This window comes from Pleurodeles waltl, chromosome 3_1, assembly GCF_031143425.1.
Source record: "Pleurodeles waltl isolate 20211129_DDA chromosome 3_1, aPleWal1.hap1.20221129, whole genome shotgun sequence".
NCBI classification, from domain to species: Eukaryota; Metazoa; Chordata; class Amphibia; order Caudata; family Salamandridae; genus Pleurodeles; species Pleurodeles waltl.
In genome coordinates, this window is record NC_090440.1 from 626,906,071 (window position 1) to 627,194,428 (window position 288,358).

General features: G+C 43.5%; 1 protein-coding gene across 1 annotated transcript; it reads right to left on the reverse strand.

Moving 5' to 3' along the window:
- Nucleotides 1-1,272: 1,272 nt before the first annotated feature.
- On the reverse strand, nt 1,273-118,871 carry LOC138283522 (mucin-6). Its single transcript, XM_069221462.1, has 39 exons — nt 118,733-118,871; nt 113,833-114,073; nt 112,494-112,617; nt 111,918-112,005; nt 109,466-109,575; nt 108,801-109,008; nt 106,522-106,650; nt 105,479-105,599; nt 101,921-102,059; nt 100,486-100,590; nt 99,883-99,973; nt 99,564-99,701; nt 97,321-97,494; nt 96,275-96,369; nt 93,819-93,948; nt 91,222-91,471; nt 87,076-87,128; nt 85,162-85,268; nt 83,503-83,654; nt 82,122-82,263; nt 79,691-79,801; nt 78,916-79,101; nt 77,170-77,409; nt 75,176-75,332; nt 65,290-65,436; nt 60,741-60,803; nt 47,322-49,240; nt 46,554-47,285; nt 45,983-46,514; nt 40,614-40,640; nt 31,594-33,352; nt 29,215-31,455; nt 28,957-29,112; nt 26,974-28,818; nt 24,914-26,910; nt 19,589-19,615; nt 5,247-5,288; nt 3,233-3,335; nt 1,273-1,450 (listed from the first exon to the last, which is right to left on the reverse strand). Exons 1-39 carry the CDS (start codon nt 118,869-118,871, stop codon nt 1,273-1,275), a joined length of 15,198 nt encoding a protein of 5,065 aa, XP_069077563.1.
- Nucleotides 118,872-288,358: the final 169,487 nt, after the last annotated feature.

Genomic DNA, 288,358 nt, shown 5'->3' on the forward strand with positions numbered 1-288,358 from the left:
CAGTCTCTCTCTAGAGGCAAGCAAGACACATGGCAGCCTTGTACATAAATGAAGCAAGGAGGCCTGTGATGGTGTATGATTTTCCATGCCTGGATGCTGGAATCATGACTTTCAAGTGTAGACTTTAACCAACAGCACAGCTATTGAATGCTGTGAGGTGGGAGTGCTGCAGTTGGCCTAGTGTCCCTAGGTGCAGCTCTGTGAACGCAGGAAAGGCAAGTGTGACTTGGGGTATTGAACAGACATGATTGTTTTAGCTGATAGAATGGCTGTGTCGCCTTTGCTGATTCGTGCTTTGTTAGTAAATGCTAGAGAACCTCGCTCGTGAGTGATGCTAAATTTCTTGAATCAAGATACCAACCACCTAAGTTGTGTTATGTTGTTGGCATTTGACCAGCACCATGACCTGACCGTTGGCCACATGACTGAAAAATTAAACAGGAGTGTGAGGTGCACAGAGATCCACTCTGACAAGGTCTGCTTTTGTCGAGCACTAATAATGCAAAAAGGATAAACGCCTAAATTACAGGTTAGGGGACTCATGCTGGGGTCTGGATTTACCATGATCTAGGACCAAGAAAAGCCTTGGGTGGTAAAGGGTGGAGCTGCAGGACGAAGATTCTGATAAAAGCCACGGAGTGGCTTGTCTCACCTTGGCCTCAATGAGAGTGTATGTGAGTTCACCCATGAGCATGAACGCTACTCATTGATGCATTCAGGGGATGCCTCTGTCCTCCTGGTGATACCTCTAGTTCACTGGTTATGAGATTCGAACTTCAGCAGGTCACATCATTAGGCCATCCATGGCTGCAACTTATTTAATATGGGGTCTTTTGTTGGATGCCTTCCTAACCCAATATGCTTTCGTTCCCATGCGGTAGAGGTGTGGAGCATTGACCTTAATGGGGCTTCACACAGAGTCTCTGGAAGGTGACAGTCAGAGGTTTGTGCACAGCAAATCTTGTGCAAAAAAGGTCTTTATTCACCTTGGACATGATTTCACATCTATTCAGCTGGCCCTGACAAGAGGGGGGAATGGTGATGGCCATGACCTCTTGTTCTGCACGAGTAGTGTCCTGTATTTTTTCAGTATGAATTGTTTGATATCTTTCAACACGTGACAGAAAACACACTTTATTTTCATTGTCCCTTACACAAATGCATGCAGTCTAGCTTGTATTAACAAGTTCTCTCGAAATCAAGTTCATTAGGCAAAAGCATATTTCCCATTGTGAGAATCCCTCATTTTGAAAGCCAGCAGAGGTGGTCGGTCTAGGAGTGAGCACAAAATGTGTAGTTGCAGATGCATTGGGTGAAGATCTTGATAGTCACTATCACCACTTTCTTCGTATCTGGGCATGCCAGCTGTACCGGCTTCTCTTCGATTTTGTCGATGACTGGCATGCAGCAGCCACAACTTCCCTTGATAACAGAAAAGGGGTCGTCGAACCTTTCAAAAACAGACAAATATGCATTGTTAGGCAAAACAACTAGCGTGGAACAGTCAAGAAGAGAGAGTGTGAAGTGTATAACTGTAGACTTTGATTCATAGTGGAAGTTGCCGGATATATGCCCAAGCCCTGCCTTTCTCTCTTCCAGCACCATGCTAGATGTAAACACCAAGACCTACAGAGCCATATTGAGGCGTTTTGGTTGATATGCGCAATGCATATTTGTGGGACTTTCAGTAATTCCTCCTTCCTTTCGGATCCTTCAACACGCTTCTCTTTGCATGGAAATGAAGGTAGATACACAATAGAATTGCGGATCTTTAGGGATGGCTGCTCAGCTAGTGAGGGCAAGGAGTCCTTGTGCTGATGTTTGTGCTGCAAGCTGGACAAGCCACAGCCAGCTGAGTTGCAGGAGTGGGCTATCAAAAGCTGCAAATAGTGTTTTGTATTTTGTTAGTTCTGTTGTGTGCGATATTTTCGTACTGGTGGATAAGAGGCATGTGGTGTCCGATGTCGTATTTGGTGTGTGTGTGTGAGTTCAGAGGTTGTTCACACTAGTAAATGTTTGTGTATGAGGTTATCGTGCATGTGGGCTGCCGGTCTTTGACTCTGTCACTAGGGGCAAGGCATCCTGGTGCGGTTGTTTGTGTGTCTTTACTGTGCAAAGGGAGGTGGGAAGCATAAGCATGTGAGGTAAATGCTGTGCATGTACTTCATTATTATTTATTTATAAAACGGCACACACCTCTTAAAAAACAATGCCATTCAGTTAGCAGGTGGCCTCAACCTCATTTGTTGTCCGCCACGCCAACGCGTTTACCTTTTCGTACAATAAATACCTGTTGAATCCTAACTCATGTAGGACTCTTCCTCTTTTATCACGTCACTGACGACGAAGAGCAGCTGGTGTGGCAGAAGGTGGCGAGTGGTAACTTTTGTCACACCAGAACAAAGTCGGAGGAGATTTGGGGGAGTCTACTGGTGGCAGGTGAATGGCAGGTGAATGGCATGGTGCATGGGACTGAGCTCATGTGGTGATACACTAGGCAGGTGCCTGGTGCAGTTTGGGAGTAGATGGACAGTGGCCAGGCTCCAGGTTGTGGACTCTGCCTGGGAGAGAGCTCCGGGCCACCAAACAACAGTTGCATTTTGTGTTGGCTATGGCCAGCTTACATCACTCCATTCCAGCATTCCATATCAAGGGAAGACATAGATTTATATAGATATTTCTTCATAGGGTGAGGCTGCAGTTCCCAATAAATTAGTGGGTATGGACAAGTAAAACAGACAGGAGGGGGGAATAAATCTGGGGAGATGCTATTAGAAAGTAGAGGCTACATGCTTCTTCATGCAGACATGAAATGCCAGTATAAAAAGGGCAGTGCAATCTTCTCGTTTTAAGATCGTATCTCGGGGGAGTATGTAAAGAGGTCCTACAGTGACTGAGCTAGAGGCAACTGCTCTTACAAGTCATGTAGTAATGGGTGGAAGAATCCACACTGTCTCCCAGACAATAATTTGTGGTTCATGGAGCAAAAGCCACAACAGTGACTTTTTTTTAAAACAAATTCCAAGCGTTCCACAGAGATGCAGTGCAGGGTCGACTCAAGTGGTAAATGTAGCTTGGAGAAGTTCTATAAGATCTGTTATTAGTCTATAAGATGTGTAATTAACAAAAGTGGAAAGGTGACTGGATCCCTCTCTGAACGGGCGGCTACTTTCCTCAGCACATAGTTCCCTTTCCCAACCTTTCTTCCATGTCCCAAAGTTGAGATTCTTACCATGCCTTAGAGCTGCACACTCCCTCGCAGGTCGTCAGGGTAACGTTTAGAGAGCATCCGTCTTTGGCCACAGTCTTCTCACAATGATGCACTGCACAGGGTTCTAATAAACGTAAAAATAAAATAAGGATGTCACAGGTACTTTAGCCGAAGAATGTTCTGATGTTCTACTAGGATTGCTTTCACGCACATTACCCACCTTGCCTCTAAGATCACTCTCGCAAGTCTTGAACTTCGTCATTGGTCACTAGTGGTCACTCAACACTGTTCTCGGCACTCCATTTCAGAGTGCTGATGCTCAGTCATATTCTAACAGACTCCTTTTTGCAAGCATTTCCCAAAGCTCTGACCTGGATCCCCTAAACTTCTTACTTTATACCAAGTCCCTGCACCACCTTACACCATTTTTTAAAATGTGGTATTCCATAAGCTGAAGACAAATATATTTTCCTTTTCATTTCCTTCACTCATTCCTCTCTCATGTATCTGACTAACTGCTGTTGGACACTGTGTTGCCCAGTGGATAGTCATGCCTAACATCCAAATAGAGATCTTCTCTTTTAAATCATTTAATACTGAGTCTCTTTCTCTGTCTTTGCCTTCTTCCCTCTTAGCTCAAAATCTTGGAGCGTTGTTTAGTTCTAACTCGCCTCTAGAATTCAGGGTCTGGAACATTGCGACTTGCGGACCCTGTCACAGCGTTGGCACAAGCTTTAAGAGCATGACACTAAGCACCCCACCATTGCTGCTCTCCAAAGTTGCATCACAGCTGTAAAGTTCTTGTTTTCGGTAATGGGATCTTTTTAATGCCACAGGATAAATGTCAGAGGTGGGGTGCGAATTCTGTATTTTGTTCTAGAGGCAGTCAGTACCATGGCATGCTTTCTTTCCTAGGTACATTTTTCACTAGAAACCCCCAAATTCAGTATGGCCAGCAAGTGTTGTGGAGCAGCACTTTCAGGAGGGCCACCTATCCCAAGGTTCTTTCTTTGTAACAATATAGTTGTGCAGTATCCCTTTAACTGGCTTTCCTATGGTTGAGTCGCGCATACGATTTCTAAACCAGCACCCCTGTCGTGAGTGTTCTAGTGGGGGCACACTAGCCCAGTGGTCGGTATCTCCAGCAGCCTGTGGCCGCATGTAGATTGGATTTCAAGGAAGCCACGATTGACGCTGATAGTGGGACAGCGAAAAAGACATAAAGCTGGAGACCTCCAGATCATCTGGTGCCTCTGAAAGGTGTACTGATGCAGCCTCGGCAATGCTGGCAATTCCCAATAACAACCTGTCCAGAAATCTCACAGTTTCACAAGCAGCCTGCTAGCCCGTTTTTAAAGTCAGGAGAACGTCCTAATATATCTTTAGAGTGACATTCGGTCACTGCAGACTACCTCACCTGCCCACCTGTAACCCCCATGAACACAGAGCTAGTGACCCATGAATTCCAGAGGACACACATATTCCACACTCATGCAAGCTTTAAATGTATAGACGACCACTTCACAGTCTACCCTCGATATTGACATTTTTTTTTGCCCAGGTCACAATCCTTACTTTAAACACACAGAGAACAAACATGACTAATAATCAGGGGCGTGGCTTGGTCAGTATGATGGGGGGGGGGGGCAGGCATCAGATTTCCCAACAATCGCGCTGGCACATCTTGTTAAAACAAATTATATGAGAAGCAGCACATGAGTGGGGCTCGAGAGGCAGTGGAAAGAAAGAGGAGTGCGGATTGTTAGGGGTACTTAAAAGTAACATTGGTCAAACTATTCAACTTCTTAAGGCGTTCAAAAGAAAGACGCTAATGTGTGTCTGTTTTTGTCCGTGTGTGCATGTACAAATTCAGGTTGAAATTCAACAGGCATCTCACCAAACCCGACTAAAACACTTGTACACAACTATTTAATTTAGAACACATTCTGGAGGGGGTGTAACACCCCACCACCCCCTCCTCTCTCCCCCCACGAAATACGCCCCTGCTATTAATGGAGAAAAGCACATGACTCACCTATAGGCGGCGTGGATTGCGTGTAATCGGAAAGATCTTTGTCTGAAAAAGAGGAGTGAATGGGAGAAACTTGAGTATCAACAGATAATGAAAGGTCACAAAGCCAGAAAGCAGCTGTCACTCTCCTCATTTTATCTTCTCACTGCTTCATCATTCTTTCTTATACTCCTAGTTCTTTCGAATGAGAAACTCTTTGCTCTGACAATGTTGCAACTATGGATGCCCACGATATGGACGCTTGCAACATTCTTAATGTTCACTAAGTATTTGCATGTAAAACAGCTCTGATGGCTGATGTGTGAACAGAAGCATCTGGAAATCCGATATACCCTTCATCAGCCAAAGCCGGGATTTGGACATGCCTCCTACGTGTGCCATCGAAAAGGGAAGGCAGCCCACCAGCTGTCTAGACCCCTTGGGACATTCCACAAGCCGCTGTGCTTAATCTGTAGATAAAAACCTGCAGGTGACCAAAGTTCTCATCTGAAACACGCGGCTGCTGCAATTAAAAGTGCAAACTCAGAATACTGAGGCAGAGGAATCCTAAAGCCATTTCGGGCCTCTTTAACCCATTTACAGTCACTCCCTGCCCCTTCAGCGCACTCTTGCAGCTTTCTCCCTTTGTGACGCTTTTTCATTTTTCTCTTCCTCCTTCTTTCCCATGAGTGTCTTTTGCTCGCAGTAAATGCTTGAGACAGAAAAATAAGAGCCGGTGCCCCGCACGGAAACAACAAGCACAAATCAAGCACTGACAAGCCCACTGATCGTTGTTGTATACTTGTGCCATGGACCTTGCCAGACTTTGTAGCACCTTTGTGTAATATTTGTCATAAGTAGTTCCTAAAAACGAGCCCACTTGTAAGGGCCGAAGCCAAGCCAGCCTGTCCTCAGAATGTTCCCGGTCATGTAGGTGTGTGTGTGACAAACGCTGTTAATGCGAAGAGAGCTCTAGGGAATCCTATTTTTTATTTTTCAGACTCACTATGTTTTTGAAATATCTACATCGCGGATATTTTTTCACACATTTTTGCAGTTTAGGTTAAAATCGTGTACATTTGTATTCACCAAGCTTGTTTATTCAGGTGGGAGGCCATTTTAGGCCTCCCTGTGATTTAAATATGTTGATCGCTTCTTGTTTAGGGCTGGTTAAAAACTAGCAAAGGCAAAAGGGAAGTGATCTTTCAGAACAGGAAACTTAAGTCGAAGTACTGCGTACTATGCAGCTTTATGAGCCTTCAGCACTTGTAGGTGTAAAAGGAAACACAGAGAGTAACCAAACACGCTCCCCCACTTCTGGTAGGTAGAGTGCTGATGGGAGAAGAAGGGGAGGCCTATTTAGCACCACCTTCTTAGAGGTCACATTTTAAAGAGACCTCCTAATAAATTAATAAGTAGTGGGTATCTTTTTAGTGCTCAATCCAAGCTGCTTTAATGTCCAGGCCTAGTCTGTCCATTGAAGATTACTGCTGAGGTATGTCTGTTCGGTTTCCAACGCCGGACTGGTCTTTTATTCCACCAGGCATTTCCTTGGTGGGCCAGAGCCCCTGAAGACCGGTTTGAAAAGCCCAGGGCGGCTCTTGGTGCCTCTGTCACTTTCCCCGTATCCCTGAGGTTAATCGGAGCATCACCTGACGCGTCAAGAGATAAACGAAGTGATGGGATAGGTAGAGAGAAAGCGATGACAGAGAGAGAACCGAAGGAGAGAGAAAAACATGGATGGATGGGCAGAGAGAGATTGTGCAAGAAGCTGAAGGCTGGTTTGAGCATTTTTTGCCGGGTCTACTTTTGGTTCCCCACTCCAGCCCTGTTGCTTTCCCTGCAGTATAGTATGATCAAGACATCCTGTGCGAAGATGGCTGAATGCCTGCCCACTCTTCCAACTATGCTCGTTAATTGTGGTGGGGTGGCTGGGCGTCCTGTCTGATAAAAGGTGGGCCCTAATAGTGAAGAAAAAAAGTTTGCCCTAGAGGTCATGGTGCTTCGATTGCCCGCCACTACTCGATACATTGCTTCTACACTATACCCATGCCCACCCTTTGAAAAACTGAATCACTTGAAGGGTGTGGCTTCGGGCAAACAAGGAAGATGGAGATTTATTTGCCTACCTTTTTGTCCACTTTCTACTGCCGAGTTTTATTTGGCTAACAGCTTTTAAACAATCAACAGTAATGATATTCCATGATGCTTGTTTGGAAGGGAAGCACACCAGTCCTGCTTTAGAAAAGGTTCGACTCAAGGTGTACAAATGTACTCTTTTAGTGATATTTTTACACAGCGTCCCAAAGTCCCACTTTATTTTTTATTTTAATAACCTGGGTCAGAAGATCTGAAAGAAAGATGGATATGATGAAAGAGAAGGAAAGAAACAGGCAGAAAGGAGGAAGGAAGGATAGAAGTATGGAAAGAAATAAGAATGAAAGAAGGATGACAAGGAAAATGAAGGAAAGTAGACATAAAAGAAAAAAGGAAGGCGAAACAAAAGAGGGAAAGTGGGAATATAGAATGGAAGAAAACATAAAAGAGAATAGAAATATGTAAATGAAAGAGACAAGGGAGGAGCTTGGGAAGGAAGCTGTGAAGGTAGGAAGGATGACGGAAGAAAAGATGAAGAGAAAGAAGAGAAGAATTAAAAGGAAAGAGTAAGAAAAGAAAGAAGGAGGGGAGAAGGGGCAAAGGAAGGACAATTCCTAAGAAGAAAGAAACCAAGAATTACGGGGAAATGGGCTTGTAATGCAAGATGATAAAGGAAAGTAAACGAAAAAAACCATAAAGTAGCTGTAAACAAAAGACGGATAGAAAGGCGAATGGAAAGAAGGAAAAGAAAAAATGGAAAGAAGGACAGATGGCATAAAAGTGGAAAGGAAACAATGAAAGGAAGAATAATATGAAGTGGGAAAGAAAGAAGCAAGGAAGGAACGAAGAATAAAAGAAAAGACAGAAAGAGGGAGGGACTAAATAACAGGGGGAACAATTGTCACCGGCCTTCACAGAGTGGGTTAGGATCCCTTATTTTGCTCGCTCACTCCGTGCCAGATGGTTCAAAGAGCGGTGACAGGGGAGTTACTTTATTTTTCTGGCTACTCCCTTGTCTCCCAGAGTACGGATGCTGGATGGATCATTATCTCTGTTGATTGGAAATACCCGTTCACTAAGAGTTTGACATAAATGGGAATGGGGAATGGGGAATAACCGGGGTTTCTTATTTAGCGCGTCTGAGATCTAGTTATTACTCATTCGAGCTTGGAATTTTACTTGGCGATTTGGGCTGCTCGAGATGCGACGCTCGATGTTAAAAATCAGATCTGTTGTGCAATTTTAATGTGTGGATTAATTGTGCAGTAAAACCATGCCACATATACTAGAGGTTATCAAATATGTTCTAGAAATGCTTCCCTGAAGCTCTGGCTGCTCCAGCTGTGCCAATAGGCCGAATTCCTCACCCGCGCCCCCACATCCCTCAAGACCAGCCCACGATTAAAAAAAGGCACCTCTCTGGGTACACTCATTCAGCCACGGTGTGAAAGAAGCAGAAGCCAAACTGGAGATCAGTTATTTTACCTGTGATCGTCTTTGGAGTGGTTAAGGTTTCTGTTTATAAAGAAAAAATAAAACTGTAGATTAACAGGGTCCATTCGACCAACTGCACCAATTCATAATCCTCTGAATTACCCACAACGCACATACAAATTATTCTGCTTTCTCAAATGCAAGTACATCAACATCAGACGTTCTAAGCCATTTTAACACATTCACCATAATTGGTAGCGTAGAGTTCAAGACTGGCAGGGTTTCCAGTGGTACCTCTGTTGTGATAGCATCAGGTGTTGTGCTGCGGGCCGGCTCTGTCAGCACTGGGTTTTGCCATGATACTGGCGATGTAATTTGTAACATTGGATGTCTTCAAACCTCCAGTGATGGAAGTGGTTATGCATTTCTAGGTTGCCTGTGTTGGCATTGCGTGTACTGTTCCGAATTGGTCTTTTGGGCTGTGGGATTACTACACAGGACAAACAGTGATGGATAAATATCTAGGATAATCATTTGATACGTATTCCAGTGTTTCTAGTACTAAACGTTTAGTTGCTTATCGCTAAACATCACTTTTCACGGCTGGTAAACCAATCTAATTATCCTGGCACCGAAATAGAGTGAGTGTATTAAACTCTTTATTCGACGTAGTACAGATAGCTCCACTCCTAAAAGTAATTTTTGATCAAGAGAAGGAACCAAAACGTACAAAGGGATGCTCCTGTTCCCGTTCATTTATCCATATTCTGTTCCCTACCCTTTGTGACTCACAGCGATCCCTGCAAAATTCTGGAGTCAAACCAATGCAGAGAATTTATCTCAACAACCTAATCCATCCACACTTTGCATACTTCCCTAGCTAAAAAGGGGCAAAAAACTCTAGTGAGAATGCCTGGAAATAAATGTTGACAAACAGAGAAAAGGAACTTTTGACCCTCGAGTCATTCTCGAGGGTAAACATGCACTGGCAAAGCCAATAGCTCTCGCCTATGCAACAGCTATTGGCTTTGTCAACGTTTTTTAGCCATATTGTACAGTAGCATGGCTGAAAGTAAAGGAAAAAAAAAGTGCTGTGACTTGGTCAGCGCTAGCCACGTCATATTGCTTTGTTTTGTTACTTTCAGCCGCACTGCTGTACAACAAGCACTCTTATGGAGCGCTGCAACTTAAAAAAACCTGTTGAAATACTCTGAAAAGTAGGATTTTTAAAAGGGATGAAATTGACGCTTTTATGTCTCAAAAAAGAACACAAGTGCACAGCTACAGCAGAGGGCCCAGCAACCGACAAACTGGCATTTTCTTAGTACATCAGTAAAAAGGGCAAATATAACCCAGGTGCACAATCGCACTGACTGTATTGTGCGCCCTGCTGAATGAGCGCCTTGCGGGGCCCACATGGGCTGGCTTGGACTATTCCAAAACGATGTAAAATATGTACCAGGAGACTGCAAAACATTGCTTATAAGATCAAAATGAATTGATCGGAAAACGTAAGCAAGGTATAAGTGTAGCTGTATTTTCACTGCAATGTGTGTTTACTGGTAATATGGGTCCATCCATTATAGCCATTACCTTACGCTGCCTATAAGTTACAAAATGCACTCCATTGCTAAGACTGTGGAGGCGAGGTGGTGCTAATAGGTCGATTAAGGTTAGAGTCAACTGCAACACACTTTTTGTTTAATTTAAACAAGCAATCTTGAGAAACGAGGACCAAAAATAAAAGACAGACAGATTGAAAGAGCGATGACTTTTTATCAAGAGTGAATTAAAAATCTGTGTATTTTTTTTAACGTTCCGGGTCACAATGAAAAATCGACTACCATTACTGTGGGGGTTGCTCAAATTGCAAGTTTAAATAATTAGCAAAATGACTAATAATGCATCAAGACTGTGTTTGAGATATCATTTTGAGCTGCGAGCGTGCAAAGCGCTCTGTCCCTGGTGTAATCTCTGAGGGCTTTTATCCACGCCCATGTCACGCCCATCAGTTTGGTTGGTTTGTGGGCTTGCTTTTAAAATTCGCTTGATTTAATTAGTGAAAGGAATGCATACGTCATGCCTTTTCCGGTGTTTAGCCCGCCTCGAGAGCACAGGCCAACTACTGAAAACATACGAGGCTCCATGTTTTCGGTATGGTTTCTGGACTAATTTTTCTCTTTATTTCATAGGCAGCACGATCTCGCTGGGCAGTAGTCGAGCACTTTATATGACATCAACCCTGTTACATGGATATTTGCACTCTTGCCGTTTACATGGATAACTGCACATTTGCTGATATGTTTCATTGCGAGCAAACTTCTGTTTCCTTTTGTATGTCTGCTTTGTGCTCATGGCGGCCATCGGCTCAATTATGTGAAACTGTTTTACTTTTCATTTTCAGTTTATATGGCAAGAAAAGTCCGGTTAGGAGTTTACAATGCTAATAGCTTTAACTCGAGTAAACATGAGACCCATTGCATTGCAAATGCTTGTTATTTTTTGTGGTGAGCACAAATGCAAGTTTGATTTGGCCACAGTTTCTTGCTCAAATATATCAAACGTTACTAAAAATGCAGAGTCATGTGTTTCTGTGTGGCCCTGGGCAAAGTTTGGCTGGACATTTGCCAGTTGCTTATTAGTGTATTTGGTTGTTAATCTGGTACTGAGGTGAAGTCTTTGCCCAGATACTGTAAAACCATTGAGGATGACTGGCTTCTGGAGCAACCACAAATGGCCAAAAGCGAACACCAGAAAGGCATACTGCAAAGGGAAAGTGAGCACCAGAAAGACAAAATGTCAATTATCCTGTGGTTCTGAAATCATTGCATGATATGGAACGTAAGGAGCAAAAAACAAAATAATCAACAGAGAGCTCTGGTCAGCCTTCCAATTGAGCTCGTAGGTACCATTATGCACCATAAATACATATAAATACATATAACAGTAGCTGGTTCCACTAAACAACAGCTATGTTTCATGTAACTGCTCATCTTACATTTTGCCCAAGGAAAAGGGGTGTGAGAGGGAGCAGAGTGTCTGGTTAAATACATGTTTTTCTGGTCAAGAGAAATAAGGAGACACAGACCATAAGATGGTGATGCAGTTAGAGTGGTTGTGTGATGATGCAACATATGGGGAATGGACCATGGAGCTGGTAAAAGAGGATGGACTGCTGAATGTAGAAGCAAAGAAAGCTTTTGTGAGGAGCGGGAGAGCTTTCTGACTCTCCTGTCAGGGAGCACTGCTCCTGTCCTGTGGGTGGTACTGCTTGGAAGAGATCAGAAAATGGAGGCACACCAAAGGGCTGGTCAGACCTGCTCCCACATCAAAACTCAGATTTAGAGCCTGGGACAAGAACACTCGGGCAAAACAACGGGTGGGAAAAAGCAATGAGAAAAAGAGAACAAGAAATGAGGATGAGTGTATGAGGGAGAACAAACAGACATGAGGGCGGGTAAAGAGGTGGAATGGGGGCAGGTGAAGGTAAGATTACACAGGGTCGTGGGTGACGGGAGAGAAGTAACAACTGGGAGAGGGGGTTAGGAGGGAAAATAAGCAACAAAAACGGGGATTTGGGAGTGGCTGAAAACACAAGCACTTGTGTGGAGTGCCACAAACAAAGAAAAAAAAGTAGCTCCAAGATCAGGAGTAGTGGAAGTACTTAGCCTGTGCTCCAGGGAAAGAGAGACAATATTACGCATGCATGCTGTGTCAAATAGAAGAGAAGTAAATAGGACCCGCACTGAAGCTCATCAATGGCAAGCCTATGGGTGGGCTGTAGCCCACTAACTGTAAACAACATGTCTTGAAGAGACAGCGTGTGCACTGTCTATGCGAGTCCTGAGAGTAGGGGTAGGCTGAACTCAGGGAGTTTTTCCCTGTGGAATTCCACAGAGTTACAGAAAAACTCAGTGAGATTCTATAGAATTTTGCAAAGAAAGTATGCAGCTTGTGCTGCTTGCACTGCTATTTAGCGCCGACAGTATGAGCAGCACTGAAAAAAAATGTGAACATAACCATGTGTTGTACAGGAGCGCTTGGCCAATTGAGTTGATTTGCTGTTGCTTGAGTAGAAAATCTACTCGAGCTGCAGCAAATCTACTCAAACGTCAGCCCTCTGACCCCAACTGCTCACTAATGACAGCAGCCGCCCGTCTTAGAAAGTCATGCTAGCCAAATCTCACTCGCATATTCTGGAGCCTGGCGAGAGAAAAATTCCGCCATGTGGTGATTGGCGGAATTTGGCCAGAATTCCATGTTAAAGAGTAACGTGGAGAGGCCAAAATTGAAATATTTTGCCCCACCCTATTAAAAAGAGAAAAAAATGCTAAACTTAGCTATTCCAGAGATCTCTGCTTTAAACATATACATTGCTAAAAACACTCTACCTCAATCAGTTTTTATTTGTGCAATATTTCAGATTTCGGTACCAAAAAATCAGTGCAATCCCAACCACTATAGTTGTAAAGGAAAAATATTTTTTTCTACATAACGTAGATCTCTTAATAAATGGCTTGCATTGAAATAAATTAATCTCTGTACTGCAAATTTCATTTGGCAGCTAGTGCATAGTCCTTTGACAATGACCCCATAAAAAAGAAATTGTTAAAAAGATTCTGCCTACTCCTCTTACATATAGGGCTTCATTGATGGTTTGGTGGGGCATCTGCCTGCCATAACATAACCGCTGGTCCTCCATGCCATTTGCAAATGGTATAACCAGTGATCGTGCAGCAGTGAGACGTCCGCAGCTCTCCCTACACAGAAACATTTGTGGCATCCTGTCTGCCATAGGGCCTCTCCTTTTAGTGCAGCTGCAGGTTCACAATATTTAGGGCGGTTTCTCCCACTGCAGTTTTTTCCTGCCCAGGTCCTTGTGGACCTGACAGAGAAAAAACCTAAAATAGATTTTCCTACCCTGTTGACAAAAGCACTTTCATCTGTTGTAGGAGCAGTGAGAAGAGGCAGGGCCTGCATGCATCTTTGGGGTGTACTTACAAGTCCTGAAATGACTGCTGTAGTTCTGAAAATTATCAGTGCATCCCCAGGTTTAGGAAGCCTTTTCTATTTGCTAAAGAATGGCCCATTCGCCACTATCAATATAATTACTATACACTAACAAATCAGAATTTTTGGACAGATATATAAAATTCACAAAACCCAGAAACCCTGAAACAAAATCATTTGCAAACTTCTACAGCCCAGGAAACATTAGAGTATTAACTCCTCAGGCTTAAAAAGGACCTTAAAATACATTATAATGGTTACATTCAATGTATATCAACTGGCTGTCCATTGCATGAGGTGGGGTGATACACAATATTGGCTGGTGAGGACTGGAGGCCCTGTTGTGATATTATGCTGTATTAGCTGTAGTGGTCTATGAGAAGCTCTGCTCTCTCCAATCCAAACCAGGTGAGTCTAAAACACAGGTAGTGGTTAATGGAGGAGTCAGGCCATTTGCGTTTGCCACCGAGCGTCTGTGGTTTTCATATTCAGTCGCCCTTGTCTTCTCTTCTTGTTGTTGCGTCCAGCTAGTAGAAATATACACCACAAGAGTGCTTTTCTGACTAGAATTTGTTTCAGATTTTTCTAAGCGCAGGTGGTCCAGTATATGGTGGAAACTATTTTGAACAAAAGACTATTGATCTGCAGAGAGGTTTTGGGTTGACTGCATTTTTTTGCACATCAGACCTGGATGTTGGTCATAAGCTGTGCCTAAGTTTAATCAGTCCCAATTTTTTGAAGGCATGTAACTTTTCTAGGGATTTGTCTGTGCCTTTTCACTTGACTGAGGTATAACTTTTTGGCAAAGCATCAACACTCTGAGGATGGTCTTATGTATGCATGTCACTATAAACCGAAATGTCGGTGTCTATTCCACTTCACCTTGGACATTCTGAAATGCCAAACAAAGACCTGACACTAAACCATTTTAATCAGAACCTCACGTATATGTTTCAAAGAGTTCTATTTTGTGGTTCTGGGCATATGTGCATGAATGATTTTGTGTATCCTTTATGTTTTGCTTTCCCTTTTTTAAGTACTGAAAAAACGTAATAATTATTTTTTCAATTCTTTCATAAGAGACTGCGTGTGTTTTTTATCATCTCAATGCTTATGTGCATTTGATGTGTTTCTTGTAATATGGTTCAGACATGTTATGATGTTCTGTACACCTCCCCTTTGAACTCTCTATTCTTTGAATGATTTGTTGAATGTTTATATTTAAATGATTCCCCCAGGAGCACTTGTGTATTAGTTAATATTTACTCACTCTCGTGATGAACTATTGGGTTGCCCTATTGTGGTATGACAAAGCACAGAAGTTGTACCCCACACATCATCTACTGATGTCTCTGTAATACCAATTTATGAGAGACAACTTTGCAAATCTGTACATTTGCCTGGTACTACAGCATGTTTTATTCTGTTGAAAGCATTGGTGAAGGATGTGGCACACGTAAGGTGGAGAGGACAAAAAGATAAATACATTAAAAGAAAGATAACTCTGTGCCGTCTACAGATAATCATGAGAGTTACTGTTCCAAGGGTGAGAGCTTTGGAGAACATGCTGCCATTCAAATGTTTCTAAAACATAAGCTATTTTGATTCTTTCTGGAATGTTTTCAGGTATAGCCTGCCATTCCAGGGGTCTCTGTAAGGTTAGATGTCTTGTCCAAATTCTTATTTATTGAACCTAGAGGATTATCCATAGGTTTGTGTTCAAGTATCTCAGGATGTGCATCAATAAGCATTGCTTTGCCAAGTTGAAAATAAGTTCTGGGCCTGAGGACCTGGCATTTTAAAGTAGAACGACCAGGGGTTTGAGCTGGATCCTGCCGTCCATAAGGAGGCCATGTAGGGGCGTGAGAGACAATTTGATGTAATCCTTTAGTCTATGGTTTAGTTTTAGTCTGACCACCTTACCCTGTATTAAGCTAAAATGCCCCACTATGGTAGCTTGATGTACAAAGATTTGCTGTAGTGAAGCCTAAAGACAATTATTTATTGGGTTAGCGAGGCCCCATTGTGGGTAGAAAAGGCAGGATGATGTTTCCTGCTTTAACATGACAGCTGCAAGGTTTCATGACCTCTGGTGTGAGAAAACAGGGCTGATTGCAGAGGCCCCCTAACATTTTGCTCCGATTTTTCACTTTCTGCTGGTGTTTCCCTGACCCTGATGGTGCCCTGGGTACTGCTAATCAGTCCCAGGGCCTGTGCTCTGTATAAAATAAGTATGCAAATTAGGCTAATTATAATTGGCTATGTCCTCCTACCTATAAGTCCCTAGTGTATGGGAGGGCACGTAGGTTTAGGGACCCCCATGACCCTGGACTGCTGAGGTGTCCAGGGTCATTTTAAAGGCAGGCCTGCCTTGCCAGCTGCTTTTAAATTAAAGTTAAATGCAAATTCGACTTTGGAATTAAAGGTACTTCCAAAGTCTTCAAATTACATTATTTTTACATATAAGTCACCCCTAAGGTGTGCCCTATGTGCCCCTAGGGTTGGGTGCCATGTAACTATAAACAGGGACCTTATAAAAAAAGTTTTATAAGCCCTGGTGAAGTAAAATAGCCAAATTCATTTTTCCCTCACTGTTGTGAATGGCCTCCATAGGCTAAAACGGGGAGACTTTATTTTAATTAACAAAGTCCCTTTAAGTGTCAGTTACCTCATTTGGTATCAAATTCATTGTTATAATAAATCCCACAACTTACAATTGTTGGATTTAATGTAACTAGTTCAGGTAAAGAGTTTTAAACTCTACACAAATAGTTTCCAACTTCAGCTCTGTAGTGCCTTTCCTTGATGAGGTGTGACATGGCCTGGGCTAAACACAAAGGATGTGCCTTGGGGAGGAGAAAGGGGGGAGGGCTGCCAAACTGGTCTTCAAAGGCAGAGAAGGACATTTGGAGCAACCCAGCACCTCCCTCACATCCTGCAACCGCAGACAATTAGGTGCCCTCTTGATTAAATTAGGAGAGGGCAGGAGAGGAGTGTGTTTAAGATTTTTAGCCACACCAGTGGGTGGCTCAGCCAGATGTAACCTCCAAAAAACAGTTTCAGCCATGATGAATTTTTGAAGAATGTTGCTCCCTGGGATTGATTTTTGCCACACTTCCCAGGAAGCCATCACAGAGGGAAGGACCCTGCATCTGATTGGAGGACCAGGACCCCCCTGTTTTTCACCCAGGAGCAAGGATAAATATGGCAGAGCTGCACCCACAACTCAGATCCCTACCAGATTCCTACAAGGAAGAACATCATAAGAAGAAGGACTGCCCTGCTGGATGCCTGACCTGCATCTGGACACTGCACTCTGAAGGACTGCACCAGCTGTGCACACTTGGGATTCACCACTTAAAGGACTTTACCTGTCTTCTACTGCCTCAGGAAGGGACTGTTTGGCCATCTGAAGATTCAGAACAGGTGCATTCTGGGAATTGTAGTCCCAACTCCCAAGGAGCAACTCAGAGCTTCTGGAACCTTGGATCAAGTTGTGGACACGTCAAGGACCCCAAAAGGCCCTTTAGAAGAATATCCAGGAGTTTGGAGATGTTTGGAGCAACTCCAGAAGTTGAAGAGGTGCATTGTGGGAGGTGTAGTCCCAGACCCCACGAGGCAAACCAGAGCCTCTGAACCCTTGGCTGATGCCGTAGACCACTTTCCTGAATCAAGAAACACTTCTGAAAGTAAGTGGGTGGCCTGAACTCTGGACTTTGTCCCTTTCCAGTGTGACCTTTTTTAACCCTTTGAGCACTAGTTGCTTCTATGCGCTAGAAAACATTAATTCTTTAAAAAGTTCATATCTCCGGTTCCCCTTATTCGATTTCAATCATTTTGTTGTCATTTTAAAGATGAAAACACAATCTATGTTTATAAATTGGTGTTGGATTTTTATTGTGTTTTGTGTTTTACTTATTTACTGTTTTGTGATTTTTAAATGCTTTACACACTTGTCTCCTTAGTTAAGCCTTGTCGCTCGTTGCCAAGCTACCAAGGATTGAGCTGGGTTTAATTTATTGAGACCTAAGTGGATGTTAGTGGCCTATTGCTAAGTGTAGGTACTTACTTGCCTTTACCAATAATCCACTTTTCAACATCCGGTATTTGGAAATTTAAGAACAGTTTGTGTTTGAAGTGAATACCAGCTTATGAAAGAGAATGAATTAGACTAGTATATGTTTATAGGGGTTTCATTGGATCCTGTGACTAAGATTTCAGTTTTCACCAAGGTCAGACAATCATTTATGCATCCTTGGATATCCTTCAGTCAATGATAGGCCAATCTTTGGATCCTCTCACACTGCAGTGGTCATCCACGTCCTTCAATATACAAAGGTGAATTGACTGTAAAGCTCTTTTAGAAGAAAACGTGTTAATGTGTTTATTGATGCCTAAATCCTTCTCTGTCAGCTCTAGGTGAGTATCAAGGGAATTCTAAAGGAGTTAAAACCTTATATGCTAGGGTTTTGTCCTGTAAATTCAAAATATTGAACTAGTCTACTCACAGGAGTCTGAGAGATCTCTTCAGAAGAAATTAAGTCACCCCCCATTGTCACGTAAGAGGTTTCGGTCATTTAGGTAGCTATGTAAAGCAGAAAAATTTGAAGTTCCCATCGATTATAACCAAAAGCCCATATCGAGCGTTCAGTGAAGATGGGATAAATGCCTTTGGTCTAAGGCCTTCGACCCATCTACCTGCTTTGTTCCACCATAAAATGTAAAATATCATCTGAAGGAAACAATGAAGTCAACAATCTATAATAGCGATCTGACGTTCTGTGCCATAACATCACAACTAGAAACCGTATGCCACATGATAAAAGTCCACAGGCATGTTTAAAAGATCTGAAATCAAAAGGGCCCCTCTGTGAACAATGGACAGGGATGGAGCAGTTTTACAAAGAGATTTGAAATAGGAAATATGCTTATTTTAATATGTATAAAATTAGCTTTTTGAAACAGAGTTAGCAATCAATAACAACCCTCAGATGTTTCACCTGAATGATTAGAGTTGCACTTCCTCCCAGCAGGGCCCGCTGGGGAAAGTGAAGATACTTCATGGGGAGGAGTGCGCCCTATCACTGACCAGGTGCTTTCAAACTGTTTGTTATCTAACTACACTGAATCTTCATTGCCAAAGCCAGAACTAGTTATGTAGCAGCTAGGTGGATTCGGAAAGATGTTACCATCACAGAATGATGATGACACTGTTCCTTCTCCATCTTTTAGATAATCCCTTCATGTTGTGGCAAAGATAATTGAAGTGCCAGGCAATATAGTTTGCTCCAGGCGATTGTCCATGGAAGTTGTTTATGATCCCAGTAAAGGTGACAGAGTTTGCTGAGGATGACAGAACTGAAATGGCGCGCAGTGATAAACAACAGACGGTGATCTGTGAATCCAGTTTCTAGATGCTACACCAGTTACCAAAGGGGTATCAGAGACCTGCCTCCTGGAGCCTGGACTTGTATTGTGAATAAGATAGTTTTTGTTATGAAACACTGGGAAGCTGTCCACCTGAACATAAGGAAGTCTACGATCTTGCCACATTTTTCTTGCAGGCTCTGGAACCCTAAACTGTGCGGTCACTTTTGCAAAGGCATTTTAGAATGTCAGGAAAAGTAAAACTCGCTACAAGATTGAGAAACACTGACTATATTTCAGAAAAGAGCCAGTCCCGATGTATAAAACGGAGTCAAACGAGACCCTGAGCCACCCCAGCGTCTCTTCGTTTCACCTCTGCCCTGCTCGCTACCGTTGTCAACATTACTTGAAATTCAAAGGCATAGTTCAGAGAAAAAGGCTTAAATTCCTCTTTTTACCTGGTTTTGTTGGTGTGGCAGGTGTACCTGAAAAATAAGCAGAAAAAGATAGACTTGGTTATGCAAAACGTAACGGAACTAAAGATTACATCATCTGAACATATAATAGTTGCAATGGACCTTACAATAAATGCCAAAATGTATCATTCACAACAATGACTTGGAGATTAGAAAGTCAAATTGGTTCAAACACGAGTCTTAAGGTTTACAAAATGTGTGCTGAAGCACCAAAAGAGCACATTAATCTTACAGACTGCCAAAAATTAAAATGGAATATTCAATGATCCTTCACAAAAAATCTACTGAATGGACAGTCCGCAAATAAGATACGCTTTGATGCTCGTCACGAAATGCACTTGGGCTTTTATAATATAATTTGGTCTTTTTCAGGTGAAACCTTACATTGGCAAGTCATGGTGCTCAAGATGTATCTAAAGAGTAAGGCAGCCCACCACTTTTATCGCCCCCTCCCGAATACTGCTGCCAGCAGAAACTCAACGTCTACAATGAAAGCTAAGAAAGGCAGCCGGCCAATAATGAATGGCCAGATGGGCTTCAAAGTTTCCTTTGCATTTGGAGAGTGGACGCCTGTTGGCCAGCAACACTACAGACAAGCTGACAAGGATTGGCTGTACCGCCAGGGAATAGAAACGTGCCATGTTTTGGACTGACTATAGAAATGATGCAGTGAACTCAGAAAATATCTCCCTGTACAAGTGATAAAGTTGGAAGAACGATATCATTTCAGGAGTTATACGACTTATGACAGGTCTTGCATAGAATACGTTTCATAATATATATGATTATGAATTCTGTGTAATATTTATCTAACAAGATTAAGGATATTTATTTGTTGTGCCGTTTGATGTTTTACTTAGCTACATACAATAGATGCATACATACAATTTGAAAGATCATTCTATGTTCAAGGAAATTGAACAAACAACGTTCCACTGTTTTGCAGAGAGGGTATTGAGACATTTGCGTGTCCTGGAGTATCACACTACGATTGTTAGGGTATGTCAGGTTCATAACATCTCATTACAATGATTCTAGAGCGGCATGTTTGTAGTGGACTCTGTTTGCGGGAATGGCATACGATGCAATTTAATACACTGATAGTTGTGCCTTGAGGCTTCTATAAGGTTTGATCGAGGGCTGGCTTTAGCGCAGTGCGACTGGCACGCTCGCAAGTGGGTGCTAACCTGAAGGGGGTGGTGGGCACTAACTTAGAGGGTGGGGGTAGGGGATTATGTGTTTAGCATAATTTACGATTTAGAAGAACCTGCTGAAGAGATTCTTTTGCATCCAGCTTTAGGCAGCAATAAAAATGCCAAGATACCTTGTGTGATTAATGTTCCTCTTGCTAGAGAGAGAGATGCAGTTTTGTCTAGTGGCAGTTTTGACTTGTTGTAAAGTAGCACAGAGAGTTAATATGCCTGCTGGAAAGAACAGATCGGTATTTTATGTGAATAGCTGAGTGGATTAGTTACACCAACCTTTACCAGTGCTTTAAATCAAATGAAATGTATGTGGGAGAAAGGCTGTGGAGAAATGAGTAGCACTTTTGCGGGTGATAGTGAGTTTAGTGAGGAAATCTAAGGAGGAGGTCATGGGGGTGGGGTGTCAAAAAACATTGTTGCACTGGGCTCCACCAGTGCTAAAACAAGCCCAGGTTTGATCCATTATGACAATGTGGTTGGGACATATTGTATCCAATATATGAAAAGACAGTTGCAGCAGATCCCTGTGAGCACATTAAATGAGAGACTATTCAGGTAACACTCGATGCCAAAAGTTGAAATACTTCAACAAAAAGCGTTTTCAAGTTTCACAAAGTAATCCTCAACAATGGGTTAGTAAGCTGATGCATTGCTGAGGGCGATGGTGATGCTTCCATGACCATGTGCCAGGGAGGAAGAATAGTTTCCATACTTTATGGATAGGAAGAGACAGTGCTTCCTGATATATATTAGCTCAATCTACTTTATACTGGCTAACCCTCTGGACAGCTGTATGTCAGAATGTCGAGGTCATACAATCTATCTACAAGAATAATGACTAATCTTACATATGTAATAAAGTGTAGCTTTGCTTTTTTAACTCTACATCTACGTACCTTGATAATATATATAATCAAGGTAAGTAGATTTGGGATACATTTATACATATGTGTGTATATATTTGAGTGTGTGTCTATAGAGAGAGGATATTTAAAGGGTAACTGTAATATGGTCCTATGTTGCCATTCAGGGGTTCTTGTGATAGCATAAACCATGAGGCCAAAGGCCAGGTGGTTTATTATGTCACCCGAACCCCAAGATGGCATTGTAGGACCATATTACACCTTATTTGGTATGCATTTTTAAATAGCATCATTAACTGATTCATTTTAATACTCTTTAGAAAGATTTGGAACATTTGAGTGTCATTCTCATTTTCATTTTCAGTAGTCATTGTTTGCCTGGGTCTGCAAGTATGTCTCTCAATGTTCTGAGAAAGAGTGATTTTTGTTGGGGGCATAGATAATATGCTACTATTTAAAATGTGTTTCATGCAACAATATCTATGGTATCAGTGTAATTTTGTTTTTTATATTTTAGCACATTGACACTATCGAGTAGGTTTATCACAACTGAAAATGGGAAAGTAAAGTGCTATTTGGCATAGTGTTTTTACTTTTTGCTAAGAGGGTTCTGTATTTACAGTGCTTATTTTCACACATTGGGGAGGATTTATTGGCAAACACTTGCATGGCAGATCTGCCTGTAAGTGTGAGTTTGTCATATTATTACAGCCACATTAGTTATATATATATATATATATTTTTTTTTTTTCTTCTTTTTTTTCTTTTTTTCCCCTCTTTTTTTTCTTCAGACATGAGAGGCACTTGGGATCGATTATGGCTTTCTGTTATTTATTTGCCACCAACTTTAAAGCCAGTGTGACACATTTCAACTACAACTCTTGATCACATAAACTTGCCACAAGCTTTGATTTGCTGCCACTTCCCCCCTTTCACCTGCCCTCCATGATCTGTTGCACTGCCACTGCCCCTCCAGCCTGCCTAGAGTGGTCAACGTGTTGCCTCTGTACCCTCTCCCCTGCCCTCAGTTATCTGAGTCCGTGCCCCTGGCCTCTGTCTCCCCTTTAGTATTCTAATGAACAAGTTGATTGCTAGCATTCTATATTTAGTACAAAAGTGTGGTACGCCTGACATCATCTTGATCTAATCAAAACTGTAAAGCATTTCCTTTAGAAATTATAAAAATTAGAGGGTCTTATTCCCATAAGAATTATGGTTATTACTCTAAAAAACTAACATGAGGACATATTTTCTGAGTTCTCAATCAGCAACAAAGCACTTTTAAAATATTTGCTATCTTTATGTACCAAAATGAATGTGTCCTTGTGTAATGTAACTGATGCTCGTGCAAAGCACTCCATTACCTTCGGGACAGTTCTGTGCTATATAAAAGTGCAAAAAAAAAGAATTAAGTGTTTTGAACACTTCTGTTATTGGGCCATACCTGGGCTACATTTGGGTGATATGTGTGTGCTACATTTGGGCTCTTTTTTCTCTGGTGTCTATCTTGGGAGACTTATTTGTTATGTAGCTCCCTAATGTCCTTATTTACTGCAGTATTCTCAATTGAAAATGCTTTCAGTTTTCCACTTTGATTCCATCGAGATGGCGGTCATATGTGCCACATTTTTGGCATAAATTCAGATTGTTAGTTGCTCATCAGAACACTGTAAGCTGCTGATCACCAAGGGGTTAACAGGCAGTCCGCTGCTGGTGTTGAAAGTACATGTTTCAGTCCTCATATCAGAATGTTTTAATTCAATAGAAGAGAAAGATATTTGAGACATCACTTAAAGCATGTCCTAGTTTTTCTTTCTACAGCACCAAGCATAATGTCTTTGACAAAATGAACCCCTCATTTTGTTCCTATCTAAATTCAATGGTTTAGGCTTTACCAGTTTGATTTAATCAAGACGGCTCAGGTGTGCCATACTTTTGTCATAAGTAAGCTCTAGTTGTTCTTAAGAATACTCTGGGAGCCTGCAGTAGAACACAAGGGAATCAACTGAGAGGCTGAACATGGTGAAGTTGCATGTTTTGCTGAGAATGTCAGACTTCATCCTCATATGGTTGAGAAAGATAGGGTGAATTTACAGAAAACATTGCTCTCATTTTATCATCTGGAGCACCTTCCATCATCTCTATGAGAAAATCTTGAGAAAACATGATTGATGAAATCCCAGCAGAAAGCTTTTTCACAGGGTAAAATCACCTTAGAACACACAATTCCTAAAATTATTATGGTACCATCAACAAATGATTTATATGGTAAGTAAAATATGTTATCACCCTTTATATGTTCTCCTTTTTGTGACTCTCAAAACCTGCCATTCACTACAATGCGTTTCAATGGGATGCTCCCAAATATTGGTCCCACAATGGCTGCCGGCACTTCCTGGTTGAAGTGCTGGCAGACAATCAGATCTCACCAAGAGATCTGTGCTTAGGCTCTGCCTTGATATACAAATTTTGTTTTATTAAAATTTCTAAAAAGCTACTGATTTACAGCAAATAACAAAAAGCGTGCTTTCTGCCAAATTTGGTGTAATTCCGTCCAGCAGTTCAGTCTTTAGTCCTGTTCAAAGTCCCTATGGGAATTAAAATGGGAACCACACTTATTTGATGCCGCTTTTTTTCTTGGCCCCCTCTTGACAGATAACCATGAAACCTTCCATGTACAACAAGACCTTTGGGGGCACATTTTTTTTGGAAAATTTCATAAAGATTCATCAAACGGTGCCAAAGATATAGCAAAGAAACTAGGTCCTAACTACAACTACCTAACGGCGACTGCCATTAGGTTATATATATATATATATATATATATATATAGGTAAATATTGAAAAATCAGTATTATTAAAATGCATTTTCTGGACTTAGCACAGTCTCAAATTCTGAAAATTCTTGACATATGATAGCACTAAGCATTAAGTGTGGCTGTCAAACTATATTAATCATGTTATTTTGCTCCATGGATTTTGAGATAATTTGCACATTTTTTCACATTTAAACTTTGTTGTGCATTCATTGCTCAAAAGTAAAAAAAATAAATCAGTAAAAATCATGACATGCGCTTAAAAAAGGGGAGACTCTTGGTCAAAATTCTTAAAGGAATTACTAATTGCGATCCACATCTACGTGTTTAAATAAGAACAGGTCATTTTTCAAGCTCAAACAATAACTGAGGGATACAAAATGTGCATTTGGTACAGTGACATCTGCAAATTATCATACTTACTTGACAATCTCGATGATGTTTCTGTTGCTGGAGGCGAAGTTCCAACTTCAACAGGGGCAGTTTGTATTGTTGTCTTCACTGGGGTAACTCTTGAAGGTTCAGGGAAGGATGATGTGGGCAAAGGCTGTGTTGTTGATGTCTTAATTGTGACTGATGTAGTTGGTGTTTGAGTAATGGTAGATATAGCCACTGTGTGTGTAGTGGTTGGAGTGGACAATGTACTTAAGGTGGATGTTGCCCTTGTGATAGATGTTGTACTTGTGGTAGATGTTGAGGTGGTGCTTGGGGTAGATGTAGTTGGTGTGGATGTTTTTGTTGGTGTTGTGCTTGGAGAGGATGTGGTAGTTGGTGTAGTTGATGTTGTGGTTGGGGTGGATGTTATACTCTCAGTGGTAGGGAACACAGTTACAGTAGGTGTTGATTCTGAAGAAGTGAACTCTGTTTCAGTTGGAGTGATCTCAGCTGTGGAAGGGGAGGATGGTGTTGATGTGGTGGTGGATGTGGTGCTTGAGATAGTTGTTTTTGTAGTTACTGTAGGTGATGTAGTTAAGGTGGAAGTTGTGGTGTGGGAAGATGTTGGGGTGGATGTCGTCATTGGAATGGAAGTTGAGGTTGGTATAGATACTGTGGTTGATGTGTATGTTGTGGTTGGGGTGGTTATTGTGGTTACAGTAGTTGACACTGTGGTTGGTGTAGATGTTTTAGTTGAAGAGGAAGTTGTGGACTGGGTGGATGTTGTAGGCAGGCTAGATGTTGTGGGAGGGGTGGCTGTTGTAATCTTGGTGGATGCTGTGGTTAATGTGGATGTCATGGTAGTTGACCTAGTTGTGGTAGGTGATGTGGATGAGGTGGAAGGGGTTACAGTACTTGACATTGTGGTTGGGTAATATGTGGTTGAGGTGGATGTTTTTGTTGGAGAGGATGTTGTTGATGGGGTGGATGTTGTAGGCAGGCTAGATGTTGTGGGCGGGGTGGATGTTGTGGTTGGTGTTGATGTTGTGGTTAATGTGGATGTTATGGTAGTTGACGTGGTAGATGTGGTAGGTGATGTGGTTGGTGTAGATGTTGAGGTTGGGGTTGATGATGTTGGGGTCGATGTTGGGGTTGATGTTGTGGTTGGTGTAGTTGATGTGGTTGAGGTGGATGGTATTACAGTAGCTGAGGTGGTAGTTGGGGTAGATGTGGTTGGTGTAGGTGTTTTTGTTGAAGAGGATGTTGAGGAAGGAGTGGATGTTGTAGACATGCTAGATGTTGTGGGCAGGGTGGAAGTTGTGATCTTGGTAGATGTAGTTAATGTGGATGTTGTAGATGTGGTAGGAGATGTTGTGGTTGGTTTTGGGGTCGATGTTGTTGGGGTTGATGTGGTTCGCGTAGTTGATGTGGTTGCGGTGGATGTTGTGGTTGGCAGTGTTGATGTAGTGGTTGGGGAAGATGCTGTAGTTTCTGTGGTGGGGGGGACAGATTTGGTAGGTATTGATTTTGAAGAGGTGACCTCTGTTTTAGTTGATGTGGAAGATGTGGATGGGGGTACAGTAGTTGATGCTGCGGTTGGGGTAGATGTGGTTGGGGTAGATGTTTTTGTTGAAGAGGATGGTGTGGATCGGGTGGATCGGGTGGATGTTGTAGGCAGGCTAGATGTTGTGGGGAGGGTGGATGTTGTGGTCAATTTGGATGTCATGGTAGTTGATGTTCTAGTTGTGGTAGGTGGTGTTGATGTTGTGGTAGATGGTGTGGATGTTGTGGTACGTGGTGTGGATGTTATGGTTGGGGTTGTTGATGTTGGAGTTGATGTTGGGGTTGATGTTGTGGTTGGTGTAGTTGATGTGGTAGTGGTGGATGTTGTGGTTGGGGTTGATGTTGTTGGGGTTGATGGTGTGGTTGGCCTAGTTGATGTGGTTGAGGTGGATGGGATTGCAGTGGTTGAGGTTGTGGTTGGGGTAGATGTGGTTGGTGTAGATGTTTTTGTTGAAGAGGATGTTGAGGAAGGGGTGGATGTTGTAGGCAGGCTAGATGTTGTGGGCAGGGTGGATGTTGTGACCTTGGTGGAAGTTGTAGTTAATGTGGCTGTTGTGGTAGTTAATGGTGTAGATGTGGTAGGTGATGTGGTTGTTGTGGTTGGTGTAGATGTGGTTGAGGTTGATGATGTTGGGGTCGATGTTGTTGTTGGGGTTGATGTGGTTGGCGTAGTTGATGTAGTGGTTGGGGTTGTTGATGTTGTGGGTGATGTTGGGGTTGAAGTTGTGGTTGGTGTAGTTGATGTGGTAGAGGTGGATGTTGTGGTTTGTGTGGATGTTGTGGTTGGGGTTGATGTTGTTGGGGTTGAGGTTGATGTTGTGGTTGGCCTAGTTGATGTGGTTGAGGTGGATGGGATTACAGTAGTTGAGGTTGTGGTTGGGGTAGATGCGGTTGGTGTAGATGTTTTTGTTGAAGAGGATGTTGAGGAAGGGGTGGATTTTGTAGGCTGGCTAGATGTTGTGGGCCTGGGGGATGTTGTGACCTTGGTGGATGTTGTAATTAATGTGGCTGTTGTGGTAGTTGACCTTGTAGATGTGGTAGATGATGTGGTTGTTGTGGTTGGTGCGGATGTTGTGGTTGGGGTTGATGTTTTTGGGGTTGATGTTGTGGTTGGCCTAGTTGATGTGGTTGATGTGGATGGGATTGCAGTGGTTGAAGTTGTGGCTGGGGTAGATGTGGTTGGTGTAGATGTTTTTGTTGAAGAGGATGTTGAGGAAGGGGTGGATGTTGTAGGCAGGCTAGATGTTGTGGGCAGGGTGGATGTTGTGACCTTGGCGGAAGTTGTAGTTAATGTGGCTGTTGTGGTAGTTAATGGTGTAGATGTGGTAGGTGATGTGGTTGTTGTGGTTGGTGTAGATGTGGTTGAGGTTGATGATGTTGGGGTCGATGTTGTTGTTGGGGTTGATGTGGTTGGCGTAGTTGATGTAGTGGTTGGGGTTGTTGATGTTGTGGGTGATGTTGGGGTTGAAGTTGTGGTTGGTGTAGTTGATGTGGTAGAGGTGGATGTTGTGGTTTGTGTGGATGTTGTGGTTGGGGTTGATGTTGTTGGGGTTGAGGTTGATGTTGTGGTTGGCCTAGTTGATGTGGTTGAGATGGATGGGATTACAGTAGTTGAGGTTGTGGTTGGGGTAGATGTGGTTGGTGTAGATGTTTTTGTTGAAGAGGATGTTGAGGAAGGGGTGGATTTTGTAGGCTGGCTAGATGTTGTGGGCCTGGGGGATGTTGTGACCTTGGTGGATGTTGTAATCAATGTGGCTGTTGTGGTAGTTGACCTTGTAGATGTGGTAGATGATGTGGTTGTTGTGGTTGGTGTGGATGTTGTGGTTGGGGTTGATGTTTTTGGGGTTGATGTTGTGGTTGGCCTAGTTGATGTGGTTGATGTGGATGGGATTGCAGTGGTTGAAGTTGTGGCTGGGGTAGATGTGGTTGGTGTAGATGTTTTTGTTGAAGAGGATGTTGAGGAAGGGGTGGATGTTGTAGGCAGGCTAGATGTTGTGGGCAGGGTGGATGGTGTGACCTTGGTGGAAGTTGTAGTTAATGTGGCTGTTGTGGTAGTTAATGGTGTAGATGTGGTAGGTGATGTGGTTGTTGTGGTTGGTGTAGATGTGGTTGAGGTTGATGATGTTGGGGTCGATGTTGTTGTTGGGGTTGATGTGGTTGGCGTAGTTGATGTAGTGGTTGGGGTTGTTGATGTTGTGGGTGATGTTGGGGTTGAAGTTGTGGTTGGTGTAGTTGATGTGGTAGAGGTGGATGTTGTGGTTTGTGTGGATGTTGTGGTTGGGGTTGATGTTGTTGGGGTTGAGGTTGATGTTGTGGTTGGCCTAGTTGATGTGATTGAGGTGGATGGGATTACAGTAGTTGAGGTTGTGGTTGGGGTAGATGTGGTTGGTGTAGATGTTTTTGTTGAAGAGGATGTTGAGGAAGGGGTGGATTTTGTAGGCTGGCTAGATGTTGTGGGCCTGGGGGATGTTGTGACCTTGGTGGATGTTGTAATTGATGTGGCTGTTGTGGTAGTTGACCTTGTAGATGTGGTAGATGATGTGGTTGTTGTGGTTGGTGTGGATGTTGTGGTTGGGGTTGATGTTGTTGGGGTTGAAGTTGTGGTTGGCCTAGTTGATGTGGTTGATGTGGATGGGATTGCAGTGGTTGAAGTTGTGGCTGGGGTAGATGTGGTTGGTGTAGATGTTTTTGTTGAAGAGGATGTTGAGGAAGGGGTGGATGTTGTAGGCAGGCTAGATGTTGTGGGCAGGGTGGATGTTGTGGCCTTGGTGGAAGTTGTAGTTAATGTGGCTGTTGTGGTAGTTAATGTTGTAGATGTGGGAGGTGATGTGGTTGTTGTGGTTGGTGTAGATGTGGTTGAGGTTGATGATGTTGGGGTCGATGTTGTTGTTGGGGTTGATGTGGTTGGCGTAGTTGATGTAGTGGTTGGGGTTGTTGATGTTGTGGGTGATGTTGGGGTTGAAGTTGTGGTTGGTGTAGTTGATGTGGTAGAGGTGGATGTTGTGGTTTGTGTGGATGTTGTGGTTGGGGTTGATGTTGTTGGGGTTGAGGTTGATGTTGTGGTTGGCCTAGTTGATGTGGTTGAGGTGGATGGGATTACAGTAGTTGAGGTTGTGGTTGGGGTAGATGTGGTTGGTGTAGATGTTTTTGTTGAAGAGGATGTTGAGGAAGGGGTGGATTTTGTAGGCTGGCTAGATGTTGTGGGCCTGGGGGATGTTGTGACCTTGGTGGATGTTGTAATTAATGTGGCTGTTGTGGTAGTTGACCTTGTAGATGTGGTAGATGATGTGGTTGTTGTGGTTGGTGTTGATGTTGTGGTTGGGGTTGATGTTGTTGGGGTTGATGTTGTGGTTGGCCTAGTTGATGTGGTTGATGTGGATGGGATTGCAGTGGTTGAAGTTGTGGCTGGGGTAGATGTGGTTGGTGTAGATGTTTTTGTTGAAGAGGATGTTGAGGAAGGGGTGGATGTTGTAGGCAGGCTAGATGTTGTGGGCAGGGTGGATGTTGTGACCTTGGTGGAAGTTGTAGTTAATGTGGCTGTTGTGGTAGTTAATGTTGTAGATGTGGGAGATGATGTGGTTGTTGTGGTTGGTGTGGATGTTGTGGTTGGGGTTGATGTTGTTGGGGTTGATGTTGTGGTTGGCCTAGTTGATGTGGTTGATGTGGATGGGATTGCAGTGGTTGAAGTTGTGGTTGGTGTAGATGTGGTTGAGGTTGATGATGTTGGGGTCGATGTTGTTGTTGGGGTTGATGTGGTTGGCGTAGTTGATGTAGTGGTTGGGGTTGTTGATGTTGTTGGTGATGTTGGGGTTGAAGTTCTGGTTGGTGTAGTTGATGTGGTAGAGGTGGATGTTGTGGTTTGTGTGGATGTTGTGGTTGGGGTTGATGTTGTTGGGGTTGAGGTTGATGTTGTGGCTGGCCTAGTTGATGTGGTTGAGGTGGATGGGATTACAGTAGTTGAGGTTGTGGTTGGGGTAGATGTGGTTGGTGTAGATGTTTTTGTTGAAGAGGATGTTGAGGAAGGGGTGGATTTTGTAGGCTGGCTAGATGTTGTGGGCCTGGGGGATGTTGTGACCTTGGTGGATGTTGTAATTAATGTGGCTGTTGTGGTAGTTGACCTTGTAGATGTGGTAGGTGATGTGGTTGTTGTGGTTGGTGTGGATGTTGTGGTTGGGGTTGATGTTGTTGGGGTTGATGTTGTGGTTGGCCTAGTTGATGTGGTTGATGTGGATGGGATTGCAGTGGTTGAAGTTGTGGCTGGGGTAGATGTGGTTGGTGTAGATGTTTTTGTTGAAGAGGATGTTGAGGAAGGGGTGGATGTTGTAGGCAGGCTAGATGTTGTGGGCAGGGTGGATGTTGTGACCTTGGTGGAAGTTGTAGTTAATGTGGCTGTTGTGGTAGTTAATGTTGTAGATGTGGGAGATGATGTGGTTGTTGTGGTTGGTGTGGATGTTGTGGTTGGGGTTGATGTTGTTGGGGTTGATGTTGTGGTTGGCCTAGTTGATGTGGTTGATGTGGACGGGATTGCAGTGGTTGAAGTTGTGGCTGGGGTAGATGTGGTTGGTGTACTTGTTGTTGTTGAAGAGGATGTTGAGGAAGGGGTGGATGTTGTAGGCAGGCTAGATGTTGTGGGCAGGGTGGATGTTGTGACCTTGGTGGAAGTTGTAGTTAATGTGGCTGTTGTGGTAGTTAATGGTGTAGATGTGGTAGGTGATGTGGTTGTTGTGGTTGGTGTAGATGTGGTTGAGGTTGATGATGTTGGGGTCGATGTTGTTGTTGGGGTTGATGTGGTTGGCGTAGTTGATGTAGTGGTTGGAGTTGTTGATGTTGTGGGTGATGTTGGGGTTGAAGTTGTGGTTGGTGTAGTTGATGTAGTGGTTGGGGTGGATGTTGTGGTTTGTGTGGATGTTGTGGTTGGGGTTGATGTTGTTGGGGTTGAGGTTGATGTTGTGGTTGGCCTAGTTGATGTGGTTGAGGTGGATGGGATTACAGTAGTTGAGGTTGTGGTTGGGGTAGATGTGGTTGGTGTAGATGTTTTTGTTGAAGAGGATGTTGAGGAAGGGGTGGATTTTGTAGGCTGGCTAGATGTTGTGGGCCTGGGGGATGTTGTGACCTTGGTGGATGTTGTAATTAATGTGGCTGTTGTGGTAGTTGACCTTGTAGATGTGGTAGGTGATGTGGTTGTTGTGGTTGGTGTAGATGTTGTGGTTGATGATGTTGGGATTGATGTTGTGGTTGGCGTAGTGGATGTGGATGTAGTGGTTGGCAGAGTTGATGTAGTGGTTGGGGAAGATGCTGTAGTTTCTGTGGTGGGGGGAACAGTTTTGGTAGGTATTGATTCTGAAGAGGTGATCTCTGTTTCAGTTGGAGTGATCTCAGTTGATGTGGATGGGATTACAGTAGTTGACGTTGTGGTAGAAGTTTTTGTTGGAGAGGATGGTGTGGACAGGGTGGATGTTGTAGGCAGGCTAGATGTTGTGGGCAGGGTGGATGTTGTGGTCAATGTGGATGTCATGGTAGTGGATGTTGTAGTTGTGGTAGGTGGTGTCGATGTTGTGGTAGAAGGCGTGGATGTTATGGTTGGGGTTGATGTTGGGGTTGATGTTGTGGTTGGCGTAGTTGATGTGGCTGAGGTGGATGTTGTGGTTGGTGTCGATGTTGAGGTTGATGTAGTGGATGTGGGTGAGGTGGATGAGATTATAGTAGTCGAGGTTGTGATTGGGGTAGATGTGGTTGGTGTAGATGTTTTTGTTGAAGAGAATGATGAAGAAAGGGTGGATGTTGTAGGCAGGGTAGATGTTGTAATCTTGGTGGATGTTGTAGTCAATGTGGATTTCATGGTAGTTGATGTTGTAGATGTGGTAGGTGATGCTGTTATTGTGGTTGGTGTAGATGTTGTGGTTGAGGTTGATGTTGGAGTCGATGTTGGGGTTGATGTTGTGGTTGGTGTAGTTGATGTGGTTGAGGTGGATGTTGTGGTTGGCAGAGTTGATGTAGTGGTTGGGGAAGATGCTGTAGTTTCTGTGGTGGGGGGCAAAGTTTTGGTAGGTATTGATTCTGAAGAGGTGAATTCTGTTTCAGTTGGTGTGATCTCAGTTGATGTGGAAAATGTTATGGATGGGGTTACAGTAGTTGATGTTGTGGTTGGGGTAGATGTGGTTGGGGTAGATGTTTTTGTTGAAGAGGATCTTGTTGATAGGGTGGATGTTGTAGGCACGCTAGATGTGGACGTTGTGGTTAATGTAGATGATGTTGTAGTTGTGGTAGGTGATGTGGATGTTGTGGTTGGTGTGGATTTTGTGGTTGGGGGTGATGATGTTGAAGTCGATGTTGTTGGGGTTGAGGTTGTGGTTGGTGTAGTTGATGTGGTTGAGGTGGATGTTGTGGTTGGCAGAGTTGATGTAGTGGTTGTGGAAGATGCTGTAGTTTTTGTGGTGGGGGGCACAGTTTTGGTAGGTATTGATTCTGAAGAGGTGAATTCTGTTTCAGTTGGTGTGATCTCAGTTGATGTGGAAGATGTTGTGGATGAGGTGGATGGGGTTACAGTAGTTGATGTAGTGGTTGGGGAAGGTGCTGTAGTTTCTGTGGTGGGGGGCACAGTTTCAGTAGGTGTTGATTCTGATGAAGTGAACTCTGTTTCAGTTGATGTAAAGGATGCTGTGGAAGAGGTGGATGAGGTTAATTTGGTGGTTGTGGAGGATGTTGTGCTGGGGGTAGTTATAGTTATTGTAGGTGATGTAGTTAAGGTAGAAGTTGTGGTTTGGGTGGACGTAGGGGTGGATGATGTAGTTGGGATAGATGTTGAGGTTGGTGTAGAAACTGTGGTTGAAGTGGATGTTGGGATGGATGTTATGGTTGACGTAGATGATGTTGTCGTTGGTGTAGTTGAGGTCACAGATGATGTTTTTGCAGTAGATTGTGTAACTGTGAAGGAAAATAATCAGCATGAATGAGCATCACATTGCCAGAGGTATTAAAGACAAGTAAGCTTGGAAATATTGATTTTTTTCTAGTTGTGCTTTATTTTTCTTTTGTGACCTGTTTCTCTTCAAGATCTTTCCTGCGTGCTAGGCCTTCAACTGAATATAACTATGCTGTTGAACCCTGCGATAAGTGACTACTACCATGGCAAATGGGCTTATGTTAGTCTGAGACACCCATTTGTGCAGTTAGAGCTTTTGAATGTCCCTCTTGCAGCTATTTTCTCATTTTGGAAGGGGTATCTATGCCTATCTGGTCTCTCAATGGTCATCAATGATCCTGAAAAGGCAGACATATAACGGAAGTATTCCCATTCCTCACCATTGCCACGAAAATCAACTTACTTTTTAAAGATAGAAATTGTAGATAACCAAGAAAAGAAAACCTAGCTAGCGTAAAGCCTGACATAGGAGAAGAAGGAGGGAAATATAATGTATGTTTTTAAATATATCAAGGTTGTGTAAGATCTAGGAAGTGGGTATGTTATCATAGAGGCATGGCTTGAGGACTAGGTATTGGGAACTATCACTTGATGTGCAAGGAGAACATTAGGACACTTAGTGTTGTAATAGGCAGACAAGTAGAAAGGCTAGGCAGCGCTGGCAGGCCTCCTGTGCTACCAATATTGATGTTTATGTTGAAAAGTAACCCAGTTTAGCAGCAACAATGGCCTCGGCACTGCTGTCTATATACTTCCCTGCCTTTTTCTGCCCAGTAAAATGATTAGCCCCAGTTCCAGTTCATTTATGTAGTAACACCATTCCCCTCTCTCACGAATCTAAGCATGCCCTTTGGTTTCAACATGGTGTTGACATCCTCAAGTTCACCTCTATTCTAAGGCTAGTAAATCCCTCAACATTTCCCTGCTATTGAGTTAACGCAACTCCTGCTAATACTTTCTCCTCGCCTTCTACTATACTTCTACACATTTGATTGGGTACTTAAATTCACCACAAAAAAACATCTTCAGACATGTTGCCACCTAGTCCAATAGGCTCCAAGCTGATTAAAAACACAAGGATCTTAGAAAATTCCTAGCTCTGGTCACCATGTACTCATCACCATAATTAATTGTGCATAATAAAAGTATCTAGTGCAAACAGCAAGGTAGCAGTCATAAAGCATTAAAATACAGTCATAATTTAAACAAATAAAATCCTGGTAGAAGAGAAAGCAATGAAAATAGTCATCAGTACAACACAACATGAATGAATATAAAAATCAAAATAAAAGATTTAGGCTAACACTATCAAGCCCTTCTTCAGGCATCACTCATGTGGTTGCCATGCTCTGGAAAGAAATTGAGAAACTCCAAAGGCCACTATAGGATTGAGTATGGAGTAAACGTACTGCATAGCATCCCTGGCAGACCAATTACATATAGTCAGAAATGGGGGATGAAGCATGCTTTCCTGAGGCAGCCAACCAGCGAAAAAGAAAAGAACAAAATGCATAACAGTCTTGACACTGCTGGTGGAGCACATACATGTACACTCATGGAGTGGCTTCCCCTCTCACAAGCTGACCCTGTTAGACCTAGAGAGCTGGTCCATTCGAAAGCATTATTGAGAGCTCTTGGGCCTTGGTCTTGGAAATTACAGAGAGTTAGCTCTTGCAGTCATGTCATGGCTTCTGTTCTGGAAAAAGCTAGACCTTGAACATTGCCTGTGCTTCTCCTCCCTCAAGACCAGGCCCGTAATAGGGTTTTTTTTATTCTCTGACAATACCCTAAGCACAAGAACTAAGGAGAGTCCTGAAAGAATTACAGCCTAAGGCTCCACTAAAAATCTTTAGCACAGATAAATTAAGAAGTCTGGTCACCTGGGCTAGCAGGAGAACTTCTCACATAGCAGATCTAAGGAAGTGACTAAATTTGTTGCATCAAAACTTAAGCCATAATACCAATGGGTCTTGCCACTAGTTGCTTGGAGAGTCTATATAAGCCATAACAAGCTGATGAATGGTTCCCCCGCCCCTATAATTATTTTGCCCGAGGCATGTTCTCGCTGTTAAAACTCTGTACCAAAGCACTTAAGCCTGTGGAAATGAGGCACCACAGCCTGTGTAGTCCTCTATTCTAACGTTTCTTAAACTGTGGGTCGCAACCCGATTTTTGGTGGGTCATGAAAGTCAAAGCAATAAATAAAGATGCCTTTAAATTTTATATTTATGTTGTCACATTTTCAGCGCTCCAAAGACAGTGGTCAAATGCTCATGCTTTGTGCTCTGAGGTGGACCTATGTTTACAAACTCGTCTCACTTTGCAGTCACAGAAAGAAAAGTAAAGTGAATTATGTGACAGGCTTGCTGGGGTGTAGGGAATGTGAAAGGAAAGGGAGTGGGAGGCATTTTTAGAATAAACAACAAAATGTAAATACCTGTAAATGAACTGTACCCACTCAGCAGTTAAGAAAGCAAAAATGAAGCACATTTTTTGTAATTCTAAAGTGTGATGGAATCAAATATTTTAATAGGGTCAAAAGCAATCAAGATACTTTACTTTGTGATGCACAAATGGTACATATTCACTGAAACCCGAGACATGATTTGTGTACTGTATAGTTTTATCAGAAAAACTGTATGTCTGTGCAGATTTACTGGCCATTTCAAAGGAAAATTTACAATGGCTGACTTGACTCACTAAATGTTTTTTCAGAAACAGTTGTTCATGCTACTTCCAAAAGATGAGGGGTTGTGTGAGTTGTCACAAAGTTTTACGCTACCTTGTCTCTTGTTTGGCTGTTTCTGTTTCTTTGCAGGATTTGCGAAGAAGACCCGGGTTCCCAAACGATACGGTGGCCCGCCCACCACCGCTGGTGGAGGACCCCTGCCGTTCGGAGGTGGTTCTGCGGGTTCGACCGGGGGCGTGGATTAGCAGAAGCTCTACTCTGCCCCTGGGTTGCATTGGCCTAATTATTCATTTTTTAAATATATAGCGCTGACATAATTCCAGCGCTTCTGGGACGTTTTACAACGAGCTCAGAATAGATACATTAGTTCATTGTAAAAAGAGTAGGAATGGACAGAATTAAAACTATGAGATTACAGTAGTGGTTGTAGTTGCGCACTGGTAGCCATGTTTACAGTTGTACACACGGCTTCAGTGTGAACGTTACAGTCTAGTCTTTGAAGGACTCGCTGGATATTATTTTCTAATTGCACGTGGATTAATGAACGTGGCTGGAACAATAAGTTTTCTGTCTCCGACGGCGGGACCTTCCGAAGCTTGGATGTGTGAGGCACACACCCTAACAACCGGCTTTAGGCGGTGTAAGGGTTCCATGAGTACATCAAACCATGCCACTTGGGCGAATCATGGTCAGAGACTGCAAGCTGCGATTATAGACTGTACTTACGACCAAGACCCAACATTAAGTTGAAGGGAAGAAAAATATTACATCTCGCAATCGCCGGTTGTGGACTAGGCATGGCTAGGTGCTGTAAAGAATTTGCAATTATCTTTCAATTACAAGAAAAAGCCGAACGATCCCCGTTGGAAAACACGCCAGTGAAAAGTAACGAATTAAATGAATAGAAAATATATTTCTAAGAGCTTGTGTTTGTGTCGAGCGTTTCAAGAATGGCAACAATAAAGAGCACTTGTGCGTCTTTGAAAAAAAAAAACGAATAATGCGAAGTGGCACGGACACAGTGTCATGGACACGTTCCTAATTCGTAACAATATTCCCATGTGTTAATGTAAAATACTTGTTTTGTTAACTTTTACGGAGATCCTGGGGATGAGGAAGGAATGTAATGCCGCGGAGGTCATTTGGACTGCCGGTTCAGGGGGTCGGATTTCACATTCTAGTGAATCCCTTTGCGCTGTGTCCGAAGCGCTATCCTATGTAGCTCTGCTTCTTAAGTTAGGCAGTACATTTTTTGAACATTTCATGAACGCGCTGCTGCTCAGGGTAACACCGTGCGTGCGTGGAGTGTCCGTTGTATGATGAGCCTTGGGGTGTTGGTCACGGTGGGCACACTAAAGCATTAGGGGCCAGATGTAGGAAAGGATTTGCAACTCGCAAACGGCAAAAACTGCCGTTTGCGAGTTGCAAATCGCATTTTCCTATGCAGAAATGCATTCTGCGAGTCGGACCGACTCGCAAAATGCATTTCAGAATCGCAAATAGGAAGGGGTGTTCCCTTCCTATTTGCGATTCCTAGTGGTATGCAATACCATTTGCGACCGCATATGCGGTCGCAAATGGTGTTGCAGTTACCATCCACTTCAAGTGGATGGTAACCCACTCGCAAATTGGAAGGGGTCCCCATGGGACCCCTTCCACTTTGTGACTGGACCCAAAAACATTTTTTCATGGCAGGGAGTGGTCCAAGGGACCACTCCCTGCCCTGAAAAAATACCGAAACTAAAGGTTTCGTTTTTTTTTTTAAGTGCAGCTCGTTTTCCTTTAAGGAAAACGGGCTACACTTAAAAAAAAAAACTGCTTTATTTAAAGCAGTCACGAACACGGAGGTCTGCTGACTACAGCAGGCCTCCATGTTTGCGAGTGCCCATAGTCGGTATGGGGCCGCAATTTGCGACCCACCTCATTAATACTAATGAGGTGGGTCATTGCGACCCCATACCGACTCGGAGACGGTGTCTGAGACACCGTTCTGCATGACATTTTGCGAGTTGCAAATAGCGAGTCGCTAAGACTCGCTATTTGCAACTCGCAAAATGCTTCTTTACTACACCTGGCCCTAGGTGAGGTCGATATATTCTGAGGCCATTGGGGCCACACAATGTCTGCCCGTGGTGCTGTTTATTCTGACAGGGTAACTTATACACACTGCACGGACGGCACAGCACACGTCACCCCCTGCATGCACGTGCGCTATTTAAAGTGAGCCAGGTTCCTTCTGGTATCAGGCCCGGAGATAATTTAAACCGGACACTGAAAAGGATGCCTCTTGGGCCCTGTATTCATGTCCTTAGCTTTTCATGCAAAAACACTGCTCGGTTTATGAAAAAAAGTGTGTAAAAATCATGAAAGTAACCCATGTCATTCCTGCTTATATTTCACATGCTTTACTGAACGCTGCATTCCCTATGAGTGTTTGTTTTTTCCAGGACGTTATTTTTTTCAGGTAGCATATTACTCTTGTCTAGTGCATAACTTGAATTGAGTCACATCCAAGTGTTTATAACTGAGCAACCAAGTTGTGGCTTAAGGCAGAGGGAGTTTCTCTCAGTTCCTGTCAGGGGAACAAAGGTTTTCGGAATATGATGTCATCCAATCCTTGGTGTCTCTGAAACCCGCTCAAAGCAATGGTCATGTATGCCAGTTGCAGTTGTAATTCTTTGCCAATGTGTGGGCGTTCTACGCAAATTGTAGTGCATATGTTTAAGCCACACCCTTACTTAAATATGCCCGCCCCTTTCAGGGATCCCCTACTTTATTCGACCGATTTAAGGCCCTGGCTGTGGGCTCAAGGGGAGAGGAAGGCATAGAGGCAGGTGGGCTGGGAGAGCACCAGCAGCATTGAGGGCAGTACAGGATATGGTGATGCCTGCTTGTGTTTGCTTGTCTGCTCAAACTTTTAATCTTGGTGGCAATTCCAGTTGACCAGTTGCAGATATTTTCTACAGAATGATACTCCTTCAGAATAATATTGAAACACACACCACACAAAAAAGCAAGCCTACAATGTGGTGCCTTCTGAAATGCCTGTAACAAATGGAAGCACATGCAGGTATGCCGGCACACGCTGACCAATGAGAAGCAAGGAGATGAGAGTGACAATGAAGCCAACCAGTGGAAAGCAAAATATCGTGCATGCAACAGATTAAGCAGAGACATGAAAAGGAGTGGCCCAACACACAGCCTTGAAAACCATCTTGTTGACTAGGAAAAGAACTAATCAGCAACCCTTCCCCTCCTTTAGTGGACATTTGCTGGCTTGTTTTCATAGAGGTCTGCAAGGGTCCCAAAAACAACTTTCCAGACCTAGCTCCTGCTGCGTCGCTCCCATTTGGTGCGATATATGGAGCCACAGGTAACGCAAGTTACAGGATGTGAGGTAAACAGAGTCTTGCCTAGTTTGATACAGTGAAGTGCAGTTCTGGAGTGGTCTCATTCAAGACTGCGTTGACAGCCCATGTTCCAACTGGTGGACCAACACAGCTGATGTTACACAACATTGAGTCAGTCTCATCACCATCCCTTCGGTTGCCTGATGGCCACCTTATCCCACTACTCCCATGTGGGTACGGATCATAAGCATATACTTTTATATTGTAAAGTCTGGGTCTGTCACACTCACTTTCACCCTACTTCTCATAATGACTTCTAGGTATACCATCCAATCTGTAATTCTGTTTAATATATTGACATGGAGGGTTCTGGTAACCCTAAACCCACATCCCTGAAGGTTGCCCCAAGAAGCATGAGGGCATTTTCCAACCAGAGTTGAAGGCAGTTGCAAAGTAATGTGTTTCTGTTAAGAATTTTGACAAATAAATACATATATCCACAACAGTAGACATCTTACTCTGCACTGACAATCATAATATAGTCACATTGTTGTATTTGATAAGTAAAACATTATTTTATCCAGGGGTAACAAAAATACTCTTCACTGTTCCCTCGCAAGAGAAAATACTTTTCTGAAAATACAGTAAATGATTTGATGGCATAAGCAAACATTAAGGATTCACTGAAGTATTGGTTAAAAATTTTAAACTCAACAAAACCAAACATTAGGCCAGTTTCTAGTAGATATTCTACCTCCAAGCACATTTAACTTAATCTATTTACCGTCTGTGCTCCATGGACACTGCAATCCCAGTTTTCCAAATGGGAACTTGCGACAATTCCTGTTCTAGTCTGAAGAGTTGGTGACACTATCATCAGAGAAGTGTTTAAGATATTGTTTTTTCTTACTTGCTTATTCTGGACTCTTGGCCAGAAGGACCACAATGTCCAACAGGGCAACTGCTTTGAGGATGGCCATTTTAGAACATCTGCAAAAGGTGGTGTTGCACAGACGTGGGGTCCACACAACTTACTACAGAATAAAGTCAACCACACAATTTCAAATGGTCTTAGAAAATTGACTTGTGTGAGGCTGGTCCAGCTTCCCCACCACAACAGCTCTTCAAATTGTTCACCCCTCCTTTCCAATATACCACTGCAAAAATTACCTGAAATTACAAGACATTAGTCAGAAACAAGGGTACTGACATGTCACCCCTCACCTGGTTTTGTCGACGTAGGTGGCGTACCTGAAATACAACCAGAAAAAAGCTTAATTACTTAAAACTCGTTTTGGCAGGAAAGAGTGAGTGAGCTGAAGACCAATCAGATCGAACAGTAGGTGTCAATATCTACGATTGAAATTGCTGAATACAACACCATTTTGCTACAGTGACACTAGATTTTTGCCCAGTTCTTGCCATCTATAAAATTTGAAAAAGTTGCATTAAATTTACCATACTTTTGCTGAGGAGGAAAATAATATTGAACCTTTCACAATCCTATTACATATGCAGTCGAACTTTGAACATACGGCATGTTTTTTTTTTTTTTTTTTTACCTCTAGAGGGGCAGGCAATTGAGAATGTTATTAGAGAAGGGATGGCATTGCAGAATATTCAGAAAAGAGGAACGTCCCAGAAGGGGCAGGCGTTTGGAGTGTCTCCATAGTACAAAAAACGCAACCGTGAGTCATTCAACAGAATGGCAAAATCTCAGATATGGCACAGACAGGATGTCAAACACAAAATACACCTTTGCGTTCCTTATTTTAGTGACTTGTCATTTCAAGTATACAGTTCGGGATGTTGGTTGTTAATCACAGCTGAGTAAGAAATCTACAACCCCCTTCCATGAAAGATTCGTAGGTTTGACACATGGCTTCATGTTAGCTGGCATGGAAGCACTTTTTATTCCTAATCTTTCTTTTGACAAACCACTGGATTCTGGCAGCTGTAATAATGGGTCGCGTTAGTTCACACAGCTTGGGAACACACACACATCTTACGTTCTGTTGTGCTTTTTAAAATCCAAGCCCAGGGTTGCACGAGTGGAATCCTGCTGACATGGAGGGTTCTGGTAACCCTAAACCCACATCGCTGAAGGTTGCCCCAATAAACATGAGCCACTCTCCACCCAGAGTTCCTCCGAGGGCAATTGCCAAAGAGGTATGTTTAAACCCCTCATTGATCTAGATGAAGTCCCGCAATATACTTCACGTCCACACTCTGAAGTAACAGCAAAGATAACGTGTTTAACAAATAATAATACTAATATAGATAATTATTACAAATATGATAATAACAATGATAATAATACCAACAACAATACTACTAACTATAATAATAATAAAAACATGCTGGTGAATGTTTATCACCAAATAAGTACAGAAAAGGCCTTGGTATCAAGATCGAGGTTCAGCACTTCCCATGATTTATTTGTGCAAAATATATGGTGCTAATTGTGTGGTAACAGTAATTACAAGTATTGCACTAGAAAGTGCATCCCCTAGTACATTTCAGCAGCTCAAAACTGATGGTATTCATTAGGGGAATAATGCCTGGTTACTATTGGGGCCTGAACATTTTGGAGCTGCAAGCATCAAAATTCTCATGTAAATCCCCATTTTTAGGGGAAAAACTTGCAGTTGGGTGGTATTTATCGCACCGGATACATTTTGGCGCAATCCGATTTTATGGAGTGTGATAAGCATTGCACCAATCGCCTTATCACCTCTGGTGAGAGCCATAGGCCCATATTTATACTTTTTTAGCGCCGCGTTTGCGCCGTTTTTTGACGCAAAAACGTCGCAAACCTACAAAATACAATTGGCCCATATTTATACTTTTTTTGCGCCGCATTTGCGTCGTTTTTTGACGCAAAAACGTCGCAAACTTGCAAAATGCCATTGTATTTTGTAGGTTTGCGCCGTTTTGCGTTAAAAAGTGGCGCAAATGCGGCGCTAAAAAAAGTATAAATATGGGCCAATTGTATTTTGCAAGTTTGCGCCGCTTTTGCGTCAAAAAACGACGCAAATGCGGCGCTAAAAAAAGTATAAACATGGGCCATAGGCCCATATTTATACTTTTTGACGCTAAACTGCGCTAACGCAGTTTAGCGTCAAAAAGTTTTGCGCCGGCTAACGCCATTCTGAAGCGCCATGCGGGCGCCGTATTTATGGAATGGCGTTAGCCGGCGCAAGCAGACCGGCGCTGCCTGGTGTGCGCGAGAAAAACCACGTACACCAGGCAGCGCCGGCGTAGGGGGAAAATGGCGCATGGGCGTCTTAAAATGGGGCAAGTCAGGTTACGTCGAAAAAATCATCGTAACCCGACTTGCGCCATTTATTTTCGACGCCCATCCCCCATCAACATGACTCCTATCATTGTAAAGATAGGAGTCATGCCCCCTTGCCCAATGGCCATGCCCAGGGGACTTCTGTCCCCTGGGCATGGTCATTGGGCATAGTGGCATGTAGGGGGGCACAAATCAGGCCCCCCTATGCCACAAAAAATTATTTAAAAAAAATAAAAAAATACTTACCTGAACTTACCTGAATGTCCCTGGGGTGGGTCCCTCCAGCCTTGGGTGTCCTCCTGGGGTGGGCAAGGGTGGCAGGGGGGGTCCCTGGGGGCAGGGGAGGGCACTCTGGGCTCATTTTGAGCCCACTTGTCCCTTAACGCCATGCCTGACCCAGGCGTTAAAAAGCGGCGCAAATGCGCCGTTTTTAGCCACGCCCACTCCCGGGCGTCTCTTTTGCCCGGGAGTATAAATACCACGTAAAGGCCTGGGAGTCATTTTTTAGACGGGAACGCCTCCCTTGCATATCATTAACGCAAGGAAGGGGTTCACGCTAAAAAATGACGCACATTCCGGGAACTTTGGCGCTATACGCCTCTAACGCCATAGTATAAATATGGCGTTAGTTGGCGTTAGTTTAGCGTCGAATTTGCGTCGAAAAAAACGACGCAAATTCGGCGCAAACGGAGTATAAATACGGCCCATAGTGTCTGCACATCTAAGATCTTCCTCAATCAGTTTTCTAACTTGCACTGCTTTACACAATGCTCATACGGCTATTATTTTTCTAGTAAGAGGAATGGAGCCCGTTTGCACTATTGCCATGTATTGATTTTCTGGTACTTTAGAAGACATAGATGTATTGACCATGGGTGGTGGGTCCCCTGGCGAGGGGCTTGTGGCTCAACTGACATGTTCGACAGTGAGATTGAGGTGAACAGTACACTAAAGCTGATGCAGTTAAAACGGCTTTGGGTAATGAGTTATGAGGAAGAACTAAGGTATGGAAGGAAACAGGGGCAGCCAATAATAATGCGATGACTGTGATCATAGGAAGAGAATTGAACAGCTAGTTGGTAGAAAGAAACTGAAAAGTCCATCCTTGATACAGGGGATGAAAGTAAATCACTGCCGGTCTTAAAGGTGTTAATTGATATATAAAATGACTGCATCTGAGATCATAGGACAGACATACGCACAGACACGCAAGAGAGAATACAGTAAGGTCAAGATAGAAGAGGGAGGAAGCCTGGGTCTGGCCGGAAAAGAAATGAGGTGAAAGCTAAAATATGATATAAGACCAAGAGATGACCTGTAGAAAGCGATAAAAAGGGACCAACACTGAAGTCTGTGTAACACTAAGCAAGGGTAGGGTAAACAAAATATTACATCTAAAAAGACAAAAATTGCATTTAGAAAGATACGAGTAACCCTGGTAACATACACACCCCGAGAGGCTAAGTGTGTTTCAAAAAGAGGAGTGATCTACCGTGAAGGAACTCGACAGCAGCAGAACGATCACGGAGAATGCATAAAGAACCACATTAGTTGTAATCTGGCTGGGAAATAGAACTGTGCACAGGAAACACGTTTGGTAGAGGTTGCAGGAAAACACGTAATAATAAAGAGAGCAAGTGGTCGAGAAAGAAGTAAAATAGGAAGGAACGAACATTCTCAAAAATAGATCAAGAAAAGTCATATAAAGATACAGGGTTTTAAGATTAGCTTTTTTTAAGTAAGTTTTAGTAAGAGAAAGGAAGTGTGTTCTGTTTTGGCAAATACATTCAACAATTAAGAGTAGTTAAGGAGAAACACAAAGAAAGTGAGGAATAAAAGAAGAGAGGCGTGGACATGAGGGAAATAAGTGGGGCCAACAGGAAAATAGAAATGAAATTTCATACCAAGAACTTGTATGAAGAAATGGGGGTACAACTGAAGACGTAGGGGAGGAAATGAAGGAAAACAAAAATAGCAGTGATAGCCAACACAGAATTTCATGAACGAGAAATGAGATTCAACTATAAAAAGGGTGAAGGATGAAGATGGTGGAAAGGAAGAGTAATGACAAGTTATTGTAAAGAAAGGTAGATGAGGATGGGATGATGACACGATGAGCGAAGAGAAAATATATGTGATTACACAGAGAGAACACAAATGAGCATCTAAATGTGAAATGTAATAGAGCAGTGGTTCCCAACCTGTGGGCCGGGGACCCCTGGGGGTCCGCGAAGCCTCCTCAGGGGGTCCGCGACTGCTTAGAAAATTTTATATTATTAGGTTCCAACTATCAGTAATGACTCAGTGAGGGTCCCCGGATTCCAATAGTGATTCGGTGGGGGTCCCCGGGCTCCAGTATTGATAAAATGGGGGTCCACAGAAGTCAAAAGGTTGGGAACCACTGTAATAGAGGGTTCAGTTAGTAGGCTGGACAGACGTCTAAGCTTGCTCTGCCTTCTGAAAATGGAAAGGTCGACAAGTACAGACGCACATTGGAGGTATAATAGAAGGATAAAATAGCGAAACAGCACAGAGAATAAACAGAAGTTCGGGGTAAGACTGTGACCAGGACAGATATGTCTACCACCAGAAAGGGAAAAAGAGGAAGGAGAATGATGATAATCAAGCTGTCAAGAGAGAGGGGAGATTAGGAGACCGTGATTTATGCTGGGAAAAGATAGAACTGGCTGGAGAAAATTGAGAAGGGGGGAGAGCAAAGGGGGACTAAAGAAGAAACTTCAATGATTAAAGTGGGGAAAAGGGGAAGGGAGGGTGTAACATAGCCTAGAATATTAAAATCCTCAGATGCTTTTATCAAATGGCATACCAACTACAAATTAGAAGAAGGGCTAGGGTATGGTGAAGGTTTTGTTGTGTCATTGCCTTCTATTTTTTTAGTATTTTTTTGAATCAAGAAAATCAGTTGTGAACCTGAAATCCATAGGTATGTTATTTACATACAAATCTAACAGTTTACTATATTGGTGTCCGCATTGTAGGGCAATATTGATAGTAACATACCATTCAATTGACCATATTCGTCAACTCAGAACAAGTACAAAACTTGCATGTTGGTATATAACTAAATTAACACATTGATAAATATGTAGCTCCATGAATGCAAAGTCTCTGATTTCAAATTGTGAAAATAAAGAATGAATACACCTGAAGAAATTATACTTATTGTGCACATATAAGCTAATTAGATAACAACATTTCCATACTTTAAGTCCCAGGTATAGTTGAATGGAAGAAGATGCCTCTTAACATAACACCTACAAACAGTCAAACTTACGTGAAGATGTTGGTGATGTCCTGGCAGATACTGCAGTTGTTGGACTTGTTGTGGTTGAGGTTTCAGTAGTGCTTAAGGTATGGGTTGTTTGTGAAAAAGTCTTTGGGGATAGTGTAGTTGACGTAGCAGTTGAAGTATGGATTGATGATGTAGTGGTTGGGCTTTCAGTTGTTATTGTTGTGGTTGGAGTGTGAGTAGAGGATGCTGTATGAGTTGTTGGTGCTGAAGTAGTGCTTAGTGTCTGTTTAGTTGTTGATGTAGTTCTAATCAGAGTTGATGCAGTGGTTGGTGTCTCAGTAGTGACTGCTGTAGTTGGGATCTCTTTAGTGGTTACAGTAGGAGTTGTTTGTGTGGTAGTTGGTGACAAAATGGTTGTGGATGTTGTTTTTGTTGGTGGGCGAGTTGATGAAGTAGTGGTTGGGGTTTCACTTGTGATGGTTGTGGTTGGTGTGTGGGTAGTGGGTGATGTATGAGATGTTGGAATTGGGGTTGTGGATGGTGTTTGGCTAGTTGCTGATGTAATAGTTGTAGTCTGAGTTGAAGTAGTGGTTGGTGTCGGAGTGGTGACTACTCCATTTGGAGTCTCTGTAGTGGTTACGGTATGAGTTGTTTGTGTTGTAGTTGGTGTAGAAGTGGTTGAGGATGTTGTTTTTGTTGATGTCTGTGTTGATGACGTAGTGGTTGGGGTTTCAGTTGTGATGGTTGTGGTTGCTGTGTGAGTAGTGGGAGATGTATGAGATGTTGGAATTGGGGTTGAGGTTGGTGTTTGGATAGTTGATGTAGTAGTTGTAGTCAGGGTTGATGTAGTAGTTGGTGTCTCAGTGGTGACTGTTGTAGTTGGAGTCTCAGTGGTGGTTACAGTGTGAGTTGTTTGTGTGGTAGTGGGCATAGAAGTGGTTGTGAATGTTGTTTTTTTTGTTTGTGTATGGGTTGATGAAGTAGTGGTTGGGGTTTCAGTTGTGATGGTTGTGGTTGGTGTGTGAGTAGTAGGTGATGTATGAGTTGTTGGAATTGGTGTTTGGCTAGTTGTTGATGTTGTAGTCTGAGTTGACGTAGTGGTTGGTGTCTCAGTGGTGACTGTTGTTGTTGGAGACTTAGGAGTGGTTACAGTATGAGTTGTTTGTGTGGTACTTGGTGTAGTAGTGGTTGTGGATGGTGTTTTTGTTGGGGTATGAGTTGATGAGGTAGTGGTTGGTGTTTCAGTTGTGATGGTTGTGGTTGGTGTGTGAGTAGTGAGTGATGTATGAGTTGTTGGAATTGGGGTTGTGGTTGGTGTTTGGCTAGTTGTTGTAGTAGTTGTAGTCTGAGTTGAAGTTGTGGTTGGTGTCTCAGTGGTGACTGTTGTAGCTGGAGTCTCTGTAGTGGTTATGGTATGAGGTGTTTGTGTCGTAGTTGGTGTAGAAGTGGTTGTGGATGTTGTTTGAGTTGGGGTATGAGTTGATGTAGTGGTTGGGGTTTCAGTTGTGATGGTTGTGGTTGATGTGTGAGTAGTGGGTGATGTATGAGATGTTGGAATTGGGGTTGTGGTTGGTGTTTGGCTAGTTGATGTAGTAGTTGTAGTCTGAGTTGAAGTAGTGCTTTGTGTTTCAGGGGTGACTGTTGTAGTTGGAGTCTCCGTAGTAGTTATGGTATGAGTTGTTTGTGTGGTAGTTTGTCTAGATGTGGTTGAGGGTGTTGTTTTTGTTGATGTCTGTGTTGCTGCCGTAGTGGTTGGGGTTTCAGTTGTAATGGTTGTGGTTGGTGTTTGGCTAGTTGTTGATGTGGTAGTTGTAGTCTGAGTTGAAGTTGTGGTTGGTGTCTCAGTGGTGACTGTTGTAGCTGGAGTCTCTGTAGTGGTTACGGTATGAGTTGTTTGTGTCGTAGTTGGTGTAGAAGTGGTTGTGGATGTTGTTTTTGTTGGTGTATGAGTTGATGATGTAGTGGTTGGGGTTTCAGTTGTGATGGTTGTGGTTGCTGTGTGAGTAGTGGGAGATGTATGAGATGTTGGAATTGGGGTTGAGGTTGGTGTTTGGATAGTTGATGTAGTAGTTGTAGTCAGGGTTGATGTAGTAGTTGGTGTCTCAGTGGTGACTGTTGTAGTTGGAGTCTCAGTGGTGGTTACAGTGTGAGTTGTTTGTGTGGTAGTGGGCATAGAAGTGGTTGTGAATGTTGTTTTTTTTGTTGGTGTATGGGTTGATGAAGTAGTGGTTGGGGTTTCAGTTGTGATGGTTGTGGTTGGTGTGTGAGTAGTAGGTGATGTATGAGTTGTTGGAATTGGGGTTGTGGTTGGTGTTTGGCTAGTTGTTGTAGTAGTTGTAGTCTGAGTTGAAGTTGTGGTTGGTGTCTCAGTGGTGACTGTTGTAGCTGGAGTCTCTGTAGTGGTTATGGTATGAGGTGTTTGTGTCGTAGTTGGTGTAGAAGTGGTTGCGGATGTTGTTTGTGTTGGAGTATGAGTTGATGTAGTGGTTGGGGTTTCAGTTGTGACGGTTGTGGTTGGTGTTTGGCTAGTTGTTGACGTGGTAGTTGTAGTCTGAGTTGAAGTTGTGGTTGGTGTCTCAGTGGTGACTGTTGTAGCTGGAGTCTCTGTAGTGGTTACGGTATGAGTTGTTTGTGTCGTAGTTGGTGTAGAAGTGGTTGTGGATGTTGTTTTTGTTGGTGTATGAGTTGATGATGTAGTGGTTGGGGTTTCAGTTGTGATGGTTGTGGTTGCTGTGTGAGTAGTGGGAGATGTATGAGATGTTGGAATTGGGGTTGAGGTTGGTGTTTGGATAGTTGATGTAGTAGTTGTAGTCAGGGTTGATGTAGTAGTTGGTGTCTCAGTGGTGACTGTTGTAGTTGGAGTCTCAGTGGTGGTTACAGTGTGAGTTGTTTGTGTGGTAGTGGGCATAGAAGTGGTTGTGAATGTTGTTTTTTTTGTTGGTGTATGGGTTGATGAAGTAGTGGTTGGGGTTTCAGTTGTGATGGTTGTGGTTTGTGTGTGAGTAGTAGGTGATGTATGAGTTGTTGGAATTGGGGTTGTGGTTGGTGTTTGGCTAGTTGTTGATGGTGGTCGTTTGGTGGTAGGAGGGGTCTCAGTCGTCATGACCACAGTTGGTGTCTCTTTTATGGTTGTGGGTGCCATTGTTGATGATTGTGATGGTGAAAGAGGAATGCTAGGTGTTTCTGATGTTGTTTTCTCCACTGTTGTTGCTGTTGACACTGTTGGAGTTGTGTGTTTAACAGTATGCGTCTCTGTCATCGTAGTCGGTATTTTGGTTGTGCTGGAAGGCATATTTGTTGCTATAAGAAAAAATATATAAATCATAGACATTTTGATTCTCAAAGCTCAGAATATATATATAAGTTTGTTAATGTACACTAGCTATGCACTGTTTGAGAGATCAACGTGTGACTTCCAACCATGAAGGCAATGTCATCGTTCGGAATTTTTGAGAATCAGAGCCTTTAACCTTGCCCACTTTTAAATGCAATTCTTCATTTAGGTATTGCATATTTAGATATATGTGTTCTAAGCCCACTACCATTTAAAATACAAAATGCTGCAATGAAAGAAGCAGTAGCTAGTGTTCGACCTACACAACATAAGTCACTTGCGAGAAAAACTCGTAATCAGTTAACTTAAAAGTACTGCTATCTGACTTTGCTCACTTTCTTTGTATACAAAGTATTTAGTTAGACTTTCTTACCCCTTCAAGATGAGATTTTCAAAAAGGCTGTAGGCAGTGGCTAACAGTGTGGCGTATGTAGGAATTATCTCGTCCAAAAGCCTTAGTATTTTCTTGGATGGCAGCGTATATTGTAGTACCGTTGCACCACTGTTCTTGCACGTCAAATGTAAGGGCCACGTTTTGCCTTAATCTGTTACCTGTGCGTGAATCTGTCCGTGTCGTTTACTTGCATGTTTCAGTGCCGGTCACATATGTTAAATTCAAGGGCTCTTAATGCGTTCAAGGTTTGAGGTTGTTTGCATTCCCTGATGGTCAAGATCATCGGTGGCTGGAGCTTGTGATATTTTGTAAATTACATCGATCTCTTCAAATCAGGTGTATAGGCCGCTGAGAAGTGCAAGAAGATCTTTGTCCAGGTGTGATTGGTACTTAAATCCTCTGAATATCCTTTCTGAGTTTTTGAGTGTTGTAATATGAAGCACAACTCGGCATGAAATAGTTTCGAAGAATAACGCATTTTACCCTCGAAGCCCAGCGACGATCATCCATTTTAGTTCTGCATCACAGCTAACAAACGTTGCTGTCCACCATTTGTTTGAACTAGTGACCAGTGGCAAAGTTGTCCCAGAGGGTTACAGTGAATTAAAGAGGGTAGTGAGTAGCCCTGGGAGAATCAAATGTTTTGTCTGGGAACACCCACCCCCTAAACTCCCCTAAGTCAAAACGTTTCAATCTTCACCCATTGCAGCAGGGGACGCTGGGTAGCTTCTCCACTTGGAAACATTCAAAATCTTGCAGTGACGTTTGAGCGGGTCACTCAAACAAAGCCCACAAGATTTTGAGCGAGCGTCAATGGGACGAGCTTGAACTTGACTTCGGTCACTGTTGCTGTGATGCAGAATAGAAGAAGTGTGATCGCCAAACACAGGACAGAGAAAAGGAGGTAAGACATAGTGAGTTATTTCCATAGATCACTGCATGGCATAACCAGTGCATGATGGCTCCTCAAAGCACTTTTTTTAAACTAACATTTAGTTTGAAATTGAGGCTGTACAGGGTGTAAATCAGCATTCTTTACCTATGTCAAATGGGATTATAGTAAGGCCTCGCGTGCCTAGGCGCATCATAAGGCAAGGTTATTAGTTTCCATGTTAGTGGGGTCCCTTTTGTATGACTCGACAGCTAAATAAGAATACATCGATTTTCGTTTTGTTTAGTTCTCTGTGATTATAATTATTGTTTGTCGTTATCGGTGTATTGGGCGGAATGCACGTGGGGACTACACTGCCTCTGTTTAGCAGCACAACGCCCAGGGTGTAGCACATCTCTCAGCCCTTTTGTAGGTCTGGTTTAACAGCACATCTGTCTGCCAGACAGATTGTTACACAAACTTTAACATATCCATAGAGTGGGTGTTGGCTGCTCCTCTGAGGAGTGTTGCCCTTTCATCACATGACATTGGCTGTTTTTGTATCATTTCACCCCCTAGGAAATCATTGCTTTGCAATGCATAGGGGGCTATTTTACTTTTAATATCCCTTTCTGCAGTCCTTCCTCCAGTTCGAAACCAGAAAGCCATTTAACACCAGAGCGTATATAGAGGGGCTGCTCTGAGAGCGAAATACAATTAGGCCACCCCTGAATCCCACCCACCACAAATCAGAAAACTATTTGCGCAGTATTCTGCCAGTCACCTTTGGGTCAATACAGAAAGTTTGCAAGTATTGTATGTATATTTTGTCTGATGTGGATCTTTAGAACATTCTTCCAAAATCCTATTAAGGTACCCAGTAACTTTTTAAACTATATATCATAGCAACATCTTCTTGTATTTTTATTCAGACCTTCATTCCTACAATTCTTTTTGCAAGCAATGCTAGAATAACATGAGGTCGACTAGACTTGGGCATGTGACGTTTTTGATACCGTAACAATCCTTAAATAACGGTGGGAAAGCCATTAGGTCTGACGTTAATTTGCTAATACATGCAATTCGTGCATGTGTTAGAAAATACAAATGTGTGGCTGCTTAACTTTGCAAATGCTAGCCCATTATAGCCAGAACTATTGACTTCGCCAAGGGTTGTTGGATTAGTTCGCTAATAGCGTTGCCGGAAGCTTTCTTCTCACCGTTTTAAAGGCTTTCATATTGTCCGTCTTTTTATTTTACTTGAATGTGACCTTTAGAGCTAGTGGTAACTTGGCCACTGACAAATGTCTCTAAAACGTTTTCTGTAGGCAAACAATTGTCTGCTGCTCCGACTGTCAATAAAGAAGACAAACATTGGCAATGCCAATAAGACTGGCTTTAAAGGAATGCTGTATGGTAACCCAAAGCATTACTACTAGGTAGTATGGGAATAGATTGTATCTGTGTGGGAGCAAAGAACTGTAGAATAATATTGGTGTAGTTAAATGGTCAGATAGTTGCACTGTCAAGACAGACCTAAAAGTCCATGTAGGTTATTGACTGGCCTCCTCTTATTTCTGCTGCAGTTTGACTGGCCTCCTCTTATCTCTGCTGCAGCCAGAGCAAAACACCATAAATTATCTAGATATCTAAGGCACTTTTATAGCTTTTTAATATCTTGTGTGTGCCCCTGAAAGCTGCTTGGAGGGCAAGCACTTTTTTGAGGTAACACACAACTTCTGCCCAGTCAAAACATGTACTCCTGGCTCCCTACATATGGGGAGAGCCAAAACTCCTCTCTAGTGATGATCACATAATTGTCTGTGACAGCTGCACTGTCAAGCCAGACCATAAAAACGAACAAGAGGACTTTAAATTAGTGGGCAGATGAACACGTGCACGGCACCCTGTTTCTGTTAAGCCTAGGTTCAATTTCAAGATATTTAATAAGGTTTCAAAAGATACAAAAAACCCAAACAGCTTATATATTGCTTTTTGGACCTACATCTGAGCTGAAATAAACATATGGCCACAGGTCTTGATGATGATGTAACACTCCAAACTACACCTTAATTCCTAGTGATCTCAATAAATGTCAAGCAAGGTCCTGCGTGCTACTCTTTATTTAGGGAACCTCAGCACTTACTAGCAAAGTGTTAGTTATTTGTTTCCTTCACTGCACTGTGGGTAGAGGATGGCTCGTAACAGCCAGGACTGTTGACTTTGGAATTGGGGAAGCAGGAATGAGTCTTGATTTTGACATCCTGTGATTCTTGACAAATGAGTTACTCTCTCCCTGCCTAAAAAATGAGTGTGTAATGTAATGGGTACTAATGTAAAGCACTCCAGTAGCTTTGGGTCGAGTGAGCGCTATATAAAACTTGAAAAAAAACTGTTTATCCTCAAAAGTAGTAACAAGTTGTACTTTCTTCGCACTACTTTTGGCCTCAATAACCTAACTCACATACAAACAAGCAGTGACAATGCCAATCGATCTCACTTGGCTATAAAGTAATGCCTTGAGAATATAATAGAGGTTTATTTTCAGGGTATTTTTAGTGATTGATAGGTGCACAGATCTGTGAGTGCCCACAGGCCTCACAATAGTTAAAAAAATAATAATCCAGTGGAACTGGAAAAACAATAAAATGTTCAAGATCTAAAGCTGGCACAAAGACATGTTAGACTCAGGTTTCCTTTGAAAAAATGACTTCCAGACTTCAGGGAGTGGATGACAACTTTCCAAAATGATATGGCAACTACCTCAAGCTATATGGATACATATTTTGCTCCTTCATAAGTGGTATTGGTACTGCTCTTTTCCTGTCGCCTCACCCTATGCACCCCATTAATTGCTAAAGTTTAGTAATTAGACTTTATTCTTGCTTGTCCTGGTTATAAAACCATATTATAAATCACACCATCAACAGAATTATATTAAACAAAAATAAACAAGGGTTAGTCCAGGGGCAGCCTTCTTCTAACACTGCCAATGATGTTTCCCTAAATGAGCTTGCAACTATTACAAGCACTCTGCTTCCCACGGTTTTCCTCTAGGCCAAGAGTCCCTCCAGTTTGTTCATTGTTGAATATGAATCTTGACGTGGGATAGCAGTTTTGTGGCGTGACCAACATTACGCAGAGCCGGACAAATTATTTCAGCTGTCCATTGTATATAAGTGGCAACCCTTGGAAATGACACTCTTTAAAGATTGCTCTGGGAAGTGATGCATTCCTAATGTGGGTCCTGCTGTTGCTGGAGGATAACATTTGCTGACCTTCTGATCGGGGCAAAATAGGATGCTCCATCAGACTAGAGGTAGAGGTATTGGCTGTAACCGAACCAGTAAACGTTATTTCCCAGGGATACACGAATTTGTCTTTTGGATTCACAGTTTTTTTATTTTTTCATTTCAACAGACCAAAACACCATAGCCTTTATCGGTCCAGTCCGGAAATCAAGGACTGCAGCTGATGCCATGGACATTTGTGGTCAGCTTCGCAGGAGGTGTTGTCAGCCTGTGTAAACCTAGCTTCACCTATGCACTGCTCCCTTATTCCGTTCCTCAAATTGGCTCTCCAACTTAAATGCAAGGAACCTTATGATGTTTTTCAGCAGGCAAACATTTTTGAGGAACAAAATTGTTGCTTAGTAACATCTTCTTTTCTGATATTATCATATCTGTAGATTCGTATGTTTCTGGGGGAATTAACAAGCCCTATCTGTTGATATAAATGGTGGTGGGCCATAGTAGAAAACAGGAACCCAGCATCTGTAAGAATCTGTAAAACAGTGTGGCCAAATTTATCCTCAACTCAATACCAATTAGAAAAGCTTAGCAAATATTTGAAATTGTGATCAGTGAGTAATCATGATACCTCATTGAGGAACCATTTTGTGGAATTACAGTAGCTCATCTGACTCCATTCAAAGAAGTCATTAATAGTAGCACTCAGGTATATAAACGTATGCTGCACCATGAACCAGACACGATTGAGCAGCATAGTCCACTGTACAGTGATGTCTAGGTTTTTTTCAACATAGACAATATTTCATTCTTTTTAAAGCCTAAATGATTGTGTGATCATTTGTACAGCTGATCATGTGTACAACAGTATTTTGACAACTGAAGATTGCAGCAGTGATGTAATACTCTGAGGTAGAATCTTGCTTTTAAATTTTTTACTCAGCTGCATCTAGTGCAAGAAGTGTTCTGACGAGTGGTTGGACCTTGGCTGATGTTTCACTGGGAGAATCCTCACTGCATTGTAGCAATGATCACAATCTCATTCATTTGTTTGGTTAAGTGGCATGTGATGTCAAACTATGGGTATAATGCAGGAGCACTTTGTGGATATTTATACGAATTTCATACAGATGTGCTGAAAAATGTATCTTATGGTCTGAGTGGGTAATACCTATGTCTTAATTGCAGTGGCCCACTAACTTGAATGGCAAAGAATGGTTAAATCTACGTTTTCTCTTCAAATAAATATTGTTTTTACATTTTAAATAACTTAAATAGACAGGGTGTTCGAGTAGTGCCATTGTGTAACCGATGGGTGTATTTAATTGAGGCTAGTGTACAATAGATGCTATGTAACTTCCGTAAACAGACCCTACAATCATTTTACTCTATATTGTAAAACTCTTTGCTGTTAGTTGGTAAGAGACCTGGTATTAGGAATCTATTTAGTTCCAGAGCTTTACATACTGTGAAGGAATCACCAGAATGCAATCCCTAGGATCTACTCCAGTCACGAAAAGCTAAAGCTCCCACACTATATGATCAAATCAGGTAGTTCCATTGACACAGTGACGTTAATGATACCAGAGTTGAAATATTGAAATAAGAAGGGAAACTGTGGTGAACCCCACTACGTATTTAACATTGCGTTGCCTGCATTTATTAAGGTTTAGTTTTGATGAACCTCACTAACCTATTTAACATTGCATATAACGTCTCATTTAAGAAACTGAAAATGTGCCCTTAAACCAGGAAAGGAGTATTTGTAGCATGCTTTTTATTTTAGGAAAATGATATGTAGTAGTAATTCAACACAAAGCCTGTACATTTGAGGAAGCTAAAGAAACGAGCCTCAAGTGCTTAAATCTAACAAAGAAATGAAAAAAGGCAGATTCACTGAATGTGCCACAATATCTCACACACAGTAAAAGCAAGAGCAATCAGAGAACATACCATGGATTATTGCCACCATTTTGACTGTTGTCTTGTAGTTGCATGGATACAGTGATAATTGCCTCAGCTTCAGAAGGTCCACAAGCCAGGTGGGACTCCATCAGTTTGCAGACCTTTGGTTTTTCCAACAAGACTTCTATCCCTTCTAAGGCAAAAGGCTGATTTCATTGTATCAGTAACTTGCTCAACTGGTTTACACAACATGAATCAGAATGAGATGTAATGTCCTTAGCAGATCAAATAAATTTGTTTCAGGAATCACAAAGTTGACTTTTTTTCACTCACAATTATGAAATGGTAATTTACTTACACATGCAAAGATAACCTTTGGTCATTCACTGCACTAGAACTCACTCACCCAGAGTGATGCACTGTATAAAATGAGATACTTTTGTCCCAAAAAATAGGTTGTGAAATGTTGAAAGGAGCTCAAGGAAGTGAATCTTTGGAAACATTGTGTGTGACTCCACACTCAATTCCCCCGTGAGGTCATTGGTTCCACTGTATTGAAACATGATGGTTTAATTGTAAGTGTCTGTGTACGCACCCTACTGATATAAAAAATATGTAGTAATAGATAGTGTACAGACTGGAACATCGCTAGTCTGTATTGTGATCAGTTTAATTAAGCTGTGTAGAGGTCAGATGGAGCTGGCATAGGAAAGGAGAGCCGGTTTCAGTAGGTAAAGAGCCTCGGAGAAGACAATCATACCATCAGATTACTATGAAAGGAAAGTATATTACTACGAAGTGGCTATTGGAAAAAGTTTTGTAAAATGGAGAAAGGAAGGTTGACCTTCATAGAAAATCTGATATGTCAGCACCAAACCGCAGTATGTCACCACTTCCTTTGCCGGCTGAACTTTGCAGAAATGCTATTGTCTTAGTACTATGTTTTATAGGAGAAAAATAATTCAAACTCGATTGCAATTTTGGTGTCTGTGGTGCAATGATTTTCTCCAAAGAAACAAATGGACTGGCTTGATTGTGTAGCGATAGGGGAAAGTGACCCACATAAGTGCAATTTCTAAATTTCACTGGAGGTATTAGGAAGACCTGCTCCATACACTGTAGATAATTTTGAAATAACAAAATTGGCTACATTCAATTAGGTGGTTTGAAGATGCATGTGTAAGGATTGTCTGCTACCAACCAATCATTGGATGGAGCAGCACAATCTCTATGTACCACAGACTCTTCCATTGTATCTCAATCACGTTACAAGAGATGAACCTCTTGTACAAATATTCATATTATGTAAGATTGTAAGCCGATCTGAGTAAATGCCTGGCATTTTTAGTGTGCCTCGTAACCCTCATTTACTAGCCAATGGCAAGAAACCCTTGTGACCTTTGCTTTCTCTCTAATTCCTGTAGCTTCAGGTAACAACAACTGTTTGAATTCAATTTAGAAGGATTAAGCTGTCATATGAATGTCTAGATTAATTTCTTATGAATTTCTAGATCACTTGATGATCTTGATAATATCTAACTGTTGCAGAATTGTTCATCTTGTTGCTGGGACTGTACAGAGAATAGAACAATTCAGATTAACAGATTTCAAATAATTAGCTGCTGAATGTGAAATCTAAATTACTTCCTTCCTTTCCAAACATCTCAATGCAATTCAGGGTTTGTGCTCTCACATTGCGAAGACACCAGAAGACAGGTAAGTCCCATTAAACAATGAGAGGGGGAAATGAAAACTGACGTTGGCATGGCAACTCCAGTCTCACACTTGGCAGTGGACCTAAAACTTGAACTTAAGATGTGGTTATTGACTTGCCAAACATCATGACAAAACCAGATTGCATTGTGTTCTCCACCTTGTATTAAACAACTAAATTACTTTAGTGTTTAATTTTAGAAACCAGACCAGCTTTTCCTTGCTCAAATTTGAATCCAAACAAAATGGTGGCAGGTTAATACAACTTAATTACTTGTAAGGGAATTTTCACCATGAATCTGAGATTTCCAATCTGTAAGAGCATACATTCTTTGCATAAGTTCTTACCTTTAAAAGGCTGCTTATGATTCCGTCGACGATTCCCAGCTCCATCAATAAACTTCAGAGCTGGACATGTGTGGTTGCCGAGTCCTATTGATGCACAGTCTTCGTCGACAGGTGAGGCTAATGTGTAGTTCAGCATGGCCAGGGATTTAGCACAGGCGGGGAAGCAAAGGAAGCCCTTGGCCATTTTGCCAGGCCTAACGTTACTAGATGTCTTCTTTCCGCCAAGAGCCATGAGAGCAAGGGGCACTTGGTTTATTTACAGGAAGCATTGGCTTAAAGAAAGCCAAACCGATCGAATGCTTCCATACCACAGATGCAAGAGACAAAAAGTCACTTAGGGCAGTCAAAGCATTATCATCAAATTGTATGTCATAATTAAGAAAAAAACACGGCTAAGGGGTTCAATTACTGATAGAATTGTACCCCTAAAAGTGAGCAATGTACCCCTTCTCTGAACATCCAAACTAAGAATAATTTGAAACAAAAATCAGTGAGGCTGGCTCTGTTAACTGCAAATTACATAAATTAGCTTGCTTACTTGTTACAGGAGTTGTCATTGGAGTTGCAGTTGATGTGCTCGGTGATACTGAAATAAAAACATTTATAGAGTGTAAGAGTCCAGGTGGCATTCAGAATACATTAGGAGAACATACTTGGGCTTACATAAAGTGTGGCAGACCGACCAAAGTAGTGGCTGTGCAGTGGCGTAAATTCTAACCAAGCTGCAGCTGGCGAATCAAATTTAAAGGTGTCAGAAGATCTGTCGATCTTTTTCCTTCCGAGGTAGCTCTTGCATCAATTGCCGGAGCATGTTACAGTAAGAAAAAACACTTTTGAAAAGATCCGCTATTAATTTACAGCTTTGTGGGCCTCCTAGCACTTATTTTATGCTTAAAAACAGATCCCAAAAGGGGGTGCCTTTCTTTGGTCATAAGAGCACAAGGGCCAGACGTAGTCACATTGGGCACTGCAATTTCCAAATCACGATATTTCCCAAATCGCGATTTGAAAATCAAGGTTTCTAATGTATGAAAGTTTGAAATGTGAAATAATGATACCTAGTGGGTTGCAAATCCACCTACCTCATGATTATTATTGAGGCATGTCTCCATTAGGAACGATAGCCATCACAGGGATGGTTGCCTGCTGAGCTCAGCAGACTGCCATGTCTGTGATTGCTTTTAATTAAAGTATTGTTTTTTTTAAAATGCAACTCCTTTTCCGTAAAGGAAAATGAGATGCGTTTAAAAAAACACGAAAAATAAAAAGCTTAACTTTCATTTTTTAGGAGTAAAGTAGTCAGTCGACTGTGTCACCACTGCTTACTTATAATTTTTTTTTTTAACACTGATCAAGGGAAAGGTGACCCCTTCCCATTTGTGAACGGGTTACCACCTCCTTGGAGGTGTTGGTTAAATATTAATGTCTTGCGCCCTAATTTCAGTGGCAAAATATTAATATATACCACTACAAATTGGTATTTGGGAGGAGCCCCCTAAACATGTCCTTCCAAATCCTGAATTGCAAACCTACACTGCGATACTGTGGAATTGCAGTTTTGTGTTTCTACGTGTAAAAAAAAAAAAAAAAATAGAGGTCCAAGCGCCCCGATTCTGTGAATCGTGCCACTTGCGATCTCAAAAACGCTTTGTATATCTGCCCGAATGTCCCCTATGTGCTGCAAGTTTTATTTTTACTAGTGTGAGGGGAATATTTCTGGCATTGCTTTGTCAGAATGATTTCCCTCACAACTGTTAAAAAACAGGCAGGGGACCGGAAGGATTGCACACAGGACAGCTCCTGACTGCCTCATTACAGCCCTTTTCTAAACGAGGCTTTATGTGTAAAAAAATTAAACAATTCAATTCATGGGAACTAGTGGGTGAATGTTACATGGCATCTTTGCATTTAAAGGGCTGAGAGGCTACATTCGATGACTGTGCCTGTATTATGTCCAGTGCCAGAGCTTAGCCTTACTTATTGTAGTCTTCTACTTATTTACCATTTGTGGACTCGAGTTCAACTAAGCAAAATTCATGAGCTGCTTTCATCCAGTTTTCTGGAAACTATCAATCCATTCCTGTGGGTGGTTCTTGGACAGTGGGCTAGTAATGAACAATCCATGTAAAACTTTCATCCCTGTGAAGTTAGCACTGCCTCATATCTGCTAATACGTTCAAAATAGCCCCAGTCTGAGCTAGGTGTGCAGATTAATGAAAGTATAGGTTACCTCTTCTGACTGGCAGATATTCTACCTAGCGTGGAAGCCCAGAAGGTGTAAGCCTTGTATCAACCTCATGTCACACTTCCTTCACTTCCTGTGGCAATGCACTGAGTACATATGATTTGTATAAGCAATAAAAAAAAAAGGAATAATTTAGATTTCTCGCCTAAAAATTAGCAACAAAGTAGAATCATTGAAGTCTGAGGCGATTTCACCTTCTACAGTGCTGTGCTGTGTAGGTCCAGGAGATGATAGCATTATCATTGTTGAGCACTAGGGTGCCAAAGAGCAGGCAAAGGAATGGGGTATCCCTACCTGCAGGGACTGTGCAAGGATTACTGGTGCCCTTTCTGGGCACTGCCTCCCATTTCCTTGGCAGGGCCACAGTTGAGGTTTCTAATGACAATCTGATTTCCCTTCTCCAAAGGGCTGCCTTGCATTGCCCTACTGTAGCACTGGTCCTTCCTGTCTGGTTAGGCCATCTTTTGTCTTGCCCTGCAGTTGACTGTTGGTGCCAAGATTGGGAAATGGGGCTGGCAACACGAACGATTCGAGAAAGAGGAGGGGGGTGGGAGTTGAATAGAGCAAAAAGAAGAATAAGTTCATGGTGTTGGACTCTGACCACAGCATAAGTAAGCTACAGGCAGCACCCCACACTTACTAACTTTTTACCCACTTGGAGGATCAGGCTGCCTGATCTTGTTGGGAAGATGCTGTGTGGCCTACATCGTATCAGAGGAAGGATAATTTCATCTTCACTCACCACAGGGCATACATTTGCCTTCAACTGGATCGTAGTACTGCTCAGGCGTACACTTGTAACATCCTGTTTGGGAGAAAAAGGATGTGTAAGTCATAGCGAGAAGGCAGAAGTTAAAAAATATGAGGGAGTAAACAGCGGTCAAAAGAAGTGAGCATCAACTACCTTCCTCATAACTTCTTTCCTGCAATCTTGGCAGACATGTTCCCTTGATTATTGTGCTAATGTCGTGTATATGCAGTCAGACGAATAGACCTGACAACTTAAAAAAATCACCATGGGCCATATGTACCAAAGCATTTTCCCATTGACACAGAATGGGTAAAACCCTTTGATACATCTGGCCCAATGTGAGGAGCGAGGGGGTGGGGCTTCATGTCGAGAAGAGCCACCTCTGTCCCCTACCCCACCAACCTCCTCCCTATCTGAAAAAGATAAAAGCTTACCAAAGCTGCTGCTGTATGGGCTGCTTAGAGCCTTCCAAAGCGAACTGGGAACCCACTCAGGGCATGCGGTTTCAGCTCCCCCTTCCCTGTACCATATGCTATTATGTTTCCACTAGGTGAACATGTGGAGACAACCAATAGTGTATTTACACAAACTAGGGCAGGTCTCATGTAATACATCACTTTATATAAGGGACGTGGGGCAGAGGCGTTGATAATAGCCATTGGAGGGTTTTAGTAGAATAACTTAGCAACGGGGACTATGCAGTACAAGGAACAGCTAGTGGCTTCTTCTTGATGTATGTTGCACACATATCATCATTTCACATTTGCAAGAGAGAGAGATGCTGCTCACGGGTCAACACTGTATATGGTAGCCATTCGATAAATATGCACATGGTATATTTCCTATGCCCCTCTACCTTCAAGAGATACAAAGAGAATACATTTATTTTAAGCACAGTCTCCTGATTGAAACCCGTCTATTTTTAAAGAAAATTATTATTATGTTTTTAGTCCGTTGCTTTCAAAATAATTTTTGCAAAAAGGGCCAAAATGATGCAAGTTCAACACCATCTGGGCCCCAATTCATTGAGCAACGGAGATATGATTTTCACACTCAAAATAATGGGGATTTTTCAGCTTGCAATCATTATTAGTGAAGACTTGGAATATACATATTTGTTTATAGGACACTAATTTATAGCACTCCTTGATCTTGATCAGAATATTCAAAACAAATTATATTCTGGAAACCTGTCCTGTTCGTGCACGTTCTTCAAATAACATTTGCAAGAATAGGCCATGCTTCGCATTTTAAAACATATTTATCCATTTGAATAGCAATCGGACCATTTTTGAGAAGTACTTAAAATTGACAAGAAATGCCCCATGACATTGTGGCACAATCACCATGGACTGGTAGAGTCAAAGAATGTTTCCTATTAATGACACAAAAACCTGACCATGAGTGACACACATACTGTTGCTCCCAAGGGGATGTGTAGGCTTGACAGTCATAGCCAAATGTTCTCCATTCGTGGAACTGAATAGAACCCAATTGTGCAACATCATGTTGTTCATGAATGTTTCATGACCTTACTGTGCTCAGCCCTCGATATGGAGGACAACCTGCTGCTGATGGGCCTCATTGCGGCCAGATTCCTGAAAGTATTCTGGAGTCTGAGGAATAACCAGACTTACTAACCTCTCTCAACCCAAATGTTAAAGTGAAGCCTGCGAGGGGAAAGGCCCCAGTTGATGCTCCTTTCATATTTGATCCTCAGCTTCTGGGGCAGTATATGGGTGACAGACAATATCAGGTGGCGGTGCCACAGGAATTGCCCCGTAGTAGCAACAGTGGGTCATCGGAATTTAAGCCAAGAATGCCACCTCTGTTGGCAGAATGGATTCAATTGCTGCATCTCTCATTTGACTAATCATTTATGGTATGCTTCTGGTACCCAAACCTCAACATATCTCAGAGCTACTTGTAAGAAAGGGGCAATGTTGGGGTAGTAATAGCCAAAATATACAAAGTACACTGTTCCAAAAATTATGTATCATCCTAGGGGACGACTGGTCTCAGGAGCAAGAGCCCTCAAGCATCACAATGGATGAGTAGTATCATCATCGGGAAATGCTCCACACCAAGCTGGCGCTGCAATGCCTGGTGGGCACCCCAAGCGGGGGCTCTAGACCATATTCATATAATCAAGATTAATTAAAATCTGTTATATAGTCAAAAAGGTGCTTTGTTCAAGCAACAGTGCAACAAAAGAGGTCGGAAAAAATTAATTAAAATTGGTTATACATCTCCCAAATAACATCATAACTTTTAATCAGTGTAGTGAAGATGAAGACCAAGGTTAAAAACAAAAATTGAAAGTCATATATCGAGTGTAATGCTCGTGGTACTTTCACATAATACTAAGGGCTCCAAATGTTTTTTGACCATATTACTATATTCAGTGTCTATCTGAGTCCTAGGAACGCGCTTCCCAGGGGGCCCTTTCTCAAATTTGGGGATGGTAAGCCCATTTACACATATTCAGTTTGGACCCATCACTTGTTTTATATAGATGTTCATTTGTTTGAGCACCACTAACCACTTCCTGGGTTCTTTTGGTGTACTGTTTATTTATATGTTTATGTTCTAGGGTGACCTGATGTAACCAAGTGTACTTAAATGTAAGTTACTGGTTTTTCTACCTTATTAGAGGTGGCTTTTCTTTTATACTATGTTAAGAGGTTATTTTTGGTCCTGATGAAGCGTCAATGGATCCGGATGGACTGACAGACGCGAAACATGTTGACCTGTTCCTAAAGGCCCTTAAAAACATTTGGAGCCCTTAGTATTATGTGAAAGTACCACGAGCATTACACTCGATATATGACTTTCAATTTTTGTTTTTAACCTTGGTCTTCATCTTCACTACACTGATTAAAAGGTATGATGTTGTTTGGGAGATGTATAACCAATTTTAATTAATTTTTTCCGACCTCTTTTGTTGCACTGTTGGTTGAACAAAGCACCTTTTTGACTATATAACAGATTTTAATTAATCTTGATTATATGAATATGGTCTAGAGCCCCCGCTTGGGGTGCCCACCAGGCATTGCAGCGCCAGCTTGGTGTGGAGCATTTCCTGATGATGATACTACTCATCCATTGTGATGCTTGAGGGCTCTTGCTCCTGAGACCAGTGGTCCCCTAGGATGATACATAATTTTTGGAACAGTGTACTTTGTATATTTTGACTATAGTTTGGGAGATTGTACACTGGACCACTTAACCTCCCGGTCCCTCCTTCAATTTGTTTTACGAGAGGGGTAGTAATAGCACCATAGCTTAGGTCTTTTCTTATCACTTCAGAAAGGGATCTAAAGTCTACTATCACCAAGAATCTAATGAATTATAAATTGCATTAAATGCTTAGGTCCATCACCACCATGCTTGCTAGCAAGGGTGACCTGATGGCCAAGAAGTGGACACCATCTTGGAGAACACACAAGACAAAGTGTGCACAAGATAGTTCACTTCATGTCGCTGATGGAGCAACAATATAAATTATAATACATTCCGGATTATGTATGGATTGAAGGTTTTAGTTTCTGGCATGCACAATACATTGTGGTTCATTATAACTCTGTTAATGTTGCTTATCTATGTTTAGCACTTCACAAGTGACAACAGTACAGCATTCCCTGGCTATAAGCACAATTACTCTGCTAACATGAAATAGGAAGCTTCAGTATTCCTTCTTCTGTCTCCAAACTTGCATCTGCCTGGTTGCTTGGTTTGTTCTTATTCTTATTGTTCTTCCATGCCCTCTCTCCCAATTTACTTTCTTCTGGCCTTTGTCTATCTATCAGCATGTGCCTCTCTTTTATCTATTGCCTCTCACATTCTTTATTTCACTCCCATCTCTTTCTCATGGTTTTAGCTTGGCTCTCCTAGACATTGTGGGGGTTATTACAACTTTGGAGGAGGTGTTAATCCGTCCCAAAAGTGACAGTAAAGTGACGGATATACCACCAGCCGTATTACGAATCCATTATATCCTATGGAACTCATAATACGGCTGGTGGTATATCCGTCACTTTACCGTCACTTTTGGGACGGATTAACACCTCCTCCAAAGTTGTAATAACCCCCTGTGTCTCTTAACTATTCAGACTCACCTTACCCCTTTCCTTCTCCAAAATGTCTGTAACTCTTGATTTTCTTCAGTTCCTGACCGTCTTCAGTCCCTCTTGTCTCTACCATACTACGTCCTCTTTGGAACCCCAGTTCCTCTTCTAACTCTTGCATCTCCCCAGGCGCCACACTCTTCTAATTTTCAGCCCTGTCCCATTCAAGACTCTCGGAAGTAATTTTCCTCTCCCAAATTATATCTGGCCCTCGACCTTTGTCCTGGTCCGAAATGTAGTCATCTTTCCTTTCTGTAGTTTGGCCTTTATGTGCCGGCACCAACCCTCTCTCCCACAGTAAAAGAAAGAGTTTGCTGTCATTCAGAAATTAACAGATATAAGGTGCACCTAAGAAAACACACCTTCTCAGTCTCTGTGGCACGTACACATGCAGCTGTGGATAACACACTCACCTTCCGAGTTGGAATTTGGGTAGCTGTGTGGAGAAAAGGGGCACTGGCAAGGCTGGTAATGCCACGTACAGTTCACATTCCCCGAGTATACGTAGCTGCTGCTGGTGCCAACCTTCTTGTGGGTGTTTTCATAGTCACAGTACACAGCTGAAAGTAAAGTAAGGAAATAATGTAAGCTAGTGCCTATCTTGACCTCACCTTTCCACAATACACAAAGGAGTAACTGCAAAGTTTTTCCAACACGTTTGACCTAACAAATGTTGGAAAAACCTGCAGGTGTGTTCGAGGTCCTTGATGCAGCCACAACCTTTCAAGTGGCTAATGTGGATTAAATCTTAGTATGATTGAATTTAATTAGTAGTATATTTTCTCTCTAGTGAATGTGCGGAAGAAAGATATTGCATTTTTGCCTATACGCAGATTGCATCAGGTACATTTGCACATGTCCAAAATTAGCCTCAGTTACAAAAATGCAAAAGCTGTGCAAAATGTGATATTCTAACTATGTTTGTGTTACAAGAAATTAAGCTACAGAATGAATTGTGTCATTTTTGCAGACGCACTAGGTACATAATTGCAGGACAAAATTTAAAAAAGAATATCTATCTATCTATCTATCTATCTATCTATCTATCTATCTATCTATCTATCTATCTATCTTAGGACACACATTTGCAGATGTGCAGAGTGTAATATACAATTTCTTTACTATTGTTTTTGAGTGTGGGGACTGGCCAATACTCACAAGAGATGAAGCCTGAGTTATTATTGCCCCCCACCCTCAACACAGTAGATATGAATAGCACATTATACTCTGAGCATCTGCATATATGATTTAAGCCATTGCATTTGTTCACACGTATTTGATTTAACAAAATATGTTTAGCCAAAACAAGGATGAAAGGGTTTTAATGTGTGCAGCAATATACAATCAAACTGAAGAGAGGTTCTAATTATAAAACGTTGTTTCCCTCTATAAAGTAATTGTTACATGAGCTCTGTGAGGCAATAAACTGTTTATATGTCACTTTTACTGTAATAATAAACCTGAATTTGACCTTTGCACTGTCGTAATAAAGGTATGAATGTGCTTTAATTCCTACGGTTGCTCTAAATAATGTGTTATTGGGCCACATTTTCATTGCCGTTTTATAAATATATGCAGATGTACACTGTGTAATATGTTCTTTATTACTGTTTTTCTGTGTGGGTGGTCCATGACTCGTGAGTGGCGAAGACTAGGGTAGTTGATGTCCCTACAGCGAGAGCGGTAATAAATAGGATTACACTCTGCATAGATGCATATATAGTTTATGCCATGGCGTATTTGATATGCATGTGTTTAAAAAAAGATATTTAAACAAAACCTTGAAGCAATTTCTTAAATTTGTGCACTGAGGTAAGTGACATCGAAGAGCAGGGTTATTTCCCCATGCAAAATCATTGTAGCATGTAATTTGTGAGGCAGTAAACAGTGTTTTCTTATGTTAGTCCTGCTGTGTTGTACAATAAAATAATCTGAATTTTGCACTGTAGTTGTGGGCGTTTGACTAAGGGGAAGGAGAAGCGTGTGACTGAAAAAGAATGACCAATGGTTCTGGATTAAGTTGAAAAGTTGAGGTTTTTGGACCAAGTCCAAAGATAGAAACATCCGATCTAAGTACAGAAATATAAGCTTCAAACGTCTATTGTCTTGACAAAGTCAAGGAATCAGAGTGTTGGAGTAGGGAAGTAATATGGCTCTGATTGCTAGAGCATCAACTGGTGCATTTTTACTTAAATGAAAGAAATGAACGGACCTATAATAACTAAGAAGGCAGGTGCAGGGAGGACAGAACACTTTTGACAAATTTGAAGGATAAACGCTCAGCAGAAAATGAAATATATATATATATTTCCGTTAAGAGTCAGAGAATATGAATTTTATACCAAGGGCCTCATAAAGACTGTCGTGGTTTTAAAATGGGCCTTTACAGGGAGCTACCAGCCCCACTGGAATGACACATTGTGGTGCATCAAGCAGTCAAAATCTACAGATGAAACACGGGGAAAAACTTGCAGGAATCGTCATGGAAACACCAGTTTTTACATGATGTTCTGTACATTTTCAGAACATAGGGAATTTCCACCCCCGGAGTTACTGATTTAGCATTAAATGTGGGTGGAAATTCGGATCGATTCCGCCCCACTCAGAATCCAATTATAAGTGGAAGAATACATGGGTGGTAACAAAGTGGATGATTTATGCATTAGGGATAACTGGAAAGATAGGTGTGTTTGTATTTAAATGATTGATGTACGTGTACAATGAAGGAACCTGGATCCATCAATTCTAAGAGAAAAAATAAACATATGTGCACTAAGACATATGTATCAGAACCAACTGCAAAGGTAAATATTTTTGAACTAAGAAACGAGAAGGACATCTCTGTAATTAAAGGTCCGAGGCATTCTTACTCATAGATATGAATGATGTGCCTGTATTAAGATTAAGGATCGATGTGCCCGCAGTTTTGAGGAAGAATAAAAATGTTTCTGGTGAATGAAAGTCTGTATTCTACTAAAAGAAAGTATGTCTGGATTACCAATAAGCAATGCATCATGACTAAAAGGAAGGATGAATTTGTCTGGCCTAACAACAAGAACTAATGTATCTGTCTTAGTGGTTGTTTGATGGATGCATCTTCTCTATCTGTGGACCACCAGTTGTACCTTGACTAAGGATGGGTGTGTGTGCCTGTCCTAATTTTGATGGTGTGGATACGAAGAACAATGAATACACCTTTGCTTAGAACAAGAGTAGGCGTGTCAGCCTAGAGTAAAGACAGAAATGTAAATGTATCCCTGCTAAACTGATGGATGACTTAAGAGGAAGTATAAATACCCCTTCACTAGCAGGAGGTAGTAAGACATCTACATTGTAAGGATGGATATAAAAGTTTGTAGTAAAAGTAAATATATCTGTTTCTGCATTAGGAGGATGGATGCAGTCATCTGTGCCAAGTAGAAGATTAGAGGCATATGTGCTAAAGATTGCTACTGGGGCTGTGTGAGGTTTTTATTATCCAGGAATACTGTAGTCTTGTGGCGTTACTGGTATCTGTATCTTGCCGCTTCCTCCTTTTCATATGGCAATCAACAAATTTATGTTAGAATGTAGAGGAACAAATTTTGCCGTACAACAGTTTGCATGTAGGACATTGACTACATTCTGTCCTTGAGGTAAGTACACATATGTAGACGTAGTCTTAGTATCCTTAACTCCACACTGACTGCCCTTGAAGGTACATGTCATCAAAGTACATAGATGCAGAGTTAAGAATAGTAAATCTACTTTTATGCACACTTACCTTTACAATATAGCGAGAGTTGATATTCTGCTCTCCATATTGTTGTAGGATTATATATATCTTTTTTAAAAATATTTTTATTGATTTTCAATGTTAATCAGTTCTCATAATTGCACTTACATTGATAGATTATAATTGTACTGTTATAAAACATACATTCAAAACTAACAATAAAAACTTAACTTAGGTCTAGATGTGATATTCAAAATGTGTTTGACCACAGCGCCTGGGCGATGGGTTGGGTGTGGCCTTTCCTGCTAGAGTACATTTTATTATGGTGGTGGTGAAGGGGGGAATCCGGGCCGGCGTACAATTCTGGCTCGTGACGCAGTGGCGCTTGCTGGCCCTATTCTAATTATATTGTCAATCCTCGTTAGTAGCTATATGTTGTGGCGAGTTGGGGGGGATGTGGGATTGGAGACACTTCCAGACTTTCTTGTGTAGTTGCTTTTCTTGTTTGATTGTAATGGAGGTCGTCGGGTAAGTGGTCGTTTTATCTCGCGGGTGGTACTCGGTCGAGCTCATGGCGGCCTATCGTCGTTTTTGGCCTCTAGTCTGCTTACTATTGTGTCCCAGGCTTCGCAACCTGTGTGTTGTTGGCCCTCCCTTGCTAGTTTACGTAGTACTAGAGATTCTGTGCAGGACCATCGCAATGTCATGTCATGCCAGGTTTTCATATCTGGAGCTGTGGGCACTTTCCAGTTCATAGCTATCAGTCTTTTATACATCACGTATGCTAGATCTATGAATTTGTGTAAATGCCTATGTTTCTTTTCTCTCGATCTCAGAGCCAGCAGACAAGATTTGGGATCAACTGTGAGCGCTAGGCCAGTCAGCTCTGATACCTCTTCTACTACTCCACTCCATTTCCTATTCACTTCGGGGCAGTCCCAGACCATGTGATAAAAATTTGCCATTGGCGCGTTGCATCTAGGGCAGGTTGGGTCCGAGCTGGGGAACATGCGTTTAATCCTGGCTGGTGAAAGGTAAGTTTGGTGTGTATAATTAAATTGTGTATAGCGAAATCTGGGGTTTCTGTTGTAGGATTATATTAAGTACTCAGGCCCATATTTATACTTTTTGACGCAAAACTGCGCTAACGCAGTTTTGCGTCAAAAAAATTAGCGCTGGCTAACGCCATTCTGAAGCACCATGCGGGCGCCGTATTTATTGAATGACGTTAGCCGGCGTTAGCCGCCGGCGCCGTCTGGTGTGCGTTAAAAAAAACGACGTACACCAGGCAGCGCCGGCGTAGGGGGATATGGGGCTTGGGCGTCAAGAAATGGGGCAAGTCAGGTTGAAGCAATTTTTTCGCCTCAACCCGATTTGCGCCATTTTTTTTCACTCCCAACCCCCATAGAAATGACTCCTGTCTTAGCAAAGACAGGAGTCATGCCCCCTTGCCCAATGGCCATGCCCAGGGGACGTCTGTCCCCTGGGCATGGTCATTGGGCATAGTTGTATGTAGGGGGGCACAAATCAGGCCCCCCTATGCCACAAAAAAAAAAAAAAAAAAAAACACTTACCTGAACTTACCTTAATGTCCCTGGGATGGGTCCCTCCAGCCTTGGGTGTCCTCCTGGGGTGGGCAAGGGTGACAGGGGGGGGTCCCTGGGGGCATGGGAGGGCACCTCTGGGCTCCTTCAGAGCCCACAGGTCCCTTAACGCCTGCCTTTTGCAGGTGCTAAAAAACGGCACAAAAGCGGCCGTACGTCATTTTTTTTGACCCGCCCACTCCCGGGCGTGAATTTTACCCGGGAGTATAAATCCGACGCACATGCCTCGGAGTCGTTTTTGACGTGAACGCCTACCTTGCATCTCATTAACGCAAAGTAGGTGTCCACGCTAAAAAATGACGCAAACTCCATGGACTTTGGCGCTAGACGCGTCTAACGCCAAAGTACATATATTCATCCTCCTTAAGCAATCTTTGATCAAGACAAAGTTTCAAGAATTTATTAATTTTATTTTTATTTTTATTTTTATTTTATTGAGAGAGCAGGTATAGGGTTAGTCTCAATCTGCTCATAGCATTCAGAATCACTAAGCTGTCTAATGATTTCCGATTCATAATCTGCAATATTCATGACCACAATATTGCCGCCCTTATCGCCCTTAATAAAATTAATAAATTCTTGAAACTTTGTCTTGATCAAAGATTGCTTAAGGAGGATGAATATATGTACTTACGGGTTTTCAGACCCAGATATCCTTGTCTTTACACGTTGCCTAAAATTCACAAAGACTCTCGCTCGCCTCCTGGCAGACCCATTGTATCTGGAATGGGTGGCCCGACTGAAAAATTATCAGAGTATGTAGATATTTTTCTACAGCCTTTTGTCACCAATCTTCCTTCCTATATAAAGGATACCAAACACATCTTAGGTATACTTGGTGATATTGCTTGGGAACAGGGTATGAAGTTAGTAACTTTGGATGTGACTTCACTGTATACTAGTATTGAGCACGATTTAGGCATGATAGCGTTACGTTATTTTTTACATAACCAATCAGCTAGCCTATACGAACACACTACGATGATCTTAGATATGATTAGGTTAATTCTGGATAACAATTTTTTTCTCTTTAAGAGTGAATGGTTTCGACAAAAAAGGGGTGTTGCAATGGGATCCCGCTTCTCACCAGCTTATGCGAATCTTTTTATGGGTTACCTCGAACATAAATGGATATGGGGGCCTGATGCAAAGACCTGGAACTCTAGTATACTTTTTTGGGGTCGATATATCGATGACTGTCTCATGATATGGACAGGGGACCTCATCCAATTGAATGAGTTTGTGAATTTTCTAAACTCGAACCATTTTAATATAAGGTTCACATGGGATTATAGTGAAACTTGTATATCCTTTTTGGATGTTGAACTTTTCATCTGCAACAAGAAGATCGAAAGTCGTTTGTTTAGAAAGAGTACAGCCTGCAATTCCATTCTGCATGCCAGCAGTGCCCATCCGAAACACCAAATTCATTCCATTCCCTATGGTGAAATGGTACGTGCCAGAAGGAATTGCAGCATTGATATCGACTTTATCAATACCATTCAAGATATGTCTTCTAGATTTGAGCTTCGGGGTTACCCTACAGATACTGTGACCAAAGCACGCAATAGAGTCGGTCGTTTATCCCGGACTGACACTTTGAGAAACAGGGATAAAGTATCTGATAACAAAATAAGATGTATAGTTGATTACACTCCGGCTTCATCAGCCCTGCGTAACAGTATGAAGAAATATTGGCATATATTACGGGCTGATATAACTCTGAAGGGTTTACTATCTGAATCACCAATGTTCACTTACCGTAGGGGTAGAACCCTTAAAAATATTTTGTGTCCGAGCTATCCTACAAAATTGCAACAGGAGAATTGGCTCTCAATCCACAGCAAGGGTTTCTTTAAGTGTGGTCGATGTGGAATGTGCAGGTTGAGTAGATCGGGGATCTCATCTTTTGAGAGTATGACGGGTGAGAAATTTCATATCAACACCCACATAACATGTGATAGTTGTTTCGTGATTTACATGATTATTTGCAAATGTGGTCTATACTATATTGGTAGTACAATTAGACCCCTGAAAGTGAGAATCAGTGAGCATTATAGGGCTTTGAAATATCTTGATGAACGCTATCCCATTGTTACACACATGAGTCAGTGTTCTAGACAGACTAATGTACAGAACTTTGAATTCTTTGGTTTTGATTTGGTATATGCAAACTCTCGTGGTGGAAATAGAGAGTTACAACTAAGAAAGAGGGAATGCCTATGGATTCTTAAACTTAGAGCTGTGGAAACAGGACTTAATTCGAACTACGAAATGGAGTATTTCTTGGATTAGGCACCTAATGAAAAATAAAAATTGTTGTGTTGTATTATTAATTATTGAACTGTGGAATATGAATAATACTTTCAAATATTTGCAGTATACAATAATACATCTTTATGACATCTAGTACTTTATTTATATTTGTATAAGATGCTATTCCCAACATGTCTTTGTTTTAAACTTTATGATTTTCTTTATTATGTAGTCAATTAGATTGTAATACCTCACATCCTGAACTGTGAGGTGGGCACTATGGCGCGGACGTGCGTTTGACTACAAAAGGATGGCTACAGCCTTTTTGATTAGCTACTTTCTGTTATTATAAAATTACGTATTCAATTATTGTTACTGCTTTTTCTAAATTTCAGGGTTAATTGTTGTTCGTTCATAGTACCTTACACTAATAAGAGCTTTGTTTTGTTATACAGGGACAATATGTTGTCTAATGTTAGTGTGGTGAACGCATTATAACATTAGTTAACATACAGGCGTCTTACTCTAAGATGGTGCCCGTGCACCGCCGGAGGTCAGCGGTAGTGCTGTTTGATCTGCGGTCGCGCTGTGATTGACACGCGCGTACCGGCATGCTCTAATAGCGTTTACTAATGGCGGCAGTGGTAAACGCTTATCGGGTAAACGTGGAACCGAATATTCGGACTCCTGGTCTTTGAGAAATTCATTTGGGTGAGTTTGAGAGGGGCATTATTATTGTAATTAAACCCTTTTTGTCTGAAGTGGCGGTGGTTTTAGTGCTATATTTGATTATTTCAGGCTTTGAATATATTCGTGGGCTATATGCTTTGATTACAGTAGATTGCGACGTACGGGTAGGTGATTCGAGTGTATTGCACTTTGGGTTTTGGTGGTGTACATATAATTCTATTTTGTTTTTGATTAACTTCTTACATTGTAATTTTGGCACTAATTACATTTTTTCTGCACAACAGTGTTTTTCTAAACGCTTAGTGGTTGGTGTATTTGAATCATTTTTTAGAGTGTCAGCGAGGTATGTTTTCTTGGATTTGGATAATTTTAAGTGATGATATGGGGACAAACACACTGTTTTGGTTGGTGGTTATAGCCACTTGTTAACACTGATAATTACTCATGGATATTCACCATTTTGTAGTCATTCGCACTTTTGTGTTGTGGTTGATCACTTTCACTTTTCGGATGTGATGGTTTAATTATCAATTTGTACATATATGAAACATATAATTATAAAGTGGTCTATACATAACTGTTATTGATACAAACTTTTGGTTAATATTGAGATTTGGGAGATACCTATTTTCAGTTGTCTTTACAATATACATGGATGTTCTCTCTTGTAATTATTTTGTTTCCAATGTGTAAATGTCGCTTTTTGTTATGTTTTATAGCCTTGAAAAAGTCAAAGGGAGTATACTCCCCACGACGAAACACGTGTTGGCTGTTCTTCGTGGCTGTAGCTCTTTTCCCTTTATTTTGAATGATGGATTCCTTATGCTGCCTTTCGCCATATTAAAGACGGACTGACTGTGTTTACTGGATCATTGTGTTTTTTTATCTATATTGTTTTTTATCTATTATGTATTGTTGGATTGTGTATTTCCAAAAATGTAATGGCTAGTTTATTGCTATAGAGTGCCTAGGTCCTTTTACTTATACTTTGAAACTGTGTTGTGCTGGTAAGCTGTGAGCAGGGCAGGCTTTAGCGCTGGTGGTGTCCAATCAGACAATCATTTTTGGCACCCTCACCATGACCTCCTCCTCTTCGGATTATCTCACTACCACTTGGCAAAAGTTCCTCTCATTTCTCCATAGCCCCTCTCTCCCATACATTTAGGCCCGTATTTATACTTTTTTTGCGCCGCATTTGCGTCGTTTTTTGACGCAAAAATGGCGCAAACTTGCAAAATACCATTGTATTTTGTAGGTTTGCGCCGTTTTGCGTCAAAAAGCGGCGCAAATGCGGCGCAAAAAAAGTATAAATACGGGCCCTAATTTGTTCTAAAGCACTGGTAAAGTCTGACTTTACTAATAAGAATGTCCCACCCCTCCAGGTCATCGCCCAGTGCAGCCGCACCAGTCGCAATGCTCTAAAGCCAGCCCTGATTGTGAGCATTTTGTATGCAAGAATGTCCCTTTCTTAGCTTTACCTTGCAAACAAATCAACACAAACACTTGAGAAAAAGCACTTGTGAAATTCCTGATTTTGAAGCGCAAACACCCCTCTCACCAACATATGTGTACTTTTTGTGGGTATCATAGTTTTTCATGAATTATGTGTAAACTAGGCAACTTCAGACGATCAAAATGATGCAATTGTTTGCACTAAAAAGAAGGATAAATAAAAAAAAATATGGTAATAGGAATAATAAATACATCTGCCCTAAGACAATGGTGAGAATTGGCTCTAAATAAAAGAAAGGATGCATATTTCTGCACTAAAAATATGGATGGGTGTATCTGTACAAAACACAGACAAAAAAAAATGATACACCTGCAGTGAGAGGGTACGTGGGTGTTTAGGTAAAAAAACATTTGTAAGAAGAACAAATCTCTACAACAAGGATGGAAGGTATGCTTATACTCATTTGGTAGGTGCAGAGATATATACAAGGCACATATGCCGACATAGTGACCTGTGGACTAAGTGAAAGGATATCTGCAAATTGGAGGTGACGTCAGTTTCATCCCAATATTGATACTTACGACAGAAATCAGGTCTTCTCCAGTCAATGCAGACCCCTTTGTCCAAGCACTTCTTAGCGTAGGCAGCAATCGCATCACACAAGCACTCGCAGTCACCACCAGAGTCACAGCCACAGGCATCATGCAGGCAGGCCTCATAATATGGTCCTTGGTATTCCTGCGAGAACATAATGCAAGCTTCATTACAGACACAGATTCGGAAAGGGAGAAAAGAATAGCATTCTGTTGATAGGATTGTAGTGGGTAAGAATCAATAAGGAGGCCGCAATTGCAATGCACATTGTCAGTGTACTCACATCTACTCGTGGATCAATGTCCCTTATAAAGCGAAGAACAGCCATCTTTGTAGTGCACACTGTGTCACTGAACTAACATCTACCCTTAGATCACTGTGCCTCATACTGCGAGGCAGGGTCACCTTCGCAGTGCACACTGGGTCACTAAAATTGCACTGCACAATTTAGATCATCATGCTTCTTGATTTTCCACACTGAATCACCTTGACATAGGCCAATAAACTCCTTAAATTGATAGTGGGTCACTTGGTCCTGCGTGTATGCTCACTGTGGTTTAAGGGTCCAGTGGTAGAAGTGGGTGGGATCTTAAGGGCATGTCACACCCATACTCTTTTAATTTAGGAAAAACAATTCCCCCACTTTTTATGAAAAGGCAACCCTCCCAGGAAGTTTAATGCCCAGAGCTGAAATGCTTCAACTGAAGCGTAAGGCAGGGATTCTTCTGTGCCATGAAACCAAGGGAGGGGTAGACTGCTAAAGAAGCTTTCTTGCCAGGGTGCCTGCTTCACTTAAAGAAATGTAAATGTGTGCCACTGGTCAATCTGCAAATGTAAAGGGTGCTTGGCTTTATTCACTCGAAGCTCCCTGTTGAAACAGATCTATTCTTTTTAAGTGGCATTGCAAGGGAATTTCCAACTGAGCTGTGACTTATGTGCTTTTAAAGAACAGGTCTACACATAATTGCACTAGGTAAAGCTTGGGTATTACTAAAATCTATATTTCGGAAGTCCTTTTTATCTTAAGCCTTTTTATTCATTTTATAGCAGCCTTTTTCTTACTGTTTGTAATGCAAGTTTAAAATAATGACAAATATTCACTGTAGTATGCGTCACAGACTTGGAACTCGTGGCACTAAACATGCACAGGTCAGTACTCTCCACTTCACCAACCAGGGTTCAATTTGGTGGCTTTCTAGTTACATACACAATCCCATGCAGTGCACTAACTATTAGAGGTTTCATAATGTATGATAGTTCATTTCCCACTGATTAACTTAACTTGCAATTATTTTTCATTTAAGTTGTGAGTTATGTCATATGTAATTAAGGGAAGCTGATAGACCGAAAAAAGTTACAGAATACTTTCTTTAGCCATGCCTTTGTCACTGCCCCCACGTTAACTCACCCCGCCCCCATGTGCTTGCAGCATCACAGTTCCTATACCTGTTTTTCATGCACTTCCACCACTGGTCCCAAAGCGCGATTGTACACTTTCCAATGAGATGTGAGGCTTCATTTAATGACTGCAGTTTGGGTACTGCCCCCACTCAAAGTGTACTAATACTAGCTACAAAGTTGTTCTGTTGAGCAAATTAGGCATTAAACGTAACCATCAGAGACTTGTACTGAAGTAAATCGGTAGATGGCTGGCCACAAATTTGATTTCCACGTATGCAAATGGAATTCACAAAGATTTGTTCAAGTGTTTTTCGATGATGTTCCAGCAATCTCCACAGGTTCTTCAGTGCGAGTCTGTGAATTATTAATAACATCCCTAGTTTAAATTTGAAAATCAACAGCATCGATTCTATTTAATTTGCTTATGGTAAAATCTTTCTAAGTCAGGGGCGCTCTCTGAGTATTTTCTCTGCCCTGTTGCTGTAAGCACACTTTGTATCTGGAGGTGTAGCAACGACTAACCAAGGAACCACACATTTTTGTCTTGAAGCTAACCATGCTGTGGTAGTACAATCCTCACCAAGCTATGACAGGGTGCGAAGATGTTGCTGTTGATTACAGCACAGTTCTTTTGTGCCCAGGCACTGCGATATGGGTTTTTGCTGCATGGGTCCACAATAAAGTTCACATCGCCACACAATGGGTTCTCCTTCCAGCTGTTGACAAAAGCCAGCATGTTGGGGGCCACGTACTTGCTGCGGGTCTCATAGTCGTCCTTTTGGTTCCCATTGTAGTTACCGCAAAGTCCACAAACGTTGGCCTAATGGAAAAGCAACATTGGATCAGAAGATTAGGGAGACTCAAGTTGGATCTGGATTGGTGTGCTAAAGCTTGGTCCAATAACAGACAGAGGTTTGCCATCTTTTGGTCTTCCAGGCTAACCCGGACCACCATCTGCTGTCTATGTAATAAGCTACAGTTTATGGTGGGAGTCTCACTGCCACTTTTAGCCTGCTGTCCAGGTATCCTCGTCACTGCTTATGATTGTTTTTTAACTATCTGTGTATTTTTTAATTACCCGTGCTAACAAAACTATGGGCCTCATTTCGAGTTTAGCGGATGGGAAAGCCCATCTGTCAAACTCCCGACAGGGTGGCTGACACCTACGCGTTGACCTCCCTGCATGAGTCATTATGAGTTTCCCGCTAGGTTGAAGAGTGGAAACCTGAGTTTCCACCCGCCAGCCTAGCGGGCAACAGGCTACAGCATTGTCTCCGGCTCCTAATCGAGCCGGCGGCAATGCTGTAGCTAGCAGGGTGCTGGGCAGGGGACACCTGCACCTGTTCTCCACGAGCCTTATCATGGTGGTGTCACCACCATGAAAAGGCAGGTGGAGAACAAGGTTGTAATCTTCAGGGCTTTGCTGCTTGCAGCGCTGTCCTGGTGGATTACAATCTCTACCACTGCAAGGCCACCGGGATCCATGATCCTGGTGGAGCTGGCAGTTACCTGGCAGTCTGACCGCCGGGGTTGTAATGTGGTGGTTGGACCACCACCGCGAGTGTGGTGGTCTTAAGACCGCCACACTCGTAATGACCCCCTATGTATCCAACTGTTAGGGCCACAGTAGGAAACAACAGTGTTCCAAGACTCTCCTCAGGCCCTTGTGCCTAAATCATGCAGTCGAGAAGAAGAAATATGGTGAGCAAGATGCTGGTACTATTCTTTGACACCCACAGACCAACAAGCTTACCAAGTAGTAGCATCTGTGATGACAGAGATAATGAGCCCGCCAGTTAATGATAAGCCCACAGACTGGTTGAACCAGAAGACACTTGCTTACAATACTAGCCAAGTGGAAGGCTTTTCACCAAGGGCTGAAGCAATTCACCAGATTCCATTGATATCCATGTGCTGACAATGTCTGATGCTTTACTCAGGTTGTCAGCTGACTCGAGTGTAGACATTTTGGCAAATTTCACTCTGCACAACTACCACATACATACATAAATGCATACAAACATACTCACATACATACATGCCAGCTAGCTTGGATTTCCAGGTGATTATCTTCTGGGGAACCTCAAGCGGTTCATCATTGGGCTATCCACTATGATTGAACTGCTCACTTAAGTTCAGGGCATATGAGTGGAGTGAAGAAAGGTGGGATTTCCCTAAAATATTTTCTTGGAAGGCCTTATCTTCTGTTTATGGTTACGTATTCTGATTTGACACCTGGGGGCTAGACCTACTTAGCTAAACTTCACATTTATTTCCTAGGAGATCTTTGAGAAGTACCCCCACGTCCCACATCAATCATATTTACCGTGCCAAGTTTGAAGAGCTTGATGAACAAATTCATGTTCTTGTTCCACAGAAGAGAGATGATGAACTTGTTCGGGATAAAGATGTCAAAGGTCATGAACAGATTGTTTTTTTCCACTCGGATATTTGGGTCATGGACATTTGGGATGATCGTGTACTGCTCATCTGAAAGCTGAATAACCGTGGCCTATAAAGGGAGTAAGCATCAAGTAAGATTCCTCAAGGAAAATAAAAAAACATTTTTTCAAAGAAAGCAATTGGAGTATTGGTCCTATAGCGCGTAAGGAAGAGGAATGGAAATCAAGTGTAAACCATTTGGAGGGGAGTTAATGAAGATAATCTATTACAGTATACAAAGGGATGATGTTTGCATGCATGATCATTGCGCTCTAAGATCAGTTTGTAGAGTGTCACCAGGCACAACTGGTTTCGCTCTAGTGCCTAAATCAGGTACCTGTTCTGCTGTACTTCCAGAGTGTTGGAACTGTCTCCTTCTAATGTTAGAGAGATGGGTGCACTAAGCCAAATTTCTGAGTGTAAATCTTGCACTGTACTAAGTTCACCACTAGGAACTTGTATGCTGTTGTGTCAATGGAGGACTCTTGCTGCACTAGTATCATCGTGCATAACTGGCGATGTTTTGGCCAGCAGTTACCGGTGAACCATTGGACTGCACAGGGCATCGTACCATAGAATATATCACTCTTATATATCTGAATGTGAGTGGGAATGTGGCAGGGAAGAATAAGCTTACTGACAGCAGTGACGTTACTTACCCCGATGGAAATCCGGATGGCCCTGGAGCAGGTGACGCCCAACCTTCCACAAATGACATTTTCTGTCACAATTTTAAAGGAGGAGAGAGAGTTGTTCACACCACAGCTGTCCTAGAAGATCAAAGACATGCATATGTCATTAGAGGTCAGAGTGATGTGTGCATGTATGCATGTATGTGTGTATTTATTGCTGTATGTGGCATTTGCATACTGCCAGTGCTTAATTTGTGAATAAAAATGTGCTGGTGCTCAAATCCCTCCTCTTAAACATGCGGCTGCTGCATTTAAATGTGCCAACACTGAACACCGAGGCAGCGTAATTCTGAAGCCATCTCGGGAATCTTCAATCCATTTAAAGCCACTCCTTGCCCCTGAGCTCACTCTGGCACCTTTCTGCTTTTTACCTTTGTGACGCCTTTTCGTTTTTCTCTTCCTCTGTCTTTCCCATATGTGTCTTTTGCTGGTAGCAAATGTTTGAGGCAGAAGAGTAAGCGCCATCCCTCAAAAATAAGTGCCGGTGCTCAGCACCGGAAACAATAAGCACAAATTAAGCACTGCATACTGCAAACCTAGCCGAAAGGCAGCTGAGTGCTGCACAGGGATAAAGGCAAAGATACAGTCAAGAAGTGATTGCGGTTAGCTGGATTCTGAAAAGGGAGGAGGACTGTCACTGTGTTGTGACGTGGTGTTCTTTAATGAGGTGTGTCTTCAACTCTTTCCTAAAATAGAGCACAGCATGAAAGAAAATTCATAGAGTAAAACAGAACAGAAGTCTGTCGTATTTTAAGGGTGAATGTACGAGGTAAGCTATACCATCAAAATGATATCTTGTTAACCACACATATACTTGTAAATATACATAAATTTTGAATAAATGTGCAGTCCAACAGTGTGATTCAATTCCCTTTTCCATTTTTGTTGATGAGAGCCAGAAAGGATTTCATAATTGATCAAAGAGGCAATTCATTCTGCGGTGTTCACCAAATAACTAATATGTTTATATGTAGGGATACCTCAGCTGAGTGTTTTTTTTTTATAAAAACACACTGAACTGACCCATAACTAGGATTTCCAAGGTACAGGGAGGCAAGAAATTTTCCAGCATCACAGAACTTGGTCAAATGACTTGGAGAGCGAGGATATGAGCCTTGTTTCCATGTCTCACAGTCTGCACTTCTAATAGACTATGCCCCCTCTCTAGTTTTACGAAAACAGAGTAATTAGATACTTTAAATATATTTAATAGTATAGGGTTAGTTGAAGTTAATTATTAAGAGTTCATAAAAGAATAATTACCCGCAAAATAATTAGTTCAGCTAAACAATAGGGTCTTCTGGCTCAAAAAATCTCCCTGTAGGCATTTAAATACCTGCACCTTGGATGCTTGGCTCAACTCAGGTTTCACTGAATCAGCCCATCTGACGAAGAAGAAAGCTGAAGCCAGAGTGATGATTTGAGCCAAGCTCTAGTTTTCTTTGGCTTACCTACTTCAACAAATTATGAAATGTTATGGAGCATCTCAGAAATGCTGCTAGAGCTGGAGGGGACTCAGTCACATTCCAGTCTGTGATACTCTATACACCAGAGGACCAAGCCCCGAAATGATGATTTTATTGAGGCACAGAATGACAACGTTCAGTGTCACAACTGGTGCCTCTGAGAATGGAATGACTTACCCTAACAGCGTCTCATTCACCTGCATGGCACTATAAGTAGAAAAACACTGAAACACCTCTGGAACCCACCCACCTTTCAGCCTTATCATCTTTCCAGCACTGCCTCTCTAGTTTTTAGACAGACATTAGATCCATAACATCCGTCCATCTTGGACATCCTCACCTATTTCAAATTCAACTGAATACGATTTTTGTTGTCGTCAGTTCTCTTCACCCACCTAAAACCTAACCTGTAGAAGAGTATTGCATGTCCCCTCAAGGTAGAAGGAGCTCGGATAAGGCATGCAACAGTTTTCTGTGACCCAATATGAGTATCGATAATGAAGTGACAATTAATGTACAGTCCGGTGATGGTGTTGCCAATCCATATGTTACCTGGGCCCAGTGAATGGCTCTCCACCTATCCTCTTCTTCCACAGTTCTTCCAGAACTCAAAACCACCCTTTGGCTGAAACCGTCTAGCTCCTGGTGATTTCCCAAAGTCATAAATACTGCACTATATCAGATTTTCCAAAATCTCAGCAAAATCATGAAAAGGCTCTAAATCTAGTATTAATTTCATCATAGGTTTGGTTAGAGATGGTTGTGGAATGCACACTACATTCATCCCAGCCCAGCATGAACTCGGTGTCCTCCTTTATTTGCACTTTTATTTCAAAGAAAACTGTTTTGAGGTCTGTCCTGTCAGAGGGTTGTGCCCTGCTCTCCAATTCACCCAAGAAAGCGGTAACTTGGAACTGGAATGCTCTACTTACCGTCACAAGGGAGTACTCGCAGTTGCCATCAAACACATATTGATGCCCATCAAAGGTGTTGATATGGCCTTCACCGTAGAGGACACAGGTGGACGCACATTTGACATTTTCTGTACACTGCCAATGCCCCCCCATACACCAACTGTTGTGGGAGAGAAAGAGCAGATGTTTGTCAGTTGACTAAGCATTTACAAGGCTAACTTGCAAGAAAGTAAAGAATGAGATTTCCACATGACTCAAAGACGCCCTAACATTAGAGAAAAATGGAGTCCTGCAACAACAGTCCTGTATTGTGAATATTGGTCCTTCCAACATGTGGCCCTTAATTACAGCTCCTTTCTCTTGCCCTCAGTATGACCACTGCCAAAGTCCTCTATTTGTACCAGCTTCAGGTTATCAATCAAAAAATGTATTGAGGCCTTGGTCTTAGCTGTACCTCAGAGTGTGCACAAATTAGGTGGTGTGACCACACCCTGTAGGTTTTTTGTATTAGCTCTCTATAGGGAGTTCACACATTAGTTTATGTGCTGGCACCTTGTAGGTTTTTTGTCTCAGGTCTACCTTATGGAGTACACGCATTAGTTGATGTCCTGGCACACTGTAGGACATATCTCATTCAAAACTGAATATAAAAGCACAATCGTATTGAGAGAAATATTGTGGTGATACCTAGACAGTTTAGCAAATGATATTGTGCTAGAATTGTGTAAAAAAAGGTATTGAATCTTTGCGTTCTCAGATTAGCTATTATCCCATATAACCAAACGTTCCCGCTTCCCTTGTTTCACTATATTGTCTTTCTCATCTGCTCCAATCTCTGTGCCTACTCTCGTGCTCGTAAAACTTGGGTAAATTAAATCGTTGTCAGACTTACTGTCGATCCATCAGCAGTTCATGTGGCCCAGGGATGAAAATAGCTGACAAATTGGAGTAAAGTGAATAAACTGAGTAAAAGGCACAAACAGTTAAAGATAATATGCATGGATTGTAAAGGACAGTTTGGACCACCAATTTAATCCACCTATCCCTTTCCTCTAGTATGTGCTCTACTGGGCTGAAACAAGGAATTCCTGAATTCTGGTGCTGATCTTGGCACAGTAACCCTACTGCATAGTTTGTATGGGCTCATCTTTCCTAGGCTGAAGTAAGGGCACTTGTGACTCTTTTCATTGTAATGTGCCTGTAATTTAAAGCTATGTATGACTGTAATATGAAATGAAGTTATAAAACTATAACACTTGGTCTCCGTGCATTATTGTGAATGATCACCTTTAGCACAGGAAATATTAATAGGATGGATGTAGAGATAGCGAGCTCGCTTCAGTCCGTTGTAATGGGCAAAGTTACCGGCAATAGCTGTGATGATTAGATGGGGGCTTACCAGCTCTGACAGTCCTTCTGCATCGCCTGCCCTGTCTTGTAAATGTGGCCACCATACTCGCAGGAGCAGCTGTCTGCTTCCACGCAGTCACCATCGAGGTCCTCGAATAGTCCACTAGGGCAAACACAGCCAGGTTCGCATCGAGTGGGAATCTGTGAAGGAAAGGATCAGACCAACAGATGAACACCATGTCAAGTAGATCTACTCAATTTTTCCTTCATTCGTAGCACGATTGATTATAGATTTTATAACACATTGAATTGCCTAGCTGCCTGTCCTGGCACTCAGAAACCCCCAAAACACATCAGTAGGGGTGAGTTACACACTGACTCAACTAGTTACAGGATGGCAGATGGACTCCCATGGAGGATCAGACGGCCCTCGGTGGTGGGTTTTACTTGAGCTCACAGCTCAGTCTTCCATTTCATAATGTTCTCAATTACTAAATGTCTGCTTATGGTGGCGACACACTGTGCTACTGCTAACAAATAGATGTGTTTGGTGACAACCAAGTATAATTTCTGTGGCAGAAAGAGTTCCATTCAGGGCTGTGGGCTCTTGGGTATGGGTGAATATGGAGGTTATTAGAATTACCTCTGTCTGGGGGCTAAGAAGCCCCACAGTCAAAAATGTGTATGTTCTTCAAGGGTGGGGTGATGACTTGAAAGACAGTATACTTTGCTTCAAACTGCTGGAAAGAACCTCATAGTGTGTTCATATCCAGTGCTGCCTCGTTTATACACTTGGCCAGTATTGTTACACAAGATTAAGTAGTACAATTCCCGTGCATTTAAGACCTGGATTTTCTCGCATTCTGCAAACCAGTATCAGTTTAAATTCTTGAAAAAACACCATACAGTTTGAACACGACTCCCATTAAGCAATAGTTTTACCAGTATCTTTCAAAGTACCTTATTCCATTCCTAACAGTGTCTGTGAGATTCTGAGATGGGAAGCTGTCAGTGAAGGAGATGCTCTGGACTTGAATGCGACTTGTCTAAATGGATAGCTCATGGGTTTTTGGCACACATATAGATTCTGATTAGGAACCTTGATTACAATATTACAAGCCCTATAGCAGCTTTGGGAAGCCATTATTATGCTTCCATTTCTCCAAAATCTAGACCTCACCATCACTTGGAAGTCCTTCTAGGCATCCTTAATTTGTCTCTGTATATGGAGAAAGTGACCAGAGACAGGAGCGGTGGCCAATCAAAACAGAGAGAAATGTAGAGGCCAAGAGACAAGCAGCAGGGGCCAGAGACCCAGCCTTAACTTGGTACCTGAATTCAGACTTAAGAACCAGGCAGTATAATCAGCCAAAAATCATCAGATGAAATTAGGCCTAAAGAAAAGCCAGATGAGTCAGCCTTGTCAGACAAGAAATCATCAGGCTTGAAAATCAGAGAAGCGGTACAGAAAAATGATCAAATACCATTTACAATTAAGGCCTAAGAAATGGGGAGGGAATTAAGAAAAAGGTCCAATCCATGTTTGTAGTTATAGTCAAACGTCTGCTGTCACTACTTTTCATCAAACATTCCACACCACAAACAAGCAAAGACTGTAACATTCCACATCACATGCTATACAAGCATTCTAAGAGGAGGCTTGTAACATACAGCCTTCCCAGCAGTTCACTGCGAATTAGGTACTCACACAGCGGATTCCGGTGGCTTTCATCTGGCAGGTGGGTGCACAGGCAGCTCCCCATTTCTTAGTGCCAGTACCGCAGGCCTTGTACTCCATAGGGGCGGTGCAGACAGCTAGGAAGATTTAAATCCTTAATATTATGTTGTGTTTGCTGCTTATACAGTGCATAAAGCAGCCATGAAAACACCTCAAAGCGCGGGGAGGGGAGAATAAAGGAACAGCTAGAGAAGAGGGAACGAGGAAGGCAACTTGTGAATAGAATGAGATTGCACAAAACACTCATATCACACTTGCTGGCAGAGTGGGGGTGCAGAAAGGGGATCCAACTTTGGAGGGTTAATGAGGGGTACTGGCTCTCTTTTTAGATGCTATGCAGTTAAGAGGCGACTGAGGAGAGCTACTGAGAGGATGTGGCTGATGTGCAAACAAGCATTGGTAAATACATTAGGTTTCCCTAATGTGATTAATATTTTGTTTTTCTGTTAGTTGGAGTTTGGTGAAGAGTTGTGCAATATTATTTAGGAAGGCCTGGTAAGTTCTCTCAAGCTTGGGGGAGACACTAACGTGGCTCTGAGCGCTGTCTGGTAAGTTCTCTCAAGCTTAGGGGAAACACCAACGCAACTCTGAGCGATGTCTTACTAACTCACTCCTTGGTGGTATTTTTATCAATCAATATCTGTTATTTGTTGCTTCATGTGCAATAGTGTTTTAGAACTGGCCACTGTGATCAGCTGCAGAACACCCTTGACGATGTTTCCAGAGCACAAGGAAGAGAGACCAAGCCCCTTTCCCCACTGTTTATACTTTGCTGCCCTCAATGTCTAATAGCGCCAGACAGGAAGCGATGCGAGACGTCATTCGCTGAAAGGAAATGGAAGTAGAAAATGGAAAGTAAAAGTCAGATCTGCTCAGTTCAGCAAGGAGCACAAAGCAGTCATATTGGAATGTGTTTTGCTGCGGGTTGAAAAAGAAAAATGATATTGCCATCTCACTTTGCTAATAATTGTTAGTAGTTTCAATGACACATGTTTCATGCCAAAACGTTACCATAGTTTCCATGTGATGTAAAAAGGCTGAAAAAGGCAGTGGTGTGAAAGTAACCATGAAGCGGGGAAAGGCACACAGTGAATGTAGATCTTGCAGAAGGTATAAGACTCAGTGTGCCGCGCAGACCCTGTCAGGGCAAATAACCTACTTGCAGCACCCCACTTGAGAATTTGTGGCCCTATGCCTGCAGTACTTCAAAGGGCCAGAGGAGCAGATTTAATGTGATGTAGAAGATCACGAGTAACGTGTGGTGGACAATATGACTATGGAGTGTCTGTTGGTGCGGGGAGGAGTTTTAGGAAATGAAAAAGTCCTGGATTTTGACAATTTTAGGTGGTGCAGCTAGAGGAGGGGAACTCTGGAGTGTCACAGTTGTGCTTTGAAATGAAACACAGCAATCGGGCTATTAAAAAAAAGAAAGGGTAAACAGACCCAGTCCTGCTCTTCACGTGACCCTGCATCAGGGAGCTCTTATGACAAAGAAGTTCAACAACAGCGGCTGTGCTGGCCTCGGAACAAAAGGGAGCACTAGAGTGGGTGCCTGCTTTGGCCTCAGGGGGACTGGTGAGTGCGTGTTGCCCTAGGGGAACTAGTGAGTACCAAAACCAAAGCGAATGCACACAGTACTTGGGCCTCGGGATGCAGATTACAGCAAACACACGAGCACAGAAGGAAAAAAAAAAGCATTGGTAAATGGAAGAAAATAGCGTGACAGCCCAAAAAAATGGAGGAAAAGCAAGTGATCGGCACAGGAACCAATGAAAGCAAGGGGGCGGGATCTAAGCTCCTTTTCAGATTTACATTAAATACACTGGATTTCACAAGCACAGCACAAGCGCTGTGCAGGCAAAACATAAAAACACCTTGTGTTACCTGTATCAATGGCAGGCTTGCCAAAGCAGTTCAGCTTCCCATTCATGCAGTAACTGGAAAACAGAAAACACTTTTACTACTGACTTTGCACATTTAATAAGTACGATGTTAAACTTCCCAACCAGTCTGTTAACTGTAGTGGGCAGAAGGCTGGTATCATCAGCCCTTTCAACTGCACAAAATCCACTTATGTGACTCGAGGCTGTAGTTCAGCATCCTTAGCTATGTAGGATAACTTCAGTGGTTCAGCGCACGGACCGACCGATTGAAGGGCAGTGCATCTGGGAGACCTCTGTGGCTCATGGATCGGTGTGTGCCTGGAAGCTTTTACCCCTTACCCCCACCCGCTCTAATTATATGATTTGATCCCCCAGCACAATGCTCCGCCCATATTGAGGAGTTGCTGAAACGAGCTGTCCCAGCTTTATTAAAATCTCTGTCTCCTGAAAGCAAGCAGCATTCTCTCTCCATCTGGGTCAAGCTCCTTCCCTGACAGATACTCTGGTGCATTAACAGCGAGGTCAAGGACTCTGCACTGATGCAGGTTAGGATGACTGATGGGCCAGCACTCCATGCTCCTCGCCGAGATGCGGCATGGAAGTGAGCTGCAGCACTGCACTCTAGGGCAGCAACAGGAGCCAGACCAAAGGTACTTTTCGCCTTTGGACATGAAGGGGCATATTTATACTCCGTTTGCGCCGGAATTGCGTCATTTTTTTTGACGCAATTCCGATGCAAAACTAACTCCATATTTATACTTTGGCGTTAGACGCGTCTAGCGCCAAAGTCCATGGAGTTTGCGTCATTTTTTAGCGTGGACACCTACTTTGCTTTATTAAAATCTCTGTCTCCTGAGAAGCAAGCAGCATTCTCTCTCCATCTGGGTCAAGCTCCTTCCCTGACAGATACTCTGGTGCATTAACAGCGAGGTCAAGGACTCTGCACTGATGCAGGTTAGGATGACTGATGGGCCTGCACTCCATGCTCCTCGCCGAGATGCGGCATGGAAGTGAGCTGCAGCACTGCACTCTAGGGCAGCAACAGGAGCCAGACCAAAGGTACTTTTCGCCTTTGGACATGAAGGGGCATATTTATACTCCGTTTGCGCCGGAATTGCATCATTTTTTTTGACGCAATTCCGATGCAAAACTAACTCCATATTTATACTTTGGCGTTAGACGCGTCTAGCGCCAAAGTCCATGGAGTTTGCGTCATTTTTTAGCGTGGACACCTACTTTGCGTTAATGATATGCAAGGTAGGCGTTCACGTCTAAAAAATCGACTCCGAGGCATGTGCGTCGTATTTATACTCCCGGGCAAAATTCACGCCCGGGAGTGGGCGGGTCAAAAAAAATGACGTACGGCCGCTTTTGCGCCGTTTTTTAGCGCCTGCAAAAGGCAGGCATTAAGGGACCTGTGGGCTCTGAAGGAGCCCAGAGGTGCCCTCCCATGCCCCCAGGGACACCCCCTGTCACCCTTGCCCACCCCAGGAGGACACCCAAGGCTGGAGGGACCCATCCCAGGGACATTAAGGTAAGTTCAGGTAAGTGTTTTTTTTTTTTTTTTTTTTTTTTGTGGCATAGGGGTGCCTGATTTGTGCCCCCCTACATGCCACTATGCCCAATGACCATGCCCAGGGACATAAGTCCCCTGAGCATGGCCATTGGGCAAGGGGGCATGACTCCTGTCTTTGCTAAGACAGGAGTCATTTCTATGGGGGTTGGGAGTCGAAAAAAATGGCGCAAATCGGGTTGAGGCGAAAAATTTGCCTCAACCTGACTTGCACCATTTCTTGACGCCCAAGCCCCATATCCCCCTACGCCGGCGCTGCCTGGTGTACGTCGTTTTTTGCCACGCACACCAGGCAGCGCCGGCGGCTAACGCCGGCTAACGTCATTGAATAAATACGGCACCCACATGGCGCTTCAGAATGGCGTTAGCCGGCGCTAATTTTTTGATGCAAAACTGCATTAGCGCAGTTTTGCGTCAAAAAGTATAAATATGGCCCGAAATCTTGCAGGTGCCGCGCCGAGTCCGCTCTGGCCACTGGAGCCCTCCCTACATCTTTGGGACACGTCAATGAGGAGAATGAAGTGAAAGGTGAGGAGAGAGAACTTTTAAAGCAAGCATTGGGCCTGGTTTACACAAGTGTGGTAACCTTTAACACTTTGAAAAAGTAGTGATAACACAATGTCCTCCATATGTATAAGTTGCACTGGAGAATTCTCTGCCAGAGAAAATGCTGTTGCTAAGCTACAGCATAGCAGAAGCTCTCCACCAACAGAAAACCCTTGGGTGAAGATAACACGTATGGAAGAAACTGTACCACCACGCTTCTCAGCAGCCTTTCAGGCTATTTTGGTCTACCGAGGCTGCTTCTAGGTGCCTGACACCAGACCAGCTGCAAACAGGGAGATCTGTTTCAATGCACTGCTGTTTATTTGTTATTTATTTCTAGGATGCTTAGAATGCAGACATGGTCAGCAATAATTAACAGGTTTTGATATCTTGTGAGGGGAAACTATGGAAGCTAGGTCTTGATAAGGTGGGTGTTGATATTTTTACAGTAGATAAGGAGGTTAGGTTTTGTTCTCATGCGTTCAGAATTTTGCTTACAAAGTTTGGGTGCTACGGATGAGGCCTGTTGAAAGGTTTTGATCTACTTTGCCTTTGGGATCTCCAGAGTTGGTCTGTGTCGCCCTCTTTGACTCACCTAGGTGTGTTTTTACTTGCACGTATATGTGGATAGCAATTGCTGCTCATTTTAAGTTCAGTTGTTGTTGTACAGTTGTTGGACTTTTCAGCCGGTGATGTGGTAGACAAAATGCCTCCGCTGCCCTACGGGCAGAGGAAGGTGGTGGTTGTTTACCCTCTGAGTTTGGGTCCGCAGGCACAGAGCTAGTCACCTTCTGATGAAATACTGTAAGGTACCAATCTGAGCATGCATGAGTGACATGATGGAAATTATGTTATAAAAAGTGGGAACAGAAAATATACCCCAATTTGTGGATACATGTCCAGTTCTATATTACAAGTGTCCTGTAGGATATGGGAAGTTTTTCTCAAAATATCAGGAACGCGTAGAAGGCTTTCTGAGTAAGACTCTCATGGTTTGCATGCCAATCTGGCAGGGAAAAAGTACTGCCTAAAAATAAGGATGAACTGGCCATTGGCAGCTCTGCACTGTTGACGGCCACCGTTTCTGGTCTTTGCAGGATAGGCTGGCAGAACACAAGGAAGTAGGGGAATTCTGTAATATTTTTGACAGATGTCAAGTTACTGCTACCTTCTACCCATAAATCTAAACATAATTCTGTAGTTTCCATTTGCTCATTCACTCCCAACATTACAGGGCTAATGCAGAGTGTCAATAAGCCGTTTAATCCAAAATCCGTTTCCCCTCAACACGGGCACTGAAATGTGGCTGAAATTAAACTCTGGTGGCATGAAAATGGTTGGGGGCTTCGTTATAAGTGGTCCGTAATTACGCACCGACTGGAACAGAATCTCCATGTTCCAAACTGTCCCATTTCAATGTAGGCCCTGATTGTCTACTAAGGAGTGGGAAAGAAGTGGGAAATCAGAGCAAACCCTGGTTAGTCCTTATTCATACTTGCATTTGTTTTAATATTTAATCCTTCCACTTTCAGCAGCCAGAGGCCCCGGAGACACTGAACGAGCCCATGCCGTTGCCGCATTAATCACCGATTAGCCCACTATGTCCTGTTACCGGGCTATTCGAGGGTGCGAGTTACTGATAACGAGTCCGTGTGAGTGTGTGTGTGTGTGGCTTCCAGCAGCTCACTATAATCGAAGACAGTTTAAAAACGTTTCGAGCTGTTGCGTGTGCGCGCGAGTTCAATGAGACGTTTGCTTTGAGGTCATTTGATACGTAATCAACCAATCAGAATGTTTTACACAATCAATTTAAAGCAATATTTTCCAAACTTTAAGGGAACGGATAAGAGACACAGCCTCGGCAATGGAGAAAAAACACAGTGTCTCACTTCTACATCAGGAAGTCCCTGCATCATTCTTTATAATTTCGCATCTTTTTAATGATGGACTAAGTTCAATAGCCTTTCACGTTGGGCAAACATTTTAAAATATCTCTACAAATCTGTCATGTTGAGGAGTCAAACTCACCAGGTGAGGCCGTCGACAGTGGACTTATGGTTTGGCAGTAGTATGACGTTGTCGGGCAGGTAGCAGGGGCAGAGGGAGGGCTTCACACACTTGTTCAGGTGATCCAGGTAGTAGCCGTCAGGGCAGTTACACCCATCGAGGGGAACATCGGGGGTGTAACATTCATACTGCCTGTTGCTCAGAGACTGGCAGGTCCGGTCGCAGGCCTCTGTGTTGTAGCTGAAAGTTTGGTTACCGGTGCAGGGTATCGCTGAAAAGAAAATGGCATCCAAACGTCAGGGAGGAAATGGATCCAACTGACCATACGGATGAAGGAGCCAGCACAGGGCAGCTCAGTCCCCTCAAGCTGGATGGATTTGAAAGTTTGCATACGGGCTTCTAAACACCAAAATGAAAAGTTATCAAAAAAACGTGGCGAGGAAGTTCGGCTCTTTTTCTGTTCACTGCTCAACAGACACTTATTTATCATAGAGGGGCAGAACAGCTGTAAATAGTGCAGGGGTCTCCAACCTTTTCTGGAATAAAAGCTACTTATGTTTAATTAAATTCATCCTGAGCCTCCAGTATCACTAGTGTTGTAATTGTGACCATTTCAGACACAATTACATTAGTGGCCACCATATGCACAATTCCCAGCAGTGCTCACCTCATTGCATTAGCTGGGGCTACCGGCAGTGATGTAAAATAGTAATTGCCAACGTGGAATGCTTTTACCTGGGTGATACATAACAGCGGTTACTGCAATGCCCCTGGCACCGAGGTACAATATTGCAATGGATCCGAAATTGACACGATTTACCACTCAAATAACAGTCTGAAATGTATTTTCGCAATACAACCATTTTTCTCCAACCACAAGCTTGTTAAACCTGAAAATACATACACTTTTTAATACATATTAATTCAGCCAAACAAAAGCTCCACATTTTGGACTGCACTCTGGAAAGCTACTTACAGGTAGCTGGAGAACTAATAGCTCACAAGCTACTCGTTGGAGATGCCTGATCTAGTGCCTCTGGATGGCTGGTCTGGCTAAGCAAGAGTGAACCTCACATTGCTGACCCTGCCTCAGTCCTGCAGGCCTTTGCGAAAGTATCTAGATTTCATGATAGGCCATTCTGCCATTGAATGACAGACGCTCTTAGTGAATCACAGGACTGTTGAAATAAGCCACTACGGCACAGTCATGAGATCATTATTGCTTTTGACCTAAACTGGCTTTGATACAACAAGCAGCACACTTTGCCCCCAGGTGATATTGATAAAAGCTCTGTCAGCTGGAATCCTGGCTTGAGATCTGGTAGAAGAGCTACATTGTTCTGTGGAAAGAGTAACAAGTGAGAATTGTACGAGCACTGACACTCGAACGGAGGGGCTTCTCTAGCTTTTTCTGTCAAGAATGCTGGCATGCTTCGGGAATCCCTAAAGTGATTGAAATGTTTATTAGGTTTACAGCCTGTATACCATAGCTTTTTTGATGTGCCACAAAAATGACTGTATCTGGAGATGTGACACATGAAGGGATGCTTTGCGGAGGGGTGGGGCAGTTAGGCATACTCATTCCTCGAAGTGAAGTCTATAGAGTTAGGGGCTCTTCATGCAACTGTAATTTTTGATAAGCAACTTGCCCCCCTCACCTATTCCACTGTGTGGGCTACATTTGAAGATTGTTTCCAAAGAAAAGAATTAAGGGCCTCATTACGAGAGTTTGTGGTGATGGTCGGACCGCTGCAACTTTGGCAGTCCGACTGCCACATTACAACCCTGGTGGGCGGACCCGCCAAGAGACCGCCATCTCCACCGGGAACATGGTTCCTGATGGGGTGACAGCAATCTGAGTTGTACTCGGCCAGGGCAGTTCTAAACTCAGCGCCACCTGGCTGATTACAACTCACCTTACCGCCAGCCCTTCCATGGCGGTCACTGCCATGGAAAGGCTGGCAGTAAGGGTGTGCTTGGGGCCACAGGAGGGCCTCTGCACTGCCCATGGCATAGCTAGGGCAGCGGCTCCCCTGCCCAGCACCACTGGAATGCTCACTGTCTGCTTTGCAGACAATGCGCATTCCAAGGGTGCTGGCCAGCCCCCGCTGTGCTAAGGTATAGGACTCGGCTCCTTATATCGTAGCACTGTTCCCTCCGGACTGACCAGCGGGAATGCTCTATTGCAAATGTTCCACCGGTCAGCCCAACAGGAACATTCCAATAGGGTGGGTGGGGGGGAATACCACCGGTATGACAGTGGCCTCCTTCCCACGGAATCGGCGGTTGGGTGGTCTGACAGCCAATGTCCTAATGAGGCTCTAAGTTCAATGTCCAGCTCCTACTGTTGAAAAGCACCACGTGACCTCAAGTCTCTTGGGAATGGATTAGGAGTGCCAAGTGCCCCATATGACTATGATTTCCTTCCCCATCAAGAGGGCTTACATTTGCTATATAGTCAACCATTACTGTGGCAGTTCTGTACCATCGTAAACACATCAACATGAGGAAAGGAGAGTGGATGATGTACATATTGGGCGTGAAGGAACAGCTCCTAAACTGTTCAATAGTGATGCCAGCTTGTCAGTCTGGCCCCGGGCCCGGGCAGAGTCACTTACTGCAATTGGCAATGGCCCTCCAATTGATGAGGATGATTCCCCTGGAAGCACACATCCGTGCATAGGAACCCAATGATTCACAGATGAAGGCAAAAGTTTCCTGGTAATTGCAACCAGCGTAGACACACCTCTGCAACAACAAAATGCCAGAACAGCTGAGTTAGAGATGAGGAGGCACCAATTAATACTTCGTAGTGGTGACCACATGAATTGTCTTGAAATCGTCCCTAAAGCTCTCTACACACCCCTATAGTCACCAAGTACCGACACAGGAGATGTCAGATCCTGTTCTTAGGACAGCACCCTTTGGGCACCGAGTTAAGGCTGCAAACAACACCTGCTACCTAATGGTGCCTGAGCTCCAAACAATACTTTCTTACAGTCTTGAACCCAGGGAAGATAATTACCATATTTATATAGAATTGCCATTATGATCTCTACTGTGGTGTAGGGTCATCATGCTGTGATCCATCTAAGGCATTTTTTGGCTAACTAACCAAAACACTAACGAGTCAGCTCTAAGTCCCTAATAAGTCTCTACTCAGTAGAAAATGCGTTATCACTTGTCACTGAACGGGAAACATTGCTTGCAACGATGCATTTACTACGAAATGCATTTACAGCAATGCCATTACCACAAATAAACCTTTACCAAGCATGTCTTTACCACGCATGCCTTTACAACAAATTTTGTTCTAAAGGCATGAATGGTAAAGGTGTGTGCATGGTAAAGGTTTTGTAGGTAAGTATTAGGTGTTTTAAGTGTTTTATATATATACGGTTTTTAGGTTTGAGGGTGGGCAATGGTTATTGGGTGGTAATGGCATTTATAAATTCTAGGGTGTGTATGGATTTTGGGGTGATAAGGGCATTTTTTGTTTTTAGTGTGGATATGGGTTTTGGGGTGGTAAGGGCATTTTCAGGTTTTAGGGTGGGTTATGGGTTTTGGGGTGGTAAAGGTATTTTTAGGTTTTGGGGTGGGGTTTGGGGTGGTAAGGGCATTTTTAGGTTTTAGGGTGGGTTTTGGGGTGGTAAGGACATTTTAAGGTAGTAGGATGGGTATGGATTTGGGGTGGTAAGGGTGTTTTTCGGTATTAGGGTGGGTATTGGTTTTGGGTGGTAAGGGTATTTTTAGGTTTTAAGGTGGGTATGGGTTTTGGTTTGGTAAGGGCATTTTTAGGTTTTAGGGTGGGTATGGGCTTTGGTGTGGCAAGGGCCTTTTTAAGGTTTTAGGGTGGATTATGGGTTTTGGGGTGGTAAGGGTTGTTCAGGGTGGGTATGAGTTTTAAGGTGGTAAGGGCATTTGTTGGTTTTGGATGGGTATGGGTTTTGGGGTGGTAAGGGCATTTTTAGGTTTTAGGGTGGGTATAGATTTTGGGGTGGTAAGGGCATTTTTAGGTTTTAGGGTGGGCATGGGCTTTTGGGTGGTAAGGGCATTTTTTAGGTTTTATGGTGAGTATGGATTATGGGGTGGTAAGGGGTGTTTAGGGTGGGTAAGGGTTTTAGTGTGATAAGGGCATCTTTAGGTTTTAGAGTGGGTATGGGATTTAGGATGGTATGGGAATTTTTAGGGTTTAGTGTGGGTAGGGTTTGTGAAAAGATGACAAGGTGTTTGTGCGTGTGTAGATATATATATAACTATATATATATATATATATATATATATATATATATATATATATATAAATAACTATGATATATATATTTAAACATATACACAAATATATCTATATATAATATATATTTAAACATATACACAAATATATATTATATATATATATTTATATATACATGCCTAAATATGAACACAAACACACACATATATATATATATATATATATATATATATATATATATATATATATGTAAGGTTATACTTACCACTTTAATTTTTACCACGCATATGTCTTTACCAACCACGCCTTTACAACAAAATGTTCATGCTAAATGCATGCGTGGTAAATGCATTTGCCTGATAAGAAACACTTGTTGTAAGTGCATTCCTTGTAATGAAGTATGTGTTGTAATTACCAAGTTGTAAAGGCAATTGTGGTAATTGCATTCATGGTTCCATCATACAACCGTCACTGAACAGCTCAGACCGCGTGGCATATAATGTAACGTGATGCACATAACAATCAGACACCAGCCATAATGATGACGAACTCTCCATTGGAAAATGCAGCAGTATCAGGGAGAATTGTAACACAGCTCGTGATGGATAATTTTTTGGGTCTATGTTCCTTGTGGGAGCTTCACTGTTGAGTCATCCTTTCTATTGTTTTCTATAGGCACGGTTAGAGCATGGCTGCCTCTTCAAGGAAAGGTGGGAAGAACACCTTCGTGTTAGCTACTTAAAATCCTAACTAGGCCTCACTTTACTTTTGTCATTCTTCCTTGCCTCGCAGCTATTCAGCAGAGTCATCTGGGAAGGACTTGGTGCTACCCCTTTGTACCTTGTAATATGGTTCTGGATCCACCATCTTGTGGCACTGTGCGAAGACACCATCTGTCTTGAGCAGCAAGGAGCAGTGATCTTCTGCACAAAGCTCTGTAGAAGCAAACCAGGATAGAATCAATGAGCCATACTCACAGTGTTTGTGTGCGTTTGAGTTGTTCCATCAATCGTGATGGCAATTTTGATCATTAATTGATGAAAACTTATGGTTTTAGATGCTGAGTGTCGTAGTAATTGTTTTGTGGTACAAAGTCACATAGAACACCTTTTTCTATCAATTATTAGATGACTGCTTCAAACACCATGACGTTTTTATGTCACTCCATTAAACTATCCCATCGCCTTAAACTTGCAGATTGGTTATCATTGATAACAACTTCTTCTTCAAAATTAGTCAGTGATGGTTTTCTTTGCCACCAAACTGAGAAGGCATTCGATGTGAGACCATCCAACTTCTCACAATCGTCATGCTTACTTCCTGCCATCAGGTATCTATTTGCCCACCCATACAGTTTACTGTTAGACCTTCGAATTGCTGAAATGAAAAGTGCTATATTACTCACAATTTGTCCTGATGCTTTTAATCAGACTGCTACATTTCTCACATTAAATCACCTTACTAATGACCATTTCCCAAAATAATGTGTATAATTAATCTACCAGTTTGCTTACCATAAGACATTGTTCATCACCAGTACAATTCCCATTTGTCACCCACGCACGGCTATTCATCACCAATAAACTGCCCCATGCCAATAAAGTAAACTGTCTCAAATTCCACCAGTCGACCTCCCGTTGACCATAATTATAATACTATGTAGCTTACTTTTAGACTGTCTCATTTTTTATCGTCTACGACCTCGGGGCTCAAAAGTAGGCTATCCCATAGAACATAGCTACACTGATCCTTCGTCCAGCAATAGACTGCCCTGGTTCTAACCAACTGGCTTTCGCGCTGCAAACCAACACGGCCGCATAGCTCATCCTTGGACTATACTATTCCTCAGCATTAGACATTACATTTCCACCCGTAACGCTGCTTACCGTTTGACACACTCATGGAGCAGGGGTTGATGTCCTTATTCTTGGCAGCAGTGCACACATGTGGGTTGGGACTGCATTTCCATGAATCCACAAAAAGCGTGACTGATCCTTCGGAAATTCCAGAACTCGACAGGAAGTCGTCATTTGTGTCCTGGTTGAAGTTTCCACACAGTCCTATGCATGCAATGAACACATTTAAAGAAGGGAATGGACTGCGTTGTCTCCTACATAAATCAGCTGTGCTGTATCATGAAAACATGCTGAGGATGCCTTTGGGCTGTATTTAATACCTTTCCTAACACATTCTATTGCTTACTGTCTTCAAGATCACTTTACCTTTTTGAAAGAATGAGAGAGTAAGGCAACTTATTAAGGATTTGAACTTGTAATCAACCCCAGAGATGCTGCCATCACCGGACTTGAACAGCACTGGCAAAGCCAATAGGTCTGTGCAGTACATATAAAGTCACAGACATAGATTACCCTTGTTGATCTGTAGCTACAAAAGTCATCATATTTATAAAACTGTTACCTCACTTGAGTAGAAATTTGTATTTCTATATTAATAAACGTTTTTATACGAAGTATATAGTAACAAACATCAGAGAGCCAGACTCCAAGATTGCCCCATTTGAGTGAGGCTTCTTGGATTGGGCATAATATTTGACGCCATCCTGATGGTGCAAGCACCAATGCTGCTGCAAGCAAGTATCAATAGACAGCTGAATCTAAAAGAAACAAACCAAGTCCAAGATACATTGAATCTGACAGCATGTGGTTCAATGAGGCCCGTGAGTGTGGGAGAAGGGTGCTTGGTATGCTCTAAGTACAGAGACACCCCGCCGGCAGCAGTGACATACCAAAGGAATGCTACTCTGTTGGACCTTAAGACAAGCATCGCAACCAAGCAATTGTCACCGCATGTGTATCGACCTGAAAAGTGCAGCCCAACAGGTACTTTGGGTGGTGACAATTACCTGCTCGCAATGGGATGATTAAAAACCCCAGTGTGTCAAAATTCCTCTCACTGCCACTTAGGTAGAAAGTGTCTTGCCAGGGCAATGCCCTTTCCAATAGTTTCTTGCCTTTACACATTTCCCCAAATAGTACTCTTCCCAACCCACAATAAAAAAAAACGTAAACTTCGCACTTGTATAGCACACTACTCACCCGTTAGAGTCTAAAGGCGCTGTACGCATACCGCTGTGGAACCTCTCCTGGCTTTTCCCTGTGAGGCACCCACTCCTGGACAGCCCCAGGGTGAAGCCAGGCATCCAAGCACTGTTGTGGAGATTAAGCAAGCTATTGCTCAGAGTTACAGAGTGGGATACATTAATTAGATTAGGCACTGAGGCAAGAATTATCTGGTCCAAGGGAATTGAGCCCAAGACCTACAGAGGTGGGAATTGAACCCTGGTCCCGGGCCAGATCTGTGCATCAGGGTCTGCTGCTGTAACCATTGTGCCACACTTCTCCACAAGCCATCTTTGTTAATCATTTTCAAGTTCCTCTTCAATTGCTTTTAATATTTTCTTCTTACCAGTATAGCGGACATCCCACTGCTACATTGACCATTATAGTTTTAGATTCAATTCAGATAGGCTGACTGGCTCCTTCCCCTCCTATCACCCCCACTACCCTGCTGTAGCATTTCTCCATGCTCGTGGCCTGGGTTGGGAGTTAGAATCAGCTCCGTGAATGCTCTTTAACATGAGTCTGAGTGAGCAAACATAATCAATTCCACTGTTGTTTAGGCAAGTGGGGGTTCTACCCCAAGGAACTTTCATAATATTATCAAATATCCTTCTAGCTTTGTTGATTAAAAAGTCATAGATTTTTCAAACTGTCCAGAAGAGAGATTCTTGAGATATTCCAATATTTTATGGTCTTACACAGTGCAGAAGAACATTATTTCCCTGCATCCACCAATCATGTGCCTTTAAGAAAATATCATGTTGCTACCTTAGAGCTGCTTCGTGTATGGACGCACTGTGGATTCTTCAACCCACCCAGCGGTGAAAAGCAGCCCACAGTGCTCTAGTCAATTAGGGGATTTCCCTGTGTCTCATTTGGTAGTGCATCACTATCCTGTTGAGAGAAGTGTTGTGTAATACCTTCTGAATACCTTCTGAATTAGCAGAGACTACTTCAACTCCAGATCTTTTTGCCAGTCATTGGATGAGTCTTAAAACAGCACAGGCACAGATCCATACCAATTCAATTTGTGCCCATCACTTTCTTACCTTTGGTGGAACCGGCAAAGCTATTATGCACTGAAACATAGACGCTGAACACAGGCAACCTCTGGATCACCACCTCCAGCCCAAAATCACTGTAGAGCACCGTGTGCGTAGAAGATGCTCGGAACACAATCAGGCCATCTGTAAGGCAAGAGATGAGCGGATGTGATCCATCACGTTCGGCATGACTCTCCTCATAAAGGGTACTGTTTCATGACCCATGTAGAACACAGCAGTCTGTCCCTGCAATCTTGCCCAAGCATTGACAGAAATCTATACACCCAGAGTGGAAAGGGTCCAGGGACCTTAGACTAATAATTACCTGTAACGTGCGGCAGTGGTCTAATTTCTGTGTTGACAATGAGATGGTCTTGGTTGCTAATTACAATTGTTTCCAGAGGCTCCAATGTGTCCTGGGACATTAAATAAATCTCGATTACAGATTTAATATTCCATAGAGAATAGAGAACATTTATGCATCAGAGTGAATATGGCATGATAGAAAATTATAATACATTGTCTACCAAGCAAATAGTTCATATCCAAAATGCCTCGTAAAAGTAAGCAGTATCGTTTTATATGCCATGAAATACAAAAAACATCATATATTGTTGGGTTTTCAACATTTGCGAAACGTACATAACTATGTGTTGCTTTTTTTTAGATGTGGAGCTGAGTAGGAAGCAAGCTCCTTTGACGCCCTTTTCACCATTGAATGCTAAGAGTGCTCTGGTGGTAGGGCAGACAATTTGACTACTGACTATTGATACCACAATTTGTATTGTGACATTGTTTTGCCTAGTGCAGTTGGCGTTGTCATTTACTGTGCAAAAACGCTAAATTGTTCTTAAGGTAGGAAATGAGGACCTCATACATTGTTTACATGTATTCTTTCCACAGCAAGTCCTGCACCCAGTGCTCTTACCCCAAACGTCGCATAGGTGAGGCTGCTCAAACAGGTTTCAGATGAGGAGATGCCACAACTTTCAAATTTGGCAATGAGGGTTCCATTGTGTGGCAAATTGGAGCTCTGTTCCATGAAAGAAAAGGAAAAAAGGTGCATCATTCCTTTTATGGAAAAATAGAAGAGCCAATATTCTAACAAATTCAATTTGAAATTCCTCCACACACTATAAATTGGGTAAGCTAGTTGGTGCTAATAATTGGAGTATCTGTTGTCAACAAGAGATAAGTCTTTCATTAATTAAAGGCCTTCCTCCAGTGGGCTCCTTATTGTGAACACTAACAAGCCAAGCCAAGTAATGGCTTCCATGCTGTTTTGCCACCCACCAGCTGCGTAATGGTCCAGAATGTAAATACTCTCTAGACTGCCCCCATATGTACCTTCATGGCTGGCTTTGTGGTACCTCGAAGAGAAACCCATGATATACCCTTCCATCAACAAGAAACCTTCTCCGCATCACCTAACACTAAACAGTATCCTTTCAAGGCCTGGGCAATCTTTCTGTCACTCTTGCCTCACATGATTTAGGGCCACAATACGAGGCAGGCGGTCTTAAGACTGCCAGTCCCATGGTGGCAGTCAGGACCGCTGCTGCTGAGGCAGTCTGACCGCCACATTAGGACCCTGGCAGTCAGACCGTCAGGGTCTCAGAGTCTTGGCCGTGATCGATGTTCCTGATGGACTGACGGTGGCAGAGATCGTAATCCGTCAGGGCAGCGCAGAATGCAGCACTGCCCTGCGGATTACGATCTCATTCTCCTCCAGCCTTCCCATGGCAGTATTACCACCATGAAAAGGCTGGCGTAGAACAGGTGATGGGGGGGGGGAAGAGCCTGCACTGCCCATGCACTTTGCATGAGCCATGCAGAGGTCCCCCTGCCCAGCACTGTTGCAATGTTCACTGTCTGAACATTGCCAGGGTGCTTGTGTGCCATGCAGTCTACAGCACTGCCGCTGGCTAAATTACGAGCCGGAGACAATGCTGTAGCCTGTTTCCCATTAGACCAGCGGAAACCGAGGTTTCCCCCCACCAAAACTCCTAATAGGTCAGGCACAGTGGTCGCCATGAAGGTGCCGGCCACCCTGTCGTGAGTTTGACAGACGGGCTTTCCCATCCGTCAAACTGATAATCAGGCCATTAGAGAACAAATGTGTTCTGTTACAACAAAAGAAGGACCGAAACCTTTCCCCATATTCTAAAATTCTCTGCAAATATAACGTGCATGAAATGTGGTTAAAATGCTACCAACGGCTCTTGCCCCACACGTCATAGCAGTTGCTACAACTAGACAGTTCAGGACGTTATGAGTGTCTGGCATGAACGTCTCACCCTTTGTTCACGGATTGAACACGTCGATCTTAGCATATAGAAAAAAATGATTCTGTTCAGTCTTACCGAGAGAAGAACATATTCACAAATTCCGTGGAACTGGAACATTTTGGTATCGAAACTGGAGATTTGTGATCCTCCCTCGATGGAGCACCTCCCTGGACAATTTTCATCAGAGCACACCCACTGCCCCATGAGGCATTGGCTGGAACGGAAGAGAAACAAACAAGCTTGGTCAGACTCAGCATGCAGTGCGAGGGTGTGCTTCGTTTGGAATCTCGTGACCCCTGAGCAAAGTTTACACTGAAAATATGGCACAAACTGGATAGACCCTGACCTTGGTGGTCTTCATCTAACAGGTATAGTATATCATTAATCATATTCACCACTGACGGACTCTTTTCTTTCAGTGCAGGCTCGAAAGAAAGAACTGAAAGGTTCCAGAATCCAAAACACCAGAAGGCATGCCAAATATTTCAAATTTCGTATTCATTTACATTTCAAGTTACCAGGAATTGTAGACATCTACATAAGCATCCCTCATCACAAAACATGTATTCTTACAGTAAACAGAATTTGAGGAAGGTAATCCATGCGCAGAGGAAGCAGTTGGGAAATGAGCCTCAAAGTAAGTTAGAAGGTGTTTAGACCAAATATTGATTTTGAAATATTGGGAAGCAGTAATAGTAGAAAATAAGTATTGTGATATACAAATACTGTGATGCACAAATACTGTTTGTCAAGAATATGGTTTTTTGAGGTAAGTGATATCATTTTGAATATTTAAGTTGTTAGTATTGTTTTCAATAATATAGTGGTTAAAATATTTTGTTAATTATTTGAATTTGTTTCAGTTAATACATTAATTTTATTTGTAAAATAAATACTTTTATTACGTATGTTACACCATATGTGTGTTAAGTGTATATATGTGCAAAACCACTTCCAACGCAGCAATGTTTGGAAAGCACACACTCCCGTGTGATGAAAACTCTGACACACTCTTGATCATTTTCAATTTAATCTGGTGCCGACATGCAAAGAAGCCACACCTTGGCCCCCATGACAAGTGCACACTTTCCAAACATTACTGCTTTGGAAGTGATTTTGTATTTTGGGCTCCTCACCCTACGCGCATCTATGTCGCTAGGGTCTCAGCTGTGAGAACTGAGGGAACCGTAAATATACACATATTCATTTATAAATACATGTATATGTGTTTGTATATTTATATAAATGTATTTATTTATATATATAGTATTAAATATAAGTGGAATATATTTAATTCACATAGCATTAAAAATGTATATGAAAATATTTAACATTTACAACTTTAAACTCTATTTATTTAAAAAAATCCATATTTTTGTCTATATGTGGATATTAGTGCCAACAATATTTTTGTACAATATTTTTGTACTTACCATTATAAATATAGCATCAAAATATTGTGGTAAAAAAAATTCTGACACAATATTTTTGTCAACGATTTTGTTTACCAGGTTATTGTGTAAGTGAGCCGAAAAAGAACAAGTAGAAGCTGTTGAAGATGTGCATTCATATCCAGACAGAGAGGGCCTGATTAAAAGTCTGACGGTCTCAAGGCCGCCAGACTCGTGGTGGCGGTTGGACCGCAGCAGCTGTGGAGGTTGGACCTCCACATTACGACCCTGGCGGTCCCACCAGGAGACCGCCTTCTCCGCCAGGATCTCTGATTGGATAAGGGAGGTCTTGGGTGTGCTGATTACAACCTTGTTCTCCGTCAGCCTTTTCCTGACGATCTGACTGCCATGAAAAGGCTGGCGGAGAACAAGTACAGGGGCCACAGGGGGCCCCTGCAATGCACATGGTATGGGCAGTGCAGCGGTCCCCCTGCCCAGCACCTTTGAAATGTACACTGCTGCTGTGAAGACAGTGCGCAATTCAAGGGTGCTGGTGCACCCTGCGTGCTGCAGCATTGCAGCTGGTTCAGTTATGAGCCAGGAACAATGCTGCTGCACCTTTCCCACTGGGCTGACGGGTGGTAACCTTGGTTCCCCCCCATCAGCCCAATGTGAAAGTTGTAATGGGACCGGTGGGAGACAGGATCACCAGCACAGCAGCGGTCCCCTCGTCAGGAGTTTGGCTGTTGGATGTTTCTGACTGCCAAACTCGTAATGACCCCCGAGTTTTAAAAAATCGCCCAGATACCTCCAAATTCCTCTTTTTTTCTCTAAGGAAGTTGAAACCATTCGTCTTGCAAGAATGGAGCTTAAGTAGTCCATGCATCCCTTCTTAATTTCGATTTGCTCAATATTATTATTCCATGTGGCAAAATAATCTTAGATGTGACATTTCTGTGCTATTGCAGGTGTTGGGCAGGAAGCCATATTAATAGGGATATATCGGGGCTGTATTACTGATGTATGTAAGACAATGGCAATCTCTCAGCCTTCGAAGTGTGGACGCGGCCACGTCTCTTCATCATAAATATTCGTCTTAGTTTACCCATTTATATGACCTTATGATATGTCTGTTTCTTTAACAGCTAAAGCGATTTAGGCATAGAAGAGAAACTCCTAGATATTCTTTCCAAGTTTCTGACTACTTCTACAGAAGGAGGGACAAGTGAGTGTATTTTCAGAACTTTCTTTTTCAAAGCAAATTTGTACGTTTGGCAGCACGTCAAGAAGGGGCAGAAATCTGGAGCCTCGCAGAACCGAATGCAGTCTGATGTGCCCAGTGTTTTCTTTGTGGGCAGAGATTGCCAATATATGAAGGACCTTGCCTCAGGTTCTTAGACACGTGTTGCTGACTGAAGCCCGCGGGTATGCTTGAGAGATGTACATTGGTTTGTAAGTTGTAGCGACATAAAGAGTTATAACAATTACTAGTTCTTATAAAGTTTATATAGTTAGTTGCATGAAGAATGCCATGTTAACTGCCACTTTTGAAGCTGAGATTTATGCACATGAAGTGGAGGAGATAAGTACTTTGAGGCTCATGAAGTGACCAGTGAATATTAATGACTGTGTTAGAAGTCAAGTTGCAAAGCATAGACCTACAGCAATGCCATGTGAAGGATATAGACAACCACTATATGAGGAAGGTAAGTATATATAGACAAATGCTGATTTACTATTCTTATCTCCACAAATACACACCTTGAAAAAAATATATATGTATTTACATAGATGTGTGTGTATATATATATATACACACACACACACACACACATATATGTATATATATCCATATACACAAATATATATATATATATATATATATATATATAAAATCAAGGTACATAGATGTGGAGTTAGGAATAGTAAATCTACACTAGCCTATATATATATATATATATATATATATATATATATATATATATATATATATATATACACACTATGCTTAGCTTGATAATATAGTGGTAATTGATGTCATGTAGTCAGTATTGTTGCAGTTTAATTCCACACTAGCTATTGTAGTAGCATCCGGGCCAAGAAAGGGCCTTTTGTGCCGATCAACACCTGAGCATAAAACTGCCAGAATAGCCAGGTAATGCCTGGGGCTCCACAATGGATTTTGATGTCAGTCATATATCACAATCCCATCCCTTCTTCATTGAGTGGGTCTGGTACTCACCAGGTTTGGCAAGAAGACGTTTCTGTCTCATTCTGGGAGTAGATTTGCTCATTGATTTTACATGGACATTCATTTACCGGGACACATTCACCAGTGCCAGTGATGTCATTCAGAACAGTACCTGCATTACAAAGTACAAAGGTTAAGCAGATTCCTCCTTCTGCAAACCACAGTCAGTTCCACCGTATTTGTCTTGTGATCCTCTTGCAGAACCTCTCTTTATGCAGATATATTATTCATATACCGCTAAGGCTCTTGACCCTATTTCTTTTCACTCTGTCTCTCACACATTTATCTCATTTCCTCACCCCACCCTTCCATATATGATTTTATTTTTCATCTCCCTTTCACTGAAGTCCCATTTTACGTTTCCTCTCTCCCACTCTGTTCCTTTCCATGTTTCTCTCCTCTTTTTCTTACTTCTCTCCTCACCTCCGATTCTCCCAATTTGCTTTTTATTTACCCTTTACTTACATGTTTCTGTCTCCCTCGGTCTTTCAGAATTTCCTTTCATTGTGTTCGTTTATGCCTTCCTACCTTCTCAATATCGCTGTCACTCTGTCTCCATCTCCGTAACCCTATAGCTTGCTCTTGGTGATCCCCCGCCCCTTCTTTCTAACCAGCTCTCATTTATGTAATGTTTTTGAGAAATTACCTCGGCCTCATTATACATTGTTCCCAGGAGACTATCCAGCGCTCGCTACTACTTCCCTTCCCCTTTCTCACTGTCTTCCACACCTCTCATCATGTTGGCATGTTTCTTCTTCTCCGCTCCTGTGGTTCTCTCCCTCTTCCCTACTTTCACCCTCATCGTCTTCCCTCGCACCACCAACTCTTCCCCCATCATAACTTCTCACTTTACATTCCACAATAATACTTTTTGGGGTGAGACACAATTTTGCCACGAAGCACATATAGCCTTCTGGATGCCATCTGGGTATTTGCACATTATCCCTGGTATCTTTATTTTGCATTATTCATGTAAGTATGGGTGAGTTAACAGATGTACGGAAATTATTGGGTTGAAGTGAAATGAAGAATACCTTTTGGGCAGAAGCAGCCGTACACTCCAGGGTGATTGGATGGACACGTGTACTGGGGGTTGGTACATGTGGCGATACAGGGCATTCCGCTCTCGTTGTACACCTGATTAGCTGGGCAGGCAGTGATAGCTGTAATAGAGAAGAGCAATATGCATATCATGTTCCATAAGGTTCTTTTTCAGGAACAAATAGGACTGAGAGCCCAGGCATCCCGAATTTGCTAGGACAATCCCAGTTTTACTCATTTGTCACATGAAATTTCAGTAAAATGAACACATGACTCAGTTTCCAAAAAGTGTCAGCTGAACACAGAGAAGGACATGTTTTAAGTGTTCTAGTATAGAACAACCCCAAGCAGAATGCAACTTAATTAAAAAAGATGAAAAGTGCAGTTAATTCCCCTTAATGGCTCATTGCCTAGGTGCTGAATGTTATGGCATTCTCTTTCCCTCAGTTGATTCAAAATTGTTAGCCTATGACTTTGTAGAATGTCCACGTTTCTGATTTTCAGGATCTGGACACCCTATGGTGGGTCAGTAGCGATGTCATTCAAGGATAAAGTGACATTTTTAATACACAAAAGAATGTTTTTGTGGTTGTGAAACAAAAAAGCACAAATTTACCTGCAGACAAATACAATATTTAGAATAACCGAAGTGTGATATATTAATTGGAATGTGTATTTTTTCGTTTCTATTGCTCCAAGGCCCAGATGCACAAAACCATGTTTGTGTTCATAACCCTGCGATTCTCAAAATCACATGGTTTGTGATCAGAAAATGTTGTTTACAATGTATTAAACACATTTTGAAAGTTTGAAATTGATTTCCGGCATGCAAAATGGGTTTTTCACCCATTCCGTACCGTAATTAAGAAGAGGCATACATGGGAAGTTCCATCCTCATTTTCTTTTCGAATAGATGTTTTATTGGTTTCAGACCATTGCCTGGCCAATGACAACTCAAAGGAGGTGGTACCTAATTCTTAAAGGGGAAGAGATTCCATTTCAGAATGGTGTCGGACAAACTCAGTGGGTGCAGGGAGTGGTCCAGTGAGCCTCCCCCAAATGTCTTCCTAAACGAGAATGTTTTATTTTTTTAAAACACCTTAAGAAACAAGGGCTGCTTTGAAAAAAAAAATCGTTTTCTATTTGGAAATCCACACAAAGGAATGGCGGTGTGATGTTCTTTGCAGGCCACCATCCATGTGTTAGTAGCTAATAGCAGGGAGTCACAAATAGTGAACAGCCTATTTAATATCCACTTGGCAGGTTATTATGCCACACCTGGCGACTGGAGATTATGTGACTAATGATACATAAGTTCCATCATAAAATCATAGAAAAGTCACAGAAAGTTGGTACACAATTTGCGACCACTTTTTGCAACTCTTCACTTCATGCATCTGAGTGACACCGTAAAGTTGCATAGAGCATAATTCAAAGTCTAGTGTTAGAGCTAATCTAAACAGAGAAGGCCTGGGCTGGGAGAGGGGGTGATGATGAATGTGAAGAAGAAGGCAGAAAAAAGCAGAGCACCTGAACATGTGGTGTGGAGGTGCTCAGCAACCCCAGACTCACTGTACATTTAAGCTGTGAAAATGGCTAGAACACCCATTCAAACAATTGGTTCTTCACCAATGGAAAGAGGATAAGAATACACCAATTTCAAGGTATGAATATGCATAGGCTCTTCAGGGTATAGTAGAAAACTAGGTGGAGGGAGGTCGAGGACATGCAAGTTTGGTCCGTATCGTCACAATGACCACATCCTGTGGTCAACCAAATTTGTCTAAGGCTGAGGCATATTGTCACTTTCTGTTGACTCTGGCTATCTGCTCTGTATTAGTTGTGAAGTTGCTTCACCACAGTGTCCCTACATTTATTCATTTAGCTTTTATATCCAAAAGACTCAAAATATGCGAGGTAAACATCACGGCCACACACACGTAGAATGACTGAGTGGTCTTGTCTTCTCATTTGTTTCCCCACATAGAAAAGTTTTTAAATAGATCCATAAGAGACAGGACCCCTATTTTTCCCACTTGTAAAACAAAACTTTGCATATGATTACATATTATTCTTTGAACATTCCTGGAGGCCTGACACTTATTTACAACGAGGGTCATGCAGCTAGTAACTAATTGTATTGCATTGTAGTTTGTTGTTTTGAGGCAACAGAATCTGAAACAATGAGTTAAAATGAGTTACACACTGGGGGTGTGGAGACCCAATGTCCTACTTTAGAAACTACCACTGGTCACCCACAATGACCACTTACGGCAGAAAGTTTGGCTCCTCCAGTTGTTGACTGGCTGCATGCTGTTGGCACATTGACTGGAGTATTGTGACAGCGTAGAGCAGACACAATTAGGCATGCCTGGTGTGCTACAGTAGTACAAGTCTCTTTGGCATGGGCCAATGAAGTTGGCTTTCGGCACTGTGCAGGATAATGACACATGGTCGAGCAGTTCCATGCAGTCGGTGACCTGGAAGAGAAAGGTTGAGTCGTAGATTAAATCAGGACTGTTGGCTTGTATAATGAGAACACAAGCTCTGCCCTCTTCAGGTGGCCAGCAACCATGCATGGATTTGTAGCACCCCTCGGCAACCATGTAAGGATTTGTAGCATCCCTATAACCGAGAACCAGATGCAAAGCCAAGTATACAGGAACCCTAGGCCATGAATTGGATGACCCAGATAATGTTTCCATTATTGTAGGGGCATTGCACGTTTATGCATCCCTTGATTAATCCATAAAAATAAATGTGTGGGCCTCAATTCAGTCAGAAATAATGGTTTGGTGACTTCTTTGTTGCTGCAAATATTTGTGGGAGATTAACTGTAAACGGTTCCTGTTAGGATTTAGGCTACGATTCCGAATTTGAAATATTTGGTTGTGATCAGTACACGTTATTACAGGGAATGAGCAGGATGATACTTACATAAGTGTCATTTGGCAGCATCGCGCTTGCACCAGTCTGAAATGGGCAGGTCACCCCTGGGTCATCTATCTGCTGAATCATGGCATACTGGTATGGAAATACAAGATTCCCTCCTGCCGAAGAAATGTGACAGTGAGCTAGAGAATCCATGCTACTTTCCAGACTGCACCAGATGTTGTGAAATGCCTATGGCCATAGAGAAAATACTTCCATATTACAGCCTGGGATACAACCTGTCTTCCTATTAGGATACCAAGGACAACCTTTACAATAGTGCTGCGTTCTACCAGTAAAGGACAAAAGTAGTTCTCCCCTAGTGACCAGCGACTCATAACTAGGGGCCAAGAAGAATCTCAGTAATGATAGTTAACTGTGATTATTGATCTGCGGCTCACATATAGAATTGTGGGATCAACCAAGCTCTCCTGGTGCACTGCTTGTACTTAGTGACCAGCTGCCGGCCCGTTTTCCTGAACTTTGCCACAAGTGACATAAAGATAACCCCATTTCAGCACAAGCACCAAACTCATCACACAAGACCCACCTTCACTACAAGAATCCCCACAATGTTTTGCCAGAGTATCTAATAAATAGCTTAGAGTTTCTCTCCTTCCTGGTCTACTGGGACCTCAGACAGGTACTGTGTTGCATTGTGGTACCTAACAATTGCCTTTGTAGAAGGTGTGGAAAAGATTTCCTATGAATCTTTGTCAATGCCATTCACTGTGGCCTTCAGCATTGATTGCTTTTCCTATGGGAAATGGCCCTTTCAACCCGGCAGAGCCATGCGTGCTGTTACTACGCAAGTGGAACCCTGCTTGTCTGAACCACGCATGTGCCTTAACCAGGCACATGCGTGGTTAAGGCACCATTAATATGCATGGTTAAGGCAGACAGTGGTCTGAAGAACAGCGGGGAGAGGACAGGAAGGAGGCTCCCAACACGGCCAGGTAAGTGGAGCTGGGGCAAGGCTGGTGGCGGTTGGGGTTGTTTTAAGGGCAGGGTGGGGTTGGAGGGCTCAGGGCGGGGGAAGGACCAGTTTTGAGGGATTATTTTAGGGCTCAGGGCGGGGGGATTTGGGTTATTTTTTTGGGAAGAGGGTCTGTTTTAGGGCTCAGGAGGGAATATGGGGTAGTTTTCAGTGCATGGTGGGGTCAAAGTGCTCAGGGCGGGGGAAGAGGCAGTTTACAGGGCAGTTGTAGGACTCAGGGTGAGGGGGTTCACGTTTGTTGTGGCAGGGGGTCAGTTTTAGGGCTCAGGGTGGGGAAAGGGCACAGTAGTTTTCAGGACAGGGTGCGGACCGAGGGCTCAGGGCAGGGGGAAAGGGGCAGTTTTCAGGGGTGGTTTTAGGGTTGGGGGGGGGCCAGGGCTGTTTTTTGGCAGGTGGTCGGTTTTAGGACTCAGGTTGGGTGTGTCGTTTTCAGGGAAGGGTGGGGTCGGGGACTCAGGGTGGGGGAAGGGGCAGTTTTCAGGGTAGGTGTCAGTTTTAGAGCTACAGGTGGGGGAGCTGGTGTTGGGGTACTTATTGGAAGGGGGCAGGGTTATAGGCCTCAGAGTGGGGTTAGAGGAAGGGGTAGTTTTAAGGGCTTGGGCAGGGTGGCTTGCAGTGCTGGGAAGGTGGGATGTTAAGGCATATGATGGAGTGCTGGGGTGTCTAATTTACCACACATATTCCTTTAGCAAACATGCTTTTACAATGAAATTTGTTGTTAAAGTATGTGCAGTAAAGACATGCGTGGGAAAGATGGGGTTGTGGTTCAGTCAGTGTTGTTGAGGCATGTGTAGTTTAGGCATCTGTTGTTGTAGCATACAGCCTTTTCCCATAACAATGTCTCCTCTGTCACCTCCATATCCCGTGGTGGTGCCAACAGACCCAGGCCTTTTTGTGGGCTTTCTATGTGATTTATGGGATTGAATGCTTACACAAAGTGGGCATTCACTTAAAGTACAGGGCCCCCCACATTGAATCAACGTACAACGTAGCCTGCTATTGTGGTCTAAGGAGCTTCTACTGCATTTCTATGGTAGTCTAGTCGAGACAAGCAGGATGCCTTGCGAAGATACTAGTGATATGTATGTGCTACAACTCACCCTGATACTCTGTACCTGCAACAGCTACAGCACTGTGAATGCATCAGTTTTTTAAATTGCAACTTTTCAAGAATATTTTTAAGCAGTACAATGTCAATAGCCATTCCGCTCCTTCCCTTCTGTATTCCTGTCCTTCTAGGGCTGGATAGAAATCTCAGTGGATGGTACCTGCTCCAATCCCAGTAACTGAATAGGTCTACTGTGATCGGAAACCAGTCCAAATCCAGACCAAATAGACCACTTGATCACTGCAGATAAACCAGCATGGACCAACAGGAAATCAGTCTCACCACTTCAGAGAAGGGCTTAACATAAAACATAAAACATTATTTAAACTCTTGAGTCTCTCACATGAGCTTACCTTCTTCTTTAAACTCATCCAGGTGTTCGCCGTTAAAGTTTCCACACATCCCACAGGTTTGGTTGGCATATTTGCTGTCAACATCAACCTGTGGGTTTTCAAATGACTGTTAAGGCTCAAGAAAATAAGATGTTTCATTCCTCTGTAAGCTCAACATATGCCCTGTACCTCCTGATATCATTAACTGATACTGCTTTTATTTTTTTGCCCCAAGCAAAACAAATTTAGGAGGATCTATCGATTCTCAGAGCTATAGTTTCTACCGACATTGAAGGAGACATATGGAGGCTCTTCACAGGGCCACATGATGCCCCTTCTCCCTTTCCCCCACAAGGATCACTACTTCTATCCCGCTGCTGATGGAATAATCCATAGATGTCTCTCTTCTGAAACAGAGGGTAACACTCTCCAGGAGTATGGCCAACTGGTGTGCTTACTGCTGGACACCTACTTGTCCCAGCTTTGTGAAAAAGCTTCTGTTCCCCATTTTTTGCACTGTCCAAACGAATGTATTATCATTGCCTTTCTAGATTACTCATTAGGAAAGCACGCCACCTGCGCCCTCGTGGTACTCACAGAGAGGCTGAATTTATCCCAGAAGACAGACAATTCCAGGTCTTGCTGCTTGGCTATAAGAGTGGTTTGACTTCCATATTTCATGATCTGGATCCCGTTGTTGCTGTAAGGGATCTTTACTCTCCTGGCAAACAAAACAAAAAAGGGTTAGTAGCTGCAGGAGTATTTGATATTTTCCGAATTTCACCTGTGCATAAAATAGACATAAGGCTATGCACGTTGAACAGCTTCAAAGACTAATGGCTATGGTGTGATATTAAAGAGAAACAGGCTTTCAAAGGGAATATTGTTGTCAGACTATCATGTGATAAAGTATTATTAGCTTGATATTGTCTAAATAAATATATCGTCATTGTAGGTAATAATAGAAAGTATACAACCCATGGGATAACATTTAGTAAACGACAGTTAGGACATGATATTTATGTCTAATGTCTACAGCAGACCAGAAAATGAGGAAATCGTCAGGGTCACAAACATATCAGTTCCTACGAAATTATCGATTGAAATAGAACTGCATGGCTTAGGAATGCTGCTATGTGAGAGGCTGTCACAGGCCTGTCTTCGAGAGAGACAGGCCTGGGGAAATATCCCTATTCACCTTTAAAACATACCACTAGATCCATTCTACACTGAGGCCCTCATTAAGAGTTTGGTGGGCGGAAAAGGCCACCTGCCAAACTCCGGCAGGACAGGAGAACGCCAATGCGTCTCCTTCCCGCTGGCCCTAATATGAGTTTCCCACTGGGCCAGCGGTCAGAAACACAGTTTCCACCCGCTGGTCCAGCAGGAAAAGCACAACAACATTGATGCCGGCTCGTAATGCAGCCGGCGGCGATGCTGTTGTGCGTCACGTAAATAACTGTCTGCAAAGCAGACATCTGCAAAGCAAACAGTGATTTGCGCAACAGGGCTGGCCTGGGGGACCCCCGCACTACCCATGCCAAGTGCACGAGCAGTGCAAGGCCCCCTATCACCTAGTCTCCGCCAGCATTTACTTAGCGGTGAAATCACCATGTAAACGTCCGCGGAGAGAGGGGTTGTAACCCCCAGTGCAGCGCTGCTTGCAGAGCTTCCCTGGTGGATTGGGACCGCTGGCACCGCCACGCTGTCTGGCGGCAGAAAAGTAGCAATGCCAGCGGTCCGACCATGGCGCGTTTGTCACGGTCATTATTTAGTGGTCAGACTGCAGCTCCGGCGGCAGTCCGACCGCGACCATGACCCTGGCGGTCTGGTGACGCCAGGGTCATAATGAGGCCCGACTCTTTGCTTCTTTCACTCATTAAACCCTACAAAGAAAAAGCATCCTGTTGCTTAATGTCCAAGCATGAGCACTCACTTGTTGTTAATAGTGATTGTCTGCCCTTGAACAACGATGTTGATTGGTCCAATCAGGATGGTGATGACCTTCATGGTTCCACTCTCCCCCTGTTGATACTGTACATTGAAGACTTCCGGCGGTGTGTTCTGGCAGACTCTCACAAAGATGTAGTTGCAGGCCCCACTGAAAAAATAGATGTCCCTGTCCAGTGTGAGAATATTCCCACTGCCCCAGGTTGAACAGCGAGCCCTGCCCAAACCTACAAAGATAACAAAACAAAATATGGGTAATTTTCTACCAGTAAAAAAAACAATACTTCTATATGAAACAGCTTTTTTGATGGTTTATTTTAGCTCATCACTGCTCTCAAATAATCAATCTATTGGTTTCATGATGCAAAAACCAGAAACTATCACACCGAGGCCCATATTTATACTTTTTTTTGCACCACGTTTGCGTCATTTTTTGATGCAAAAGCGGCGCAAACATACAAAACTATAGGAACAGATTAATGGAAAGTGTCGCTGCACCGAGTGCAGCGCCACTTTCGCTGCACCCCTTACAACTCCCCTACCTCCACCATGTGTGTGCCGTGTTTAAAATATGATGCACCATGGCGCAGGGTAGGGGGCAATAGTGTCATTTTTTAGGACGCTATTCATGTAGTCTGCAGGAGTAGCGCCAAAATATTGGCGCTACTCCTGCAGAGTACATAGGGGCCCATTCTAAAGAATGGAAGCCCCCTTTTACCACCTGCTCTTGCGTTAAAAGTGCCATAATAAATGGCGCAAGGAAATCTCAGAAATTTCCTTGTGCCATTTTTCCAGCTCCCCTAACGGGGGAACGCCCCCTTTGCATACATTATGTCTGGTGCAGGCATTATGCAGCGCAAAGGGTTACAGAATGGCGCAATGCATGCATTGCACCACTCTGTAAATACAGCGCAGCGATTTTGGCCTCGTTGGGCCACATTAACGTCAAAATAAATATGCCCCATAATTGTATTTTGTAAGTTTGCTCTGTTTTTGCGTCAAAAAATGACACAAATGCAGCGCAAAAAAGTATAAATATGGGCCCAAGTTTCTACGTGTTTAGCAAATACTCTAAAATGTCACTCTTGACCATTACAAAAGACTTTACAGGATTGTCAGACCATTGGGTGTATCCCTTGATACACATATCGATTGTATTCTTCTGATTGGTCAGGAATCTTCAGAGCTTTAACAACGGAGCAAAGACTGCCACCCAAGGAGAGAGGAGTATGATATGATAATCGTATTAACGTAGAATACACAATTTCAATTGTTGAGGGCAGGGTCTGTAAAACTCAATGACGATATAGTTTTCTATTAATTGTTATTAAAATGATTATGTGACAGACTTCGAAAGGTCTCCCCTTGATATAGGTCTCTAGTGGCTATAGACCTGCTAAGTTGACACCAATACTCCGTGACATTTTATTTTCCCGTGCTTAGTGTGACTTCTTTTTATTTTGGATGTAGGGCTTTGAGTCACTTAGATTTTTGGACTGTGTTTTCTATTTTTTCAATTAACCCGGGCTCAAAGCCACTGAGTTCTCCAGCGTTGCACCCAGGGCCACAGAAACTCGGCCAGACGTATCATAACCAGCTAGTAACAGCAAGGTTACATGTCTGGGAGAACTGGTACATTGAACAGCTGTAGTAAACATCGACTGTAGTAAACCTGGATGTTCACGAAAACTGTCTAGGACATCTCAACGTTTCCCCTTAGGAAAACTTTGTCGGTAGGGGTCCGTGTCGTTTGTTATACAGTGCCTTACCACATAAGAACTATAACTGTTTGACGTCATATTACTATTCAAAAGCTTCTTGGATCTTTTGTATTTTGTTTTGGTCATATTTTTAACGATTCCACATTCCTACATTTCAATAGCAGATATACTCTATATAAAAGCTATTTTTTTCTACTTAACTTCCATTAAAAAGGCATGCAAATTGCAATATTGCTCAATGCCAGGCGAACGCTTTTGCATCCCTTAGTAATCTAGACCATAGTTCCCACAGCACGTAATTAATATGATCTGAGCTTGAGTTCCAACATCATACAGCCCCGACTGCTCATCCTTGCTGTTAATCGATAAACAAGCGTTCAAAGGGGGTAACTTTTCTTTAGCCAATTGGAGGGTTACAGTACCCTGAGGCCCTTGGGCAGCTGTGGTAAATGTCCTTACCCACATGGAAACCACTCAGTACCCACCAATTACTTTAGGATCCACAGAAAATGCCACACAACTATTCACTTAAAAACTGAAATTGCTGTGAATAAATTAATTCTTTAATGTTATACATTATCAAGGATTGTTAAAAAGAAGCACGTTGTAAGTATATGTAGAGGGTTGGATTAAAGATTCAAGTAGTTAAGGAAAATCTGAGCCTCTACTCTGCACACTTTTGTGTACTATAATTGTGGACAAATTTCCCACAGTATGGGTGTGCTACGTAGGTGTGTCCTCCAACCAAAACATTTTAAAGAATCATTTTAAAGAATCATGTGTACAGTCCCCAGCAGCACTGCCAATGCATCTGAGGACTGTATTCATGGGAGTAAAGAGAGTGTATCTGAAAACCCTAATGTAAGGCATACCCCACTGTGTATATGTCTCATCCCTGTGTTAACCTACTATTATAAAATGTGTGGAACCCTATGAAGAAAAAAGATTCATGAAGATTGCAGGAATGAATTAAAGAAATTATTGCTTATTTCCGAGTAATGTCAAATTATTGTGCAGGAAGGCTCGTTGCAAGCATCCGCTGCCAGTGCACCTGGGGACTGTACTCATAAGAATAGAGCGGGTAAAAGATTGAGCATCTACGTCTCCTAAAATACTTTGAATCATATTGTGAGTGATGCAAGTGTACCAGTTGGGCAAAGTCCCATACGTAACAAAGCACCATGAGATTATTGTAGCATTTCTTGTTGAATTAGAAGTAAAATCTCTGCTGGGAGCCAAAAGAGCATTCCAGAGCGCATGAATGAGTTTAATGTGATTAATCAATTAAATAAATAGAGCAGTTTGAGCATCCCAGTGGACTTTTCAGTTTTCACTTTTATCTTCTTTTTCACATTACTGGGCAGCCTTGAGTTGTCACAATAATTTATCATTAAGACAACAATGGCCAAGAATTTCTTTTGCATTTACTCGTAGCCTCTGATTGTGGTTAACATCTTGACTGCCTTTTGAAGGACACTACAATCATCTCTAAACAACAACACAAACACCTACTGTGAGAGCGACGTTAACCACCAGAAGAAGGCAGATCCCAAAATCACCATCAGCCTCAGCCTGCAGGATACTGAAATCCCTGTCTGCAGGACATACCAACAACAAAATACAGGGGGGCACCACAGTGACCACCTTCAAGAACACCACCAACTTGAAAATCCTCCTACTACCTCGAGATTACACCTTGTATGATATCAGGCAGTTTGCGGATCTCTTGCGTGCAGCTGACCTGCTTAGTTGTATGAGAACTGTCATGGGGGATTATGAACTGTCTTTCAACTTTATTGTCTTTTCTTACATATTTTACAGCAGGTTGTTGTTGGAAAATGGCCCTCTCTGGAGGGTCACCACAAATGTTTTGCCTTCCTCCTCCTCCTCTTTTTATGACCTTATTTTTGTTGGCTCTAGGACTTAGGGCCCTTTACCACTGCTAACCAGTGCTAAAGTGCATGTGCTCTCTCTCCCCTAAACATGGTAACGTTGGCCCATACTAAATTGGCATATTTAATTTACCTATAAGTCCCTAGTAAAGTGCACTTGATGTGCCCAGGGCCTGTAAATTAAATGCTACTAGTGGGCCTGCAGCACTTTTTGTGTCGCTCATATGAGTAGGCCCATAACATTGTCTCAGGTCTGCATTGCAAGGACTGTGTGTGCAATTTCACTGCCACTTCAACTAGGCATTTAAAACTACTTGCCAAGCCTTAGATTCCCCTTTTCTTATATATAAGTCAACCCTAAGGTAGCCCCCCCTAGATATCCCATAGAGCAGGGTGCTATGTAAGTAAAAGGCAGGACATGTACTTATATGTTTTACATGTCCTGGTAGTGAAACCCCCCACTGTGAAGCACGTTCCTCTCATAGACCAGCATTAGAAATTCTCTTATATGCTTTTAAATGGTAATTTCTGATCCGAGAGGAATAGACATGTCATATTTGGTATGGTTTGAATGGTAGTGACAAATCCTACTTACTGGTGAAGTTGGATTCTACATTACTATTTCAGAAATTCCCCTTCAAGAATGTAGGCATTTCTCTGCAATTACTGCCACCTGTGCATTACAGCCTGTCTCCAATACAAGTCTGGTCTGTGCTGGATGACAGCTTCCCTTGTGCATTCTACTAAGACAGCCATTAACACAGGACACTCATCTGCATTCATCTGCATACAGATGGGTTTCCCTGGGGAGGAAGGGTGGAGGGGCTATCTCTCAAACTTCAAAGGCCAATGGCCTGCCGTCACACAAAGGACTGATAAGACCCCACATGCTCTTGGCAGACAGAGCTGGGTTTAAAGTGAAACGTGTGCACTTCAAACCACTCTTGAAGGTTCCTCCACTTCAAAGGCACTTTTGGGTATGTATACTGGGTCTGTGGCGCCACCAAATGAGACACTTCTGGACCTACAAATGGACTCTGTTAGAGGGACTGCCTGGCTTCCCAATGGACTCACCTGGACTGCTTTGCTGGGAGGACTGCTGGCCTGCTTGTTGGCCTGCTGATCCCTGACTCTGCTGGAAGGACTCTGCCTTCTTTCACAAGCACTCTCCAAGGGCTTGGATTGAGCTTGCCTCCCGTTCTGAGGTTTCAAGGCTAGCAAAGACTTCACCAAAGAAAAGAAAATCCAGCGCATCGGAAAAAAAACGCAATACCTGCAAAATCCAATGTAATGCCTGCCTGATCAGTGCAGCTCATGCCTTGTGGCTGAGAAATCACCACATCACCTGCCGGATCGATCCAGTGCCTGTTGCCTCTTCTCAACGCATTCTGAATTTTCCACACCTCACACATTGGTGTCAAAATATCCCCGCATTGCAGTGAGGAACCAAGGCTGCACTCCTGGAAATCAATGCATCACCTTGCCGCATGGAAATAATCTATGTATCACCTCTGCCGTGTCAGAAAAGTTGACCCATTGCTTTATTTTCCGACACATTTCCTCCTCTGCTCCACCTCTGCTTTGCTATTTTCGACACATCCCAGGTACTGTGTATTAAAAGGATATAACGATTGATTATTGTGGCTTAAGACTCATTTAAACCTTTAAAAAGTGATATCTTGACTTGTGCATATTGGATTCTTGTCATGTTGGTCTTGTTTTATTCAGATAATTATTATCTATTTTCCTAAAGTGGTGTAGAGTACTTTTTTTGGTATTTTTCATTGTGTTACTGTATGAGTTATTGCGCAAATACTTTACACATTGCTTTCTAAGTTAAGCCTGCCTACTCTGTGCCAAGCTACTGGAGGGTGAGCACAGGATAAATTAGGTTGTGTTGTTACCCTGACTAGGACTGTGGTCCCTACTTGGACAGGGTGCATACCTCTGTCAACTAGAAACTCAGTTTCTAACAGTTGTGAATGAAGATATTGCTCCTATTAATGTTTATTAAAGAGCTGCAATGTTTTAATGTATTTGTTTTGAATGGGTTTTAACCAACATAATCTATTTTTGACTGACTGAGTTTTGTCTATAAGCTTTGCTTGCTCTTTAAAGTGTGACATTCCCTGTGTGACTTCAAATATAGGTTGGTAAGGTTCTGCTGGATGCTCCTGCAACTTTTTAAAAATTTCATCTATGATAGAACATCGGCAGATTGGCCATTGGCTATTTTTCAGTTCCAGGGCTTGGAATTTCATATACATTTAATTGGTGAATGCACACTGTGTACTGCTAATAATTGGCAGTTTTAATGATCATAATTTTAGTTCATTTTCAAAATAGCAGAAAGCCACCAAGCACAACATGGCTCACAGAGTGTGTGCCTCAAACTGCATGCATATTTGCATCATAATTCCTTGTCAATAGGAGTTTGCAGATTTTTCTAATTCCTTGGTTTACGTTTTGCAGAGTGTACAATACATCGGGCCAGAAAAGACCCTGACGGGGGAACACTTAGATGTTGGGATACATGGGACAATCACGGTGAACCACTTGGTTGGTTGGCCAACTTAACAGTTATATGTCCACCAACCAAACATTAAATCAGGTCCTAACTGTTTTCACCAAGATCATCTTCCGTGGAAGTTGCTTTTGACTTGCATACAGATGTCTGCAAAGTTGCAAGGATTTTCATGGCTCTTTTCGAATGTCAATTATTGCAACATTGCACACTCCAAACAAAGATCATAGTAATTCCTAAAAATCTTGTTTCACTGAGCTTTCCTAAGTTTTAACCTTGAGATCTGCATTGCCTCCTCAGCCCATTTTTCTTGCACCACTACTCACTATATGAGGTATGTAAGCTCTATCCAGGCACCATGTGACATAGCTGGGCCAATGAAATGTAAAGCAAAAGCACACCGTCCGTGCCTTTCATATCCCCCCTACCATCAAGGCAATAAAAGAGAGCCAGACCCATGACAATCCCTATTTCATTTGTCTGCTCTACGAACATCATAGATATATGGAGCCTGTCCAAACTTCTTTATAATAAGCTCTGGGGGATTAGGGGGCTGGGGCTCTTGAAGTTGGAAAGTTTCAGGCATACTCTTAATACTGTCGGTAAGTGGGATATAGTGTATCAAGAGTTAATTAGACTTGATTTCCTTGTTTATATACTTGGTATATAACATTTTCTTCTTGGTTTTTACATAGGGGCTGAACTTCCACAAAACTAATCATATCATTATTGTTAGAAATGGGGTCTTTGGTTGACAGTCAGGTTACCCCTTGTTCAAGCAAAGACCCTCACTCTAGTCAGGGTAAAAGAGAATCACCCTCAGCTAACCCCTGCTCACCCCCTTGGTAACTTGGCAGAGCAGTAGGCTTAACTTCAGAGTCATAGGTATAAAGTATTTGTACCAACACACACAGTAACTTAATGAAAACATTACAGAATTACACAACACAGGTTTAGAGAAATAGGAAATATTTATCTAAACAAAACAAGACCCAAACAACAAAAATCCACAATACACCAGTCAAGTTATCAATTAAAAAGCAAAAAGAGGCTTCATGTAGTTTAAAACACACACTAACACTGTTAGCGTGAAAATGTACCTTGGGTGCGTAAAAAATAACCTGCACGGGCGAGTGTGCGTCAAAAATGGGGTTGCGATGTGTCGATTTCACTCACGAGCAATACCTTGCGTCATTTCTCCTTTTGTCGGGTCGGGCGCGTCGTTTCTTCTCTCCACAGGAGAGCGATGCGTCGATCAGGTCAGCACTCTCAGGCCCGGGCAGGCCTTGCATTGTTTTTACAAGCCCAGCGGTACTTGCGTCGGAAATCAATGGGTTGCGAACTCCCAGCCTCCGTCTGCGGTGCTGTGCGGTGTTTCTCCTGCTCTGTGCGTCGATTCTTCGGTTGCGTTGCAGGCAAGCTTCGATTTTCAGCCACGAAGCCGGCGGTGCCTCGATTTTTCAGCCGCAGCTCGGAGTCGCGTTGATCTTTTCCCTGCATGGCATTCTGTGCGTAGATTTCTTCCTCTTAGGCTGACAACTTCTCCTTTCAGGGTCCCAGGAACTGGATGGGCACCACTTGGCAGAGTAGAAATCTCTCCAGAGACTCCAGGTGCTGGCAGAGAGAAGTCTTTGCTGTCCCTGAGACTTCATACAACAGGAGGCAAGCTCTAATTTAAGCCCTTGGAGATCTTCACAAGATGCAAGACACACAAAGTCCAGACTTTGCCCTCTTACTCTGGCAGAAGCAGCAACTGCAGGATAGCTCCACAAAGCACAGGCAGGGCAGCTCTTCAGCTCTTCTCCAGGCAGAGGTTCCTCTTGGTTCCAGAAGTGTTCTAAAGTCTGTGGTTTTGGGTGCTCTTCTTATATCCAATTTCTTCTTTGAAGTAGGACTACTTCAAAGGAAAGTCTCTTTTGAATGTGAAATCCTGCCTTGCCCAGACCAGGCCCCAGACACTCACCAGGGGGTTGGCGAGTTCATTGTTTGAGGGCAGGCACAGCCCTTTCAGGTGTGAGTGACCACTCCTCCCCTCCCTCCTAGCACAGATGACTCATCAGGAAATGCAGACTACACTCCAGCTCCCTTTGTGTCACTGTCTAGTGAGAGGTGCAACCAGCCCAACTGTCAAACTGACCCAGACAGGGAATCCACAAACAGGCGGAGCCACAGAAACGGTATGAGCAAGAAAATGTTCACTTTCTAAAAGTGGCATTTTTCAAACCCACAATCTTAAAATCATCTTTACTAAAAGATGTATTTTTAAATTGTGAGCTCAGAGACCCCAAACTCCACATGTCCATCCGCTCCCAAAGGGAATCTACACTTTAATCAGATTTAAAGGTAGCCCCCATGTTAGCCTATGAGAGGGACAGGCCTTGCAACAGTGAAAAACGAATTTAGCAATATTTCGCTGTCAGGACATATAAAACACATTACAATATGGCCCACCTTAACCATACACTGCACCCTGCCCTGGGGGCTACCTTGGGCCTACCTTATGGGTGTCTGACATGTAAGAAAGGGGACAATTTAGGCCTGGCTAGTGGGTACACTTGCCAAGTCGAGTTTACAGTTAAAACTGCACACATACACACTGCAGTGGCAGGTCTGAGACATGATTACAAAGCTACTTATGTGGGTGGCACAACCAGTGCTGCAGGCCCACTAGTAGCATTTGATTTACAGGCCCTGGCACCTCTAGTGCACTTTAATAGGGACTTACTGGTAAATCAAATATGCCAATCATGGATAAACCAATTACATACAATTTACACAGAGAGCATGTGCACTTTAGCACTAGTTAGCAGTTCAAAAGCCAACAGCAACAGGTCAGAAAAAATAGGAGGCAGGAGGCAAAAAGATTGGGGATGACCCTGCATAAGCAAAAAAGTCCAACAATTTCCTATTACTAAGCCTATGTCCTGTCTGAGTTTTCAAAGCAGCACCCTCTCCTTCAGGTAGTGAGAATAAGCTGCATTCAGCAAGGTGGCCTCTACTTTGCTACTCCTTTGTTGGATGCCGTGTGAATGGAGAGAGAACTAATTGCATCGTACACCTTATTAAACTCTCCTGTGTTGTGCCTGTTTTAGCATGTCTCCCTTGGGAAAAGAGACGCGTGTTACTTGTATTGAAAGTTGTATTCATGACCTCTAGATGTTATAGTTAGGCCTACATTTTACCCACACAAATCCATTGAAATTCAGCAGTTATACTTATGTTAAGAAACTATAACTCGTGGCTTATAACTATATATAACTATATAACTATAACTGCTTAATTTCCATGGTTTTGTGTGGGTAAAACATTAACCTAACTATAACATCCATGTAACCTTTGCTTTTTTCAGTGAATTTCTATGTTTTCGTTGACATAAAGGAATATATAATTATTGTATGTTAGTACAACCACCACCTCACCTGGCCCTCAGTCATCGCAGCGGTATTGGCAGAAGGGCCTGGCCTGTGGCCAAGCCCTGTTGAAAACTGCCCTGCATGCACCCCCCACTGCACATGACCTTAGGCCATACACGGTGGGGGTATGGTGTGTGTGTTTTTTTTCCATTAGGTTTTGGATCCATTGCGAAGTTACACTGGGGGTCTCACTGTGTGCCATGATGGATCCGCGGATCAGCCAATTATTTTTAAAATGTGGGCAATTTTTGTCCCATGAGGGATCCCTCAGAGACCCCTCCATGTGTCCTACGGGGTCAGAAAACCTCTAGTCCTGACTCCTAATGTCTGATTATATTTATGTTGTCTTCCTGCGGGCACAGCCAAGAAACAAATTGGTGGCCGCTACTTTCCTTTCAGACTGTGGCCAGCCAATCAGGTCCTTGCTTTTCATTCGGATCCATGGGCGCCTATGGGTACCCACAGATCCGCAAAGGATCCGCCTCCCTTGATTTCTATATTTTTATTTCTTTATTAACACCAAAACTACTGAACAGATTTATACCAGATAACAAAAAGAGATCTTTCTGGACCAAGATCTAGCTTAGTACCACATTTGGTGTAAATCCATTCAGCGGTTCGGGCTGCAGTTGTGTTAAAAAAATTAGAAATCCCCATAGACATTGCATGGGGGAAAAAGCATTTAGGGACCCCCTTTTTGTTTGGCCCCTGGATGACAAATCACCCTGAAACTACCCATGCATCAGTTGAACTAACTAGCATACATGTTTTGAAATTGTCACCAATATTCATCAAACGGTGCTAATGGTATTAGCAAAACAAAAAATGCTTTATCTATGGGAAGATTTGGTCCTATCTATCTATATATATATAAATATATATAGATATATATACATATCTATATATATATATCTATATATATATATATATATATATATATATAAACACACACACACACACTCACGGATAAGAAAATATTTTAAATATTTGTTGTGCAAGGTATTTCAGGGTGGACTGGGACCTTACTTTTTCTCTATTTAAGTCAATCAGTCTACTAATCAAGTGTTCTGCAGTAATGGAGCACAGAATGCACTTCTCCAAGCAACACCATTGTACCAGAGAAGATGAACTGATGGAAAGAGAAAAGAAAAGGACAATCCTCTCTAGTCTCTTCTTCTGCACGTTCTCAGCTCTCTGAAAAACTGATGTTGTATTTAATTTCCTCTTTGTCTGATGCTATTGCTAATGCTATAGATCCCAGTGATCGCTATTCACCATACCCTTCCACCTCCTCACTTTCTTCATATTGATGTTTTTTCTCCTACATCTGTGTTTTCATGGCTGTGTCCTGCCTATGAAGAAGAGGAAGTTCTGGTCCCTGAGACAACTCATAAAAGCAAAGTTATAGAAAAAATCAGAACTTTCCTCTTTGTTTAGGTATTGGGGAGATAATTTAATAATTCTTATGGAGGACATGCCAAGCACTAGTACTGGGTTGTTTAAACAATTTCAGTTCCATTCTCCAACTTGTTTAGCTATAAATAAGGAGGTGATAGATTCACTTCTTTGAGAATGGTAGAACCTGGAGAAGGCAGTACTTCCTAAGTTCTTAACACGTTTGTATCCCGTGGCTAAGGGTGATATGGATACTCTTGCTTCCATTAAGATTGATCGGATGTTAGCTAATATTGCTGGACATTCCACTGTTATTCCTGAGCGGGTTTCAGTTGCAGACTTTGTGGACCAGAAGGTGGAACATTTCTTGAAGAAGACTTTTTCAGGGTTAAATCTTGCTTTGAGAGCAGCAGTTTGTGGGGTTTATGCCTCCCAATCTTTAGTAAAATATTTTCAGGCTCTAAGTTCAGCAATGTAGAATGGTTCTGAGTGTTCTGAATTGTTTTCCAATATGGAAACTGAGGACAATTTTTTGTAAGATGTGTCTTGTGATATTTTGTAGGCATCTGCCTCATCTATGGCTTCTAATATAGCAGCTAGATGTCAATTTTATTTGAGGGATTTGAAAACTGAAGTGGCACAGAATGCAGGACTGCTACATATGCCCTTTTATGGGAGTAATTTATTTGGTGATCACTTAGTGGGCTTGCATTTAAGAGTTTCTAAGAATCAGAAATATGCACCATTGTTCAGGACTCAGGTTAAACCAGAACCCCGTCGAGGAGCTGCAAGAACACAGACGAGTTTTTGTTTGAATTTTTAGGCATTGAAAAAAGAAGTCACACCAACATTATTAGGGCAGGAATCTGTGTTCAAAGCCTCCATCTCCTCCCCAAGGCCCAGGAAACATTCCTGACTATTCTGAGCCCCTGTTCGGAGGGAGACTTACCTTTATTTGTTCAGAAATGGAAAGAAAATGTTTTGGATGTCTGGGTTCTCCAAATAATAGAACGATGCTATGCTTTGGAGTTTGAGAATGTCCCTCCAAACTCAGAAGCAATTCAGATGTCATACTCAAAAGATCCAATCAAGGCTCAAGCTTATCTGAACATTTATTAAAGAGTGCAATTTGTCAGATTCCAGAAGATCAGAGAGGAAAAGATTTTCTCTCTACTGTCTTCCTGGTCTAAAAACCTGGGAATTACAGATTGATCATCAATTTTAAGAAACAGAGAGCGTGTTTCTCAGGAAGATCCAGTTAAAGATGAAAACGCTTCAGAGAATAACCTCCCTGGTAACACCAAGGTAATGGATGATGGCTCTTGACCTAAAAGATCCCTACTTGCACATTCCAATTTTTCCTCCTCATAAGAAGTTTCTCATATTCTGTGTGAAAGGTCAGCATTGGCAGTTTTAGGTTCTTCCATTTGGTCTGACATCATCTCCAAGAATGTTTACGAAAGTTCTAGCACCAATAGTGGCCAATTTGCACATAAGGGGATTCTCATCCACTGACTTACTTATCCTTTCTCCATCAGAGACAGTCCTACTTAGTCATACCAATGAGATGTGTCCTATTCGTCAGAAATTCTGCTTGCTAATAAACTGGAGGAAATCTCCTCTTCTACCCACTCAGGACTTTGAATTTATTGGTGCACGATTTCAGACGCATCTGAGGATGGTAAGCTTTCTAGATACAACAACTCAGGCTATCAGGAGCCTTTTTTTGTAACTGAGCCAGCAGTCTGAGGTCCCTTCCAGTGATTTGCTGCATGGACACGTGGTAAGCCAATTTCTAATAGGAAGAGTGTTTGCTCAGTAATAGTTTGTGATAGATATTTTTCATAAGTCTTTGTTTCTTTTTCTATTTCTATTGGCATCATGTGTGTTTGTGGTGCCGAGGGTGCATTTTCACTTGGGTCCTCTGGTTCATCATCTTTTGAATTAGTGGAATACAGCAATGAACAAACTGGAACGTATGGTGAGTGTAATAGAGGACATTTGGGGAAAAATGCAGGCATAGCTAAAACCCATACAATTAGTGATGGGGGGCCCCCTATCTTTGCACCCTCCTTACATTTTATCTACTTAATTATTTATACCTACTTCCCTTCCTGGGTGTAAGCCATGAATCAGGACTCTCTAGGCATCTCTGTCCTGTGCTTGCTTTCAACCTAATTCCAGGTATAACCCATTTTCTTGGAGTCAGCCTCGAGGCCTCAGTGCTGGGTGTTTCTTAGCCTTCCTGTTTTCATTTTCCCTTGAGGGTTCTAGGCCAGGGCTTGCTGATGGTGTTTGATGTAGGCTTGCGGAGGGTCTGACCATTCTAGTGCCAGCATTTTTCATTATTTCTTCACAAACAGGAAATTGCAACATCTGCTGCCTTGGGTCATTGTAGCTGATGGTGCTTGGCCAGTGGATTTGGAGAATGTTCCTCAGAGAGGTGTTGATGAAGGTCTGGACTTTGTTAGTGGTGGTCACTGTGGTTCTCCAAGTTTCTGCTCCATACAGAAGGATCTATTCTACTTTAGTGATAAAAAGCCTGATCTTGGGTTGCAGTGTTAGGTCCTTGGAGCTCCATATCTTCTTTAGCTGAATGAAGGCAGCTCTTGCTTTGCAATTTCTTGCCCTGATGTCAGCGTCTCTGCATTCCTGCTTGTCTATGACACTGTTGAGGTAGATCAAGGCCTCAAACTCTTCCACTGCGTCGCCTTCAAGAGTGATTGCAGTTGTGCTGCACGCATTAGCCTTCAGGATCTTGATTTTTCCTCTGTGGATGTTGAAGCCAAGTTTGCTGACGTGGCTGCCAAATTGTTGATCTTCTTTTGCATCTACTGATGGGTATGGGAGAGTAGGGTAATGCCATCTGCAAAGTCCAGGTCATTGAGCTGCATCCAAGGTGTCCACTGGATTCTGTTTCTTCTCCTTGATGTGGATGTCTTCATGATCCAGTCTGTGGCCAGCAGGAAGAGAAAAGGTGAGACCCTGGTGGACGCTGATACTCCCTTGGTAGGCTTCCATAAGTTGTCCTCCATGGACTGACTGGCAGGTCATTCCCTTGAAAGAGTTTCTGATGATTCTTACAAGTTTATCAGGCACACAGTAGCGTAGGAGTTTCCAAAGGGTCTCTCTGTTCATGCTGTTGAATACCTTCTCATAGTCGTCGAAGTTGACAATGAGGGGGCTTTCCATTCCATCGACTGCTCAATGATGATGCACAGATGCACAGTTACAGCCTGTTCATCATGTTCTTCTATATTTTTCCAACATTCCACTGAATCAGGTTGTCATAGTAAGAATGCACTCTTACTTGAACAGACAATCGGGCAAAGGATCCAGGTTCCTGACAGATTTTGCTTTACAAATACTCAGTTGGGCAGAGACTCTTCTTTTGTCAGCAACTCCTATTCGAAGGAGGGACAATATTCGGCAGACACGTTAAGCAGGAGTTCCCTTCTTCCCATGCCTCTGTCTAGCTCCTTCTATTTTCCACCATAGGTTTGGTACTCCTCAGCTAGATCAATTTGCCAGTGCAGAGAATACTCTACCAACTGTCCTGTCAATATTTCAAGAGCAAAGTTGTTGGGGAGTGGATGCTCTGATTTGTCCATGGCCTCCTGTTCTATTGTTTGCCTTCCCTTTCTTTCATCTAGTACCCAAACATTTAGCCAGATTGAGGAAGGAGAGTGTAGACCATGTCTAGGTTCTTGCCTTTTGGCTGCGTGGTTTCCTTTATGGAGGAGGATGGCAAAGAGATTTATCCAGTACATCGATGTTCCCTTTGGTCCCCTTTGCTTTCTCTGGCTCGATGTAGAAAGATGTGACTGTCTGCATTGTTGTTCAGAGGAGGAGTTTGAAGAACTTAGGACTTTCCACTCCTGTAGCCCATTCTATCGAGCAGTCAAGAAGATTTTCTACTAGGAAATCCTATGATCATCATGGATCATGTTTTTCTAGATGTTGTATGGAGAAATCCTTAAGTCCTAGTGATTGGGAATCTAGATGGATTCTTCAATTTTTTCAGAAAGGCTTCGACAAGGATTTAGCATGTGCTACTTTGAAAGTTCAGTGGGCTGCAATAGGGCAGTTATGGCACCTTTGGGTTTCCTAAATGCTTTAAATGCAAGATTACTGATAGGTTTCTCTTTGTTGAGGGGATATTTTAGATCAAGCTCTCATTCCTGGCATGGGATCTTTCTCTGGTTCTTTAGGCATCACAATTTCATCCCTTTGAGCCATGGAAGAGATTGATTTGAAACATCTTTATTTGAAATTTGGTTTTTGGGTGACCATAAAATTAGCCTTGAGAGTAGGAGAGCTGAGTTCTTGGGGCCAGTATTTTGCAGTAAGGTATGATCTTTATTTCAAGGGGAGCAAGAAATATTTTTGCCTTCTTTTTTCAGAACCTACTACTCCTGAAGGAGAAGTTCTTCACACTTTGGATGTTTTAAGGCCTATGAAGATTTGTTTGTCCAGATCACACAATTAAAGACTGTGAAAATGTGTTTGTCAATTTTGGTGTGTTTTATCATGAACAAAATAAGTCTTTTCAAAGGTTGAGCAGATCAATTAAGTCACTTAGAACTAATGTTTTTGATTTACAGGGTACTGTTTAACAAGGTACGATCTACCCAGAGAATAGCTGTCTCTTAGGCAGAGTCTTGTGGTACTTCTATATTGGACAGCTGTAAAGCTTTTACTTGGGCTGCACCGTGTACCTTTGTTTCTCACTATCGACTGGATATTACAAATGTTGAATCCATGAACTTTGGTTCCAGAGTGTTAGCAGTCGTTATACCCTGAATGTTTGTATTGCCTACATTTTTGAATTAAAAGTTGTTATTTGCATCATTTGGGTGTAATATCATCCTAATTCATGGAATCATGTTGTGCTTTATAGCTCTGGTATTTCCTCATATACTAAATAGTGGTAAGAAAAGAATGGATTTTGGAGGTAACGATTCAATCACTTACTGGTAATCTTCATTACTTTGAATATCCTTTTTCTCATACCAGTACATATGGCCCCCCTGATCCCCTTTCCACAATCTGTATTCCCTTACACAGCTTGGGGATATATAGGAAGTACCGCAAGTCTGACCCTCTTTTATTGCCACGATAGTAGGAGGGGTCTATAAGAAGGACGGAGAGTGTGTTTTTGCTTTACATTTGATTGGTCCAGCTAGGGGCAGAGATCAGAGAACTCATATATTAAGTATTGATAGGGGAAAAGGCATATTCAGAGTAATGAAGATTACTGGTAAGTAATTGAATCATTAGTGAGGTTCCTCTGTCTTTCCCTGTCAAACTTGGTAGTAGAGCCACTGAAAGAAACTACCTTGTGGGAAGCAAGTCACATTCACCCTAATCTTATCTTTTTGCTGTATTGGTTGTCTGCTTACCGCTGCTGCTGTTAGTTAGGCCATTGAACATGTTGACACCATCTGTACATAGAGAGATGAGAAAGAGAGAGAGTCAAAATGCAACCAGGGCACAAATATTGTACATGCATATGCCACTTAAATACTAAAAGACATTTCTAATTTTTACACAATTTTATAAGCAAGCTTTTAGGACGTTTATATTACATTCCAGAAATGTAAATAGCAGATAACCACAACAACTAGTTTATTTTGATATTGAATATTTTTGTATCTTGAAGCGGCTGTGGTATTTAAAAAGTATAGTTATTTGTATTTCCTTGACTATGATCAGTGCTTTCAATCCCCTATGTAACTTCACCAAATCTTTACAATGTAACTTTAGAGAAATAATGTCACAGGTCGAATCAACAGGAAACTGGCTGAGAACAATTTAAGGTAGAAATATATAAAACTATACACTTTGTTAAATACCAAAATTGCAAGATTTGATTGTTATTATATTTCCTAGTAAGCTGTTTTGCTGTCCGTCATCTACTTTTTCTAAGTAGCCGTGTTGTGGGTAAAACTCAATTAGTTATTATCCCAGTAATCAAGAACACATTATATTGTTAGTGGGTCAGTAATAAAGAACCCATTACAAAGCTATTTTTTCAGTAATCCAGAACCTGTTATATAATTATCATGCCAATTAATAAGAACCCATCAAACAGCATTTATGACAGTTATAAATCACTAGCCTCAATAGTATGGAAACAGCTGACCACGGGTCTGTGTTTTCTCCTTTAAAAACACAGGCAATAAAAAGCACTGTTTTTGTCATTGTTTATGTGTAGACGCTCATTTAAATGTAAATGTAAATGTATGGGGCACAATTATGATACATTACAAAATAATTTCAACTGGAAAACATATGAAGCCTTTATTTGATAAACCCCATTCTTGGATCATACAGTGAAGTCTTCTTTTCTAAGAATAATGTTTCTAGAAATATACAGGAATATAGGAAAAATGATATCTAGAATTTGTATCCCCTAAACATAAGTCTGACACTCACCATCCCATGTTTTGTAGTGGCTTGCAGGGTCTCCAATGTCATTTAAGCCACCTGGAAGAGAAATAAACATGCTATTAAATGCTATTTATGTGCTTGGTGGTCACCATGCCCCACTCCCCAAGAAATACTGGGAATACTTATACAGCTCAATTAAGCATTTCCGAACAGAGTTTATCAGTGGCAATTCATGAATTGTACATTCTTGCACCAATCTTGATAGAATAGATGAAGCGCGATATGTTCAATGGCGGAGGTTTGCAAACAATGTCAACATAATTACATCACTGAGTGTGTTCTCCTTTTGTATGTAGTTGTATATTCTCTGTCTATGTTACTAAACATGGGCTGAATCACATGTGAAGTTGCACGTGCAGACCAAAGTATGCAATATCTGAGAAAAAGAATTGACTCCCAGATACTGGCTCCTCTATATTTGCTAGCCTGTGGATCTGTGTGTAATCTGACACTCTGCTGACTCTTGGACACTGGCTCCTCTACCTGGGCTAGATGGTGGCATCGAAGGAGGAACAATTTAGGCAATGGGCCACGGTGATCTTTTGATGACTGTATGCTTACAGATGCCTGCCTCCTTCTGCGATATATAGGCATAAGAGCTCACTATACCAAATACCTATACAGGAATGACCAGGTATGGGTGTTTATGCATGAATGGATGCATAGGATAAACATATTAAGGAAAATCTCTGATACTGAGAACCTTCAATTTTGAGGTTACTCTCTGGGTAGCTGAACTGTATAGGTCCTGAGGAAAGTTGGGCACAATATGCCCTTAACTGAAACATGTCAATCATATGACACTAAAGTCAGAATTGCGCTGCGCCCAACTGCTTTACAATGTCACCAGCCACCCCTGTGCAGAGACAGGAAGTGCCCAAGGGGGAAACCTGCAGCACTGTGTAGGAAGAAGTCTTTAAAGCAGGTGCCCAAGGGAGAACACTGCAGCACTGCATGCAGCAGGAGAGATCTTTAAAGCAGGTGCTCAAGGGAGAACCCTGCAGCACTGTATGCAGGAGAGGGCCTAACAGCATGTTGTCCAAGAGTGAACCCTGCAGCACTATCAGGAGAGGTTCATACAGCAAGGTGCCCAGGACAGAGCCCTATCACATTGTGCCCAGAAGAAGAGCACTTATGACTGTGCCTAGAAGAAGAACCCCTAACACTGTGCCCAGGAGGGGACCCTGCAGCACTGCACCCAGAAGACAGTCCTCTTCACCGCTGAAGAACAGTCCATGCTACACTGTTTTCATACATAAGGCCTCCAGAATATGGACCAGGAGAGAGGTCCAAAGCATGGTGCTCAGGAAAAGGACACATCATCACAGGTTACTGAACAGGTTCTAACAGATCTGTGCTTGGGAAATCCCAATGTTCCATGCATCCCAGATGAGGTCCCTTCAACACTGTTCTAAGGACAGGATCCTGTTGCAAACGTGACCCAGAGAGGACCCTCTAGGACTGTCCCCAAGAATGAAACCTTCAGCACTGTTGCCGGGAGAGGACCCTGTTGCACTGTTCCAAGGAGATTACACTGTAGTAAGATGGCAGTGTGCATAGGAGCAGAACCTTCAGCAGTATGCACAACTGAAGACTCTTCAGCAGTGTTCATTGAAGAGGAGCCTTCAGCAATGTGCATAGAAGAGGAACCTTCAGCAGTGTGCATAGAAGAAGAACCTTCAGCAGGGTGCGTAGAAGAGAAAGCATCAGCAGTGTGCATAGAAGAGGAACCTCATTAGTGTGCATAGAAGAACCTTCAGCAGTGTGTGTAGGAGAAGAACCTTCAGCAGTGCGCATAGAAGAGGGAACTTCAACAGCGAGCATAGAAGAGGAACCTTCAGCATTGTGCATAGAATAAGAACCTTCAGCAGTATGTTTAGGAGAAGAAACGCCAGCAGTGTGCATAGGAGCAGAACCTTCAGCAGTGTGCGTAGCAGAAGAACCTTCAGAGGTGTGCATATAAGGGGAACCTTCAGCAATATTAATGGATGCAGAACCTTCAGCATTGTGCAAAGAAGAGGCTTCAGCAGTGTGCATAGAAGAAGAACCTTCAGCACTTTGCCCAGGAGAAGAACCTTCAGCATTGTGTATAGGAACAGAACATTCAACAGTGTCATAGGAGAAGGACCTTCAGCAGTGTACATAGAAGAGGAAATTTCAGCAGTGTGTATAGAAGAGGAACCATCAGCAGTGTGTATTGAAGAGGAACCTCATTAGTGTGCATAGAAGAACCTTCAGCAATGTGCATAGGAGCAGAACCTTCAGCAGTGTGTGCGTAGGAGAAGAACCTTCAGCAGCGTGCACAGAAGAGGGACCTTAAACAGTGTGCATAATAGAGGAACCTTTAGCATTGTACATAGAATAAGAACCTTCAGCAGTGTGCTTAGGAAAAGAAACGTCAGCAGTGTGCATAGGAGCAGAACCTTTAGCAGTGTGCATAGGAGAACCTTCAGAAGTGTGCATAGAAGGGGAACCTTTAACAGTGTGCATAGATGCGGAACCTTCACCACTGTGCATAGAAGAACCTTCAGCAGTGTGCATAGAAGAAAAACCTTCAGCAATATGCCTAGGAGAAGAACCTTCAGCAGTGTGCATAGGAGCAGAACATTCAGCAGTGTCATAGGAGCAGGACCTTCAGCAGTGTGCATAGAAGTGGAAATTTCAGCAGTGTGCATAGGAGAAGAACCTTCAGCAGTGTGCATAGAAGAATAACTTTCAGCAGTGTGCATAGGAGAGGAATGTTCAGCAGTATGCATAGAAGAAGAGAAGCCTTCAGCTATAAGGCATCTGCTGCACTGTGCCAGTCTACCAAAGGGTCCTGAAAAACGTGGCTTGGGACGGACGCTGCAGCGCCTTGCCCAGGGGGTACAGGGAGTTAGTGCTAAGAGCCTTTCTTGACACTGCGCTAGCGAGCATTTCTCGCCTTCTCTGGTGAGGTGTGGCATTAGAGACAAAGGTAACACTTACCTTCGGCGGGAATAATCTTGAAGTCTGCCCCACCTAAAGAAAACATAAGAAAGAGTACAATGTAAACTTGGAAGTGGATAAATTCACGCCTTTTCCTGTCTGCTTTTGAAGTTTCCACGGGCCAGATGTATCAAGAATCCATTTTGCGATTCTCAAATAGCGATTTTTAAGAAATCGCTATTTCAGAGTCGCAAAATGGTATGTATTATATTTGTGATTCGGTAATAGCGATTTCTGAAAAATCGCAAATGCTATTACCGAATCGCAAATAGCGATTTTGACCCCATTCGCACCTATGGTCCTGTAGGCCCATATTTGTGAATGTTTTGCATTTCCCAAATTGTGAAAGTTTTGGAAATGCAAACCCCAGGGTGCTGGGGGCCTAAGGCCCCCTCTGCTGCACCCTCAAAAATTATTTTAGGACATGTAAGGCGTACACATGCCAAAGGGGCATGTGTGCGTTACATGTCAATTTAAAAAATGCATTTTGAATGCATTTTTAAAATTTGCATATAGTTACCACCAAATTGTATTTGGTGGTAATTGTGATTCCTTAATGCCCAATTCCCATTAAGGAAAAGCTTGATACATGTGCTTAAAAAATCGCAAATAAGGATTCCTTATTTGCGATTTCTTATTTAGAGAATCGCAATTTGGGATTCTCTAAATGGGGTTGCAATTTTAAGGAATCGTATACTGAAAGGCATTTTTGCATTCTCAAACAGCCGTTCGCACTGTTTGCGAGTGCAAAAAGCTTTGATACATCTGGCCCCACATCTGTTGACTCACACCTTTCTTCCACGCAAAAGAATGAGGACGGGCTCCAGGAGTGGAGTAAGTCAGTGTTGTCAATGTCTGGCAGTGGCAGCAAACGATGAGGTCTGGCTAGGCCATGCTCTGTCTTTTTACAGTGGGGAACAATTGAAAACCTTATTGCTTGAATGTCTGCATCCCACAACATAGCAGCTTGACTGTCCAACCGCATCCCCCATGTCTGCTTTTCTTCTGCTGTAAAGTGACGTTCTGAGTGATGACTCTTTGCCAAGGCCATATCCTAATTGACCAGCAGATGTCACTGCTGCACTTCTGTATTCTCGAAAATTCAAAAACTGTGTCATTGGTGATGCTGGTGCAGTATCTAGTGCTCCAGAAATATGATAGGCAGGGCCGTCTTTTGAGCGGTGCGACCGCACCGGGCGCTGACCTCAGGTGGGCTCTGTATTTGGCAATAACTTCCTACACTTGCGATTTAAAAGCAACTGCTGAAAAGTTCCTTGAGCATTTAGCCTTCAAGAAACAATTAAAATGTCAAGATATCTCTTGTGATTAATGTTCCTGCTAGAGAGAGAGATGGGAGTTTTGCCCAGTGGCAGCTTTGCTTCACCATAAAGTAGCTTAGAGGGTTAATATCCCTGCTGCAAAAAACAGAACTGTACGGCTTATTTAAGAAAAGTGGTGCTGCACACAGTGCAGTGCCACTTTTCTTGCACCCCTTAGCGCCCCTCTAACGCCACCATGTGTGCATCCTATTTCAAATATGGCCCACTGTGGCGGTAGTTAGGGGACTAGTGTCAGACTTTTTTATGGTAGTCTGGGGCTTTGCAGGATTAGCGTAATAAATGTTGCCGCTAATCTTGCAGAGTACCCAGAGGCCCATTGTAACTAATAGAAGCCTTCTTTTAATGCCTGCTCTGTGCAGGCATAACATAGTGCAAAGGGTTTACAAAGTGGCGCACTGCTTGCATTGCGCCTCTTTGTAAATATGGCACAGCGTTTTTGGCCTTCTAATGCCACATTAGTGTACAAAAATGACACTAATGTGGCGTTAGAATGGCACTAGGGGCTCTTAAATATGCCCCTATGGCAGTACTTAATTTGTGCTTGTTGTTTCCGGTGCGGAGCACCAGCACTTATTTTTGAGGGCCGGTGCTTATTTTTCTACCTCAAGCATTTACTGCAAGAAAAAGACACCTATGGGAAAGACGGAAGAAGAGAAAAACGAAAAAGCCTCACAATGGGAAAAAGCAGAAATCCTCTGTATTCGGCGTTCACACATTTAATTGCAGCAGCCACATGTTTAAGAGGAGGGCTTTGGGCACCAGCACCTTTTTATTTACAAATTAAGCACTGCCCTATTGGGCATATTTGAAAAAAGTGGCACTGCACACAGTGCTGCGCCACTTTTCTTGCACCCGCTAGCACCCCCCTAACGCCACCATGTGTGCGTCATATTTAAAATCCGGCGCACCATGGCGGTAGTTAGGGGACTAGTGTCAGAAATGTTTATGTTAGTGCGTTGCTTTGCAGGATTAGCGTCAAAAATGTTGCTGCTAATCTTGCAAAGAACCCAGAGGCCCATTGTAACCAATGGAAGCCCCCTTTTAATACCTGCTCTGAGCAGGCGTTAAAAGTGTCGGGAAAAAATGACACAAAGAAATCTGACAGATTTCTTTGTGACATTTTTTTGGCCCCCTAAAGGGGGATGCCCCCTTTGCATACATCATGCCTGGTGCAGGCATAATACAGTGCAAAGTGTTTACAAAGTGGTACTAGGTACTCTTAAGCATGCCCCCATATTTTATGTGGCTAGCCGAGGGAGCGATAGAGAGATGAGGGGCACATTTGCCGGGTGGTAGTGAGTGAAACCGAGGAGGATGACATGGGGTTGGGGGCGCCACAATAAACTGTTGCACAGGGCGCCACCAGTCCTAAAGCCGGCCCTGATGATAGGGACAGATTTATTAATGGTATGCGCCGGTGCAAGGTCACAAAAGCAGCGCAAAGAGTTGATACAGTATATACTTTCCAGAGCAAAGCTTTTGCACTGGAATGTAGCCTTACAGGTAACAAAACCGTGCTTTGCGCTGCTTTGTGTTACGTTGTGTCAAGGGGCATCCCCAGGGTGGTACATAGGTGTTATCATACTGCTCGTGGTTGTGTGATCTAAAGCTCTATCTACTAACAAAGGTAGGCAGGATTTTGCATCAAAAATATTATCACAGGGTTTTGCATCAAAAATAATGTCTCCCCAACACAAACAGTAAGAAGTAGAAATGTTTTTTAGCTGTCCTAACATTTCCCACATCACCTGTGTGCTGCAGCGTACAGCACACACACAACATGAGGAGTTTTTCAAAGCATGCTTAAACATAGTACTTTGCACTGGAAAGGTACCTTCAAAGCCAGTGCTAGACATCCCCCATACAACTTTGCATTATGGTGTATGTGGAGCTCAGCAATCTTTTTCTACTCCCGCGCGGGGGAAAGGAGCAGCAGTGCAATATACTAGCATGGCAACACACTGTATTGCCCTTTTTTTTCTTTTTAATAATTGTGTCCCAAAGAGTATACAGGACTTGGCTCATGCGAGAGACTCGAGGGTGCTAAGAAGGAGCCTTCTCTCTCTAAATCCAGGACTCCCAGAACTCTGCCATTTTGTTTAGAACACGCATGATGTTGAATCCATACACAAAATGACCATGATTTTAACCATTAAGTAAAATCCATGCTAATCATCATCTCACATGCAAACCTGCCAAGTCTCACGGTGCTACTGTGTGCCGCTCCTGTCACATGGTCATTGGGTGAAGAGTCAATATTACACAGCGGAAGAGAAGACAAGATGGAAACCCCTGCACCGAGTGACGTCTCCGCTCCTCTTTGGAGGCCATGGACAGCTGATTTCCATTATGGGTTTTTAAAACACTCAAAGCCATCCGTGGCAGCCTAAACAAGCGTGCTGTTTTTTTTTTAGTTGAGGGAGCAATTGGTAGTTATTATCAGGAAGACACACCCCTCCAAAGCCCACCCCTCCTCTCACAGCAAAATCGTTTTTGAAGTAGACCCCACCCCTCCTCTCACAGTAAAAACTGTTTTTGAAGTTGGCAGGTCTGCGCATTGTATGTCTGGAAAAAGTATTTTAAAAAACTATCCTGTTGGTTTTGTAGGCCCTGACATTCACCCTGTTGGTTTTGTAGGCCCTGATATTCACCCTTCTCACCCAAACACTAAAAAAATGCCCAGTAATTACACTTTTGGAGCAAATTCTACCGAGTGAAGAGCACCATGAACGGCCTACAGAATAATTACTGATTTCACTGTGAAGCCTAAAATGCATAGCAGCATCTACACACAGCCTCCCCTCATCCTTGTGATTTCTTAGCGGTGCCTGGAAGCATACTTACTGATCTCATGTAGAAAATCTAGAAGAAAAAATGTGGAGAGAGAAAGAGACACGGGCAATTAGACTTTTAGATCTGGTATGGTACATTTTATTTGTTAAGCAAATTCACGGGTTAGCTTCATGGCACTGAAGAGCAGCCACCAATGTTAAACTAAAAGGGGCAGAGGTACAATTACAAATAATTACAAAATAAATGCCACGTTTTGAGAAGTTTATTTAATTTCAATAGTGAGGGTTCTGTACAAAGACTAACGTCCTCATCATAAGTGGCCAATTATAATCCCTGGAATTCCACAAAACCCCCTCAGAATTACTGTTATTGTCAGGCCCAGTAATTTTGAAGATGGGGGTAATGGAGTTGACACATTTCCAGGAGATAACATGCGAAAATAAGACTTACCATGCTAATTCATAAATGTTTTTCTCGATATTCGCCAGGAGACTTTTTCTGCTTGCAGTAGGTGAAATCTCCGATTGGTGTAACTCTCACAAGATGGGTACAGGCTAAACTTCTAATTTCGCTGGGCCTGATAGCTCCTGTTACCCATCACATAGGTTAAATGGCAATTTGTAATGCGGGTCTAAGAGGCAGAACATGCTAGAGTCTAGCAGCAGCCCAAAAACGATTATTCATCTACGTGAACCATATGGGCGAGGGGAACAACAAGAAGGGCCAAATTGGCAGACAATTTAATTCCAGCTGAACTTAAACACCGTAAATCAGGAATTTGTTTATTAACTACTCTATAAATTCTAATAAATGCCTTGAATTGTACCCTTTTCTAGAGTGGCAAAGCGAAGAAACATATGGTGGGAAAGATGTGGCCCCACTTCTTTGGACCTGTGAGTAGTCTTATAGCTGCATTTCTTAGTAACTGGAGGTATTCTGGAATACCTCCAGATTGTTCTGAATTAACGCTGTTTCCCTAGTCAACCCATGACCGTATCAAGGCATTGACCATGGTCACATGCAGGCTAGGAGTCACAAAATACAGAATGCGGTGAAAAACCCTTAAGAGGTTCAAAGCGGGAGCTTGCCACGGACACCACCTTTGAGCAAGGGAGAGGTGAGAGTGAAGGTGCGTTCCCAAATGTATCACAGTGTTTGCAACAGTGGACCGGATACCCATGGAGGATGAAGGTGGAGTCGGTCACTTAAAGATCAATCTTTGAGGGAGTGGGCTTTAGGAAATGGGTCATCATCTCCATCTCACCAGCCTCAGGAAGGTCATGGTGTGTGGGCGGACTGGTTCTTGGATAAACATCGTCTGAGTATTGTCTGCTTAGGTGTAAAAATATAGGGCCAGATGTCTCATGGAGGCCTTTTGAGATTCGGAAATAGCGATTTTTAAGAAATCGCTATTTCCGACTTGCAAAATGCCATGTATCACATTTGCGAATCGGTAATAGCGATTTCTTAAAAATCGCAAATGCTATTACCGAATCGCAAATTGCGATACCGGCCCCATTCGCACCTATGGGCCTGTTGGCCCATATCTGAAATATTTTTCCCTTTCCAAAATTGCGATTTCTTAACCAGAAATCGCAATTTTGGAAATGCAAAACCCCAGGGTGCTGGGGGCCTAAGGCCCCCCTCTGCTGCACCCCAAAATTATTTTTGGGGACATGTAAGGTGCACACATGCCAAAAGGGCATGTGTGCTTTACATGTACATTTTAAAAATACATTTAAAATACATTTTTAAATTTTGCACATGGTTACCACCAGGTTCGACCTGGTGGTAAATAGCGATTCCTAAATGCCCAAATCGCATGTAGGAATAGCTTCATACATGTGCTAAGAAATCGCTAATAAGGAATCCTTATTTGCGATTTCTTATTTAGAGAGAATTTGCGACTCTCTAAACAGGGTCGCAATTTTAAGGAATCGTTATTTTAGCGATTCCTTAAAATTGCGTTCAGAATGTCTTTCATACATTTTTAACTGGCTTTTTGTATTCGCAAACGGGCATTCGCACCGTTTGCGAATGCAAAAAACCTTGATACATCTGGCCCATAGTCTCAAGGAATTCTTGAAGACACGCTATAGAATAGGGGGAGCAATTCACCTCCTAAGCAACACCCCACCTCAGCGTTCAAGGAGAAAGGCGACAGGAGCATCTTTTTGGGTTCAGTCAGAAGGAAAGTGACTAGTGTCACTCCTGGGCACTAAACAAGCCCCTGACCAGTGAAGGCCTACACTCGACTGATACATCAGGATCTTCCAGGTATTAATTACAAGGCACTACTGTTAGAATTTGAAGACAACCTACGTGATATTTTACTGCGAGGCTTGCATGGTTTGACCTCCACCCGGCTAGGGAACGGCTATTATTGTTTCATACAGACACGAGGTCAGAGCGTCCCTTCCATGACATCTGAAACGCACATTCCAAGTGGGACACTGTACCTGCTGGGACTCTTTCTAGCTGCGCTTTGCATTATATTTTTCTTTCCTAAGGAGAGAACACTGGGTTATTACCAGCCTGTACCAATGCGATGAAAATTCTCGTTATAACTGGGCTTCTTAATGCAAACTCATTGCTGCTCTTATAATCAACTAGCTAGGGCTGTCCTGTGTACTGGTCCCGGCATGTGCCCGTTTTCTGGACTCAGGCTGTGTTAATGCAAGAGGGTGCTCATGGAGGTATGCAGAACAGGGGATTTGTACCCAGAACCCATCACCAACTCACCTACTGAGCGTGGTGGCCTAGTTCACCCACCTGTCCCTTGGGGGCTACTTCTTGGACTTATCCCCGTCTCGTGCCACTCTCAGGCTCAACAAGCCTCTTCTGATGCCATCCCTGAACCCTCTGCTAGAGCACAGGCCAACGGCCACACTTTCGAGGTTCAGAGGCTAGTTACTGTCTGGCCCTGGGCCTAATCTTAGCATTACAGTCTTTGACTGTGCCCGCCCTGCACAAGACTTTAACAGACCTATAATCTGCCCAAGAACACTGTTGTGCTCCACTCTGGACATACCCGTCTTACCTGCGCCACTTAGTTTCAGTAGCGGACCAGCTGTGCCCTGGGTGCGCCACCACCTGCCTAAGGGGCTTAGGGCCGGGGCCGTTGCTTTCAGTAACGAATACCCAGTGTCACACCTGTAAATGGCAGAGGCTACAGCATCCTCACTATTTACCCCGTGTGAGCCAGGGCCAGCAATGTGCTGTTACACCTGCCTGCCCACCTTCCGGTTTGTGACCGACTCCTTCGTTGTGTTCCCACTCACCTGATCCTGCCGCACCAATAGAATCAACTTCCTCCTTATCATTCCAATTCTCCATCCCCACAGCCGCCCAATTCCATTCTAGGATCACTTTCCCCACCTGGTATCTATAGCTTTACGCGCCTGGTCACCTATCTCTTAACTGCTGCCCATGAAGTCCAAGACTTGTAGCCTTCTCTTGCCTGTGTCAGTTACTATAACATATCAGGACTTGTGCATCCTGTTCTGCCCGTTGCACTTCCAGGGTCCGGGAGCAATTGCTCACTCCTCGTCCCGCGAAAGCGTCACATGACTCTGAAGCTATTCAACAAAGAGCTCATGTCCTTGTGCTAAAGGATAGCAAGAAGGGAAACATATTAACGGTTCTCATGGCCAGTAGGGTCCCAATGAGGCATGCATTCTCTCTGATCAGAACAGTTCAGTCTAGGGTGCCCCATCGGCTCTGGACTTTTTTTTTGTCATGATCTAGTGCATTCTGGGTGGTGTAGTCCTGTTTTGTTATTGTTGCATTAGTAAGACCAACACCCCTGAAATCGGTGACTTTTAGGTGAAAAATTCAGGACTAGAAACAGTGCCCGTAATGACCTGGAGTGAGAAGGTCGCACAAGTTAAGCCAAAACACGAACTGTATGATGGAGTCGAGACAGAAGGTTTTCAGAGAAAGTGTGGAGCAAAATACCAGGCTGTACAAAACGGGCCTTTTCTGAAACTACTGGAAATTATCTCATCAGTTTGACTTCTTATCTACAAAGGGGACAGTCTTCTTACCAAAATGAAGGGTTGTGTCTCATTTATTTATGTTCAAATAAAATGACCATTAGGCAAAAGAAGAAGACGCTTTATCTGTTGCTATTTGGCCATCAGATTCATAGACTATCTGGAATGTACTTTCATTGCATGTCTAACTACAACCCCTCTTGCCTCAGCGTACTGCTTGTAGCACAAGGGGTCCAGTACTCACCTTCTTGAAAATGGGTGTCCCCAGGCATTGAATTGTGCTCAGCGACTAGAAGAGAAAGACATAGCTTCGCATTAGTGGCTTTCAATCCGTTTCCGGCGACATCAGACAACTTTTTTGCCAATTAGCTAATCGCTTATGCATTAGGTACTTTATAACGAAAACCTGGACCTCCTTCCCTTTAAAAAGTGACAGGGTGGATTATGCTGATTGCTACAGAAACACCAAATAACGTCCTACAACATCAATTTACTATTTGCTCTTTCCGAATCAAAGAGTTTTGCTTTATAAAAAGATTGGTAAGGGGGAAGTCACAAAAGCATTTTGAAGTACATAAGGTAATGCTCGTGTGGTACTCTTTTACATTTGTAGTTATTTTACTTGCTCTTATAGGTTTTTGTTAGTCACCCTGAAACGTCTAAGTCCCTATCAGTAAAGTGAAAAGTGGGCACAGTCATTTCTATGTGTACTGAAAGCACATGGATATTCCTTGAATCCCTACTCTGGTGATGAACATCCCACCCATTCATAGCACAACTCTGGCAGGGTGCCATGTGCTCAACCAGCTGGAAAGGAAGCGTTGCTAGGAATCAGGCCATCCCTATTTGGTTTTTAGAGATATCTTGAAGAGGAGGTTCAAGGAAACTACATTTACTAATGGCTTATTCACAATAGAAACACCACAGCTTCGTTATGCATGCTTGCTGTATGGTTACTGCCAGTGGTATTTAATAAATGCAATAGTAGATGAGAATTTAATTTGTGCTGTTCCAATTTGGGATGCTTGTCAGTGGGGAATTCATCCAAACATGGAAGGCCAATAATCCGAGCACTAGATGCCATTTTTACCATTACGTGAAAGAGTCAATCACCTATGTACTGTGTTGCTGCCAGGTAGTAGCAAGACACTAGCTACTTGGCTCCATCAATTACAAGACTGGCACTCAGGGCATGTCAGAGTACCACCCAAGCTCTGTTTAGAGGAGAAGATATCTTGTTAACTGCTAATTTGATGAAATATGTGAGAACTCTACCAGATCTTTATTTTAACTTACGGCTGTACAGTGAATCTTTAGAGAAATATATGTGACATGTTCGTTTGGAATGTATGAAGGAACAACGCATGCGGGAACCACGCATGCCTTAACAACGGGGTCGGAACAACGACCACGTTGTTTCCAAGCATGCCTTTACCACGCATGCCTTTACAATTATTTTTCGTTGCAAAAGCATGCCTAGTGAAGGAATGTGTGGGAACAGCATGCGTGGTTCTATCATGCCACCCCTCCACCCTAAGGCCCAAAAGTACCCTACCCCTAATAATTAAACTACCCTACCCGACCCTAAAAACAAAACTACCCCGACCCCCCCACCTGCCACTAGAAACAAAAGTACCCTGACCCCACCACCCACCCTAAGGCCCAAAAGTACCCAACTGCTAATACTTAAACCACCCTGACCCCCCACCTGCCCTAAAAACAAAACTACCCCAAACCCCCACCCCCAAAAACAAAACTACCCGACCCCGCCACCTGCCCTAAAAAGGAAACTACCCCGACCCCCACCTGCCCTTAAAACAAAACTACCCTGATCTCTCCCACTCGCCCCTAAAAACAGAGCAACCCCGACCCCCCACCCCTGCTTTTTAAAAACTGAACTACCCCGACACCACCCACCCACCCTGAGCCCTAAAACCTTCCTGATCCCCCACCCGCCCTATAAACAACTGACCCTCACACGCCCTAAAAACAAAACTACTCCAACCCACCACCCTGCCCCTAAAAACAAAACTACTCCCTAAAAACAAAACTACCCGACCCCTCCACTCCAGCCCCTAAAAACAAAACTACCCCTCTACTCTCCACGATCCCTAAAATCTTCCCCAACCTCCCACTCGCACTAAAAACAACGACCCCCCACCAGCCCTAAAAACAAAACTACCCCTCCCCCCTCACCCCTAAAAACAAAACTACCCGAACCCCCACCACTGCCCCTAAAAACAAAACTACCCGACCCCCCCACCTGCCCTAAAAAAAAAATTACCCTGATCCCCCACCCCTAAAAAAAATAGCCCAACCCCCCACCCCAAGCCCTCAATTCACCCCCACCCCTAAAAACTACCCCCAACCCTGCCCCAGCCCCACTTATTTGACCGCACCCGCTCATCCCCCACAGCTGGCCCTAAAAAAAGAAAACAGGCCAATCCCCCACCCCAAGCCCTTTATCCACCCCATCCCTAAAATCTACCCCCAACCCTCCGCGACCCCCTACCCTAAGCCCTACCCTTAAAAAAAATCCCAAACACCCCCCACCACCGCCCCTAAAAAAATAGCCCAACACCCCCCACCCCAAGCCCTTTATCTACCCTCTACCCCTAAAAACTACACACCAACACTGCCCCAACCCCACTTACCTGACCACGTCCTCCCCCGATACACTCTGCCTTATTCTCTGCCTTAACCACGCATATGCGTAGTTCAGCACGTGTGGTTAAGGCAGAGAAAAAGCCACGCGTTGTTCCAGCAAGTGTGGTTACGCTTTTCCTAAAGCATTGTTACGCTGTTCCCAAAGCATTGCTAAGGACGTTTCCCGATTTATTTGTACTTTCTGGATTGAGGACAGGGCTAGCAGTCCCAAACAGTAGTTTGCTAATTCGTTTGCTTGTTTTTTAGCTTAATTGTTGGCTATTTGCAATATTTATTTGTATTGTTACATATTTAAAAGCTTCAATAAATTCAGTATCCATTTTCATTCCCTTTTTATATATTTTAGGACGAATTCAGGAAGGCTTTTAAGAGTACTACCGAAGTATTATTCTACATACTCCAAAACGCTTTGGTGAATGGACTCCACATACGTTTCTGTAAACATATGCCATATTTTACACATTATAAGCACTGTTTCCTGAATCGGGCTTGACTCGATAGTTTACAGAGGGTGTCCTTTATCCAAAGTTTGAGTTTAACTCTGCATTTCCAGATGTAAGCACAGCTTCCATGAACTCCCATCTGCCTTCATAGCTGTCTAAAATAATAACTTTTGCGCAGTTTAAGAGTCAACCGAATAGCATCAAGCCACCTTCAGAGCAATGATGTTTCACATTTCATTATTTTTTTCTCATAGTAGAATTTTGGGCTATTTTCTTTGTTTAAATATGTTTTTGCTTAGGGCTTTGTGGGCACCTCATACACATTCAAACTGTGCAACACACACAAGCAGTCACTGGCTTCTTCATCAGGCAGACTTCCTCTTCGATCGGATCTTATATTTCCACATACACACTGCACACACTGAGCAAGAGTTATTATCAAACAGGCGGAGTAGCTCTCACCCATTCTCCAGCAAGCAGAAGGGGGGCAATTATCACTGCCCGACAATCCAGGTCAGCCTGTCCACCTTTAGAGAGGCGAGAAAGCTGTTAAACCCACGAGGACACAATGTAGACCTGTCCGCTTGTACAACATTTCACTCAAGCATCATAGTTAACACTTTTTGTGTGAGGACGAAGGTAACATTGGGGGGATGGGGCTATAGTAAGGGACTTGGGAAAGGAAATCCTTTCTTCGTTATTAAGAGTCACAGGTGTGGGACAAACAGGGGCCCTGCAAAACTTTGATGCAGTGAGCCCGCCTCCCCCCCAAACAACATTAAAAGGGGACCTTAACTCAGCTCTGTAGATACATGCAGAGACCTAGGTGTGAGGCCAGCCTGCAAGATCTGGGGACCATCTCTGAAGAACATTTGAGTTCCATGGACCAGAGTGAGTAGCATTTTTTGAAGAACGCGTTTGGAAACATAGCTGAGGGAACCATAGAAACATGGTCTGTTCACGCTGCTCAGGGTCTCTAGCCTGTCCGGTCAGGGGATTAATCTCCTTAGTCTTGACACTAGTCGGTCTTCGTGGTCCCAAGCTTTACCTTTTCTTTCGATTCTTACCAATATTACATTTACTATCTCAATTTTGGCTGCATCCCTCTTGCGTTTTTTGTTTCTAGCACCTATACTGGCCTACTGCTGCATAAATTCTGTACACTCGTAAGCCTCCTCCCTCCAACCACACATGGGGCTCTAGGGACAGAGTGCCCTACCAATGTAAAACGATGCACTGTTACTTCTCTGCCCCTGCTGCACATGGAGTTCCTAGTGCCAGGAGTACACTCGGTGCAGCCCCGTAGACTACTGTTAATCCTGATCATCCTCCCTCAATGAAAAATGGTGCAGAGTCTTATACTAGTGTTACTCCTGAGTCTCCTCCCTCCATGGGAGACACGTATTAAAAGGGTGGCACAAGCAGAGCTGCAGGCCCACTAGTAGCATTTAGTTCAGAGGCCCTGGGCACATGTAGTGCACTTAACTAGGGACTTATAAGTAAATTAAATATCACAATGAGGTATATACCATTCAAACTATGTTTTAGGGAGAGAGCACATGCACTTTAGCACTGGTCAGCAGTGGTAAAGTGCCCAGAGCCCTAGGGCCAACAAAAAGAAATCAGCTCAAGTGTGAAGCAAGCAGGCAAATAAACTGGGGGAAGAACACCCTAAGGCTGTCAGGTATAATGGAAATGAAAAGTGGTGCAGCTTCTTTTTCTACTGTTACTCATGAGCCTCCTCCCTCTGGTTACACACAGAGATCTAGTGCCAAAGTACCCTTAGAAGGAAAAACGGTTGTTAGACGTGTCAGCCTTAGGGTGGCCTTCCCCGAAACTTTCTGCCTACTTGCTTCACGTATTTGCTGAACCGTTTTGTTGGCCATAGGACTCTGAGCATTTTAGCACTGCTGACCAGTGCTAAAGTGCAATTTATTCTCCCCTAAACATGGTAATATTAGTATTTACAAAATTGGCATATTTACTTTACTTGTAAATCCTCCTTACAGTGGTATACCCTATACACAGGGCATGTAAATCAAATGCTACTAGTGGGCCTGCAGCCTGCTTGTGCCACCCACAGAAGTAGCTCTTTAAACATGCCTCACACCTGCCACTACAGAGCTTGTCTGGGCAGTTTTCATGCCACTTCAATTGGCATTAAAAACCCTTTGTCAAGCATTACACCCCCATTTTATTGTACATACACTATCTTTAAGGTAGGCCCCAAGTAGCCCATAGGGCAGGGTGCTGTGTAAGCACAAAGTAGGGCATGTACTTTTAGCTTCTGCATGTCTTAGAAGTGAAAAACACCTAAATGTGTTTTTCAATACTGTGAGGTCTAATCGTATCATAGGCTAACATTGGGAGTTTCTTACTACACTTTTAAGCTGCAGTTCCTGATTGAGAATGAGTAGCTAAGCCATGTTTCATATCATTGGAATGGTAATGATAAATCCCCTTTACTGGTAAAGTTGGATTTAACATTACTATTTTAAAAATGCCACTTTTAAAAAGTGGACACTCCTCTGCTCTTACAGCTCTGTGTGCCTGTAGCCTGACTCCAATACATATCGGGGGTGGGCGACAGCTACATTTTGTTCATTCCCTCTAGACATCCACAAACACAGGAAGACTAGGTGTGTCTGAGCACTCATCTGCATTCTGATGGCTCTTTCTGGGCAGTAAGAGAGGGTGGAGCAGACAATTACACCTGAATAGGTGTGCCTGTCTCCACACAAAGGGCAGATTACCCCCCACTGATAGTCTGGAGCCAGGGCTGGGAAGAAAGGGCATCTGTGCACTTCAAAGACCCTTCTTTGAAGTCACCCCACTTGAAAAGCACAAAAGGGTATACGTACTGGGTCTCTGACTCCAACAAATCAGACACTTGTGGACCTAAAACTGGACTCTGTCAGAAGAACTGCTGTGCTGCATCATGGACTGTTACTCTGCTGGACTGCTGACCTGGAAGGACTGCTTCTCTGCTGTGCTGCCCTGCAGCACTCTGATCCTGCTGAAGGAGAGCTGCACTCTGCCTTGCACTCCAAATGATCTACACAGGCTTGCTGGCTGGCTTCCTGTTGCTTGAGACTAAGGGATGTCAAACGTATCTACCGCTGCTCCTGTGCCTGGTTCATTGGAAGTGGACCCAGATATTTGTACAAGAGAAATCTATGAATCTCCTGTCTGCTTGGAGCAGAACCAGCCCATCGACCCTGTTGCAGGAGCAGAACCGCTGCATCGCTCTCTGAACCATTGTATCACCTTGAGAGCCTGACACTCAGAACCACGCATCGCAGCAGCTTGGAGAGATCAACGCATCCCCTCAATTGCGAAGAGAAACCCAGCGCATAGTACTGCAGAACCAATGGATGGCGGCTTGGCACCTGATCTTCGGAACCGACACATTGCCACCACTGCATGAAGAAAATCAACACATCACCTCAACTGCAGGTCTGGCATTGACGCATCGCTCATCTGCACCCTGAATCTCACTGTTGCAACCAGGTTCAAGGTACTCTGTTCACTGGTCTTGCGTGGCTCCTGTTCCTGGCCTGCGCTCCATTGTGGTCAGCCTGAACTATTGACTATGCTTGAATTAAGCGCGGCCAGATAACCCCTATTGATGCTTATTGCTTCTAACCACTAGAACTCTTTTTCGTCTTTAAAAAATCATAACTCAACTTCTACTTGTTGTTTTTTTTATTTTGGTCTTGATTTATTTATAAAATGATTGTCTACTTTTTTAACCTGGTGTCGAGTAGCTTTGTTTTGTTTTCATTGTGTTACTGTGTATTGTGTTGCTCAAATACTTTAAACATTGCCTCTTTAGATAAGCATGACTGGTCTGTGACAAGCTACCAGAAGGTGGGCACAGGTTATCTTTTAGTGTGTATGTGACTTAACCAGACTAGGATTGTGGTTCCTGCTTGACAACCAGAAACTCAGTTTCTAACAATGGCGCAGCCTCATATACTATTTTTACTTCTGGGCCTCCCTTCTATAGCCACACAGAGAGACCTAGTGCCAGAGTACCCTACCAATGGAAGCAGAAAACATCTGTTGTCAATAAAAACCCATTTCAATGGAGAAAAGGGCTTTTTTGAAAAGTGTGAGGCATAGTAAAACAAAGCTACAAATGGCAAGCGGTAGAAAAACAACATTAAGGAAGAAGAAAACATAAAAGTAGTACCTCAATCACAGCACAATCAGTGGAAGGAGAGCAACCAAGCTGAAGCAATCTGTACTTCGTCCATGCTTCAACCAAAATAAGAGGAAGTGAAGCCAGTAGGCGGTGGACAATTATAAGGTAGCAAATAGGAATGACATTAAAGGGAACAAATGTTAAGTAATGGGTGCACTGCAAGCTACTTGTATACAATATCTCTCCAGAGCAAAAGTGCAGGCAAGTACTAAAAATGATGCACCCTTTCATAATATTGTTACTACCTAGCTTCCCATCACACATGGAGAGCAAGTGCCAGAAGTACTCTTCCAATGAAATCAATGTAATATTATGACGTCTGGACCGCATCCTTCCAGTCACACAAGGAGATCTAATTATAGGAGGACACTTGCAATGAAAACAATGCACTATTGTTACTTTTGAGCCCCTGCATTCTAGTCATACACACAGATTTCATCCTAGAAGTACTTTTCCAAAGAAACAAAGAAAACTCATGGATTAGTATGTTGAGCTTAGCGATTTGGGTATCTCTTTCACCTGCTCCTTTACCTCCTCTTCTTCCTTTCTTCCAGTGTAGACCTGCTTCTTGAATATGTCCTCACCGGACTTAAGGTTTAAACTGTGTATCATTTCAGTTGTTCATCTCTGGATTTCACCAGCTTACTTGAATTATTGTGGAGACATATGGGGCCAGATGTAGCAAAGGTTTTTACCCATTCTGTGTCTATGGGAAAAAGTGTTCGTACATATGGCCCATGGGCTCCAGAACTGGATACAATTTTTCCAATAATATTTAGATGCATTAATACATCAGTGCTTTTCACATAAAAATAAGCGTACCCACACATTTGTAAAAAAATTGAAAAAAGAAAAAGAACTGTTAGAAATGGGGTCTTTGGTTGGCAGTCAGGTTACTCCCTGCACAAGCAAGGACCCTCACTCTAGTCAGGGTAAAAGAGAATCACCGTCAGATAACCTCCCCTCACCCCCTTGGTAGCTTGGCATGAGAAGGCAGGCTTAACTTCAGAGTGCTAGGTGTAAAGTATTTGTACCAACACACACAGTAACTTAATGAAAACACTACAAAATGACACTACACAGGTTTAGAAAAATCTAAAATATTTATCTAAACAGAAGACCAAAACGACAAAAATCCAACATACACAAGTCCAGTTATCAATTCAAAAGGAAAAAGAGTCTTAAATCCTTGAGAAAACAATGCTAACACTGTTAGCGTTGAAAAGTACCTTGGTAGCGTCACAATAACACGCACGGGCGAGTGTGGATCTAAAAAGATTAGAGGTGCGTCGATTTCTCACCCGCAAGCGAGGTCGTGCATCAGTATTTTTTCTCTGGTCTGATCGGCGTGTGTTGTTTCTTTCCTCGCAGGAGACAGATGAGTTGATCCGGACAAAACACCTCAGGTCTGGGCAGGCTTGCGTTGTCTTTCCTCGCCCAGCGATGTTGCGTTGTTGCAGCCTCCATCAGCGATGCTGCACATTGTTTCTCCAGCCGCAAGCATCGATTTCCCAGCCACACTGCAGGCGGAGTGTCAATTTCAGCTGCGGGGCCGGCGGTGCGTCGTTTTTCAGCCATACTCAGGAGGTTGGGTCAGAAAATGCCCCACACGGGGGTCTGTGCATGGATTTCCAACCTTGGTCTGCCAGCTTCTCATGTCAAGGCCCCAGGAACTGGAAAGGGCACCACTTGGCAGGGCAGGGGTCTCAGCAGAGTCCTGGTGCTGGCAGGGGAAGTCTTTGATGGCCTTGAGACTTCAACAACAGGAGGCAAGCTCAGTTTCATGCCCTTGGAGAGTTCTTCACAAGCAGGAATGCACAACAAAGTCCACTCTTTGTCCCCTTACACAGGCAGAAGTAGCAACTGCAGGATAGCTCCACAAAGCACAGTCACAGGCAGGGCAGCTCTTCTTCCTCAGCTCTTCAGCTCGTCTCCAGGCAGAGGTTCATCTTGATTTCCAGGAGTGATATAAAGTCTGTGGTTTTGGGTGCCCTTCTTATACCTATTTTGTCCTTTGAAGTAGGCTTACTTCAAAGAAAAGTCTCTCTTGTTTGTGAAATCCTGCCTTGCCTAGGGCCAGACCCCAGACACACACCAAGGGGTTGGAGACTGCATGTGTGAGGGCAGGCACAGCCCTTTCAGGTGTAAGTGACCACTCCTTCCCCTCCCTCCTAGCACAGATGGCTCATCAGGATATGAAGACTACACCCCAGCTCCCTTAGTGTCATTGTCTAGAGAGAGGTGCAAACAGCCCCAGACAGGGAATCCACAAACAGGCTGAGTCACAGAATGGTTTAAACAAGACAATGCTCACTTCCCAAAAGTGGCAATTTCAAGCACACAATCTTAAAATCTACTTTACTAAAGGATATATTTTTAAATTGTAAGCTCAGAGACCCCAACCTCCACATGTCTATCCGCTCCCAACAGGAATCTACGCTTTAATCATATTTAAAGGCAGCCCCTATGTTAACCTATGAGGGGGATAGGCCTTGCAACAGTGATAACCAAATTTGGCAGTATTTCACTGTTAGGACATATAAAACACATCAGTATATGTCCTACCTTAAACATACAGTGCACCAAGCCCACGGGGCTACATAGGGCCTACCTTAGGGGTGTCTTACATGTAAGAAAGGGAAGGTTTAGGCCTGGCAAGTGGGTACACTTGCCAAATCAAATTGGCAGTTTAAAATTGCACACACAGGCACTGCAGTGGCAGGTCCGAGCCATGTGTACAGAGCTACTAATGTGGGTGGCACAACCAGTGCTGCAGGCCCACTAGTAGAATTTGATTTACAGGCCCGAGCACCTCTAGTGCACGATACTAGGGACTTACCAGTAACTCATATATGCCAGTCATAGATAAACCAATCAACATAAAATTTACAAGAGGGAGCATATGCACTTTTGCACTGGATAGCAGTGGTAAAGTGCTCAGAGTTCAAAAGCCAACAACAACAGGTCAGAAAAAATTGGAGGCAGAAGGCAAAAAGATTGGGGATGACCCTGCATAAGGGAAAAATCTAATAAGAACAATTTAGCATTAAAACACATAATGAGCAGCTCAGTGCATAGTGGAGTGAGCTGAGGTGAGATGTGGTTAACTATTTGAACTGTATGGAAGAGCCTGTAATATAATGTTTAGTGGTATGTGGGTCATTTTTGTGTCATGTCCGTTTGCCAAATTATCCATTGCTCCTTATTTCATGGCATCCACAGTTCTCCACATAGGTCTGAACAGAGCTGTGTCCTTCGGTTACTATGCTGCCATTGCAAGATTAGAATTAATCAAATTTGTCATGTGTTATGAAAGAAAGCTTTCACTCTATTGTCCACATTAAAGGCCATACAGTACCTTATATAACAGAACAAAGCATAATATATTCAAAATGTAAAGTGTTCTCTTGTTTCAGACACATCCAACACACTGTAAGGTGCAACCTGTACAATCACTTAGGAAGGATTTAATCTAATTGATACCCTCATTGACAAAGCTCTGGAATTTGATTGGCACAATAGTGGTCTGTTGGCCAACCTGCCATAAACATTATAGTGGCCCTGCATCAAAATACCTTTCCTACTGTCCAGTGCAATTGCTTTTCCATCACACATATATGAGGATTCCCTCCACCTACACACATTTCCAGTCATTAGAGCTGTCTCTCTCTCCACCATTGTCACTTGTTCTTTTACCGTCACTCTGTCTTTCTTAATCTCACTGTAGTGACTTCTCCATCAATTTACATCCTTCTTTCTTTTTCCCCTCTCTCACCCTCTTTACCAAACATACATAAACTATTTCCCTGCATCTGCTCTCTCTAGATCTTTTACTGTCTTTCTCTATTTCACACTAAATTTTTATTTTTCTCACTCCTTACTCTTATCTTTTTCCCTCCATCATACATCCCCATTTAAGGTGACTACCTCTCACCAGATCATAGAGGATATTGGGCCAGATGTATCAAACATTTTTGTGATCGCAAATGGCCCAATGGGCCGTTTGCGATTGCATAAATGCATTTTGGTATGTAACAAGTCCAATTTGCGATTCGGTAACTTGTTACCGAATCGCAAATTGGATTTACTACTACATATGGATTCGGTATTAGGAAGGGACGTGTCAAGGGTGTCTCTTCCTAATACCGAATCGCAGAGGTATGTATGATTGTCTTGTGACCATGAATGAGGTCGCAAAACAATCGCAGTTACCACCTACTTCAAGTAGGTGGTAACTCATTCGCAAAGGGGAAGGGGTCCCAAAGGGACCCCTTCCCCTTTGTGAATGCATGTGAAAACGTTTTTTAAGAGCAGGTAGTGGTCCCACGGGCCACTGCCTACTCTTAAAAAATGAAAAGAAAACTTTACATTTTTCATTTTTAAACGTATCCCGTTTTCCTTTAAGGAAAACGGGCTGCATTTAAAAAAACGATTGCTTTATTGAAAAGCAATTACAGACATGGTGGTCTGCTGAGCCCAGCAGGCCACCATCCCTGTGATTGTAGCCATTCGCAATGGCTCGCATATTGCAACCTACCTCTTGAATATTGATGAGGTAGGTCCATTTGCGAGCCCTTGCGAATGGCAGTAAGAAGCTCCTGGAGTTTCATACATTCCAATAGCGATTACTTAATTGCGATTCGCTAAAAATCACTATTAGGTAATCGCTATTGTGGATAATGATACATCTGGCCCATTGTCTCCAGCCCTGAAATGTTCACCTGCAAATCGCTGTTTTAGATAAATAGTCTAATTAGTTTAATGAAAGAGAAACAATACCACACCCTCGGAGTGCAGTAGGCTATAGCAAAAAGCTCCAGAACAAGAGACAGAGGACCTGATTTAGATCTTGGCAGATGAGTTACTCTGTCACCAACGTGAGGGTTATTCCATTCGCTGTATGACAATTTCCATAGCACATAATGGAATGGTAATACAGCGGATGGGATATCCATCATGTTTGTGAAAGAGTAACCCAATCCGCCAAGATCTAAATCAGGCCCAGTGTCCGCAATGATCGAGAAGTGGGCAGTCATCCTATCCCCATTACAGGGGCATCAGATCCAAGCTTCTCTCTTTCCAGCTTCTTTCAGTTTCCCATAAGTAAAACAAAAACATTTTCTTTCACTTCTCCACCTTCTGACACATTTCGCGTTCTTCATGAAACAACTGTCTCCTCTCTCCTTCCGCTATTCATGTGTACCAGCTTTCTCTCTCTCTCAATTCTCTTTCTACCACAATCTTACTTTCACGCCTCTCCATTTTTCCTCCGATACATTTATCCTTCCATATTTCTCTGCTCCAGGGTGGACTGACCAACAGCATTTATATCAAGTGGGAATTTGGATTGTTCAGTCACATTAAGCATACTTATAATTTCATTTAATATATTTACAATATTTTAAGCACAGCAATATTAAGTAATTTGTCAATCACATACATTTCAGTCAAGGATTGGAGGCAGGACCCCATCCCGGTTCCCCAGTTTTCAAAAATGTCAGCATAGCAGCTAGACAAGATTTCCACCCATAAAGCAGAAAAAAGAGGAGACGGGTGGACTAGGAAGCCACTATCATCAAGGCAATGTGACGGTGCAGCCCATTTTCTAGACTCTTACCATCTTCCCCTCCACACACTTCACTGTATATGCCACTGTGCCCAGTTGGCTTGCCACAGAAAAATAAGTCTCAAACTTCCACTGCATAGGTAGGTTACTGAGGGACTGCCTCTCATAACACCGGTTTACCAATGTGTTTGTCATAAGTGAAACTATTAATGCATTTGTGTGTTATATATTGCCTCACTTTAGTGAGCCCTAGGACTTGCAAAGGCTAAGGAGGTGGTGAGTTTATTATGCAGTGATCTACTCTGCCCAGTTTCCTCCATGCATCGTGGACACGGTTTCCTTTTGTTGTCATATGTTAGTAATAAAGCAAAGAAGGTATCGAATTGTAGCGCTGCATTTGCATGACTAGTTAAATGGGCACAAACTAGGACTACACTAACCACAATGCATTGGTTGTCACAGTTAAACTCAGGACTGAAAACACTATCTATGATGGGATGAAGTTAGCTGACCACCATAGCCGTAGTCCTCAAATCAGGGAGCAGCCTGCAGCCTCTAAAGTAGCTAGTCAAACATAATTTGTCCAAAGTGGATAATAATCATCTCCTTATATCCCTCTCTCAATAATGTACAGTGCCACATTGCTCCTTTGCTGGGGCCATGCTACCCAAATACCATTACATTGGCCGCCGTTTTCTCATTTTCAGTGCAATTTAAGGATTTTGGGAGCCCAGGAAAAGACATAATTTGGGGTCCCCTGCTCAGAAAAACTTACTTAAAACGTATTACCCATTTGGAGTTAATTAAACCCTTTGTGATGCCAAACAATATTAACGTATATGTTAAATGTTCAGAAACAAGGGCGGACAAAACAGACCACAGCTTAAGAGGCCAAACATCCGCTTTCTAAACACTACAAAGAAAGTTTGGACAAGCATGGATGAAGCCATTTTTTGCGCCCGGATCTAGATTGTTTTTGTCTTGCAGCAACGACGAAATTCAACAGTTGGCCAGCCTATTCCTTTAATTCTTAGAAATAAAAGTTGAGGGTGACTTGACAAACGTTTAGTAGACTTCTGCAAAATATTAAATTAAGACATATGCACACTGTGCTTGAAAATGATTTCAGATATTTGTAATGACAAAAATATCCGTCTTAACAAAGGCACCCTTGCTGTAACAAATAAAATTTAAGCCCTGCTCTGAAGATTTTCGTTGGGTGAAATTTGATTATTTTCTCTTTAATTTTCCCTCATAACTTTCTATGTGTACATTTCTCAGGTAAGCCACTGTTCTCTGGTTTGGCTGGACAACAGACTTTAGCTGGGGCAGCAGACAGGAGAGAGACAAAGAGGCAAAACAGCAGTAGAGGCAGAAGGAGAATCAAGTTAGAGATAGAGTTGAGGTTGAGAGTTTGGGAGAGATGTAAGATAAAGAGAGAAAAGCGAGGCACCCCCAAAAAACGTCAGAGTAGAGAAAGAGGAGGACATTTCTAGAGCAACAGAGGATGACAGGCAAAGTTTTACAGAAAGTTAGAGGAGAATATGGAGCTTGAGATAGAGAAAAGGAGATTAGAGGGAGGGTCAGGGTACACTGCAGAGTGAGGCAGAGAAAACTGTTAGGTAAGGCGACGTTAGAGAGATGTTGATGAACAAAAAGGCAGAAGTAGACAGCGAGATGAGGTTCTGAAAGAAGTATAGAAACATGCAAGTTGAAGAGAGTGGTGAGGTCAAAGGGCTACATGGGAAGAGTTATATGAAGGCAGTTCATGTAAACAGAATAATGAGGCAGAGATAAAGGTTGATAAAGAGGAGGGCACAGTAAAAAGAAAGATGAGGTGTGATGACGCAGAAATGAAGGTTTTACATTTATTAGCGCATAAACGTAGTGCCGCAATAATCAAGTGTGACTTTAACCGAACTAATAAAGATTGTACGGGGACAAATGTGCCCTCAGAGTAGTTCGCCAACATTTATAAGCGTGCTTTATATAACGTGATGTATTGCCCTAGACATTCTTTTAGCAAAGGATGGCGGCGTTTGCAAAATGCTTGGTGCGCGTCACTGTTGCACGTATATACCAGACAACAGTGTGAAGATTAAAACAATGCTTGCAAATCAGAGTGCAGACTTGAAGGAATTGAAAGAACCAGGAGTTTGGGAGAAGGTTGGAAAGGGAGTTGCTTCAGTGGGAAATTGGCTTGGTGGCATTTGGAATGGAATATTACTAAAAATAATACAGGGAATACTAATAGTACTAATTTGCATCTTTGGGATTTGGGGAATAAAGAGGGGAATACTAATGATCATGGCAAGAATTAAGAGAAGGAAGGAAGAGAAAATGATGAAAAGAATGGCAGAAGAATACAAGGCAAGAACAAGGGGAACTAAAAGGCAAAGAGAACTGACAGAATTTTAATGGAATAAAATTTGTGGGAATAGTTTTGTGTGATGACAAATAGTCATCAGAGGAGGGATTGATGACGCAGAAATGAAGGTTTTACATTTATTAGCGCATAAACGTAGTGCCGCAATAATCAAGTGTGACTTTAACCGAACTAATAAAGATTGTACGGGGACAAATGTGCCCTCAGAGTAGTTCGCCAACATTTATAAGCGTGCTTTATATAACGTGATGTATTAGAATTGTACTAATCTGACATAACCGTAAACGTGTGCCATGATTTGCTTGTTTGAAATGTTTTAACTTAGCATAACTTTAGTGGAGGCTTCGGCCTAGTTGCCTTGTCTCACGGTTTAGATGCTCGTGTTTTTCTAATGTGCTAATAAAACGTGTATTCTTGCTTGAAGCTGTACTTTTCCAGTGAGATCGGTTCACATGCTTATCTTTAAGGTTTCGTGCCAGCCTGGCATCTTCTTCTTTGCTCCAAGGTCAATCTGCAGGTGCAGACAATGGAAGCTCTGAAAGTGAGTTAATTGGTCAAATATGTTGCAACTTACGTTCCCGACTCCAAGGATAATGTATGCCTAGGTAGAAGCTTGTGAATTGTTGTTTTTGATTGGACAATTTGAAGCCAACCTATGAACCCTCCAATGGAAGACCCTACTGGATTTGAACTGTTGATTATAAAAACCTGGTGCACAAGAAGAAAGCAGCCATTGGCCATTACCCATTGCACCCATTGAGGACATTATTGCCCATTGCAGCCATTATGGCCCATCTTGCCGACCTCGTCATTTTGCCATCTTCTACGATGCCAATTGATGTTCGACGCCATTTTGAATGAGACTTTGATGCTTTCTCTAATCGAGAGAAAGAGACTTTAAGTAATTCTCGCCCTAGAGACTTTAACTTTGATTTGCCCCTTTGCATAAAGTAGTAGTTTTGTCCTTTTATCTTGCCGCTGTGAGGCAATTGCCCCGTCCACCCTGCCCCTTTGCCCCGTCCCATGCTGATCAAAACCGGTACCTGTGAGACGAAGACTTCCTTGAATGCTGATTGAATTTGGTAAATATGAAAGGAAAATGTACAATTGCATTGTGTTTCTTTTTAGGTAACCAACTGCTGATTTTTGATAAGAGCCCTAGTTAGGAGTTTTCCAAATCAATGTTGCTAAATTGTTTTTTTGCATGAAGTCCCACATGCAGATGCTAATTTGAGGTTAGATGAGGATTCATTTATTGCACGATGCAATTTGAGACCTTGTTATGCTGACTAATGTATGCAATTAGCCCATTACAGATTATAGTTTTAGTGGTTTGCGTTGCTATTATCGAATGCATTGTTATTCAAATGCTGCATAGATTGCATCTTTTTCGCCGTTATGGACAGCTATTAATGTTCATTTACATATATCATTTGGTGTTGAGACACATTTATATCGTGCTAGCTTTGTTAATAGAGGGAAATAAATTCATTAACTTTGAATGAACTGGTGTGGTTATTCATGGCCGAAAGGTCATGGTTCGCCGAAATGTTTTCTGGATTAATTGTGAAGTGTTATGTTGATCAGGGCATTGCTTATGTTCGTTATTGATTATTGATTTGATTAAATTGACTAATCTCGGGTGAAGAGAGCCCCACTTGGTCAAAAGATTCATCGACCCAAGAGCGTCCAAATACAGGTAATTTATTAGGACGGAACGCTCTATCAGTAGATGGTAGCAGAGGACGGTTTCGCCCTTTGGGACCCCACTCGAGAGGTAACGGTTTCGCCCTTTGGGACCCCACTCGAGAGGTAACGGTTTCGCCCTTTGAGACCCCACTCGAGAAGTATATGGTGTTGAATTAGATTTTTCTTGGGTAAAACAGATTGAGAGAATGATGATGCCCTAAGTCCCCCGCGACTTTCCCGGGATCTCGGAGCTTGCGAATGGAAAGAATGGAGGTGTGAAATCGGCGTTGGCGGTACTAGTGACGGTATGAGTGAAGTCAGGATTTTGCGCTTGCACAGCTTATTGCCGCAGATTGTTTGAAAAGGTTGCGAGGATTTTAGAGAATAGCGGAGGTGCGACTCCGAGTGTGAGAGTAGGGAAGTCGTCGAACTTCATGTGCATGTGGCGATTTGTGCAGAAAAAGGTCCACGTGATTGTTGTTGTTGAGAATGGGCCTTGCGAGGTCAAGAGACTCCGGAGTATGTTGAAAAGTGTATGAGACACTTGTTTTATGTTGTGGTCTGGTCGGTTTAATAGATTGACCGGGCGTGGTCAACGAGTCGGTACGTGTGTTAAGGGAGTGGAAGAAAACTTCGACTTCGGGCTTTGACAAATTCTAAGTGCACTAGAATAGATCACTGACAAGTTGAGAGCAGAGTCTGCGGGTCAGAATTTGCTTGCGAAAGTGGGGACCGAGAAAGATGGAATAACTGCCGAGGCTAGTGAAAAATCCCTAAGGTCCTGAAGCGATTGTGTTACCCTTCCTGTAGTAAACCGACAGATCTGTTTTATTATTATTTGGTTGCTCGCGATACATGCCACAAGTTGTTACGAGAGGAGCTGAGTGAAGGAGGACAAGCCGCGAGGCTTTGTCAGCCGCAGTGTGTGTGAGTGTGACGTCACTAGGAGCCGCGCTGGGATAGGTTGGTTGTAGAGAAGGGTCGCGCACGGATTGGACGCAGTCCGTGGGGCTCGATTGGAAGGGGAAAGGCAAGCGAAGAGTATTCCGGGAATTAAAGTCACTTATTGATTACAAACTTTGTGAAATAAAAGATGAGAAAATGAAATTTTTTAAAGCATTAAAGAGTGCGATGAAGGGGGAGTCTTACATTAAAGCTAGCGTAGGAGAGGAGACGCCACCCGAAGGTACACCAGCTTACATTGTAATGGAGGAAAGGGGGGTAGCTCCGTGCCTTTGGCTAAAGCAATGGCACAAGCTGACAGAGAGACATGGGAGCGTAGCGTTCCCGATCCATGGGACATTCAATATAAGGATCCTAGAGAATTTGAGATTTGCGATGTACGACATGAAGGTACCTCCAAGGCCACCACAGTTTGAGGCTCTAGCGATTTGGGAACTAATGGCTAGACAGCAACAGCAAAAGAAGTTCGAGACCAGGATAAGAAAGGTAGAAAAGACACTAGCGGACGCTAGGTGGGATAATGCACAGAAGGTGTGGAGGTCAGATATATTGCAGGGGATAAAATTGTTTCCCGCAATTGCTAAGGAAGAAGAGGCGACAGGCAAGAAAGCTACCTGTAAGACAAACAGGAGGTGTTCCAAAGATAGAGAGGACGAGGAAAAGTTAAGGAGAGAAGATGAGTCAGAGGATGAGGAGTTCATCATGCAATTGCTGAACGACCGTCCACCACCTTATGTAGAGAGTGAACAAGGTCCAAGTACCAGTTCTGCCCCTCCGGCACCGGTACAGAATAATGAAACTCCGAGTTCAGAAACGCCATCGGGATCTAAGGACCCGAGTTTACTGTTCACCCCGCAGATACCGCAGGTTAGGAGAATATATCCAGATGTGCCTATATTGAAAACAGCAGAAAATTATCAGCCGCAGGTCCCAAGGTACTACAGCAGTGACAACAGTACGGGAATGATTCTAGATCCAACCGTAATGGGAGTACAGAATGGTCGCAACCCAACATTGGCACAAGCTGAATCAACCCAGTTTTTGATGCCTCAAAAGCAGATGCAGGGGGGAACCGCACATGCTCAGATGACGGGGAGTCAGACGGGCATGCCGGCAATGATGACCCATAGTGTGGGAATGAACATGCCTCAGAACCTGGGGAATAGACAGAACCCAGATGCGATATCCCTACCCATTACTGTAGGTCCACCGGCACCTTTGTACATTCAGCCTAACTCAGGTATGAGCGGTCAAGGATCAATGGTGCAGAGTGGGACGGAAAGGAGGTGCATAGAAAACACTCCAGAGACAACTCCGATAGCGGCTCTGCCAACTGGATCTGGGTCCTTGATGGAGTTTAGTCCCATATGTGCTCAGTCAACAGTGGTGAGGTCGAGTCCCCCACTGATGATACCGCTATCATCGAACACTGAAAAGTTGCCGCAACCATCAATGGCAGTCGATGTGAATGCTACACTGATGGGGTTGAATGCGCAACAGCTGACACAGTGGTTCAACAGTCTGAATTACACACAAAGCTCAGCCAGTGGGAAGGGAGAAGACTATCTGAATAAGGTCAGGTTGAACATGGAAGCAGAAGAATTGGTGGAAGGGACTATGGGTTTGAATAGGTTAGAGTCCTACTCGGAAGAAGAGCTGAGGTATCTATGTCCTAGGATTACGAGAGAAGTGAACAAGGTACATAGAAGGTTGCAAGAAATAGCTGACAAAAACGGGGTTGAGATAGACAAGACAAAACACTTGAGCAGGAGCTATAGATTGGATTTCGGGACCACAGACTTTGAACACATGAGGTCAGCAGGCATGAAAACGCACCTTAGAGAATTGCTGCAGAGTGCACAAGTGTGGAGGTGCTTAGACAAATGGGAAAGCAGATGGGCAAAGAAAAAGGAAAAGAAGAAAGATAGTGTCCCAGAGCACAAGGAGAAAAGATCACAGAGTAGTGATGCAATAACCATGTTACCAATGAGGGAGACAGCAGGGGGAAAATTAATACATGTACCGTGGCACAGAAGCGACATTCAGTCTTTTACGGATGATTTTCCCAAACTGAGAGAGAAACCGATTGAATGGTATCAACAGACTGATAGGTTTGTGAAGCTTGCAAAATGTCTTTGGGAAGACCTGAACACCCTCTTTGAGATTGTGGTTCCGGCAGATTTGTGGGAAGACTGCAAAAGGGCTGTAGGTTGGCCGACAAGTGAACCAGAGAGAGACAGGGATACGGGTGCACCATCACCTATGGAAATGAGCTTGTACTATAAGGTGATTGAGCATTTGAAGACGAAGGTTGCCGCGAAAAATGTGGATTGGCAGAAGATTGATCGAACTGCCCAAGAGGCTAAAGAGTCGATTCATGGTTACTATGAGAGGTTGTTGAAGGCGTTCAAGAACTACAGTGGCACGGAAACAATAGAGGCGAAGGACATGCTTCATTTTGTGTTTAGATTTGTGGAAGGGCTGAGACCAGAGATAAGTCAGATGATAAAGACGCATTTGATTTGTTGGCAGTCGAAACCGATTGATGAGGTGTTGAATTATGCGAAATACTGTAGCGACGAAATTGAAGTGAAACAGAAAAGGTTGAAAGAGAAAGTGATGGTGATGCAACTTAAAGCAGCTCAGACAGGTTTGCAAGGGTTGCAAGGGTTCCAACAGCAGATACCGCAGCCGCAGCCGCAGGGAAACATGGTGTTTCAGCCACAGGCGAGAGGCAGAGGCAGAGGAGGCTTTGGGAGTAATGGTCCGGATTTGAACACTGTTGCAATTCCGAATGGTGTGCAGGCAATGAAAAGGGTGATGCCGTGTCACGTGTGCGGAATCGTCGGGCATTGGAAACGCGAGTGCCCGATGGTGGTGCAGGAAGGTGCAGGTGTTGGTCAGCAAAACAATGATGTCAATGCATTCCAGACAATGAGGGGACCGAAAATGAGAGGTCCAAACCCAAATTTTCAGACCATAAATCAGCTGCAGGGATTACAGCCCATGCAGCCGCAGCAGATGCAGATGCCCCGTATGCAGATGACGCAAATGCAGCCAATGCAACAGCAGTTTCCCATGGTACCTAATCAGCAAATGCAAATACCTTTGGCACCAGTGAGTCAGCAGCAAGTGATGGTTCCTCCACAGGTCTCGGGTCAGGTGATGAATACAAATGGCACAGTACAACAGTTCCCATTACACAGTGAGAATGGAATAAACAATGTATGGGAGAGTGAAAGTTCAGATGAGGAGGGAAATTGTGTGCTTGCAGCATCCTTGGAAGTTGATCAAAAGGGTCCATATGTGGAGGGAAGAGTTATGGGTCATCGTGTTTCATTCTTGGTTGACACAGGAGCCACACGTTCAACTGTTAGGAGCATTGAAGTACCAAATTTGCCACTCTCAGGGAGAACAGTTCAAGTAGTGGGAGTAGCAAACAGGCACCTGACAAACCCAATCACAGATCCAGTACAAGTCAGAATTGGTAACTATCAAGGGTCACATAATTTTGTGGTATGTGACTCAAGCCCGATAGCACTGTTAGGGAGAGACCTATTGTGCAAATTGGGATGTTCGATTATGTGTTCGAGCGATGGAATTAGAATTCAGACGAGCAGTGATGGGGAAGAAGAGGACAGTGTAGAAGGGGATGAGATGGAAACTGTCGATGAAGAATATCCTCTGATTAACCTTTTTCCGATGATAACTGAAGAAGATATTCCAGCTGAATTACGGGAAACAGTCGGAAAGGAAGTGTGGGATATGACAGGAAAAGAGGTGGGATTGGTGAAAGGAGTGGAACCAGTGAAAGTGACCGTAAAACCCAATGTAACCTTTCCCCAGACCCCACAATACCACATGGCACAAGACACCCTCATGAAAGTCGCCCAACTCATTGACGAGTTTGTAAAACAGGGAGTACTGAAAGAAGTGTTAAGCAGTCCATGTAATTCATCAATCATGGGACTAATAAAGCCGAGTGGAAAGGTCCGAATTGTGCAGGACTTGAGGAAAATAAATGACATCATAATTAAATGCTGCCCTGTAGTACCGAATCCAGCTGTGATAATGTTTCAAGTCCCTTGCGATGCCGAGTGGTTCTCAGTCATCGACTTGTCACAAGCATTCTTTTCGGAGCCTCTTCATGAGGACAGCCAATTTCTCTTTTGTTTCAAATTCTTAGACAGAGTTTACAGTTGGTGTCGAATCCCTCAAGGGTTTTCTGAGTCACCGTCAATTTTCAATCAGATTCTAAAGAAAGACTTGGAAGCGTTAGAATTGCCATTCGAGTCAACCCTAGTACAGTACATTGATGACTTACTGATTGCATCTAAGACAGAAAGTGACTGCACAGCCGACACCATTGCTCTACTGAACCATTTGGGAAGGAATGGACACAAGGTGTCTCCTTCAAAGTTGCAGTTCTGTCAGAAGAAAGTAAAATACTTGGGTCATCAAATAGAGAAAGGGTCACGGAGAATAATGAAGGAAAGAATAACAAGTGTACTTCAAATGAGTCCACCAAAGACAAGGAGGGAGGTGAGGAAGTTTTTGGGGATGGTGAGCTACTGTCGCCAGTGGATTCCCAACTTCTCAACTCTAGCAAAGCCTTTACTGAAACTGACCCAGAAGGATGCCTTGGATGAAATTGAGCTGAAAGGAGATGAGATGGATGCTTTTATTGAATTGAAAGAATGCATGTGCAGGGCTCCAGCTTTAGGTATGCCTGATTACACAAAGCCTTTCACATTATTTTGTCATGAACGTGATGCATGTTCTTTGTCTGTCTTGACCCAAGCCCATGGTGGCATAAACAGACCAGTGGCGTATTTTTCAGCTACTTTGGATCCGGTCGCAGCAGCACTGCCAGGGTGTTTGCGCGCCGTAGCAGCAGTTGGTATCAGCCTCACTCAGAGTGAAGGAATAGTGATGGGACACCCATTAACAGTCATGGTCCCTCACTCAGTTGAGATACTTTTGACCCGCTCCCGAACGCAACACATGACTGGAGCAAGACTCACAAGGTATGAAACAATAATGCTGGGCTCACCGAATGTGCAGCTGAAAAGGTGCACTACGTTGAATCCAGCAACCTTGCTTCCCGGTGAAAATGCTGAAATTGAGAACGCTGAAGACGTCGAGCACGACTGCCTTCAGGTGACTGAATTTTGCACAAAACCCCGACCTGATATTAGGGATACTAAGCTTGATGAAAATGACCATATTATTTTTGTTGATGGTTCATGTCTAAGAGATGGGTTGGGAATTTTGAAAGCAGGATATGCTGTATGTACTGTAACAGGTGTCTTGGAAGCATCCTGGCTTCAAGGAGTCTATTCCACACAAGTAGCAGAGCTTGTAGCCCTTACAAGAGCATGCCAACTGTCTACATTGATGAAGGTTACCATTTACACTGACAGTCAGTACGGGTTTGGAATTGTGCACGACTTTGGGCAACTATGGTCACAGAGAGGTTTCCTGACCTCTTCAGGGTCCCCAGTGAAAAACGGGGAGAGAATAAGGGAATTGTTACACGCCATTCAGATGCCAGCCGAAATTGCAGTGGTAAAGTGTAGTGCTCATACAAAAGGACAGGACTATGTTTCCCTGGGAAATGCATATGCGGATCAAGTCGCAAGATTTTGTGCCTTGAACTGTATATTGCTCAGGGATGAATGGAATTTGATAAGTGAGCCAGAGCTCGAACCAGCTGAAGCATTTGCCTTGAAGGTCGTGGATACAATGGATGAACTAAAAGCAGTACAGAATAGCGTCAGGGAGGATGAAAGAGCTTCCTGGATTAAGTCACAATGTACAAGGAGACCAGATGAGTTATGGGTTTCAAATGAAGGAAAATTTGTTTTACCAAATAGTCTCTTATCGCAGCTAGCGCGGTTCTATCATGGGCAGGCTCACCTAGGGAGAGATGCCATGATAAGATTGTTCAAAACTGATTGGTTTAACCCCAGATTCCGTCAAGTTGCAGAAGCAGTTTGCCATCGTTGTGTCATTTGTCAGCAGATGAACCCAGGAAAGGGAACGGTTGTGAACATGTGCCACATTGGCAGGGCGAGTGGCCCGTTCAGCAGAATGCAGATGGACTTTATTGAGATGCCTGTGCATGGAGGTCTGAAGTATGTGTTGGTGATTGTGTGCATTTTTAGTCACTGGATTGAAGCATACCCCACACGTAGAAATGACAGCCTTACAGTTGCAAAACTATTGTTGAGGGAGTTGATACCACGTTTCGGATTCCCGATCTCTTTAGAATCAGATAGAGGAAGTCACTTCAATAACGAGGTAATAAAGTTACTTTGCGCATCGCTGAACATTGAGCAAAAACTGCATTGTAGCTATCGCCCTGAAGCCTCAGGACTGGTGGAACAGATGAATGGTACACTGAAATCAAGAATGGCGAAAATATGTGCATCGACAAATTTGAAATGCCCTGACGCATTGCCTTTGGTGTTAATGTCAATGAGAAACACCCCTGACAGAAACACTGGATTGTCCCCGCACGAAATTCTCATGGGCAGGGCCATGAGACTTCCTGCAGTTCCCGCAAACGCGCTTTTGAATATTACAGATGATATGGTGTTAGACTACTGCAAAGGTCTGGCTGACGTGGTTCGCTCTTTCTCTCACCAGGTGGAAGCAACCACCTTGCCACCGATCCAAGGTCCAGGACACACACTGAAAGCAGGTGACTGGGTCGTGATAAAGAAGCACGTGAGGAAGTCGTGTCTGGAACCCCGTTGGAAAGGCCCTTTCCAAGTGATCCTGACGACCACTACCGCTGTGAAGTGTGCGGGAGTTCCCAACTGGATCCACGCCAGTCATACAAAGAAAGTGTTGTGTCCCACAGATGAGGAAGTTGAAGCGCTGAAACTGCCAGTACCTGATAACAAAGTGCCGAGCGTTGGGACAGAGCAAAACAGAACTAGAAGCGAACAGGCAGAAATAGAGGAGAGAGAAATATTCTCTGAGGACGAAACAACCGATTCACTTGGGGAAGACCAAGGAGAAACCTCAGACAGCGACGAAGCAGCTGAAGGTAACAAAGAGCCTGAAGCAGCTGAAAGTGACAAAGAGCCTGAAGGAAGTAACGGTGACAAAGGGCTCGAAAGAGGTGAAGAAGCAGGAGAGCCTGATCAGAGGAGGGCTTTCCCAGAAGCAGACGGTACAGAAAAAGAAAAGGAAAACCTGATTGACTCCCCAGAAGGAGGGGACAAGGCAGAACAGAACGAAACTGTTCAAACTTCCTCAGAAGAGATCTCAGGTCCATCAAGTGGACACAGTGCAAAGAGAAGACCAAGTATATCACCAGTAAAACTAAGAACTAGAGAAACGTTGAACGACAGTGAAGGGCCAAGAGTGAAAGAGAAAAGAAAGGAAGTGTCTGTCGTGGTACCAACATCAAGTGAAGAAAAAGACTTGGCCAAAGAGGAAAGTACCAGTGAGGCAGAATCGAAGAGAGATGTAAAATTGAAAAGGAAAAGGATACCAAACAGGAGATATTCTGGTCCAGAATGGGCATATGTAGTCAATGACGATTGGACCGACGAATTTGTATCTCTTAGCCTCGAGAACGAAGAAGAAGAGATACCAATAGAAAAGAAAAGTTTTATGGACACTATTGATTGAAAGGGTGATAAATGACATTGCTTGCTATAATCTAACGTGATACAACCAGCTGAGACATTGCTAAACAGGATGAGACATTTGCTAACTTGATAAGACTTTAATAACCTGATTGACTCTTAAACCCGATTTGAGACAACGTTGCTAACTGATAAAAGACTGAGTTATTGCCGAATTGAGACAAATGCTGCTAACCGATAAGTGACTGGGCTCCTGAAGAAAACTGTGTGAACATTGCGCTCGTTCAGCTTTGTAACAAATTGCTAAATCGTTTCTTTATAGGTGCTTCTAGCTCTCTGATTCTATACAAATCATGACTAAGTACGCTACACAAAACAGTAGAGTGAAATATTGTAAATATGCGTGTATAGGCTTGATAACTGCATGTGTACTAATAATAATGGCAATAGTGCTTGCAACGCGTGGTAAGGGTGAGAATGAGAAAATTGATGCTTCTACTTCTGCTCCTGTTACTGTCACTGAACTAACCGCATTGAAAAGACTAGAATTAGATGAGAGACACTTGCATGATAAGAAGGAACTTTCGTATAATGTTTTCTATCGCCTACTAACAGAATATGTTGAGACTATGGATGCGAAAGATTGTTATGTGTGTACACAGATACCGACATCGGTAACGGAAGGGGTGACTTATCACCACATGCCTCTTACATATGGGATTACATGTAGTTTAGTAACTTCTAGATTTTATGGTCAAACTAACATACAGTATTTTTATTCAAATTATGATGTTACCTTTGCATATGTTCCTATAATAACGCAACTAAGCCAGATTGCTAAAGATTGGGATGCTAAAATAATGGGGGAATTTTTCGAGCCAATGCAACCTTTTGAAACAGCTCACGCTCATAGGGAAAACCTTACCTGCTCGCTCTCTGCAGTAGAAATAAGCTTTTTAGATCGCACAGATGATAGAAGGGCACAAATGAATGCGAAATTAGAAAAAGAGCTAAGTAAGAGGACTTCAATAGATAATTATGCTTTTGCCGCAATAAAAACACAAGGAAAAATAGCTTTAGACGCTTGGCATGTAGGGAAATTTTGTATATATTGTGGTGAATCTTATTATGATAACATTTTCGTGGGAGCGAGTGAATGTAAACATACGTTTATCTTTAAGGCCAAATGGACATTCATGCTGAACGGACTTGACCCTGTCATACCTGGTGTATATTACATTTGTGGGCATAATGCCTATTATCGTCTTCCAAAGGGATGGTGGGGGAGATGTTATTTGGGTATAGTGTTCCCAAAGGTTTATCAACTGGATGACCTATCAGTGATTCCAAAGACGCCTGGATCTCATCGTATCCAGAAAAGAGAGACCGCAGCTGCTGTGGTAGGAGATATATTTGGAGCCATGATTCCTTCATTGGGAGTTGTGTTGAATTCCATCAAAATAAGAAAGTTGTCTACCATAGTGGATAACATGTTGACAAAGTTTTCAGGTGCTATAATCCTGATGGATGCTGAACTTGCAGCAGAAAGAGCTATGACTCTTCAAAACAGGCTTGCCCTAGACATTCTTTTAGCAAAGGATGGCGGCGTTTGCAAAATGCTTGGTGCGCGTCACTGTTGCACGTATATACCAGACAACAGTGTGAAGATTAAAACAATGCTTGCAAATCTAACAAAAGAGAGTGCAGACTTGAAGGAATTGAAAGAACCAGGAGTTTGGGAGAAGGTTGGAAAGGGAGTTGCTTCAGTGGGAAATTGGCTTGGTGGCATTTGGAATGGAATATTACTAAAAAATAATACAGGGAATACTAATAGTACTAATTTGCATCTTTGGGATTTGGGGAATAAAGAGGGGAATACTAATGATCATGGCAAGAATTAAGAGAAGGAAGGAAGAGAAAATGATGAAAAGAATGGCAGAAGAATACAAGGCAAGAACAAGGGGAACTAAAAGGCAAAGAGAACTGACAGAATTTTAATGGAATAAAATTTGTGGGAATAGTTTTGTGTGATGACAAATAGTCATCAGAGGAGGGATTGATGACGCAGAAATGAAGGTTTTACATTTATTAGCGCATAAACGTAGTGCCGCAATAATCAAGTGTGACTTTAACCGAACTAATAAAGATTGTACGGGGACAAATGTGCCCTCAGAGTAGTTCGCCAACATTTATAAGCGTGCTTTATATAACGTGATGTATTAGAATTGTACTAATCTGACATAACCGTAAACGTGTGCCATGATTTGCTTGTTTGAAATGTTTTAACTTAGCATAACTTTAGTGGAGGCTTCGGCCTAGTTGCCTTGTCTCACGGTTTAGATGCTCGTGTTTTTCTAATGTGCTAATAAAACGTGTATTCTTGCTTGAAGCTGTACTTTTCCAGTGAGATCGGTTCACATGCTTATCTTTAAGGTTTCGTGCCAGCCTGGCATCTTCTTCTTTGCTCCAAGGTCAATCTGCAGGTGCAGACAATGGAAGCTCTGAAAGTGAGTTAATTGGTAAAATATGTTGCTACTTACGTTCCCGACTCCAAGGATAATGTATGCCTAGGTAGAAGCTTGTGAATTGTTGTTTTTGATTGGACAATTTGAAGCCAACCTATGAACCCTCCAATGGAAGACCCTACTGGATTTGAACTGTTGATTATAAAAACCTGGTGCACAAGAAGAAAGCAGCCATTGGCCATTACCCATTGCACCCATTGAGGACATTATTGCCCATTGCAGCCATTATGGCCCATCTTGCCGACCTCGTCATTTTGCCATCTTCTACGATGCCAATTGATGTTCGACGCCATTTTGAATGAGACTTTGATGCTTTCTCTAATCGAGAGAAAGAGACTTTAAGTAATTCTCGCCCTAGAGACTTTAACTTTGATTTGCCCCTTTGCATAAAGTAGTAGTTTTGTCCTTTTATCTTGCCGCTGTGAGGCAATTGCCCCGTCCACCCTGCCCCTTTGCCCCGTCCCATGCTGATCGAAACCGGTACCTGTGAGACGAAGACTTCCTTGAATGCTGATTGAATTTGGTAAATATGAAAGGAAAATGTACAATTGCATTGTGTTTCTTTTTAGGTAACCAACTGCTGATTTTTGATAAGAGCCCTAGTTAGGAGTTTTCCAAATCAATGTTGCTAAATTGTTTTTTTGCATGAAGTCCCACATGCAGATGCTAATTTGAGGTTAGATGAGGATTCATTTATTGCACGATGCAATTTGAGACCTTGTTATGCTGACTAATGTATGCAATTAGCCCATTACAGATTATAGTTTTAGTGGTTTGCGTTGCTATTATCGAATGCATTGTTATTCAAATGCTGCATAGATTGCATCTTTTTCGCCGTTATGGACAGCTATTAATGTTCATTTACATATATCATTTGGTGTTGAGACACATTTATATCGTGCTAGCTTTGTTAATATAGGGAAATAAATTAATTAACTTTGAATGAACTGGTGTGGTTATTCATGGCCGAAAGGTCATGGTTCGCCGAAATGTTTTCTGGATTAATTGTGAAGTGTTATGTTGATCAGGGCATTGCTTATGTTCGTTATTGATTATTGATTTGATTAAATTGACTAATCTCGGGTGAAGAGAGCCCCACTTGGTCAAAAGATTCATCGACCCAAGAGCGTCCAAATACAGGTAATTTATTAGGACGGAACGCTCTATCAGGTGTATGAAGAAAGGAGAGACAGAATGAACGTAGGGGCCGAGAGCCGGGGTTGAGACAAAAATAGAAAGTGAGAAAGAGAAACGTAGAGATAAAATTGTAAGGTAGAGAAAGGATTGAAGCAGAGAAGATGGAATGAAATATTGATAAAGAGGAAGCTAATGAAAGATGGAGAAAAAGTGGTAGCAAGAAACAATTAAAGTAGTGAGAGAAGTGAGGTACAGGGAATAGAGAGGGAGAGAAGAGAAATGAAGAAGTGGGACAGATGGTGAGGTTAATTATAAGATCAGATAAAGGAAAAGGCTTAGAGAGACATGAGGTAGTTAGGGTGATATGAGTTAGGGAAATGAGGTAGAGCGAGATGAGGTAGAGCGGTAGGTGAGGTACGGATAGAGGTGAGTTAAAACGTGAAGAGGTAGAGTGACTGCTGAGAGAGATGTTAGGTGCAGAGATATGTTGAGGTAATGTAAAGAGACAGAAGAGTTGAGAGAGACATGAAGTAGATGAAGGAGAGGTACAGGAAGGTAAGATAGATACAGAGCAGTCTGGTGCAGAGAGAGGGCTGAGGTAGTAGAGATTATGAAGTAGAAAGAGGAGAAGAGCGGTGTAGATAAGCGCAGAGAGTGGTAGAGAGAGGCAAGAGAGCAGTAGGTAGAGGTAGGGGAGAAAGGGAGAGAGAGGTGTGTTGAGTGATGTGTGATGTGGGCACAGGAGATGTGGTGGGACCTGAGCTAGAAAGGTGAAAGGTCCATAGAGATGTCGAGATAGGCGGAAAGAGAACGGGGTAAAGAGGGTGGGTTGAGTTGAGATGAGACGTGAAATGGAGGAGGTGAAGTGAAGTAGGGAAAGAGACATAAAACAGAGAATGTTCTTAATTTAATTGCCACCAACTGTCTGGGGGGGGGGGGCGAGCGTTAAGGAGTGCATGTCAAGGACGCACACTCAGCTTCTGTGAAGCTTGCATGCCCATCTGTCAAATTAGAAAATAATATTTTTAATTTCCACAGTGTTATTTTGCATCAGGACATCTGACTGTTTTAATCTTTTTACCAGGGGGCCCTTAGAAAATGAGGGCCCTAGACAATTGCCTATTGCCTATGCAAACAAACTGACAGCCATATTGCTTGAAATTTCGTATAAGGCAAAAATATTGCAAATCATTCCCTTTTATACTTCTTATCCATTAATGCTCAGTGTTTAATGGCTTACGGCCATATGTACTATTCTTCTTAGTGCAATAGGGGATTAGTCCTTTGACGACCAGAAAGTTATTTTGCAAACAGACTGATCAGTCACAGGCATGCTGGTCTGCTGACCCTTGCAGGCCACCATGATCAGTCACAGATAATCTGGTCTGCTGACCTTTGCAGGATACCATCCCTAAGGCTCAAGAGTGGGTTGGTAGTGGTCCTCGGTGTCACTGCCTGCTGCTATTAAAACGTTTACCTCGATTCACAAAGGGAAAAGATTCCAAGGGGGCCCTGCCCTTTTGCGAATAAGCTACTCACCCAACTTGGGAATCTGTAACATTTCAATGGCTTGTGAATTGATTTACAGTTGCAATCTATTGATATATCTGATATTGAGCACACACCTTTGAAGAGACTTCCTCAACATGCTGCTTCCAAACTGCAACTGAGTAGTCAGTTGTAAACCCATTTCAGTAGATGGTACAACTTTACAACTCCATACTAAATGGGGTCACAGACACCTAATCTGACGTAGTGACTGTAAAAATGTTTACTACATCTACCCCTCAATTCTTTGACTGTTGTTTGCACAGGAATTGGAACCTCAAATTGAGAGATAATTAGCATTCCCTTGCCGCCGCCGCCACCCCCTTCACATCCCCTAACCCCTCACTCTCCCTCAACCCCGCTCCCTCCCGCAGATACGTCCCGGGAGCTAAAACCTGCCGAAATTTATCAGAGGGGTAAAAATAGACTGAAGAAAGATTAAAACGTGCAAAATTCAGTGTCCTAAAAAACGACTCTGCATATCATGCCTCACGGTTCTGTTAAAAACTCAGAATAGGAGTTATTTACAATGGCGTAATTATATTTACCAAATGTGGCAAGTACTCTACCATTTTCTGCCCAATTGGGAATTAGGACCTATATAATGAGGCCCTAAGGAATGATGACAACATATTTCTGCCCCTCAGGCCACATATCATAAAGTTTTGGAACCTGTCACAAACGGAGCACATGTAGGGTGACCAGACGTCCCGAATTTCCCTGGACAGTCCCGGTTTTTAGAGGACTGTCCCGGTGTCCCGACGTTTCTCTTAATTTTAAATAAATGCCCCGTTTTTTTGGACAAAGGTCAGATTATTAAATAAATGTTCCGGTTTTTGTGACAAAGGTCAGATCATCCAGAGAAGCACAAGTTGAAGAGGCCTACAATATATGAAATAATTAAAGTATTTTTATCTGTTACTGTTAGGCAACAAAGTCCCCTGTCTGCTCCCAGCAGAGAGACGGAGTGGGGAGCAGAGAGAGGTGGGTGGGGGCGGGTTGGGGGTGATGGGTGGGAGGTCAAGCAATAGCTAATTTAATATATGTAGTCATGTACATGTGTTTGTGTATATATATGTGTTTGTGTTCATATATATACACACACACACACGCACATTGCAGTCCACAGGCCAGATAAAACTGAGAGTAATGTCTTTAGACCTTCTTTTATGTCTGATCTGTCCCGATTTTTGCTCCTCAAAATCTGGTCACCGTAAGCGCATGGTACTTCAGAATGTTTGCTGCTATGGAGTGAGGCTGAGTGAAACCACATTTTATTCTGCCTTGCAAATGTCATAGATGGGGTGTAATTTTAGTAGAAGAAACTTGATTTGTTTCTGATTGTGTACATAGGAATGTTGCTTCACAGAGCTCTTAAAATAATCTGTATTGGCAAAGAGCCATCACTTGTCGGACAGTGTTTTTCACATCAGGAGTCTCACTGATTTCTCAAACTCTAGCCACTATTTCCACCAAGTGGAAGCCAGTTCTTTCATTTCCGGTGGGTGGTGAAGTGAAAACAAAGAGAAAGAACACTGGGTTATGGCAAATATCACGAATCAATGGCACTTCTAAAATTTCTATGGTACATTTCTTGGCATGGAGTTCTTCTTTGAACATTTTACAGCAGACTGAACAATCTGGCAGCGAGAACTTCGCACAAGCCCATTTAATGCCTCTACCTACTCCTTCCATCACCTGCTCTCCTTCAGTGTGAACAAGAAAGATTCGTGTGACGGTATTATTTATTTCATTTTACAGACTGCATCGACGCTTGGTGGGTGATACGCGAGGGGGAGGGTGACGTAGGTGCGGAGGGGGAGCGCTGTTTGTTTCTGGACACCAAAAACATATGATACATTTTACTATTCACGGAAGAGTTGTACTCAATAGTGTCTGGCACATTATGGGGCCTCCATCCTACCTCTGTGCCCTATAGTGCTCGGTTTCACCTACCTGCGTAGCTCAGCAGACTGGCACAGCAGCAGCTCAGAAGAAAGGCCCAAATCATGGTGAAGCCACTCTTTCACGCGGGCCGTCGAATGGCTGGAGTCCCCTCAGGAGCCCCGTTACCTGTTGGGCAGTACTGCTGCTGCCACCTGTAGCAATCCGTGCCAACCCAACCCTTTATAAGCTTGAGGCGTGCTGGACCCACCCCCCGCACATGGAGCTCAGTGATCGCAAGTCCTGGCAGCCTGACCAAACAGGATCTGCACTTTATCAGACTCAACACACCTGAGAAAGAAACGTACGCACAAGAGAAAAATCTGCTATCACAAATCCTTTCCAAAAGCAGGATGCATTTCGAGATAGAGTAGGTACGTTTGTTGCACATTCCTGTTTAGTCATTTCTAGGTTTCCCCTACTAAAAACACACACATACTAGTACGCGAAAAGGGCGCCTTGACTATTTTCAATCCTCTACTATTTTGGGATTGCTCAAGCTTCTTCTTTGTTCGTATCCAGCACAGAAAGGACAATTGACCTGCAGCAGGTTAATATCATTTTAAATACTATTTTGCTAATGTGTTAATGATATATTTTCTGGTTTCTATATAATGATATCTTTAATAATAATTTTATAATCAATAATTCACTTATTTAACATTATTAATATTATTGTCTCTATTTTAATTCTAATTCTACATTCATAACAATTAGCTAATAATATGCACTTTAAAAAAACATATGCCTTTTATAACCCTAACATACTCTTTACCACTTATCACAACCCTTTCAGAGCGTCTCGAGGCAGGCAGAGGCTGCTGGGCCCAACTGTGATAGGTGAGGTCTTTTACTCCTGCTGTCCCTGGCACGACAAACTATGGTTCCTGAACAGCTGGGCCAAGTACCCTTTCAGTACTTGACTCTCAGGGGTAGCACTGGCCAAGCAGTCCAAGGCTTCTTTGGGGCGATGATCAGGTGACAGGTAAGCAAAGATGCCACATTCAAAATACAAACAGTGAACCCAATAATCTGATTATCCAGTCCAATACGTACTTTTGGTATGAAAAGAAGAATTTATTACACATGCCAAGTTTAATACAGCACATTACATATCACACATTGCAGTGTCTCAGGGCGAGCACTATAGTGCTTTCTTAGGAAGTGTCCCTCAGGTTCCCCTCTCTCTCCTCTATGCTAACAAACATGTTCCTGGCGGTTTTACATGTTCCTGGCACTAGAAATGCTCCCTCTACACTCTCTCCACCTCCTCACAAGGCACACTGATCTTGGCATGCAGGAAGAGAGTGGTACTCCAGCCACAGGGCAAGGGTTCTTGGTGTCCTGAAAGATGGCCCTTCACCAAGCAGGGACACTAGCAGACCTTGAACCCTAATCCTTAATGCAGCAGCTCAAACTCATGGTGATCTTGTCTATACTGATGAACGGCTTGTGGGACTCATGAGCCCATTTTTATTGTACGTTTCCAGACACAGATGTGATTTAGTGTCTGTTCCTTTGAAATTCATGTTGTGGATGTCGATTCTTTCCACGTGTCCTCTCGTTGGACCTGCCCTGCCACAGTAGGAGTGTCTGCAATTTTGATTGACCCACAAGGTGAGGCAGTAACTGTGAACCACACATGGCTGTTGATAACGCGTCCAGCCCTTGTAAATTACCTGCACCTGGACACGTCGGAGGTCGGTGAACCTTTTAGCCGAGTTGGGCTCTCCTCATCCTTGAATAGTCGGGTCACTTAAATCAATAATCAATAACTATTGTAATCGATAGTCAATACTCAGTTAATGAATCAAAATAACTCATTAGGAATCAATAACAGTTGGTAATTCGACGCGCCATGACCTTTCAGTCATGAATAACCACACCAGTTTATTAAAAGTTAGTGAATTAATTTCCCTATATTAACAAAGCTAGCACAATGTATATAAGTCTCAAAACCAAATGATATATGTATACGAACATTACTAGCTGTCCATAGCGGCGGAAGAAACGCAATCTACGAAATATCTGAATAATAGTACATTCAGTTATGGCAATACAAATCACTAATATAAGCAACTGAATTTGACTAATTTCATACATCGGTCAGCATGACAAGATTTCAGTTCAGCATGGTGCATCAAGTTCATACCTCGACTAACCTCTAATTAGCATTGGCATGTGGGGCTTCATGCAAAATGAATTTAGTCAACACAAATTTGGAAAACTTCTAACTCGGGCCCTATCAAAATAGCAGTTGGTACCTAAAAGAAAAGGAAACACAATGCATAATACAATTATCCTTTCATAATTACCAATTACATTCAGCATTCAAGAAAGTCTTCGTCCTTCAGGTACCGGTTTGACCAGCATGGGGCAGAATTTCAAAGAGGCAAAGTTAAGGGCAAGTTTCCTAGCAGCAGCAAGGAGAATGGGCAAAGGTACTGCATGGGCAAGACGGGGCAATTTAAAGGTAAAGTCTCTAGGGTGAGAATTCTCAAAGTCTCTTTCTCAGTAATAGAGAAAAGGGCATCAAGATGTCGTCTAAGATGGCGTCTGGCATTTGGCCACGAAGATGGCATCAAGGAAAATGGCTGACTTCTCTTTGTCCAGTGGGTTTAAGTAAGAAACATTCCAAATTCTGCAGGGTCTTCCATTGGAGGGTTCATAAGGTGGCTTCAAATTGACCAATGAAAAATGTCTTTCTACTAGCACTCATTTATGCATACATTGTCCTTGGAGCCTTGGAGCACAAGTTGCAACATGGCTTGCCAATTATTTTGATATCTGTACCTCCTTTGTCCGCACCTGCAGAGACTGACCTTGCTTCAAAGGGGATGAAACTGGCCTAGTACGAAACCTTGGAGATAAGTGTATTAGTCATCTCTACTGGAAAAATACAACTTTAAACGAGAATATATGTTACATTAGTTCAAGGAAAAGCCACGCAGTTAGTATTTGAGACCAGGCAACTAGGCCAAAGCCTCTACTAAATTTAAGCTAAGCACAAACAGTTTTCAATAAGAAATCATGGCACACATTTGCAATTATGACGGATTACTACATTTTTCAATTCTTCATGATTAATAAAGCACGTTTATAATATTGGCGAACTACTCCGAGGGCACAATTTCCCCCATACATTATTTTCTTTACTAAAATCACACTACATTATACGAGTTTGGTTACATGATATGTGGATATATGTTAGACCCTCTTTTTCTGCGTCATCACTGTCAGCCTCCAATGATATATGTTTCATAAAGGTTTAAATGACTAATCCTTTTTCTCTATTATGATTCCATGGTACTCTGGTGCCAATCTTATCAGACCCACCATCTTGCCTGACTTTGCCCAGTAACTCTTCCTGGATTCAAAGTGACCTATGATGTGACCAGAAGATGCTCTGCTCCCCTTCCTCCAATGTGTATACTCCCAACTCAGCCTTCAGGAATGTCAGAAATCCACATCTCCTGTCTGAGGTTGCAGTCCTTACATCCAAACAGTCTTTCCAGGCCCAGGACTTCCAAAATGGAACCAACAGGCCTCTGTGTTATTTATCAAGCAGAGGCACACATAAAATACAGCATGCACGTACAAACATTATGTGCCGCACCACACTACATACAGTCATCATGTAGGCCAATGGTGAGTTAAGTACACCGCAGCAAAGCTTTAAATGACTGGGCCAGTAGGCACCACTACAGTGACACAGTTAAAATAGCCTGTTCACAATACTGTCTCTAATAAAACACAAAACGGGTATACTGCCACCACAGCAGTACTATCACTTGACTGCTAGGAAAAGGCAATAACCCTGTACCACTATGAGGGTGCACTGCCTCCTGATCTAATAAACTCATATTTCCTTGAGACAGGTCTAGGTCATGGCACACACACATTATCCATTTTCACTCATTAGTACAAATTTGTACCAAGCGACCAGATATTCATGCGGCTGGAGCACTCAGACCAGTGGTGCTCATCCATCACCATGCAGGATCCTTTTCCACCCCAAAACCACCAAAAACACTCCCTATCCCTGAGCCCTAAAATACCTCTAGGATCCTGTAGGAAGTTGGCTCTGTATGTGCTATTTCAAAGTAAGGAATAGCATGCACAGAGTCCAAGGGTTCCCCTTAGAGGTAAAATAGTGGTAAAAATAGATAATACTAATGCTCTATTTTGTGGTAGTGTGGTCGAGCAGTAGGCTTATCCAAGGAGTAGTGTTAAGCATTTGTTGTACATACACATAGACAATAAATGAGGTACACACACTCAGAGACAAATCCAGCCAATAGGTTTTGTTATAGAAAAATATCTTTTCTTAGTTTATTTTAAGAACCACAGGTTCAAATTTAACATGTAATATCTTGTTTGAAAGGTATTGCAGGTAAGTACATTAGGAACTTTGAATCATTTCAATTGCATGTATACTTTTCAAGTTATTGACAAATAGCTATTTCAAAAGTGGACACAGTGCAATTTTCACAGTTCCTGGGGGAGGTAAGTTTTTGTTAGTTTTACCAGGTAAGTAAGACACTTACAGGGTTCAGTTCTTGGTCCAAGGTAGCCCACCGTTGGGGGTTCAGAGCAACCCCAAAGTCACCACACCAGCAGCTCAGGGCCGGTCAGGTGCAGAGTTCAAAGTGGTGCCCAAAACGCATAGGCTAGAATAGAGAGAAGGGGGTGCCCCGGTTCCGGTCTGCTTGCAGGTAAGTACCCGCGTCTTCGGAGGGCAGACCAGGGGGGTTTTGTAGGGCATCGGGGGGGACACAAGCCCACACAGAAATTTCACCCTCAGCAGCGCGGGGGCGGCCGGGTGCAGTGTAGAAACAAGCGTCGGGTTCGCAATGTTAGTCAATGAGAGATCAACGGATCTCTTCAGCGCTGCAGGCAGGCAAGGGGGGGCTTCCTCGGGGAAACCTCCACTTGGGCAAGGGAGAGGGACTCCTGGGGGTCACTTCTCCAGTGAAAGTCCGGTCCTTCAGGTCCTGGGGGCTGCGGGTGCAGGGTCTTTTCCAGGCGTCGGGACTTAGGTTTCAGAGAGTCGCTGTCAGGGGAAGCCTCGGGATTCCCTCTGCAGGCGGCGCTGTGGGGGCTCAGGGGGGACAGGTTTTGGTACTCACAGTTGGAGAGTAGTCCGGGGGTCCTCCCTGAGGTGTTGGTTCTCCACCAGCCGAGTCGGGGTCGCCGGGTGCAGTGTTGCAAGTCTCACGCTTCTTGCGGGGAGTTGCAGGGTTCTTTAAAGCTGCTTCTGGAAACAAAGTTGCAGTCTTTTTGGAGCAGGTCCGCTGTCCTCGGGAGTTTCTTGTCTTTTTCGAAGCAGGGCAGTCCTCAGAGGATTCAGAGGTCGCTGGTCCCTTGGAAGGCGTCGCTGGAGCAGAGTTCTTTGGAAGGCAGGAGACAGGCCGGTGAGTTTCTGGAGCCAAGGCAGTTGTCGTCTTCTGGTCTTCCTCTGCAGGGGTTTTCAGCTAGGCAGTCCTTCTTCTTGTAGTTTGCAGGAATCTAATTTTCTAGGGTTCAGGGTAGCCCTTAAATACTAAATTTAAGGGCGTGTTTAGGTCTGGGGGGTTAGTAGCCAATGGCTACTAGCCCTGAGGGTGGGTACACCCTCTTTGTGCCTCCTCCCAAGGGGAGGGGGTCACAATCCTAACCCTATTGGGGGAATCCTCCATCTGCAAGATGGAGGATTTCTAAAAGTTAGAGTCACTTCAGCTCAGGACACCTTAGGGGCTGTCCTGACTGGCCAGTGACTCCTCCTTGTTGCTTTCTTTGTTCCCTCCAGCCTTGCCGCCAAAAGTGGGGGCCGTGGCCGGAGGGGGCGGGCAACTCCACTAAGCTGGAGTGCCCTGCTGGGCTGTGACAAAGGGGTGAGCCTTTGAGGCTCACCGCCAGGTGTCACAGCTCCTGCCTGGGGGAGGTGTTAGCATCTCCACCCAGTGCAGGCTTTGTTACTGGCCTCAGAGTGACAAAGGCACTCTCCCCATGAGGCCAGCAACATGTCTCTAGTGTGGCAGGCTGCTGGAACTAGTCAGCCTACACAGACAGTCGGTTAAGTTTCAGGGGGCACCTCTAAGGTGCCCTCTGGGGTGTAGTTTGCAATAAAATGTACACTGGCATCAGTGTGCATTTATTGTGCTGAGAAGTTTGATACCAAACTTCCCAGTTTTCAGTGGAGCCATTATGGTGCTGTGGAGTTCGTGTTCGACAGACTCCCAGACCATATACTCTTATGGCTACCCTGCACTTACAATGTCTAAGGTTTTGTTTAGACACTGTAGGGGTACCATGCTCATGCACTGGTACCCTCACCTATGGTATAGTGTACCCTGCCTTAGGGCTGTAAGGCCTGCTAGAGGGGTGTCTTACCTATACTGCATAGGCAGTGAGAGGCTGGCATGGCACCCTGAGGGGAGTGCCATGTCGACTTACTCGTTTTGTTCTCACCAGCACACACAAGCTGGCAAGCAGTGTGTCTGTGCTGGGTGAGAGGTCTCCAGGGTGGCATAAGACATGCTGCAGCCCTTAGAGACCTTCCTTGGCATCAGGGCCCTTGGTACTAGAAGTACCAGTTACAAGGGACTTATCTGGATGCCAGGGTCTGCCAATTGTGGATACAAAAGTACAGGTTAGGGAAAGAACACTGGTGCTGGGGCCTGGTTAGCAGGCCTCAGCACACTTTCAATTGTAAACATAGCATCAGCAAAGGCAAAAAGTCAGGGGGCAACCATGCCAAGGAGGCATTTCCTTACACAACCCCCCCCCCCAAACGAAAGAGGATGAGACTAACCTTTCCCAAGAGAGTCTTCATTTTCTAAGTGGAAGAACCTGGAAAGGCCATCTGCATTGGCATGGGCAGTCCCAGGTCTGTGTTCCACTATAAAGTCCATTCCCTGTAGGGAGATGGACCACCTCAACAGTTTAGGATTTTCACCTTTCATTTGCATCAGCCATTTGAGAGGTCTGTGGTCAGTTTGAACTAGGAAGTGAGTCCCAAAGAGGTATGGTCTCAGCTTCTTCAGGGACCAAACCACAGCAAAGGCCTCCCTCTCAATGGCACTCCAACGCTGCTCCCTGGGGAGTAACCTCCTGCTAATGAAAGCAACAGGCTGGTCAAGGCCATCATCATTTGTTTGGGACAAAACTGCCCCTATCCCATGTTCAGAGGCATCTGTCTGCACAATGAACTGCTTAGAATAATCTGGAGCTTTTAGAACTGGTGCTGAGCACATTGCTTGTTTCAGGGTGTCAAAGGCCTGTTGGCATTCCACAGTCCAGTTCACTTTCTTGGGCATTTTCTTGGAGGTGAGTTCAGTGAGGGCTGTCACAATGGATCCATATCCCTTCACAAACCTCCTGTAATACCCAGTCAAGCCAAGGAATGCCCTGACTTGAGTCTGGGTTTTTGGAGCTACCCAGTCCAGAATAGTCTGGATCTTGCGTTGGAGTGGCTGAACTTGGCCTCCACCTACAAGGTGGCCCAAGTAAACCACAGTTCCCTGCCCTATCTGGCATTTGGATGCCTTGATAGAGAGGCCTGCAGATTGCAGAGCCTTCAAAACCTTCTTCAGGTGGACCAGGTGATCCTGCCAGGTGGAGCTAAAGACAGCAATATCATCAAGATAAGCTGTGCTAAAGGACTCCAAGCCAGCAAGGACTTGATTCACCAACCTTTGGAAGGTGGCAGGGGCATTCTTTAAACCAAAGGGCATAACAGTAAACTGATAATGCCCATCAAGTGTGGAGAATGCTGTTTTCTCTTTTGCTCCAGGTGCCATTTTTATTTGCCAGTACCCTGCTGTCAAGTCAAAGGTACTTAAGAATTTGGCAGCACCTAATTTATCTATGAGCTCATCAGCTCTAGGAATTGGATGAGCATCTGTCTTGGTGACAGAATTGAGCCCTCTGTAATCCACACAAAACCTCATCTCTTTCTTTCCATCTTTGGTATGAGGTTTGGGGACTAAGACCACTGGGCTAGCCCAGGGGCTGTCAGAGCGCTCAATTACTCCCAATTCCAGCATCTTGTGGACTTCCACCTTGATGCTTTCCTTAACATGGTCAGACTGTCTAAAGATTTTGTTTTTGACAGGCATGATGTCTCCTGTGTCCACATCATGGGTACACAGGTGTGTCTGACCAGGGGTTAAGGAGAAGAGTTCAGGAAACTGTTGTAGGACTCTCCTACAATCAGCTTGCTGTTGGCCAGAGAGGGTGTCTGAGTAGATCACTCCATCTACTGAGCCATCTTTTGGGTCTGATGACAGAAGATCAGGGAGAGGTTCACTCTCTGCCTCCTGATCCTCATCTGTTACCATCAACAGATTCACATCAGCCCTGTCATGGAAGAGCTTAAGGCGGTTCACATGGATCACCCTCTTGGGGCTCCTGCTTGTGCCCAGGTCCACCAGGTAGGTGACCTGACTCTTCCTTTCTAGCACTGGGTAAGGGCCACTCCATTTGTCCTGGAGTGCCCTGGGAGCCACAGGCTCCAGAACCCAGACTTTCTGCCCTGGTTGGAACTCAACCAGTGCAGCCTTTTGGTCATACCAAAACTTCTGGAGCTGTTGGCTGGCCTCAAGGTTTTTGGTTGCCTTTTCCATGTACTCTGCCATTCTAGAGCGAAGGCCAAGTACATAGTCCACTATGTCTTGTTTAGGCTCATGGAGAGGTCTCTCCCAGCCTTCTTTAACAAGAGCAAGTGGTCCCCTTACAGGATGACCAAACAGAAGTTCAAAGGGTGAGAATCCTACTCCCTTCTGTGGCACCTCTCTGTAAGCGAAAAGCAGACATGGCAAGAGGACATCCCATCTCCTTTTGAGCTTTTCTGGGAGCCCCATGATCATGCCTTTTAATGTCTTGTTGAATCTCTCAACTAAGCCATTAGTTTGTGGATGGTATGGTGTAGTGAATTTGTAAGTCACTCCACACTCATTCCACATGTGTTTTAGGTATGCTGACATGAAGTTGGTACCTCTGTCAGACACCACCTCCTTAGGGAAACCCACTCTGGTAAAGATACCAATGAGGGCCTTGGCTACTGCAGGGGCAGTAGTCAACCTAAGGGGAATAGCTTCAGGATACCTAGTAGCATGATCCACTACTACTAGGATGTACATATTTCCTGAGGCTGTGGGAGGTTCCAGTGGACCAACTATGTCCACACCCACTCTTTCAAAGGGGACCCCCACCACTGGAAGTGGAATGAGGGGGGCCTTTGGGTGCCCACCTGTCTTACCACTGGATTGACAGGTGGGGCAGGAGAGGCAAAACTCCTTAACCTTCTGGGACATATTGGGCCAGTAGAAGTGGTTGACTAACCTCTCCCACGTCTTGGTTTGTCCCAAATGCCCAGCAAGGGGAATGTCATGGGCTAAGGTCAGAATAAACTCTCTGAACGACTGAGGCACTACCACTCTCCTAGTGGCACCAGGTTTGGGGTCTCTGGCCTCAGTGTACAGGAGTCCATCTTCCCAATAGACCCTATGTGTTCCATTTTTCTTGCCCTTGGACTCTTCAGCAGCTTGCTGCCTAAGGCCTTCAAGAGAGGGACAGGTTTCTTGTCCCTTACACAGCTCCTCCCTTGAGGGTCCCCCTGGGCCTAAGAGCTCAACCTGATAAGGTTCAAGTTCCAAAGGCTCAGTTCCCTCAGAGGGCAGAACTTCTTCCTGAGAAGAGAGGTTCTCTTTTTCAGACTGTGTTGCAGTTGGTTTCCCAACTGACTTTCCTTTTCTCTTGGTAGGCTGGGCCATTTTTCCAGACTCCAGCTCTACTTTTTCACCCTGTGCCTTGCATTGTGCTCTTGTTTTTACACACACCAGTTCAGGGATACCCAGCATGGCTGCATGGGTTTTTAGTTCTACCTCAGCCCATGCTGAGGACTCCAGGTCATTTCCAAGCAGACAGTCTACTGGGATGTTTGAGGAGACCACCACCTGTTTCAGGCCATTGACCCCTCCCCATTCTAAAGTTACCATTGCCATGGGATGTGCTTTAGTTTGATTGTCAGCATTGGTGACTGTATAAGTTTTTCCAGTCAGGTATTGGCCAGGGGAAACCAGTTTCTCTGTCACCATGGTGACACTGGCACCTGTATCCCTCAGGCCCTCTACACTTGTCCCATTAATAAAGAGCTGCTGCCTGTATTTTTGCATGTTAGGGGGCCAGGCAGCTAGTGTGGCTAAATCCACCCCACCCTCAGAGACTAGAGTAGCTTCAGTGTGGACCCTGATTTGCTCTGGGCACACTGTTGATCCCACTTGGAGACTAGCCATTCCAGTGTTACCTGGATTGGAGTTTGGAGTGGAACCTTTCTTGGGACAGGCCTTGTCTCCAGTTTGGTGTCCAGACTGACTACAGTTTCGACACCAGGCCTTTTTGGGATCAAAGTTTTTACCCTTGTACCCAGGATTGTTTTGTGAAGAGGCTCTGGGCCCACCCTCCTGTGCAGGTTTTTGGGGGCCTTTAGAAGACTCTTGACTATTTTTATTTTTGGCTGTCTCACCACCTTTACCCTGGGGAGGTTTTGTGACCCCTTTCTTTTGGTCACCCCCTGTGGAAGTTTTGGACACCCTAGTCTTGACCCAATGGTCCGCCTTCTTTCCCAATTCTTGGGGAGAAATTGGTCCTAGGTCTACCAGATGCTGATGCAGTTTATCATTGAAACAATTACTTAACAGGTGTTCTTTCACAAATAAATTGTACAGCCCATCATAATTACTTACACCACTGCCTTGAATCCAACCATCTAGTGTTTTTACTGAGTAGTCTACAAAGTCAACCCAGGTCTGGCTCGAGGATTTTTGAGCCCCCCTGAATCTAATCCTATACTCCTCAGTGGAGAATCCAAAGCCCTCAATCAGGGTACCCTTCATGAGGTCATAAGATTCTGCATCTTGTCCAGAGAGTGTGAGGAGTCTATCCCTACACTTTCCTGTGAACATTTCCCAAAGGAGAGCACCCCAGTGAGATCTGTTCACTTTTCTGGTTACACAAGCCCTCTCAAAAGCTGTGAACCATTTGGTGATGTCATCACCATCTTCATATTTAGTTACAATCCCTTTAGGGATTTTCAACATGTCAGGAGAATCTCTGACCCTATTTATGTTGCTGCCACCATTGATGGGTCCTAGGCCCATCTCTTGTCTTTCCCTCTCTATGGCTAGGATCTGTCTTTCCAAAGCCAATCTTTTGGCCATCCTGGCTAACTGGATGTCCTCTTCACTGGAGTTATCCTCAGTGATTTCAGAGGTGTTGGTCTCTCCTGTGAGGGAACCAGCATCTCTGACTATTATTTTTGGAGTCAGGGTTTGAGAGACCCTGTTCTCCCTAGATAGGACTGGTAGGGGGGAATTTTCCTCCAAGTCACTATCCTCTTCCTCTGAGTTGCCACCCTCAGAGGGGTTGGCCTTTTCAAACTCTGCCAAAAGCTCCTGGAGCTGTATTTTGGTAGGTTTGGGGCCCATTGTTATTTTCTTTATTTTACAGAGTGACCTTAGCTCCCTCATCTTAAGATGGAGGTAAGGTGTGGCGTCGAGTTCCACCACAGTCACATCTGTGCTAGACATTTTGCTTCTAAAAGTTGGAATACTTTTTAAGAATCTAAAACTGGTTCTAGAATCTAATTCGAACTTTTACAAACTTTTAAACTCTAAAAGAAATGCTAAACAGGATCTAACACAAGGCCCTAGCAGGTCTTTTAAGAATTTAGAAAACTTTTCAAATTGCAAAAATCAATTTCTAATGACAATTTTGGAATTTGTCGTGTGATCAGGTATTGGCTGAGTAGTCCAGCAAATGCAAAGTCTTGTACCCCACCGCTGATCCACCAATGTAGGAAGTTGGCTCTGTATGTGCTATTTCAAAGTAAGGAATAGCATGCACAGAGTCCAAGGGTTCCCCTTAGAGGTAAAATAGTGGTAAAAATAGATAATACTAATGCTCTATTTTGTGGTAGTGTGGTCGAGCAGTAGGCTTATCCAAGGAGTAGTGTTAAGCATTTGTTGTACATACACATAGACAATAAATGAGGTACACACACTCAGAGACAAATCCAGCCAATAGGTTTTGTTATAGAAAAATATCTTTTCTTAGTTTATTTTAAGAACCACAGGTTCAAATTTAACATGTAATATCTTGTTTGAAAGGTATTGCAGGTAAGTACATTAGGAACTTTGAATCATTTCAATTGCATGTATACTTTTCAAGTTATTGACAAATAGCTATTTCAAAAGTGGACACTTCGTGCAATTTTCACAGTTCCTGGGGGAGGTAAGTTTTTGTTAGTTTTACCAGGTAAGTAAGACACTTACAGGGTTCAGTTCTTGGTCCAAGGTAGCCCACCGTTGGGGGTTCAGAGCAACCCCAAAGTCACCACACCAGCAGCTCAGGGCCGGTCAGGTGCAGAGTTCAAAGTGGTGCCCAAAACGCATAGGCTAGAATGGAGAGAAGGGGGTGCCCCGGTTCCGGTCTGCTTGCAGGTAAGTACCCGCGTCTTCGGAGGGCAGACCAGGGGGGTTTTGTAGGGCACCGGGGGGGACACAAGCCCATACAGAAATTTCACCCTCAGCAGCGCGGGGGCGGCCGGGTGCAGTGTAGAAACAAGCGTCGGGTTCGCAATGTTAGTCAATGAGAGATCAACGGATCTCTTCAGCGCTGCAGGCAGGCAAGGGGGGGCTTCCTCGGGGAAACCTCCACTTGGGCAAGGGAGAGGGACTCCTGGGGGTCACTTCTCCAGTGAAAGTCCGGTCCTTCAGGTCCTGGGGGCTGCGGGTGCAGGGTCTTTTCCAGGCGTCGGGACTTAGGTTTCAGAGAGTCGCGGTCAGGGGAAGCCTCGGGATTCCCTCTGCAGGCGGCGCTGTGGGGGCTCAGGGGGGACAGGTTTTGGTACTCACAGTTGGAGAGTAGTCCGGGGGTCCTCCCTGAGGTGTTGGTTCTCCACCAGCCGAGTCGGGGTCGCCGGGTGCAGTGTTGCAAGTCTCACGCTTCTTGCGGGGAGTTGCAGGGTTCTTTAAAGCTGCTTCTGGAAACAAAGTTGCAGTCTTTTTGGAGCAGGTCCGCTGTCCTCGGGAGTTTCTTGTCTTTTTCGAAGCAGGGCAGTCCTCAGAGGATTCAGAGGTCGCTGGTCCCTTGGAAGGCGTCGCTGGAGCAGAGTTCTTTGGAAGGCAGGAGACAGGCCGGTGAGTTTCTGGAGCCAAGGCAGTTGTCGTCTTCTGGTCTTCCTATGCAGGGGTTTTCAGCTAGGCAGTCCTTCTTCTTGTAGTTTGCAGGAATCTAATTTTCTAGGGTTCAGGGTAGCCCTTAAATACTAAATTTAAGGGCGTGTTTAGGTCTGGGGGGTTAGTAGCCAATGGCTACTAGCCCTGAGGGTGGGTACACCCTCTTTGTGCCTCCTCCCAAGGGGAGGGGGTCACAATCCTAACCCTATTGGGGGAATCCTCCATCTGCAAGATGGAGGATTTCTAAAAGTTAGAGTCACTTCAGCTCAGGACACCTTAGGGGCTGTCCTGACTGGCCAGTGACTCCTCCTTGTTGCTTTCTTTGTTCCCTCCAGCCTTGCCGCCAAAAGTGGGGGCCGTGGCTGGAGGGGGCGGACAACTCCACTAAGCTGGAGTGCCCTGCTGGGCTGTGACAAAGGGGTGAGCCTTTGAGGCTCACCGCCAGGTGTCACAGCTCCTGCCTGGGGGAGGTGTTAGCATCTCCACCCAGTGCAGGCTTTGTTACTGGCCTCAGAGTGACAAAGGCACTCTCCCCATGGGGCCAGCAACATGTCTCTAGTGTGGCAGGCTGCTGGAACTAGTCAGCCTACACAGACAGTCGGTTAAGTTTCAGGGGGCACCTCTAAGGTGCCCTCTGGGGTGTAGTTTGCAATAAAATGTACACTGGCATCAGTGTGCATTTATTGTGCTGAGAAGTTTGATACCAAACTTCCCAGTTTTCAGTGTAGCCATTATGGTGCTGTGGAGTTCGTGTTCGACAGACTCCCAGACCATATACTCTTATGGCTACCCTGCACTTACAATGTCTAAGGTTTTGTTTAGACACTGTAGGGGTACCATGCTCATGCACTGGTACCCTCACCTATGGTATAGTGCACCCTGCCTTAGGGCTGTAAGGCCTGCTAGAGGGGTGTCTTACCTATACTGCATAGGCAGTGAGAGGCTGGCATGGCACCCTGAGGGGAGTGCCATGTCGACTTACTCGTTTTGTTCTCACCAGCACACACAAGCTGGCAAGCAGTGTGTCTGTGCTGGGTGAGAGGTCTCCAGGGTGGCATAAGACATGCTGCAGCCCTTAGAGACCTTCCTTGGCATCAGGGCCCTTGGTACTAGAAGTACCAGTTACAAGGGACTTATCTGGATGCCAGGGTCTGCCAATTGTGGATACAAAAGTACAGGTTAGGGAAAGAACACTGGTGCTGGGGCCTGGTTAGCAGGCCTCAGCACACTTTCAATTGTAAACATAGCATCAGCAAAGGCAAAAAGTCAGGGGGCAACCATGCCAAGGAGGCATTTCCTTACAGATCCCCATAGAAATAAAAACCTCTACTTTGTAGTTCAAACCCACCCTTCAACCCTAAATAACCAATTCTCACCAATTCCTACCCACTCCTGAACAATAAAACTTCAATTGCCTCAAAACACTATTAACTATTAAACCCTAAAAAAAAAATCTACCCACTCCAGAACCCTAAAAACAGTTATAGCTGAAAACACTATTTATCCTTGAGCCCTAAAAATCCTTACCACCCCAAAACCTACCCCTCTCTTAATTCTAAGACGCTTCACTATCACAACAAAAACTAAAATTCCCTGAACCCTAAAAACCGCTTAAAAAAACACAGAGCCTTGAACTCTGAAACTCTTTACTAGTCAAAAAATATCCATTAATGAACACTAAAACTGCTTGTCCCCCATACAATCTACCCTTGCCTGAATTATTATTATTATTATTTTTTTTAAAGTTTCAAAAGTTTTATTAAGAATATATAAGGCGGTACATACAGCATATAAACAAACTGTTTAGCTTTCAAAAACATTGTTTTTGTTCTTTTACCACAATTATTTCCATTGTGAGCATATATACATGTACTGTCAGGTAAGTAAAAATTCCCAGTTGCATAGTTGAGTTTTGTACCCTTATTTTGAAGAAAAATGGAAAACAGGTGTGGGGGGGGGGGGGGGTGGTAAGGGGAGGGGGAGCGAGGATAGGGTTGTGTGGGAGGGGTTGATCTTGGTATAGGGGAGAAACGAAATAGTCATATGAAATGGGGAGGGGGAGAGAAGGGGAAGAAAGAGGAAGAAAGAGGAAGGGTAATCGCGGGGGGATGTAAAATGAAGAGACTCGAGGTAGGCAGGGGGTCTTCGTATCCTGAGACTAGCTTGTTCAGGCCTAAGAGTAGATCGTTCTGTACTTCTCCGTCTGTAGCAAGTTATTATCTAGGGGTAGATAGTATGTATGTTAGATATGGTGAGGTCGGTTAGAGAGTGTCTATGTCTTATATGAGTTGATTTCTCAGTCCTTGTTTGTGTTAGGAAGCGACTTGTATTACTATGTTGGGTAATTCAGGGTCTCGGGCATATGTCAAAATTAGAGGCCTGTGGATTGATAGAGAGAGAGAAGAAAGAGAGAAAGGGGAGAGGATAGCGTAGCTAGGGAGAGAGAGAGGGGACAGTAGGAGATTAAATGTGTTTCCGGGGTCTAGGATTCTCAGAGGGTGATTGGTAATTGATATTCCCTAATCATTGATCATTGAACATTGGTCATCCGTTGGTCATCCACCAGCCGCTTCATGGTCTCTTCAAGAATGGGCGCCAGACCTCCTCAAATTGTTCTGCTTGGTCCTGTAGGTTATAAATCACTCGTTCATGGGTAGCCGTTTGATACATGGACATCATCCATTCTATGGGTGTGGGGGCAATGCTAGATCTCCAGTGCCGGAGTATGCATATTTTGGCCGTGGCAAGCGCCGTGTGAATTAATCGTTTATGTGCCCGCGATAGGGAGGGATACGGGCGAATGTCATGTAGAATGATAAATGCTGGTGGGGTCGGTTTTGGTATCTGTATGAAGTCCGATAAGGCGAGGCGTACCGCGTCCCATAGTGACTGTACCGTTGGGCAGAGGCATAAGATATGAAGTTGGTCACAATATGGCTCTGTGCATCTCCAACAGTTCGCGTGCGGTATCAACCCTGCCCTGAAGAGTTTAACGGGGGTCCAGTACCACCCCTGAAGGATTTTAAATAGGCAAAATTTCAGGCGTGCTTCACGTACGCCCCTGTCGAGGGCTTCTAGTATGTCTGGCCACTCTTCGTCCGTGTAGGTTATCTCTAGTATATCCTGCCACTTTAAGCGTAGTCGTTCAAGTAAAGGCTGAGAGTAAAGGTGGTTAGTTAATTCGGCATAGAGGCCCGCCAAGACGCCTTTTTGTCGGCCCCATTTCTGAAGATAGGTGACGATGGGCGAGGTTTTGAACATCCACGGGGGGGTTCCTAATGTTCTCCGCATACAGTGTTTGAGCTGTAGATATCGCCACTCCTGGTTACTTTGGATACCGAATTCTTCCTGGAGGGAGGCGTATGTGCGGAAGCTATCTCCATCTATTATGTGAGATATATTGTGGATACCTGCCTCGGACCATTGGGGCCATCTGAGAATATTCCCTCCTATTTTAATGCTTTTATTCCCTGCTATGGGAGCCTGAGTATGCAGGGAGGGGTGTACTCCTAGTAGTCGATGGGCTCTGCACCACGCTGTGTTTGTAGCCTTGAGGATGGGGTTAGCTAAGGGAACATGGTTGGCGTATGTTCCTCCCATCTCCGTATACTGTCCATATAGGAGTTTCTCTGTGATCACCCATTGCGGTGGATCGGCTATATCCGGAAGTGTATATATTAGCTGTGAGAGTTGTAGGGCCAGAGAGTATTGTTCTACCGAGGGTAGTCCTAATCTTCCGTCGAGCCGTCGTGCCAGTATTATTGCAGGTTTCAGTCTTGGGCGTGAGGAGCCCCAGACGAAGGCCCTTATGGATGCGTCTATTAATCGGAGTGAGGAAAGAGGTATCTGTAGGGGGAGCATGCCTAGCACGTATGTGAAGCGTGGTAAGGTGACCATTCTGACCGCCTGTGTCCTGCCCCACATGGACAGGCCTAGTAGGGACCATTTGTCAAAGTCTTGTTTCATTTTAGATATAAGGGGGTCTATGTTGTCCCTGACCATATGTTCTAGACCTCGGTTAATGAACGTTCCTAAATATTTAAGGCGGGTCGGGGTCCATTTGAATTGGAGGCCATGTATCGCTGCCTTCGTCGTTATGCGGGATAATGGTAGTGCCTCACTTTTATCCCAGTTTACCCGATATCCGGATAGGGATGCGAAGTCTTCTATAGTGGAAAGTAGTGCTGGGAGCGAGGTTTCTAAATCGGACATTGTTAACAGAATGTCGTCTGCGTAGAGATAGATTTTGGATATGCCCCCGGTGATATGGATCCCTTTTATTTGGTGAGAATTTCGTATGGTGGCAGCTAGGGGTTCCATGGCCAATAAAAATAGAAGTGGCGACAAGGGGCATCCCTGGCGTGTGCCCCTTCCGATAGGGAATGTGTCTGACATGATGCCCCCACAGTTAACCTGTGCTGTGGGGTGGTCATATAATAAACGTACTTTAGAGATAAATTGTTCCCCCAGGCCAAAATGCTTCATGGTTGTGAATAGGTAGGACCACTCAATGCGGTCGAATGCTTTCTCCGCGTCTAGGGACAGGGCTTCGTCAGGTAATTGAATGGATTCTAACAGTGTATGGCAAAGAGTTCGCATATGATTTCTGGAGGTACGGCCTTGTACAAATCCTACTTGGGTATTGTGAATCAATGATGGTATCACCTTGCGGAGCCGCGCTGCTAGAACACTGGCTAGGAGTTTGACATCCCCATTCAGAAGGGAGATAGGACGGTAACTGCCGCAGAGAAGGGGGTCTCTCCCTGGCTTAGGCAAGATGACAATCGTGGCTTTATTGGATAGAGCGCCCAGGGAGCCTTCTTGACATGCTTCCGTCAGTGCTTCATGTACTGCGGTTATTGCCTCCTCCCCAGCCCATTTATAGAATTCCGCAGGGAATCCGTCCTCTCCTGGTGATTTATGGTAGGGGAGGCTTGATATAACTTGGGTTATCTCTTCTTTGCTTATGTTACCGTCCAAGAGGGCCCTGCCTGCCTCAGACAGACGGGGTAGATTGGCCGCGGTAAGGAATGTCTTCATTTGTGTTTGATCTGTCGTTGTTTCAGGGGTGTACAAATGTCGGTAGTACTTGGCGAACTCGTTTACAATGTCTTGTGGGCGAGTTAGCACTGCTCCTGAAGAAGATGTTATGGCCGCAATGGCAGAGGCTGCCTCTCTTTGTCGGAGCTGCGCCGCTAGGAGGCGACCTGCTTTTTCCCCTTGTTCGTAATGGCGGCCTCGCAATTTTTGCAGTGCGTATTCCGCCTGAGATGTATAGAGTTCATTGTGTGCCATGCGGGCCTGTTCTAAGGCATGTCGCAGCCTAGGGGAAGGTTGGGCGGTATATTGTTTAGTGAGGTCCTGTATCGTGGTCTCTAAGGAGGTTTGGCGGGCCATTCTGTCTTTGTTGGCCAGTGCTGCATCTCGCATCATATTCCCTCTTAGGGTTGCTTTTGGTGCCGCCCATAGGATCCTTTTGGAGGATACAGTGCCTGTATTCTCGGCCATGTATGTAGCTACATGAGCTTTTAATTGTTCCTTCCCTTAGGGAGAGCGGTATCTGTGTACAGCCAATCGCCATGGTTTACGACCAGGGAAGGAGTGTCCCACCTGGATCCGGATTAGTATTGGGGAGTGATCTGAGAGCCCGCTGTCCAGGATGCAGGTGTCTTGTATATGAGGGATTACAGTGTGTGATACTAAGAAATAATCCAGACGCGATTGGGTGCCATGGACGGTGGATAGGAAAGTATATTCCTTATCTTTCGGGTGTTGTATTCTCCAGCAGTCCACCAGACCGACGTCGGTGGTCAGGTCTGTCAGAAGCGCTCTGTCGTGATTGTTACATATATCAACAGGGCCTGTCCTATCTATTATGGCGTCTTGGACGAGATTCCAGTCTCCCCCGATTATGTATCGAGTAGTTCCGATTTCTGTCAGGAGGCGATTTAGCTGTTGAAGGAATGGGCGTTTTGGGCCGGTTGGTGCGTAAATGGATCCCACGCATAAAACAGTGTCCCCTAGTTTTAGTTTAGCAAATATATACCTTCCTTCCGTATCATTCCAGGTTTTAATGATAGTGACCGGGAGGGATTTAAGCACTAGTTTCGCCACTCCACATTTGCGGGGTCCGTTACTTCCAGATTCCTGACTCGTTGGACGGCAGCTGAAGGCAACCCTCCCTACCCAATCCCGTTTAAGTTTACTGGATTCCAGGGTGTCAAGGTGAGTCTCTTGAATCAGAGCTATATCTGTTTTTTTGGATTGAAGATAGGACAGTATCTTTTTCCGCTTAACATAGCTCGTCATGCCGTGTACATTCCAAGAGAGTATGCGTAATGGTCGCGTCGCTTGAGGGTGGGACTTCGACATCTTGGATAATTGTGAGTAAGCACCCTCGTTCCGGGGTTGGTGTTGGTGGGGGGGGGAGGGAGGGTGGTAGATATTGACTTAGTTGTTAGAGTGGGAGTTGCGTTTCGATATGATACGTGTTTTATTTTATACCGGTGTCAGTAGCTGGTGGAGGCCAAGGGAGTCCTCTGGAGAAGAAAGAGAAGAGAGAGGAGAGGGTGAAGGAAGAGAGGCAATATAAGTAAGACGAGAGCCAGATGGAGGGGAAATATGAGGGGAAAAGAAGACAAGGAGAAATGAGAGGGAGGAGAAAAGAGGGAGAAGGAGGGGGAAGGGATGGATGCGTGTGCTGAAGTTGAGATTGAGAGTATAGCAAGAGAGCGTGCAATTGGGGGGAAGAAGTGGAGAAGGATAGGGATGAGGGAGGTTAGGAGTCCAACCTCCTTTGTTCGTTAGGTCTGTAAACGGCGGGACCGATTTCTCTTGGAGCTCTCGTGCCGTCGGGCGATCTCGATCGGGGGGGGGGTGAGGGGGGAAACAACAGACAGCCAGTTATCGATATGTCGGTGATAAGGAGGGGTGGGGGGGGGTACACAGCAGTGCTTATGTTTATATATCGGGAAGTGGGTCTGTTCATCGGTGGTTAGTGGCTAGTGTATTAGTTATATAACTAAAGTGTATATTGACAGAAGTAATGGTCGGTTAATAACTATAGTACCTGGGTGGCGCTGGAGAGATGGGGGGGGTGTCGGGTGTTGATGGGGTATGGTGTTTAGGATGTTGTGCCTAGTACTTGATGTTGTATGGTATCGTAGAGTGTTTAGGAGTTCATAAGATAGGGTCGTAAATTAAAGAAGGGACTGGGCAGACAGAAAGACCGAGACCGGCTGGCGAGGGGGGGGGGGGACAGGGCGAAGGAGGGGGGGGAAAGAGCTCAAACAGAGTATTACAGTTCTCGCGTATGCATGGGTACATAAAGATACCAATATACAATATAATATAATACTTCCTGAGCATTTCTTTTCAACTATAACACTGCCTCGTCTCGTCTCGCCTTACAACGTTTCAATGACATATTAGGTTGATCAACATAACATATCCTGGTATCTTATCACATTATCATGTTAGGAGCCATTATGCCAAGCGTCTCTCTATTAATCGTAGGATAGGTAATGAGTGTAGCTGAGCCCCGGGTTACGCGAGGATGATGCGTATCTCATCCTATTACTAACTCCTTGCCGTGTATTATTACATCATAATACTGACCTACTAAGGTCTTACTTGGTATGTGCCACCATCATAGTCGTTCTGTTGTAGATGATAGTTTAAGATAGTAATAATGATTAGGATGGGGGTAGGTACGAACATCCGGGGAAAGGAATAGCTAATAGTTTATAATTTACATTGTGATGTTATAATGTGGTGTGGAGTGGCAGTGTAGAATGTCATATTATTTCGCTTTGTTATGCGGTATTATGTTGTATTATGTCCTTGTGTTCTATTTTTTATTTTTTTTCCCCCATTTTCTTATTGTAGAATAAAGTAAAGTCAAGTAATGGGAGCTTTGACATGTCTCAGGTTATATTGTATTGTGTGTCCCTGTATTGGAATTAATTTATCTTTACGTGGTCTAGTCCCATCCCTTGGGGTGATAATGGGGGCTAAACGGTTCTAACGTCAGCGCTGGTCGAGTGTGGTGTGTATTAGGAAGGTTTCACATACTTTGTTGTTTACTACCATGAGATATTTTGTAGTGTGTGGAATATAAGGTAAGTTCCATGATAGTTAATTAGTGTTTATTTTTTTTTGCTATCTGTTTAATGCCCCTGTTACCTTGTTATAGGGTTATAGGGTCGGGACCGGGCCCTTATTCAACATACAGGGAGTTGGTGGGGTCTGATCCCTGTTCTAATAATCATCATCTGTTGTGTACTGAGGGCAAATAACGATTTACTGGTAGTTTTCCATTATTTGGCCTCGGCTCTAGTCATAAAGAACATAGATTTTTCATGTATCTGGTTTTAACATTGATACTGGCAGTCTTAGACAATTACAATAGTAATACACATATGATCTGGAAAGGTACTCATCCTTCCGCGGAGTCTATAGTTGTTATTTTCGACTCTCCAGCGATAGTCCCACAAGTCGTCTTGTCGCGGTACCTTCTCAAGAAGATCCAGTTGTAGGCTTTAAAGGGGAGCGGGATTTGTCTCTCTCCGATAGTTGGGTGTGGGTTACTACTGCGTGTAAAATCTGACCCCTGTCATCATATGATCTGGTTAGTCTCTCCATGTCTCTACCTCTATGACTGGCTCCGGTGTCGTGTAGAGCCGTCTTCACCTTTTCCATTCCCGAGTGGGAGGTTTCGGCCCTATCACTGCCTCCTACAATGTCATGCTCACTGTCTGTGTTGAGAGAGTCCATAGGCTGGGATTGGAAAGAGTCAAGGAAGAGTCTCAGTTCGTCGGGGTTATAAAAGTCCTTGGATACTCCATTTTTGGTAACCCACATTCTTGCAGGGTCAAAGAGACCGTATTTCATCTCTAGTTTGCGAAGCCGGGGTCGTAGGGCTAGGAAAGCCTTTCTACGTTCGTTGGTTTCCTTGGAGTAATCAGCGGTTATTCGGATCTCGTGCTGGTCTATTCGGGAAGGGCCGTGGTTGCGTGCTACTTGGAGTATTTGTCGGGTTTGATTATGCCGCAGCAAGCATGCGATGATTGGGCGGGGCCTTGAGGAGTTGTCAGAGTGTTTTGGGCCTATCCTGTGTGCCCGTTGGAATTCTAGCGGCGGGTCAAAGTCCGATGAAATCATTTTTGGAAGAGTGGAGGTCAGAAAAGCCTGCATATCCGAGCTTTCTTCGTTTTCCGGGATCCCAAGTACGCGGATATTGTCTCTCCGGCTCCTGTCCTCCATGTCCGTTAGTTTGCTCCTGAGGTAGATGAAGTCTTGTTCTCGCTCCTGAGACGTGTTGATCTGCGTCTCTAGTTGTCCCATGCGTTGCTCTAGCCCTGTCACTCTAGATTGAAAGCCTGCAATGTCAGATCGCATGGATTTGGTTTCTAGTGTCAATGAAGTTATAGAGGCGTCCATCCCCTCTATGCGGCGGCTGACAGTGGTGATCTCTTGTAGTATCCTGTCCATAGTTGTGGATTGATCTTTATCAGACATCGTGGTGGACTCGTTTAAAGGTGGCGATGTTTGAGGGTTTATCTTTGTGGGGGTTAGGCGTTTGTGTTGTAGCGCTTCTGAGAATAATAGTTGTCGTGCAGGCTTGGTGACAGGTTTATGGTTCGGTTTGTTGCCGGGCATCGCCTCAATTGTCTGCAGAGTCTGGCCACGTGGGGCCCGAGATTCCCTCCGTGGATTCCGATAAGGATATAGATGTTCGGTGGCTTACACTGGTGCCAGTCCTCTCCCTTCTCCTGTATCTCTGTTCTCTTGGCTCCCTCTGGCTCTCCTCATCTCTGATGCCCCTCCAGTCGCTCACCCCTCTCGTCTCTTCACCTCCACGTGCCTCCCGTCGTGCCCCTCTGCCCTCCTCAGTATTAGTTGTCTGAAGGGGGGGGCGAAAGTTTATTATCCCAGCGGGAGGGTTTTTGTTGTCCCTCTGTGATGGAAAAGAGGGGAGAAGTCGTGCCTCTGCCTCCGGCGATGCCGTTCTTATTTTGAAGAGATTCGATCCTACCTCTCTGGCCGGGTTTCTCTCCCGGCTGTCGAAGGGGCCGCACCCCTTTGCTGCGTCTCCCCATCTCCCTGTGGGGGGTCGAAGGTCCGCGGGTGTTTGTTGGCGTTGTAGGGAGATGGATGCGGGTCGTCACGGCTCCCGCAGTCCCTGCGGCCTGTTCAGCTTGCTCCTTGCCGCTGCGGGCACGCCGTCCCCGGTCTTTCGAAGATGCGACTCCGCCCCTTTTGTCAGGCCTTATCGGCCTGGGGCGAGTCGTGAGTTTCCTGCCTTGCGTCCCGCTCCTACGGGGTCCCCGGACATGATTCCGTGTCGCCGCTGTTGTAGGGGTGGAGGGGCACCGAACCCGGTGTGTTGTCCGGCTGTCTGCTCGCCCCCGTCGCCCCTCCGGGACCGCCTCGGCACGGAGCTCTCGCTCTAAGCGGCCATCTTGTTTCGTGGCCCGGCCACGCCCCCCCTTGCCTGAATTCTAAAACTCCTTAGTAACTCCGGAAGCAACCAATCCATGCACTCTAAAAAACTCCTTACCACACCAAAAATCTACTAATTGCTGAACCCTTGAAACCCTTTCCCATTAAATTATAAACCCAATAACACAAATAAAAAACATATAAACTTTAGTTTAAAAGAATACAATCTAATTACATTAATATTACTTTTAAAACTCATAAATGAACTTAATTTAGAGCAATTTAATAATATATATTTGTGAATGTGTATATGTACATATCTAGATATGGGAATCCTTCACCAACAACTTTAAGAATATATATTTGTGTATGTGTATATGTACATATCTAGATATGGGAATCCTTCACCAACAAACCGGAAGAAGCACACCACACCAGAGCAGTATGCTCCAAAAAGGACTTATATTACAGACAAGAAGCATCTGATTATGTATTCTGGCACTGATCCTGTTTCCTTCCTAGGATCTTTTAGAATGGAGTCCTTTCCGAAAAAATCTAAGGTTTTTCCAATTGCCGTTGTGAAGTATAGCAAAAATTATGTTTCTGTAATTGTTTTTCTAAGTTTTGTTTTGTTTGCATTCTTTCATGTAACACTATCCACATTGGGATATTTTGTTACTGGGAGTCAATTGGCCACAATAGGTGTGGGGAAACTATTTAAGCACTTTTTTGTAAAAAGACATTATGTGAACCAGATCTTTGCGGTCAAAACAAGTCATTTCTTCGTGCCTGCAATATAAGCCCTTTTGTAGCAGAGTGCTTGTGGCCACCCTTCATTAGCCCGGTGACGCCCCTTTCCAATAGCCTTAAGAGGGAATTTGGGATCCCTTGGGGCCAAACACAGTTATATTCGAGGAGGGTGTGCATGGCCCCTTCCTGAGCTTTAAAATACCTTGTGTACCCCATCCTACAGTGCCAGGTGTCATAAAAAAAGGGCAGGGAGGCCCTACCCCACCTTAATAGGCCCCAGGGACCCCATACCCTGGGGCCAAAATCCATTATAAAGGGAAAGGAGGTATGTGACTCCCCTGAGCCTCCTTTGGCCCTGGGAACCCATCGCCTGGGGCCAAAGTTGGGTGCCCACTCAGGGCAACCACTATTTGGGGGCAGTGGAGGGAGCCCCAAAGCCCCCACAGCACCCCAGCCAGTAACCAGAAGCCGGCATTGCTGAAGTGGGCAGGGAAACTACTCTGTCCCGGCGGTGGGCACCACAGGACAGAGTGCTTGAACTGGCCATGGGTGATGGAGTCACTAGTGTCTTTAAAGGCTCGGGTGGGCACCCAGCCCGCTCCCATATTTATATGAAATTTGACCGTGGGGGATGCGATCCCTATGGCCCTTAGAGGCTCGGGAGGTGGGCTGCATGCCTGCCTTCCCTCAAATTAACAATGTGGCTCTGGGAGATGGGGTATTTGAGGCCTTTAGAGACATGTGAGGGGCCACACGCTCCATCCCCTCAAATTAACAACCTGGGTCCAGGGGATGGAGTCCTTGGGGCTTTTAAAGGCTCAGTGAGAGGATCTTTTTTCAAAAGTTGGCACAGGAGATGGGATCCCTGGGGCCAAAATTGGCTTTGGGAGCTGGGCCCTACTCACAACCCCCTCCCAAATATAAAAAAAATGGAGGGCTGCCATTGTTTTTGCCGCAGTCCCACAGCAGTCCTGTGGGATCATAGCAAAACAGCCAATTATATTTTTTTGGGCCCCAAGAGGCCCCTCTGGGTCTCCTCCACAGGGCCTGGGGGGGTATGTTACCCCTAACCTAGCCCCTTATATTATTTTTATAAAACAAATGCAGGGCAGGGGTTAAGTCCCAGGATCCAATAATGGCTGCCAGCAAAATTTGACTTCATGTTGCTAATAGCCAATTAGAGTGCCTGCTCCCCTGGGACTGAATTGGCCCAAGAGAACAAAAGCTCCCTGGGCCAATCAGAGCACTCTACTTTTTAAAATTGGGTCAGAACAGAGGGACTCTCACAAGAGTCCCTCAAGCCTAACCATCCAGATATATAAATATTTTGTAACCTTAATTTCTCAAAAACTAGTAAATAGATTTATACCAAATCACACAAAGAACACTTTCTAGACCAAGATCTAACTCCTTGACAAATTGTATGTAATTCCGTTCAGCAGGTTTTGTAGCACTGCTGTTCAAAAAAGTAAACGGGAAATGAATAGTTCTTTTGTGTTATGGGACCCCCTTTTTTCTCAGCCCCTGCTTGATAGATCACACCAAAACCTTTAACGCACATACTAGGAAAATAATGGCACTTTTTTGGAAAGTTTTGTGAAAATTTGTCAGATGACGCCAAAGTAATTAGCAAAACAAGAAAGGCATTTCCTATGGAAACGCTAAACTAAGTATAACTACCCATAATTTTAAGGTTAGGTGATTTACATTTAAAAAAAAGTAACTTACGTGAGAAGTAAAACTTTGCTTAATAAAAGTAGTAAAACCTACCTCCAATTTACTGGCTCCAGATATAACTGGTAGATTGTAATAACTCCCAAAGTATGGCCTGCAAAGTAATTGTGGCAGACCGTTTTACGCTGGTAATCAGGCCATACTTTGGGCAAGAAGAGAATCTATGCTGTTCCAGAAGATAAAAAATGCTGACATGGGAACTGCAAAGAGGCAGTTTATATTTAAGGCTGACAGATGATGACATCATTATAGATGTAATTTAAACAGATAAACATTAACAGCTGGAAGAAAAATGGATGTTCTTTGATAAGCTTAATGGAATTGCATTAAGGTAGTGTGAATTCTCAGATGTAAAGGAAAAAAAAGTGTTTCTGCGATGTCTTGGGAGTTCCTAGCGCTTTACTGCTGGTATGAGCAGTTTGCAAAAAATACTTTGACTTGAAGGAGGAGACAAACAACTAAAAGGAGTTTCGACACATCGATGATTGCTATGCGAGGAGAGGCATACATGATTGATATACAAGAGAATAATGATAGACTGAACACTATATAGAGCTTAATTAAATTTGAGGATATTTACACCAGTGACAACAATTTGCTCCTTGACATTTTGTACGTATTGTGATTGAAAGATTATCTGTGATTACATTTACTAAGATCTTGACTAGATAGGAATATTGCCTTTTTTTATTTTTGATAATTTTTAATATGTAATAAATTTATGTTTTTATAGTAGTTTGATGGTATGTGCTCATGCAATACAAAATTCATGGTACTTGGGGCCTGATTACGACCTTGGTGGATGGGATACTCACAAATGTGACGTATATCATGTATGTTGTATTACAAGGTCCATTATATCATATGGAACTTGTGAAACGGTAGGCGGGATATCTGTCACATTTGTGACGGAGTATCCCATCTGCCAAAGTCATAATCAGGTCCTTAATCCCCAAATGTGCAAATGAATCTTAACGGCCTGTGCTGTGTTAAGTAAGAATCTTTTTCATTGAACTCAGCTCTTTCCAGAGCAAAAATTGATCAGAAGAGAAGGAGCAGAACAATCTTTTGTGCTATTTCGATGTTGCTTTCCCAAGTGACTTCTGGACCACATTTCCAAAATAATGGATTGTTTGTTGGGATATAGTACACAGGAATATCATCTGCTACATATTTGTGTCTTAAATATTGTTTACAAAAATATTGTCCCATTCAGTGTGAATTTTCTACTAATAGCTCAAATGGGGAATTATTGTTGCAGACAATATTTAGAACGCAATATTAATGTCAGGTGATAATCTGACAATGATATTCTGGTTAGGTCTGGATGGAACTCGCAGAGTTTTGCTCCGTGAAATTCTGCTGAGTTCCAAAAAACTCTGCGTGATTCTGTGAAATTCTGCAAAGGGGTAGAAGAATGACTGTCCACCCATTCACACTGCTTTTTCAGGACAGTAGTGCATTCCACGCTGCAAAAACAGCATGAATAGCACCACGCGATCCACATGGGCACAGCCATAGTGCTGGCCCTGCTTTTTCAATCTATTTTTAATCTCCCAATCCACCCGCTATCCCACTCATCCACCTCTCATTTACCTTTTTTTATGTGTGCTTCTTTCTGTGTGTGTTTTTTACGTTTTAGTCTTTCTTTTACTTTTTCCGTGACTTTATGTACTTTTTTCCCTTTCCTCCATGTGTTGTACTTCCTTTAGTTCTCCCTTTCTGCTTTGATGTTTTCTTCTTCTTACTTCTTTTTTTCAACTCATTGCCATGTCTAAACAGGCAGCAAGCGGTGGTGCTAGTGTGGATGCAGCAAGGCGTACATCTTGCTGTCCCGGGTGTTGCCATTAGAATAATTTTGCCTTGTTTATTTTTTTTATACTGTCTCCTTTTTTCAGCTCCTCTATCTAATATTTGTTAAATTTTTGTTATCCCTGCATTATACGTTTTTACCTATTTCATGTTTCTTTAGCTGACTTTCTCCTGTCTGTACTCTCTAGCTCTCTTCTGCTTCGTTAGAAAGTTTTACCTTTCTTCTCATACATCTTGTGGTACTGTAGGACAAAGAGAACAGGTTTTTGGTACTGTGAAGAATGCAGGCCCAAGTGAGCTATTATTCATCATACAAGTTTATTGAAAAGGCTTTCTTGTTCATTCTCAAACAGTCAAAATGAGCAAGTGGCCATGGTCATGGACGCTCCCCCCAGTTTTGTGTTATAAATTCATTTATACAGTATACCAGCAGTTTCCATGAAAGTACAACATAACAGGAAAGTATCAGTTCCCATTGCATTCGCCAAACAAAACCATATGTCCTTCATTGACCATTCCACCCATTCATTGGGCTTCAGTGACTCTGAGTCATCATAGCTCTGCCCCTCCATTACAAAAATGTTTTGGTTGGCTTGGCTACCTTGCTTTTTTAACATTGTCAACCAAAAAACCTCCCAAAGTGATAGTTCCGATAGAAGATGCTGCTAACCAAGCTGCAGTGAGGTATTGCGGTAGTACATTGTTCAAGAATAATAATTACTTAGGGGGCGAATCTGGTATCTAAAGTGTGTCGCTTTTTCTAGCCACACAGACCACCAGAGTCTGGCCGGCAACATCAGCAGTGCCAGTGTGACGGAAGCGCCCAAGGAGGTGGTTTGGAAGGAGAGTCCCAGTGATGGCAGGGCCAGTTGGTCGTAAGTCACATTGCTTGATTATTAACAAATTGAGGATATTTGTTAAGCAAGACAGATATCCTACCCTTCATCATTCATCACCTTTCTGCCCATGGCATTTCACCACCTGTGCCAACTCAGTCACTTCCTACTAGTACTTCACTCCATTAGTGATGGCAGGGCCAGTTGGTCTTAAGTCACATTGCTTGCTTATTAACAAATTGAGTATATTTGTTAAGCAAGACAGATATTCCACCCATCATAATTCATCACCTTTTTGCCCATGGCATTTCACCACCTGTGCCCACTCAGTCACTTCCTACTAGTACTTCACTCCATTATTCTTTCCTAAGTTCTGTCCCAGCCTACCAAAAAATTGAAAAATCCATTCTTGACATGGGCCACATTTTTCTGGCCAAGTGATTTATGTAGATATATTTCATGGCTTTCATAACAGATTATGCCTGTTCAAATTTTTCACTTTCGTCTTTCCTCAACTACAGCAAGTGACTAAGACAAAGTTTAGCACATGATGATCAGTGACCCCACTCGCTATAGCAAAACTTCTACCTAGTCTAATCCCTCTAACTTACTCTGCAGTAGAGTAACTTTCTTTACTGCCAAGCAAAGGTACTTGTAGTAATTTAATAAAATAATTAACAAAATAATTTGTGGTGGAGGATAAGGCCAGGGAGTAAAGTGGGACTAAGGCCCTCATTACAACCCTGGCGGTAGGTGGTAAAACAGCGGTAATACCGCCAATAGGCCTTCAGAAAAAAAATGGAATCACGACCATGGTGGAAACCACCAACATAGACAGCTACTATAACACTCCGACCGCCACGGCGGTAGAAAAAAACACTGCGGCGGTAACCGCCAACAGACAGGCAGAGGACAAAGTACCGCCCACTGTATTACAAGAGGCCTATCCGCCACCTTTTCCGGGGTGGAACCAACGCTATCAAAAGCACGGCGGAAACAGTACACAGAAGGGAAACCACTCACCTCTCAAAACCCAACAAGGAACCAGGACGCCATGGAGCCCGAGTTACACGTACTCCCCATGTTGGCCTTCCTCCTTCTCTATCAGTAGCAGGACAGACGCCATCGATGACCACGATGAGGACTGCACCTACAACACAGGGGAGGGAAAAGAGAGTGACACACACACGCAGCACGTAGCACGCAATACCCCCACCCCTACCCTCACCCACAACACCATACACACAAATACATGCAGCAACATTACAGTTACACCTCCCCTCACCCCCTGGAAGAATGCTAAGGCAAAATTAAATGATTGTAACAATTGTAATCATGAAAAATTAGAAAGTGAAAGTTCAAAAATCAGTATATACAAATATGTACACCAACTACACAAGTCCGGATAGTGTACCAATCATTGTCCATGGACCAGTGGTCCCAAAATGCATGGGCGAAGCCCACACAAGATACCTGACTCGAAACGGAGAGAACACTGCTGGGGCATAGGATCAAAAATAAACAGGCACCTCAGGGGGAAGGGAATGGGGGGCACCTCAGCCGGATGAACGCATGATGCCACTGCTCCTCGAGGGCTCCATGGCCATTGCTGTATCCTGGGGAGTGCAAAGCCACAGTCTCTCAAGTCTTTCCAGTGGGTGATTTGCCCACTGCTTTATCCTGGGGAGTGCAAAGCCACAGTCTCACAAGTCTTTCCAGTGGGTGGTTTGCCCACTGCTTTATCCTGGGGAGTGCAAAGCCACAGTCTCTCAAGTCTTTCCAGTGGGTGGTTTTCCCACTGCTTTAACCTGGGGAGTGCAAAGCCACAGTCTCTCAAGTGGATAACAGTCTCCACTGGTTCTGGAGGGGGCCTTGTGCCCAGAGTGCTTCATCCTGCCAAGGACTGAGGTAGTGGATGTGAGTCTCCATTGGTTCTGGAGGGGGCCTTGTGCCCAGAGTGCTTCATCCTGCCAAGGACTGAGGTAGTGGATGTGAGTCTCCACTGGTTCTGGAGGGGGCCTTGTGCCCAGAGTGCTCCACATGCAGTGTGGCAGGTCCCATTCCCTCACCTGGGTGTGTGCCATGAGGTTGCCTAGGAACAGGTAGCATGATACGCCACGGAGGCAGAAACATACCCCACCCTGCTGCGGCTTCGCCTTCCACCTGCAGGTCATGCCTCATGGAAACTGGCCTGGGTCCAGGAAGTCTCCTCCAGCCTCGGACGGCTACCCACTGGGGATGGTAGCCATGTCAGATGTGGTGCCACTGTCCGAGCACGTTGTGGGGCTGGTGGCGGTGCTTGCGGCGGTGTCTGTGGAGGCAGTGCTGGCGGTGGTGCATGTGTCAGCACCTGTTGAGGGACACAGCAGGATGTCTCCTGCAGCCTCGGACGGCTGCCCACTGGGGAATATGCATGGGACTGTTGCTAAGGCTGGTGGTGATTGCACGTGAGCGGTGTGTGGTGATGGGTGTGCTGGTGATGGAGGTAGTGGCTGAGGATGTAGTGCATGCAGGGGTGAGTGGAGACGAGATAGGGAGGGAGGAGGAGGACGTGGACGAGGGGGACACAGTGGATGCAGTGGATGTTGCTGTGTCTGAATGGGAATGGTGCTTGTGGGAGTGCCTGTGGGATGTGTGGTGCTTAAGTTTGCCATGTCCACTCTTGTGTGTTGATGAGTGTGCATGCTGGTGCATGGGATGGAAAAAACTGTGTCACACCTATCTAGGCCTGGAATACAGACAGATACCAGCACATTGCGATTTCTCTACGTTTTAGCAAATAACACATTGTAATACCTAAGTGTTGGATGACCCTCTGCTTGCTGTTCTCCTCCATAGGGCACGTCTTCTGGGGCAGGTGATGAGATGGCGGCATCCTCCGGTGTACAGACCGCTGGTGGACCTGTCGACAATGGAAGAGAGACACATCATTATCACATACAGACTTGATCGTGCAACAATCCTGGAACTGTGTGCCCAGTTGGAGCCAGACCTGATTTCAGCTATCCGCCATCCCACAGGAATCCCCCCTCGAGTGCAGGTTCTGTCTGTACCGTATTTCCTGGCCAGTGGGTCTTTTCAAACAACAGCGGCCATGGCATCAGGGATGTCCCAGCCAATGTTTTCTAACGTGTTGTCCAGAGTGTTATCTGCCCTGCTGAAACACATGCACAGCTACATCGTTTTCCCTCAGGTGGAGGATTTGCCCACAGTGAAAGGTAACTTCTATGCCCTGGGACATATCCCCAACATCATTGGTGCCATTGATGGTACACATGTGGCATTTGTCCCCCCCCGCAGGAATGAACAGGTGTACAGAAACCAGAAAAGCAACCATTTGATGAATGTGCAGATGGTGTTTTTGGCAGACCCAGTACATCTCCCATGTGACTGCCAAGTATCCTGGCTCTGTGCATGACGCTTACATTTTGAGGAATAGCAGCATCCCTTATGTGATGGGGCAACTCCTGAGGCACCGTGTGTGGCTAATAGGTGAGCCCAAGGTCACAAAAAAGTTGACATAGGTGTTTGGGTATGGTGTTGTCCCTAAGGGTTAGTGTGTGTCTAACAGTTGTCTCTCGACATTTGCAGGTGACTCTGTTTACCCCAACCTGTCATGGCTACTGACCCCAGTGAGGAATCCCAGGACAAGGGCAGAGGAACGCTACAATGAGGCACATGGGCGAACTAGGAGGATTATAGACCACACCTTCAGCCTCATGAAGGCCAGATTCCGGTGTCTCCATCTTACAGGTGGCTCCCTATACTACTCACCGAAGAGGGTGTGCCAGATAATAGTGGCCTGCTGTATGCTGCACAACCTGGCTTTGCGATGCCAGGTGCCTTTTCTGCAGGAGGATGGTCCAGATGGTGGTCTTTTTGCAGCTCTGGAGCCTGTGGACAGTGAAGAAGAGGAGGCAGAAGAAGAAGATGTCAACAACTGAAACAACATCATCATGCAATACTTCCAGTGAGACACAGGTAAGAAGATGTAACTGCTTCCCACGTCTCATACTATTGTTGAAGCTAGCAGAAGTCTGTCATTTTCACTCAGTGTATGGACCCTGACTTGTTGCTTTGCCTTTCCATTTCACAGATCTGTGTCCCACTTTGTGCCCTCTGCTATGTTTACTGCTGGCCTACAGCTGTGTTACATTGGTATGTGAACAAGTACATTGACATTGCTATATTCCTGAGGTTTTGCAATTACACATTAGTGAAAGCACAGACATACTCCAGATTGTTTTGTGATTCAAGTGTGTTTATTGCTGGGCAGATAAGTGGAGGGGGGGTGAAATGGGCTGGGGTGATGGTGGAGGAATGTCCATGGCAGAGTCCAGTTTATTAGTATCAGAGGTGCATTGTCCAAGGGGGCATAGGAAGTGGAGTAATAGCAGTTCAAGGTGGACAGGGTAACATAGTGGGACAGAAGGGTGACATTCAGGAGAGTCCTATTTCCTGACGGGGTCTTGGCAATGTTCTCTGTCTTGTTCCTGGATCTCAGGGACTGTTTGCGGGGTGGTTCTCCTTCTGCAGGGGGTGGGGTGCTGGTGGCCTGTTGGTCCTGTGGCGGTGCCTCCTGTCCACTAGTGCCGGCAGAGGTGGAGGGCTGTTCATCGTCCAGGCTAGTGTCAGGGGCCCGTTGGTGTGTCACTGTGTCCCTCCTGGTGTTGGGAAGGTCTGCTAGCATCCCTGCAATGGTGACCAGGATGGTGTTGATGGACTTCAAGTCCTCCTTGATCCCCAGGTAATTTTCCTCCTGCAGTTGCTGGGGCCCCTGAAACTTGGCCAGTACCATGCCCATTGTCTCCTGGGAATGGTGGTAAGCTCCCATGATGTTGGAGAGTGCCTCGTGGAGAGTGGGTTCCCTGGGCCTGTCCTCTCCCTGTTGCACAGCAGTCCTCCCAGCTTCTCTGTCATCCTGTGCCTCTGTCCCCTGAACCGTGTGCCCACTGCCACTGCCCCCAGGTCCCTGATCATCCTGTGTTAGTGGGGTTACCTGGGTTCCCTGTAGTGGTGGAAACACTGCTGCTTGACGTGTCCTGGGGACAGAGGGATGGGCCCGCTGGGTGGGTGCTGTGGCGGTGTTTCCTGAGGGGGGAGGTTCAGTGGTGGTTTGTGACTGTGTCAGGGGAACCGACTGTCCCGAGGTCCCTGATGGGCCGGGCTGATCATCTTGATCCAGGCGTGCAGAGCTGCTGTCATCACTGTGGGCCTCTTCTGTGGGGGGACTGGATATGTCTTGCACCTCCTGTCTGGTGACGTTGGGTATGGGTCCTGTTGGGGAGTGAATGCATAATGTTAGTATCTGTGTGTGCTGTATTGTGCAATGGGTGAGCTACCCTCTACTCCTGTGCTTGCATTATTGCTGTGGCCCTTGCGTGATTGGTGAATTGGGGCATGTGTGAGTCTCTCTACTGGATATGCTTTGGTGATGAGTGTCCATGCATTGGTGTTACGTGCAGGGCTTGATTTTGGGATATGTGGGTTGTGTTAGTGGGGTGTCTGTGGGTTGTTGAGGTGATGGGTGTGGGGGTGAGGGTGGGAGTATGTGATGGCATGCAGGTGGAGTGGGGGGATATAGTAGTAAAGATTTGACTTACCAGTCCTCCTGCTACTCCTGCAAGGCCCTCAGGATGCATTATTGGTGTCTGGATACCACGGAACGTACCATCCCCCGTAGGTCGTTCCACCTCTTCCTGATGTCATCCGGTGTTCTTGGATGCTGTCCCACTGTGTTGACCCTGTCGACAATTCTCCGTCATAGCTCCATCTTCCTAGCAATGGACGTCTGCTGCACCTGTGATCCGAATAGCTGTGTCTCTACAGGGACGATTTCCTCCACCATGACCCTGAGCTCCTCCTCAGAGAACCTGGGGTGTCTTTGAGGTGCCATAATATGGTGTGGGTGATGTGTGAGGTGCTGTCTGTTGTGATGTGTGAGGGGATGTGTTGGTGTGTGTTGTTTGAGGTGCGTGGATGTTGAATAAGTAATGGTGTTGTGTGTCTGTGGATGCTGGATTTGTGTTAGGTAGTCTCTCTCTCTCTGGCCTTCTTTCTAAATGTTGTTTGTAAGGGTTTGTGGGTGATGTTTGTGTTTGCTTTATATTGGATTGGGTGTGTGGGTGTGCTGTGTGTATGTGTGTCAGGTGTGTGTATTTTGAATTGTCCAATGTGGGGGTGTTTTGTAAATGTGTGTGTATTTTGAGTGCGGCGGTGTGTACCGCCAATGGTTTACCGCGGTTGAAAGACCGCTGCGTTGATTCGTGGGTCCTGATACTGTGGGCGTATTCCTGCTGGCGTGATGGTGTAGGTTTTGGTTTTGCCAGTTTATCACTGACCTTTGGTGTGGCAGACTTGTGTGGGTGTCTGTATTGTTGCGGATTCCGAGCTTTGAGTCGTAATACCTGTAGCGGAATTCCGCTACCGCAATGGTATGTTGGCGGTCTTCTGCACGGCGGAAAACGGGATTCACCGCCAAGGTTGTAATGAGGGCCTAAGTGTCTGATGTAGAGTTTGGCAGGTGGGATACTCTGTGACGAATGTGCCAAATAAAATCTATACCCTATTCCTTTCCCTGTACTGTACTGCATTGTTTTTTACCACTGTCTACTTATGGCAGACAGGATATGCATGTTTTATATGTGATGTGTCTGATGTATTATTATTATTCCTCATCTGCCTCTTTGGAGTCAGGGTAGAATTACAAGGCAGTTGGAGAAGAGCAGGGCCATTGGATTTAAAGTAAGATAATGCATTGTCCATTAAGGCTGCCCCAGCTGCAGACGGTAGAGAGTAGTAAAGTAGTACCCAACACTAGCATGCCTCCATTATTGTTGCACAATAAGAATACTATTATTGGTGCTGCAGAATGCCTTACTCATTAATGAGAGGTAATTTCTTTTTCTTTTTACAGGCTAATGGCCTGATTTAGAACTCATCGGATAGGTTGCTCCTTCACAACGGTGATGGATATCCTGTCCGCCAAAACCTAAATCCCATTCTATCCTATGATTTTAGATTTCTGCGGATGGAATATCCATCTCCATTGTGATGGAGTAACCTGTTCGCCGAGTTCTAAATCAGGCCCTAAATGCCTGTTTAGTTTTTACTCCAAGAATAACTTTAAAAGGAAAAAATCACTTAGTTTTAATCTGGTGATATTCTGGCTTACGTCCTTGCAGCCCGTCAGTGTTTTTCTGTGATGCATTTGTGAGGAAATCTTGACCCTTTGACTACTCACTTCAAAAACTCCAAAGGCCCCAGAGGATCAGAAATGCACTGCCACTCTGCCACTTTATAAACAATTGTTTGCACTGAGCATTCATTCCCAATTTGTCTTTTATATTTGTTTTCTTTCTTGATGTAGCGAATCCTGCTACATCTTGGCAGGAGATAGCAGCCCAGGTGCAGCTGCAACACATGGAGGCCATTTTTGGCAAAATAGCACCGGCTGGTGGCCCTGGAGGATGTGGAGGCATCTGCCACTGCTCCTGGCCCCAGTACCTCCAGCCAGCCACCATTGCCTATTTTCCAGCCACACCATCGCCAGCTGGGCTGCGCCATTACTGCCCCTCTTCTTATCATTGTACCTAGACCACTTCCAACACTGCCTTCTACGTGAGCTGGTGCTGCTTCACCAAGAGGTGACACACCTTCATATCTGGATTGATGATGCCCTCATGTGCCCTTTCTTTTATTTGCTTTCGTAGGAGGGACTTTTGTTGTGGGTGGAGACGGTGGAATTCGGGAAGAGCAGTTGGACTTTAGTTTCTTATTTCTTTGGATATTGGTTGGGTGATTTATTTATGTGTTTGGGGAGAGTGGTGGGCATGTTGTAGGTGGAAAGTGTTATTTTTGTATTGTTAAAAGAATAAAAGGGAACTTGTTTATGCCGGAAATCTGTTCTACTTTGCACTGATCCCTTTTAGTGCAGCATGTCTTGTTTATAATCCACGTATCAAGGTGTATACCAGTTAGTTATACCCTTGTCCTACTACCCTCTGTAACTATATGTAACACTAAGGGGTTATGCCTATATTGCCTACACAACCTATTCTAAAAATCGTAATTTTCAGTAGAAGTTAGTTATTAACTAAACTAGTTCACTTAACTCCATAGTTCTCTGACCTTAATAGATGAAGCAATGGCTGCTACCTCTCTCAATCTTCCAAATCCTTATTGCAGGGTTTTCTAGGGTGCCTTCTTAATGGTGAGGATAATAGTAGCAGTCTAGCACACTAATAGGGAAAGCATCACATGCAAGGTCCCACTCCCACCTAGGTGAACTCCAACTGTAGGATTAATCATAAGGATTATCTATCGCAGACACCTGGAAAGAAAATACAGAGTTAGTGGGTTATTGATTTATGTCATAACTTATCAAGGACTCAGACCAGACTACCACCATGACAAAAAGATCTGAAATTATTCCAAAAACTATGTAGTAGTAACTTCTTCTGAGCAATGAGGAGTTAGTATTTAATTTATTAAAGCAATTAAAAATAAATTTATGAAATCCCCGAGTCAGGAGAAGTGTACTCAGGATAAGATTAAGCATTTACACATCACAAGACCTAAATGATGATGTTGATGAATGATGTTATATAGGTAGATAAAGGTTCCCTTTTATGCGTGAGTGGGTAAGTGGGGCTGGTGTGCACTGTTGCTCAGGTTACAGAAGATCCCGCAGTGAGTTGGTATCGCTTTCACCACATCCACTCCCCCAAGTGTGTGATTAATTTATGGGGTAAATGTATAAGTCACACCTCAATATATATCACGCAGCCGGGGGAAGAGGGTTAGGGGTTTGATGAATGGATGGGAACAGGTAGTTGGAGAAAGATGTGACAGTGACAAACACTAGACAACAACAATATTCATCAAGTAGATGAGCAGCACCTCATCATCATCAAATCTGTTGTGGAAGAAAATGAAGGAATTACAGTGCAGTTAAATGCATTGGAAACAGGCCTTCAGCCATGGAGACCCAAGTTATTATATGTCTAAATGTTCTGCTATCTAGGTTTGAAAAATACAAATTTATGGAGGTACGAAACAACACATTTCCGAAAATTATGATTGTTAAAAGACAAATGATACTGTAAATAAATGCCAAAGTGCATCTTCATTCTTCTTGGAATATCCATCTTCTTGGGTGTCTGGCTGAAACAGTCTGGTAAGGTAAGCAGGAGTGTTATGGAGCTATTACCTTTCGTGCAGGAGAAGAGAAGGCTTGCAGATTGTAAAACAGAAACAATATTGTAGAGTCAAGGAGGACAGAAGGTAAGCTTCATGAGGAGTATACCAAGAGGCAGAGCAAGAGCATAGGCTGCTGTAATCATTTATTATTACTCATGTACGATTAACTTAGAAGTGAGAGCAATTTTACGGCCAAGCGCAGAGAAGTAGCTGAATGTACATGGCTGATCAATCTCACAACTTTCATCATAATATTTAGCTGAGTCCGTGCATCATGTAATGATGTGCCATCACATATCAGTCTCCAATTATAACGGGCCTCCCTGACCACAGCCACATAATGGAAGAGTTTCACATTTGAGCCAGCACACTTACTACTCAGCAGCATTTCCCAAATCAATGCACATCTCTTCATGTTGGTTTAACTTGGAAGTTAATAACTTCCTTCTTTTGGCTGCTGAGATGGTCCAGGCCTGAGTCCTGACTCTGAATAACAAATCAGTCTCACTCTGTCCCAACCCAAATGAGATTGAGAGGGATAGACCTGTAGTGCACTGCTGCTGATGCACAAGAAAAGAAAACTAATTTGAGCATTTTGTGTAGCTTTGTGTTTGTTTACTAAACTGACTGTTCTGGTCTCTGAAGAACCAGAAAAGAAATACAGCAAGGAGTGAACCCTGCAAGTAAATCTACCTAAGTGTGAAAGGGCCAATCACCTTCAGCAAAATCACCCATCAGGCCACAAATATTGCAAATCATCAAAATCAAATTTACAGATTAGTTGAACATCCTCCCTCAATGTCTGCCACCACATGAAATATGAATCATCACTCACAATCACTCAATAATATGTCACTCATTGGTGCAATGGTTACCTGTTCCAATCTAAGCACGGAGATACACAATTGTATCTCCTTTTTAGATAGAAACAACACATTGGCAGTCTTGTAAATCAAATTATCTTTATTGGTGCAGCCCTGCTAGACATGATAGGCATGGGAGGGAGGCAGGCATTGTCTCTAATGTCCCTGAAGGGAATTGAGAGGCTTCTTCACTGCACACTGGTCCAACTCCAACCTGAACCCCCCAACACATGTGCCTTAAATGGTGGGGCTGCGTAAGTCAGACACAAACAAAATATATAATGTTCATCTAGCAATATCCATTAATTTTGCCAAAGCAGTTTGATGATAATTAAAAGGTTCTACGATGGCTACTCAGTACTCAGGGAATTAGAGTTCATCCTCAAACTCAGGTTGTTCGCCCAGAAGTTGGTCAGCTAACACACTTGAGTCTGACCAATCCAGTTCTTCCTGCGATGTTTTAGGAACAGTGTAATTGTGTGGTGTGAAGTGTTGGTTCATTTTAATCATGGTCAATCTTTCCAGGTGAGAGACTGGTCCTGCCAACTGTGATTACTGCACCAGCTGCACTGAACATACGCTCAGAAGATTCACTGGCTACCAGACAAGCCAGATACTTTATTGCCAGCCTGCTGAGATCTGGCCATTGCGGCTTCTTCCCATACCAATAGACCAATGTTTTTTTTATTCATGTAGACCTCTTTGGGTTATCCAGATAGCCCTGGAACATCCTCTGAATGGTCATTGGTGCTGCCACGTGCTTGACCTCTTTTGCCTTTGCCTTTGCACTTGACCTAAGCCCTGCCACCTCAAACTAAGCCATTGCAGAGACTTGGTCTGATTCTTCTGTTGCTCTTGTTGTTGCTCGTGTTCTTGTTGCTGGCGTTGGCTGAGACAACAGCATTGCTCTCTCTGGAGATTGAAGGCGGCATGACAGAACTTCTGCCATGGACTCTAATTTCTAATCAATCTACTTCCGGATCTCTTGCTTGCTCAACAATCCATGTCTTGTTTAGTGAAACATCCCCTTCTGAAAAAGAATTGAAAGTTGCCAGTATTTTTTTTTTAACAATGGATCAAGTACTATGACACAGATGTTGGCAGTGACACTTAGCTGCACAAGTGGAAAGGACTGGAGGACTCACGCGCCATGGTCACATCACTTTGTGCCGGCCTTCTGTCTGATCGTACTGTGGGTGATGTCTCTTGTGTACCAGGGGAAAATGGAATAATCTTTAAAAAATGAATGCTGGGGTGAGCTCATGCAGGCAGGAGGTCCAAGGGATAATAGTATAATCCTTAAAAGATTAATGCTGGTGTGCACCTACGGCAGTCAGGGGGTCCAGGAGAAAAGGGAATACTCCTTAAAAAACAAACGCTGATGTGTGCCTATGGCAGGCAGAGAGTCCAGGGAAAAATTGAATAATCCTTACAAAATGAATGCTGATGTACAGCTTGTGAATCTATAGCAGGCAAGGGGTTTCTGATGTGTGGCAGAGGCATATGGCAGGCCAGGCAAGGGGTGGGTGAAGGGAAAATGTAAAAAAAAAAAAAAAAAAAATGTAAACTAATTAAATAATAAAAAAAAAATATATATAAAAAATTTAAACAAAAATTAATTGCTGGTGTATGGGCTATGAGAAACCCATTGAGATTCAAGTAGGTGAAGGGGAAAAATTGAAAAAAATGCTATACTATTACACATTGTTCATACATATACTACAATGATCCTCAAGCATACTAAACTGATATCAGGAAAAAGTAAAAATATGAACAAACACAAAAAGGCAGAGCCCTGTCCTCTCCTGTCACTCTCCCTAGAAAATGGTTTTGAATACTGAAAAAGAATGATTTACACACTGTCTGAATATACAAAATGGCCGCCTGCCACATGGTCATCCAACAACAATGAGCAAGGAGGCATGGACACAACAAAGAATACATACTGGCCTGTGGCAAAAGACTCCAGCTGGTAACACAAAATGGCCACAGGGTACATGGTCAAACAACACCCAAGGAGGCATGGACAACAAAGAAGAACACATGCAGGCCTATGCAAAGGCACACGGACTGCCTGCACAAAATGGCCACTGGCCACATGAGAAACAAACACCAACAAGCAAGGAGGCATAGACAACAAACAACACATGCAGGCCTATAGAAAAAGCACACTGGCTGGCTACATAAACTCCCACCAGCCACATGGTCAAACAACAAGCAAGGAGACATGGAAAACAAAGAAAAGCACATGCAGACCTATGCTAAAAGCACACTGTCTGGCTACAGAAAATTGCTAATGGCCACTTGGTGAAACGGCCAACAAGGAGGCATGAACAACAAAAGAAAACACATGCAAGCCTATGGCAAAAGCAAACTGGCTGTGTGTACAAAATGACCACTGGTCACATAGTCAACCAACAACAAGCAAGGAGGCATGGACAACAAAGAACACAAGCAGGCCTATGGAAAAGCACATTGGCTGGCTATACAAAACGGCCACCAGCCATGTGGTCAAACAATATCAACAGCATGCAAGGAAGCATTGGAGAACAAAGAACACATGCAGGTCCATGGCATAAGTACACTCACCGGATGCATAAAATGGTTGCTGTCCACATGGTCAAACAACAAGCAAGATGCATGGAAAACAAAGAACACATGCAGGCCTATGGACAATGAGTGCACAAAATGGTCCCCGACCACATGGGATGGAGTCAAAATACAAATGGTGGCCTATGGCAAACTCACACACACTGGTCAGACAAAGGAGGCATGGTGAAAACAATCAATAAAACATTATTATTAATTCAGCAATGCTAAAAACAAAAATTAAGTGAGCTCTACAAATATTACAACAACACACATCCTCCCAAGGAATCCTGTGTCAACAATATCCTACCAATTGCATGAACAGACACTTGCCTACAATATCTGTGGAATTGAATGGCTTCCTCGTATTATCCCCCTCCAATGGGTTGGTTCTAAGTCTCTAGAAACTGGAGTCATATGCCAACTCCAGAAACAAAACCCACAATGGCTAAACAGCAGCTCCAAACACTGTTGGCCCTCCAATAAGACAATCAAATACTGAAAAAAGTTTTACAACACAGGTACAAGAATATATCAAGCAAAACCTCCTGTAAGGTCACCACCAATCAGCATTCAGGCTATCCAGAGGAAGGTTGCACCCAGCCTAACGCCAGATAGCATCATCTTACTGCCATTGATTAATGTTATAAAGATGCCCTTATTTTTCATGACCACAGAAGGAGAGAAAGCTACCTTTGACTTAACGATCCAAATCTGAGATTATTATACAAGTGGGTGCAGACCTCAATGCAATCCCTTCAGTTGTCCTGTTGCACAGGAACTGCATCCCACAAAGTTGTCATGGTTGACTCTCATGTTTATACCTTACATAAAAGCAGAGACCTGGAGTATTAATATGCAACTGTTCATGTGTAGGGGAAATGCCTTCTATCTCAACTCATTAGAACTGATAAGAAGCCTGGCGATACCTCACCTTGATTATTCTCACGTCATTCACATAGGCCTTCCTAAAAAGTGTATTGAAAGGTATCAGAACCTACATAAACCTTACCTTCTGAAAAAGGATCACATTTAATCAGATAAAGCTGTATTTTGGCTCGCGTTAGAGAATTAAAATTAAAACTTGTTATGTTGTTTAAAAGGCCTACTGGTTACTGGGCAAACACCCACCCCATTTCATAGCTACTAGGATGTTCTGCTGGATCACTGTTCATCTGATATAAAAGTAATCTTTGAAAAGGCTGAAACATGGTTTCTGGTCTGTGTGATTACAAGAACTTCCTCTTTGGACAATATCAAACTATATTAATTTCTAGAAACAGCACTGTATTAAAGTTCATCTGTGTGAAGAATTGCCCCAAGGCGGCAGAATGTCCCCGGTGCTTAAGTGCTATCTCATTCAAACATGGTAAAATTGGATTACACCCAACTGGCACATTTAATTTACATGTAAGTTCCTAGTAAAGTGGCACTACATTTACCCAGGGCCTGTGAATTAAATGCTACTGGCGAGCCTGCAGCAGTAATGGTGTCACCCACTTAAGCAGCCTTTTAAACATGTCCCAGGCCTGCCACTGCAACCTGTGCATGCAGTTTTAAACTGCCATTTCAACCTGGAAAAGGCATGAATCTTTCTTTTTAATAGATATCAGTCATCCCTAGTGTAGGTCCTAAATAGCCCAAAGGACAGGTTGCAGTTTCTTTAGCAAGTTGGGACTGTCCTATTAAGTTTTACATGTTCAGGTAGTGAAAAATTCTTCAATTCTTTTGTCACTAATGCAAGGCCTTTCTCTTCCATAGGTTAACAATGGGATTGCCTTATTACTTTAGGTGTAATTTCCAATTGGGACCAGATGAATATTTTTAGTTTGGTGTCTCTGGACTCACAATTTAAAATCACAACTTAAGGTGAAGTTGCATTTTAAGTTGCAAATCAGAAAATGCCACTTTTAGAAAGTTCCAAAAAGGGCAGGTGATGGACGGGGTGCTGAACAATGTCAAACATTCATGCATTGTTTATTTGCTCACAACGCTATTCCAGTTTGAATCTAACCATATGCAAATCAGTCTTGACCCTGTTCCCCAGGTAACAGTCCATTATGATTATGAACTGCCAGGCCAGGCCCTCCCTGGACCAGAAACAAGCATCCTGGGACCGGTTTTGTCAGACAGCATAGCTTGAATCCAGTAGCATTGTGAGCATTGGACCTATGTCTGGGCATACCCTTTCCACATAGGGCAACAAATGCCAAAAGAACAGATGACTCATTTTATTGGTCACCACACTATTCGAGTTTGGACCCATCCATATGCAAATTAGTCTTGACCCTGTCCAGGCCAAACTGCCAGGCCAGGTCCTCCCTGGACCTTTAAATGTTGACATTTTCTTACTTTACCCATTCTCTGTCTCTGCCTGTCTCTGCCTACATGCCTGAGGAGGTGGCAGCTGGGCTTTTGTGCATTCCCTCTAGACAGTCATACACAAAGGGAGCATAGTTGTGCCTGATGGGCCATCCACATCCTTATGGGCTATTAACATCTTGATGGGCCATCCTGGGCAGGATGGGAGGGAGGAGCTAACACACCTGAACAGGCTGGATCCTGAGCCCTCACAAAGGGCTGCATAACTTACTGTAGTGTGTCTGGAGCCAGGGAAGGAAAGGCAGGGACTTTGTTCACTTCAAAGGTGTCTTTGCAAAGTCTCCCCCACTTCAAAAGCACACACTGGTATAAGTAATGGACCCCAAACCCCACCAAATCAGTACACTTACGGACCTGAGGACATTCTACTAGGAAGAATGACTGCTGTGCTGGCAAAGGGACTGTCAATCTGTTGGATTTTGCTGGGCTCCTGCTTTGCTGGTCCTTCCCTTCAGCCTGCTGCCCTCCTTTTCTGGGAGTGAAAAGTGGACCTGCATCTCTACATCCCCAGAATCAAAGTGACTCCAAGGGCTTGCTGGCTTCCCTCCTGTTCTGAAGTCTCAGAGACATCAAAGACTTCACTCCACTCTGCTACAGTTTCTGGACTCTGCCAACTGTGAGCACTACCTTTCCAAGTGGTGCTAATTCAGTCCTGGACCCTTGGAAGTGGGTTCTGCAGCCGTCTTCTACAGAAACCCATGCATTGTCATCACTGCACCCATAAGAACCGCTGCATCTCTCCTAGATGCATTGCTGCTGAGAAAGAGGACATCGCAGCACCAACTGTGGGGTTCAAAATGAATGCATCTTCCTTGCCCCAACGCATCGCCTACACATCTCTGGCTGCGCAGCCAGACGTGGAAGCATCTCCTCCATAGAAAAGGGTTTTATGCAGCACCTCAAAGACATTGCATCATCAACTGCGTGGATCGATGACAACACATCCCTGACTGAGCGTATTGGAACCCATGTATCACCTTCACCATTGGCGCAAACTTTCACACAAGGTACTGTTTTAGTGAGACAAGGTTGGTCCCCGTAGCTGGCATGCGCTCCATCGCTGAGGGCCTGAACTTTGGATTTACCCCAGTCTAGTGCGATCAAATAGTCTGATTTGCCGCTTTAAGCTTTTAAGCACTACCATTGCACATATTCCTTAAAAAATCATATCTCCACTTCTACTTCTTGGATTTTTGTTGTTTTGTTCATTTAATTAACATCTATTTTTCTAACTTGGTAGATTATTTTTGTGTGGTGTTTCCACTGTTTTACTGTTTTAAAGTGATGCTCAAATAGGTTACATAGTGCCTCCTAAATTAAGCCAGCCTGCTCTGTGCCAAGCTACCAGAGGGTGAGCACAGGTTAATTTAAAGTGTGTATCTGACTTATCCTGACTAGGATTGTGGTTCCTGCTTGAACAGCGTGTATATCTCTGCCAACCAGAAACCCAGTTTCTAACAACCTCAATGACGTCACAGTGGTTAGAGAAAGCCCATCCCAATGAAACATGCCATACCAAGCATTCTCTATTTTTCATGAGCTCCAGAGAAATTCATGGGTCGTCACACTCAGGAAATAGCCATTCATTGATGAGTACTATCTAGCTTGCACAGTAATATAATTTAATGTCTGATACTCATATGTCACCATCATAAGGGGACATAACACAACTCTGGAAAGCGATGTGTGCATTCTTACCTGTCCAAAAAAACCCTATGATTGCCAAATGCATGGAATTGAAAAAAGGTCATTGGGACTTCATAGGATAAGTGTTGAAGGACATTGAGTAGGCGGGGGAGGGAAATCCCATTATCTCTCTCGCTCTGTGTGTGTGTGTATATATATATATATATATATATATATATATATATATATATATATATATATAGATAGATATTGCATGTGCACTAATATGTATATTATCTAGTGGCAGTCGCCACTGGGTAGTTATAGTTAGGACCTAGTTTCCATAAGAAAAGTGTTTTTTGACTTTTTTGGTGCCCATAGATATATCTTCATGAAATCTTTCCCCAACATTTGACACTCACTTCAGCTGCTGTCTGGAAAGTTTCAGGGTGATCCATCAAGCGGGGAACGAGAAAAAGAGGGAACCCTAAATGTGTTTTTTCCATGTTCATTTTTGAACATGACTGCAGCCCAAACCGCTAGATGGAATTACACCAAACTTGGCAGAAAGTTAGCTCCTGGTCCAGAAAGTGCCTTTTTTGTTTTCTGGTGTAAATCCTTTCAGTAGTTTTTGGGTTATTAAAAGAAAAACAGATTTATATATCTATAGAGACGTGGCTCCACTGTGGAACCTCCTCGGATTCGCAAATCCATGCTCCAGCAGCAAAGCCAAGATTGGTTGGCCACAACCTGAGAGGAAAGCTATGGCTGCCATTTTGTTTATCTGGACATGGTTTTCAGCAGGGAAAAAAAGATCAAAAGTGATAGAAGAGGTGAGGGTAAAGGGACTCAACCCTTATGGGACTAATGGAGAGTTGTGAGGGACCCCTTATGGGAAAGAAATTGTCCCAAATCCACATTTTAACCACCTGAGGAGCCACAGATCCTTCATGGATCCTCACAGATTCGGGTGGATTCAGGGAGGATATTGGGATCAGGACCCCAATTAAAACAAAACAAAGCACTCACTCACAGACCCACACACCTACTTGCACACTCCCTCACACACCCACTTAGACAACCACTTGCGCAGCTACTCAGAATCCCACAGAACCACACACACACTGACTGAGAGACTCACAAAACCACTGACACACCCATACAGCCACTGACACACCCACTCACAGACCCACAAAACTACTCACACACTGTTGCGCCGCGGGCCGCTGTGGCGCATCACAGCCGAACTGCAGGGGGAGCTGCGATCCGGGTCAAGGGTCGCGGCGCCTGCCGCAGCCCTTTTCTCCAGCTGCGCGCTGTGATTAGAGGGCGTACGGCCGGAGACCCAGAATTGGGTCGCGGTTCTCGCTGCGCACAGCGCGCGATGCAAACACTGCTCTCGGGTGTCTGCCCCCAGCATTAATTCACCTGCCACACGCCTTAGGGCCTTCCTCATTCTACATGCATGGTTTTAAAGCATGCCTTCTCCTTCCCAGCATGCTGTGCACTTCCCTTCTTCCCTGCATGCATCTGTTTCTCTTGTACAGGGGTATATTTTCTATCTTTAGTTTTGGCTTCTTCCCAAGCCAAGATGGTGGTGTTACTTCTTCCTGTTTATCACTTCCTGTCTAGGGGTATATAAGGGGAATCCTTTCTTCATCTCATTGCGTTGCAACACTTCAGCAGTGGTGGTCACGCTCCGGCTGGTTTTCGTTTGAGACACCAGTCGTTCTTGTTCTGTCTTCAGTCTTCCAGATTTCCAGGATCCTGAGTTCTTATCCTTGTGTCCTCCTTCTGTTTCAGGGAGTTCCTGTTGGAGGTTTTTTCCCCCCTTGGGTTTTTTCCTCTGGGACTCCTTCTGGAGGGCACGGACTGTAGTGGCTTACTATTGTCAACAGCACCGTGGCTACCGGAAGGGGTCGCCCCTACCTCGGCCAGAGCAGGACTTGCAGGAACCGGGGCCGCTCACCATCCCTCTCCAGTATCGACGGTAAGCCCAGGGTGAATCGTGACAGATTGCAACGCCCAAAACTCCAGTCGCTGACTGGAACCATGGAGAATCCCGTGATGAGTACAGAACCAACAAGTCAAACCTTGCTCCTGACGATCCAACAACAGGCCCAAGAACTCCAACAGCTACGTACCGAAAATACGGCTTTCCGACAAGCCTTAGCCTCTAGAGCCACAGATGTTCCTACTGTCTCTGCAACCACACCTCGCTTCTCTGGGGACCCTAACAAATTGCTAGAGTTCCTGGATGCCTTGACAGTCTACTTCGCATTCCGTCCTTCACAGTTCATGCAAGACAAGACCAAGGTTGGATATTTGATCAGTGCTCTATCTGGGCCAGCCTTGGCCTGGGCAACCCCTTTGGTGACAGGCAACGACCCCAGCCTGTCTAATTATCCAAGCTTTGTCGCTGCCTTTAAACAAATGTTTGAGCGTCCTGGACTGGAGTCTTCAGCAGAAGAAGCTCTATGCGATATTCAACAAGGAAGTCAGGACCTCCTACAATACATCACACGATTCAGACAGTTGGCAGCTGAAACTTCTTGGGTGGAGCGTACTTTGGTGACCCTGTTTTGCAGGGGTCTCAGGGATGACATCAAAGACGAACTAGTGCACTCCGCTAGAGTGGAGAACCTCAAGGGTTTAATGGATCTGGTCCCCGAAGAGTCTCTTACTCACTTATGCACTGTTACTCACTTGAGAGGCCCACTGGGGCGGACTGGTATTTAAAGAGACTAATCAGGTGCCTGTAATTAGACAAGCTGAAGCCATGCCGGTCTTTTCAGTAAGAAAGAAATGCCTGGAACACTTCCAGCACTGGCTGCACCTACGAGGGTGAAACACTTTTATATTTTTCTCTGCTGAAGAAAGGATTGACCTTGAAACACGTGTCCAGAGATGATTTTATAACCTAAGGCCTGGAATAATGAAACTGCTTAAAGAATTCACTGTGAGTTGCTGGCTTTGCTTTTTCTGCCCGTTTATATAACCTGTTGGGAGTGCGCTTTCACATGAGGACAACTTCGTTTTTTATATATATATATATATATATATATATATATATATATATATATATATATATATATATATATATATATAAATATATTTACATACATACATACATATCAGTGTTCATGCCCAGATATCTGAAGTGGTCAGTGGCCCATTTAAAATTATTCAGCATGTGTAATATGGGCTTGATCTCCTGAACCTGAAACATACATGGAATTATTCCAATTGACGGTCTGGCCTGAAACGTCCCTATAGGTTTTCAACATTTGTGTGAGTCTGGGCAAAGAGATATCTGAGTCTCATATAAAGTAGAACATCATCAGCGTATAACAATATGCTATTCTCCCTGAGAGTCGCCTAAGGAATCTTGCAGCTGTACACCACGGCGCAGCTATTTGGCCAGTGGCTCTATGATGCGGGCAAAAAGGAGAGGCAGTAACGAGCAGCCCTGCCTACAGCCTCATTCAATTGTAAAGAGTGGAAAAAACTCCATGAATCCTTGCATTCAAGGGTTATTATAAAGCATCTGAATCTTCCTCTGGAAGAGTAGACCTGTTATAAAGCATCTCTATGTACCTCCGGAAGAGTGGACCAAAGTTTATACGTTCTATCAATTGCATCATAAAAGGACAAGGGACTGAGTTGAAGGCTTTTTAGAAATCTAATAAAATCAATGCCCTTGATTCCTGGATGGCGTCGGGCGTTAGAGAGTTCCTGAGTTTTTATATTATATATTGCATATCAGTATGAGTGAGAGTAGGTACATATATCAGTTTCTGTTGTGGTGACAGTCATTTGTTTGAGGAGACGTACTTGAGCTTCCTCAGGAAGTTCCACTAATTCCTGTTCCATGCTCTAATATTGTTTTCAAGGTCTCAAATCTCTTTATCTCTATGTCTCTTGTGGTCTGAAAGGGATGGCTTGTCCCTGGATAACAGTTTTGAAGGCCTCCCATAGTGTGGAGGGGGAACTCCACAAACTCACTGATCAATTTAAAATAATCAATTATTTGTTATCCAAGGTATTCCACAAGATAGGCATTCCAAAGACACCAGGCGCTTAACCTCTGCATTCTGTCATGTTCTTTACTGAATCTTTGAATTGTGATTAATACTTGGGCTTGATCAAGGCACGAGGTAGAATTTGTGCAGCACTAATGCATCTAGTGGCAAAGCACACATGAAGACATAGACAATTCTAGATTAAGTGCTATGTATGTGTGAATGAAATTTCAACTCTCTGATGGCAAGATGCATCGTCCTCCAGCTTTCGTACAAGCCCAGTGATTCAGACCAAGTACAAAGACCACTGGATCTGTGGGGTGGTGGTATGCTCCGAGTATCTGCCAACAGTCTTATTACAGAGTTGAAGTTGCCTTCGACAACCGTTATCCCCAGTGGAAGTTGGAGCAATACGGTCTTGAGCACCTTCAGTGCAGGCCTATGAAAGAGCATGTTGGCTGGTTACACAAAACGGCCACCGGCCACATGGTCAAACAACAACAATAAGTAAGGAGGAGAACAAAGAACACATGCAGGCCTATGGCAAAAGCATACTGACTGCCTAAACAAAATGGCCACATGGTCGAACAACAACAGCATGCAAGGAGGCATTGGAGAATAAAGAACACATGCAGGGCTATGGCAAAAGCACACTCGCTGGCTACACAAATTGGTTGCTGGCCACATGGTCAAACAACAAGCAAAGGGGCATGGACAACAAAGAATACATGCAGGCCTATGGAAACTGACTACACAAAATCGTCCCCAGCCACATGGCATGGAGAACAAAGACAAATGGTGGCCTATGGCAAACACACACACACTGGCCAGACGAAGGAGGCATTATGTTAATAATCAAGAAAACATTGCCATTAATTCAGCAATGCCAAAAACAAAAATAAAGTGAGATATAAACAATTTCATAAAAACACACATCCTCCCAAGGCATTCTGTATTACTCCACCAAAATACACTTTTTGTACAAGAAACATGAAATACAAAGTAACTCACATTTTTTATTTAATCCAATGCCATCCCGGGCCTTAATGATCTTTTAAAACAACATATACCACAGAAACAGTTGTTTCATGTACCCATGATAGTAGTGACTGGATGACTTGTGGGCAGACTAGGCTCATAGTAAAATAAATGAACAATGCACATTTAAAAAAAATGGGGAATATGTTCTGAACTGTGCAAACGTTTCCCTTACAAAAGAGAAAAAATTAAATGAAAACAAAACTAGGCCTCTACTGAAACTCCAGGCCACCCACCACAACCACAATCAAATTTAAAAAAATGACAACTTACTTGTGATAGCATAAAAACAAAGGGCCTCCTTACGACCCTGGCGGTCTTCAGACCGCCAAGGTCACGGTGGTAGTCTGACTGCCGGCACACACAGTGGTCTGACCTCTTTGGTGGTGGTCTGACCAGCACATTATGACTGTGGTGGCTGCACCATGGTCAGACTGTCAGTTTCCCTCTACAGGAGGGACTGGTGGTCTGAATCCTCAAGGGCAGCACTGCAAGCTGTGCCGCCCTGTGGATTACGACCCCACTACCCTCCAGATTTTACATAGCAGTAGCACCACCATGTAAAGACTGGCAGAGACGGGGCCTGGGCAGTGCATGGGCCCCCATGGCCAGCCTCATTGCGCTGTTCACTGTCTACAGTGCGACGGGTGCTGGTGCACCCTATGCACTGCAGCATTGCCGTCGGATCAATTATGAGCCAGCCTCAATGTTGTGGGCTGTTTCCTGCTGGGTCAGCGGGTGGAAAGTCTGTTTCCGCCCAGTGACCCAGTGGGAAACTGCTAATGGGGCCCCCTGGAAGGCAGCCACACTGGCGGCAACCTGACCGCAGGAGTTTGGCGAATGGCCTTTTCCATCCGCCAAACTCGTAATGACCCCCAAAGTCCTTAAAATCCAATGGTATATATGCAGCAGGTATTGCAGTCAAAGAGAGTGATCCTCCCACCTCAAAATCCAAATGAAAAGTGACCAGGAGATGAACAAAGCACTGGGAGCAGCCTGCTGGACAGGAAGAGGAAGTTGGAGCCTCTGGGATACTTGCTTCTTGAAAAAAAAATGAAAAAAGTACAATTAAAAAATGCTTTTCACACTAAAAACAACATGAAAGGTCTGTTGGAGTAAAATATTCACTCAAAAATGTATTTTTGAGAAGATTTAGCTGGTTTGCGAGTAGAGAATCTGCTCAAGGAGCAGCCATGACCGCTTGCGCTTGCCAGCGCCACAAGAATGGCATTAGAAGGGCCTGTGGCAAACCCGTGAGAGCAGCCAGCAAATTTCATGTACGCTCACTAGCGGCCACCAAATCTTATCACGCTTGCTAGTGGATGCCAAAACAAGTCTTGCCTCCACCAATGGAAATATAATTGCACTATGCTTCGTATGGCAGAATTTAGCTGGAACTCTGTGTCACACATGTAGCGCGGAGTCCCCGAATTTCACTAACTCTGCAAGCAGAACTATATTTCCACCCAGGCCTAATTCTGGTATCACACTCCACCACGTATAACATAATATTATATAACACATGTCTTGTAATCTGAAGGATGGCTTTATTATCATCATTAGTGATCTCACTTCCACATGCCTCAATATATCACACTAAAACCGAGCAGCCAGAAGGAGGAGAGGAGTCACCTATTGAAACAAAATAATTGGCACATGCAGAAAAGCCTGTCTCAATATCTTCCTCATTCAGATGCAAATCATGAGATGTACATTGCATTTGAACTGGTCCTTCCACACTAATGTCATATACCTGCTGCACATGTGAAGCCCCAAGTTCCTGCATGAATTTCTAGAACTTGCCTTACAAACCTTAGTCAAAATACATTTGGTGACTTCAGCATGTGTGTCAGCAAACCAGGCAACAAATCAGCAGGTGGAAGGGTAGAAACATTTCAGACACTGGGATGTAATCAAACTATTAAACGACCAATGAAAATGCAGGCCATACTCCTGTCTTGGTTCTCAGACAAAACCATGCCATATTCATTAGCTGCTCTGAAGTTACTGAAAGGCAACAGGCAGAAATATACAAAACTCTTTAGTATAGAAATAAATAAATAAATACATTCTGTTACAGCCTCAGTTTCAGGCAAACCTCTAATTCATCACTATGAATCTGGCACCTGGAAAACTCTTTATACTGCTCTTGAAGCCCTTTTTAGTAGAGCTAAAGCCAATCATCGTGATGCATTTGAACAGCCTTCAAATGGCAAAAGTTGACGCAGTGTACCAAAGTGGTGGGCCAGCCATCACGGCCAGCCATAACCCAGCAGTCATAACAAAACCAATCTACCACAACAGTACCTTTACTCTACAAAACAAAATCTTCAAACAGCGAACTGGCAGAAGTTAAACAGTTAAGCTAAGATAGAAACTGATTGCTCTTTGAAGCCGACAAGGATATGTAAAAGTAAGCCATTGCCACAAACAGATGAGGAGAGCAAAAAAGCTTACCTTGCCAGACACATTGATAAGACCACAAACCGATCAAAGGAAATGTTCAATACCTTCAAGTAAGCTGTGAGAAAAGTGGATTATTAGTTGCGATAGTTATGAGACTTCACCAAATAATGTCACTATTGTGTATCAGGGCCAGTTATGGTCTTTAAATTAAACCCTAGCTCAGTCCTGGGTAGCTATGACACAGAGCAGTTGGGCTTAAATCAAAGAAAAACAAGCGTAAAGCACTTATCTGAACCAAACCAATCAATAAGTAAGAAACATATCACAATAAATACCACACACTAATGTATCAAATAGAGTATATTTTTATCTTTAAATATACACCAAAACAACAATAATCAGATGAAGTGAAATTGAGTTATGATTTTTGTAAGTTTAAAAAAAAAAAAAAATCACTGTTTAATCACTGCTTTCACTCTTAGCAGTAGACTATGAGCCTCGAACGTGTGGCTCAGGGGCAAAGTAAAAGTTTCAGCCTGACCGTGATGGAAGTCAAACTCAGATGTTGGTGGATTGGCTGTGGCCTAGACTGTACCTCTGCACTCTGGGTCGTCTGCAGTTTTAGCCCAGCCTTGGGTTTGATGTCTGAGTATCAGTGAATTCCAGGGGTCCGGTGAAAGCTTTGGTTCTTAGCTGTGATAAAGGCTATATATAAACTGTCAAGAAGTGATAGTCTATGAGCCTCTGGCTCTGGGCTCACAAACTGTTATCTTTGATGTTGGTTCACAAGCTGCAGTCCTATGGTGAGAAAGAGTCCACTCTGGCACTGGCCAAGGGTCCAGGACCTGAGAGGGGTCTAGAACTTGATCTCTTGGCTACACCACCGGAGTCCTCGGCAAGTCCATGGTGAACTGGTCAGCTGGGCACTTTGCAGGTGAGGGATTCTTTAGCTTTTGTGTACCTGAAGCTTAACAGGAGGATAGCCAACCAGTCCTTGGAGTCCACTTGCTGGTCCTTGGCATGAGTGAGAGCATGTTCAGACCTTTGGGTGTCTCTCCACGGGATCAACACCAGGAGGAGTCCTTCTCTTTCTGAAGATTCTTGTCTCGGCTCAGTAAGTGCAGCTTCTTTGGTACATTCTTTGCATCAGAGGTGCACATGTTCAGCAGGTGCACTCTTTTTTCTGTTCTTTCTGAATCCAAAGATGTTCTGGAGTTGGAGGCCAGGGGTGACACTTCTTTGCCAATTTCGATTTTGTGGGAGGGAGGACTCCCTAGTCAATGGATCTACTAATCCCATGGGTGAACACAACCCACTTTTACATCCTTTCCTGTGGTGCTGGCACGAAACAATCCCACAGTACATCTCTCTTCCCAAATCAAAGATGATGGTATCCTTCTTCCCTGGGACAAAGCCACATGCAAACCACTGAGATGCGTCTAGTCTAGATAGCTACCCCTTCTGGAAAACCAGTTCTGCAACAGGTTTTCCCTTCTCAAAGAAAAGATGCAAGCTTGTCTACCTACACAAAAGGAGAGGCCAACCTAAGGTGTGACACATATTTGCCTATCAGAGATGGTAGCCCCTTTGAAGCTGCACCATCTATGGCCACAGCCCTCTGGCCATCCTGCTGGAGCAGGTCACACCTCCTCCCACCAGTAGCCCTTTTGTTCCCATGAGAGTACTTCACACCTCTTGGCAGGAGGGAAACAGGCTGCCTCAGGTGAACCACTGCTGTAGATAAATAAAAATAGCTATTAGAACTTTGGGGCAAGAAAGTAGTGACTTTTAAAAGCTGTGCTCCTCTCCCCCCATCAGGGTGGCAGATGGGGTAATTTTCCCTGATCTGCCCCTTGGTTGGGGGCAGGAAGATCACTGTAAGGCAGCAATACATATTTTTTATAAAATAAAGGGATGACTTTTTTTCCGGCCTAGCATCAGGCCCCAACCTCACCCCTAAAACCTCAACAGTCTTTCTGCTCCACTGCGGACTAAAGCATCTCATCCCAATGGCAAGCAAGAGCACAGCTGATTTTTTTTGTATTCTTTTAAGTGTTGGTTCTACAAATGGGCCAGGAGAGTTTGGCTAACTTCCAGTATCATCCCACTTGAAATGGTGAACAACTGCACTTTTTGGGTTTGGATAAGCTGTCATCTGGAAACACCTACCAAATCCAGACTAGAGATCTTGGGGAAGTCCAGGGTTGTGTGCTTCGTATGCATCCCACACCTTTTATTTTTACCCATAATGCCCTGCAAACCCCAAATGTTGAGTAAAACACACACTGTCCTCACATTTCTGTGATGGAATCTTCCGGAATCTGCAGGAATCCACAAATTACCTACCACCCAGCATTGCCCCACTTGTGCTGATAAAAATGCTGTGCCACTTGTGCAGCTGGGCTTAGTGCCAGCGACAGGAACAGAGTCAGGGCTCCCATTGTCCTTGGTTTGTTCTGTTCCTGTCAGGGGCACTAGGCCCAGCTATACAAGTAGCACAGCACTTTTATTGGCAGAAGTGTGGCAGGAATTTTGTGGATTCCTGTGGAATCTGGAAGTTTCCATCACAGAAATGTGAAGGAAAATATTTTATTCCAGCCAAAGTGTGAGTTTTACAGAGCAATGTGGGTGAAAAACCCTCATGGAATCCCCGCAAGTCACTCCATCCTGGATTCCCCTCGATGTCTAGTTATCAAAATTTTACAGGTTTGCTAGGTTTTCCTAGATCCTGGCTGAACTAGGGCCCAAAAACCACAGCTACCCACTTTGCAAAAAAAGGGTCAGTTTTGAGTGGAAAAATGTGATGTATCCATGTTGCGTTTTGGGTTATTTCCTGTTGTGGGCACTAGGCCTACCCACACAAGTGAGGTGTCAATTTTTATCAGAAATCGTAGGGGAATGCTGGATGGAAGGACGTTTGTGGTTCCCTGCAGATTCTAGAACTTTCAATCACAGAAAAATGAGAAAAATGAGTTTTTTTAGTCAAAGTTCGAGGTTTGCAAGGGATTCTGGATAAAACAACCTGGAAAGAACCACAAAAGGCACCCCATCCTGCATTCCCCTAGATGTCTAGTTTTCAAAAATATACAGGTTTGGTAGATTTCTCTAGGTGCCAGCTGAGCTAGATTCCAAAATCGACAGCTAGGCACAGTGCAAAAAATGTGCAGTTTTCAGTGGAAAAACTTGATGTGTCTATGTTGTGTTTTGAGGCCTTTCCTGTCACAAGCAATAGCCCTACCACACAAGTATGGGACATTTGTTTATTGGAAGACTTAGAGTAGTAGAACAAGTGTTATTACCAATTGTATTTCTCTGCATTTGTGCCTTCCAGTGGATAAGAAAGAAGAGATTTTGAGAAATGGCCTCTAATTCACATGCTAGTATAGGTTCCCACAAATTCGCAGATGTGCAAATAACCACTGCTTCTAAATTCCACATTTTGTGCCCATTTCGGAAATACATAGATTGCCTTGAAATTCATTTTTCACTCTTTACATTTTACCATATGAGCTACTCCATAACCGGCACACAATGAAGAACGATTGCAAGGTGCAGCTTAGTTATTGTCTTTGGTACCCCAAATTCTTGGGAAACCCACAGCCCCTATATATCCCCGCAACCAGAAGGGTCTAGCAGATACAATGGAATATTGCTTTTGTATATCAGCCATCGTGACACGAAGTTTCAAATGAAAACATTGCCACAAATGGCTGTTTTTTTCTACTAATTTTCAATATTCACACCGGTGATGAATCTTCACGAAATTTTCCCCAAAAAAGTGGCCCGGTGATGCTTGTTTTGCAGGTAAAGTTTCAGGATGATCCGTCAACCGGGGTCCAAGAAAAAGGTGGAGTCAAAAAAGTTGCGTTTTCCATGTTAATTCCCATAGGACCTTTAGAAATGCCTATAGCCTGAACCACTAGACGGAATTACACCTAATTTGACAGAAAGTTAGCTTTTGGTACGCAGACTGTGCTTTTGCTTATTTGGTCTAAATCCGTTCAGTAGCTCTGGAGATATTAAAGGAAAAATAAATGTATATATCTTTAGCCACGGGCATTCTCGGTTATTTTGCGAATAAATCACGAAAATTCACTAATTTTCACGAATGCCCATGCAAATAGAAGCATTGTAATTGGCTGACCGCAACTTGACTAGAAAGTTGCAGCCACCATTTCACGAGACATGGTCCCCAGGGGTGGGGATCCTAATTGAAACTGGCATTAGGGGTCAGGGTGAAGGTACCCACCCCAGGGGTGTGATATAGGTTTGTTTAGGGGAAAATTATGAGTTTAAAATAGTTTTGCATCACCATGCGTGATATTCATAGAAATTTGCGAATTTGCACAAATTTCACGAATTATTTACACAAAAAATTTGAAAGAAAACCCACAGACTCATTCATACACTAATTAATTCACTCACACATGCACCCAGAGGCTAATGCGCCCACTCACAAACCTACTCATGCACCCACTCAGACCCACTCATATACTCACACACCCACTTTCAGACCCACTGAGACACTTATGCACCACTCACAGATCCATTGATAGCGACAGTCCATGGGACCAACCTGCACTGTGCATGGCCAAAGACTGTGCATGGTGTGGGGTTAGGTGGTTGTGAGGGCTTGGATTCAAGGCCTTGCAACCAACCCCCGCCACACACGGCGGGGGATGGAATAACGTTTAGTATTAAAATGAATTTAAGTGAAAAAACTATAAAAATCCACTAGGAAAAACAAAAGTTACAGGGACATTATAGTTAGTTTCTGAATTTACTTGTACAAAACCACAGAAATTCAACAGTTACAGTTCTTTCAAGTAATTATAACTTGCGCCCTAAGGTAACTTTAATTCACGCCTACGCCATGCATTACTCCACATATTTTATCATTGATAAGATCTTGTATGGCATTTTTGGAATTATCACTGCAACATTTGCAATAAAATTATGGATAAGAAAACTGTGCATGGCAAGGATGCAAGTTATAGTTAACGTAGGGCATGAGTTACAATTACTTGAAAGAGCTATAACTGATGAATTTCTCTCCTTTTGTAGGAGTAAATTCAGAAGCTAACTATAACATCCCTGTAACCTTTGTTTTTTAGTCATATATATATTCAGGCCTAGATATTAGAAGTGGTCAGTGGCCCATTTAAGATTATTCAGCATGTGTAATATGGGCTTGATCTCCTAAACCTGAAACATACATGGATTTATTCCATTTGACGGTCAGACCTGAAACGTTCCTACAGGTTTTCAACATTTGTATTAGTCTGGGCAAAGAGATCTCTGGGTCTCATATAAAGTAGAACATCATCAGCATATAACAATATCCTATTCTCCCTGAGAGTCACCTAAAGAATCTTGCAGCTGTGCACCTCGACGCACTCATTTGGCCAGTGTATCTATGATGAGGGCAAAAAAAAGAGGCAATAAGGGGCAGCCCTGACTGAAGCCTCATTCATTTGTAAAGGGTAGAAAAAACTCCATGACTCCTTGCACTCAAGGATTGTTATAAAGCATCTGAATCTTCCTCTGGAAGAGTAGACCTATTATAAAGCATCTCTATGTACCTCCGGAAGAGTGGACCGTAGTTCATACATGTTAGCAAGTGCATCAAAGCTTTTTTAAGAATATAATAAAACCAACACCCTACATTCCTGGATGGTGTCAGGCGTTAGAGTGTTCCTGAGTTAATATAATATTTCTTTTAGATCAGTATGAGTGAGAGTAGCTATCTATAGCAGCTTTCGTTGCAGTGACAGTCATAATTGTCTGAGGTGACATACTTGCACTTACTCGGGAAGTTCCACTGATTTATGTTCCAATGCTCTGATATTGTTTTCAAGGGTGCACATCTATTTATCTCTATGTTTCTTGTGGTCTGAAAGTTATGGCTTGTCACCAGGATAACAGGTTTGAAGGCCTACCACAAAACAATGCAGTGGGAACTCCGCCGACTCACTGTTCAATTTAAAATGATCAATTCTCTGTTATCCAAAGTATTCCACAAGATAGTCATTCCAGAGCCAACAGGCGCTCAACCTCTGCATTCTGTCCTGTTATGTAGTGGCTGTATGAGAATGGTGATTAATACTGTGGCATGATGAATCAGGCCACGAGGTAAGATTTGTGCTGCACTAATGCATCTAATGTCCAAAGAGAACATGAAGACAGTCAATTCTAGATGAAGAGCTATGTATGTGCGAATGCAATTTGAACTCTCTGACGGGTGGATGCAGTGTCTGCCAGGCAACCGACAAGCCCAGTGATTCAGACCAAGTACGAAGGCCAATGGATCTGTGGGGTGCTGGCATGCTCAGAGGATCTGCCAATAGGTTTATTACCAAGTTGAAGTTGCCTTCGACAACCGCTGTACCCACTGGAAGTTGGAGCAATAAAGTTTTGAGCCTCTTTATTTTACCATCCACAAGAGTGGGTGGAGCATGTAAAGAGACAAATGACCATATAGCATCCTCCATTGTGCCTTCATTTGCCTTACATCTATGCATATTGTCATTGTGTCTTTTTGAGATGTGCAAAGGAAGTTATTTATGCATAGGTATCACTATGCCACATGAGTTGTGTGTGCAATCTGAGTGGAAGACTTTAGTAAAGCCATAGTGAGACAAGAACGGCCCCTTATGTTATGCCTAACAAATATGTCTCCTGGAGAAGTACGATCACTGTTGCCTAGCGTTTGATGTATTAGAAAATAGTCTCTTTTATCATCTTATGTTTAATACCAATCACATTCCAAGAACAGGCTAAAAGTTGTGTGTTGAAGTGTCATGGTGTGTATGACCAAGGGGCAGGGTTAATGATAATAACTAAGCTTCACTGTACTTTAAAAAAACTGAAATTCAAACCACAGCTAAGAAAACAATCTTAACTCACCCCCCCACACCCTAAAGCATACGCTTCCGAACATGAGGCATCTATGGCCCCCTCCAACACTGAATCCTTACAGGAGGGGAATGTGGTCTCATAAATTGGAAAAAGCAATGCAGAATGTATTAAGTTCAGTGATATAATGTAGGGCTTTTGAAGAGGGTACACTTTGCAGGTCAGTTTGTTGATAAGGAAAATTGGAATTCCAAGTCTCTATCTATGGGCCCGCTGGTAATGTGTGGATACCAATATTCCATTCAACAATTTGGGCAAACGTGTTTCTCTATGTCATGGGTCAATGACTATTATTGCAGATTAGTGGTCAGTCCATTTGACAACAAAAACAAAATATGTACCATATAGTAGCCCGCTGGTGGTAATTTCAGTGAGGGAGATCATCTGACAGGATTTAGTTTACTCTATCTCCTAAAGGCCTCTCACATCATAGAGTGCCCAAGCTGAACTCTCTTGCATGGCGGTTGCAATTTACTGGTGTTTGACACCCCCTCCTTCTCAACCTCCCTACGTGAACAAACCAGTTGTGCTATTCAGAACAGTACTGTTCAGGCAGCCAAGCTCCACCCTGTAAACATGGCGGACCCATCAGTTCGGTACTATATCAGACCAGTCCTGTTCAGACAGCCTCGCTCTATTCTGTAAGCACCGTGCCTCCATTCCAAGACAGGGTACCTTAGCCCGATTGTGGCCGCTCACGCCCAGCCTCTTCTTTGTGCCTCCACGGAGTCTGCCCACCCCCTCACCTGCAGAAGCAAGTCCGTAGGGTAAGTCTAGCAAAACAAAAGAGCTGTGCAAGCGACATTCCTCTCCAGCCCGCGATGATCAGCATTGGAGGCTAAGGCAACAACGTGTGCCCCCTAGTTTTTCTGCGGGCTGGCCTGTCCATCAGGTCAGTCACATATCAGCCCACAGTGGCGGATTTTTCTAGAGCAATGTGGACATGTAGGCCTGTCTAAGACCCCCCTTACGAGGCAGGCTCACCTTCAGTCTTGCCTGCTGTTCACCTTCAATGACAATACCAAACACACATAGCCTGAATTTGGAAACCATCATCACTGAGGGAAAACTGGAAATTCTGCCTTTAAAAGCTCTGCTGGGTCGACAGGGTCTTGGAAGATCATAGATCATGACAGAATCACTATCACTCTCCATACTAGTGTAAAAAGGCCATTTATTAGGATAGGGTTGCAATTAATAACAAAAACATTTGAACAACTTAAGTACACTCCAACTTCCCAGCCTCTTTCCTATACCAACCCTTTTGACACGCCCCACCTTTCAGTCTTCCATTGTGTTCCCCCAGTTTGCTTCGTTCACCCTCCCCCATCAACTGCCACCCAGCGCAAACCCATGAGGTGTTTTGCTGCCCCACTAGCGAGACCACTGCAACACCGTTACGCTTTCTCCCTGCGCCAAACCTCTTCAACCCACAAATCTCCCACTAGAGAGCGCAAATTCACACTGTAAGAAGCATTACCCAGGTCTGACAGATGTACCCCATCATCCCGGAAGACGGCCGCCTCTTCCTCCTTTATCCCTTCATGAGCTAAAACCTTTATGTCATGCGCCCCACAAAAGACCCTCATCGCTCTATTGACCTTCATCCTTGACCTGTCAATCGCCCCATGTTTGACTGCTCCTCTCCATTTTCGCCTGGGCACCAACTCTGTCCAAATCAAACAGGTTCCTGCCATCTTCCGCTGCAGCAACTCTATGTCCCATTGCATGTATTGCAGTAGGGCGAGCCCAGAGAGGACGTACCAAATCATTCTCCCCCAAGTGAATCACTAAGGCATCAGGGCAACCCCGATTTGGCAACATGGAAGTAATAAAAGGTAGCAAATTTCACCAGTGCATCCCGCTCTTCCCCCGCCACAAAACTTTGTGTCTGCTGCTTGGTAGATCAAGAGAGCGTCCATAAATCTGCTTCCCCGCATATTTGGCTGCCCAATGAAGGAAGAAGTGGTCGACCAGCCACGCAACCACTTTTGAAATCCCAGGACCCCGCACACATCCTGTAGGAGAAAAACAGATATCAGTACGTGAAGACAAGCCCCCCTCAACCTTGCCCCCTCTTTTACCTCTCTCCCTCTTTCTCTCTCCCCTTTTCTCTTCAAATCATCCTGCGCCCGAATCCGCTCATGCCCTCACATACCGCTCACAGCATTGCGAGCGCCACTGTCCTATCTGCCTGATCTGAGACCAGTCCCACCCAAGGCATGCAGCCACAGTTGCTGCCCCAATCAGGAATGAGTGAGTACTAAAGTTACCCGCCTGTCAGCCCAATCTCCGCAACACCATCCGCAACACTGCCAACAACTGAAATGCTGTAAGCTTTGACCCATTCGCAAGACAAAAAACACCCTCATCCCCTGCTCCAAAAATCTCCCCCACTCATTGACCGGGCATGCGTCCGGATTGCCTCCTTTAGAGAGCAACACCCATTTCCCCCTCCAAGCTGATCCATTTTAGACTTCTGCAACCATGTGCCCAAACAGTCTCCCTCCAGTTGTACTTCTCCAAGCTTCACTCCCACAGCCTTGACTACCCCCAACAACTCAGACACCCGAAAAGCCCCAAAAAACTTCCATATCATGCAGAAGCGAAAAACGGCCGGCAACACATGTAACGCCTCCAGCAATAAATCAAAAGTGATTGCTTCCCTTACCACCACACCTGTCCCCTTCTCTTTGCCCCACCCCTTTAACAATTTCCCCAAAATCTCATCCTTCACAGGATCACAATAAAAAAACAACTTGCCATAAAATGAAACTCCAGCTAACTTGCCCCTAATTGTGGCTGGCGACAGATATTTCTCAATCAAAAACAGCACAAAACTTATTGCGCGAATCTCAAGAGCGCCCTGCTCCTGTAACCACCACTGTCCCTCAATACATCAAAGGATAGAAATTCCAACCATGCCATCCTATAACTCCACCATGTGGATTCTGCTAGGCACTGCTCCACAAGCCTAACGACCATCAAGCCCCCCACTCCCAAATGTCTGCCGAGACTGCTGTCTTGCAGTTGTCTGCACCGGGTGCCAATGTACGGAAGCGCTGCCACTGTGAACGAGACAAGTAATCTGCAATGGAATTGTTAACCCCAGGAATGTGAGCAGCTATGAAAATTATATTCAATGTCAAACAATGAAGCATGAAATGCTGTAGCAGCCGCAAGACTCTGAGATCTCTTGCTCTCTGCCTATTCACCAATTTCACCACTGCCTCGTTGTCCACCTGAAACATCACCTTCCTATTGGCACATTCACCACCCCACACAGCCAACGCGCCAGCAACTGAAAAAAATCCAAAAAAGCAATGCTCCTGCCCTGAGTTATCCACTGTTGACGCCATACCTGAGCGCACCACCTGCCATCCCAAAGGAGACCGAAACCTGCTGCAACCGCCGCGTCAGAAAAGATCTGCACCTGCCACACTGTGTCCTCCTCTCGAAAAGCTATGGAAACCCCAATAAACTTAGTAAGAAACATTTCCCACACCTTGACATCCTCCCTCAAGCCCAGGAAAATGCAAATCCGGTGATGAGGTAGCGATGCACCAGACATAGCTAGGCCCAGGCACAGACAGAACGCCCTGCCTCCTAGCACCACCCTGCAAGCGAAATTGGGAAAGCCTAACAGTTATTGTGCTACCCTCAACTCAATCATATGTAGTAACCAGAGGTACTGAAGAAAAACTACAATCTCCTTCACTCAAGTCCAGTCCAGTTCAAAACCGAAGAAAGTCAGTGTAGTACTAGGGCCTTCGGTCTTCTCTGGAGCCAATGGAACCCCCATGTCTAGTGCCATCCATTCAAAACACCTCAAAGCCCTCTCACATGTCCCAGACTTGCCTCACCAACAAACAGAAAATCATCCAGGTAGTGGGACACTGCTCTGTGACCGCTCACTTTCGTAAACACCCATTGCAAAAAGGTACTGAAGGCTTCAAACAAGGCACAAGAAATAGTGCAACCCATAGGGAGGACCCTGTCTACATAGATAGCCCCGTCCAGCTGCATACCCAGTAAGGAGAAATCTTCAGGATGAATGGGCAAGAGTCTAAAAGCTGCCTTGATGTCACATTTTGCCAGCTCAGCCCCCCTGCCACATTTGCAATCCAGCCTGATGGCATCATCGACTGACGTGTACACCACCCTTGTGTCCTTGGGCGCAATGAAGTCATTCACTGACGCCCCTTTCGGCTAAGAGAGATGATGGATGAGACAAAACTCCACTGACTTCTGTTTTGGCACTACGCCCAATGGTGAAATCATCGAATCCTCCATAGGTCACTCGTAAAAGGGGGCCGCAATCCTCCCTTCACTTCCTTACTCAATTAGCCAGTGACCATCTCCGGCAATTCCTTGGCTAACTGCAAATTGTCAGCCCACCTTTGCTGTAGCAGTCCCTGATAGCCTAACCTGAAGCCTTCTCTGAAACCCCATTCCAATCTACATGCTACGTCCGTAACAGGATACAGAGGCAGCCAAGGGAGCAGTTTTGTCAAATCGATTGGTGTAGGAGTCCTTTGGCCCAAGAGCACCTTGAGCTCCACGACTTCTGGCTGACCTCCACTGTTCTGCTCGGATTGCCAGTGAAAAACAATGCATGACCGGGTGTCTGCCCCCGCATTTGGAACACTCATGCTTAACTTTACAGGGGTGGCAGGAGCAGAAGCCTTTGTTGAAATTCCAAGATGCTCCCCAACTGGAAACTGGAGCTCTCTGTATGTTACCCACCTGACCCGGGTGGGACGTGGTTGAAAAGGTTTGTATATCACCGGCAACCCAGTTGCTGTCTAAGTTGATGCAGCAGAATGCGAAGACGCCGTGCACTGCATCGATAATTACAAATCTGTGTCCCCCCATGGTTTGTCTGGGTTCACCTCGCCCTAGCCGTGAACTCCTCGTCGTAACTCAGCCATGCAAAACCCCCAAAATGTAACTGTGCCTCGCGAATTATGTCAATATACTAAAACATCGCAATGACCCTGTCAGGGTATAAGTTGCAATAAATGCTTGCGTTTATTAGAAAAGCCAAAGTCTGTCTCTCCATCATAATGGGAACCCTGGGCCTGCATGCCAGATCCCACTTCTCTTCCTTGGACCCTTCCTTAGCTTGTATTTCCCTGTGGAGAAGCTTGAATACATCAACGTATTCATGTTCCCATATACGATTCTTGGTCTTTTCCCCTTTGTGCGACCTCAGTGGCATCGCCAAACCCATATATAGGAGGCGTTTCTTGTGTCCACTCCCATCCCTCACTTCACTGTCAATGTCTGGTTCAGCGCCTTTATCTCTCTCACCTCTGGACATCACGTCCTGCCCTGCTGCGATACCCTCCATCTGTGCGGCCACTACCGCACTAGTTACCTGATGAATAAGCTCATCTCGCGCCCCAATAGACTTGAACTGCAGTGTACTTGAAGTGCTCTGTGTCAGGCCCCATGCAGACAACCACTCCCCTTTACCTTGGAGCCCTGGTTCGTGGGTACCTGCCTCCCAAACCTTTTTGTGACCACACCCACGATCATCTTTCAGTGCCTCCTCTTACGTTCTCGCACCCAACCTTGTTTCCTGCAAAACAGCAGAGAAAGAGGGGGCATCGCTGCTCCTGCGCCCCTTGTGTGTTGTTTTCCCCTTGCTCACATCTGCCTCTCGTAGCTCCTCGGCTTCCCATTCATCAATGTCTGCCTCAAAGTCAAGCTCTATCCCATCCTCCACATCCATGTCATCTCTCACATCATCATATTCAGCATGCATAACTCCTTGATGCTCTGCCGTACCGTCTCCCCCATGGCATCTGCCATAACTCCATCGTGTGCGATCCTCCGCTGTAGGGAAGGCTGCCAAAGACCCCCCTAGTTCCACCAACATACCGGGGCTGTGTTGCGCCCCGTTTGCTGTGCCACCTTTCGGACAGCCTCTCTCGCTGGCATCGCTGTTCTGCGCCACGCATGGCCTCCCCTACCACTTGTGCTACTCATGCTGCTGAACCTACCGGCCGCACGGGCCTCCTGCTGACTCCTTGTACCGTCATTAGGCACCCATACCCAACAACCCTGCTCCTGCCCTTGCTCAGCCTGCTCCGCTGCCCCCCAGCCCTCTCAATGCCTGCCTTACGCTTGCGCTGCCCGTCTCTCTTCAGTGCCTCCTCCCTCTCCTTGCACAATTTGGCCTATCTCTCCTCCGTCTCAGCCACCGCCCTGTGCTGCTCCCTGATCCTTGCCTCAATGTCCCCAGCGTGGTCCCACTGTCCCCCAGGGCCTGAGATGCCTCGCTGCTTGGCCTGTGCAAGGTGTCCAGAAGTCCTGGCCTTTCCAAAATCACCTCTGGGTCCCCCTCATCCCCCCACTAGCTCAACTTCACGCTTGGAGAAGGGGGGGTGGAAGCGTTACTTCTCCTCCCCGCAGACTTCTGCTTCGCCTTGCCTTTAACAGGTGACTGGCAAGCGGCAAGCGCTACCGCCGCCACGCCACCTGCGCCGCGTGCATGGGGTGCACCATGCTTACCCAGGTCTGGTCCTAAACACCAGGTCTGAGCAAGTCCGCCTGTCCAGCCTCCCCTAAAATGCGCAAAGTAGCGCACACAAGTGCAGTCACAATGGCACGAACACGGCCTACTCGAACTGGAAGAAACCCCTCCTGCCTATCTCTGGCCAACTTCAGCAGCGCAAGTGATCTGCCCCGAAGAGGTCGGCCTCTTTCTCTAACTAACTATTTATAACAACTCTCAGAGCCCTCCCCTGCTTCCCACCCCTCCAATCAATCCCCTGTCCCTGTGACGTTATCTCCGCCATGAAAGATCCTGTGAAGAGACTAGACTGTGTCTCTGCTCACCACGGGGCCCTTCATTACGCAATGAAGCTGTTCTACATTGTGCCCACCGTGTTGCACCATTGGCGTAAAGAAACTTGAGCTGTGCCCCGTCCCCTCACAAAGTACATGGGGGGCCCCTCCTGCCCCTCCCACCCCCAACATAGTAAGGAGTCTTTGTGCCAGCTGTGTTGAGGTGGCCCCCTGGAACTCGCCCCCTTCCCCATCACTGCAGGGGCTGCGGGGTTAATGTTGCATCACCGTATTGCACGGTAGGTCACACCCCGCCACTCGCACTAATAATACCAGTAATGTATGGCTGTTCTTTTTGTTGAAAGAAAACTACAGAAGCGTTGTTCGAATTGTGCAAGACAAAAACCACCATAGCTACACACATAATGAAGTTAAGCAATGGGATTGGACTGAATTAACTACTCAAAGCTGCTCCCACTTTTATGGTAGTGTACAGAGCTTGTGAGTGTCTAAGTGAGAGATTTATCCACACAGTGTTCACCAGATGGCACCTTGCCAGTTGGACTGTCCTGGACTAATGCAGTGCAAAGAGACGACAACCGAGCAAAACTAATAGGCCTTAATGATTTATAAAAAGCTTTGTGGTTCTGGAGCTGACCGATAGCAATGGGTGGGTGGTTCTAGATCAGAGAAGCCAGTACCAGTGAGGACCCATTGCTATGATGATTGTGTGTAAAACACAGAATGTGCAATTGCAACACAGCACGGGAGCAAACAGGATTGGGGGTGAAAGCAGGAATACAAAGGTCTTCCCCCAGGAAAAAGCCCTCTGGGCCAGATTGAGGGTCTTAAACTGAATGTGCTGGGGAACTGGGAGACAGTGAAATTCAAGTAAAGCTGTTGAAATCTGGATGAATTTGTGTAGAATGTGACCCTGTCTAATTGCCATATTTTTTACACACTGCACCAAATGGATGGTACAAGCAGGAGAGACTATGCAGCACGTTACTGTAACCTATTCTAAACACTACCAGTGCTCAAAATTTTTGATTGTAGGAAAGTGGAGTGTTAGGCAGTGAGATTCACTATGGAGTATTCTCACAGTACCCCAAAGATGGTCCTTTGGATTCACACTAAGAAATCCTTAGCTCAATCCTGGTAGTGTGGCAAAAAAGAGTCCGCCTTTACTGAAGAAACGTGTTAAGCATGTTAGAGTACCAACAAAGATAGAAGTAACTGAGATGACTTGAGGAGAATCCAGCACCAATTTATAACAATAAAGCAGATTTTTATATCAGTTTAGACACCAAAACAAGTCAGATATGTATACCTGGAGTTATAGATTTTAAAGTAAAAAGAAATTTAGCACATTTGCAAGCTGTTAAAATTTACTGTTGTGGTCAGTGAGGAATGTCACTAGTGACACTCTGTCACTTGAGGGGTGAGCTCAGAGGAACCCACTTGTTAAAGTTGTGTGGGTGTCAGGACCAAGCTGCAACAGTCAGAGCCATTTTACCTGGCTCATCGAGTCAGGGTGCAGAGGTGTCCTGGGTGTCCTGGGTGCTGAAAGCGAGAGCCCCAGGTGCTGAAAAATGGCACTTGTGATACCTGGGCACTTGCAGTTCAAGTTCGTGGGAGCCCACTGCGTATAAAGCTTGTGGTGCCTCCTGGTCCAGGATTTACCAGGCAGAACAACTCCACCTAGCTGAGATGTTTTGGGTGCAGAGGTGTGCTTGGCTAACTTTGGTGCTGAACAGGAACTGTGGTTGCTGGTGGGACAGTGCAGGCGAGAAACAGATGCAAAAGCTCAACAATGGAACTACAGGTGACATTGGCTGAACATGTTGGAGTGTGCCCTTGAGTTGCAGCATCGAGTAAAGGTGGTGATGACCGAGCTGGTCACCAACAAGCCTTGGCAGCGGTAAGGTGGAGAAGAAGCTATCTTCCCTTTCGGAGGTCCAGTGGAAAATGGCAGCTGGTTATAACTTGGCAGGGAGCTGGATTACACTTCCCAAAATGTCATGGATCACCTGTCTTTGGCCAATCTCTCAGACAGCCCGATTGCCAGTGCTTCTTCGTTTCCGGTGAGTACTTTTCACCTGCAGTGGGTAGGGCATTAGTGCCACTAGTCCAAGGGAGTCTGGTCTTGCCTTTGTCTCACAAAGAGTTACCTCTTGCTAGAGGTAGCAGTCTTTGGTCCAGGACAAGCTGCAGTCAAGCAGTTCATGGAATGTTGCCAGAGGTTCAAGGTTTCACACATGTTGCTTGTTCAGGTTCCTGTTGGTGTCTATGTAGGTCTTCTCTTGTCCTTTCTTTACAAATTGTTGCAGATCTTAGGTTCTGGTGCCAGGGGAGCCCCTTAAACAGTCGATTCAGGGGTGTTAGGAGTGGGGGTGCAAGTAGCCAATGGGCTACTAGCCCTAGCAGGTAATCCGCTCCTGAGGTTAACACATCTGGTGTGTTATGGCACCTTTTACCAGAACCCTCTCATTTTGCCACTGTCTAAGATGCCAAAAGACTTCCTTAGTCTTACAGATCAGGCTACCCACCCTAGAGGTTTGGCAATTATTCTGTGGGTGTACACCTCCTGACTAACAAATTTTCCCACCTGCAATGGTGCAAATGTGCCTGGAGTCAGGGGGACGGCTTTGTCCTCTCCTGAGGGACATCCTGCTTGCATGTCAGAGGTGGTGTGCCCTTTGAAGCTCACTATCTTGATGTACTACTTTATCAGTCTTCCTGGGAGGGGGGGGGGGAGATGTGACCTCCTTTCCATCCATGCCATTGTCCTTACTCCTGGGAGTGTTTGCACTACTACCCAGGGGGTCTGAATCAAGTAGCAGCGGTAGCAGCGGTGGTCTGGCACCCAAAGCACAGGAAAACTGGGGTAACGCGGTGGGTAACCACTAAAGTTGCTTTCTCTGTCCACGTCACATCACCCTCGACATGAGATTCATGTCAGGGGTGAGAAGGTATGTTGTTTGATACCACACATGACCCACTTTGGTGGTAACATAATGGAGCTGGTGACCTCTGGTTTACCAGGATGCCAGCCCATGTTATCCTATTGACCGTCATTCACTTATAGTTATAATGGAAAATGCCACTATAGGGTCATAAAAAACCTGCATTCATATGCCCATAGCTTTAATATAACGCACCCTCCCTCTTGGGCTCAGGAGGCCTTCCTCAGGGGTGCTTCTCATATATTAAAGATAGTGCTTGAGCTGTGTGAAGCATGGCGTGGGCACAGTTGAGTTTACGCAGTTTACATAGTTCCTGCAGTCTTCAATTGCATGCCTGCTGTCAGTAGTTTACTTGGGACACTCGGGGTGGCAGAAACAGTACCTCAGGCCCTTAACACACATGCCCTGCGTGCCACTGGTACCAATGCATCTAGAGCAAAAGGTGTGGGGGTAACCATTGAAAAAGGGCACTTTTCTACATTGAGGAATAATTGGCACTATTTTCCTGAAAAGTCTCACATGATAGAACATGAGCAGCCTAGCATGTTCATCTACCTACCCAACTGCCGCTCTTTGTCAAAAAAGAAAACAAAGACTTTTGAACATGGGAACTGGTGGTGGGATGAAGTAGTTTACCATGCATGTTGATCCAGAAGCAGCACCTCTTACTGCCATTGAATTTCAGAGAGTGCAGCTCAATCAAGTTTGGAAGGTGGATATACAGTCTCTAAAAGCTTGGCATAGGACCAACTGGGTCAGCATGTGATGCACCGTCTATTCTGAAAGATCTTGTTACACTGCCTTGTGATACAATATATAAATATGTATGTTAAAAAGAATGTGATGTCCACTCTTTTTTAATAAAGTATTTTTTATTGTTTTATGCATTACACAAACAAAAGATGTGCCCTCCCAAGAACACTTAAGGACTCTGCAAGTGACTATTATTTCCTTTAACCAAAGGACTGACTACTCATGGTCAAAAAGGAGGAAAATCATGAGATAACTACACCTGACATGCAACAAGCCTCAAGGGTGGCAGCATGCCATTATGCTCCTGGAATCTCTGGAAGTTATGTGCCCTTTCTAATGGTTATAACAAACCATTCATCTCTGAAGTTTGAGGTTCGGTAGTTGTCTCTCATGAAGGAAAAGTAGTGTATTTCTGTGTTGTACCCACACATGCCTTCAGTTCGTTTGGGCACTGCCCCTGCACACCGTTATTTCAGTGCTTCTGGTTGTTAGAGTGTTAACTGTCTTCATATGGCCTACATGTGACAGTTCTGCTTGCCAATGAATACATTGTAGGTCTGGCTATACACAGCTTTAGCTGCCTCAGTGACCTCATGTCACCAATTCTTAAAAAAATACAATTACAGTCTAGAGAGAGAGTTGGTGTTGGTAAATCCCCCTTCTGCCACTGGTTTTCATGTTTCGTTTTGCACTATAGAATGGATGGGTAGTTCATCAAAGTTATGGCACTTTGTGGATGGTTACAGTGTATCATTGGCTTAGTTGGGAACAAGTTGGCCGCACTGTGTTGATGTCCAGAGCGACTGGAATTTGTTTTTTTTTGTTCTAAAACTCTTTTTATTGAACAATTGCTCAACGGACAGTAATATAATGAACAATTCAGTTTTACAAAGTATATTTCAGTCACTATAGGTCACATTGTACACATGGATGTCACATATGCCTTGACCAGGCTTTTCAAGGAGCCTAATTAAAAGTCCCTCCATAGCTAGGTACAAAAGCGAAAAGGCCACATTTCCTTTATTAATGCTATCACCATTCATTCATTTAGTTGTGCCAGTTGCTCACACCTTTGGGATTCGTTGTACATCAATATAGCAAATTTTCTTGGACCCTTCTACGCTCCATGATGAGCTACAGTATTCAGGAGGTATTTTTTTCACAGATGTCTGCACTCGCTATTTTACGAGGGTACACTCATGTCTTTCCCTCAGATTGCTTTTTTTTCTTTAATTGCCTCCAACATATTTAGTTTGAGGTGGTCCGGCAGATTTACTTTTCTTCAAACATTTGTATCAGTGATGTTATTTTACAAAATTGGGGGAGCTTTTTCTTCATGGGAGGTCGTGACTGCCATTTTTTGAGATGGCGTGCACTTCTGTCTTCTGAAAACTGATATCTTCGTCAAATGCCTCCACCTTCATTTTAGCTTGTTGCTTGTCATTTTTTTATAATTTTACGAGATTATATACAAAACATGGGTCTTTTAACTTGTTTCAGTGTTGCTTCCAATTTATGCCATATAGACAGTGCTTAATTTGAGCCAGCGGTTACCGATACGAGGCACCAGCACTTATTTTTGAGGACCAGTACTTATTTTTCTTCTTCAAGCATTTGCTGCTAGCAAAAGCTTCATATGAGAAAGACGGAGGAAGAGAAAAATGAAAAAGCTTCACAAAGGGAGAAAACAGAAAGCTGCAAGAGTAAGCTGAAGGGGCAGGGCATGGCTGTAAATGGATTAAAGAGGCCTGAAACAGCTTCAGGATTACACTGCCTCAGTATTCTGTGCACACACATTTAATTGCATCAGCAGCGTATTTCAGAGGAGAGCTATGGGCACCAGCACATTTTTATATGACTCAAGTTTGGAGATCAAAAAGCCTCAAGGGAAAGAGTTTTTTTAATCATGTTTCAGTGCATATTTCTCAGCTATAGCCAATTGCTGGGGTTTATTTCTTTTGATATTACATGTTCTTGCTTAATACTGCCTTTGACTACTTATTTTTACTTTTACATTTACTCTTCTACTTTTCTATGGTGAGGTAGAGTTATATGAGGAAAGTGAGAAAACCAAAGATGTGTGTTCTAAAAGTTTCAAGTGTTTTTATGGAATCTGATAACACTGGGCAATATGGAAGTTTCAAACACTCAAAAAATGGGAAATGTGCCTTTGGTGAAACCTAAAGCATCTTTACTGTCTAAGCGATCAATATGTACAAGAAAAAAACCTAAAAGATCCTCCTTCCCGAGTGAAAACTAATCCTATTTCTTTGGAACTTCTACTTGAGGAAATTTGTTCTCTGAAGCAATATATGTAGGAAACCAAACTTTAAAGGTACTGTATGAAAAATGGTCTTCTTAAGATAGGTGAAATTGTTATGTAGGGCAAAGGGTGAGTTACATACAGTATACAATGGAAAATAAATTGACAAACCAAATTGGATGTTGATTCTCTCAAACCCACTGAAGATTCTGAAAACTGAAATTGCAGGAATAATGTTCAGCTATATGGACGGCCTGAACAGAAAGTTCTGATCCTATCACCTTTTCAAGTCTTTTCTTCCAAAAGTTATTGACTTACCATCAACTACTCATTTGAATATGTAGTGGAGTTGTAGATTGGGCAAAAAAATCTGCAAAACCTAGAGGAAGTATTCTTCTTTTTTGGAATATACTGACCTTCTAAAAGTACTGAACAAAGTAAAAATAAAAAAGCAAATAATATGTGTTAGGCCCGACAGCCTTAGCATGGTCTTCCCCCAACTTTTTGCCTGGCTCCCTCCATTTTTCAGATCTCTTTTGTGATGGTTTTAGGACTATGTGCACTTTACCACTGCTGACCAGTGCTACAATGTTTGTGGTCTCTCCCCTTAACATAGTATCATTGGCTCATGCCCAATTGCCATATTTAATTTACTTGTAAATCCCTAGTAAAGTGCACTATATGTGCCCAGGATCTGTAAATTAAATGCTACTAGTAGGTGCTGCAGCACTGATTATGCCACTCCCATAAGTAGCCCCTTAACCATGTCTTAGGCCTGCCATTGCAAGGCCAGTTTGTTCATCTTACTGGCACTTTGACTTGACATTTAAAACTACTTGCCAAGCTGTAAATCCCCTTTTCATTATATATGTCACCCCTAAGGTAAGTCTTAGGTAGCCCACAGGGCAGGGCGCTAAGTAAGTAAAAGGCAGGACATGTACTTGTAGGTTTTAGATGTCTTGGTAGTGAAATAATCCCAAAGTAATTTTTCAATGCTGTGAAGCCTGCTCTTCTCATAGGCCAACATTAGAAATTCCCTTTCATACTTTTAAGTGGTAATTTCTGATATGAAAGGAGTGTGATTGTCATGTTTGGTATGGTTGGAATGGTAATGAGAAATCCTGATTACTGGTGAAGTTGGATTTAACATTATTATTTTTAGAAATGCCACTTTTAGAAAGTAGGCATTTCTCTGCACTTACTGCTCTCTGTGCCTTACAGAATGTCTCCAAGCCCGTCTGGTCTGTGCTGGTTGGCAGCTCCCCTGTGCATTCCACCAAGACAGCCATAAAGACAAGACACTAGGCTGCATATGCATTCATCTGCATACTGATGGGTTTTCCTGGGAAGGAAGAGTGGAGGTGATCTCACTTCCACTTCATAAGCTAGTGACCTAACCTCACCCAAAAGACTGATAATCCCTCACAGATCTCCTGGCAGACAGGACTGGGTTGAAAGGGGTACTGGTGCACTTCAAAACCACTCTTTGATGTCTCCTCCACTTCAAAGGCACATTTGGTATATATATTGGGTCTGTGACCCCCCCATTAGATAATACTTCTGGACCTACAACTGAACTCTGCCAGAGGAAGAACTTCACCTCAACCCACAAGTGATCTCCAAGGGCTTGGACTGAGCTTGCCTCCTGTCAAAGAAGTCTCGGGCCATCAAAGACTTCACCAGAGACAAAAAAATCCACTGTGTTGGAAAATCGATGCAACTCCTGCCAAAATCATCGCCTCGTCTGCAGAAGCAATGCAGCGCCTGTCTTGCACCATTATTTTTGACGCATCCCAGGTACTTTGTGCTAAAACGATACATCCATTGATTCCTATGGACTAAGGTTTACTTCTAAAAAGTTATATCTTGACTTGTGCATATTGGATTCTTGTTTTGGTCTTATCTTATTCAGATAAATATTATCTATTTCTCTAAACTGGTGTAGTGTACTTTTTGTGGTGTTTACACTGTGTTACTGTATGAGTTATTGCACAAATACTTTACACATTGCCTTTTAAGTAAAGCCTGCCTGCTCTATGCCAAGCTACCAGAGCGTGAGTACGGGATAATTAAGGTTGTATTGTTACTTACCCTGACTAGGATTGTGGTCTCTATTTGGACAGGGCGTATACCTCTGCCAGCTAGAGACCCAATTTGCAACAATATGGTCTGGTAATTGAGCTATATTTAGATTTCAGCGGACGGGTTACTCTGTCACTATGGTGACGGATAACCCGTCCACTGAAATATAAACTTGATAGGATATAATGGGACTTAGATTTCGGTGGACAGGCTATTCGTCACTATTGTGACAGAGTGACCAGTTTGCCAAAATCTAAATCAGGCCCATAGACTTTTCTTTTCCCAAGAAGTTGCAAAAGTGACAGTAGATAGAATTAAGCAATTTCTCAACACAAGATCAACGTTGAGAGCTATGAATGCCATGTTTTGTCTGAGCCATCCACATTTGTTTGAAATTATTTTTGAGGCAAAAACAACCACCAATGAGGACCTGCTATTCTTAAAAAAATATTGCAGAATTGTAGAGGAGCAGAGATAGAGACTTCAAAGTCTTGGGGCCTCATTACGAGGCTGGTGGTCTTCTGACCACCACATTGAGACCCTGGCAGTCAGACCTTGAGGGTTCCACCAGCACTGCCAGGATTCATGATCCCGACGGCATGGCAGTGGCGGAGATCGTAATACACCAGGGAAGTGCTGCATGCAGCGCTGCCCTGCAGAATACAGCCCCGATCTTTGCAAGCCTTTACATGGCGTTTTCACCACCATGAAAAGGCTAGCGGAGAACAGGTGCAGGGGGCCACTGGTGCACTCTGTGGGCTACAGCATTGCTGTCGGCTCGATTATGAGCTGGAGACAATGCTGTAGTCTGTTTCCCGCTTGGCCGACAGTGGAAACCCAGGTTTCAGCCTGACGACCCAGCGGGAAACTCCTAATAGGTCTAGCGGGGTGGTCACTACGAAGGCAGCAGCCAAACTGTCAGGAGTTTGGTGGATGGGCTTTCCCGTCCGTCAAACTCGTAATGAGGCCCATGATGCTTAATTACTTTTTTTCAGGTATGAGTATCTGTCTCTGATAATTTCTGTGACTTTTATTACAGGTTTTGATTGTTGGTTCAATATCTTTGCCTGAATGTTATTATCTTTTTATATTTTCTCATGTAGGTCCCGATTTCATGTTGTGCTTGTGGTTTATCTCTGTGTATCTCTTTTCAATTTTCCACCATACATTGGTTGCTTGGATTCACAATGCTGTAATTTTCATCTTCTGACCTCCTCATTTTCCCTCTTTTTTGATATACATAGATATGTTTTTGCAGTTGTCAATGTTTTGACTTGTACTCTACTCTTTGGACCAAATGTACTAACATTAGGAATATCGATTCAAAGAGAATCGCAATTAGGAAATTGGTATTCCTAATGTATGAAACTGTTGTACGTTTCATTAGCAATTCCTAGTGGGTCACAAATAGACCTATTTCATGCATAATAATGGTGTAGGTCGCAATTTGTGACCCATTAGGAATTGCAGCCATAACATGGATGGTGACCTGCTGGGGCCAGCAGACCACCATGTCTGTGAATGCTTTATAATAAAGCAATCTTTTTTTAAATTCAGCCCGTTTTCTTCAGAGGAAAATGGGATGTGTTTAAAAAGAAAAAATGTAACTTTGCAGTTTCATTTTTTAGGAGTAGGCAATGGTCCTTGGGAACACTACTTTCTCTGAAAAATATGTTTTTAACATTCTCAAAGGGGAAGAAGTCCCCAAGAGACTCTTTCAACTTTGCGAATGGGTTACCACCAGTTTTTAACTGGTGGTAAATTATTGCTGTTGTACGACCGGAATTTGGTCACAAAACAGTAATACATGCCCTAATGATTCAGTATTTGGAAGGGACCCTCTAAAACACGCTCCTTCGAAATACAGAATTGCAAATGCAAAATGTGATTCGGTAACAAGTTACTGAATTGCATTTTGCATTTTGTACATTAGAAAAAACATTTTCCAGTCGCAAATGTCCCGATACTATGAATCGGACTATTTGCAACCGGAAAAATGTTTTGTATAACTGGACCTTTGTTACTTACCTTAACTTTTTTTTCCTTTTTTTGGTTTATTTCCCATCATGCCTTTAGTTTTACTTTTTTCTTGATTTCTTCTTCTATTGCATTTCTACATTTCATTATTGCTGCACAGTTATTCTCAGATTGTATTTATCTTCATATTTATATTGTTCCTTCTGCTTATCTTGTAATTTGTAGACATATATGTTTTTATATATTCATATTCTTGGTTTCAATTCAGAGTTGTATCTTGGAATCATAAAGTACTAAGCAGTCTTATTAAAGGACGTAGAATTATTTCCCACTTAGCTAAACTTAAATCTGTCATAGCACTAATACAAGACTCACATTTTTCTGATACAGGAGTTCTGCAATTTAGGAGATGCTTGATAGGTAACGTTTGATATCCTAACACAAAGAGGGACTAGGAGTGCTTTTAGGTTCAGCATACAAGCTCTCTGAGATATTATGTAGTACAATAGATATGTAGTTCCTAGGTTGTAGGGGGGAAAGGAAAAGAAAATCTAGCTCACCGAATTTGGGTATGCACCAGTGCAATTTTCCAGCTATAGCCAATTGGATTTCGATCTATGTCATGGTCACTGCATCACTTCTCATGTGTCACCTGTCTGTTTTGATGTGTGTTTGTCATGCTATGCTGCACTTACACAAATATGTGTTTTTCGTTGTGGCATGAACTTATTCTACCATTTGTATTTACATATTCACACATTTCACACGTGACTTGGGAATACCCCTAAAGCACTTTTATTGCATACTTACAGTGTTGTAATTTTCTTTGTACTTCTTTTTAGGTTGGGTTTCAGACATCCTCAGGTATACTTTACTGTGCGGATTTGGATTTCTGTGATGGGGTACCTTTAGCCAATGCTAACCTACTCCCTCCCCATCACTAGTAGATAAGGTTTTAGGTCCTGAAGAATTGCTCTGATCGATTATGACACTAGAGGCAAGAAATATGTCGACGTGTATACACGCTATTTTTTGAGGTGCACGGGATCATTACCTCCACATTTGGACACTCACTGCTTTTTAATGATAACAAGAGAACCCTCCATTAAACTTAATTGGATATCTCAGCTATTTTAGTCCACAATCCACATTACACTAATCTACACCTAGAGTACCTCCATCCTACACTCCACATTGGCATCTCATGCTCAAAGAGCCCTCCCAAGAGGCATGTGGGCACTGCATTATTGTATTACAATGTTTTTGTGTCCCTGCTTTAAGGAAGAAGAATGGTATTTATTTTATGTAATAAAAGGCTTAACATTTCAGTTTTCGCACAGGAATGTGATAGAGAAGGGAGATGGAGTGTGATTATAAACTGGCTACAAATGTCAAACCACTTACCATATTTAGGCCCTCATTTCGACCTCAGCGGTCTTTTTTAAAGACTGCTGAGGTACCGCGTGCTGAAGACCGCCAGTGCAGGCGGTTTTCCGCACAGCGTATTATGACTGCTGGCAGCCCTCCGTCCTTTTTCGGACGGAGAGCCGCCAGCAGCCATACTGGCGGTTGGCGGGGAAGTGGAGGCTGCTCCACCTCCACCGCCCCGTCATCAGAACACCGCCCACCGAATCACATCCCATGATTCGGTGTGGCGGTGTTCTGGTGACGGAGAGCTGGCGGCGGGGCATCCCCCATGGATCCCGTCCCCTCCCGGAGGATCAATGGACAAGGTAAGTTGATCGTCCATTAGGGGATGGGGGTGGGGGGGTGTTGTGTGCTGTGTGTTGTGTACGTGCATGGGGGTGTAAGTATGTAGAGGAGGTGTGTATGCATGCGGGGGTGTTGTGTGTATGGGAAATGTGTGCAGGTCGGTCTGTGTGCATGTCTGTTTGTATGTGTGCGGGTATGTGTTGTAGTGTATGTGTGCGTGTAGGGGTGTGTGTGTGTTGGGGTGGGGGTGGGGAGGGTGTGTGTGTATGTGCATGTTGGGGGTGTGGGTGGGGAGGGGGGACCTGCCACCTTTGGGGGGTTGTTGGGGGGTGTGGGGTGTGGGGGGAGGACTCAGGGGTGTGGGCGGGGGTGGTGGAGACCCCTATCAGTGCCAGGGAAGGAATTCCCTGGCACTGATAGTGCCTACCGCCATGGATTTCGTGGCGGTTCCAAACCACCCGAAATCCGCCCTGGTGGTCGGAGTGGAGAAGTGGCGGATGACCATGGCGGTAACCGCCATGGTCATAATGAAATTTTTTTTCCGCCGGCCTGTTGTCGGTTTTACCGCCACTTCTCCCCCATCCGCCAGGGTCATAATGAGGGCCATAATGTTTAAGGTCCTAGATATTATGGCAAAGAAAATAAAATGTGAAAACGACTTGAAAATTATTTAAAAGTCAGAAACGAAAGAACTAAATTTGAATCCATATCTGATAATAAAGGTCAGGGCCTATTTAAAGAAAAAAGTATTTTAGAGGATTGTGTTACTTTTTATAATGATTTAAATACCCCAGATAACTGCCCTTCTTTAATGTGAGATTTCTTATTATTTGCAATCAATTAGCCATCCTCAGACAAACAATGTTAATTTCACCACTGTAAATTTAGATATTTCAAAGAAGGAGATAGATGAAGCTGTTAGTTCTTTAAAAATGGGAATCACTCCGGACCCTTAGAGTTTCACAAAAGAATTCTATTCTTGGTTCTCCACAACATTATTATAAAAACTTTTAGTTTTGTTTTCATTTTTGCACATCACAAGTTTTTACTTCTTTAATTTTTTCTTGGAGAACTGACAAAATAAAATATTGAGGTTCATGATTTACTGATTCAATTACAGATAATATAAAAACATTTTGAGGAAATTTCTTTTAAAATATAAATTTGATTTTAAGATTAAATCCGTTATTTCCTTGTTGGAGGGGACAATTGGATTACATTAAAATGATGCTTACTCCTGTGATACTTTATGGCACTTCTATGATCATGGTCCATATTTCCAGTTATTATTGTTAAGAAAATTTTATATGAACTGGGAAAAGATCAAGGTTAGCTCTTTCTATTTAAAAATGAAGTAAACAGAATGGTGGAATACATTTCCCAAATTTCAAACAGTATCACTCTATTTGTTTTAAATGAAAGTCGCTCAATAGGATACTTATGAAAAACAATTTCCTGCCCCATTGTATTTTTTATTGGAGAATTATTTTGCTCAACTTTTTAAATTTTAAAGAAATCTTCTCTTTTACCAAAAGGTTCTCAAAACTGACTGTCTTTACCTGTAACTGCTTGTTGAGATCCTTGTTATTTCCTCTTGAAAGATTGATCATTTTCATGAATGCCCTGTTTGGTACAGTAATTTTTATTAAAATCAAGAATAGACCTATTTATTGTCAATTCCGGCGTGGTAGAGAAATCTGTTGGGTATACAAGTTATTAGATAATGATACAGTTCTCCCTTTTTTAGAATGTCAACCGAAATTCTCTTTACCAAAATCATTTGAAAAAAAATATTGTATTATGCAGCTCTTTGTCTGACACACTTTTGATTTTTCAATAAAATATTAGCTATCCTCAAGATAATATTTGAATGATTCAATTAATGTCCTTACATACGAAAGCCTTTCAAATGTATATAACTCTCAATTCTGTTGAAGTTAGATTAAGGTCAAGGCAGAATTAGATTAGGCATCTGATTTAAATGTTTGTTAGTGTATTGACTGATTGAATAAGATATGGAATAAACTTCACAAGACATTCTGAGCCGCCAATACTACACAAACATTATGGGTCTCATTATGAGTTCGGCAGATGGTTTTCACCGTCCGCCAAAATTCCGACAGGGAGGTTGCCCCCCACTGGCTACCTTCCCGCTGGCCCCATGTAGAGTTTCTTGCTATGTCAGCAGGCGGAAACCTGAGTTTCCACCCGCTAGCCTTGTGGGAAACAGCATACAGCATTGTCTCCGGCTCGTAATAGAATCGGCGGCAATGTTTTAGCACGCAGGGTGCACCATCACCCTTGCAATGTTCACTGTCTGCAAAGCCTGGGGCGGCCCTGCACTGCCCATGCCAAGTGCATGGGCAGTGCAGCAGCCCCCCAGGCTTCATCGTTTACTGACCACATTGTTATTTTTAGCTAAATTGACCAAAGATGCACAGTAATCTTGCTGGTGCTCATTCAGAAAAACTGTTGAAAAATATATTGTTTAAATATTTTTGGTAAAAGAGTTTGGAATAAAATTTCTAAACTCTTTTGTGTTGATATTTCATTTACTGTTCCAAACATTTTTGGTAGCCTTTCCCCTTGTCGGTTGGATAATGCTGATGGTCATTAACTAGTGGATTTGTGTGAAGCAGTCACATTTCAGAAATTAACTTTATATTGGAAACATGCATTGGATGTTAATTTATGATCCTGGTGGTATGCTGTATGTTTTGATCATAGGGTGGATAGGTTAGCTATTGAAAGAGATGTGTTATGGAATCCTGTTGCTGTGTTTCTAAACAACTCAAGTTTATTAGCTCATACTAGAAGTGTTATTTCAGCAGAAATTAAATACTTTAATTTTCAAGGGCATCTTTGTATAATGTCTTCTTAACTATGTCTCCATGATTCTATACTTAAAATATATTTTTTAATTGTAATTTCCTCTCCCTTCTCTTTCTTTACTTCTTATATATTTTGTAACATCAAGATTTCATGAAAACACTCCTCTTGTGTTCTCCTTTCATAAGCTTCTCTTTGCAATCAAAGAATGTCTATTTACAGTCTTCTACTGCCTGACAAATTGTATCTTTTTGTGATAACTATTGGTATTACCTTTTTGATTAATAAACGTTTAAACTGAAAATCTCAAGTTCCCATGGTGCAACAAAACATAGGTCTTGTGCAATATTTTGCCATGTCCCACACAGTCCTATGGGGGCTACTTCCCTTGATTGAGTCAATGCATAATACATGTTGTTAGCAAGCAGGATGCTTTGAAGATGAATCAAGGATACCAACCGAGACAATGATCCTCATTATCATTACTTAATGAGGAGTTTTAAATAACATTTTAATCTCTTTTTTATTTAAAAACTAACCCAACAGTTCATTGGCGCATGTCAGAATAAAAGGTATACATTCTCTTCTTCCACAATATATTGAACCGAATGGGAAGTAGGTTGTAGAAAAAATACATCAAACTAACAGAGCCTAATGTAAGTGTTGATAAGTTTAGCATTACTTATGTTCGGAGTGTTACTTAGATAGGGATTCTCTGTGGCCACTATCAAAACAATAATGTGGTGAACAGATGTTAATCCCTAGGTCAGTGCTCTCGCACTTAGAGAATGCATGTGAGTTATATCAACATCCTAATGATTTGACTGTGAAATCAATTTCTTCTAGGTTTCATGAACTGGATGTACTGTACAGAAATAATGATATCCATGTAAATACTGTATCAAAAAATACTTGCTGCACCTTCCAACGAGTTTTACAGGGCTGGATAGGTGAAGGTATTAAAAGCAGGAGATGTTTAAAACAATTAGGAAGACCGTTATCCATTCATGGAGCATAATACAACCATGCACTTGAAACAACATAGCCAATCAGCAACTAGTTTCTATTCCTGCCTTCTACTCTCAATGTCTGAAGGGAAGTGCCTTACCTTACTGTGGTGTTGTTCAATATCACTTGGTTGATCATGGCTGATGGGTGACGAAGAAAGGGCAAAGAAAAGAAGGAAAAGAAGGAACTCACAACTTAGGTCTTTTATTTGAATGGGTAGCTCAGTTGAGTGAGCCCCTACTGCAGAGATCTGTGTAAGACCTTGAGGTCACAGCTCCAATGTTGGGGTTGATGAGGGTCACTCATCCATTCATCCTTATCAGGTCAATATAATGAGTTCAGTTGAATTAGGAAATAATCTTTTGAGGCCCCAGCTGCCTTTCTGTCCTTTCTGTTCCTTTCTCCTCCCCAATATTCCATGCAAGTGGTCGAACGACATGGGTGTGGGCATTTCAGGGGTTCCCCTGTGGCCCAAGCATTGCCTTTCTGCCAGCCTTTTCATGGTGGGGACCCTTCCATGAAAAGGCTGGTGGAAAGGGGACTTGTGATCAACCAGGTGGTGCTGAACTCAGCATCGCTGTGACTGACCGTGACTCCGACCGCTGCCACCCCACCGGGATCCAGGATCCTGGTGGTGGCCCCCTGGCAGTCCGGCAGGTTGGACCACCAGGAGTGCAATGGTCTGACCACCTCTGCGGCTTTGGCAGTCCTTGGACCACCGAAATCATAATGAGGCCCTTAGTCCCTTTTTGTGGAAGTTGATCTCCAGTGGGATAAAGCTGCAGGCTGCAGCCTACAAGGGTTCCACTGGACTGAATACCTCTTCTGCAAGGAGCTGCTGAACAGGGTTTGCTGTCACAAGGAAGAATGTAACAGGAGCTACCGGGAACTCAGCCTGACCAGTGATGCAACTTTGGTGGATCGGTGAGCAGGTAGGTCTTGCTCTTCTCCCTGGTTCTCAGAGCATTTTTTGGCTGAAATTGTCTAAGTCTCAAATTATGGATTTGGGCTTTCTGGGCACCTTTAACACCACTTCTAAGGGTCCAGGACTGGAGGGGCATCACTTGGACTAATGCAGACTCGTTTCAGATGTGGATTCAGGGTGGTTGGACTCTTTTTTCTCCCTTTGGCTCTGATCAGGAGACCAGCCGATTTGCCCTCGGAGTCACCTGGAAGTCCTGGGTTAAAGTAGAGAAGTGGGTCTCAAGCAGCAAGGCAGTCCTCTGAGACCACAGGGTAGGCTTCAGGTGGCGGGGTAGTTCTCTTGGTGCAGCAACACAGTCCAATTAAGTACAAAGCAGGCCATTGGCTGAAGGACAGTCAACTAAGAGTGCATGCGCATGTCCAGAACTGAACTGAAGAGTGGGCCTAACGGTCCTCGTTTTAGACCTGGTGCCAGCTTTGAAATGGAAGAAACATCTGGAGTTTTTTCCCAACAGAAGTGTCTGGAATATCCTGCCTCCCTGCCCTGTACTCAATCTGTCTGGGGGTACAATAGGGTAGTGTGAAGTTCTTTGTGTGTGTGCTGAGTCAGTGTCTTTGAAGTGCAAGTGGGGCTGTGCAAAGCTCCACCCCTCATTCTGCCAGGATGGCCCATCTTGCCAACACCCGCTCCCTCTTTTGTATGGCTGTATGGGAGAAATGCACATCGGCCAACTGCCAACTACACCTAGTCATGTGACCCAGGAACAGACTGCCAACTTTCGAAAAGTTACATTTTCAGAATTGTGACTTTACCACTAAAGAGGATTTAAAATTACAATTCCTTAGAACCAAACATTAACAAAATTCCTGCTCCCAAACAAAACGTATTACTAGTTATTAAATATAATAAGGTAACCCAATGTAATCCTATTGAATGGGTAGGCATCACAGTAGTAAAAAACTAATTTGGGAGTTTTTCTGTACCATGACATGTAAAACCTAAAAGCACATGTTATGTTGTTTTAAATACAATGCACCCTGCCCTGTGGGCTGTTTACTGTCTATCTAAGTGGTGACATGAAATAAAAAGAAAGTTTTAGACCCTTCAAGGGGTTTATCTTACCAAGTCAGATTGGCACTTTATAACTGTATACCTGCAGCAACGGCAGGCCGGAGACGTTTTAAATGCTGCAGGGTTCACTGGCTATTTACTTCACCAGCCCTGGGTATATGGTATACCACTTTACTAGGGTCGTACAAGTAAATTAAATATGCCAGTCAGCGGTAAGCCAGTGTGTAGGGAGTGAGCACAAGCATCTTAGCACTGATTAGGAGTCGTAAAGTGCACATAGTCCTAAGAAAACCAAAAAACGAATTCAGCAAAACATGAGGGGAAAAGGCAAAACGTTTGGGGGAAGACTACCTATGGCTGACAGGTCTAATAACACCAGTATATATGTTGCTGTTTGTACAAATAATTAATTTAGCACAACATAATCAACAATTAACTTTGGACTGTCTTGATAATTAACTAAATTGAATTCCGTTCCGTTCCATTGAAAGGCCTCAAAACTGTATTATTCCTCTTGCTCCCAGAAGGGATGAGATCCATCAGTCCATCCTTGCAGCAATCTAAGAAACTAGCCGCTCACTATTGGCGGCTCTGCCTTACTGAACAGTTCACTGAATTTCTGCTCCCATCTCCCAACTCGAAATACCGTCGCACCGAAACACCAATTTACCTGTGGAGCATGGAGGATAACTTCAGAGCAAGCAAGATCAGAATTCCGCAATCCAGTGATAATCCCTTAAAAAACACACAGAATGCAGGAGCAAGCAGGCCATCGTATGAAGCCAGGAAGCCTTGTTTGACACAGTATTTTTTTGTTGGTGTTTGATTTAGTTTGGTTGATAGTTTGCTCAATATTAAATTTCAAAGTGGCTTCTGTGAGCTAGTATGAAAGTAAAATGAGTTTGACGTAAAACGATCTTTGCTTTGCCTTGTTTTGTGTGTATGAGTGGGTGTACCAAAGAAATCGGTTGTCCATTGCTCTGCCAGAACAGGGTATTGTTATGTAGGCATCAAAGTCTAGTTCGGTTCTTATGACGACAGGTTTCTCACTGAAACCTTTGGGTTCATCTACTAATTTGCCGTGACAGGCAGCTGTTCCATACTTTTACCAGCTGCAGCTGTGCGAGGACATCATGTTTCCTGTTTTCCCTAATACCTGCTCTCAAGTGTTAAGTATAACGTGCGTTCCTATGCAGACCTCTTTCATAATCGCTATTTGGCTATATTTGTTTTTAAAAGCTAGTAATTGTTGATACAATCAGGATTTTTGTTTTCCCCTGTAGCTGGTCTAGCAGGTTTTGCTGGAGCTGTAGAGTTAAATAACTTGCGGTGTCACACTTTGCTATTTAAAGGCCTGCTAATTCTTCGTGACTCTGATATAACCAGACGTGCACTCATCTGGTATCATTTTACTGTGTGTACACACAGGCATAGATATGTTTACATCTGACCGTATACATCGTTCTTCCTTCTAGCACGGAGTCCAGGTATGCCTTCCTCTGAACTTAGAGCCCTTTATCCTCATCTTAGGTGTCTGGTACACCGGAGCGTAGCGTAGCACAGCACATTGAAACGCCCCTGGGACGATTCTTACTGTATTCACCTTATTCCTATGTTAGACCTGAAAGCCTTAGGGTGGTCTTCGCCCCAACTTGTGGCCTGCCTCCAAACATTTTCTGACCTCGTTTTTGCTGGCTTTAGGACTCTGCACTTTGCCACTGGTAACCAGTGCTAAATTGCTTGAACTCTCTCCCCTAAATCATGGTAAGATCGGCTTAACCCCAATTGACCTATATAATTTACCTATAAGTTCATAGTAACATGCCCTACATGCTACTATTGGGCCTCCAGCACTGATTGTGCCACCCACCTCAGTAGCCCCTTAACCATGTTTCAGGCCTGCTATTGCAGAACCTCTGTGTGCAGTTAAATCTACCATGTCCCTTTTTAGGGCTGAGCCTGCGAGACAGTGCAGTGTACAATAGAGGGCTTGGAGCCCGCATGTCGCTTATCATTTGCTGGCTTGTGTTAGTGTGTTTACCATCACCCTTCGCAGGGTTTCAAAAATGCTTCCTTTCCCTTAGGTCTATGGATCTTTTCACTCAATGAAGAATGTGGTAACCATCCACAATCAATTCAAACCCAAACAACAATTTTAAACACAATGACCCATGTGACGCAGAAGAACACTCCAATCAAAAAAAGTTTCAAAGCTTCATTTTAAAACCACAAAGCCAAATTCACATAGATTGTGCACAAAATCAAACTGTAAAGATAAATGAACACCGTAGGATGACCAAATCTATGAAAGACGTTTAATCTACTAAACATCAACACCATTAGGCATTCAAGAAGAAAAATGCAGATTACGTTTGAGACAGAAGTTTCAGTTCAGACAGTGAATTTATTAGTCAAGACAAATCGCACAGGTTCAGAATTTAGGGATTGGGACATAGGCTCTCACTACTACTAACCAAATAAGGACAGGCATGTGTGGAATCAGGATACACATGCAGACAAAGTGAAAAAAGAAAGACAAAAAATAATTTGGAAAATCATCTATCTCTGACTAAATTAGACTAACTAAAAAAAGTAAATGACAGCATGCTAATTCTACTCAGGGGAAATAACATTTGCATTAAAAAATACCTTTCCTAAGTTCAGCATTCCATTCATTTTTTTCAGCAAAGCATGTAGATCATCAGTAAAATCTTTTAGAAGCACCATCGGGGGAAAAGTGCAGAACACAGGCTGCACATGGAAAATCAGGAAACTTCCAAGGGGACAAGTGAATAGAACAAGATTCAAGAGGGGACTGCTACTGAAAGACCTTCCCTGATTAGGAAAATGCAATTTAGTTTGATTGGTCCATTCGATGACTCCACATCACGCAAAAATGGCAATATCCAATCAGAATTAGGAATAAATCAAATTTGCAACATTAGGACATTCTCCCAGGTTTGGTGTGAAGTCACCTCTCCTTTCTGTGTGACTCCAGTAGTTCACCACAGAACACAAATTTCTCCTTTCCCACGAGAACAAGTCTTAAAAACCATTGTATTCTTCTTTCATTCATCATGTTCCAATGTTGAAACTTCCAAGGTCACTGTAGAATAGAACTTACACATAATACAATGGAACTCCTTACTAAACAACCCAGTGGAAAAACTAATATCAGAGAAAAATAAATTAGTCAACATTTTACTGCTGCTGCAAATATGAAGACTTCAGGCCCATTTATGCTAACACAAGAAATACAATTAATTAATATAATCATTAATAAAACACACATATTATGCAAACGTATTAATTCAGCATTAATAATACCTCATCACAATATGTAAAAGCAGTTCATGACTGATTGCAGACTTTGTTAAAACATCACATTAAATAAGACCGAGACATGCATTTACTTTTGTTCGTATGTGTAACTTTAATTAATCATAAATCATTATAAATCATAATCATTTCTACTAATAATTCATTCTAATGATTAAAATATATTTCAACATTGTTTAAATCATGTTAGCACTTTGTCAGTTCTGCTAGGCACAACGTCTACCATGATAGGCACAATGTCTGTCATAAATATAAATGTGTTCACTTTTACAATACATGTCAGTGCAGAGTTTTCTATGTTAGGCTTTTAAGCCATACCAACTGCTGATGTCTGGTGCACTAAGACATTACTGAAATTTGTGCTTCAATACTTGTGTGGCACTCTACTTTATAGCCTCGTAATTTGTCACTATAGGCCTGGCATTACTGTTCCTCTGTGTGGAGCAGGGACCAAGCACTGATTGGTGCAACTTAATCAGCTCCTGTCCACTGCTTGTGACGTGATTGAGGTACTATTTTGTTCTCTTTGACTTCTAGTGCCCTCCAAACAGAAGGTGTGTGACAGTCAAAAATGGGCCCAGTAGGACAAACAAAATTACAAAGGTTTATTTTTTATAGCTAACTTTCTTTTATTTTGCCAAGTCGTCTTTTCTCACTTTGCACTCATGTTTTCTTTTGTTTTTGCTTGTGGGTGTTGTTCTCAAAAGATAGCAATTTTCTTGTTCTAAATATTGCAAAGTGACATTGTTTCTTTATTATGTGTAATTTCTGAAATGATGCCTTAACATATAACCGTACAGTACACCCCAATCCATCCCACTCCAATCTGCCCCATTACAATCCACCCACCCCACACAATCCACCCCATCCCAATCTAATCCTCTCCAACCCATCCCGCTCCAATCCTCCCAACCCACCACATTCTAATCTGCCCCATTCCAGTTCATCCCACTCCAATCCAAAACAATCTACACCACTCCAAATCAATCTGCCCCACTCCAATCCAGAACAATCTGCCCCACTCCAATCTTTCACACTCCAATCCAAAACTATATGGCCTACTCCAATCCAAAACAATGTGCCCCACTTCCATGTACCCCTCCCCAATCTGCCTTACTCCAATCCAAAACAATATGCCCCACTGCAATCTGCCTCACTCATATCTGCCCCATTTTAATCCAAAACAATCTGCACCACTCCAATCTGTCCCACTCCAATCCAAAACAATACACCCTACCCCAATCCACCTTACTGCAATTCAGTCCACCCTACTCCATCCCATCCCTATTCACCCCAATCCAGTCCAGTCCACCCCATTCTCCTCCAATCCACCCCATGCCAACCCAATCCATCTCACCCCACCCCACTTTAATTCAACCTAATATAATCTGCACCACTCCAATCTACCCCACTCCAATTCAATTGAATGTAATTGAATTGGGTTCTTATATAGTGCAACTGTCTCTCCCCCAAGGAGCATGCTAGCATTATTTTTGAGAAACCACTTCATAGTGATGCTGGACTAAATTATCAGGTTAGAGGATCAAAGAATAGCAAAGTGAATCAGGAGCAGTAAAAAGACAGGTCTTCAGTTTTTTTAGAAAATTGCTTCCTGATCAGTAAATCTTAGGGTTATAGGAAGTTTGTTCCAGTCCCTGGGGCCAAGTACTGAAAATGATTTGCCATCTCATGTCTTAACCCTGATGGAGGCCGGCTTGAGAAGATTTGCCTCAGAAGATTTCAGGGGCCTAGTAGTCGTGTAGTAGGTACATCTGGCCGATAAAAATCCCAGCCGGGTGAACCACTATGCTCTAAAAGTTAGTGGAGGCATCATGTGTAGGGTCATCAATGGATTTGAGGGGGCTGCACATCTGGGGAGTCTTAATACAAATCTGGCATCTGTGTGCTGGATCATTTGAAGTTTGTAAAAGACCTGATTGGACGAGCCGGCATACTGGCTATTACAATAATCCAATCTGGATGTGATCAAAGTGCATGAAACAGTTTTCCTGGCTGTCAGTGGGTGGTAGTCGAAAAACTTTTTAAATGATTTTATTAAACTAAAACACATCCCTGCTGCCCTGAGTGCTTGTGAGCAGAAGGACAAGGTGTCGTGAAATTTTACACCTAAATTCCTGTCAGTCTCAACCGTGGTGGGAGGTAGACTATGTAGGAAAGTAGCCTGTTTCTAGCTTGGTTACCTCCACCTTTGGCCTGTTTATCAGTGTGTTTGACTGTGTCTACTGGGATCCTGCTGATCAGGATCCCAGTAGTTATGCTCTCTCCCTTACATTATGGTTATTGCATACTGGTAATCCAGTATTTGACCCACAATTGGCATACTGGTGCCCTCTTAAAAGTCCCTAGTATATGGTACCTAGGTACCAAGGCCATTGGGGTTCCAGGAGATCCCTATGGGCTGCAGCCTTTCTTTTGACACCCATAGGGAGTCCATGTAAAGGCTTCTACAGTACTGCCATTGCAGCCTGTGTGAAAAGGTGTATGCACCCTTTCACTGCCATTTACACTGCACCAGGTCACTTATAAGGCACCCCCACAGCAGGCCCTTCAGCCCTGAGGGCAGGGTGCAGAGTATCTGTGTGTGAGGGCACCCCTGCACTAGCAGAGGTGCCCCCATGGCCTCCAGGATCATTTTCCCAGACTGTGTGAGTGTGGGGATGCCATTTTACGTGTGTACTGGACATAGGTCACTACCTATGTCCATCTACATAATGATAACTCCAAACATAGGCATGTTTGGTATCAAACATGTTGGAATCATACCCCAGTGCTTTTGCAAGCATTGGTTGTATGATTCCATGCATTCTGGGAGTTCCTTAGAGGACCCCCAGTATTGCCATTCCATCCTTCTGAGGTTTATCAGGCAGCCCCAGCTGCTGCCACCTCTCAGGCAGGTTTCTGCCCTCCTGTTCCTTGAGTAGCTCAAGCCCAGGAAGGCAAAAGAAAGGATTTCCTTTGAGAGAGGGATGTTACAGGATCTCCCTTTGGAAATAAGTGTTACAGGCTTGGGAGGGGTAGCCTCCCCCAGCCACTGGAAATGCATCTTTGAAGGGCACAGATGGTGCTCTCCTTGCATAATCCAGTCTACACCAATTCAGGGATCCCCAGTCCCCGCTCTGGTGCGAAACTGGAGAAAGGAAAGGGGAGTGACCACTCCCCTGTCCATCACAACCCCAGTGGTGGTGCTCAGAGCTCCTCCAGAGGGTCCTTCAGTTTTGTCATCTTGAATTCCAAGTTGGCAGGGAGCTCTGGGAGCATCTGAGTGGCCAGAGCCAGCAGGTGACGTCAGAGCCCTCCCCTGATAGGTGCTTACCTGTTTCGCTGACAATTCCCCCTTTCAGGGCTATTTAGGGTCTCTCTCTTGGGTGGTTCTTCAGATTCGGATTGCAAGACTCCAGCAGGAATCCTCTGCATCCTTTACTTCACCTTCTTATCGGCGAAACTGCATCTGGACCCTCAAGGAACTCTACAAACTGCAACAAAGAAGCAAAGACGACTTCTGCAACATTGTATCTTCAGCTCCTGCCAGCAACTGTTTCCCAGTCGTGCATCCTCAGAGGATAGCCTGTCTTCAGCCTGCACCAGAAGAACGAAGGAATCTCACTTGGAGTGAAGGAGTCCCTCCCCTGCTTCAGCAGGCACCTCTCTGCAACAATGACCAGAGGCGTGGGTCCCCTTTCCTGATGAGTTGTGTGGATCCAGCATCACAGATGGTGGACTGAAGTGGTCCTGACAGTCCTGACGTCCTACTGTCCAACTCTGGTGGAGGTAAGAGCTTGCCTCCCACACACAACCGTACCCCGGTGCACTGCTTGTTTTGCAGTTGCCAAGGCTTGTTGGCATCCTTCGACAAGTTCTTTGTGCACCGTGCAGCTTTGGCCCCCATCACTCTTTCCTGCGATGCACAGTTTCCTGCGTGGTTACCTGGTGGCATGGGACACTTTGTTGTAGTGCTGCATGGGCCTCCTTTTGCACATTCTTTGCCCCTGTGCTGTGGGACTCCCTTGCGCACTGCCTGGTCTTTTGAGGGCTCTGTGAGTTGCTGAGAGCTCCCTCTGGCTCCCCCTCCTGGGTAGAGTCCACCAGGTCCCTCCTAATCTAAGGCACCGCCATTTTCCGTTAACCGTGAGCTTTGTGTGTGCCAAGGCTTATTGGTGGAATACAGCGACGCAAACCAGTTTGCAATCATCCTTTCAGCGTGGGACATCATCTGCACCAACTGGAAACCCACATCCATCTTCTTGGGGGCAGGACTGACTGTTGATCTTCACTGGTGGTTCTTCTTTCGCTCCTTTATCCAGGTTAGCAGGGTCTCCTGTTCTTCCTGGATTCTTCAGTGCTTCGTGGACTTGGTCTCCTTCTTCCACAGGTCTCAGGTCCAGGAATCCATCATTGTAGTCTTGCAGTCTCTTCTGGTTCTTGCATAATCTTCTTTCTTGTGTTCTTGTGTGTTCCAGGAAAGTTACTGTGATTTACGCCTGCTTTCCTGGGCTCTGGGGTGGGTTCTATTACTTACCTTTGGTGTTTTCTATTATTCCCATCACCCCTCTACACACTACACTTGACTAGGTTGGAAACCGCCATTCCCATTCCATTTTTTTAGTATATGGTTTGTGTTCCCCCAGGCCCATTTCTAACTATTGTGATTTTCATATTTGCACTGTTTTTTAACTGTTTTTGCAGCTATTTCTGCATACTCATGTATATAATTTGTGTATTACCTCCTAAGGGAGTATAGGGCCAGATGTAGGTAGGGAAAAATTAGCGACTCGCAAATTGCGACTCTTTGCGACTCGCAATTTCCGACTCGCTAACTGCAATGCAGGTAGAAAACGCGAGGACAATTTGCGACTCGCAAATGGAGTCGCACCGCAGATAGCGAGTCCGCTGTTTGCGTGGTCGCTTTTTGCAACCGCGCAAAAAACGGACACGCAATTTGCGAGTGGGTGTCACAAATTGCGACTGTGCCGAAAATTGCATACAGGTGCTGCAGAACACTCTGGAAAACACTTCCTGGCACATGATGATGACATCACAGCCAGGAAGTTTACAAATACACCTGGGAGGAGGGAGGACCACACCCATTTCAACTGCAGAACTGCAAACACACAGAGCTCCAGCAACCATGGCAGAGACCCCAAGAAAGAGGAAACTGAAGTTTGCAGAAAAAGAGTTGGAGGTGTTGACTGAGGAGTGTTGTCAGCACTATGACCAGTTGTTTGGCAGGGCAGCCCTCACCGTGCCAGAGACAGAGAAAATGAGACTATGGATGGAAATCCAGGAACAAGTCAACTCCCTGGGTGTCAGCCACCGGAGTATTGAGGAACTCAAGAAAAGGTGGTACGACCTGCGCTCCCGGACCAAGGAGAGGGTGGCAGAGCAGCTCTGGGAGATGAGAGGCACAGGAGGGGGACCATCAACAGTACCACCACCCACACCCCTGGAGGAAAGGGTAGAGGAGACCCTTGAGCCTGAGGCTGTATGCGGGATGGGAGAGCTGGACACATCTGAGCCAGGATCATCAACCGGTGAGTACCATGTGACATGCATGTACCCTCATTAATGCCATACCCCCACCCACCTTTTACACAGGAGCATGCACAACCAAAATAGTTCCATTTCAGAGTAGCAAACACCAGAATGGTGCATTATGGGCAATGTAGTCAAGTAGGCAGTTGATAGGCAACAGTTTATTAGTAAGTTGATAACAGATAGTAGATACTGACAGTGTGTTCCCTATGTCCCACAGGTCTCCTACAAGACACCCCCACCAGCCCAAGCAGCCAGGGGCCACTGGTCAGCCAGCAGACACACGAGGGAACAGGACCAGCCACCACTGCGACCTGCACCACCGACACCATGTCCCCTCACAAAACACCTGTTGCAATAGTGGTGTGTGAGCCTGCACCAGGTACCAGCCAAAGTGCCACGGGAGACGTCACAGGGCCTCCACTGCGTCGCAGGCGACGTGGAACTCCATCCTCACAGTGGCAGGCAGAGTCAGGGGATGCCTCAATTTCACATACTGAGGCCGCACTCCTACGGGGTCAGCGCCTGCAGACACAAGAAATCAGGAGGATTACCGGGGCATTGCGGCGCATGGAGCGCAATCATGGAAACAGCATGCAGCTTGTACATTCTGAGTTGCAACTGATAAGTTCACACATGGGCGACCTTGCACTCTCCATGCGTCAACTATTAGCAGGACTGCTAACGCAGACAGAGAGTGCACGGCGTCGGGACCGCCAGCTGCTGAACTGCCTAGACAGGATGTCATCCTCAATTGTAAGGCTGGCCGTGAACACAACAGGTCTTTCTAGGCGCACGGTCAGCCTCCAAGTGGACATGGGCCACTTTGCCAGTGACGTGGCACGTGGACTGGGCCGTCTCAGCCACGCTGTAGACTTAATGGAGGCATGGCAGGTGGCCAGGGGCACAGGCGACACACCACAGGATAGTGAGGAGGGCTCCACTGTCAGCAGTGTCTCTGCCGGTGACACCAGGGTGCTTAGCAGTGGAAGCACAAGGCAGGGCACTGCTGACCCCCCTAGTACCAGCCATGCTGGCCGAGCCCGCCGTAGGGTTTGAGCTCCACACAGTCCTGGGGTTGGGGCACATGACGTCAATGTGTCCCATGCCAGGTGGACTATTAAAGCCCCTGAATTGTTCCAATTGTATATAGTTTTTTTGTTTGCACTTATTAAATCACTTGTTCTTTCCACTTAACACATGGACTCTTTGTGTGTGACATTGGTGAGTATGGTAAAAGTTAGCACGTACCTTCCAAAGTATTGGTTTGCAATGTGTTCCCGTCTCAGTCTGCCTTGATATGCGATGCTCCTATCCCCATGATGGCGATGTGGTAGCTCTTGCTCTTCATCCTCAGAATCAGGGTCTTCAGGGGTGAGAGGTAGCCCACGTCTGGTGGCAATGTTGTGCAGTATAGCGCATGCGACAACGATTTTGAAAGCTGTTATTGGGGTATACTGGAGGGCACCTCCACTTCTGTGGAGGCATCTGAACCTTGCTTTCAGCAGTCCAAAGGTACGTTCGATTATATTCCTGGTCCTCTTATGTGCACTGTTGTATCGCCTCTCTGACTCATTGCTGGGTGTTAAGTACGGGGTAAGTATCCATGGTCGTAGTGCATCTGCACTGTCACCTGTTTGGCACAAAAAGTACAATGTTAGCTGGGCATGGATGGTTTCCACATTGACCTGCGTGTATGTCTGCAAGGTGTTTTCAGCTCTACCTAGGAGGTATCCGTCTCCAAACTCCCCACGTTCTAGGCGTTGGTGTATCCCACTGTGCCTAAAAATGTAGGAGTCATGAGTACTGCCTGGAACTTTAGCAACCATGTCAGTGATGACTTAATGGGCTTCACATACCACCTGAATATTGAGTGAGTCGGTACACTTCCGATTGCGGAACAGATATTCCAGGTTTGCAGGAGGGCATAGTTGTATATGTGTCCTGTCTACACACCCTATGACATGGGGGAAGTTGGCAATCCTGTAGAATTCCAACTTGGTGCTGTTGATTTCTGCCTCATTCCTGGGTAGGTATATGTATCTGGACATGTGTGTGAGTAAGGCGTCTAGGAATGCCCTAAAGAACCGTGAGAGTGCACTTTGGGATACCCCACCTGCCACAGCAATGACCCCCTGATAGCTACCCGAGGCCAAGAGGTGCAGTGAACATAGCACTTGCACATGTGTAGGGATGGTGCAGCCGCGCACAGTCTGGCGTTGCAGCTGTGGTTTGAGTAATTCTATTAAATCTAGTATAGCTGTGCTGCTGAGTCTATATTTATCATAAATCTCCTCCTCAGTTTGTTGGAAAAGTGTCTGCCTTGTTCTATATATCTTCTCCTGTCTCTGGCTCCTCCTCCTCCTCTGATGGGCGGCGTGGGCTCTCCTCCTCACTGCTATCACATATATCTCCGCCATCTTGAGTAACCCAGATGCCTTCTGGGTCTCCTTTTATACTTTGGTAATGGTTACCACCTGCTCTGAGTTAGTGGTAAATTGGAAGTGCAAAATGGGCTTTTTGCGACTAGTCGCAATTTGCGAGTTGCTATTGCATATGGTTTGCGACTCGCAAATTGAGACTTTCTATTTGCGGGACGCAAAATGGGGTCGCAAATTTTGCGAGTCGGTAATGGCTCGCGTTGCATTTTGTGAGTCGGAAATGGGATTTTTGCATCCCATTTCCGATTTTGCGGGGTCGCAAATTGCGAATCGGGCCATTTGCGACTCGCAAAAGTTTGCTACATGTCACCCATAGTCTCTATGGTATTTTTGGCATTTGTGTCACCAAAATAAAGTACATTTATTTTTGTATCACTGAGTATTTTTTTCATATTTGTGAGTACTGTGTGACAACAGTGGTATTGCATGAGCTTTGCATGTCTCCTAGTAGGCCTTGGCTGCTCATCCACACTACCCCTGGAGAGCCTGGCTGCTCATCCACACTGCCCCTACCCCTAGAGAGCCTGGCTTCCAGACACTGTGTACATTTCATTAATAAGGGATAACTGGACCTGTTATAAGGTGTAAGGTACCCACTACAAACCAGGCAAGCCTCCTACAGACTAGCAACATCTGGACAACACAGCCTTTGGGCAAAAGAGTTGGATGTTCTTCCCAGCATAATCTCAGTTTGATCAGTGTTGCACGTTAAATGATTGGATTGCATCCACCCGATAACTGCAAAAAGGCAGTATTTAAAGTTAACATCAGAACTGGTGGAAACCTTATCCAATGATAAGATCAACTAAGTATCATCTGTGTGGGACAGGGTTTTGATACCAAAAGAAGTGATAAGCGAGATCAATGGGGTTTATATATATTAAAAAGAACTGGGCTCAGAGATGAGCCATGAGGGACCCCTGATGTCAGTAACATTTCTGTGGATGGGAAGTGACCTAATCAAACCATTTGTCTACGGTCTCTGAGGAATTATTTTATTCAGGACAGCAAGTCCTAAGATCCCACAGTCCTGGATATAATGCACCGAAATATTGTGAGAGATGGTGATGAATGCAGCAGACAAATCAAGTAAAATCAACAGTGCATTTTTTCCTGCATCCAAAATTACTTTTGGGTATCCACCACTTCCAACAGGGAGGATTCAGTTGAATGTGTAGGATGGAACACTGATTGGCACTAGTGAAGTTAACTAGTGTTTTGTAAAAATACTGTTAGTTGTATATTGACCAGTTTTTCAAGCATTTTACTCGTGGCAGGTAATAGGGAGATGGGGTGCATATTTGGTAATACTGTTGGATCGGCTAGAGGCTTTTTCTGCAAAGGTTTAACCACTGCGAGTTTCCACTCCGTTTGGACCTTTCCAGTGGCTAGTGAAGCAATAAGAATTGTATTGGTCACTGGATAGACTGTGTCCAGATCTTTATGCAAAACTGATGAAAGCAGGGGTCATTTGGTGATCCTGATTTACAAGACATGATTGCCTGCCGAGACTGGGCTAAAGTGACTGACTGGAAAATGACCAGAGATTCTATTTTTGACTTTGATTGAGCACCAGCCCCTGGGACATCTGTCAAAGATATAGGGTTTATAAAGTCTTGTTGGATCCTGCGTATTATATATGTAGAACACTCTGAAATGTTATTGCATAGAGGTTGCGAAGGAGGGATCTCACTAGTTAAAGCTTTGGGTTGAAGAAAAGATTTAGATATCTTAAAAATAGCTTAGTGAACGTTTCGTGCAAAGCCATCAAAGTGACAGTGGCTTCCGACTTACAAAATTCTGTGTGCGTGCCCATGTCAACCAGGTTGGGAAGTAGAAAATTCCAAGGCAGCACTCAAAAGGCTCCTTAATGTAAAAGTGGTGCACAGCAGATGTCCTAGCCCAAAATGTTGGCTAAAGTACTTAAGCCCCTCCAGAAAACAACTCCAAACCATCACACCACAAATTAATTCAGCTCACATCTTGCACTCTTTTTAGAGCCAGGCCAAGATTTAGGCCCTTCAGTCAGCTGTCGACTTCCCAAATGTCTCACAGAGCTGCACGTCTGTCTATAGGTCCCTCAAATGTGACCTCACACTCCTGTGACAACTGCTCCTATGTGCTTGTTTGAACAGCCCTGCTCAATTAGTGAGTAATAAGTGACCGTGCAAAGATGAGCAAACATGGCGCATTCACTAAACCCCTTCCCTCTCTTTTCCTTTGCATTCAACCACCTACTAGTCATGGCCAGTCAGTCAGTCGAAAAAAATCCCTATAGTACACCTTGCATAATACTTGGAGGAAGCTAAGATGCATCACGTACTGGGCAAACAAGCGCAGGCAAAACATTTATGAAAAGCCATTTCAAGAGTCAGAATTAAATTATTTAGATTCATCCATCTCGTACAGAATTGATTCAGCATTGTGTGTTCAAAATGTCCGAATTAATAAACTGAAGTAAAAATGTGAGAAAAGGCATGCCCCTACCCAATTTATTTAATCCACTTTAAAAACAAAAACAAGGCACAGAATTTACTGGGCAGTGGCTTCTAAGCGTTTCCAGAGCGAGCGCTAATGATAAGTTCGGGAAAGCCTGTACGCTCTTCCATCTCCCTGGTGAATTGCAGGCTGCTGCATTCACCAATCACTATCTCTGCCATGGTGAAGACTTCCAGGTTGCCAATGAAATAAAAAACAAACAAAAAAAGTGAAGGTTGCATTTAAACAGCAATAAATGTGCAAATGCTTTACGGTCCCCAGAGCGCTCTAAGTTATATAGAACATATGTAACTTATTTTTTTAACAACGTTATTTTCATATTGTAGATTCAGAGATTCTCAATTAACAGGTTTTACACTTGTAACCTATAATCGGCGCAACACATCATCGGGCATTATATGAATTCTAAACATACTCAAATGGAGTTTTGGAGTTTTCCACTGGATGTAAGACAGAGGTAGACAAGCTTTTACAATGCAATGGGTGTCGCGTTTGCTCAAGTTAGAGCTATTATCGTCGTAAACTAGAGGACGCATGGCAATACATATGTGCAGCGGCGGCTGCTGCAAATCTCAAGGGGAGGGCGGGCAGGGATGTGAATGGGGACGTAAGAAATTTACCAAAAAAGTTTTTTTTAAAAGAGTGCGATCCCGCTGTGTAAAACCTAGCGAGATCGTGCTGTGTAGGAAATACAAAGAAAAAGTAGTCCAGAAACCATGCTGAAAACATGGAGCCTCGTATGTTATCAGTAGTTTACTAGTGCGCTCAAGGAGGGCTAAACACCGGAAAAGGCATGACGTGTGCCAGCCTTTCACTAATGAAGTAAAGCTAATTTTAAAAGGAAAGCCCACAAACCAATGAAAGTGATGGGTGTGACATGGATGTGGTTAAAAACCCACAAAGAGATTACAACAGAGGTCAGAGTGCTTGTGCACTCAACCCTAAAAACTACACACAGAGTCCTGATTTTATTCCTCACCTACTATATGGTCTTCTAATATTTAATTATCCAAACATTCTTTCTTTTTGCCTTGTTGATTTCCTGTCCTTGAATTGAACAGAGTAACCCAAAGGCCAAACTCTAAATCAGGCGGTAAGTTTTGTTCTTCCAAGATTTGTATCATTCTTTTCATTCATCTCATTCACATGATAAACTCTTGGAAAGAATAAGGCCAGGTTAGCACCTTGCCACCCAATTATGCAGCAGTTTAAAATAAGTAGTTTTACCACAGTCATATTAAATTCTTCTCAGAATTTGTTCTTCACTAATCAAAAGCTTATCCTCAACTACATAGCTCACATTACACTCATTTTTACCAGCAAATTCTCCAAATCAATCACTCCAAGAGTCCTCTTACACCTTACAAATTACAAATTACTTTACCTTACAAATTACTTCTTTCATTTTTTACTCCACTGTCAGTCTAGGATGCAGTCATAAATGTCTAAATCTCTCTTCAACCTCTTCTTGCAATTCGATCTCTCTTAATCCTTCCCAATTTCTACTATTTCTCAGTTTTTCCTCATTATACTTCTTAATAAATTCATGCTCCATATCACTTAATTTGCACACAAACTTGTTTTCAGTTTTGTCAGTTTTCAAATTAGAAAGTATAATTGTTCTCAAATAATTAGAAATAGCTTTTAAATCTCTCTTATTCAAGAAGAACTTCCAAGGAGATGTAGTCTGAAGGATAAGGTGATAGAAATGATTGAACCAGGAAAACATTGATGAAAACACTTCAAAATATCTCACATGGTCTCCCTGTATGCTCCTCGGCCTTACATTACATAATAAAATTTTTGTGACATGTCATGATTATGAAATTCTGCACAGTACATAGCAACTGGTTATGCCTGATCTATGTTGACAATGACTCACATGTGCCGCAGTATGCATTTATTAACTTAAACACATTGATACCTACATACTGTAAATTGAAACTGTATGTCAAAACATATACTGCAAACTCAGGTTTGCAAATTAAAATACCCTTATTTTTCTGTGGCTTTTTATCAATCGGGGATAGATATTCTGAGGTATCCCTATTGTGCCTGCTCTACACTTAGGAAACTTTTGAATCCATTCCTTAGACTTAGCCAGCTCTTTGATTTAGGCACTTTTGAGCTGCTCCTTACCAGCACATTCCTCATAAGGGGTGCCTTTGGATATGTAATCAGAGGAAATCTTGACACTTTTGCACCTATAATGGGATTAGACCTAACAATGTGCCAATGCTTGTAGATCAAAGCTCATAACGCCTTATCTTGATTATTGTACTGGGTGAGCAATCTGATTTCCCTCTTTCCCTGCTTATTTGCCTTCCTAGTAAAAATAAACTATTTCTTCCTTTCTTGTTTACCACTTCTTGTTTCAATTTTAACAACTCTTTATTGTATCCTCTCTGCTTAAACCTTGCCATCATGTCATTCTGACACGTCACAGCATCACCAGTGATAATAAAATTTCATTTAGCATAAAGCATCTCAGTATATGGTATAGATGCTTTCAAATGCTGGGGGTGAAAACTTGAGGCATGCAGTATTGTATTTCCCTCAGTCTCCTCATATAATTTAGTCTCAAACCTCTTCTCCCTGATGAATAACATTCCTTTAACTTTTGTTTATTTTCAATGATTTTTTAACCGCTTTAGTGCGGGCGTCGGCCACTGGCCGACGCCCACACTACCTCCCTGGTGCGGGTCACGACCAGTGGCCGACACCAGGGAGGGGGTTAATAAATCCTTGGGTGCGTCGCACCCGAGGATTTAATTTTTTTGTTGTCCCTAGGAGACACGGAAGCTCTTCCGTGTCTCCCCGTGGCCCCCACCCGCCCCTTTGTGACGTTACAATGTTGATTTCCCCATCGGAGCAGGAAGCGGCCAAACGGCCACAAACGGCCTTCCCCACGTTCGGGAAGGCCTCGCACAGCTGAGATCCTGGGCCAGGAAACACTTTCAGGAAGGCCTCGTAAGAAAGGAGAGACTCTCCCCTTTCTTACGAGGCCTTCCTGAAAGTGTTTCCTGGCCCCCGATCGCAGCACAGCTGGGATCGGGGGCAAGGAAACAGTTTCAGGAAGGCCTCGTAAGAAAGGGGAGAGTCTCCCCTTTCTTATGAGGCCTTCTGAAAGTCACAGCTGCGATCGGGGGCCAGGAAACACCACTAGACGCCAGGGATTTCACTTGGGGGGGTCGGCCCCCTCGGAAAACGGGCCAGCCCCCCCACAGGGGCATATATATATATTTTTTTAAAGGTAGGTGCCCCCAGGGGCAAAATTTTTTATTTTTATTTTAAAACAAAAAGAAAATAAATGTACAGGGGGTAGCCCGTGGGCAGCGCGACCCCCTGTGGGGGCAATATTTTTTTTTAGTTGTTGTAGGGTTTCCCTGGGGGCCATTTTGGCCCCCAAGGAAACCATACAACAACTAAAAAAATTATATATATATATATATCTATATAGATCTATATAGATATATCTATCTACATGGATATATCTATAGATAGATCTATAGATAGATGTATATATATATATATATATATATATATATATACATCTATCTATAGATATATCTATGTAGATAGATATATATATAGAGATAGACCTATATATATATATATATATATATATCTTCAAAGAAAAACAGCGCTGCACTCCCGGAGGCTGTATTCATGTTAAATCCTTTATTCACGATGTTACAAGCTTTCAAACAGACCCCACGACGCGTTTCGACAAAATGTCTTCTTCTGGTGGTTTCATCTGTTCATTCCACTTTGCTACTTCCATCCTGATTTATATACTGCATTCTGGGATTGTTAGTTCAATTATTCACAACACCTGAAAGCAATTGCGGCCTTTTTACTCCTTTCAGCAAAACTGAAAAAAAAGCAAAATTTAAGTTTCTTATGTTGCTGATGCGGCCCGAAATATAGGGTCCGGAGACTGCATGCTTTATCTTAGTTCATATCATCGGATGTATATTAAACAGGGAATGGATTGTTTATTTAACCTGAAACTGAGAGACATTTGGAATAATGGCTTGGACGGCACGAGCTGTTAACGACGTGCTTTTTGTGAAAGGCGAGCTCTTTTGCTAATTTCAATATGAAAGTGAAAGACATGTGCTCTAAATACTGTGAAATGTGTCTACAGAGGAAAGGATTAGGGATGATAGTTAGGAAGCACAGTTTTTCACGAAAATTTTATTAATGGAAATGCCTGTTATTTTGTCATGCTTAAAGAGACGTTCGTGCTGAAAGGAGTAAAAATGCCGCAATTGCTTTCAGGTGTTGTGAATAATTGAACTAACAATCCCAGAATGCAGTATATAAAAAAAGGACGCAAATTTGGCGTGGATAGCTGATGTGGACAAAAAGTTATGAAGGCCTAAGCGCAAACTACCCCAAATAGCCAAAAAAGGGCTCAGCACGGGGGGAACGGCCCAGCAGCTTAGGGGTTAAGGTCTTTGTTTTACATGAATAGTTAGTTATTTTTACAATTTCTAACTATAACGTCACTTTAACCTTTGTGTTTTTTCAGTGAATTTCTTGTGTTTTTTTAACGTAAAGTAAGATGTCTATTGTAATGCACTGTGTATGGTTGGATACAGGGCCGGGCCGGGCATTGTCGGATATGCTGTCCCTACCAAAGTTTGCTGCCCACACCCCCTCCTTCCTTTCTATTGTCCAGGTCCATTCCCCTGCCCTCTCATTCCAGCCCTTTTTGGCCTTTATTTCACCACTGCCCTTCCTGCGTGCCCTGCATGGTTAGCTTGCTTCCTGTATTCACTTCCTTCCTGCCCTATGTTGCCCGAGTCCATCCACCTGCCCCCTCCTTCCTGCCCTGCTTTGCCCAATGTGCTGTCACTGCCTCCAAGTAGCTTGCTGGCCTTGCCCACTCAGATATTGACAGAGCACTCTTAAATTATTGCACTTAAGGGAGAGGATGTGGTGTTACGGCCAGAGATTCTGACTTTGTAACTGGGAAACTAGGTTTGAGTTTTGGCATGAAGTTTGAATATCGGCTCAACATCATGTGATTCTGGCCAAATCACTTACTATCCTTGTGTCTAAAACCAAGATGAATGTGTTCTCATGTGAAGCACTCCAATACCTTTGGGTAATGTCTGTGCAATATAAAACAGCAAAAAATACAAATGAAAATAAAACTTTTACATTTTGTACATTTCTATACGTGGGCTATGTTGGGAGGGGTTATTTAGGCTAATTCTGTGCTCTTTTTCTCTGGTGCCCATATTGAAAACTCAATAATTTCCTCATTTACTGCAGTATCAGAAACAGAAAATGCTTTTAGTTTTAGATTCCATCAAGATTTCATTCAGATGTGCTGCATGTTTGTCATAAATTCAGGATATTAGCCCTTTAGTTGTTCATTAGAACTGGCAAAAATACAGTTGATCGTCAGGGAGTTAAATGGCAGTTTGCTGCCAGTGTTGAAAGTTCATATTTCAGTTTGCATGTCAGAGTGTTTAAATTAACTAGATGAGGAAGATATGGACGCATTTTTCATCCTTCACAGGAATCAAATGCTCAACGAGTTCGACAGGCCTTTGTACCCAAAAAGTGTGGTGAACCATCAACAAAATCTCAACAATACCCTAAACAATTTAAACCCGATGATCAATGTGGCCTCAGAATGAAAACTCAAATCAGAAATAAAGTTAAAAGATTTATGACAGCCACAAGCTCAAGCCATGAAGACAGTGCACCAAACCAGTTTTTAAAGGTACATAATTACCAAGGGTTGGCCAAGGTGTCAAAATAGATTCAGACAAAGCATTAAAGAAAAATAAGACGTAACATCAATAAGAATATCTGAAATCCAGATATTACTTGCTGCTAAGAATTTACAATTATTAGTCAATTCAAATTTAGCAGAGTCAATATCCTTTGGCTAGACACAGCTCAACCCTATAGCTAACCAAATCAGGGAAATACACGTGTGAGAGGAACTTATGTGGGCGAAATACAAAAAGCACAAAAATGGACAAAAATTGTGTGGAAAATGTTAATCTCAGCCTGCAGGTCAATAAGCAAGTTTGGCAAAAGATAAGTAAAAAGAGAAAGTGTCAGCATATCGGAAGCTAAATTACAAGTCTGAAAGGATTAAGAAAAGGATTACTGAATCTAAAACAGGCATTTCAAGGGTACGGGCAAATGGTGGAGAGGAAGATACCTCTCCAAGGGTACAGCATTCAGGAAATCTTCACCAGCAAGACATCCAAATCAGCAAGGCATCTGCAAGCATCAGGAGCTCTCTGCAAGATGCTCAAGTCTCCTCAAGACTGAATAAAGGTCCAATGTCCATTGGTATTTCAAAGTACACAATTCAATTTAATTTGCCAAAGGTATCAGTTCATGTTGCATTCAGCAGGAATCAACCAATGAGGGGTAGAAGAAGAAAGACTTTATTCGGTATGAAATAATTCAACCCTTAAAACAAGTAAACAACAGTACATAAGCCGAATTAGTAATAAAACAATATATAAAAATATCCATTAGATAAAAACAGATAAAACCTCATTGTTAAGAATTAGAATAAAAATAATTCTGAGGGGTAATCAAAGGAATCCAAATTGATACAATCACGTCTTCCGAGGTCTGTCATGGGAACATCTCCATTCCGTGTGACTCCAAAGAGGTTGGAACAAATGTATATGATTTCAGTCCATGTTCCTGCAATGTTTTTTCTCTGATGAATTAATCCTTCCATGTTTAAACAATGGGTCTATTAGAAAAGGACTTTGTTTCTTATGGCAATGAAATCTGAAAGAAGACTTCACGTTTTGAAAGAATAATTTAACACTTTTACATGGCTGTAGAATACAGGCTCTGTAGGCCTAACTTATGCTAACACAAGGACAAATGTAAAATGCATTTAATTAATACGTTTTAGTGAACACATATAATATGCAAACTTATAAATTTAACATTAATAATATTTAATCAGTATGAATAATACATTTAAATTCAAACAAAAAAGCTTTGTTATTGCATTTCATTAAGTATAACATAAAAGCACATTTCTCTCATTGCGCATGCATTTTCAAGGTCCTTAATCTTTCATTAATCACAATAAATTCAATATCTCCTTTATATGTATTGTTAGTCTAGCGACTCAATTACATTTTTACACCAGTTTTGTCCTTTTAACATGTGATTTGAATTCAATAGGCACCTAAATCAAGCTTTTAAATACAAGCAGTTGCACATTTGAAATCCATGTCAGTGCAGCTTTCTATGTCAGTATTTCTCTCTTTTACTTTCATGAACTTAGACTTACCATATTCTGATGAATTTTGTGACATGAGGAACAGCACTAAAATGTAAACTCTATCAAAAATATTTGAGAACTCATTTAAAAGGGGTCTGAATTTTGATTTCTATAGCACTAACTGTAATTTCTATGACAAAATGAACATTCAATTATGTACCTTTCACATAAAAAGGTTTACATTTGACAAGTTTGATTCAATCAAGATGGCTTCAGGACTGCCCCTCGTTTCTCATAAGTAAGACTGAAAGCACTCTAGTTGTTCTAGAGAACACTCTGGAAGACTGCAGAAGAACACAAGGGAATCTAAAAATTTCAAGCTGTTGCTTCAAGAATGTTTAGCTCTGTTAAGGACATCCAGACAAGGATTATGCTTCTCTTTCTATGCCACTTTATTGCAAAGCAGCCAGTAAAAAATAGTAAAACAGTAGTTATAATGACTACATTACCCATGCAGCATGGTACTTCCCCTGGACCAACCCACCAATCAGGGCCCATCCATCCCTATGAATGAGAGCACTGAAATGATTCATCCTGTTTCTTTCTGACTCCCAGTGCATCAGTTCACCAAGTTGTTTAAATTATTTTTTATCCAGCCTTGAGAAAGTCATCTTAGACAACATGTGTTGGATGTTTCTCTCTCATCTGGAATAAAAGAACATAGAATGATTTGATACCTCTCTTGACTCGGATACAAATATTGACATTCAATTACTTGTTAAAAGTTGTTTATCTTTGTTCCTGATAGTTTCTATTTTATCTATGCAGGGGTTCCCCTGCATACTTGACACTGTTGGGTGGTTCTTTGTTACTGTCAGTTGAGCTTCATTTTCCTTGAATGTAGCAGTACTGATAGGAAGGTTGGCAGTTCTCAGCCACCCATGTTGCCTTATTTACACTAGGCATCATGTTAAAGGGAGAAAAAGCATAATGCAGATTCCCTGACCAAAACTGAAGGAAGGCATCCGAACTCACTGCACGGGGGTCAGGCCTCCACCTGAAGAAAACTCTAGCTGAGTGTTCAGCAGAGGTGCAAAAAGATCTGATACACAAGGGCACCACAGCTGATTGGGGAAGTTGAATAATGTGACGAAGCTTCCAGTCACTTGAGTCCCCGAGGAAACTCGAATTACAGTCTGCTATCACATTTGTGTACACGAGAATGTCCTCCACATTCACAGATATCTGGTTTTAAAGGCAATAATGTCAGAAATCTTTGTTTATCTCTGCCAAGAGATGCAACGTGGTACCCCACAAGCGGCTGATATAACGCACCGCCAAGACATTTTCCATTTGGAGAAAAATACAACATTTTGCTCGATGAGGAGAAAGTATCTTTATAGCAAAATATCCTGCCAGTAGCTCTAGATACTTGATCTGAAACTTGAGTTCAGCCTGAGACCATCTGCCGCCCGTCGAAATTTTCCCTCAGTGCGCTCCCTAGTCGTACTTGCTGGCATCCGACTATATTATCACATCAGGTACGCTGGCAAATATGGCCTGGCCCTGCAATTTAAGGCTTCCATATGTTCCAGCTACCAGTTCATCTCTGCCTGATCCTGCCCCGACAGTGGTATTCATTCTGAATAAGAAAGGCCTTTTGTGAAATGGAGGGCTTTGAACAATTGTACAGCCCTGCGACAAAGAGGGCTGGGAAAAATAATTTGAATAAAGGAGACTAGGAGATCGTCAGAACAGACAATGCACGTCTCAGTCCTGCCAAAAATTTTGGACTTTGATAGTTAGAGCTGGGCCAGATGGGAGTCCACCATAAAACCCAGAAACTCCAGATTCTGAGAAGGAGACAAAAAGAAAAATAAACTTCAGCATTTTCCCCATATTTTTCCCATATTGAGATCTCTGCCACCATGGTAGATATCACCTTCATGTGAAAAGTTACTTGTAGTAAATCTACACTCGTAAATGCTCTTGTAGGATGCTTCATCATGCTTTGAAGGCATGTAAGTCTACCTTTAGTTGCAATACTATACAAAAAATTGGACTTGATTTTCTGAAGCTCCATAGCTAGGGATAATGAGGAGTGTCAGGAATATGCACAACTGATTGCCTGCTGGAGATTGCTGCAGTGACTTTCTGCACCTAGGGGGAGCTTCTAGACATTGGAGGAAAATGAATAGCCTTCTCAGAGTCCTGACAATAGTTTTCGCATTAGCTTCAGCAAGTTGATGAATTAATGAATTAATATATTTTTCCGCAGGGCTCAAAGGTAAAATAGGATTTAAATGGAATACTCTACTATGAGGTCGTGGTAGGTTAAAATAAACTGTTTTTCTCTCCAAACTCCCATTACTTCTTACATCACCTGCTTACATGCTGTCCTTCTGCTCCATATCCCGTTGCAACCTTAATTCCAAAACCAAACAACCATGCAAACACCATGTGCCTCTTTTCACCTTTTAGACATAATGCAGTAATAGGGGCACATTAAGGCAACCATATGCCAAACAAAAATTGTATAACAAAAGCATGTTTGACTTTAATGCTGGGAAGAAAACATGACAGGAAGACTTTTACATTAACGCATCTACTGGGGACTTTTCAATTAAAATATAGAGATCACTGATATGCTGCCATAAGTACATTTCAACAAAAGCAATCTTCTAACACAAACACTGTCAAAGTTTGCGGTGTAACATAATAGAAACAAGAGTCAGGCAGTCTAGAACTATTTACTAAAGCACTCTGAGCACATTATGGGTGTCATAAAAAAGGGTGTCCCTATCACTACTGACCCAACCTACCAGGTCACGGATAGAGTTTAATCACTAAACTACTTTTAAAAGAAGCATTGGCAATGCAAACCGGGCTGGCTTTAAAAGGATGTTGTATGGTAATGTGAAGCCTTAAAAGCAGATAGCATAAGAATGGAGATCTATTTGTCTGGAAACAAAGAACTGTAGAATAAAATTGTTGTAGGTTAAAAGGTCAAGTGACAGTTGCACTGTTAAGCCAGGGCTTAAAATCTATGGACCTGATTCACAAAGATAAACGTAGACCAAAACTCTAAGTTTAGACCAAAAGTCTAGTCAAAGTAAAGTTGGACTTTTGGTCTCTTTAGACTTTTGGTATAACTTTACCTTTGTGAATCTGGCCCATGGACCAAAAGTCCAAACTTAGATCACAAGTCTAACTTTACTTTTAGGAAAGTTAGACTTTTGGTCTGAGTTTAGATGTTTGGTCTAAACTTAGACCTTTGGTCTGTTTACCTTTGTGAATTGGGCACCATGTAGGTTAATGACTGCCCTCCTCCCATTTGTGCTTCTGCCAGAGAAAAACATTGCAAATGATTTAGTTATCTAAAGCATGTTAGTAGCATTGCTATATCATTTGTGTTGCCCTGAAAGTTAAATCTATTTGTCTGGAAACAAAGAACTGTAGAATAATATTGCTGTAGGTTAAAAAGTCAAGTGACAGTTGACTGTTAAGCCAGACATTAAAATCCATAGGCCGGATTCACAAAGGTAAATTTGCACCAAAAGTCTAAGTTTAGACTAAAAGTCTAGGTTTAGATTTAAAGTGTAGTTAAAGTAAAGTTAGACTTTTGGTCTTAGACTTTTGGTCTAAGTTTACCTTTGTAAATTAGGCCCATGGAACAAAAGTCTAAACTTAGATCACAAGTCTAACTTTACTTGTAGTAAAGTCAGACTTTTGGTCTAAGTTTACCTTTGTGAATCGGGCCCATGGACCAAAAGTCTAAACTTAGGTCACAAGTCTAACTTTACTCGTAGTAAAGTCAGACTTTTGGTCTAAGTTTAAACTTTTAATTCTAAACTTAGAATTTTGGTCTAAGTTTACCTTTGTTAAAAAGGCCCCATGTGGGTTAATGACTGCCCTCCTCCCATTTGTGCTGGAGCCAGAGAAAAACATTGTAAATTATCTTGTTATCTAAGGCATGTTAGTAGCATTGCCATATCATGTGTGTTTCCCTGAAAGTTAAAGCTCAAGCAGTTGGATAAATAAACAAAATGGGCAGGGCTGCGTGAGGGAAAGCACTTATTCTGTGGTGGACTTCTACCCAATCAAAAATATGTACCCCTGACTCCCAACATGTAGGTGGAGCTAAATCTCATCTTCTGGCGTTCCTCACATAATTGTCTAGCTACAGCTGTGGAGGCAAGCCAGACCATAAAAAGAGACAAAGGAGAGGGAAGAATGGATAAAGAGGGCGACAAGTCAATGCTTGAACTATACATACTAATTCCCTCTTTGAAGTAGAAATACAATACCTCTTTTTGATAAAACAGAATTTTCAGCGACATAATTATAAAATACTAAATTACTGTGAATTACAGCATATAAACTGAACCAACTTTGATGGCCTATACTAGTACAATGGAGGAGAAAGAATACAGTACACATGAATTAAGGATATACAGGACATACAGTGGAATGTTTGTTTAGCTTGATAGAAATAACAAATGTATGTGATAGTCAGCGTGTCAAAGCACTTGCCAGAATAAAGCACAAAGTCCATCCTACTAATACTGAAAATGGTGGAAATACTTCAGTCTGTATGTTGGTTGCATTAGACACTTTTCTGGATGGGGTACATTAACATGAAATTTGAAAATGCAAAACCTTATCACATGGTTAACAATTATTTAGGAACTCCTCTTTTTGGTGAGTATAATTTGTTACGAACATTCTTGGAAACAGTTTAATACTGCCAGACCCCAGTTACAGCCCGAGATGACAAATATGGAGTTGAAAAGACAGCTAAAAAAACTGGAAATAAATCAGGTAAAACTAGGCGACATTATACTGCTTACATGAAGGTTAGATCACAACATTCTATTTAAATACTGCCTGCATCACGTTTTGCAGTTCTCAAATCCTCAGAAATGATTACACTTGACTAAATCCAACATTCCAGTCAAGCTCAAACCCAATAATAAAAGCAGAGAAGATGGTAATTAAGGCCGTAGCCAGCGGTATGTATTTTAGGGGGCACGGCCCTCAGCAAAGACAAAGAAGTGTATGCGGGAAGGAGAGGCAAGCTTGACATGGCAGCATTTGAAACAGCGATATTTTAAAGCACAAAATAATTTTTTATGCTGTTCTTCCTCCTCTGAAGTGAACGGGTGATAGATGGGACATTTTAAAGCATGTTTGTCAAACTGAGCATAGTCCAAAAACATACATACAGGAAAGGTAGAAAGTATCCTCGTGGAACAGATCGGAGCGTTAGTGTGCTCACTCGTGCAATAGGGGTGGGGTCAACCACCTTCACCAACTGTGCAATCCTCTCTCCCCCCACAAAGGCAACAGACTCAACTTCTTGGGATAAGACGTAGCAAATTTACTTCACATGAAACAAGGTGGTATAGCAACCACCTCCATCAATAACATTACACAATAGAAAATATAGCACAATACATAGCAAACATGAACACGGAATTGCACATGTCCTATTTACATCCCCATTTGGGGGCAGCATAGTGCAGAAAGAGCTTTTGAGATAAAGTGACACATCAAACATTTCTGACAGCTCCAGAAACCGCATAGCGCATTGGTCCCTAGTAACCTCATGGAACAGATCGGAGCATTAGTGTCAATCGCTGCACATAATAGCACATTGGCCAGTAAACATGGTCAAAATTTGATAATATTTAAATGTAAGGAGATATTGAGTTTCTCCAGCAATGGACTCTCTTGAGTTGTAAATCAAGGAAGGGACTAGAGCTGATTATAAGGTCCAGCACAGATACTCCTAAAATATCGTGGTTTCGCAGAAGAAGAATGCAGTCCCTCCCTGAGAGACAGAAAAAGAAAGAAAAAATGAAAAGCTGTTGGATGAGACCAGGGAACTGATCAACTTGATCTTGGTATCCAGTGATCAGAAGTGATTGCCCTCACACACCCAGATGGGTGTTATGGTTCATCACTGGGCTGCTCCTTGTAGGGCCGGCACTGCAATGCCCAACTGGCCCTTCGAGGGGGCTCTTTATCAGAGATCTTCTGATATTAAGCAGTAATGTTGTGTGCAAGTGAGGATGTAGTAAGTGTAGGGTGGTGTGCTTTGTGATTTTAAAATAGTCTGAGGGGTACTGAGGACTGATTTTGTTATGACTCTGGCATCCCATTTCTAGGAGGCGCTGTAAGGGGACTGTCGGAAGCCTGGAAATCACCTTAAACACTTATCTAGAGTCCCTTGCTGACTCCTGTTTGTTTCTCTTTTCTCCATGGTACACTTGTGTAGTACTACAATTGCTTCCGGGGACTGCAAATCCCATAATGCACAGCCTGGTAGTCAGGAAAGCCCGGATTCTGTTTCCCATTGTTTTCTATGGGAGAAGTCCAGTTGCTCCTTTTCACCGGATCCTCTCCTCCAGGACTTGCAAGTGTCTAAAACTACACACACCTGAGACCTCTCCTGTGCAGCCCAGCTTGGAACTGCTTATAAGCAGCCATTTCCTCAAGATCCACGTTGTGCATTGGAGTTCGATTCCTTTGTGTTACAGACCCCTTGTCGGATCGTGTTCCAGTTTTGTTCCTGTGCTGTTCCAGCTTGATCCTGTTTCCTGTTTCTCTGCCCTGTTCCTGATTGTTCCAGCCAGAGTCTGCTCCCTACTTCTTAGCCTTGTACCTGTTTGTTTCTTCCAGAGCCTGCTCCCTGTTTCTCTGCCCTGCCTTGTTTCAGCCTGAACCTGCTCTCTGTTTCCCAGTCCTGTTTACTACTCATTCCTACTCCCTGTATTCCAGTCCTGTCCTTGCCTGTTCCAGCCAGAGCCTGCTCTCAGTTTCCCAGTCCTATCTCTGTTTGTTCCAGCCAGACGTTTGCACCCTGTTTTCAAGTCCTAGTCCTGCCTTTACTTCAGCCTGAGCCTGCTCCCAGTTCTTGCCTCTGCCTCTTTGTTTGTTCCCTTCTGTTTCTGTTTCTTCTTGGTTCTTTGTGTCTGGTAAGTGTTCTATCAGTCTTCACTAGTGTATAAGTATCCTCCTTTGTACTGGGGTTGGCTCCTGGTTTCCAGGAGGCAATTCCAGCCCCCATCCTTGTCTAGTGTTATACGTTGTCTTTCGTGCCTAACAGTGACAGTGTGCTATTGCTGTTTTCTCAGGAATCGCCACTGTGTTTCCAGCTGGACCCACAAGAGCGTGGCCTGTGTATGTAAGTACTATCCTTGTTTGTGCTCTAGGGTCCAGAGACAGAATCACTTCTGCTGCCTCCTTTCTAGGGGGCTGGCAGGGTGACTATCTGTAAGAGCAAACTGCACAGAGGCATTAAGATTCCCTGTCACTGTGGGAGGTTCTGCGCCTTACTCTGTGTAAAACCCCAGCATGTTTGTCCACTAGTAATCCGTTTCCTATTTGTTCACACAAGGGTTGCTCTGCTTTTACTTTCCTGTTTCTTGTGTCTGTCCATAGCTGTCCTTTCCGTGTATGCCTTTAGCTGCTCTTCTGCCCCAGTACACTACCTCTTTAGGATATTCGGTGACCTCAAGGGGTGTCCCAACCAGAGTCCTGATCAGACCCGCCCGAAACCGTGACAGAATGCACGACCCAAAAATTTCAAGCTCCCCAGGCAGCAAAGGCACACACAGACCTAAAATGTTTTCCTGTCATGTTAAGACACCCCTTTCTAAACCTAGACATTCTCTGAAGACCTCTAAAATAGGCCTTAGTTTAAAGGATAGACTTGTTAAAGAAAATCAAAGATTGCAAATGCAGTACTACATTGCGTGGCTTGCTGATCCATCAATGTTCAACTATTATAATATCTGCGATTATGACCCCCAATCCCTGTCTGTAGAAGAATTACAAAGTAATAATGAGTTTTTGGAGGTTCTCTTACCACAAACAGGGGAGAATGTTCCTAACAGTGAAAGTGCTTTTGCTACTTCTGCACAAGACATTTACTCTCAAGAAAACCTGGTTAATTCCTTGCCTCATGCTAGTGCATCCCAAATTCACTTCCAGGACTCTGTCAAAACAAAGAACCCTGCCACTGTTCAAGAAGCCACACTAGGGATTCCCTTGTTT

Coding starts and splice junctions, on each gene's coding strand:
- LOC138283522 (XM_069221462.1), bottom strand. CDS start 118,871: ATGTGTGAGGTGTGGAAAATTCAGAATGCGTTGAGAAGAGGCAACAGG. Junction 91,472..93,818: donor GAGGGCCATTGCCAATTGCA/GTAAGTGACTCT, acceptor TTTTCTTTTCAG/CGATACCCTGCACCGGTAAC. Junction 60,804..65,289: donor CCCAAATTCCAACTCGGAAG/GTGAGTGTGTTA, acceptor TCTCCCAAACAG/GATGTTACAAGTGTACGCCT.